The 288358-nt window shown below is 44.2% G+C and overlaps 3 protein-coding genes across 4 annotated transcripts; 1 reads left to right on the top strand and 2 right to left on the bottom strand.

The window, feature by feature from the left end:
• Window positions 1-16789: 16789 nt before the first annotated feature.
• WNT9B (Wnt family member 9B) lies at window positions 16790-40550 on the bottom strand. Of its 2 annotated transcripts, XR_009499604.1 has the most exons (5): window positions 40465-40550; window positions 23384-23640; window positions 21503-21768; window positions 18966-20629; window positions 16790-17780 (listed from the first exon to the last, which is right to left on the bottom strand). XR_009499604.1 is itself a non-coding variant. In XM_059907739.1 (4 exons), the coding sequence occupies exons 1-4, from the start codon at window positions 40542-40544 to the stop codon at window positions 20156-20158; spliced, it is 1077 nt and encodes a 358-aa protein (XP_059763722.1). In that variant the 5' UTR covers window positions 40545-40550; the 3' UTR covers window positions 16790-20155. The 2 variants fall into 2 exon arrangements, 1 of the variants encoding a protein (XP_059763722.1); XM_059907739.1 differs by having other exon boundaries at window positions 16790-20629.
• Window positions 40551-66017: 25467 nt separating this feature from the next.
• On the top strand, window positions 66018-109726 carry WNT3 (Wnt family member 3). The gene is made up of 4 exons (XM_059908022.1): window positions 66018-66097; window positions 104457-104698; window positions 108390-108655; window positions 109247-109726. The coding sequence occupies exons 1-4, from the start codon at window positions 66018-66020 to the stop codon at window positions 109724-109726; spliced, it is 1068 nt and encodes a 355-aa protein (XP_059764005.1).
• A 9207-nt stretch (window positions 109727-118933) lies between these two features.
• Window positions 118934-280365, bottom strand: NSF (N-ethylmaleimide sensitive factor, vesicle fusing ATPase). Its single transcript, XM_059907700.1, has 21 exons — window positions 280289-280365; window positions 253582-253667; window positions 251590-251689; window positions 249180-249219; window positions 234697-234863; window positions 231806-231913; window positions 230930-231005; window positions 228463-228618; window positions 192367-192566; window positions 176349-176514; window positions 175192-175266; window positions 174819-175006; window positions 167956-168051; window positions 164369-164525; window positions 161164-161297; window positions 149291-149357; window positions 146971-147050; window positions 126397-126531; window positions 125185-125298; window positions 121029-121084; window positions 118934-120575 (listed from the first exon to the last, which is right to left on the bottom strand). Exons 1-21 carry the CDS (start codon window positions 280298-280300, stop codon window positions 120530-120532), a joined length of 2259 nt encoding a protein of 752 aa, XP_059763683.1. The 5' UTR covers window positions 280301-280365; the 3' UTR covers window positions 118934-120529.
• Window positions 280366-288358: the final 7993 nt, after the last annotated feature.

Raw genomic sequence — 288358 nt, 5'->3', positions numbered from 1 at the left:
GTGGTCAACAATGAATTAATTAATGATGTTCCAGCCCAGGCCACTTTTCTGGGATGAAATGAAAAACAACAACAACAGCAAAGAATAAATGTAAACCTCCTCCAAAGTGCCTGATAGAGATTAGCTACAACTATGGTCTCCCCACCCTGCAATGCTGATCACGCAGCAGTGAGTTGACAGAGAGAAGCAGGTGGAAGACTTTCTCGTAAATGCTTCTCCTTCTCCTCTAAGGGTGATTGCACTTCAGGAGGCTTGAGAAATAGAAAATGATGGGAGGACGGTGTGAAGGAAGCATCTCATGATAATGATGCCTACACATTCCAGGCACTGTGCTGTGTGTGTAACACACAAATCAGTGTGCCCATTTTACAGACGAGAACTCTGAGTCTCATGAAGGTCAAGGAACTTGTTCAAGGTCCTTGAACTAGTAGAAGGTGGAGTTGAGGTTGTACATTAGCAATCACTGCCATTCCCTCCTCTCCCTAGTCCTAGGCAACCACTTCTCTATTTTCTGCCTCTATGGATTTTTCTGTCCTATCCATTTCATACAAATGGAATCATTCAATAGGTGGTGTTTTGTGATTGGTTTCTTCTATTCAGTAGGATATTTTCAAGGCTCACCATGTTATAGCACGCATTGGTACTTTTTTTTCCCAATAAATTTATTTATTTATTTATTTTTGACTGCGTTGGGTCTTTGTGGCTGCACGCGGGCTTTCTCTAGTTGCGGCGAGCGGGGGCTACTCTTCGTTGCAGCGCGCGGGCTTCTCATTGCGGTGGCTTCTCTTGTTGCAGAGCACAGGCTCTAGAGTGCAGGCTCAGTAGTTGTGGCGCACGGGCTTAGTTGCTCCGCAGCACGTGGGATCTTCCCGGACTAGGGATTGAACCCATGTCCCCTGCATTGGCAGGCAGATTCTTTACCACTGCGCCACCAGGGGAGTCCTGGTACTTCTTTTTTTGATGGCCTAATGACCACATTCATTTATCCATTCACCAGTTGGTGGACTCTGAGTTGTTTCCAGCTTTCCACTGTTATGAATAATGCTGCTGAGAACATTCCTATATAAGTTTCTGCATAGACATATGTTTCAGTTCTCTTGGGTAAACACCCAGGAGTGTAATTGCTGAGTCATATGATAACTCTATGTTTAACATTTTGAGGAATATTCAGAGTGTTTTCCAAAGCAGCTGCACCATTTTATGTTCCCACCAGCAGTGTAGGAGGGTTACAATGCATGAGGGATGCTAGGTGCTCTTGTTATTACTGTTGAAATATACGGTTGACTAGAGCCTCCTGAATTTTGAGGTTCTACAAGGCAAGAACCCCCAGCATGACTTTTATTTTTGTTTGGTTGTCTCTCCCCTTCACCTGCCTTCTTACTTTCCTCTTTGCCCTAATCACTAACTCTCCCCCAATCCTGTTTTCCCCACGGTTCTCACCTGTGCCCTGCTCATACACCATGCGGTGGCTGAAGGCCCTGGTGGACCAGAGATGAGGCCAGGTTTCATGAGAACAGCCATGGGCACAGACCATGGCCAGAGTGGGAGGAGAGAAGCTGAGTACCCCACTTCCTGGGGAACCCTTGAACTTGGCAGTGGAAACCCTTGGGATAGCAGGCCAAGGCACCACATGGGAATTATTTAAAATGTACAATTTTATTTTTTAATTTTTTAAGTTAATTTTTATTGGAGTCTAATTGCTTTACAATGTTGTGTTAGTTTCTGCTGTACAGCAAAGTGAATCAGCTATACGTATACATATATTCACTCTTTTTTTAGATTTCCTTCCCATTTAGGTCACCACAGATCATTGAGTAGAGTTCCCTGTGCTGTACAGTAGGGTCTCATTAGTTACCTATTTTATACATAGTCGTGCATATACGTCAAGCCCAATCCTCCAATTCATCCCACCTCTCTCTCCCCGCCTTGGTAACCATAAGTTTGTTCTCTATATCTGTGTCTCTACTTTTGCCTTGCCAATAAGTTCACCTGTACCATTTTTCTAGATTCCACAAACAAACGACATTTGTTTTTCTCTTTCTGACTTACTTCACTCTATATGACAATCTCTAGGTCCATCCACGTCTCTGCAATGGCATTATTTCATTCCTTTTTATGGCTGAGTAATATTCCATTGTATGTATGTACCACATCTTCTTTATCCATTCCTCTGTCGATGGACATTTAGGTTGTTTCCGTGGCCTGGCTATTCTGAATAGTGCTGCAATGAACATTGGGGTGCATGCATCCTTTTGAATTATGGTTTTCTCCGGATATATGCCTAGGAGTGGGATTAAAATGTACATTAAAATCAATATCACTAAGATTTCAGTTAAGAGCTTGAAACTTTTTCTGTGTACATTTGTGATATTTTGAAGCTGTGTATTTGTTGGCTGGGGGAGGGTGGGGAGGTGGAAAGAGTAAAGTCCTTTCCCACATCTTCCCTGGGGTATCTCAGCAAGGTCACAACACTGTCCAGGGCTGAAAAGTGTGGAGAAGGGCTGGCCCTGGGGTGGGTGGGATGGAGAGGGTATGATTTAGAGAGGTCCTGGTCCCAGTGACCGGTCCCTGATAATGTTCTGCTCTGTCTCTGGGGCATTAATGCTGCCTCCTCCAGGAAGTCCTTTGATCCTACTCCCCAAAGTACTTTCTGGAAAAAGAGGGGACCACGTTAGGAGGCCATGCACTCTCTCCCTTGCTGAACAGGCCCCACTCAGGGATGGACACTGGGTGTGCAGGGTCCACCTATGTGACACATGCCACCTCTTTTTTCCCTCTGGAAAGTTCACAGTGAGAATTCAGGACCCAGGTAGGCGAGGAGCCCTTCGGTTCAGGCAGTGGAAGAAGTGGCCCAGGAGTGTCCGGGATATTTCATTGCCGAGCAGAGTCAGTAAAGGGAAATATTCCCAGAGCCTATCTGAGGAAAACCATTCACTAAGTGCCAGCAGGAGCTTACTACAAAGTTCCTCAGTCCAGTATGTGTCCAAGGATGGGCGACACATTGGTGACTCAACATGATGACTCTAAAGGTCTAGTTTACGGCCGCCCTGGGTGAGCCCTTCTGGAGCTCCAGGTGCCTGTGTCCTGTGGGTCTAAGTGGCTCCAGGTGTCAACAGCACCAGGCAAAGTTAGCCCTGGGTTTCTAGGTGAAGGTGGCCCTGGCTAATGGTAACCTCTGATTCTAGGCATCGGTGACCCTGTTTATGACCCTAGGAGGTGGTGGCTCTAGATGTTGGTAGCCCTGGGCAACCTGGGTGCTGGTGACCCAGTGGCATTAGTGATGGAGGCCCCATGGCTCTAGGTGTTGGCAGCCTCTGGCACTAGGTGACCAACGGGTCTGTGGGCATTCACCTGGGCTGGTTGGAGAAGAAGAGAAAAGGAGCTTGGCCAGAATCGCCCCATGCTCCTGGGGTGCAGCTCCTGAGCCTGCATGATTAAGCCCTAGGCCACGGCTGCTTCTGAGCTGAGCGATCTGGAAGCACTTCGTAAGGGACAGGCCCCGCGCACAAGTTAGTTATTATAAGCCACTGACGGGGCGGGGCCGGGGGGATCCCAACCAGCAGCCTCCGCACTGACCGGCGGCTGAACCCAGGCTGGGCTCCCTGCCCTGGAAGCAGGGCAATGCCTGGGGACGGATGGTCCCGTGTCCTCTCGGCCTGGCCCCGTGGGAGCCTGAGGCTACCTCCCAGTGGGCTCTGTCGAGGTACAGGAAGGGGCTGCTGCTGAGGAAGGTGGGATCCAGCAGGTCTGGGCAGGTCTGTTCTGCCGAGGCCGGGCCCTCTCCCGGGTGGCTGGGACGCCCCCAGAGCGGGCAGGCAGGCGAGCACGTCCGAGCGCAGGCCTCTGCCCGGGAGGCCCGGCTAATGACCCCGCGCATTCCGGCCTGCATGGGCCCGAGAATTGGCTGAGGGCAGGCCCATTAGCTGGAATTCTCCCAATGCTCACACATCAGAGTGGAAGGTGGGGGAGAAGTGAAAACTTGAAAAAGAGCTAATTATCGCTTTTATCAGAGCGGGTGGGTTGATGGGTCCTGCCCGAGGGCAGCTGGGGCTGCATTAAAGATTAAACGCCAGGTAGGGGGGAGCGGGGCTCGTCATTCCACAGGAGGGAGGCCGCCCTATGGAGACCTGGTGGCAGGCGGCAGCCTTAGATCTGTCAGCCGAGCCCTCCGTCCCAGCGCCCACCATGGCCACATTCCACCAGGGGACCCCCGCGGCGCCCGGCGCTTCCGCCCCTGCGGGGAGTGCAGCTGAGGTCCACATCTGCTTCCTCAAGGGATGAGGGGTCGGGGCAAGCCTAATTATCCAATTGGTAGGTTTCCTGGCACCTGTCTTAGGGGGACTTAAATGATTCCTGCACATCACCCAGTGACCTTAAGTGTAGAACCTACATTGGAATTATATGAGGCCTGGCAAGGACTCAGAGTCAGGGAGTCTGACCCGCCTTGTTATTACAGAGCAGGAGCCCAAGGCCCAGAGAAGTACAGGGACTCAGCAATCAGGCAGCCATGTGGTTAGTCCCATGGGGTTGTAAGTCCCTTGAGGATGGGGGCTACATCTTTAATTCTCCTCTTTATACCTAAAGTATTGAGGTTAAGGGAACTGGGGTTATTAGCTTAGAGTAATCAAGGCCAGGGTGACTTCATTATGCCACTGAACCCGACAGTGGGTGTTCAATGAGCATTTGTTGCTTGTGTGGATGATAAAAAGTTTGCACCCAAGAAGCATAATGATCATTTGGAGCATTCCCCAATCTTCGGAGCCAATTCACTGGTCATGAAGAATGGGTGTAGGTGAGTACCATGGTCTGGAGTCACCAGGACAAACTGAGGCACGAGTGGGCAGTGGGTTGCTGAGTGCCACAGGCAGACGGACTATAGGCAGGTGGTGTCGAGGCAGCCAGCTGTGCCAATCCAGCTGTGCTAGTCTTCACTATGTGTGTCTTGACAAAGATGTCCACTAAGCCCTCTCTGCCCCCACGGAGACCCTGGAAGCATGATGTCCATTATCTGGCTCCACTAGGGATCCACAGGCCTGTTTGGCCAACTGGGCTCTGAGGAGATGCCCTTGCCCGGGAGAATGAATTAGGCTCCTTGCTTCTTTCTCTCCTCCCAGCCTCTAGAAGCCAGAGCCTCCCCAGTTTGATTTCTTCAGGCTTCTAACCTCAACTTCGAATCTGATGCTGTTCTCACCTCTACCCATGGTGAGCAAATCCCACAAACGATGTGTAGGTAAAGACCAGTCCAAGTCAAAGAGGCCCTGGCCTTCCCAGCATTTCCCATACGCTGTCCCACTGACCTAGTCTAGACCAGGCTAGTAGATCCCCTAGAAATGCCAGGTGAGGGGAATGAATGAGTCTGAGCAAGAATAGATAGAAAGGATCTGGGGTTCATAAAGGACCACAAGCTGAAACTACACTGGCCACACGGATGTTCTGAGTCAAACCAACAGGATGCTGGATTGCTAGGAAAGATTTGAAGGTAGCAACCTGCTCTTCACCATCAGGTGCTTCTTAAGAAAGCTCAGGTAGTCCTGGCCCGTATAACCCTGCATGCATCTTCAACAGACCACTTACCACAGTGCTAATCAATCTTTTGATTAATTGTATGAGTATTTGATGATCTATCTACATCCTCCACTAAATTGTAAACTCCATGACTACTAGGACTGTGTCTTTTTGTTCACCTCTGAACCCCAGCGCCTGGCTTGGCACATTGCAAGACTGAAAAATATGTATCGAAGGACAGAGGGGAAGAGAGAGGGAGAGAAGAAGGAAGGAAGAAGGGGAAGAACTTTTTCAGGAATTGAGGTGGATGAGAGTCAGGCCTTGTTTACAAGAAGTTCACAGTCCAGTGGGGGAGAGAAAGAGAGAGGTGGACACACAGTTGCCCACAGTGCAGGGGGATTGGTGCAAATGGAAAAGAAAAACAGTCTCAGAGGAGAGAGTGATTCACTCTGGGGAGTGTGGGAAGTTTATACTTGAGTCTTTAAGGCTGAGCAGGACTGAGTCAGGTGGACACAGGGAGGAGAGTCATTGTCAGCAGAACTGGATGGCAAAGGCACAGAGGTGGGAAAATGGGCCACATTCAGGGAGACGTGAAGTGGCTCAGCTGAATGGGGCGTGGGGCACTTTGAGCAGGGCCCAGAGGCGTGGACCGGGAGGGCGGGGAGGGGCTGAGGAGCTCGCCTGGAGATAAACAGCCAAGGTTTTCAAGCAGGGGTGTGAAATGTCCACCTACCAAGAAACTCTGAGGACTGGAATTAACCTTCACTAAAAGCAGAGACCATTTCATTTAGACCCAAGAAAGCTCTGGGGTCCCTGAAGCCCCTGCAGAGAGTGATCCTCTGGCCCATGGGAGCAGAGCACAAAGAAGAACTGGGACCTGGTGGCAGGGCGAGACGGGGCCACCCGTGAGGACGTTTCCAGTGGGAAGGCTGTTGGGATGAGTGGAATGGGAGATATTTCCTGGCAATTTTCCCCCTGGTGTTCTCTACAGGCAAGCTGATGGCCTCCCGACTGAACTGATGGACTGGGAGAGGAGAAGGTTTGAGGGGCCCAGACGAGATCCCACCCCTGCTCGGGTACCCACGGGAAGCCTCTCAGCTCTTGGGGCAGCACAGCTGGGAACTCTGCAGAGGGTGGGGAAATCAGAGTGCAGTGTCTCCACTCTGCACATTGGATTGAGTTCTGGTTCAGTCACCTCCCACCTGTGACCTTGGCAAGGTGGTCTTCACCTCTCTGAGCCTCGGTTTCCTCATCTGCAAAAGGGGATGATAAGTTTCTATCTACCCTGTGAAGTACGGGGTGGGGGGGCGGCGGGGTCAACAAAGGAAGAAGAGCCATGGAAGATGCTTTATAAGTGGGAACGCCCTGCACAAAAGCCAGCTGTGATCATGAACATGTCACACCTGAGTCACAGAGCAGGGACAACCCAGACGTGGAAGGTCAGGGCTCTGCACCCGGATCTGCTAGGGGCTGGGGCTAGCCAGAGAGAGCCCCGGGCTCCACTGGGGGCCCTCCTTCTGTCTCTCCTCGTCAGATGCTCTGCAATGGAGACCGACCAACCTGAGTTCCCATTCTGCTTCTCCCCTTCTAGCTGTGTGACCTTGAGCAAGGCACTTCTTATCTCTGTGCCTCGGTTTCCTCACCTGTACAGCCATGACAGGAGTGTCTACCCCAGGGGGCGGTTGTGGGAATTAAGGGGCAGGGCCAGACTGCAGGCTCTGAAAGCACTCACCAGAGTGGTTGTTTGTCTTCTTCTCCTCCTCCTCGTGCTCAGGCCCCTCCCATTCCTCTGCGCCCACTTTTGTCACTTCCTGGGAGCCTCCCTAGTGTTCCCTGTGGCCGGTCAGATCCCCGGAGCTTGGGCCTGAGGAAGGCAGGCTGTGGTGAGGTCTGAGAAGGTCTGAGCAGAGAAGCCACACCAGTGGCCGAAGGAGCCGGACCCCAGAGTGAGGGTTGGGCGCAGTGGTCTTGCTGGGAACCTCCCAGGTGCAGAATTTCACAACTCTGGGACACTTCTCAGACTGAGTGACCAAGACACAGTCCTCAGTGGGGTTCTGTCTGTCACGGGACCCTGCGCTGGGAGTCTACCCCAGGGCAATGAGGCCAAGATTCTAAGACGTCCAGTTCCCTGGTGTCCTGAGCGCAGCCCACAGAGGGGTCGCTCCTCCTGGTGCCCCCCCCACCCCACCCCAGCCAACTCCAGCCGCATCTCTGATCGGCAGGAATCCAGGAAAGCCCACCTGGGGGACTCACAGACCTGCATTCTTCCTCCCAAAGCTTCCTCCAGTGGGGCAGCCGTTGCCTCTCGTGGAGCACTTTAGGCAGAGCTGGGAAACCACAAAAATGTTAAGCTGAGATGAAGGAACGTAACGGGCTCTAATCTGAATTGACAGTAGTATTATTAGCCAGCCGAGGGCTGCGGGAGCGGCGGGATAGCAGGGAGGGAAGGGGAGAGAGGAGGAGGAACGGGGACGAAAGACAGAGAGCAGACACAGGCAGGACCTCAGAGCTGGAGACTCGGGCAGGGCTGAGGTGGTGTGAGAGGGGCTGCCCAGGAGACTGGGGGACAGTCTTGTAACAATAGCAATGGTGATGATAATGATAATAATAATAATAATAATAGGGCTTCCCTGGTGGCGCAGTGGTTGAGAATCTGCCTGCCAATGCAGGGGACATGGGTTCGAGCCCTGGTCCGGGAGGATCCCACATGCCGCGGAGCAACTAGGCCCGTGAGCCACAACTACTGAGCCTGCGCGTCTGGAGCCTGTGCTCCGCAACAAGAGAGGCCGCGATAATGAGAGGCCCACGCACCGCAATGAAGAGTGGCCTCCGCTTGCCGCAACTAGAGAAAGCCCTGACACAGAAACAAAGACCCAACACAGCCAAAAATAAATAAATTAATAAATAAATTAATTAATTAATTAAATAAAAAGAATGATTGAGAATTGGATTTCTACGTAATTGGCAGTTAGGTGTTTATTGCTCTAAAATAATAATAATAATAGCAGCTATTGCTTCTTTAGAGCTGCAATGAGCCAGACTCCGTTCCAAGCGCTCGTATTAACGAATGTAATCCTCACGATGTAGGTGTTAGTATTACTGCCCTGTTTTTACAGTGTAAAAATTATGGAACAGAGAGGTCCATCAATAAAGAACACCCATCCTAATTGCAAGGCTGGGGTCTGGCTGCTCACAGAGGCCTTCTTCTTCTGTCTAAAGGTCAAAAGTCAAAGGCCTAGCTCAGGAGTCAGTGAGATGCTGGCTGTGTGGGCCCCTCCTGTCCAGGGTCTGGAACAGAAGAAAGGACATGCACTCATAACCACCACCCAGGCCTGAATGATGGGGGCCAAGTGAGTGCCAGGGAGAGGAGGGACCAGGAACACAGAGGTCAGAGGTCTTCATTAGCCCTTAGGAATCAGAGGTCAGAGCTCCATGTAGCCAACCAGGGGCTGGAGGCCATGACCAGTGACAGTTGGCTGAACTCTGACAAGGCCATGTTGAAGTGGTGGGTTAAGATGTGACTCCCACTTTCTACCGAGGAGAGAGGGGACATGGTCACCAGCATGGTTTCCCTGGGGTCAAGGCTCTTCCTCTCTGGCCCCCAGCCACCGGGGGAGACACGCTGAGGCCCTTCCTGAGGGACGCACTTCCTGTTGGGCTGAGGCCGTCCTGCCCCACGGGGCCTGATTCTGAAGGGAACACCTCTAAGTGAGCAGTGAACCAGCTCCCCCCGCCTCCCCCGCCATCCTGCATCTAGACAGAGTCAGCTCCTGACCATCTGGCCTCCCTGGAAATCAGATGTTCACAATTTTATTGATGTCATCATGGGTTCTACATCCAGGACACAAAGAAGGTTTCATTTATGCTTAGTGGGCTTACTGAGTTGGAGGAAATGGTTTTCTTCCTGTTGCAGGGACGCGCTAAACAGACAAGCAGAGAAAATTTGAGATATGGGAGCTCTGCTTCAGGGCCTGTAAGGGGCTAAGAGGCCGCCTGGGGAGGGGTGGGGGTGGGGGTCAAAGCCTGATCATGTGACCTCATGAAGGTTCCTTAACCCTTGGACACCTCAGTGTCCTTATCTGGAAAATGGGGGTAGTAATCTTAGTACCTCATTCCTGGGAGGGTGGTTGTGAGGATGAGGAGTTAGTGCGTTATTCGTGCTCACAGCACTGGTTCTCATTTGCTATGCTATGTACCGCCTTGAGCCTGCGGCTGGGAGGGGATTCTGTCCCTTCTCTTCCCAGCCTGGGGAGGTTTCTTGGTCTGTGACGTGAAATGAAACAACCTGGACAGCTGTCCCCTGCGTCAGACAGTCTGGGCTTGTTTGGGTGCTGTGTCTTAGGCGGAGAAGATTCTAGAAGAGCAAAGGCCTCCGCTTGCACAATGTGCCCTGAGATTAGGCCTTCTCTCTGCCTTCCTGCCCCAGGGCTGGATGCACGTAAACCGTAACATGCTGCAGCAGTGCCAGGAGTTCCTGCCACCATGGGACCCCTAGATGCCCAGGAATATGTCAGAGTCAGTGGCAGCATGAGGGCCCCCTCTCCCTAGCCCCTGCCAACGGCAGCAACTATAATTGGGGAATAATAATAGCAGTGGCTACCATGCATTAAGCACATCCTGTGTGCCAGTCACTTTCTAGGGACACCCTCTAATGCTCCTAATGACCCTGCAAGTTTGTTTTTATCATCCCATGCCATAACCTTCCCGCTGACACCTGCATCCCCCTCCCTCTCAAACTCCTCACCTGGCCAAGACCCCATTAAGCTTCAGGCTGGAGCTGGGCTATCACTCCTTTGGGAAGCCTTGTCTCACTTCCCCTTGGTCAGGTCTGCTCACACCCCCAACGCAGGGCTCCCATCAGCAGCCTGTACTTACCCTTCGTTAACCCTCATTACACTTTATTTTTATTCCATTTTTAATTTTATTTATTTAGGGGTAAGCAATGCATTCACATGATTCGAAATCCAAAAGCCACAACAAGGGGTACAGTGGAAAGTCGTCCTTCTCTCCTACCCCTGTTCCCCAGCCACTGAGTTCAGCCGCCTGAGGCCCAGGGCTGTCAGTTTCATCACACCGAACAGTGATGACTTGTTTATCTGTCTTCTGTCCTTTAGGAGCAGGGACTAGGCCTGTCTTGTTAACTGCTTCGTCCCCAGGGCCCGGCACAGTGCCTGGCATATAGTAGAAGTTCTACATATATAATCTCTCTCTCAGAGATATCTATACAGACTTTTTTGTTGTTTTGCTTTGTTTTCATGAATGAGGCTCAGAGAAGAAAGTTAACTTGGCTGCTTGGCTGTAGCTCCCGAGACAGGGCTCATCCAGGGACTCTGTTTATCTGACTTTTTGTTTTTGGCCTCGCCGTGTGGCTTATGGGATTTTAGTTCCCAGACCAGGGGTCGAAGCCGGGCTCTCAGCAGTGAGAGCACGGAGTCCTAACCACCGGACCGCCAGGGAATTCCCTGTTTATCTGACTTTTAGAGGCCACCTGTCCCTTCTTCTTGGACTTTTGACCGTCCTGTGAAATGATTTCATTTTTTAAGTTTAATTTTTTAATTGGAACAGAAATAGTACCCCTCGATAAGTTATCACAGAGCAAAGAGCCATGTTTCAGGAAACAGAACATCATCATACTTCAGAAGTCTCCCTGGTCCTGCCCGATCCTGGCCCCAGTGTTGTAACCCCAGGATATTATTGCTGCTGTGGCTGCTCATCTTGGGCCTCAGCCTCCTCTTCTGTAAAATGGGACGGGACCCATTAGGTCTGAAGTTCTATGGATCTTTTAGGTCTTCTCTGTCTTTACCCCTTCCGGCTGATGCTGTTTTATGCCAGCACTAAATGAAATGATAGCTGTGACAGTCTTTTGATTAAAGCTAATATTTGATACCAAGGCAACAAATGCATGATGTGGGTCAGGACAGTTTTCTCCTCGTCAGCCAGTCTGGCCATGTTCCTAGCTCTGGCCCAGGTCAAGGGTCAAGCACACATAGCCATAGGTCCTCTGAAGAGCTGGAGGGAGAGGCAGGAGGGAGAAATTCATCCTGGGGAAGCAGGTAGAGCTGAGTGGTGAGGACCACATTGGGGAAGGTGGGTTGTACCAGGGGACCAGTAGGCTGCTTTCCAGCTAGATTAGCTCATTCCTTGCCTGGGGATTCAGCAAGCAGCCCGCATCTTGTGGAAACTCCAGGTTCAGGCTTCTGCATGGCCTTGTTCCTGGTGGTTGAGGCAGCCAGGGATTCTGGGGATTGGGTAGGGGAGGAAAGAGGGAGTGAGGGGAAGGAAAGGGAGAAGAGAAAAAAGGCAGGGAGCATGGCTAGTGAGGAGCCAGTGTGTCAGGGAGGGACACGGTTCCAGGAAGCCTGCTATGGTAAGGTGCTGCTGGGGAGAGAAATGGAGAAGGGGGGAACAGGACACAGAGCAAAATTCATAAATTCATTTGTTCATCTTTTCTTTCCATCATCCAATAAAACCAAGGATGCCAGTGTTGTGATAATTGTTAATCAAGATACAGGTATATGCAAAAGGTGGCGAAAATTTAAAGAAGGAGCAAATAACTCTTTGGGGGGTTGCAGGAGTGGGGAAGTTAGGGGAGCAGGCAAATTTCACTGAAGACATTTAGGTCAAGCCATGAAGCAAGCAAAGGAGAAATCAGGCCCCAAGTCCTCCCCGGCTCTGTGGCCCATCTCTTCCCAGACCTCCAAATCCCAGTCCAGCTGTTGCCCTCACTGGGTTTGAGTCTGAGCTCTGCTACGTGCTTGTCGTGTGACCTCAGGGAAGTGATCTAACCTCTCTGAACCTCCATTTTCTCAGCTGTAAAGTAGGGACGACGCCGACTTGGAGGGTAGTCGTGAGATTCAAATATGACAGTGCATGAGAGGCACTTTGCAGGGTGCCTGGCCCCTGTATAGCACATGCTCAGAATGATCTGCTGTTGATATTGTCAGTATCAGCAGTGGCAGCAACTTCATTCCCCCCAAGTCTGGGCCTCTGTCTTTGGGCGGAGAGGAAAGCAGAGGCTGTTCCCATCATCCCCCATCCCTGGCCCCCCTGGCCCTTGGAAATATGAGAAGCAGAGCTTGAGGATCTAATGTGTGCCCCCCACGCCCCTTAATCCTTCCTGAACTTGGGGGGATTGGGTGCGGGGTGGGGGGCGGCACCACTGTAACACCTGCGCAGCTCTGACATCTCCTGCCTCTGGGCAGAGAAAGCAATTTCAGAAATGACATGTTGCCAACAAGCAGAAATCAGCTTCTGAATTAAAATGTGTCGGCGTCAGGTGACCCCAGGCTTGGAGGGCCGGCTGCACGAAGACAGCTGAGATTAGGGCCTGTCAGCCAGGGGAGGGGCTGTGCGGGAAGGGGTGCGGGGACCCCAGGGGCTACCGTTGGCCGCCCGGGATTTGTTCGGACAGGGGGGCAGGAATTCGGACGCTGGGTCAGCTTCTCCTGCGGCTCTGACCAGCCACCACCTCGCAACTGTCTGCTCTCCGTGGTGGGGGGCGGGGTGGGAGTGCCCCGGCTCTGCTCCCCCGGGATGGCTCCAGCGTAAACACTCTAATGGGCCCGAGAGAGCCAGGGAGGAATGTGGGCCCCACAGCCCCTGGGGACTCGAGGACGGATGGGAGTAGAGGGGATAAGACACCCAAGAGGCTGTCAGCCTCAGCTCTGCAGGTATGCAGGGAGGAGAGAGAGGGAGAGGGAAGGAGAGGAAGATGCCACCGGCCAGGCTGAATCCTTGCAATTCCCCGATGCCACCTGCTCCCTGGCGTCCAGGCCGTGGCACAAACCGTGCTCTACACTGTGGGAGAAGACGCATGAAGAGGCCGTTTAATTTTCAGCCCTGCTATTTATTGTAGGGCTTTGGGCATGTCAGGGAGCCTCTCTGAGCTTTAGTTTCCTCCTCTATAAAATGGGGTCGTGGTTGTACGTACCCCTATGGTTGCCATATCCGTTAAATGAGATAATACAGGGAGATGGCGCAAGGGTTTCGGTGTAGTTGGGCGCCTGTCACAGTGCTTAACCACTAGGGATCTCATTCCTTGTCTGTCTCTTTGTCTGTGACTCCCTGAAGGCCGGGCCTAAGTCTTGTCACCACGGCACCCCGGCACGTGCCTGGCACACTGTTTAGGTGGCCAGTTAGTGTTCGCTGAGTGAGCGTTTCCATGAAGGGACCAGGTGTGAGATGTGTAAGTAAAGAGTGGGAAATGAAAGGGGAGGGTTGGGGCTTCCCTGGTGGCACAGTGGTTGAGAATCCACCTGCCAACCCGTGTGCAGGGGACACGGGTTTGAGCCCTGATCCAGGAAGATTCCCACATGCCGCGGAGCAACTAAGCCCATGAGCCACAACTACTGAGCCCGCGAGCCACAACTTCTGAAGCCCGCGCGCCTAGAGCCCGTACTCCACAACAAGAGAAGCCACCATGATGAGAAGCCCGCGCACTGCAACGAAGAGTAGCCCCTGAAGAGTAGCCCCTGAAGAGTAGCCCCCGCTCGCCGCAACTAGAGAAAGCCCGCGTGCAGCAACAAAGACCCAACGCAGCCAAAAATAAAGTAAATAAACTTTTTTTAAAAAAATAAAATAAGTGAAAGGGGAGGGTCGGGGTAGGCAGGGGACCCCACTGCCACTCTCCCTCCAGAATGTCCCCACTCCGATCACAGGTCATCCCTCTGGCCTTTCTTCTAGAGCAGAGCTTAGGCAGGATATGCTTGCTGGCCAGACGGTGACCATATCTCCCCAATGGAAATCGGACATAGGGGATCATTCCACGTGTCTTTAGGAGTCATTGGGCAGTCATCAACCTTGGGCCCATCTGAGCAGCTCCAGGACTTGGGGTCACCACAGTCATGTTCCACAGCGCCAGGAGCCCAGCAAGGACAGAGTGGGGCTGGCAGGGGTGAGGGGCTCCCAGGGGCAGCAAAGAGGGAGGCTGAGGCACTGCTGAGCCTCTAAGGTGCAAGGCACGTCAGGGAGGCTGGAGCAAGGCTGTCTCATGATTGCAAGAATGGAAATCTCCCTTCCTGACCCCCCACCAGTGTTACTCTAAACACCTTCCCCACCTGCTACAGGAATTCCATCAGGAGAAGGCATGGCTTCTCCCCCCTGCTCAGAGCTAAATCATCAGAGAAGAAACCCAGGAATTGGAGAAGATTCTAGAAGGCAGTGGGTATGAGCTCAGGCATGAAAAAGGCCTGAGCTTGAACCCCAGCTCTGCCACTCACTCAGTGAATGTTTTAAGCTCCCGGAACCTCCATTTCCTCATCTGTAAAATGGGGGTAGCAATTCTTACCCTGCAGGGTGATTTTGAAAATTAAAAGGAATGGTATGGGGCTTCCCTGGTGGCGCAGTGGTTGAGAATCTGCCTGCCAATGCAGGGGACACGGGTTCGAGCCCTGGTCTGGGAAGATCCCACATGCCGCGGAGCAACTGGGCCCGTGAGCCACAATTACTGAGCCTGGGCATCTGGAGCCTGTTCTCCGCAACAAGAGAAGCCGCGATAGTGAGAGGCCCGCGCACCACGATGAAGAGAGGCCCCTGCTTGCCGCAACTGGAGAAAACCCTCGCACAGAAACGAAGACCCAACACAGCCATAAATAAATAAATAAATAAGAGATCTTCTTTTAAAAAAAAAAAAAGGAATGGTATGGTGGTAACGGAGAAGGAAAAGCTCTTCTTCACAGAAGAATACCAACTGAAAATAGGCAAGGAATTATGGAATCAAAAAATCACCATTTGCAATTGATTTGGACAAGGATTACCAATGGATGCTGAAACTACTGGATAAAGCGTTGCTGGGCAACAGGATGGTCCCTGAGTCTCCAAGCATCACCCTACAGATGAGTCATGAACCACAAAGGGAAAAAGGTAACTTTACATGGGAGAGATCTGGGGGAAACCACCTTAACCAAGTGACGAAATTCAGCATCACCAGTAATGTTGACAAACCGTGGCTCCTGACAGCATGCACAGAGAAGGGTGCACACCGCCAAGTAGACCTCTTGCCAAAATGTTTAACCAAAATCTAATCGTAAGGAAACAATCAGACAAATCTCAGTTGAAAGACATTCTACAAGACAGCCAGCCTGAACTCTTCAAAACATCAATGTCATGAAAACAAAGAAGGCAAGGAGACTCTTCTGGATTAGAGGGGGCTAGAGAGACATGACAGCACATTCAATGCCTGATTCTTGAGTGGATCCTGGATCAGGAAAAAAAGCTATGAAGGATATTTTGAGGGACAATTAGGGAAGTTTGAATAAGGAGTGTGTAGTAGATAATATTGTGTCAATGTTAAATCTCTCAGATGTGATGACAGCCTTGTGATTCTTTTGGAGAATGTTCTGGTTCTTAGGAGATTGGTGATAAATTATTTGTGTCTTGGTGTCTGCAATGTTCTCACAAATGGATCAACAAAATATACATGTATTTCCCTCTCTCTCTCTCTCCCCACCCCCATCTACATAGGTATATATATATATCTGCTCCGTGTGGGCACCTCTGTCACTGCTCAGAACCAGCAGGTCTCCAGGCCCAGGAACACAGAGTAGAAGGAACATGTCAGAACAGGCATGCAGGTGGAAATGCAGTGCCCTCATGGTTGGACTGTGGATCTCCTTCTGCCTGCCCCCCTGGGGGCCCCGTGTGGATCCCAGCAGGCTGAAGAGCCAGGGCAGGGCAGGGACAAGGCTTCTCTGCTGACCTTCGCTCCAAAAGAGGCCTCCTCCCCCATCAGACCCCCAGGAGCAGCAGCTGGTTGAGGACATGCACTTGCACTTCCCAAAGCATGCTGGGAGGCCAGTGGCCAGGGAGGGACTCTGAGGCTGACAAGTAAATGACCAAAACCACTGCACGGCCGTGTGTCTCATTTCTCCTACAGAACCGTAAGTCCCTGAAGGCTCCTGCCCTGCCTTAACTTGCCCCACCCCAACCTGCATGGTTGGACATAGGATGCGGGCACTAAAAATACTTGTCATCTCCAGGAGGGGACCCAGGCTCTGGCCTGGTCCAACCTGGTATATAACCTTGGATGGGTCACCTCTTTCCTCTGGGCCTCAGCTTCCCCAGAATCCATAGAATGGGATGACCCATCCCCGTGCTACATACATCTGAGGGGAGGCAAGAACTCATACTTTGGAGGCCAGCAGCTCTGTGTTCTAATCCTGAGACCATTGCTTGCTAGTGGCATTCGGGAGCCTTCACACCTCATAGCCTCCGTTTCCTTGACCATGAGATGGGCGTGGTCGTGTCCAATACGCAGGGTTATTGCAATAAAGCGAGACAAAATAGGTACAAATAGCTGACACGTGGTTTATTGGTTTATTGTCTCTCCTCTCCCACTAGAGTGGCAGCCCCACGAGGCAGGGACTTGGTCTCCTTCACTGCTGCACCCCAGCACCCGGGGTGGTGTCTGGCCCTCAGTAGGAGCTCCCTAAACCATCGCTGACTGAGTGGATGAACAGAACAGGTGCTCGATATACGATAGCTCTGGTTGTGATTCTAAAATGTGCTGAGACAAAAGCGTTTGAAGTTCATGGTTGTTGAGAAAGGAAATTCTGGGAAGCAAGAAATAATCTTCAGGGCTGGCATGGGTGTCTCTGTCGCTCTGTCAGCCAGTGGAGGACACCAGGGAAGCTGGGCTTATCTGGACCAGGGGCAGACATGATGTGCCCACAAGAGCCAGGCAGCAGCATGCACGAGTGAGGTGGGAGGTACTTGGCAAACTGGGGAGCCCCGGTGCATCCTGTCTGACAGGGGTCCCTCTCTCTAGCTGACTGTGGCCAAGGTGGGAATGCAGGACCAATTTGCCAGTGCAGCTGATTTTACAAGAGAAGCCAGAAAGCCAATTGAAATCAAATCCTTTTTAAAAGAAAAACACAAATGAGAGCAAACAAAGCCCAGCTGTGGGCTGGGAGGGGTCCTGTGTTGTAACCCAACCCTCTCAGGCGGTGTGGGCAGAAGGAGGGAGGGCCCGGTGGTGGAGCCCCTGGAGTGGCCGCTACGGGGTCCTGATCTCTCCAGGCCTCTCAGGCAGTCCCAGCCTCTGAGACACAGGAAATGCTGACATGCTGCCAAGATCCAAAAGGCAGGGTCACACACAGCCAGGGAAGCAGCCGCATCCCTGGGCTCTTGGACTCAGGGTGGATCCAGACTTGGGGCTCCCAGGCTCTGGGTAAGTCAGCTCCCATAATCTGGCCCAGGTTATTAAAGTTCAGTAAATATTCATTGAAAGAACCTCTTCAGTGTGACTCTGAACACAGCTCTCCATCTCTGGGCCGCATCTGTAAAATGGGCACAGTTATGTAGCCGCACCTACCTCACAGGGATAATGGGGAAATCAAGTGAGATTAAAGGGACAAAAGTGTTTCCAAAGATCAAAAGTGCTTTACAAATGCAAAGTGTGGTCATCCTTGTCATCATTATTACCATGAGCAAGACAAGTTTCGCCAGAGCAGAAGAGGGGGCCTGGGACCCAGAAGAGCAGAGAATTTACAACGACTTTACAAGGAGGATCCGGATCAAGCCCATCAGAGCTCTTGTGCAGAGGGGATCCTGCTCACTAGCTCTGGGACAGACCCGGTCAAGGGACACGGAGCCCACAAGACCTTCTACCCAGCCACTTGGTGTCCAGCTCAGTGGGCGCCCCAGTCAGGGCAGCTGTATCTCCCCAGATAGATGGCTTCCAGCAAATTCACACGCCCCAGAGCAGCTGCCCATAAAATATAGAAACTATATAAATAACATAAATATTTTCTCATATATCTTAGCTATATAAATTATTCTCTTTTGCCCTAAAAACTATATATGCGAGGTAGACAAAAAAAATACCCTGTGAGTGTTTCCCTTAAAGCTGTAGAAGGAGAGGTCAGTGGTCACTGGTCCCAGGGGCCCCAGCAGGGCTGAGGTGGACCTTTGGGGGCAATTGGAAGAGAACAGGGTGGGAACAGGGAAGTAGAAGAGGGGAGAGGGCTACACAGGGAAGACCTCACAGGCCGAGGGGCCCTCAGAGCCTGACCCGTACCCTTGGCCTGGTCAGTGTTAGTGGCCGACTGTGGCCACAGCCCCTCCGAGGCTACCCTTTATCTTCCTGCCACCCCAGTACTGCCAGCCATGGACTTGGGATGCAGATGGCATGTTGGTGGACTGGGTGCCCTCTTCCTGCTGCCTTATGCCAGGGGCTGAGCCAGGGTGGAGGCAGAGCTGGGGTCTCAGAGGAGGAGGATGGAGCGGGCTGGCAGAGGGAAAGTCTCCTTGCGGTTGGGGAGCGGAAGAAACTAGGGAAACAGCCCTCTGTCCCTTTTCTCTTCCTGCCAAGATGTGGGCCAGCTGCTTGGGTCAGCAGAGTCACTCTCGGGAGGGGCCTCAGGTCAATTTGGCTGCTCATCAGAGCCTCTGCAGCCAAAGATCCTTCCAGCATCCCTCCGGATGCTGCCTGATCCACCGAAGACGGGGCAGCTTCTCCTCACCCGTGGAGATCACAGGGAGCCCCGGGGGCTTCTTCCTGGGGCTTGCACAGACGGTTTCTCAGCATTCGGCTGATTCTGAAGAGTTTCCTGTCTCAGCAAAGGGTCAGCAACTCTGGGTTCCGGGAGAAGGGAAGCTGACAGAGGGCGCGGCAGGGCCAGCAAAGCAGCCAAGGGCGTCCTGAAGGAGGTCACTTCCTCCCGGCTGGCATCGGGCTCTGCTCTGGGAAAGCACACAGCTTCCAGCAAAGTGACCCCTGCAAGGTCTTGATCCTGAACCAGAGAAGTGTGTGTCACTGAATGAGAGCCCTCAGCCTGGCAGGTCCAAGGGGTGTGCATGCATGTGTGTGGGGGGGTGCCTGTGTGCACCCCTGTGTATGTACCAGCTTCTCTCTCCTCCCTCTCAGGGCCTCAGTAGGCAGCCATGGAAAGGTCCACAGGATCAGAGGGAATTAGCAGTCACTTCTCTTCCTCAGGTAAGAGCCAAGGTGGGGGACCATTAGTAAATGAAGGGGGTCCCCCAAGGAACCAGGCTTAGCAAAGACTTTCCCACGCCTATAACGCTAGCCCTGGTAAAAAAAATCTTAATTAGATGAGTAGCTGTGAGTGCACAAACGTAACCAAATCAGAACTCATAAACCAACTCTTGTGTATCACGAATACCAGCTGCACAGGGGCCTCACAGCATAAGTGGACCCCGGTCACACTTACAGCTGGACTGACCCATCCCAGGCAGACTCCAGCCTTTGCTTCTGACTGACTCTGCCTCCCTGGGCCTTTGTGGCCCAGAAGCTCACCTCCCAGCATCTTGCTGGCTCTAGGCCACTAATCCCAGGAATCGAGATCGCGGGATATACCCCCTCTCCTCTCCAAAACCTCAGTCCTGCCCTCCTCTTGGCCTCCCTTATTTTCCTCCACATCCTTCCCACTCTGCCCTCCCGCTCCAAGTCCTCAACAAGGCTGGGGACCCTTGGGTTCAGGGGTGGGGCTCCCACCTTTCGAGTTGAGGGAGGGGAAGGCTGATGAGACCCAGTGGGGAGAGGAGCACAGGTCCCCTGGCATGCACATGGGTGAGTGCATGCACGCTGCGTGCACCTGCCCAGGAAGGCTGGCTGGACAGCTGGGTGGCCTCAAGGTGGCCCAGTGCCACGCGAGGTCCTGGCAGAGCCCAGCTGGCACACTGGGCAGTGGGCCTAATGCTTACAGGTGTACACAAGCTCCTCCTGCACGCATTGCTGGCACTCCACGTAGCAACACCACTGCACCTGGCAGTGGCAGGAGAAGGCCACCAGGCGGCTCTGGGTGTCATAGCCCCGCCCGCAGCATAGGCTGCTGCAGCTGGCCTCCCGGGAGCACACCCTGCCCGCCGTGCCGGGCGAGTACTTGCTGGGCCGGCAGAAACTGGGTGAGTCCTCCATGTAGACCAGGTCCCCAGGCCGTGGGGCCGGGCCCTTGGTGGAGCTGCCTGCTCTGGCTGGTGCCCACAGCTCCAGGCGGCCCAAGGCCTCGTTGGTGGCACTGGACACCTTGACGGCTGAGTCATGGCGCAGCTTTAACACCTGGCCTGTCTCGCGGAATGGGGAGAGCTGCTTCCAGCAGGTGCGCACGGCGCAGGAGCCCGACACGCCGTGGCACTTACACGTGGTCCTGAGGCCACTCTTCACGGCCTGCGAGGAGAGGCAGAAGGGAGGCGTGGTCAGAGACCCGGGCCCACAGACCCTAGAGCACCAACCCTGGCCGGGGAGCAACAGGAAGATGGGAAAGAGACAGGGGAAGGTCCACATGCGGGGGGCAGATAAGACTCAAGCTGGCCCACGTGGCACCTTAGGGCAAACTAGCTCTAGGCGCCCCTTCCTCTGGGCAGAGACGGTCCTCACATCTTGGTGAGAGCAGTATGGGCCGGATCTTAGCCCCAGCTCCTCCCCTGGCCCGAAGTCCTTGTGGAGCAGACAGCTTGCACAACTGAACACAGCAGCCCTGGTTTACACAAACTCAGTGATAAGGAAATAGAACACAGAACACAATTTCTTAAAGAAATGGAGCCCTAGCCTCTCCCAGCTTTCTGGTCCAAATAGGCCTAGATACTTTTTACCCTCCAGCCCTCCCACTACTGTGTGACCTCAGCCAAGTTCCTTCCCCTCTCTGGGCCTCCTCTGTCTTCTGTAAAATGGAGAAGGGACAGGGGTTGTACCAGATCAGTTTTCAAACTACCTTGGCTTCTAGGACCTCCAGGAAGGCCAGTGCTTGGAATGGAGACCCTTCTCCAAACACGTTTCTGCCTCACCAAGGCCCCATCCTCAGCCAAGCTCGCACCTGCTGCCCAGCTGATAATGATGCCCAGGATCCTTCCCTACTTCCTGGTACCTGGTAATGGTCCAGAATGGACGCCCAAGGAATGTTGGTTGAAAGGATGAGGCTCATCCTGGGCCGGCTCTGTGTGTGTGCTAGGGGGCAGGGCGGATAATGGCCTCCTAGAGACCTCGCTCCCCAGCCCTGCACTCTGGCTGGGAAGGGCTTGGGTCACCCGGGAACGTGCTCACCTTGATGCCCACGTGGGTGTTGTGGGCGTCTACCCGTGCCCGCAGGTCTTTGCTTCCTCTCTTGGGCCCCAGGAAGTTGTTCAGGAACTTGGTGCTGTACTTGAGGTTGTCGCCGCACACGCCCCACTGCCAGGCCTGTCGGCTCTCCAGGCCCGGAGAGTCATCACAGGTGCAACGCTCCATGCGCCCAGCGCTGCAGGCCCGGGCCAGAGTGTGCGTGAGGGCGGCCGAGGACACCGCGTACAGGAAGGCCGTCTCCTTGAAACCTGGGCCGGGCCCCGGGGGGATCGGGAGGGAGGAGGAGAGTGGGCTCAGGGGCTGTCTGCTGCCCTCTGAGGATAGAGTGGGTGGTGGGGCCGCTGTGGCGAGCAGGATGAAGGGCCTGTGAACCTGAGGGCACAGCTCAGGGCAGCCCCCCTGTCACCTGCCCCTTAAACTCAGGATGCAAGTTGCTGTTTAAATGGAACTTCCAATTCCCAAGGGAGTGTGTGCCCAGGTTCTAAGGGCGGCAGGACAGGGGCTGCTCCTTCTACTAAACAGGTGAGAACACAGATGCGAGAAAAGTGACATGGGCATCTGGCGAGTGGCGAAGCTGGGTTAAACCATTGATCTTGACTCCAAGCTGATGTGTGAGCAAGTTGGACCGACCCATTTCTGAGCCCCTGATCCTCTGAAATATGCTTCCTATGCTTCCTGATGCCTCTCAATGTCACCCTCTGCTACCTACTGGGGAGTAGGCCCAATGACTGAGTGACCTCGGGTCTCCCTCCTGACTGGTCCCAAACCAACCATCCACCCACTTCCAGGACAATCACAACGCTTGCACTATGGGGTGCAGCCCAGAGCTGGCCTCCCCTGTGAGCTCGCTACCTTCTACCTGCTCTCTGATGTACCTGGGGTGCTTGTGACACTGAGGTGGGGTGGGGCATCAGCTCTGCTCAGACCCTCCCAGCCACGGGGAACAGTTGCCTAAAAGGGGGTGGGCTGCTCTCATCCACCATCACTCCCTTTTTTGTCAAAAGCCCGTTGATGCTTGGTGATAGTCACAGGATGACCTTTTCCCCCACTTGGGCTGAATGTTTTCTGAGGGAAGATGGGGTCTTGTTCGGCTCCGTATCTCCAGCATCCAGCACAGTACCTGGCTCGCTGAGAGCCTCACCAGATGCTTAGTGAAGTGATGGCCAAGTGGAGACATGGGGCGGGCAGGGAGGGAGGGAGGTAGGGTGGGAATGGAAGGGAGGGAGGGAAGGATGGACTGATGCTTATGATCAACAAAGAAACAGGTGAGTGAATGAACAAATGAAGTCTGTTGTTGGCCTGTGTCATGTCACTTGGCCAACTATTAACTGCCATCCCTCCTTATCTGCTCTCATACCTTTGTGAGTGTGAGTGTGTGTGTGTGTGTGTGTGTGTGTGTGTAGGAGGCTGAGGGAAGGGACTGGGGGACCACCCATCTCATCTGTGGGCTCTTCCAGTAATGGGTGGTGCTCCTCCTCTCCTCTCTTGCGTCCTCCTTGCTCCCCTGCCCCCGCCAAACAGGGAAAAGCTAGGCCTCATTAACTCCAGGACCCTTCTTACTCAGGACTGTGCTGGGTTCGTAAGGGCAACGTGGCCCGGGGACAGGGGCCTGGGGAGTGGGAAAGGCAGCCTCCTCCTCCCCAACCCTCCTCCTCCTAATCCTCCTCCCAGCCCTCCTCCCCAAACCTCCTCCTCCCAGCCCTCCTCCCTCAGCCCTCCTCGCCCCCAGCCCTCCTCCCTCAGCCCTCCTCCCCCCAGCCCTCCTCCCCCCCAGCCCTCCTCCCTCCCAGCCCTCCTCCTCCCAGCCCTCCTCCCCCAGCCCTCCTCCCTCCCAGCCCTTCTCCTCCCAGCCCTCCTCCCTACCTCTCTTGAGCAGCCCCGTCCTCCCCTCTAGGCTGCAGTTCCAGCGCTCATGCCGGAACTGAAACTGGCACTCGAGCAGGCTGAGGTGTGCGGCATCCTGCAGGGTCTCAGCCAGGCCTGGCTCCCGCCGGCAGAGCTGCTTCTGCCGGCGGGACAGCTTCAGGAGGTCACACTGCTTCAGGTGGGCCCCACCCTGTGCTGGGGCAGGGGCGGTGCCCAGACCCGGGAAGGGTGTCAGGACCTCCCGCCCGGTCAGGCTAGAGGAGGCAAGAGAGAAGGGAGACCAGTGACCCTTGGGTCGTGACAGGGGAGGAGGAAGGATGACAATCCCTAAGAATGTGGGGCAGGTGAGTGGAAGGGCCTTCCTGGGGGCTGCATTATTCGCCCTTCTAGGAGGGAGGCTGGCCCCATGGGGTCATGCCCCCATTTTACAGAGTAGGAAACCAAGGTGCTTATAACAAGAGCTAGTGCAAGATCTCAAACCCAAGTTTTCCAGAAGCCAAAGTCTCTGCTCTTCTCACCCACCTTATTTCCCAAACTTGCCCAATCAGAAAAATCATCTGAGGTGCTTATTAAAAATACAGATGCCAGGATCTATACTTAGCAATTCTGCTTCTCTTGGTCTGGAATAGGACCTGGGAATCTGTATATTTTCCACATTCCCTGGGCAGCTTTGAGGATCAGGGCAGTTTGGGAAATATTGCGCATAGCATTGGCTGCTGCCTGGCTTGCATGTTCCTAAGAGGGGCAGGCAGAGGGATGTCGACATTAAGAAGACGTCCAGCCAATTTCCCTGGTATCCCTCTCTCCCTTACATTAGGTTGCTGCCCAAGTAATGCCATGCCAACCTAACTTGTTTCCATAATCCCCAGATAGATCTTTAACCATCTGGCCACTCCATGCCTGTTACAAAAAGATACTTAGGGAATACCCGAATGGATGGAAAGGTGGAAGGATGGAGAGATGAAGGGAGGAAGGAAGGATGGGTGGATGGACTGACAGGTGGATGAAGATGAAGGAGGTATATTTTCATCAGGCCACCAGCTCCAGACTCTTTGCTCTACTATATCTGAAGTCCATGGATGCTGAATCAGGCTGCCACTTTCCAGTGGCCCATCACTTCCTAGCTGTGTAACCTAGAGGCACTGATTTTCTCCTCTGGAAAATGGAAAGTGTGATCCTTGCTACCTCCTGGCGCTGCTGGGAGGATTATTTGAAAAGTTACTAACCACAGGGGCTGGGACTTGCTGTTTCACCTTCCTGCTAGCTGGAGTTTCTCAAAACTCTTTCCTCTTGCAAGATGCTTTACTCTCGGGCTTCCCTGGTGGCGCAGTGGTTGAGAATCTGCCTGCTAATGCAGGGGACACGGGTTCGAGCCCTGGTCTGGGAAGATCCCACATGCCACGGAGTGGCTGGGCCCGTGAGCCACAACTACTGAGCCTGCGCGTCTGGAGCCTGTGCCCCGCAACGGGAGGGGCCGCGATAGTGAAAGGCCCGCGCACCGCGATGAAGAGCGGTCCCCGCACCGCGATGAAGAGCGGTCCCCGCACCGCGATGAAGAGTGGCCCCCGCTTGCCGCAACTGGAGAAAGCCCTCGCATGAACCGAAGACCCAACACAGCCAAAAATAAATAAATAAATAAAGTAGCTATAGAACGCAGCTTTCTTTAAAAAAAAAAAAAAAAAAAAGATGCTTTACTCTCTAACCTGGGCAGAGTCTTCCCTTTGTACAGATAAGGAAACAAAGGTTTTACAAGGAGGCAGTGACTAACTTGAGTCTTACAGCTGATCAGCAGCAAGGTGGGGACTACAGTGATTTTGTTTTTTTTTTTTTTTGGCTGTGCCCCGCGGCATCTTAGTTCCCCGACCAGGGATCGAACCCATGCCCTCTGCAGTGGAAGCTCGGAGTCTTAACCACTGGACTGCCAGGGAAGTCCCAAGGTGGGGACTACAAATAGAGCTCACCTTCCCTCCGCCCAGAAGCGGTCCATGAGATGTTTCTCCCAGTTCAAAATATCTGCTGTCCTGTACCCTGGTGGCCCTCGGAGTGGGTGAAATATACATCACTCTGGCACCCAGGCTTGAGGAAGCAGACCCTTTCTGGAATTTGCTGGCCTTGTGGCCGTGGTAAAAGATCAAAGGTGGAACCAGGCGATGGCTCTTAAAGCTCCTGCTTGGATGTGGCACTTGTCACTTGTGTGGCCAGGTCTGGGCTGCACCCCATAGTGCTCAAGTGCCACCAGCCAAGGCAAGCCCTGTGGCCAAGCCCTGAGTGGTCAGAGAGGCCCACATCCCACAGAGCCAAGGGCACGGCTCTCCTGCTTGGAGCCACCTGCCCCAGCCAGGACATCTGGCTGGATGCCACACCCTCCCCATCTACCCCAGGGAGGGTGTGGGTCCTGGCCAGGTCCCAGGTGCCCCCAGAAAGTGCCCGTAGATCCCAAATCCATCAGGTGCAGCCAACCCAGTGTGGAGCAAATCTCCGAAACCCCCGAGCAGAGACAGATGCTATCGGGCTCCTCCTGGCCCAGCCCGGCCCTGGGCTCCCCTCCCAGACAGGGTGAGGGCAGGGACCCGTTAATCATTAATCTGGGGGCAAATGGGTAAATTTCCAGTCCACCAGGTCTACACCCAAACCCCTCCCTGCAGTCTGGCAGGAAACCCTTAGAGGTTGACCCTTGGCAGGTCCAGAGCAGAACCCAATGTCAACTCCAGCCCAGGATACCCCACCCTGACTGGCTTCCGGTGTGGAGGGCAGCTTGGGGGCTGCAGGAGCAAAGGGAGCAGCAGCCATCTAGCCCCTCGAATGTCTTCCTCCCCACACCAGGGGCTGGTGTGAGGGGCAGCTTCTGTTCACGCAGTTCTTGTGTTTCAGAAATTGGGACCTCCCTTGTAGTAGTGATTAACAGATGAGAGAATGAGCAGGGAATGATGGGAATTTTGGCCAACAGGACTGCAGATCCTTCAAGGCCTGTCTCAAATTCCATTATAAGAATAATAGCTATTATTTTTATATCATTAAGCTATATTATATGTTATGTAATGTATAATTTATATTCTATTATATAATATTATCTACCACGGTTTTTTTTTTTTTTTTTTGGCCATGCCATGTGGCTTGTGGGGTCTTAATCCCCTGACCAGGGATTGAACCCAGGCCCAGCAGTGAAAGTGCCAAGTCCTAACCACTGGACCACCAGGGAATTCCCTTATCTACCACATTTTGAGTGCTTATTACTAAGCCCTTTAAATTACTCTTTCAGACACCTGTTGGGTTGGCTGCCTACCTGTTCCTTCTATCTACATGGTTACCCTGTCTGCCATTTTATACCATATGATCTTGCTGCTCTGGCCTGTTGATTGGACCACTGAGGATCACATGACCCAGGCTGGGCCAATCAGTTCTTTCTCTAAGAATTTGGAAGTTGACTTAAGAGAGCATACATTTGCTTTCTCTCTCTTTTTCTCTCTTTCTTTGACTTAAGAGAGCATACAGTTGTTTTCTCTTTCTTTGGGCTTGTAACTCAAGAGATAGAAAGCTGGTCCAAAGCGAGAGAAAAAGAATGAACCAAACCCATAGAGAGAAACAGAGGTGAGAATGGGAGGGAGAATTTGGGGAGCTCTTCAGCCCCTGGCCCCAGAATCTTCCTGTGGTCATCTCTGTTCTTACTTGAGACACTCCTATCTGTAGAACGATGTCAAGGCTGAGAGTCAGTTTGTCTAGTTAAGGGTGCCGTCCCTGATCACCACCTTCTGACAGCTGTGGAGTACCAGCACACCCTACGCTGCACTTGTGAGCCAGGCTCGGCAAACACATTTTCCCCCCATCAACAGGCCACTGTTTTTTTAATTTCGTGTAATAGACCCTGTGATTGATGGCCCCAGGAGTCCAGTATAAAGTCGGTTAATTTTATTAGCAGTAATGACACTTAGTAGCGATTAATGGTCAGGAAAGGCAGCCAACCGCACAGGAGCTTCAGGCCATACTGGGCCCTGGTCTGCCCAGGGCTGCTCTCAAAAAAGGCCCCCTCACACTGCCTCAGGGGCCCCCATAGGACCTAGGAAGACAACGGAGAGACATACCAGGACCCAGTTTCCCTTTTATTTGTTTTCTATGTTGCAGTTTGGGACCATTTTTCCTTTGAAGAAATAGTGCCAGGACATCAAACTTAGAAAATACCCCAACTGATTTCCTTAAACAGTGCCAGTAAATGCTCTGACACATGCCCTACGGATGCCGTGGCATCTGCTAGAGACGGTTTCTTCTTGGACCTCAGAAGAATTCGAGGTGTTGCAGGTTCCAATCTGTTCCGGGGTCCGTGGGCATGATCCGTTCCCATTGAAGAAATCATTCTATCTGGCATTCCAAGCCTGAGAACCCCACCCACCAAGCCCTTCTGCAAAAATCTCCACTTGTTAGTTGAGCATCTTGAGGGTAAGATGTACAACCAGAGAAGATCGAGTGAGCTTCGTTGAGTCTAAGGAATCCAGACAAAATCTGGGGCTTTAATGAAGACACCTCCCCATGGTCAGGTCAGATGCTATCAGTCAAGCAAGCGAGCAGTGTTCTGGACTGAAGAGCAGAGGACGGATTATCTGCAAACTTGCTGATTACCCTTCTGGGCTGAGGGATAAGAGCGCCTTCAGGCCCCTGCCTGACTCAAGTGCCCCTGAGACACCTGGGACCAACCCTTCCCCATCAGTTGCACCTGCTTTGGCCCAGCTGGTCTGTCTCCCCCATTCCTGTTTCCTGTCGGGCTCTCCCAGGTTGACTTCCAGCCTCTTTTGTCCCATTAGGAAAGCAACCACCCCACGTGACCAGCTCCATTCTCCTCCCTTCTTTGCCCCCAGCCTGTGCCCCTCTGTCCTTTGCACCCTCAGCCCATGGCCCTTGGCGGTCAGGTTGATAAGACTGGAAGCCCCCACCCTCACACAATGAGATGCCTTTGGCTTTGACCCCAGAGCCTCCCCAGCCGCTTCCCAGGCCACCTCGTCTCCCTCCAAAGTGGGAAAAGTCAAGGGTGCCCCTCCGGACTTCATCTCACATCCTACCCACCCAGACCCCCTCTGTCCATGCCTGGTCTTTCCCGCCCGTGCCTTCTTTCGCCCTGTTCAAGGCTCACCCCATCCACAGTTTTGGCTAAAGCTGCCCCATCTGGGATGACCTTGAAGGAAGCAAAAGTAGGTTCTCCCAGGCTTTGGGGAAGCCTCCCAGGAGACTGCTTTGGTCTATCGTCCACAGGACCCCAGGGACCAGCGAACCCCTGAGCAGAACTAGAGTTCACCCTGGAATGATCACCCGTCACTTGCTAGAGTGTGGGGACCAAAGGACCTCAGGCCCCCAAGGCTGTTCTGGCCTGGGTAGTCTGGTCCCAGGTCTGCCCTCACTCACTGGTGACCCCAGGGATGTCCACTCACCCCCTAAGCTCATTCTATCTAACAAATACACCTTGACTAGTAGGAGAGCATGACTGGAGCCAGACTGCCTCAGTTCAAATTCCACCTCCACCCCTTACTAGCTGTTCTACCTTGGGCAAGGCACTTCACCTCTCTGTGCCTGATCTGTGAAATGCAGATAATCACAGGACCTATTTCACATGGTTATTGTGAGATTAAATGAATTAACATCTGTAGAGCTCTTAGAACAGTATCTGTCACATGGTAAGCTCCCGGTTAAGTGTCATTCTTAAGCATCTACTACGTGCCAGGTGCTGTGCTGGGTGCTGGGACCCACACTCATAACCTCAAGGAGCTCACAGTCTGGAGGGAACTTGGCTGAATTCAGAGCACTGCAAACTCTCCCCAGACCCCAAGCGGCAGGGAAGGAGAAGGCTCTGAACCAGCCCAAGTCCCAGAGGAACAATAGTTGCTCAGGGACCCGGATCAGATCTCCTAACACCATCTGGGTAAGAACCTGACCTCAGCCAGTCCCCTCCTGCCTGTACTGGGAGGCCCGGGGTGGAGAGGGGGCTGAAGGAAGCTCTTGGGAGCTCTCTGGAGAAGGCCCAGCAGGTGTAGAACACTTCCCATCACCTGGGGGTGCCCAGGCTCTGTTCTTCCAACCCTACCCCCATCCCTGTTTCTGCTCGAGAGGGTCTGACGGTTCCAGAGGAGACCGCCCCCAGGATGTGGGTGGGTGAGCAGGTGGGTGGCACAAGACAAAACTGGCGGTTCCCAGGACACCAGGTCATGCCAGCCTGTCTGGACACTTAGCTGGAGGGACCAGGAGCTGTTCCTGGCACCAGGGCTGGTGCCAACTGCAGGCAGCTACCTGGGAACCAGGAAAGCCTTGCCCTGCCTGGAGCATTGGCCTTGGCCCCGCAAAACCCTATTAGATGCTCCGATAACAGGCTTCCGCTGCAGGGCCATTTGCATGGTAAGTGCACCTTTTGTGCTTTCATCTCAAATATCTCAGCCCACCTCTCCCGCCCTCACTAAATCCCCCTATACACACACACACACACACACACACACACACTCACACTCACACTCCCCACCCCCACCTGTCCTCTCCAGTCGCCACCTCTTCCCAGCAGGGGAGAGTTAGCGAGGACAGTGTCTGGCCCAGGAAAAGAGGGCACATGGCTCCGGGCAGTCCTTCTTCAGAGAGGGGGCCCCCTCCACACCCCTGGCTCCTCTCCCCTCCTCCCGTCATCTGTGGGGCCCCGAGGTTTACACTGCTGAGAAGCACATCCCTCTCTCCATCCTTCAGGCTCCTCTCTCCTTGACAAGACTCACTGTCACCTCATACCTCCTCCATGAGGATGTCCTTAGTGAGCAGCCTTAATGGCAAATTTGGCAGGTACCGTTTCCCACTTTTCCTCCAACTCCTCCTCCCCCATCCTTTCACTCACTCTTCTATTTAAATATCAATATTGAGCATCAGCTTCAGGCCACAGAAGAGCAAAACAAACCAGACTGCTCGCTGTATCCCTGTCTGGGTCTCAGCCTTCCTCTCCTCCCCACCTCTTAGCCTCAGAACCCACCTCGAGGACTGAATCAGCACACCTCCCCGCCCCCCCACCAGCCCACCCCTGGCTCAGAGAGAAAAGAGACTGGCCCAGCTGTGGGCTTTATCTCTCCGAGAACAGCTCCACTTCCTGTTTTGCAGCCGCCCGACTGGGCTGCCTGCTGAGGATGGCATCGTGGAGACGGGTGCTCAGGAGCTAAGTGGGCAGCAAGCAGGCCGCCCAACAAGCTTGCTTTGCATCTCAACAATCTCGGGCATTTAGAGCCTGGCTGGTGCAACACCTGTGGAGGAAATGCTTCCCCCTTCCTCCTCCTGTCTCCCTGCCTCTCCACTCAGGCTCAGGCTGAAGCTGTGGAGGGGAAGTCTTTGCCCCTGGCATGGATAGATCAGGTGGCACAGTGGCCATGGAGGGTACCAAAAGTCACTCCTGTGCAAAGGAATCCCTCCCCTTCACAAGTCTGGGATGATAAGCACCTCCCCCACGTCCCTGGCTGGGTCCAAATGTACACCACTTGAATCATTATATTCTAGGGCTGGGGAAACCCTTCAGGACCACCCAGTCCAGATGTTTTGCCCTGATGGCTTCTGGGAGGTACCCCAGAGGCTTCTGCAGTGCAGGCAGGAAGGCAAGAGGTTTGCCAAGTATGCAAGTCTCTGCTTTGATCTGTCTGGTGCCCTGGAAGTTCATGTAAGATTTTTGTCCAAGATGATCCACTGAGTTAGTGGCAGGGCTGGGACTGCACCCCGGGTCTCCCGATTGCTCCCATCAAGATTGGCGGTCTCTGCTTTCAGTTTTAATGTAACACTTCAGGGAAGCAAAAGCAGCCTTCATCATAGTAAATGTCTAGGGTGATCGGAACGCAAGACGGGTAGGATTGAAGGGAAGGAAGACTGGTCAGGACTCCTCTGGCCCCCTGAGCAGCTGAAGGGAGAGAGGACCCTGGTCTAAAACTCAGTTTCTTTTCAGCCAAGAGTCAGAAATACAGCTTGGAGCAGTGGCCTGCCAATTCATATTGAAGTGTGAGAGTCTGATATAATAATGCCAGTATCTGAGAACATACTTTGCTAGACAGAGGAAGCTCAAAGGAGGGAGTCTGGGATCATGAAGAGGAGAGAGAAAGGGGAAGTCTGGGGTGAGGAAAGGAAGGGGAGGAGAGAAAGGGGGATGGAAGCCTTAAGATAAGCTTCCCCAGCTTCTTGGGTTCACAGGCCCAGCCCTGACCCAGGGGAGGAGTCGTTTAGGGGACACAGCATGGGGACGGCAGGGAAAGGCAAGTAGTCGCTGAGGCTGTATCATCTTGGGGCAACCAACACCCACACCCAGCTCTGCCCCGACCATGGGATCCTGGCTCGTGGGCTGGGCAATTTTGGCCAAGTTTTTTTAACCATGATAAGTTGACCAACTAACCAGCTTGGCAGGCTCTCGGGTGGTCACCCTTATCCCTGAGCCCAGCAGGCTCAGGCTGGGCTGTGGGCCCTGGGAGGGCCTGGCCCCTGGTGAATGCCTTGTGTGTGATCACCCTGTGATGAGGACAATTCCATTGTTTACATATGCTCTAGGAGGAGATGTCCCATGCTGCAAATTCCATTTGTCCTCCTGCAGGTCCCAGGGATGGCTCATGCCCCACCACACCCCTCCCCTCAGCCCTAAGGATAGCAGGAACCTCCAGCCTGGTCAAGGAGCCACTCCCTGAATATGCCTAGTGAGGGCCTGAGTGGTCAGGACAGCCCCAGGGTATGGATGGAGTTATAAATGGCTTCCTTGGGAATACAGCAGGGTCCTCCAGAACAGGACGAGAATAACTTCCCACCTCGGACTCTCCTGGATGCAGAGCCAACCAGGGTTGTAGCAAAGGGCCCCTCCCCTCATGCCAGGCCAGGCTCCTCCTTGTCTTCCTGCCATGGCTAACTCAGTCCAACCTCCATGCCTTTCTTCATGCTGTAATTGCTACCTGGGTTGCCTTTCCCAGTCTAAAAGCCCTCATGGATCCCCTGGACTCTTACAACCACAGCCTTTTTCAACACTTGACTCAAAAATGCAGGGAATGGGAAAGGTGATCCTGAGGCCCTATCTAGCTCTAGTAACCTAAGATGCTTGTCTGCCTCTTCCAGGAAGTCCTCCTTACTTGCCAGCCCCATCCCACTCTAACCATCCAACTTCTTTGTCTTCTCCCAGTTTTTCAGATGTAGTACTATTAGTTCTGCACGGCTCACTTTTTTTCTTCCTCCTCAGGGCTGTATAGACAGTCTCTCCAAGTAGGCTGTAACCCCCTTGGCAGAGGTCCTGGTTTCTCATCCCCTGAGGCACCCCCATCCCCAGCCCAGGCACCTGTTGACTGCATACATCCCTCAGGTGTTAATGCCAGACAGAGTATAGCTCCAGGCTCTCCCTCAGTCCCCTCCACCCCCAGGCCCAAACCACTGGCCTCCCTGCCATCTCACTCCCAGGCTGCAGGGGTTACCTAATATCCCCCATCCTCACCACCAAACCTTCCCAAGCTCAAGCCTCAAAGGCTCTGGAAGGGCGTGGCTCTGGAGGGGTGTGGTTCTGGAGAAGCTTCCCTGTGGCCATGCCTGCCCCAGCCCTCAAACTGGGATCTGGACCGACCCAGATCTCAGGGCAGTCTGGCCTCGGTCAGTCAGACCCTGACTCCTCCGACCAGCTCAGCCCCTATGGGGACAGGGAGAGCCAGGCTGCTTCCCTCTGACCCTCAGTTTCTGGGGACAAGCTGTGCTTGGGCAGCCAGAGCCTCCCTTTGATACACAGTGAGAACCTGGCCCAGGTCTTTCTTTAAAACTCAATGTACCCAACCTCTCGTGATGACACGTGACAGGTTCAGAAAATTTTATCCACGATTCCGGACTCCAGAAATCTCCGACAACTACAATTCTTGGGTACAGTTGTGGCAAACTCATGTGGCAGCAAGACTTGACCTGAGCCAAAGTGAGACTATTTATGGTCTATATTTATCCCAACGTGTAGATGTTTTTCTGCAAAAATAATCGTGTCCGATTACTGGGAGCTGCCCTATACCTTGCTAGGGATATTATGTTATACGTGGTATGCGTATTGTATTATCTTGCTAAAATTTGAAAACTCCTGAAATCTGAAACACATCTGGCCTCAAAGGGATTGTCCCTATGGGGAAAGCAGACCTTCTCTGCTCTTGCCCTAAAACTAGTCTCTTTGGAATTTCCAAGACAGACTGAACATGGTGGTTTGATTTTCTCTAGGCTCTTTGAGACTCTTCACCCTCTCTCTTCAGTCTCTCCAGTGAGAGGGTCTGGGCTTGAGGTGTCTGCCCCACCCCCAGCTCATTTCTGCTGCCCCCAGGATTCCCATGGAAGGCCAGGTGTGGTTGACTTCCGGAGTCTGATGGAGGCTAGTGCCTGCTCTCTGCTTTGCTTCCCATTCCTATGCTGACAGAGGCCAGGTCATGGCCAAGCAGCGTGTGCCTGAGAGGGCCATGCAGAAAGAGCAAATGTGATGGGGCAGAGAGGGAGGTTCTGGGGGCGAGGAAGGGTCAGCAAAAGGGAGAGGGGACTGCCCACCCCGACACTCACTGTGGACCAGGAAACAACGCTAGGGACCGTGGGTGGAGTCAACCAACAACAGGTCCCCAAGACTTCCGCTTAAAGGGCGCTATGCACGCTTAAAGGGCGCTATGCACGAATTGGAGACATGAGCACATAAAAAATTAGGTAACAAACCAAGAGTTGAAGACATGCAGTGCAAGAGATACCTACGACGTATGCCAAGTGAGAAATGTAGGCTACGGGGTGGAGGGCTCAGAGGGTCAGAGCTGCCCAGGGGAAGGCAGGCCTCAGCTGGTAGTCAACAGGCGCAGAAGGCAGGGATGAAGAGGTTGGCTCCGGGTTCTGATAGACTAGAATTCAAATCTAGGTGCTGCCCGCCACTGGCTCTGAGGGACTTGGCCTCTCTGAGCTTCCCCCCACACCCCCACTCACCTGTAAATGAGGATAATTCCACCAGCATCTATCTCCTGGGATGTCACAATGGTTAAATGAGATTATGCACATAAAGGGCTGAGTATAGGAAGGATTCAAATTATATAACGACTGGGATAAAGATGAAGAGAGGAAGGAACAGATGTCAAAAAGATACTCTTTAACCTGGGATGCTCTAAGACGGGCCACTAGACTTCCTGGACTCCATACATGTGGAGAGCATTTCAGCACTTTTATATACATAAAACCCTCATAACGACCCTACAAGGTAATGATTAGCCCATTTTATAGTTGGGAAAACTGCGGTCAGAGCAGTTAACTGACTTGCTCTGGGTCACGGTTAGTAAGTGGTTGGCTGGAGGATTTGAACTCGATCTGTGTGATTCCAAGTCCAGCGCTCCTTACACTATAGCAGGGCATTAGGCTGGCTCCCATCCTGCTCAGGCTGATGCCAGGGTGAGGGTCTCCCTCACAGCACCTGGCCCACCTCCTCCTGAGCCCAACTTCTACCTGAGCACACAAGCCTAAAGGCACCAGGACCTCTCTTCCTTAGGAGATTCCAGCCCAGGTGTCCCCCCGACCCCTTGCTTCTCTCTCTTCTGTTTCCTCCCCACTCAGCCTCAGAAACTCCACCACCGTCCATTGAGGAGGCTGGTTTGACCCCAGCTCTAGAGCCCAGCTCCTCACGGGTTATAGCTGAGCCCAGAGACAAGCTAGCCTAAATTCCTTCCCCCAATACAATGATTCTTATCAGTGATGTTTGGCTTGCAATCTACCACCCCAAAGCAGTAAAATTTCTTTTACCCTTTCTTCCCTGCAACCGTGTTTTTCTCAGGACCCAGTCAATTCCTACAACTATTTTTTAAAAAAATCCAAACACATAAAACACTTAGGAATAATTTTTTAAATGTTTACAAGACCTATACACTGAAAATTATAAAACACTGCTGAAAGAAATCTTAAAAGCCCCCAAAAGAGAGATATGGGCAGTTTATAAACCTGAAGACTCAATATTGTTAGAATGCTAATCATCTATAAATTGATTTATAGATGCAATGCAATCCCAATCAAAATCCCAGCAGTCCTTCCTGCAGATATTGACAAGTTGATACTAAAATTTATGTGGAAATACACAGGATCTAGAGTAGCCAAAACAATTTTGAAAAAGAAGGACAGAACGTGTAGTACTTGGTTTCAAGACTTACCATACAGCTACAGTAATCAAGACTGTGGTATTGGCCTAAAGATACACTTATGGAATAGAATACAGAGTCCAGAAATAAGTCCTCATATATTGGGTCAATTAATTTGCAACAAAGATGACGATGAAAAAAGGATCATCTTTTTGACAAATGGTGCTGGAACAAGTAGATATCTACATGGAAAATAATAAACTTCAACCCTTACCCATACCATCCACACAAGTTAACCCAAAAAGAATCACAGACCCAAGTGTAAAAGCTAAAACTATGAAGTTTCTAGAAGAAAACATAGGAGGAAATCTTTGCAACCTCTAATAGGCAGAGATTTCTTGGATGAGACACACAAAAAGCACAAACCATACAAGAAAAAGTTCAAAAGTTGTACTTCATCACAATTAAAATCTTCTGTTCTTCATAAGATAACAATAAGAAAATGAAAAGGCAAGCTACAGACAGGGAGAAAATATTGCCAATACTTTCTGACCAAGGACTTATATCCAAAACATGTAAAGAACTCTTACAACTCAATAAGACAAATAACCCAATGAAAAAGACATTCAAATGACCATATGATCCAAATATCCAGTCCTATATATGTATTCAAGAGAAATAAAAACATATGTCCACAAAGAGGGATGTACATGAATGTTCATAGCAGCTTTATTTGGAATAGCCCCAAACTGGAAACGATCCAAATGTCCATCAACTGGTGAATGAATAAACAAATTGCGGTACATCCATACAATGGAATACTACTCAGCCGGAAAAAAGGAATGTGCTACTGATACATGCAACAACATGGATGAATCTCAAAAACGTTATTTTGAGCAAAAGAATTCATACGCAAAAGGCTATATACCATATGAGTCCATTTATATGAAATTCTACAATGGGCAAAACTAATGTGACAGAAAGCAGGGAAGTGGGTGGGAGAGTGTTGACTGCAAAGGAGCACAAGGGATCCTTTGGGATGATGGCACTGTTCCATATAGCAATTGTCGTGGTGGTTACACAGGGTATACATTTGTTAAAACCCAAACCGTGCACTTAGAATAGATGCATCTTATTGTATGTAATGTTGATTTGGAAAAAAAAATTAAGGTTATGTTTTGCTTCTTCACAATGTTGACACTCCCCCAACCCAAGAAGATGGTTAGAACCCTAGCAACCACCAAGAGTGAGCCTGTACTGAGCACTTAGTATGTGCCAGGCACCCTACCAGGCCCTTTCATTCATTGTCTGAATTAAGCCTCACACCAGCCTTTAGGATGGGTATTATCATCACCCAAAGCTCAGACAGGTTAAGACATGTGTCTGGAGTCACACAGCTAGCAAGAGGCAAAACCAGGATTCAAACTAAGTTCTAGATGACTCAAAAGCCTGTGCTTTCATAAACGGATCTGTACCATCCCTAGATAGGAAAGAAACCCAAACAGGGCAGAGGTCACACATTTAAAAAGCACCACCAAAGTCAACTACGATTTTAAAAGCTGCATCCACAGGAACTATTTCTAGATACAAAATTCATTGGGATGACTTAAAGACTGGACTGAATGACAAGGCCTAACATATACCCAGCTCATCACATAATACAGTGAGTGTTCATTTATAAAACACCACAGAATTTAATATTTGCAGAATTCCCAAGCCATTTGAGCCAAAACATGAGCTCTTGAGTAATCCTAGACTTCCAAGCCAGGACCATCTGGTTAGGGAACATTAGGACCTCCAGATGCTAAAGACCTTGTAGGCAAGTGACTCGATCGTGGACAACACTGAGAGTGGTCCAGAGCCAGGACAAACCTGGTCCACCTTCCATCCCACTGTCATCGTGCCATCCTCTGGGAGCCCACCTGATACCCGAGCAGGGCTCAGTGCATCCTATCTCACTGCTGAGGACAGAGGAGAATGCTGTGACCTCACCCATCCCACTACAGCCAAGAATCTGACAGATTTAACCAAGTAGGGGAGGGGGCAACCCTCTACCTCCTCACCCTCTGCAGCTCCTTTGCAGCTGCAGCTCTCCTGGGTGACCACACAGTATTAGCTCTAGTGGCTAATACTCTCTGTAGAACAAAGAGTCCAGATTGGCGGCAGGACCTGGTTTCTATCCTGCCTCTCCCACTAGCTTGCTGTGCGACATAGCGTGAGTCACTGAAACTTTCTGACCCTCAGTTTCCTTTTGGGAACTATTTACACCCATCCTGTATATACCTCAAGAATGGGTCTGAGGATCAGATGGCAGAGGGGCTGAACAAGAAAATTATTTGTAAACTGCAATACTAGTTATGTTATTATGAGCATCACCAGAATTAGGTGCTAGACTCAAGTAAAAGCACCAGAAGCAGCTGCTGGCTCACTGATTTGGGGATGATGGTTCCTTCATCTGAAAAATAGGAATAATAATACATGACCTGCTTGAAGCAGGGAGTTAGACCAGAGAAACTTTGGGGGTCACTTCCAACTCTAAAGTCTGATACTATGATTTTAAAAGGCCCAAGAAGATTGGCCTCACCCGCTCTCCTGATGTCTGAATTTTCTTTTATCAGGATGCCAAAACATTTGATCTTATAATCAGAAATGAGACTTCAAATGCAAATGACCTAGAGAAGGGAGAAGCACATTGCCACACATTCTCACTACAGTGTTATAGATTCCTTCCAGAGAGCAAATTCAGATAGTACGATGGAAAACCTGGCCTAACTGAGTCATGACAGGGCTTCCTCAGCGAGAATTCAGGCTGCATCCTGTCTGTTCTCTGAGACCAAACACAGAACAGCACAAAGCCCCATTTTTAGCTTATTCTCTGAACATTTTTCCGCCTCCCCAGACTGGGGTGGTGGTGGCTGGAGTGTATTTTGCCAGCTCTGTCCAGGGGGGCTCATGACTTGGAAGAGGTGGCTCATACTCACATGTTCCCTCTCAGCCCCAACCCATGCCTGATCCACCATCTCCCTTTTCATTTCCAAGACCGCCCCCTTGCTCACGGCTCTCAAATTCTAACCCTGTGCACTGCCACAAACTCCTTTCCCTTCCAACCGCACCAGCCTGGGTGGTTCCAGCTTCCTGGAGCCCCTCTCCTCCCATCTCATCTGGCCCTTGCCCCATCCTCAACCTCCAAACCCAAGCAAACACGAGGATTGTGAAAATGAGCTGATATCCCAGAGGATGCAGGCACCATTTGTCCACACCCCTCTCCTGCCCCCACTCTCCATTCCAGCTCAGAAACCCCTGCTGGGGCTGGACTATCAAGACACTGTATCTCCTTAATAATTAGTAACATCAGTTGAGCATTTACTATGTGCCAGACCCTGTTCTAAGTGCTTTACATGTACTAACTCACATGATCCTCCTATGAAATAAGCACTATTATCCTCATTTTACGGATAAGAAACTGAGGTACAGAGAGGTTAAGTGACTTGGCCAAGAGCACACAGCTAGCAAGCAGATGGATTGGGGATTGAGCCCAGAGTCTGTACCCTAACCATTTTATCCCGTCTGCTGAGGAGCAGTGGCTTTTCAAGCCTGAAATCATTGGGAAACGAACATGAATGCACAGTGCTCTTGAAGTGGATAGAGAGGCTCAGTCATATCAAGTTTAGCCCCTTCTCTGTACAAAAGGGGACACTGAGGCCAGAGACTAAGTGATCTTCCCAGGTCACCAGCAAGCTGAGCCCTGAGCTAGGGTCAGGGCTGACGCCACCCGCTATATATTTCAGGAGCGGCCACTGCCCACAGCCAAGGCATGTTTTAACCAGGGGTCATGACCTGGAAATTAGCCCACAGCCCTTATTCCAGCCTGTGCAGGACCTCTCAGACCCTCTCAGACCCTTATTCACCCCCTCCCTGCCAGGTCCTTAAGAGCAGCCTCTGGCAGGTCACTTGCTTGGTGGTTTATGTTTTTCGGTTTTTGTTTGTTTTTGCCTTTGCCGGGGTCAGACTGTAAACCTCGCCTTGATTTGGGGTGAGGATCACAAAAAGTGCCATGATTTAAAGTAAGAGACTGTATATATTTAGAACAGGCTTTGGGTGGAGGTCAGGAAAGTCCCTTCACACCCACGACCCCATCTCCCACCCCAAGTCCCTGCAATTCAGGGTCAGAGAAGGAGGGACAATTGCCCTGTAACTTGCTCTCCAAACACTGCCCACTCCCACCCATTCTCTCCCCAGTTGTCACCCCCAACTCTGACCCTCCTTTTCCAATCATGTATACCGCCTCCCCTCTTACTCTCTTCGTCATTCTCCTGAGAAGTCACCCGACGCCAGGTCTGAGATTTGGTTGGGTTTCCCCCACGGACGGTTCCCTCCCGCTCTCCAGCTGACACTCCCCACGGTCCGCGGGTTCCCCCATCCCTCTTGGATCAGCGCGATCCCCTCCCCCGGCCTCGGTAACAACCCACCCCACCCATCCAGCCAGCCCTGCGGGTCTCCGCTCTGCGGGGCGAAGGCAGAGGGTCGGGAGGGAGCCCCAGGCAAGGACGGGTGGCTGGACAGAGCCCAGGATGGGGGCGGACAGAGCACCGAGTGAGGATCCGAGAGGGCATCCGAGCGCGGGAGGGACGCCTCGGACAGGCAGGGACAGGGAGCCCCGGGGAGGACCGGGACAAGGTCCGAAACGCCTGCAGAGTCCGGGAGCTTGGGTGGGGGTCTGAGACCCGGCCGAGTGGGCGGGATGAGGTCTCGGACAGGACAGGGTGAGAAGAGCGGCGGTGAAGGGGACCAGATCTCGGACGCTAGAAGGTGCGATCCGCGTCCGAGTCGGGGAAGCCAGAGAAGGAGCTCTGGGCGCGAACTCCGACCCCGAGATGGGGCTGGGTACCACCGGGGCTAAGGTCTGAGTTCGAGATCCCGCCGCGGCCAGGGCCAGCGGAAGGGAAAAGTTGGCCTTGCTGCAGCGGGAGGAGGGGAAGGCAGGCGGGCCGGGGCGCGGCGGGCACTGACCCGAAGTAGGCGGCGGCGGCGGCGGCGGGCAGCGCCAGCAGGCAGAGCGCGGCCAGGGCCAGCGCGGGCGGGGGGCGCATGATGCCGGCGGCGCGGCGCCCTGTCGCATCTCCTCGCGCCGCTCAGCGCTAGCAGCGCCGCCACCAGCCGCCCGCGGGGCTTTAAACCCGGGAGGGGCGGAGCGGGCGGGGGGACGGGAGCGGCGCTGGCGGCGCACCCCCGCAGGCGGCGAGCCCCCCGCCTCATTGGCCCCGCCGGCTTGCCCCGCCCCATCGCGGGTGGGGCCACCGCCCCGGGTCCGCCCCCGCCCCGCCCCCAGCTCCCGCGCCCACCCTCCCCAGGTGAGAGCTCACCTGACGCGGTGCGGGCCTAGGGACGCGGCGGCTGAACGTGAAGGCCCCGCACCTGGAGAGGCGAGGATGGGGGTACGAGTCGGGGACCAGGGAGTTTTTGCCCCTCCGGGCGGGGTGGAGGCACACACAGGATACCTTTCCCCAAAGAACAAGGGGGCGTAGAAGGAGCGAGGCGCCTGGAGTCTGAGAAGTAGTTTCTCGTCCGCTCTCTAGCCGGGCCGGTGCGGGTCCCTTTGCCCGGGCTCCACGACTCTGAAGGCAGGGCCGGCTGTGGATGCAGAGACGCTCTTCCAGAGCAGGAGAAATGCACGTCTAACGGCAAAGGGAGTCCTGGTCGGGGGGCGGGGGGGTCCCTTGGTCAGAGCGGAGGGGGGAGAAGGGAGCCCAGTTTCTAAACAGGAGACTGTCTGTCAGGGAGGACGTCTCAGTGAGCATTTGCTGATGTTCATGGAACAAAAATCCAGATCCTCTGGTCAGTGGGGCAGGCAGAGCCAGGGTGGGGGTGGGAGAGGAACCTGCTTTCCAAAGAGTGTAGACGCCAGAACTTCTTTCAGACAGGGTGGAGATGTCCAGTGTTGGGCCACAAAGCTCTGTCTCGCTTATTCTTTTTTAAAGTTTAACCCCAATTCCTGCAGCGAAGGTGCAGTGATCAAGGCAGTGTGTGGCACCCATCTAGGAGGGAGACATACAACAAATGGCCCAAGCAAGATTTAATATGTTTTTGAGAGTCTTGAACACTGGGTCAAATCAAGCAAAACAAAATAGAACTTGCACTGAATGTCAAGATCTGCATGTAAAGTTTCCAAAAAATCAACCATGCATGCAGAACATCAGGTGACAGTGACCTTGGCTTTGTGGACACAAAGGCGCTGGGAGACTGGTGGGAAGACAGGAGCTGCAATATTAACAGAGGAAGCCCCCAGCCATAGTGAGCCTCTCTGGGCTCAGTTCCCCTGTCCAATGAGGGGAGTGATTAGCTAATCAATGATCTTTAACAACTCTGCCAGCGATATCACATCTCATGGTTCTGTTTATTGAGGCACACGGTTCAGTGTGGTGGGCAGAGACCTGAATTCAAATCATGTAAATTACGAACCTCAGATATGAAATGGGGATGACGATAAATATCTCACAGGATTTTTGTGCAAATAAGAGTGATGCCATGGGAATCCCCTGGAGGTCCAGTGGTTAGGACTCCATGCTTTCACTGCCAAGGGCGCAGGTTCAATCCCTGGTCGGGGAACTAAGATCCTGCAAGCAGCGCGGTGCGGCCAAAAAAAAAAAAAGAGTGATGCCAAATGCCTAGCAGGTGCTGCCACTCAATATCAGGGGTTGTTATAACTGCAAGTATGACCAGTGGTGTGCTGCATTGCAGGGTGGGTGGGAGTCTGATTTATATCATTTGCAGATTCCCGTGCTGCAAATATTGCCACCGTGGCTGATTTCAAGCTACCAATGTGGCATCATCCTTGATCTAAGGAGTTAGGAAGAGATTTGCACAGGTGGCTCCACAAGCCAGTCCAAACCAGCACACGACTAGTAAGACCTTGAACCAGGCTCAACGAGGCTCACAGGAGGGGAGGCCAAGCTGGACCAGTGTGAGTCAGAGAGGAGAAAGAGCCCCCACCAGGAGCCAGCCACCCCAATGGGCACCTGAGCTCGGGCAGGTGAGGAGGGAGCTGCCCCAGCTGCCCCTCCTGTCCTCATGCCCATGGGCACCCACCATACACTCAAGTACACACAAGCATGCACATGCCTGGCGGGGGGTGAGGCACCTTCTCCCAAAGTGACACATTTTCAACGTTTCATAAAACTTACATGTTGACATCTGACAGTTAAAGCTGTGATGCAGGGAAGTTGGAGAAAACACCAAAGATTCACCGGGGACATTAGTGGGTGGATGGTGAGATACACATGGAAATATCCAGAAGGAAGTTCTTTTTTAAAAAATTTTATTTTAAGTATAGTTGATTTACAATGTTGTGTTAATTTCTACTGTACAGCAAAGTGATTCAGTTATATGTATATATACATTCTTTTGCATATTCTTTTCCATTATGGTTTATCACAGGATATTGAAATAGTTCCCCATGCTATACAATGGGACCTTGTTGTTTATCCATCCTATATGTAATAGTTTGCATCTGCTCATACCAAACTCAGATGGAAGTTCTTGAGCCTCCACCAGCCAATGGTGTGAACCCCACCCTTGGGTCCAGCACATCTCACTGAAGCCTCCAGCCTCCTGAGAGGTTAGGGCAATCATTATTCCCATTGCACAGATGAGTTAACTGAAGCTCAGGAAGATTAAGTATCTGGTGCTTGTGACCCAGCTGTAAGTAGTGGAAGCAAGAGTTAAGCCCAGCCCCAGTGGGTCTGTCACACTGCTTGTCACTCATGATTGGCCACGGCTGGCTGAGGGCCACCCAGGCATAGCCTGACTCACAGTGGCCTTTGCATAATTCATCCTTACAGAGCATCATGTACCTCCTAAGTGCCAATCATCATTAAGGGGCTCTAGTCTGAAGGAGGAGATGATGGTGAAAACAGATTATCTCCACAGTTGTGATATTGTGGGACCCCTGAGGATGGACACAAGGATCAGCCCTCAGGACTTACAGCCTGGGCCATAATGATTTGTTCCTCACACCTCCCCCTCTGCCCTGTGAGCTCCTCAATGGGGGGTGTGGGGGGAGGGCGAGTTTTACTTCTTTCTGTATCTCCAGGGCCTGACACAGGGCCTAGCCCTTAGTGTGTATTCAGGTAATGTGTGTTGTCGTAACTTAGGTCTATGGCCTTTTTATGGGGCTGCAGAGATGGAAAGTGTTATTCTGACACAATGCATGCTCACAGAAACACCCCCTCCCATGCCCAGACACATGCTCCATCACACACACACACACACACACACACACACACACACACCTTGACACTCTACAACACAAGTCCAGGCATTCAATGACACACAGACTCCCCCATACCTCCCCCGTGGCTGTCTAAATTCCTAGGCAGACCCACAGCTGCTCCCGGACCTGCACGTTCACACAGGTATGCAAGAGAAGCATTCTTAGACATCCACATGCAGCTACCTGTCTCCAAGAACCAGCCCAAGGCAGCCACGGCTTGGGGATGGAGTTCTCCTGGCCCCCTGCGCGCGCAAGCGCACATACACACACACCACGGAGGTCACAAATGAGTGATCCGAAAGGTTTGTGTAGGCTGTATCAAATCCAGCTCCAGGCCCCTTCATCCTCCCCCCCCCCCAAACCTTCCCCCAGACCAGGCCACCCTGCCTGAAGCAAACCCCCAGGAGCCATTCATCCTTGTCTGGCCCCAGGTCCCACAGGGCTCCAAAGTCAAGCCCAGGCCCCAGGCAGAGCCTGGCACTCACACAATCCTCTGTGCTCACCACCAGGCTGTAAGCAAGTGGAAATGAGGAATTCCAGGCTGGCTCTCTCCCTCTAATCCCCCTCAGGGCTGCACCGGAAATGGAATCGACCCAACAGGAAGTGGGGCAAGTGATACCCAGTGGCTCGGAGGGAAGGCACCAGTGCCCAAGCCAAGCCCGAGGCATGGCTGCTCAGGGGAGCTGGTCCTGGGGAGGACCCAACCGGGCTGGTGTGGGTGCACTCACTTGTCCCTCTGCCTGGGCTCCCCCACTCCCTGTGACCTAGCTTTCTGTGCTATGGCCTCATTGTAACCAGTTCTGTTCTGCCCACTCCCATCCGTCCTACCCCAGCACATTTGAACTGGCCTTAACTCTCACTCTCTCTCTGATTTGGCTCCAGGGGGCCATGAGGTATCACATGGGGCACCACTGTCCCCCCTTTACAGATAGGACACTGAAGTTCAGAAAGGTAAGTAACTTCCTCAGCATTATGGAACTGATTGGCACTTGGGGGCTGGGTACTTGATCTTTCCAGAACATCAGACTGAAATAGGACTGAAACTAAGTGGGGAAAGTGGGCCACAGAATTCCACACGTGGGAGACACAACTATGCTTGAAAACAGCCAAAAAGATGGGAGAGAAGGATACGAAGATAATATTTTTTTAGTGGGTGCCTTGAAGGTTGTGTGTGTTAAAAATGTTTTTATCCTCTTTGTATTTTCCAAATTTTCTATCGCAAGCCTATTTAACATTTATAATGAAAATTTTTTTTCTTAAAAGGGGGAGGGGACAAAGGCACAAGAATAAATCTCTAATGGTAGAACTTTAAGCATTGGCAGGAAAAATATTTGGGAGGGGAACCGGGAAAGTATTCCTGGACATTCTTCTATGGCATCCATCCACCTATTCTTCTATAGGAAGGGCTCCTGTCCTCTCTTGGGGAGCTTGTGCTATAGCTGGCAGGGCACACCCCACCCATGGCAATTCCAATTCAAGGCCTTCTTACCTCTGTTCCTTCCGCCCTTCCTAGCCTTCTTTGCTCCTGAACTATGCTCTGAGTGGAGGTTGTGTTGTATGGAAGGTGGTATGACACTTCCTTGCGCCTCTGCCCCTGCCTCAGGCCCTTCTCCAGCCTTGATTCAACAGCATCTTTTTTTTTTGGCCACACCGTACAGCATGCAGGATTTTAGTTCCTCGACCAAGGATAGAACCCGTGCCCCCTGCCTTGGGAGCATGGAGTCTTAACCACTGGACCACCAGGGAAGTCCCACAACAGCATCTTTGAGCTTGACCAAGGAAGACTGAATGCAGAGGTAGGTAGAGAAATGGCAATCTGGATGGACAATCCCAATTTCAAACAGCCTGCTCCATTGTCCCCATAAGTGAACTGAGAACTGTCAGGTGACATGTATGCCTGTGCTCTGCCTGGGCACTGGGCTCACCATGAATATACATACCCACCCCCTGGGTTCCCACTTCCAGAAACATTAGAACACAGTGAGATGACCGGGCAAGCAGCACCGAGCAGCATGCTTTCTGCCTTCGACTACTGAGAATCCACTCCAGAGCCATCCCGCTGGCAAAGCACTAATGAAAGATTCTACTTTCGGGTGATTTATAACAGAAAGGTGTTCCGGACAAGCCACGGCTACTAACACGGCTCAAAAGAAAGAAAACAAGGAAGGAAGGAAGGGTAGGAGGAGGGCAAGAAAAACAACTTTCTTAGGAAATAGAAATGAGAAATCATCCAGAATTTACTATCAATAACATTCTGAAGATTCGACTCTGAACAGAGGCACAGTTCACATATTCTTTTTATGTAGTATGTTTTCATCTGAGTAACTTCTTGCTTCTGAAAGGGAAGGGTGAGAGGAAAGCGTTCCCATCTTGTTCAGAATGTTCAGCTGGTGCCTGGAGGAATGCAATCCCTTGCATTAGTTCTAGAAGGTGTCCATCACAGACCACCTTCTCCAGGTCACATTTGCACAACCACAGGTACACATTAGTTTGCAGGAAGTGCTCATTAACAAAGTCTTACTAGTAGACAGACAGTTGGACCACAGCATGTATTCATAAACTCAATGTGTGTGTTCAATGGCCCAGCCAGAGGTCTTTCTTGAAACTGGGGAGAGGCTCAAATCTTAATTTATCTCTGGGAAACAGTAAGCTCAGGCTTAACTCCTCACACACAAGTGCAAACACACACACACACACACACACACACACACACAGAGTGACTAATTCCATTTTACTACAAAATTTCCTTTTCATAGAAAGTATGATTATATACTATACAATTTAACAAACTTTGACCATCTGATGTTAAGCCCTGGGAGTAAGAGATGATGAACCAGGTCCTGTCCTTGAGGAGCACAGAGTTTGTTGGGAAAGACATGTCCATAAGTACATATAGCATTTTGACATTTCTATATCAGTATAAGCCGTTATTGAGTACTTACTACGTGCCAAGCATTGTTATAAGTCCTATGGGAATATTAACTCATTTTATCCTCAGAACATTTTACAGATGAAGAAACTGAGGCACAGAGAGGTTAAGTAACTGCCCAGCTAGTAAGCTTGGGATTAGAACCCACGGAGCCAGTATGTGTTTCACCACTGAACTGCAGCAAAGAGAAGTAAGTGCCAAATGAGATGAGAACCCAGGCAAGAAGACAAGCCATTCTGAGGATGATTATAATTTTTGTGACTTTCTGTTTGAATAAAAAAAAAAAAAAAAAGAGGACAAGCCATTCATTGTTCCAGGGAAGGTATGTCTGGGACAATATTGAGATGTAGTGATATTTGAGCAGGATCTTGCAGAGTGACTTTTTTTCAGTCCATCTTTCTTCACTTTGCCAAATGGTACAATCCATCCTAATTTGCCACATAAATGTTTGAGAAGGAAGCAAGTTTTACCACTGGTTGTCATTATAATTCTAAGAAATGATCCTGTGGGGCATCCCTTTGCTATTCTGAGTTCACCTTTGGAGTGAGAAGTAGATTGAAAGGGTGTTGGGGACTTTAGAATAGGAAATAGGAAATGCCTTTGAGACTTGCTGAACCTTGTCACTCTGTGTTATTGACTCTGGAATCTCATTTTTAGCCCCCAGCTCCAATGTCAAAGTCTACTCCGGTCTCTCCTTCTCTGGATTTTGCACCCAGCTTGTGCCTACATGTCTCCTCATGACCAGGCATTGTGTCCACTATGACCTGGATGTAATACCACATGTCTCCAATAGGGGTCGCTGACTACAACGGGATGGACAGCTGCAGTTGAGCGGAGAGAACCCTGGGTCCTAACTTAACCTTGTCCTGTGACCTCGGTTTCCTCATCCATAAAATGGATATAACACTCCCTGTCTGTCTCCCTCACACAACAGTGGTGAGAAATGTGAGGATGAACGTGGACACCTTCCAGTGTCATTCAGAAGAGGCAGCTCCTGTCTGACTTTCTCACAGCTCCGGTCTAGATGATTTCAAAAACCCAGTCATTCCGCAACTATCTGTTGAGCATTACTCATTGCGCCAGCGCCATACAGAATCCAGAAGTCATTTCTACCTTTGCATAAAAGGACTTCGAGTAAAAGTTTAAAGCAAACTGTAATCCTGACGGTGAGGGGGGTGGGGGGGCTCTGGCTCTCCCTGATGGGCAGTAAATGCAGCATCCCCGGTCCTGGGAAAGATCATGGAGTGTGAAATGGCAGGACATCTACTTGTCCTGGACTCCTACTGTGGTTGGAAGTCTTTCCCACCCAATAACTCGTCTCTTCTTCCCATAACCCAGAAAACAGAGGCACAGAAAAGGGAAGTGACCGGCCCCCAAACCTGGATTCCAGGAACCTCCCTGCCAGCTAATCCCAGAAAGTGGGGTGGGAAGGAGCAGTGCGGGAAGACGAGTGACCCGAGAGGGCTGGGAGGGACGGAGAAGGGAGGACCTTCCTGTTCTGACCCCCTGGCCAGGCAGACGGAGCCGAGGGCGGCCGCGGCGGCCAGCCTTCTGCAGGAGCGCCCCCTGCTGCTCACCGGTGCCGCCCGTTGCGGAGGCTGCGGTTGGAGGAGGACGCTCAGCGCTGGAAGGGCTGTTCTCCGGGCGAGCCGAGACGCCCCCAGAGTAGAGGGCAGGGAGGACCCAGAGGAGTCGCCCCAACCTCTTCACTTTGCACGTGGCAAACGCGAAGCTCGGAGGAGGAAGTGACTTGCTCAAGGGCTCTCAGCGAGCCAGCAGGAGGCGGGTCTCTCAGATGTCCCGCCTGACACCGCAGAGCCCTCCATCTCCCCTCCCCTCCTACTCCGAGTTCCTGAGCCCAGAGGGCGCGTCCCTCCATGCACTGCGCCTGGCCAGCCCCCCACCCCACCCCATTCCTCCTCTCCAGTCCCTACCCGCCCCACAAGCCCATCTCCTCCAGGAACCCTCCGGCACTGCAGCCCCAGAGCTCTCCCTTCTCCGAAGCCCTATTGCCTCCAGGGGCCGCGATGACTTTCAATTCGGAGACATGGCTTTGTCAGGCAGTTGGCACGGTCTTGGGAACCATAAATGAGGCCTCTTTCTTTGGAATTCTCTACTCACCTCCCCCCCAGCCTCTCCCCACGCAGAAGTGCCTGGTATAGGGCTGAACTCGCTGGGTGATGAATGTTGATGAACGTCTCTTTCTTCTTCCCACTGCAAAGCAGCCCAGCAGTATCTGTAGCCCTGGACAGCCAGGATGCCTGTGCTGGCACTGGGGCTCTCCTTCTGAGCCGGTGACCTTGGGCAAGTCACTTGAAATCTCTCAGAGCCCTGGTTTCCCCGACTGTAAAATCAGGCAGGGATAAAGCTATTCTTTGGGCTGGTTGTGAGGATTAAATGAGGTAGCGTGTACAGTGTGCCTGGAACATTGTAGGTGCTCAATAATCGGCAAGGTTGATTAGTCAGGCTTCCAAGGAGCCTTAGGTTGGTCTCTCTGGCCTCATCCTTCTTCTAGCTGGAATCCTCTTTCGTAGATGTGAACCTTCCAACCCTAAGCTCCCCACCTCCTGTCCGCTGTTGTAAGCAGCCTCAGGGAAGGGGACACACAGTGGCTACGTAAGGATCATAGGAAAGGAGGATGCTGTTGGAAGACAGAAAAGGCTACACAATGGCGGGTAGTCAAGTCACACTGCCAGGCTGATGCTTCTACTAACAAGGCTCGCAGGTACCTGGGTCTGCCTCTCTCGCTCCCCTCTTTGTGCTGGCTTCCTACCCCTGCACTCTTTCTAAACAGGTCTTTCTGCTTCTGCTTCTGTGAACTCCTCGTTCCTGCTTCTCTCAGAACTTACAGCCTGCACGTGGCTCATCATGACTGCTGTGACACCCCCATGGTACCACGGCCATTCAGCTCTGGGGCCCAGTGGCATGTGCCATGTATCTTAACACATGTCTCAGGGGAAGAGGGGGACCCCACACTGGCACTTCCGGGACCTGTCAAAGGCTGTGGCCAGTTGTGAACTGGCTGCCCAAGGGTCAGGCAGCCACACCTGGTCCAGTTGGCTATGGTCGTGGGGACAGGGTATCTGCTGCAAGCATGGCCACCAACATAGTTGCATGTCTAATAGAATAAATATTCAATAGACACTGTTATTAATAATAATAACAGCAATAATAATAGAAACTCATGGAAATTCATTTGAAATTCATTAGTAAAGGAAACAACCTCCTGTGAGCTGTTCTATGTGGTGAATAATTCCCTCTACCTGCACAGACCTCATGCCATATTACCTGTTTTGTACACCCAGATTTTATGTACTGCATCTGCTTGAAGCTTGATATACTCATATGCTTGTTACAACAAATACTGCTCCAGGAAACAGTCCCAGGGTCCCCAAACTTGACTGAGGCTATTGGGAGGACTTTCCCCTTTCCGCAAATGATCTTTGATGTTATTTAAAAAATGAATTTGTGATGTGAAAAAAAAAAAAGGCAGCCCCTGCTCTACATCTTCCCTTTGGCTCACCCAAGGGGCTCCAGACTCTTCCTTTCCTCTCCCTCCTTCCCTTCCCTCCCTCCTCCTCAGTTATGAGGTCCTGCCCCAGCAAGGAGAGCAAAAGCCTGAACCTTCATCCAGGAATCTCTGAGAGGAGACAGCAGGACAGGGGGACAGTGAAGGCTTTCACTCCCTGTTGCCCCTCTGATGACTGCTGGGAGCAATGAGATGGGGCAGAAAATGTTCCTCCACTTCCAACACCTGCTCACTCCCTTGGGCGGAGGTCTCAAGGAAGATGTGATGTACATGTGGGAAAGGCTGGCAGGACACTGCCCAGCCACCATGAAGCCCCCCCCCGAATGATTTAGAAACAGCTATTTCCTCCTCCAGGCATTTTATTTCCAACTGTCAGAAATAGTCATTGCAGATATGCCTGTGATGCGGATGGTGCCCTCCTATGTGGGGTACCCTTTTGCAGTGCACAACCTGAGCAGCTGTACATGGCAGTCCTAACGGCATATACCCGATCGTCCTCTGCCCCATGAGTGGGAAACTGGGCCTTGCTGACCATTAGCTATCTATCCCCCCCAAACATTCCTCCATACCCATTCCCAGCGGGGTCACCACCACATTTCTGTGTACCCAGCCCCAGCCCTTTGGAGTCACCCCTCACTCCCTGGCTTCAGAGTGAGGTAAGGTGGGCCTGGATGCACATCCCCGTTCCAGCACTTACTAGGACTGTGACCTTGGCTAGGTCACACGGCCTCCCTGGGCCACAAGTCCCTTATTTGTTGTTGTTGTTGTTTTGGCCATGCTGTGTGGCTTGTGGGATCTTAGTTCCCTGACCAGTTATCAAACCTGGACCCAGCAGTGAAAGCACGGAGTTCTAATCCCTGGACCACCAGGGAATTCCCACAAGTCCCTTATCTGTGAAGTGAGAGTGGTACCAGGTCTCATGTGGGGCTTCATTGAGGATTAGATGGGAAAGCAAATGAAACCCACCAAGACCAGGGCCTGGCGCCTGCTGAGTCCCCAGCATTAGTCCCACTCCCCAAATTTTCCCATTTATACTGCAAACTCTGCCCAAGGAAGGAACATCAGTATCTGGCTAAATGGGTAGGTTATCTCTGTAGCCCTGTCATTGCTGGTAGAGTTCGATTAACCAAGTTAAGTGGTGTAAGGGCAAAACAGATGATATGTGAAATACTTGCAAGAATCCTAGACTGGGTTCTTCCCGAAGTGAAGGGTTATTTGGCAAACTGAAATCCTTACCCCTGAATTTCTGTATTCGCACATCTGACTCTTTATTTATCCGAGGGAGTTACTGCGCAGCACACCTCCACGTTAGAAGGGCACAGATCAGCAGGTGGCTTCCAACCGAGACATCAACCTGTGGCCCTGGGCACCTCTGCTCCCCTCCAGCCTGGCTCACCAGGGAGGCTGACCACCCTCCACCGTGGAGGCATTGCCCTAACATACTGAGTATTTATCAGGTGTCAGGCACTGTGCTAATTCATTTCACTACCTTATTTATTCCTCCCAATTTCTTCAGAAATTGACTTTACAGTGATCACCTGAACTGTTTTTAATCACTGACATTTGCAGTATTACGTACTTTTCTTCCTCTCATGAAGGAGATGAAACACAAAGATATACAAAACGTGTCCTTGTTCTTTGCCCTTAAAACTCCATAGAAATGCAAAGAACAACCTCAGACTTCCTCTGGGTACATCCCTAGAAACCAGACTCTGAATGAAGTTCAAAAACTACCACCGGTTCCAAGGAATGCAGCTCACATCCCTGGGAGCCCCAGGTGGAATTCCCCAGGCCCTGTTTCCTGTGCATCTTCTTGTGCTTCCCTCCTGGAAAGAGGATGAGGGTTTAATAGCTGAGGCGAATTTCAGGATCTGTGGTGAGATGTTAAACCAACTGCCCCTAACCACCGCCCCACACCCGGCAGCACTCATTGTCTGTGCCTCCCCAGCTGCTGTTCCTAGAAGCCCCAGCAGGTGTCACTGTGACCCTGGCCATCCTCACAGGCCCCGGTTCTGGGTCGGTGCACGGAACACGTTTGTGGCCTGGGGGACTCTCAGAGGTGGGACCTCATCACTAAGGAGTCCCACAGGGAAGGTCTTGTCCCGGAGAGAAGGGCCCTGTCACTGCATCACTGTTTTCCAGGACCATTTTAGGGAAGGGCTGTGGTTCAGTGAAGGTTCAACCTCATGGTCAAGGGGCTGAGGGTGCAGAGGGTGGAGAGTGAAGGGCGCAGAGGGGATCTAGACCCTCCTCCCTTCCCTCCAACCCAGTGGGACCTCTTCTTCCATTGCATTAGGAGAGTGTCCCCCCCACCAAGCCCCCTCCCCCCTTCAACCCCCCCTAACCACCAGCCTCGAGATTTGGGGACAAATCTTGGTGACAGCTGAGGGCCCCTCAGGGTCAGGAATCACCATATTGATGAGGAGCCAGAGGGCACAAAGAGGGCTATAAGTCAGGGAGGCTTCCTGGAGGAGGTGAGTGTGGACCCAAGAGATTAATTCATGGCTCTGCCCCACATTGAGAACAAGGGAGATGAGGGGCCAATCTGGGGGATTCAGTACTGTCTTGGGGGAGGAATGCCGATGGGTGAGTTCATCAGTGGCCATTTGGGGAGATGTTTCTGGGGTCAGGGTGGGCTTCTCTCCCCCAACAAGTCAGAGAAGCAGGAGCCACAGAATAAGAGTGTGAGGGGATGGGAGGAGCTGGGCAGGAGTTATAAGGGGAAAACAGGATGCTGAGCTGTGAAAGGGGAGAGGGAGACCTTCCTTCCAAGATAAAATTGGGTCCTCTGAATGGGGGAGGGGTGTGACAGCCCAGGGAGTGGGAGGGGGCAGGGAGGAAGGACTAAACCCCGTGCCCAGCCTTCACAACAGCGTGAGCCACCAGGTGTGTTTGCTTCCTTGAGCCCTTGGCCTTTCTTGGAATAGAAAGTCAGTGACAAGCCAGGGAGATGGGCTTTTCCACGAAAGACTCTCAACACCTCCCATTGTAAAACTCAACCAAAGGACTTCCCTGGTGGTGTAGTGGTTAAGAATCCGTCTGCCAATGCAGGGGACACGGGTTTGAGCCCTGGTCCAGGAAGATCCCACATGCCGTGGAGCAACTAAGCCCGTGTGCCACAGCTACTGAGCCTGCGCTCTAGAGCCCGCGAGCCACAACTACTGAGCCCGTGCGCCACAGCTACTGAAGCCCACGTGCCTAGAGCCTGTGCTCCACAACAAGAGAAGCCACAGCAATGAGAAGTCTCCGCACGGTAACGAAGAGTAGCCCCCGCTCGCCGCAAGTAGAGAAAGCCCACACGCAGCAACGAAGACCCAACACAGCCAACAATAAATAAACAAGCAAACAAACAAATAAATAAAAATGTATTAAAAAAAAAACCCAACCAGACCTCAGAGGGCCCAGCAGAACTTCCCAGTCCCCTAATGGCCCATCTCTCCACCCCTAACCCTAACCCTCCTGCCCAGCCAGCCTGCCCTCCCCCAGAGGCCCTCAGGCAATCAGTACTAGTCACCACCCACCCCTCCAGCCACTGAGCAGGACACCACCAACCCCCTACACCCACACCCCATTCTCCCCTCTGAGAGTTGGCAAGTTTGCCCTTTTGGTTATCACCTCATGGAGATTTGGCCCTTCTGGAAGCAAGTCTTGACACCTGGGGTGGGGCCTGGCCCTGGGTGGTTGGGGACAGGAAAGAAGAGAACTAGGAAAAACACACGCTTCAGCAGGAACAAGATGCAAAAGAAGTTGGAGGAAAAGCAAGCCTTCGCACCAGGCGCCGCAGACAGACAGCTCCTAGTGGGCAGTCTCACCCGCCTGCTTTCTCCAGGAGTCCTGTTTTCCTGGACACTGCCTCGCATGGAAAACATCTCAATGCACGCATACATGCAGAGTCAGAGATTTCTTCGAAGATGCAGCGACTTCTCCATTTTGTGCAGAACTGGCCTCTGCTGAGCTATTTCACTCCCCGGGGGCCAACTCCGAGGGGCAGCAGGGGATGCAGGGCTGCCCACTGCCCGGGGCAGGGAACAGGTGTTGGAGCCCAGGCAGGCCTCCGGCAGTGCCCCTGAAGTTCAAACAGAACTTCCCAGATGACCAGCTGGGAAGTTGGGGTGGGCTGGCTAGCTGTGTCTTTCCAGCACTAACACTTTGATGCTTCGAAGGGGGTTGGGAAGGCTCGCAGGATTAGAACTCAGACCTTAGCGGCTTCCAGGGGAGCAGAAGAAACCCCTCCTCCTCTAATTTGACTGCTACACGAAGCAACAGATATGGCAGCCTGTTTTCAGGGGGGCAGAAGAACACAGTGTTGAAGGAACCCTTATACCACGGAGCTCACACTCAAGTCCATTACGACCGGTCGGGCCTCCAGATGAGCTGCCAGGCGCACTAGCAGAGGATGCCCTGGTCTCATTTACTGACAGCCCCTGGGCTGAGGGCACCATGCACAGCCCTCACGGTTGACATCCATCGATTGACAGCCAGGGCCTGGGACACCGGAGTCCTCGTGTTGCCAGCAGCCCTCGCCTTCCATCTACCCCCGTGGCCGTGTGGCAGAGTCCTCATGGAAACAGACGCAGTCACCAACTGACCAGGCTGCAAAGACACTGTCCCCAGGTGCCAAGGCACACCCTAGGGCAGCCTGTTCCCACCATGGGACCTGTGACAAGGACCAAAGGGCCAGAGTGCAGGCAGGGGGACTTGTCAGCCCCCCAGCCCGCCCTTCTAAGTCCCCCGTTGAGGATTCCCAGACACCTGGACACCCCCAGGCGCTAATGGCCCATCCTGAGCCCACAGAATGCGATGACCTGTCTTGTCGGATTCCCCCAGTAACCCCACCCCAATGCCGCCGGCCCTGCCAGCTTCCTGGGGCCCCTGGCTGGTGAGTTGCACCCCAGAGGTGGCTGTGGCATTTTGGTGGCCAGGGCCACCGCCTTTCCGAGTCCTTTTCCGTTGCTCTGTAGCCCAATCTCGTTCATCCATAACCCCCAGGAGCGGGTGGCAGGGCTGGGGGCGACAGGGGCTCTCTCCAGGCAGCGGCGGGGGCGGGGCCGGGGGCTCCCCTAACTGCAGAGGCTAGCCTTACACACCCAGCAACACATGTCCCCCTTTATGGACAGGGCTTTCTCTCCTTGCTTAAAGGCAACTGTGAAAAGAGCAGGGCTGATTCTGGCTGCCTAGCCGTCTCCTGGCAACAGGCCTGGCAGGAGGTCTTTCTTTCTCCACCCCCCCACCTCCCTTCTCTCCTCCACCCACCCCCCTTTCTTTCCCCCCTGTGTCTTGTGTTGTGTATCATTAAAACTTCCCTCCCAGCCACTTCGCAGCCAACAACCAGGCCCTTCTGGGGCCAGTTCCCTTGGGGCAGCTCAGCCAGCCGGGCCCTGGGGGTGGGGGACCTGAGGGGTCAAGCCCCCAGAGAAGAGCCTTTGTGTCCTGGAACCAAGGCTTAAACTCAATTTGGCAACCTTCGGCATGTTCACGAGAGCAGCCACTAGAACTGCCTCCACCCAGGCACCTCTCCCTTCTCTCCTCTCCTCCCTCCTTCCTCCCTCCCTCCCTCCCAGGGCTCCGTCTCTTCTGTTAGTGCCTTAAGCCTGCCAATAGGGCCCCTGGGCACTGCCCAGCCCTGCTAGAGCCTCACCGGGCTGGACACCAACAACCCCTTACCTAGAAGGACAGTCCCAGCCACAGGCCTGCAGCCAGCTCTGGCCAGTGTCCTAGTCTGCCCTGAAAGGGGCAGGAACACAAAGGGTGGCGGTCACGGGGATCATGGGGAAGTGGATCATCCAATCCATGATGTCAGGACCAGAAGGACTCCTCACTTGGCCACTGTAATCTAGAGAGACGCTGGGACCCAGAGAGGGTAAGTGCCTTGCCAAGGACACAGAGCCAGCTGGGAGGAAGCTGAGGCTGCAGCCCTGGTTTCTGGTCTCCCTCTTCTGTGGCTCTTCACACCCCTTACAGGAGGGAAACAGGTGGCTCTCTGAGGCCGATGCACCTACTGGGCCTTGATCTGCCTCCTCAAGTCCTTCTGGCTCCCCCAGACAGGCCTGGGCTGGGGACTCAGCTTCCCCCTCCACCCCTCCCCTGACAGGAGCATCTGGGTCACCAAGGCCTGGGGCTGGGCCACCCTGTCATCCAACACATTCGTAAGGCTGGATGGCTGGCCCCGAGGCTCCTATCTGATACCTCAAGGCAGGGACGATGCTGGGGTGACTCTCAGCTCACAGCGGGGGCGGCTGCCAGTCACAACCCCAGTGCCCTCCCATTCTGCCAGCTTCTGGAGCTAGGTCACCCCCGGGGCCCTGGCCAATCAGCAGGTGCCGGCCCCCAAGGTGCCCTGACCACACAGTGGGACTTGCAGGGCACCCTGACTGCAAGCGCTCAGCTCTGTTGTCCCCACGATCCAGTGGTTTCCAGACTCCAGGCATTTCCATGCCACCTTCACTTCACAGGTGTTCTGCTATGAACACTTTGCTTTAAATTGATTTGCTTTCCTTTTAATAACTTCAATTACAGAGGAGACTTTAGATCACTATGATTTTCAACAATTTCTTTGTAACCAGATGCTACGTCCCTCCAAAGACTGAATGTGTGACCTTCTCTCTTTATTACAAAGGGACCTTAGTAAGTGTTGCTTTAGCACCAGACTTTCTCCTCCCTCGACAATAATCAGGTGGAGTGAAGGGAACAGGGATAGGAAACATGAATAAATGAGCTTTCTCACGTGTGACTCCACGTGATTTAACACCACACTTCATCTCGTGGGGCATCCATGGTCCTCTCCGGCCTCTGAGAAACATTACCATTAGCCACAAAAATGCTCTTGAAATTCTAGTCTTTGGCCAAACTATATTTCAGACTTTCTTAAATTCTGGAGCAGGAAAAAAAAAAAAAAAAAGATAAGAGAAAAGAAAGTAAAAGAAAAATATTTTGGTTATGCCACGTTCTCTGATTTGGGTTTCAGAAAATGATTTCTCCTCTTAGCACTACCCTCTTAAACACGTAGAACAAAAGGCAGAGGGGGCCTGGAGACGGTCAAGCTCGGGGTAGGTAAGGAGGATGAGGGGAAGGAAACCTTTTGGGCCACGCAAAGCAGGAAAGCTGGGAACATCATCATGGGCACCATCAGCCTTGAATCATGAGACAGTCGGGTCAAGATTTTGCCATTTGTTTGGTCACAAGTTAATAATAAGTTTTGGGGAGCCAGCATTTGTTGTCAACTATATGCCCCAAGCTCTTGGGGTAAATTATGCCATTTGACCCTGTGAGCTGTGGTATTAGTACATGTACCCATTTGCCAGATAAGGAAACAGGCACACAGAAGTCTAAATAACTTGCCCAAAGTCACAGCTAAGCAGTGCAGTCAGGGTTGGAAATTGCCCTTGTCTGATCACAGAGCCCATGCATCCCCACAGTATTATTCTGACACCCTCCCACAACCCTAGGCCATCTGGCCGGTGCGGAGAGACCCGAGGAGATCCTGGCCCCTCAGATAAAAGGGTGAGGCTGACACGCAGAGGCCTGAAACGGTGCGTAGAAAGTAGAACTCAGCTCTCTGTTCACAGCTGAGTCTTCCGCCAGCCCCTCCGAGCAGCCTCAGGAAGCGGTGTATGGATGTGTGGGAGGGGGGAGACTGAGGAGGCCAGCGACTGTAGGGCTGAGATCACAGGTGGAGGAGAGAGTGTGGAAGGAAGGCAGGGGAGTTGCTGCAGCTTGTTTTTCTTTTTTTAAAAAATGAAGATATAATTCGCACACCATGAAATCCACCATTTTACAGTGTACCATTCAGTGGCTTTTGGTATATTCAGTAAGTTGTGCAACCATCACCATTATCTGATTCCAAAACATTTCATCACCTCTAAAAGATACTCTATACCCATTAGCAGTCAAGCTGCAGTTTCTTAAGGAAAAGGAAAAGGCAACACCAGATGGAACGCTATTCTGGATTAGTTTTAAGCCCCACCTCAACCCTACACACCCTCCCTTTTGTTGTTGCCTTCTTCCCCCAAGCCATCTCAGAGTGAGTCTCCCAGCTCCAGGCTCCAATTGCAACCTCATTCCCAACCAGACTAAACCCCCAAACCAAGAAAAAGAAAACCAACCAGCCCTTAAATTAAAGCAACTCAATTTGTAAGTCAATTAACAACACTTTACCTAACTGCCTTATGCCAGACACTATGAGCAGGAGGATACAGAATTCAGTTAGAAGGACTTTGGGTGCAAGTAACAGCCTGAAGTAGCCTAAACAACAAGGAAAATATGTTATTTCACATAACAAGAATTTCCGAGGCAGGACTCCCCTGGGGTCAGCTAATATGTCTGCAATGGTGTCAGAGACCCAGTTTCTTTCTCTCTTTTTCTTCTTTTCTTCCTCTGCTAGTCAGCCTCATCCTCAGGCAGCTTCCCTCATGGCACAGAATGGCTGCTGCAGCTCCAGGCATCATACCCAGACACAATAATGTCCAAAAACAGGAAAAAGGGACACGTCTTAGTATCATTTTAAGAGCCCCAGAAAACTTAGGGCAGAAAAGTTTTTGTACCCTCCAGCAGACCTCCCCTCATGTCTCATTAGCCTAAACTGGGCCCCATGCCTGCCCTTAAACAAATCCCTGCCAAGGGGAATGGGTGTCCATGATTGGCTTAGATGAATCAGAATTTACCATTGAGCCAGGCTGGGGAGCCAGAACAAACTGGGGACCCTTGCCAGCCTGGAGCAAGAGGCCACCAGCAGTGTGAGCTACACTACAGCCTAAATAGAAGTCTTTGCCTTTGAGAGGCTCAAGAAAGAGCAGCTGACTGTCATAAAGGAATGGAGGGGGCACTTACCCATCACTTAACATGTCCCAGGTGCCATTTCTGACACTGCAGAAATCACTCCACTGAACAAGCAACAGCCCTTTGAAGCAGGTGTTATTATACCCATTTTGCAGGTGAGGAAACAGGCTCAGAGAGGGTAGGTAATGTGCCCAGTGTCACACAGTTGAGAGGCAGCACTGGGATTCATTGGGGTTGTGGTGGTGCCATGAGATCTGGGCTCTAAGACCACTACTCAGACAGAGGGTCTCTCCAGAGAGAGAGGGCGCGGGGCGGGGCCACCTTCCTCGCCTGCAGACTCCATTCAGGCCTTACCTGGAAGCCAAGGCAAATGAGCAGAGGAGGTGGGCTATGCCAGGTGTGGAACAATGCCAGACAGGTGCCCCTGGTCTGCCCAAGGACTCGCCTACACCTGTGCCAGCCACAGCTACCTGTTCCTGGGTACCTGCTAGTGAGGCAGCTCTGACCCCATTGCCAGCCCACTGGATCCGCATCCATATGTCCAGGCTCCCTGGACCCACAGCCAATGGTTGGGCCCGTGTGAGTTTCCAGCAATGGCTGCTGCTGGCTGCATTGTTTTGTGGGGAAGATAATTAGCTGGCAGAACTCTGGAGGGTACAAACCAGGATTTGACCAGTAATTTCAGTCATCTCCAAGGATCATATTAGGCTTGCTCTATCCCATCTCCCTAATGGGCCCCCACAAAAGTCTCCCCATGAAGACGCCTGAGATGAAAAGAATCTTCACAGCTCTTACCTTGGTTTAAAGGAAATAGTTACTTGATCTTCTGTTGGAAGACTGTCTCTCCCACAGATGGCAAGGCCTGGACAGTTTTTGGTCATCAGCGCTTACCCTGTGCTCTACGAAAATGTGTTGAATGAATGAGCCATCCCCCCACCCTGTGCACATAGAGCACCTACTGTGCTCCTGGGGTCCCCTTGAGGATGGACCATTCCTCCCCCAGAGCTTGGCCTCAGGCTTTGCCCACAGCAGGCGCAAAGTATGTGTTTGTGGGTGATGGGAAAAACAGAAACACTTTCCTGCCCTGAAGCCCAGGTGAAAGGGGGCCACAGCTTGGCTGAGGTTGGAGACAGAAGAAAGCAGAGATGGTTCCCGGGTTGCATCTGGGGCTTCCCTTCCTGGTTATGTCCCACCCACTGCGGAATGGAAAGAAAACTGGGAGCAATAGTCCTGACCAAGAGAAACTACGTCAGCCATGCATAGACAGCCACGTAGAGGTCTGGCTCGACTTCCCCAAGGAAGGAGCACTTCCCTGGGCAGGAACTGACCTTGGGTTAGAGCCCAAAGGCCTCAGGCAGGCCCGTCATGTCTGGGTGTGGGCTCAGGGCTCGGAGGCAAAGGCAGAATAAAGAAGGATGGAAAAAGACCGAAGAGTTGGAAGAAACGGAAAGTGGGGGAGGGAAAGAGGGGCAGAGATGGGGGCTGGCAGCACGAGGCCCACCAAGCCCCAGGTGTCCTGTGTTGTGGTAACTTCCCGACAGGCTGCCAACCCCTGATCTCAGCCCGCCAGGGGCAGTGCAGGTGTCATCTGAGAGGGAAGCAGGTGCCAAAACCAGAGTAGGGTAGCTAGGGGGGAGTGACGAATTCTAGGTGCCAAGATCTCAAGATGGGGACCCCAAAGGGCCATAACGACCTCAGACAATGGTCCCCCATCTGAGGCCTCAGCCTCTGCCTCCCCCCTTACTCCCTCAGCCAGTCATCAGCAGCGTTTATAAGGGGCCTGCCTCCCCCCTTACTCCCTCAGCCAGTCATCGGCAGCGTTTATAAGGGGCCTGCCTCCCCCCCTTACTCCCTCAGCCAGTCATCGGCAGCGTTTATAAGGGGCCTGCCTCCCCCCTTACTCCCTCAGCCAGTCATCGGCAGCGTTTATAAGGGGCCTGCTCTGTGCCAGATCCTGCTCTAGGTGCCGGGCCTTCAGCAGAACTTAGATTTTAGAGTAGGAAAGAGACAACATTAACTGGGCAACTTAACAGACACATTCAATATGGAATATATGAAATATCAGGTCAGTGTTTAGGGCTATGCAGAAAAATAAAGTGGAATAAGAGGCCCAGAGGGACAAGGTCGGGGAGCAGCTAGGAGGATGGGGCTGAGGGTCTCGCCGAAAAGGAGATTGTGAGGTGGGTCTCAAGTTGGGATGTCAAACAAGATTTTCCTGAACAAATCCTTCTGGAAGAGGCTCCTAGGCGCCTGAGGAGCTGCTTAGCTGAGGCTGACAGAAGTAGAAGGAGCAACCCAAGACAGCCACTTATTCCTCAGCCCCTAAGAGGAGAAGAAAGAAACCCAATATTTATTATTCACCATCCTCGGGCTGGCGTTCTGTCAGCACGGTTCTCATTTAACGCTGACAACTCCCTATGAGATATAAAGTATTGTCTCCACCTGGGATGGCACAGAGGAGGCTCAGAGATAACAGGCAGCTGGCCAGGGGTGCCCCCACCCCATTTTTCTGTTGTTCCCTCCCTTCTAAAGGACTTTGACCCCAAATCCCTTTCCAAAATGCCCTTGGGGAACTAGAGATGACTAAAACAGGAGGAACTACTGGCACACGGAAAACCCCTGACCGCCCCACAGGTGGCACCTGTGATCTTGGGGTGCTGGTGGGCCAGGCCAGGAAGGACTCAGTGACATCACCCTGCCGTTTGCAGCCTTCCGCGTCTTGACACAAGGTTGAGGCAGCCGCACGGTCCCCGCCTGATGGTGCCCAGGAGTGGGAACCCGGGGCCTCACATCACCCCGCCCGCGCCCGCGTCCTGCATCTCGGGCGTCCTGCGTCTGTGGCGCGGCCCGCTCTCCCAGGGGAGCCACGAGGATGGGGAGGAGAGGGGAGCCTGAAGCCACGCACACCTTATCCCCAGCTAAGCTCGGGGATTGCGAAGTAGATTAAAGGCATTCACTCACGAGGATGCCTACTTAACCGGGATCCCCAAAGATCCGGGCTGCTCACCGACAAAGGTCCCGGCTCCCAGCCCGCGGGTGCGGGCGCGGGGCGGGGCCACCTTCCTCGCCTGCAGACTTCCTGCCTTATTATCAGCACCGCCGCCAGGGGGCGCGCCGGGGCCGGGAGACCGAGAGGCTGGCGCGCTCCGGGGTGCCTTTGTGCGTTCGGCTGGCGTTTGTTGCTCACCTATGTGCTTACCCAGTGCACGCTTCCGGCATTTCCAGGACGCTGCCTCTACACTGGCGGTTTAAAGAAATCTTGTTTGATTAATTCCTGCGCCACCACCCACGCTATGGACCACCTGCCTCCTGGTTGCCCTCTCCGGTTGTCTAGCTTTCTTTCTAGTGGCCTCCAAGGAGAACCTCGCTTGAAACCATTCTGCGGCTCCTGTAGCTCTTGGGGTAAAGTTAAAAGCCCCTCTCTCGGTCGGGGTCCGTGGAAGGAGCTCCCACGTGCCCCCTTCATGCTGTTTCCCCGCGGGAGTCGCGAGGTTGCAGACCTTCCGCACTTGCTGCTTCCTCCGCCCACAGCAGCTTTGCCCTCTCCCTTCACCCTCCCCAGGCTGGTCTGGGCTCCTGGCTCCTGGGCCCCAGCAGCCTTTGGGCAAGTTTCGAGCAGAAGTGAAGCGCACAGCGCTGGATCGAAGACGTCCTCCTCCTCCCTCCCCGCCATAGACGGGTAGCCCGCTGCGGGCGGGGACAAGGCCGCCCCGTCCTTTGTCTCGGAGGTGCCTCCGCAGGGGGCCCGGTTGAGCGGCGCTGAATACACAGCGGCCGACTGCTTGCCCCGGGGGAGAGCACGTCAAAGGGAACCTCGGGGCAGCTATAGAGGTGGAGGTGGGATGGAGATGAGCAGTCACTCGGCCGGTCTGAGGTCCCGGACACTCACACACACAACACAGAGTGCTTCCCACGTGCCACCCCTCAGCCCCCAGGTCCCTTTCAAGAGGCCACCCTCCCACTCAGGCGGAGGCCTCGGGGTCCAACGCCCAGGAGCCTCCACCTCACCCGCCCTGGCTGGCCTTGGAGTGAATTTAACCCTTTCCCCACCGCGTGCAACCCTTCGTGCGGTTCGGGTGCCCATGAGAGAGGGCGTTTCCGTTCGTGACACGTGGCTCTGGGGTGCCCTCCCCCTCCCGGGCAGGGACCATTCCTGCGTTCCCACCGGCAGCTTTGGGCCGGCAGGAGGAAGGAAATTAAGCCTGTGTTGAAGGAAGGACACCTGGCAGGGGAGGGAAAGGGCTCAGGAATCCCCTCCTCTGGGGAGCTTTCAAATGGGGGGAAATCCCCACACAGTTTCCATTCTCCAGGGCGCCTTGCCCGGCCGCTAGCAGGTTCCCACATCGCCCCTCCAGTCTTCTCCTTCTTCACTTCCTCAGTGTGAGGCTAGCAAAAGTCCGGGACTCCACCCTACCACCCACTTGTGTCCCTGTCTCTCTTCCATTCTCTGCCCCATGCTCAGGACCGGGGTCTCCGGGTGCTCCCAGGCTGCCTGAAGAAGGCATCAGAATACACGCATCCCTTCAGGGAATGGCCAGCCTTGCCTACACAGCCCAGGGCCACTGGCTGGGCAAGCCAACCCCCACCCCACCTGCAGCCTCGGGCATCTCCTGCCCCCACCTCCCAGGCTGGCACCTATGGAATTTGGGGACCCAGAAATGACCCCAAAGAGGTCATCTAGTCCATACCCCACCTGCCTCCTGACCACCCTGAATCTGCAGTGGTGTCTTGGTGGCCAGGGAAGGGTAGCCCTCCTCAGCTCTCAGAAAGATGATTGTGGGGCTCCAGAGTCCCCCAAACTGACAGGCAGGATTGGAGTTCCAGCGGGCACATCTGATCAGAAAACCAGCTGAGAGCCCCCGTTGGGGAGGACAGAGCTCCGGGTAGGACTTAGGGTGTGTGTGGAGGGCTCTCTACCCCTAGAGTCGGGGCCCTGAGGCTCCGCAGTCAGGGAAAATGGCAAATCCTCCGCAACCCCCTTTCCAGGTGAATCAGAAATAGGCACACCAGAATCAGCCCGCCACGGGGCCATCTCTGAAGGTCCCCATCTCTGCAGCCTCCACCCCGTCCACTGTCCAGGGCAGGTTGGGGTTTTCTCTTCGCCTTGTTCATCCTTCCCCATCTCTGCCTCTCCCTCCCCTTTTCTTCCCCTTCTTTCTCCTTGGGCTCCCTCTGCTAGTCTCCCCTCCCTCTCCTCTCTCTCTCTCTTTCTCTCTCAGGCCCTCGCTGGTGCTCTCTCTCTTTTTTCACTACTCTGTCTCTCCCTTTTCTCCCCTTCCCTCCCCTCCTCTCTTTCATCTCCCCCCCACCCCCCCTCCAGTCGAACACCGGGCTAGGAACGCGGCAGAAGCTGTGACAAGCCCAGGCGGCTCTCCCGACCCTTGATGCCCCCGGGCCAGTTTTCCAAGCTCCCCGCGCCCATCACAGCCTTGTGCGGAGAGGGCTCTCGGGATGGGCAGGGGCAGTGGGTTCAAGCTATGGGCACGGGTGGCCCAGGTCAAAGGCTAGGAATGTCTGGCCCTGGCGTGGACTTCCTCCAGCCATGCCCCCATCTGGCAGAGGGCCTGCCACTCCCAGCCTCGCAGCACTGGGGGTCAGCTCATTTGCTGCCCCTTCTGCCACAGTGCTGGGAGTCACTGCCCTCAATCCCTCTTACTGCCCTTGCTTTCTTTGCCCCAGGCCCAGGGATGATGCTCCAGCACCCATCCCTCGCCTGGGGTGCCTCTGGGGGCCTTGAGTGGCCTGGGAGCAGGGTTGGGGGGCAGGTGCCCAGGTGACAGGGGTCAAGGCCCCCCAAATCTGGCTTCAGTCTCAGCACCACTTAAGGCAGACCTAATTCCTTGACCCTGGAGAGGGAGAAGAGAGAAAGAATCCACGGAGGCCCTGGAAGGACTTTTTTCCTATGGCGAGGGGTGGGGTATTTGGATACATTTGGTGTCCACACAGGAAAGGGGGACGTTATCACCAAACCCCAGGTTGGAGCCCAGGGCCTCAGGCAGGAGAGTTGGGCAGGGAAGGGGGTCTCGATGGCAAGGAGGTCCTCCGAGGACCCCAGCTGCTCCCTATTGGGGCTACTGCGTTTCACGCGCCCCAAACTGTTCATCCACAAGATCCAAATGGGACCGCGGGTCGTCCTTCTGACCTGAGCTTGAGGCCGGGCCTGAACCCCTCTAGGAGGAGAAAGTGACCCGGCTCCCCGCGCAGGAAATGCAACTGGCCGCTGGTGTCAGTTGCAGGAAATGCAAAGGCAGCAGGAGGTCCCGATACCGATCTGATCCCTGACAAAAGACTCAAATGACACTCGGCTCTGTCCCCCGGCGCCGCCCGCAGCCAGATCTTCGAGCCTCCGCGGACCCTTCTGCGCGCCTCTCGGATACCCGGGAAGCGACCTCCCGCGGCTGGGTCGAGTGGCCGGCCCGCTCGCGGGCTCGGGAGGCTGGGAGGGGTTGCATTTTCCAACCCCCTCCGAGACCCTCGGATCCTGTCCTGCCCGAGCGAAGCTTCTGGAAACATCCCTGTGCTTTCTACTCTCGATTCCTCATAGGCCCAAGTCCCAAGAGGTCACGGTCTCCCGAGAGAAAAGGAGCCACCCATCAATACCCACGCCAACCTGGCACCACGTGAACGCCCCAGTCACAGCCCCGGCTCCCTAAACCTGGCTGGCGGGGGGCCGCGGCGGTCCCGCGCCAGCAGAGGGTCCGACGTGCCGTGTCCCCCCAAGTTCCCACTGTGTCCGGGGCGCGGGCTTTGCCCAAGTTTGCTGGGCGATGCCCTTCCCGGAGCCCGACTCGTGGGCCGGGCGGGAGGGGCGCGTGATTGACAGGCTGAACTAGAGACTCATCTCTTACCTTAGGCCGCGGGCGCTGATTGGCTGCTCGCTGACATCCTCAAACCCGGCTGCTCCGCGCTGGGCTCGGGAGGGGGGCAGCTGCGGGTGGAGGTGCGCTTCTGACAAGCCCGAAAGTCATTTCCAATCTCAAGTGGACTTTGTTCCAACTATTGGGGGCGTCGCTCCCCCTCTTCATGGTCGCGGGCAAACTTCCTCCTCGGCGCCGCTTCTAATGGAGCCCCACCTGCTCGGGCTGCTCCTCGGCCTCCTGCTCTGTGGCACCAGGGTCCTCGCCGGCTACCCAATTTGGTGGTAAGACTCGCCTCTTATCTGCCCGCGGCCAGATTTCTCCGCGGGGCCCCAGGGAGGTGGGGGGCGCTAGCTGGGGGTGGGCTGCGGCAGGGCTGGGGCTCCTTTCTTCTTACCTCCCTCCAGCACCCCGACTCGCCCACCTCCCTGGATTTTCTGCTGGTGTCGCCTTCAGAATCCAACTCCTGGCTTCTCTGATAATCACCATTTTCCCTGCTACTCGCTGCAGAGGCTGGAGGACGTTCCCCGTCTCAGAAGGTCTCTTATTCTTAGATCCTAACCCTCCACCCGTCCCACTCTGGGGGCCCCGAAGACCCTCCATTTGCTTGCAGTTGGCTTTCTGGAAATCCAGCGATGTCCCTGGGGCCCAGCCACTCCTCTTCTCCATTTTGGGGTCTTCATGGGCAAAATCATCCTGTTCCTTCATTGCCACCCTCACCTCCTTCGGCGCCTCCATCAGGAGATTTCCCCACAATAACCCCCCTGTGCCTTCATATTTTAGACCCCAATCGCTTCAGGGATCCCCCGGGGCAGGGTAGTGGGGGGTGGATTTCATCAGATTCTCCCCACTCTGCTCTAGATTAATCTGGAGCCTCAGAAGTGAATATGGTATTTGCTGATCCGAGATGCCATTGAATTCAGATTTAATTCATTTCTTGCTTGTCCATCCTGGCAAAAGCGGGGCTTCTTGAAAATGTAGTTGTTTGGGAGGGGGTGGGTTTGTTCTTTGACCAAAACCCCCATTCTCCATGTCAAATTCGTTCCTTTTGGAAAAACCCGAGGACCGAGGAGAAAGGGAGAGAGGGAGAGGAGGATCCCGTCCCCGAGAAATGCGGATACAAAAGACATTTTTAGTAAATAAGGCTGGGAAACCAGGCGCGGTGTTTTGGCGGGGGGCGGGTGGGGGGTTGTGCGTGTATGGGGGAACTGGCCGTGGAATAAACAGCCCTTTGGGAGCCCCAGTTCCAGGGAGTCCCCTTGTTTTCCAAGCGGCCTCATCGACACCCAGCAGGTCCCAGAGGCCAGAGGGGAAAGACACATTGAAACCAGTTCTCTAAATTACACCCCGCCTCTCCTCAGTCTCCAGCCCCCTGCATTCCGGAAAACTTTAATTAAAGAATCTTCCCCTCCTGGATGTAGGAGAGCCTCAGCCAGGGGGTGGTGGGGTGGAAGGTGAGGAGGAAGAATTGGGGATCTGTGAGTTAGCAGAGGGACTGTGGCCCCGGAATGAAAGTCAGAGAGGAGTGCCACCTGCGTGTCCCCCTTTCCCTTAACCACCCTTTGCCCAGCTTGGGATAGGGGGAGCAGAGCAAGGAGATTTGGGACCACACCCCGAGTCTGCCTGCAGCTGTTTGGGGGTGGCAGCATTTGTATCTGGGTGTTTGGGGGGTCAGGATGGGAGTAAGAGCAGGGCATGGCCAAGGGTCTCCATTTAGAGGGTACTGAGAGTTGCTCCCAGGACAGACATCTAAGGGGAAGTCTTTCTTCTGCCCAGCCCGTCCTTCCCGTGTCGATGGGCTGGCCTGAGGCCTCCTGTACATAAAGAAGTCCCCAGGGTGGCCGGGGCAGCCTGGGATGCCAGGTTGGGGGCTTTGGCAGTTGTGAGGAAGGCTGCTGCAGAAACCAATCCTGCCCCACTGGCCCTTCCCAACCCTCTTCCCATCCCCTGCCCAAGGCCATGCTGTTCTCTTCTTTCACAGGGACCTTGGGGGTGGGCCGGGAGGGTGGGAACAGAGGGCTTGGAGCCCCATAGGCTGCAGGAACCAAGGGGGGAAGACCAGCTTCCCCTATCCTATGAACTGGACAAGGGCACTTCCTGGGTCAATGCTGGTGGCTGGGGGGTCTGCTGTGTAATGGTGTATTGGGGAGCATCCCGATAGGGACCACCCAATAGGAAGATGTTGGGAAAACCTGGAAAGCCAGGACATTGGCCCTAACATAACGCTGGACACATGGCTTGTTTGGGGTTGGCGGGGACAGGGTTGCTGCTTTGTCTGAACAGTGTGTGTGTGTGTGTGTGTGTGTGTGTTTAGGTCTATGACCCTAAGGAGTGTCATCTGTACACTAGTGTGCCTCTGTGTGAAGCAGTGTCTGTGCCTGCAACTGGATGACTGTGGACGTGAACTTGTATGAGATGTGCCTGAGGGTTCCATGGCCCGTGACAGGGTGTGCTGTGTATCTGCACACAAGTGTCAGCAAGCGGCTGATTCTATGTGAGTGTGTGTGTATGTGTGTGAGACACAGAAAGTCTAGAAGTATCTATGCCCATGTAAAGGTCAGCACCTGTGTCTGCTTATGACACCGCATGACTATGTTCACGACCAGGCATGTGAGTGGTGTGTGTGTGTGTGTGTCTGCACGCACGCGCGAGTGTGCATGCGTGCACGTGTCTTCATGATTGTATAAGGGGAAAGCTCCACAGATGTCTTTGTGCATGGATATCAGTGCTCATGGCCATGACCTGATTGTGAGTATGAGTGTGGCGAGGGCTATGTCTGAGTTTGCCTGTGATCCTGTCCTCAAGTGCTAGTGACCATGGCTGGGCCCATGGCTATGGATATGTTTGCAGACATATGACCTGTAAGTGTGAATGACATCCCAAACTTGGGTGCTTGGTGGGCATCCATGGTCCCAGAGGGACAGTCCAGCAGACACATACAAGTGTCTAATGAGGAAGCTGCAAGGGCCACAGTGACCTGGGATCCGGGGCTGGGCAGCATGGGGGGCGGTGCAGAGCCTTCTTTGGCACAAGCTCATCCTGTCTGTCTGAGGACTATGGTCACCAGCCCTCCCCTCTTACACCGTCTGTCTTTGGTCTTGGAGCTAGGGTGGTGGGTGTCATGTTCTCAGGGCCCGGGGCAGGGGGCCAGGGCTGGGACAGGGACAGTAGAGTAGACGGGCCTCAGATTCCTATTCCTACTCTGCCCCCAGGGCAGCCAGATTCCAGTTCTTTAGTCCATCATGGCCTGCCCTCTTTGGCCCTCCCAGCTCACACATTCCCTAGGAGAGACTTTAGGGGGAAATAGTTCAGCTGGGATTTCTGCCCGTGTCACCCCTCAAGGAAGGCACCCCCATCCCAAACGTTCTGCGCTGCTCAGGCCCCAGCCCTGAGAGAAGGTAGACCAGAAGCCTGAGCTACAAGGGGCCTCAGACAGAGGCTCATGGAAGGAAGAGACGTGTTCCAGGGCCTCGCAGCCAGGTAGTGGCGGAGCTGGGAGCTGTGGCAGCAGCACTGATTTCTCTAATTCTTCTTGTCAGTCCCAGTTAGCGCCTGGTAGAGGAACTTGTCTTTCTTCTCCTTCCTGGGGGAAAAATGAACGATCTTATTAGGGCCCAGCCTAGTGCCTGCTGCATTCCAGAGGCAGAGGCCCTGATGGAAGGGGCCTGTGCTGGGGGTCGGGAGCCCACCTCCGTGGGACACATCCCTCTGGACCTCTGTTTCCTTACTCAGGAATCACCAGCCTGCCCCTGCTTCACAGCTTGGGTGAAAGTGCTCCGCAGAAGTCAAGAGCAGTGAGCTGGGCAATAACAGCTGAGTTCTCTCTCCACCATCCCGGGAGCCATTTCCCCACTCAAGCACTTGCCCTAAGCCCTGCCTCGGTTTGCCCATCTGTCCGATGTCCCGCTGCCTCCCCCACCCACTCCCACCTCCACCCGCCTTTCAGAGGCTTGTGAACATGTTCAGTCAAACCCCGTGGGGGTCAGTGGGCTGGGCCCAGGGAGGCACCTGGAGACTGCGGGGGAGGAAGGCCCCAGGCCAGGTGTTAACACTTGTAACAGGCAGGAATTACAGCTGGCTGGGGCTGGGGCTGGCGAGGAGCTGAGCTGGCTGGAGGCTGTTGATCCCACAGACAGACAGACAGACAGATGGGCAGATACCAGATCGGATGGCCAGGCTTTAACCGGGTGGTCTCTCCCTTCCAGGGCAGGCCTTACCCTGGGGGGATGTGGTGGGGAAATTAATCCAGGTCTCTTGGAAGTGAGTTAACAGCCCTCCTGCCCACCCCACCCCTCCCATTGTGGGCGGGGCTTGCTGTCCAAAGGGAGCAAAATTGGTTGCTGATCTGTTTGTCTTCTTCTGATGGGACCACATTTTGCTTAAAAAACAAAAACAAAAAACAAACAAACAAACACCCAGCAACAACGACAAAACGCAGGTCAAATGTTATTATAATACCGGGAGCCTGGAGCTGAGTTATGTTCTTGGAAGAACCTGCTTTAATATGTGGGGGGAAGGTATTGGGGGGGGGGGAAGGGGTAGCAGTCGGGGAAAATTCTCCCAGAATCTCAGAGCATTTTATCAACAGCTCTGTGGCCATGAGGTGAGGGATGACTAGTATCTGGGCCCTGAGCATCTCCCTCACCCCAGGTGTCCTGAGGGCCTCTGGTCTGGGAAGGGCCTGGGACAGCTGCCTGGTGGGAAGAACTCTGGGGGGAGGTCAAAAGAGGCAGGAGCTGGACTGCAGTGCCAAGTCCTTTAGTGGGCACGCTCCCCTCCCCTCCTGCAGCTTTCCCAGTGGCAAACCCGGCCAGGCCCTGCCAGCACCCACACCCTCTGGCATCCGGGTGCTTGCTCAATCACTGGTGCAGGTGGAGAAACTGAGGTGGACAGAGAGGGCCCTAGGTGGAAATCCCCAAAGAATAGACTCAGCCAAGCAGGTATCTCCCATCCTGCCCACTACAGAACTTAATGCTAATAAACCTGAATGGTACTCAGGCAGATGTAGGATGGGGAAGGTGTTACGGACACGAAGTGGGGGAAGAGAGCTATGAGCTTGGGGTTTTCTCTAGACTTTGAATAGGTCTCTCCTGGGTCTGGGCAGGAGACAAGGAGCTTGGGGTTGGGGCAGGAGAGGTGACTCTTCTCAGAGGAGGATGTAGCTATCGGACCCTTCCAGGGAGCGTGGGAAAAACGAAGACCTTTCTGGCTTCAGAATGTGGTCAGCCCAGGGGTTGAGGAAGACCTGGTCTTCTAGCCTTTTCTGCCCACCCTGCCGTGAGCCACAGAATCCTTCTAAATGCACCAAGGAGGGAAAGGACATTCTCTACCCCCTATCCCTAGTTGGGGGAGGAGGTTAGCCTAACCCCTTCCTGAAAGGTTAGTGCCATCCTGATGCTACATCTACACATTCATGTTACGTGTGTGCCAGGAAGTGGGTAGAGCTTGAGTGGAGAGACCTGTGTCTGGGTGTGGAGTTTACCAGTGACTGGCTGTGTGACCCAGGATGAGTCTCTTTCCTTTTCTGTGCTTTAAGCCCCGTCCTCCCTCTGGGCTTCATTTTTCTTGAGCAGCCTGAGGGATGCCTTCTGCCCCTTGGAGTCTACAGGGCTATGACAGGGAGCTGATTCACGGCTGTGAAGCAGGGAGCTCCAGGTGGCCCCAGTGCCGCTACCCCGGGAGCCTATCTCCCCCAACCCTCCCTCGCCGTTCAGTCAGAGTCTGCCTTAGGCAGCCCAGCCCTTTCGTTCTGCAGCCCCATCTGACCTACATCCCAAAGCTGGCTGCTCCACTACTGCCAAGCCCACCTGCGTGCACACCCAAACCTCATTTTCCCCAAACACTCACGTTCCTCTGGAACCAGGCTGCCTACATTCACGTTCACACGCTGGGAAACCTAGGGCAAGTTCACCTCTCCGAGCCTCAGTTTCCCCATCTGTAAAATGAGAACAGCGACTGTTTCTACCTCACAGGGTTGTTGTGAAGATTAAATGAGTGAGTACACGTATAGCTCCCTAAATAATGCCTGGCATACCGGAAGTACTATATACATATTATTTTCACCCCCTGTGTGCAAGCTATTTTGACTCCTTTAAGTCCTGGATCTAAACTTGCCTCTTCCAAGAAGTCCTCCCAGGTTGGCCCCACCTGGCTCTGTTTTCTCCTTATCCTCAGAGCCAGCTTGCCCCGTTATACTTGGTACTGGTGACCATGAGCCTGTGGCTTTATACTTAACCTGAGGAAGTTAGGCTAGGCTAACCTAAGCTCAGCTGTTTGCCTGCCCAGGAAAGGGGGGAAGGTAGAGAGGGCACTGTAGTCTCCCCTAACCCTCCTCCCATCCTACAGTTTGCTGGACTCTTGCAGCCACTGCCATTTCCAGCTGAGCCACCTTGGGCTAGGCCAGGGAGGGGTAGGGGAGGCAGGTTCACGGCAGGGGGGTTGGGAGGGGGGGAGTGGCACCGGGGCCGCCTGGAGCAGCCCGAGCAGAAGTTACTCCTCCAGGAGCTGAGAGATGATTCAGAAGGTGATTTATAGACGGAAGGCAGAAAGCTTGGCTCCTGGCAGAGGCCTGCTGCTTAATTACATTCTTTGGGGGGGCGGAGGTATGAGTGGGGCAGCAGCAGGGGAGCGCCTTCTACCCCCTCCCCCTCCAGATCTTGTCCCTGTAGCTGCCCCAACTCCAAGCAGGGTCCCTTGATCTCATGTTGCTAGAGAGGGAATTCCCTGTTCTCAATGAGAGACTAGGCCGGGGAGCAGGAAGTGCTTCTGGGGGGTCAAGGGGGTGGAGAAAAAGGGACGAGGCCGGAGTCCCACCTCCTGGGACTCCTGCAGGGGAGGCTGGGATGCAGAGGGGGCTGGAAAACAGGACTGCCTCAGGAAGATCACTTGGTCTCCTCCCTGCTCCTGGGCAGGTGAATAGCTAACCCACCTGGGCAGAGGGTTTCTAGAATCTTCCTGAGGGTGCAACCCCATACTTTCCCCCCAGTGGCCTATCCTACAGCTGCTTCAGGGTTCTTCCTTCAAGTTGACTCCTTTTCTGTTGCTTGGTTCTCAGTGGGCTGGGGGCTGGCCATCTGGCTCTGTGCTCAGAGATTGAAACCCAGTTCTTTGGCGTTAGGCAGCCTGTGGTACGTGGCACAGTGGCTGCCTTAGATCCAGAAGGTTCTCCAGGCAGGGTCAGCCTTGCATCGGAGGGAGAGAAACTTTCCTATCCTCACATTAAACTAATGTCTCAGGGAGTCGCCGCAATTCAACAGCTAAAGCTAAAATCACTTCTGTGCTGCTAAGAAGCAGTCCCCGTTCTGTCGGTTACTGGCCGTGGTGATGTCTGGGTTCCCTCCATGAACACTGACCCGTGCGGCGACCAGCCTGACATCTCTCCACTGTTTCTTAGTTCCCATGCAGCCTCCATCACAGCTTTGAAACCCCCAAACTCCGCCTCTAGTTCTTGAGGCCAGCAAGGTGTGTCGGGGGCAGGGGGTAGGGAAGCCCAGGCCGATGGAGTCTATTTAGCGTGCACAGCCGGGAGGAGTTGGCAGGGGTCAGGATGGGGACACTAGACAGCTCTCTGGTTCCCCCTGAGGCGAGCCTTCTCAAAATGGCCTCATTATGTGTGTGGAGTGAATTCCAGAAATGTCAGGCACACCCATACATCTAGGGGAAGTATGTTGGGAGACAAGAGGGGGCAGTGTGGGGTGGTGGGAGGTTTCTGGGCAGGGAGTTAGGAGACCTTGAGACCCGGCTCTGCCACTGGTTGCAGTGTGACATTAGGCAAGTCCCTTCACTGTTCTTGACTCAGTAAATAGGGGAGTTGAACAAGCTGCTGGCCTTGGACTTCCAGCTATTTGGATTATCTGTGTCTGGTGCGTGGGTGGGGGGCAGTCACTGAGAGGTGATCTCAGGGCAGGGTGGGGAGTACTGAGCCCAAAACTTTATACTCAAACAGCTGTGAGATCATGAATGAGTCTCTAACCTCCCCAGGCCTCGGTTTTCTCATCTGCAAAATGGGCCATGATAAGGCTGTTAAGAGCTTCAGAAGGAATAATCTTTATGAAAGCCCTTGAGAAACATCAAGTTCTTTCCAGAGAGGCTCTCTATCATTGCTGGTCCTACCAGAAAAGAGGAGTAAGAGCCAGCCCCTAGTCAAAAGGTGCTAAGGATGGACCTGGCAGGACTCTCTGAGTCTTTGAGCTTGAGATTTGGTATTTCTAGCAGAGGAGGAAGGAATGGGAGCTGGACAGGGGAGTTCTCAGCTCCTTCCTGAGGGGGTCTTGAGGTTCAGTGGGGAACACCGAGGGGAGGGAGCAGAGGTCGGAGGTCAAGTGGCCACAGGGCATGCCCAGGTTCACCCGAACTAGTGCAGAGATCACAGGCCTGACCTGGGCTTAGCCAGGTGTAGGATTTCTAAGCAGGGACACAGTGGTGGGAGATGTGAGTAGAGGTGAGGAGGAGTAAAGGTAAAGGGCCAGGAGCTGGAAGGGGCTCCTCTGAGGTCTGTGGCCATCAGGAAATCCTAATCACCTGGATGGGGACCAGAAAACCGGGAAACCATTCACTCAAGCTAGGCTGGAAAAACAGGAAGGACCTTGTGTGTGTGTGTGTGTGTGTGTGTGTGTGTGTGTGTGTGTGTGTCTCTCTCTCTCTCTGGGTGGGGGGGGGGGTGGCGAGGGGGATGGGAGCAACAGGACCAAGCGCCCTGCCCCTGGGCACAGAGTCCCACTTATCTGCCAGAGCCAGCTGGGCCAGCGAGGAAAACCGAGGAAAACCAATCTCTCCTCGCAGGGCCCATTAGGAATGCAAATAGGGGCTGTGGCAGCGGGAGTGAGCCAGCCTCCTACATGCCGTCCAGCTCCTCACCACGTATCTTCCTAACCTGGCTTTCTGAGGCTGTCTCTCCCCTGCTCTAAAACCTCCCATGGTTCCCCACTTCTTGTCTGGCACCGAGGCTCCCTAGGCTTGGCCTCCGCCCATATCAGCTGTACCTTTCATAATCCCCCACGAGCCTCCCAACATCCCTCTGTGCCTGTTCATGGAAATACTACGCCACCTCCTCTCTCTCCTCCCCACACTCAACTGCTGAAATTCCATTTTGTTTTCCAGACCCAGATCAAAGTCCTCTTCCTTTGGGAAGCCCTCCTAGATTCCCAAACCACTGCCCTGCAAGCAGGGAATATGTCATCACTCCCTTCCCTCCCCGCCTCCCCCCAGCCATGCCATGTATTCCCGCCACCTTCTCCCACGGGCTGTGGGCATCTTCTGCTCCTCTACCAGACTACAGATACCTTTCAGCCGCCTCCCCCAGTGCCGAGCATATGGTGGGGGTCAGTAAACAAAAACACACACACACACACACAAAAAAAAATACACAGCTCTGTGCTGTGTGTAATACACTCTGTAAAGGCAAGCGGGCAAAAGAGGTTCTGAAGAGTGCCAGTTGCACACGTGAATCTCGACAGTGTCGTGAGCAGACTGAAGGAGCAGAATGAACTAAAACCTCGTCCCTGGGTGTGACCCGGGGTTCAGGGCTCGGAGCACAGTGCTTCCACTGACTTTGAAAGGCAGCTGAAACTGATTCCCATTGCTCAGCTCAGGCCCCACGTGGCTAACAGCCCCTAGGTTCAGGGGGTACCCAAGAGGATGGCATCCCTGATCTGAGTAGGCTGCCGTCCCAGAAGCGGAGGTGCACCTTGTCTCCATGGGCTCAGTTCCCCTGGGATTATTTTTTCCATCCCAGCTCCATTTGCAAATGTGTCCTATCAGTGTCGTATTTCTCCCCCACAGCTCACACGACGCTTAGGTGTCTGAGTCTTTAGCTTAAAAATCCCATTCGGTGGGACTTGTGTTTCCCTATCCAGGCGTGGGTCAGTATGTTTGTTAATGGTGTGTATGTGCCGGTCCCTATACACACATCATGATTTAGAACGAAACCCTGCCCATTTTACAGATGAGGACTCAGGTCACGAAGCCTGTGCTCTGAACCCAGGCTCTGTTGGGCCCAAAGCTTTTTCCTTCTACCACCATTCAGACTCAAAAGTGGACTTCTTGGGAATTCCCTGGCAGTCCAGTGGTTAGGACTCCACACTTCCACTGCAGGGGGCCCGGATTCGAACCCTGGTTGGGGAATTAAGATCCTGCAAGCCGGCATGGCCAAAAAAAAAAAAAAAAGTGGACTTCTTACATGCGGCAGGAATTTACTTATTCATATTCTATGTTGGTCCTCAAAGGATGGCTTTGAGTCAAGATTACATTTGACCTTCAACTTGAAGGCTGCTGCTTTGTGTTTGTTGATACTATTTCTGAACCTCTGGGAGGTCTCTTATTTGGGGACATGTGCAAGTCACTGGCAAGCTTTCCACATCTACAAAACTGGCAGTAGTGGCCCTGTGACTGTTTTGTTGCCTGGGTGGGAGTGGAGGGAGGGTGGCCTTGGGCAAGTCACTACTTCCTGGGCCTTCGTTTTCTCACCTGTGAAATAGGAAGAAGGTAGAGTCATGACCTCTCACCCCTCACATTACTTCCAGCTGTAAGATTCCTCATTCTACTTAATCCCTTACGCTCCTTTGCGTCCAGCCCCCATCACACATACCAGAAAACAATAGGACAGAATCCTCTTTCTTGCCCAAACCAATTCTTGTGTTAGTATCTCTGATATAGATGATTTTTTACTTGACCTTTATACTTCAATATTCACCTTGATTTCTCCCTGAGGAGCTAGGATGATTCCTCCTTGCAGTTAAAGTATGTTTCCCTTTATGTCCTGACTGTGAGAAAACTAAGTCAAACGTGAGCTCAGTCCTTGCGCCTGTATTGACCTTGACTTGGTGTATTTGTCATCTTCTTCACCTTAATTCTGATTTTCTATTTTCATTTTGTTATTCAATCTCATGTGTTTTGTGTTATAAATTCCTTGAGGTCAGGCACTGTCTCCACACCGCTGTCTTCTCTGTGCCTGGCAAGTACATAGTAGTTGCTCAATAAATATTTGTTGCCTTTGGAATTTGTTGCCTCAGGCACTTCAAATCCTTCTGGAAAGAGGCAAGGCATACATAAATTTTAAAAAAATCTTGCTATGTCGGAGAGCTGGCCCTGACTGGATTGTTTTGGGCTGCAGGAATTCTGATCTGTTTCTTTATCATCAGCATGTCCCCCAAGTCTACAGAAGCTTTGTCTTTGGGGAAGTCACCATCTTTTCTTTTCTCCATGACCTTCTTCCTTCTAAACTTGAAGCTGATACATAATTTTCCTCTTGGGAAGCTTTCTTGTTTCTGGCCAATGATTGTGCTTTCCTCTTTCCCTGTCTCCCTTCACCCCTGGTTCCTCCCACCTTCCTCTGCCCTGGAAGGCAGCCAGTGCTATTGAGGCCATTCTGCAGGTGACGGGATGCCCTGGTAGCATCTACCCTGTCTCTCCAGCTGGGCTGCTCCCACCTCCCGCCCCCCAGCCATCGTGAGAACTGCTGTCACTGTGGGCACAGGTGGGAAGGAAGAGGGAGGCCCGGCCGAACATCACACACCACGAGCACCAGGATCCCTCGCTGCCAGCCAGGCCCTTCCCATTAGCAAAACCCTAGCGGGGCACTGGCTTGACCTGGGAGGTGCTAAGCCCCCATCAGTGGGTGGAGCCTCAAGGAGGGACAGAGAAAGGCTGGCGAAGGGGGGCCAGGCTGGCCTCACCCATCTGCCAGCAAGGTGTCCTCTTAGCCTCTCACCTCCTCTCTGCTTCTGCACCTCTGAGACCACCCTCCTCAGCCCCTAGACTTCAGGAAGGAGAATGCCGAACCACAGGCCGGGTGGTCCTCCATCCTAACTGAAGCTTCTGCAGGAGAGACTCTGGAGCCTTCCTCAGCTATCAGTAACGATGGAGTCTATGACCTTGGCACTGTCCTTGAAGCTAAAAGAGCCCCATGAGACTGGCATCTTCATCCCCATTTAATCTGTGAGAAAATGGAGACTCTCAGAGCCCAAGCAAGGAGCTGGGAAGCAAGTGGGGAGGCAGGATTTAACGTCCAGCTGATAATTCATTGTGTATGGTGTGTGCTGAGGGAACACAGCACACACTTGAACTCATCCTCCCAACAGCCTTGGGAGGCAGATACTCTTGTTATCCCCATTCTACAGATGAGCAAACTGAGGTCCTGAGGAATCCACTCCATTGTCCGAGGCTCCACAGCTGGCAAACCCCAGAGCTCCAACCACGACGCAAACTGCCTGAAGCTGAGCTCGCCAGGCTTCACAGCCTATGACACCACATCTCGACAGTCAGGAAGTTCCTCCTTAGGTCTGACTGCAGTCTTTCCTGACTTAGTCCAAGCCCAAATTCTCTCATTTGGTCTCCTGGGGTCATGAGCTTCATAGTAGATTTTCAGCTTGACTCAAGGACCAGGATGCATTGCTCACTGAGTCTTCCTTTTTCCAGAACAATCCCTCCCAGATGACCCAGTCTCCTGCACACCTTTAACCATCTTGTTCTCCTTCTGATCTCTCTCCAGCTTCTATACGTCCTTTTGCAAGTGCTGTGACTCATAGCACAGCTGTTAGAACAGGGCAAAGGGGTCCTGCCAGGCCCTTCAATTTAGAGGGCTCCACTCTGGTGTCCTAAGGCTGCACCCCTCCCCACAGGGCAAGGAATCTGGGGCGCAAGGGGTCATACCCACAACACCTCACCCCCAGCCATGCTCTGGGTACTCAGAAGTATCTGCAAGGCACCCTGAAGAGCCTAGCTTCAGTGGCTGTGAGTCTACTTCTGGGCTGGGCGGACCTCTGCCTGGGGTTCATCCTATCAGGTCAGGCCATGCTGCTGGTGTGTGTGCCCCTAGGGACGAGAGTGGTAAAGGAGAGGCCGTTTGCAGGGCCTGTGAACGGAGCCTGGAGGTTCAGTCGGGGTGACCAGTGTGGATGAAGCAGGGATGAGGGGGCTGCTGGCTGTGAGCTGGGGGCTGGCTCTCTCCATGTCACTTTCTATCTCAGAACGCCGTGGAGAACCTAGCCTTCCAGGTGGTGAATAAGACGATAAAATGTTTTTTAGCTTATTATTGAAGAATACCTAAATAAAAGTACATGAATTATAAGTGTACAGCTCATCGAGTTAGATAGAATATATATATGTTTTTTATTGAAGTATAATTAATTTACAGTGTTGTGTTCTTTCCAAGTATACAGCAAAGTGATTCAGTTATACGTATATATATATATTCTTTTCAGATTCTTTTCCATTACAGGTTATGAAAAGATATTGAGTATAATTCCCTGTGCTATACAGTAGGTCCCTGTTGTTTACCTATTTTATATATAGAAAAGATATTTTATTTAACAGTTTGTTAACCTGACATGAAATTTTTAAATATTGGGCGCCTGGTGGATGAGGCTTCATTTAGTACTCTCACCCCAGGCCCTGTAAGTGTTCCAGCCAGACCTGGGGACTTGGACAGGAAACGGGGTTCCCCGGGGCCTGACTAGCACAGAAGCTGGAAGAAGCCCTGCTTTCTCCATCTCTGCATCATCTTATCATCTTTCTCCATCTCTGCATCAACTTCCTACCTTAGTAGGCTGACTTCCTTCTACATCAACATTTCTAGCTCCCTTGCAGTCTGTGGTCACCTCTTAGCTTCAAGTCCCTTTTGGTAAACTGGGACTTTGTCTTACACAGTCTTGGCCTCAAAGGATTTTCCTTCATAGTTGGTCAGTTTTGTCTTCTTTCTTTCTTTCTGTAATAAAGACATATAATCCAGGCTGGATTATATTCATTTTTTTTCCTTTCTGATTTTTAAAAAAATATTTACTTATTTACTTTATTTATTTTCTTTCTTTCGTTTTTTTTTTTTTTTTTTTGGCCGTGTCAGGTCTTATTTGCGGCATGTGGGATCTTCGTTGAGGCATGCGGGATCTTTCACTGTGGAGTGGGCTCCTCTCTAGTTGTGGCACGCGTGCTCCAGAGCATGTGGGCTCTGTAGTTTGCGGCACGTGGGCTCTCTACTTGAGGCATGCGGGTTCAGTAGTTGTGGCGCGCACAGGCTTAGTTGCCCCGTGGCATGTAGGATCTTAGTTCCCCGGCCAGGGATTGAACCTGCGTCCCCTGCATTGGAAGGCGGATTCTTTACCACTGGACCACCAGGGAAGTCCCAGTTTTGTCTTTTTTTTTTTAATTTATTTTGGCTGCATTGGGTCTTCGTTGCTGCGCACAGGCTTTTCTCTAGTTGTGGCGAGCAGGGGCTACTCTTCGTTGAAATACATGGGCTTCTCACTGCAGTGGCTTCCCTTGTTGTAGAGCACGGGCTCTAGGCGTGTGGGCTTCAGTAGTTGTGGCACATGGGTTCAGTAGTTGTGGCGCACGGGCTTTGTTGCTCCACGGCATGTGGGATTTTCCCAGACCAGGGCTCGAACCCGTGTCCCCTGCATTGTCAGGCAGATTCTTAACCACTGTGCCACCAGGGAAGCCCCCAGTTTTGTCATTTTTAAATGGCCCAACAGAAGAGCATTCAACCAGCAGGTCTGACTGTGATGTTCCACCCTCTTTTTTTTTCTTTTTTACATTAAAATTTTTTCTTTACTTCTTTTTTAAAAAATTTTTATTGAAATATAGTTGATTGACAGTGTTGTGTTAGTTTCAGGTGGTGTTCCACCCTCTTTAGCATGGCCTGTGAAACCCGGAATGATCTCGCCCCTTTCTGACTCTCCACCCTAACTCATCTCCCACCAGCACATCCTCACCCTATGACCTACTTTTACCTGCACAGGTGAGAGCCTGGACTTTGGGCAACAGCAGTCCTGGGCTCTAGATGGTTCTGCCTTTAATATCTTGGTGACCTGAACCTGTCTGAGCCTCAGCTTTCTCTCTGTAAAATGAGGAGTAGAGGATGAGGTAACACATGAGAGACAGTGTAGTGTCTGGTGTCCACTCTTTGCCATCAATGTTGCTCTATCATTTGGGTTGTTCTCACCCTACCTCACATCTCCAGGCCTTTGCGTTTGCCCCACCTTCTTTGGAATGACTTCTGTGAACTCCCCTTTGTTCTTCAAAGCACAGTTCAGGCACCACCTTCTCTGTGCTGCCTTCTTTCACACCCGGCCCCAGCTCAGCCCCTTCCGGGTGTATCCGTTTCATTGATTAGACTGTGAGCGCCCCGCAGGCAGGACCGGGTCTCCATCACCTTTGCGCCCACATCACAAGGATAGCGCAGGGCACACATTGCATCCTCTAAGATGGGTCGTAGGATGAAGGGACACCACTGAGAGTCACCTGCCAGTCGCAGGCTCGGTCTGCAGCCCCAGCTAGATTCCCATTGCCTCTGTGAGGCCCTTCTAGGAAGACCTGGGGCCCCTGTCACTAGTTACCTCTTCATGTGCATCTGGCTTGTCTTCCCAACTACAGGGTCAGCCCCTTGAGGGCATGATTCTGCTTTGTATTTCTTCATATCCCAAGTGAGCCCCACACGTCATCCTGAATATTGCAGGAGCACAGCTGGTAATAGTATTGGTTGGTTGGCTAATGCTCCGGGCTCCTTCCCAGGCAAGCTTGAGTTCAGGCTCAGCTGGTTCCCACTCTCTGGGACAGTTTTCCCCTCACTCTGTGATTTCCCAGAGAGTCCAGCTCTGAGCTTCTAGCCTCTGTGCTGGAAGGCAGCATGGTGTTCCAGGAAGAGGAGTCAAACCGGCCTTGATGTGAATCTCAGAAGTGCTACTTAATAGCTCTGGAACTTTGGGTTGTTAAAAAAAAACGTGAACCTCAGTTTGTTCATCTGTAAAATGGGAGCAAAGATTCCAATCTCAGGGCAGTTGTGAGGAAGAAATGAAATAGTACTCAGGAACTGAGTTAAAGATGAAGAAATATTAAATGAATTAAGGATGTTCTGAAGTCATTCCAATGTATCAAGAGTCATAAGATATTCTATCCCAGACCAGGCTTCTTTGGAATAGGAAGATCTGAATTCCTTCCAAAACAGGAAAGGCCATACTCAGGGAAAGCTGTACACTTTGTGGCTGTTGGAGATTTTTGGGGGGGGGGGGTCCTAGGACTGGTCTGTGTAGGTTTAATATGGCCCTAGTTAATGGCTAGACACTGGCCATTTCAGCCCTGCTAAGCACAGTGAGGAAGTTTGATTGGGGTACCAGGCGGCCTGGGTGGGATGCAGGCTGACCCAGGGATGGCAGTCACTGTACACTTCCAACCTTTAGGGGAGAAGAGCCTGCTGGACCATAGGAAGGAAGGTGAGGAAGCCAAGGCACAGAGAGGCCACTTAATGCTTTTTGTTCTTAAAAACATTTTTGATTGCAGACTGATACAAAATGTTTTTTATAATGTGATGCTTGATGCACATGAGAAAGTAAACATACCATAAATACAGGATATAATAACAAGATAAAAACAACCTGGGCCTTACCACACCCCTGAAGAACCAGAATATGATCAAGGTCATTGCATCTATCTGTGGGCTCCTCCCCGTCCTATCCCCGTATCTCCCTCCAGGCATGATCACATTCTGAATTTTGTATATTTATTCCATCATCTTATTATTTTAAAATTATTTATTTATTTATTTATTTATGGCTGCGTTGGGTCTTCATTGCTGCATGTGGGCTTTCTTTAGTTGTGGTGAGCAGGGGCTACTCTTTGTTGTGGTGCACGGGCTTCTCACTGCGGTGGCTTCCCTTGTTGCGAAGCATGGGCTCTAGGCACACGGGATTCAGTAGTTGTGGAGCGCGGGCTTCAGTAGTTTTGGCACGCGGGCTCAGTAGTTGTGGTTTGCGGGCTCCAGAGTACAGGCTCTGTAGTTGTGGCTCACGGGCTTAGCGGCTCCACAGCACATGGGATCTTCCCGGACTAGGGCTGGAACCAGTGTCCCCTGCATTGGCAGGCAGATTCTTAACCACTGTGCCACCAGGGAAGTCACTATTCCATCATTTTAAAATAATAGTTTTCCCAGCTAGGAATGCCTAGACAATATATATTTTTTGTTTATTTTATTTTATTAAAAAATTTTTTATTGAAGTATAGTTGATTTACAATGTTGTGTTAGTTTCAGGTGTACAGCAAAGTGATTCAGTTTTATATATATATGTATATATATTGGGTTGGCCAAAAAGTTCGTTAGGGTTTTTATCGTAAGATGTTTGTCTGTTCCATCTCCTGTCAGTGGGCGAGTGTCTTGAGGTGCACATGAGGGAGAGTAGCTCTCGGGGAGGGGTACCTACCCAGGAGTGGAACTTTGGGGCTGCAGGACGTGTGAAAGTTCTACTTTGCAAGTTGATGCTAAACTGTTTTCCAAAGAAGTTGTGCCCATCTGCACTCTCATCTTTGCTCTGCATTTTCACTGACACTTGAACTCGAGTGAGTTCACTCTTGTCAGTCTGGCAGCTGTAGAATGTGGTCTGTGGTCTTCATGGGCAGAGGTGGGACTGCTTTAAGGTCCCAGAGTTGGGAGAAGCAGAGGCAGGGCTGGGACCCTGGGGTTCATGTCAACACATAAAAATGTGCATTTGGGGGAATTCCCTGGTGGTCCAGTGGTTAGGACTCTAATGCTTTCACTGCCAGGGCCCGGGTTCAATCCCTGATCAGGGAACTAAGATCCCACAAGCCGCACGGTGCAGCCAAAAAAAAAAATGTGCATTTGGAAGAACATATGGCCGTGTCTGGTGTGTCTGGTGGGCATCCCCCGACCTCCAGCTCCTCACGCTTTCTGCCCAAGGGCCAGAGGGCACCACTGGGCATTTGGTGGCAGGGGCAAAAGTAGCTAACGGAGCTCCAGCCTTCACTTCCCTGGCTCACCTCTTCACCCCACCATATTCCCCTTCGTACCCTCACTGGGTATGAACGCCCTGCCCAATATTCAGAGATAAGGCCACTCCTCCCAGGAATCCCCATCCCATCAGCCCCACGAGAGCCAGGGCACATTTCCCTTCTGGCCCCCTCTCTGCCCTTCTGTCCCAATGGGCCACGCTGCCTGAGTTACAGCAATAATATCTCTCAGGTGCCGCTTTATGCCTTTTTTTTTTTTGGCTGTGCTGTGCAGCTTGCGGGATCTTAGTTCCAAGCGTGGAGTCCTAACTACTGGACTGCCAGGGAATTCCCTCAGGTGCCTCTTCAGGGAATACCAGAAGGTGACTTCTTCCCCCAGGCCTTCATCCAAGCGCTGGGACTCCCTCCTTCTGAAAGGAAAGCCATGAGCTCCTCAGTGCACATCAGAAACCAGATGCAGCTGCCATCACCTACTGGCATCTCTGTCCTCACTGCTTGGTCCTTACTCATCCTCCCTTCCTGCCCTGGAGCAAAGTGCTACTTCCTTGGGCCTCCATTATAAAGGTCTTAGGACCTTTCCTGACCAAAAAATTCTTTTCCATCACTCCTCCATCTGGCCATGACCTTCCTGGAATTTTTCAAAATCCCATTCAGAGCTGTCACCTTCCTGGGAGTCTTCCCAGTCTAACTTCCACCCTCTCTCCCAGGTCTTCTGCACACCTTTTGGGTCAGAGCAGGAAGTTGCAAACTGTGTTTCTTGCACCAGTCCCACATAATCCTGCTGAGGAGGGCTTTTGGGGTCAAATAAGTTTGGGAGGTGCCACCTGCTACTTCCAGCCTCTTGCTGTTTATGGTGCTCATTAGCATATTAGCATCTTATATTAGTAACACAGAGAGGCCTGCAGGCATGATCCTTGTTTTCATTTGTTTAGTCTGTTTTCCAAAAATATTTACTCTCTCAAGTAACAACTTATTACCTGTTTGGAAAATGTGACCTAGGAGATTCTCCTGTCCCTTTTACGTGTCAGTTTGTCCTTGTGGTCTTATTCATCTCAGCAATTGGGCTATGATTCCTCTGACTTTTAAAAATCATTCTATGTGAACTAGTTCAGTCCGGAGCACCCATCCCAGAGGGTCTTGAGTTGAATGAATGCATGAATGGATGAATGAAGCAATCAGCTAATCAACTGGTCAATTTAGCTGAATCCCCTTTCCTGTGAGGCTGGCAGAAACCAGGCCCAGCTGATCTTTGTACCCTGGGGACATGGGTCTCTCTGGCCAGTGTCAGACCCTTCCCACAGTATTTCTACAAAGCCTAACCCCATCACCCCGGTAGAATGCATCTCTTGCATTAGGTCTCCTATCGTTTTCGTTTTAGGCATCTGTCTCCCTATGAATCTGGGAGCCTCTGCAGGGCAAGGGCCATGTCACACTCACTTCTCTGTAGTCCCATGAGTGGGTGCTCGGTCCCCACCTGCTGAGTAATGAAGCTCTCCACCAACTTCTTCCAGAGAGCCGGTAGAGCACTGTGGTTAAGGCTGAAGGCTCTGGAGTCAGCTGGATGTGCTCCAAACTACCTGGGTAACCTCCGGCAAACTACGTAATCTCTGCAGTTCAATTTCTCTCCCTCAGTGAGGGTGATGATAACAGTACCTTCCTCACAGGGTCGTTGGGAGGATTAAATGAGTTAATACGTGTAAAGCACGTGAAACAGTACCTGGCATGGAGATGGCATTGGTCTGTGTTAGCACTTATAACAATAGCAACTACCATCTATTGTGCCAGGGATTGTGATAAGGGCTTTACCTACATCCTTTCAATGACTCCTCCCTCCAGTCTCTTTGAAGTAGGTGATGTTTACATTTTTCCACCTCATGAACTGCTGGTAGCAAAGGGACCAGGACTCAGGTCAGCCAGATCGGCCCGTAGTAGGCGGTGCTGCTCACCACTCAGGGATTGGGCATCTCCTCTACCTCTTTTCACCTATAATTAACCCTAATGAGAACCTGATTTATCCTCTAGCCTTCCCAATAAGATGGAAATCCATCGCAGGGTTGGGTTTTAACGTGTACGCATGCGCATAACAGAGAGCGCATGCGCATAACAGAGAGCAGGTTCGGTGAGAACGAGAGAGGTTGGGGTTGTTGCCAGCACCTTCGTGGCTGACCCAGAAAGACCAAGATACTGAGGCAGGACTTTGAGAATACACAGCAGAAAATCACCCGTGAGTCAGCAGTGCTGCCGAAAAGGCAGAGAGATCCTGGAATTGCTCGGTATCACCGCCCCCAGCACCTCGCCGGGGGCCCCGTGTGAGCCTGGGAAATGTTCGCAGGCAGGACGCCTGTGGTGGCGTTTACCCAGTTTGGTTATCCTGGTGAAAGATGGAAAGATTCCTGAGGGTTATAAAGGGGCACCCGGATTTGCGGGGGAGGGGGCGCATGTCCCCGACTTCGGAAATGAGCAACCTGGAGTCCCCTTCCGCACGTGGCAGACGGCCTTCTCAGACCCCGGAGGCGGACTCCATTCTTCCCCAGCGGTCACGGGGTTGACAGTCCTCCTCTTTCCGTACTGGCCAGGGCTTTATTCTAGCACCTTCCCCGGTCTGGCCGCACAACGGAAGTGAGAAGTGGGGGCCTTGGGAGAGGGGCTGAAGCTGGTGATGTGAACCAGGAGGTTTAAGATGCACATGCCAGAGGCTGTTTCTCTTGGAGCAGAGAGGGTTGGGGGACTTCATTCCAGGCAGGTGAGCGGCTGCTGCCTCAACACCTGAGCACAGGTCACGGGGCCCAAATGGCGGCCGGAGGGCTGGCGGTGCGGTGAGCGGGGAAGATCTCCCACCAGCTGTCGTGAGGCAAAGGCACCCCCGAATGGAAGCAGCCAGGGGATCTGGCAGAGGGAGTGAGAGAAAGGGGTGCTGAGATCTTCCTGGCCTGGAAAGAAGAGGGAATTCCCAGAACTCCCTCTACTGATTGGGTTAGCAAAAGCTTAAGTCTGGTAAGGTGTCAGCTTTTCGATTTTTATCCTCTCCACATGGTGCAGTGTGTTTGTTCTGTGAACAAAGGAGAATCTGAATTCCGTGAAGGCTTGGAAGCACCCCTTCCCCCAGTTGGCCGAGTTGCCCAGCCCCTCAGCTCCTGGGACCCCAAGTGAACTCCCCCATCGGGGCCATGGAGCCTCGTGGGGGCCTTTGTTTTGTGCCAGCTTCCCCCAGCGTTCCTTCCAGCTCTGAGGGACCCCTTTCCAGGGGGGCCGGCCCTGTGTAGGGCCAGGGCCTCTTTCAGGTCCGTAGGTGGTCCCCACTTCACTGACTATGGGATCTAAACTCATCAGCTGGGACCTCAAGCCCTGGCCTCCTCCCTCTTTGCTCCTCGGGTTTCAGTGTTTTGAGTCACATCACTGTCTCAGAAGTGCCCTTCCTCTTCCTTTTCTCTCATAAAGATCTACCCCAGAGCACAGGCCTTTGAGGTCTTGTGGATTATCCGCACCCATCCGCTCTGTGTGTTCCTTCCGTCTCCACTAGGACGGTCTGTGAGCTGGCTGGTCCTCTGTTCCTGTGCACGTGGCCTGCCCGTTCCGTTTTACCCTCCTCCAGGTTAAGGATGTGACACTTTCCTGTGCCCAGTTCTGTACAGAGCACACAGTGGGTGCTGAATAAATGCGTTCTGCTTGAATGAACTGGTTATCACCAGTGGGTGGAATCTCCACAGTGGAGCAAAATAGCAACAGTACAGGATTTGGGGTCAGACAGACAAGGGTCAAACCCCACCGCCACTTACTGGCTTATGGTGCCCTGTCTGAGCCTCAGTTTCCTCATTTGTAAAGAGACAGTATTTACCTCCCAGGGCTGTTGTGAGGATTCACTGAGATGCCGTTGATGCTTTGCAAACGGGAAGGTGCTAGAACGTGTGTCATCTACCCTGACCTCTCTTGGAAGAGGTCCTGAATTCATGTGTCCTGTCTCACACACAAACCTCTTCAGCCCTCAGATGGAGGTCTCCTCCCCCCGGGGAAGCCTTGAGTGTGGGTCTGGCCTTGTCTGAGATACAGAGAAGTAAACCTCAAGTGTGGAAGATCCATGACAACATTCAAAGGAAGAAAGATCAATAGGCAGGGGCCCCAACATTTGAGTTTATAGGGCTGTAAATCCAGAGAGCAGCCTGAGTAGCAGGACAGACCTGAGTAGTCCCCTCCCCCTCAGCCTTCCACCAACACGCTCCATACAGACCTTGTCCTAATGTCTCACCTCATGGCTCTAGTGGCCATCTCAGCACCACCATATCCTAGCTGTGTGACCACAGACAAGTTGCTTAGCCTCTCTGAACCCATGTCAGATGGGGATAATAATAACCTCATAGGGTTCTTTGGCAAATTAAAATATATGTTCTATGTTAAGTGCTTTACATGGCTCCTGGCACTAGTCAGGGCTCAATAAATGTTAGCTATTATTAGTAATAATAATAACCATTCTGAGTGCCCCAGGAAATTGGTCCCCTCACTACCTTACACAGTTCAGTAAATTATTTCCTCATGACCTTATTAACCACTCTCTACCCAAATAAATACACTCACATTATCTTATGCACCACTGGGTATGCACCTGTAAAAGCCTTCCGCTTTATTTCGTTTACAGCTCTGCATGTCCCCATTACATCTCTCTGTGTTTTGTGGGCACCTTCTCCTGTCTGTGTTACTCAGGCCTTCTCTTAGCCCAGGTGATTCATGAAGGACCCTTAACTGGAGCTAATATGCTATGATATTTTGCCCCTCATGTTGAACACACATCCTATTAGTAGAGAAATTGGTAATTAATTTTTTTTTACTTTAAGTGTCTGCTCTGTGTGTGTGTGTGTGTGTGTGTGTGTGTGTTTGTGAAAGAGAGAGAGAGAGACTGATTTTATCCTTTCTGTCCAAAGTGTATTTCCCTTGGAAGAAATACTTTTTTAACAAATGTGACTAGGAACACAGGACTGAAAATATGGAAATTGCCTGTGGCACCGGCACTCGTGCAGGGATGCAGCTGGTCTGGTGGGACAACGGCATATGCAGTGAGCAGAGGTGAGGGAGGGGAAAGTGAGGACAGACCGAGAGGAGGTGGGTAGGCAGGAGGGCTCCACCACGGATGTGTGCAGAGAAAGCGCTGCCGGTGAGAGATGAGTGGGGAACTTGCAATCCTAGACAAAAACAAAGTAGCTGTGGGCAAGAACCAAGAAAGATGGGGAAGAAAGGAGGAGAAAGGCCTTGGCACCTTGAACCCCAAGAGTGTTTGGTGGCGTCCTGCATTTCTGCAGAGAGAATTTCCACTTAACAAACATATACCCCGCCACTGCAAGGCTAAGAAAAGGACACAGGATTGAAGGCTTGGGTGGGAGGTCACTAGATTAGGCTGTAGGAGGAAATGATTCTTTTGAAATATACTTTCTATCTTGTCTTTTTCCAGTGCATGTTAGCATGTGTTTTGTAATGCACCTAAAAGGTGAGCATGGTGGCAGGCTGGCATGTGATTTAGACCTAATGTATGTAAATGGAGGGGCATGCCCAAACACTTTTTACTGATGTGTTGCCGGCTCAAAAAAGTTTTGCTTCCGTTCCCATAAAGTTGGAGATTTGTTGGGAGGCCAGGAGAGAGCTGATGAGGGAGAGCTGCTTCATGAGAGGACGTGGACAAAACCGTGGTGGTAAAGGATGGGTTAGTGCTGGAGCCGGAGGAGGTAGGACCCCTGGGGATGGATGGCAGAGGGCTGAGGAGGTCCAGCTGTGCCCCCGCCCGACCCCCGTGACCACTGGCAGGTTCGGAGCCTTGTCTATGACCAAGGACAGTGTTTCTCCTCCGTCTTGCCTCTTCCTCTTTTTTTGGTCCCCGGCCGGGGATCCAACCAGTGCCCCCTGCAGCGGAAGCGTGGAGTCTTAACCACTGGACCACCGGGGAGGTCCCTTGCCTCCTCCTCTTATAATGGAGGAAAGGAGGCTACCACAGAGAGGAGGGGGCACCCAGACCAATTAAATCTTTTTCTCTGGGGATGGGGCCCCAGCATCAGTAGTTTTAAACTCCCCCGGGGCCATGTGACGTGCAGCCAGGGTTGAGAGCCAGTGACCCACCCCTCTGAGTGCTGGAACATTTAAAGGTCCTGCATGGGTCTGCGGTGGACCCGAATACGACTCCTAATAGGTGCTGAGTAGGTGCTTGCAAAACTCAGGCGCCTGTGGCGAGGGGGCCCTTGAAAAGAAAGGACAGGGGGAGTGAGTGCAACGACCCTGCAGAGGAATTGGCGGCGGGACTCCGGGACTGATGAATTTGGAGGGGCGCGGAGGAAGATGTTGAGGCTCGCTCGGGCTGCCTCGCCCGCGGATGGGGATGGGGCCGGGGGGGGGCAGCCACCGCTGTGAACTCGCGTGGAGCCTCCCTAAACAGAGCGGGGGGTGGGGGAGGAGTCCAGGTGCCGGGCAGGGCCGTTTCCCACCTGCGCGTGCTCAGCGCCGTGGGGGGGACCGGGCTCAAGGAGGAGCCCCTGGGAACGCGGTGGAGATACCCGCCCTGAAAGGCGGGGAGCAGACGGCGCCCTGAGCGCCCAGCGATGGCGCAGCGCCGCCCGCCCACCCGCCGCGCCGGGTGCACCTGCTGCCAAAGGGGCCACGGCGGGTCCGGAGACTCGGCCACCCTCCATGCTCAGGGCGGGCGAGGCCAGGTGCGAGCCCCGTGCGCGTCGTGTCCAGAAGTCCCCACGAGTTAGTTGGAGTTTATGTTCCTTCTAAGTTTTATAATGAAAATTGTTAATAAGGAAAGCAGAAAAAATAATTCCAGGAGCACCCACGTACACACCTCCTAGTTCAAGTGTTTTTCATTTTGCGGTAATTGCTCCCCCCTCCCCTTTCTCTCCTCTCGCCCCGCCCCCATCCCCTACACAGTGTTTGGTTTGCCGAACCATTTCAAAGTAAGTTATCGTCAACATGACTCTTCACCTCTGTATTTTAAAATGTAAGGATGACCCCTATGACCACATACCATTATCACACTTAACCCAATTATTAATAATTCCTAATGATTCACATTCCCCCAGTTATCCTCAAAATGCCTTCATGGCTAGGATTTTCATACCAGTTTCCAGTTATTTGATTGTTCTGTCTCATAAGTTTATTTTAATCTAGAACATCCCTCCCCTCCTTCCCCCAACACACACACACACACACACGCACACACACACACACACACTTTTTAAAAGTGACTTGGACTTTGGAGAGTTCAGGCCTGTAGCCTTGTGAATTTGTCTGGTTGCTTCCCCATAGTGTCATTTGGTTTGTTCGTCTATCCCTCGTGTTTCCTGATAGCTGAAAGTTACTTCTAAAGGCTTGCGGAGATTCAGGTTAAACGTCTTTGGCCAGAGAACTTTCTAGGGTATGCTGGATACTTCGCATTGCATCATCTTATACTGTGCTATTGTCACACTCTGGAGGAGATTTTTAACGATCCAGTTTCCTGGACTCCTCCCCAGAGAGTCTGATTCAGCGGGGCTGGCTTTGGAGCCCAGCTGTCTGTATTTTTCAAAACCACTGCAAGTGATCTGAGTGCCGTAGTGCCATGACCTGCACCCCCGAATAGCAGCCAACTGGTAAAATCATGTTCTTGGTCCTCCAAAAGGCGTGGTGTAAGGGAGTGGGTGGGATGGTCGAGGCAGGTGAAGTCCTCAGGGCCCCAGCCCTCACCAGGGCAGGTGGTCCTTGCTGTCTGGGTGTGAGGCAGGGTGGGTGGGCACGCCGGCCCCAGTCAGGGAGGAGCGTGGGCTACCTGGGGCAGCGCCCAGGCTCAGCTGGGAGTTCATGCAACACCAGGGGTGCCCCAGGCACCACTTTGTGCACCCGGTGCCCAGGACAGGGCCTGGCCTACCATGAATATTTGTTGAGTTGAAGACACAGGGCTTTCAGAGGAGCCCTAGGGAGCCACTGTGAGAGTGAACTCCCATCCAAGCAGCTCTGATTTCCATGTTCCCTCCTGGGCTTCTTCCTAAGATTCAGATAAAGGATTTCCAGACGGTGGAAGCAGCAGTTGTGTGATAAGGCCCAGAGAACCAGTGCAGCCATCACCTGCCCTCAGCTTGTCCTGGTGGCAGCCTGTGGGATTTGGGGGAGGTGAGGAGGTCGGGGTAATCAGGTGGAGCCGCTCAGTGTGGCAGAAGGAGGAGGTGTGCTGGGCCTGTTGGTGAACCAAGCACTCTGGCTGCCCAGCCTACAAATATGAAAGAAATGGTTCCTCCTCTCAAAAAACTGTTTTAGTGGAAAAACAGAGCGTCAATGGACAATTCAATGTAAAGTGTCTAAGTTTCCCCCTGAGGTATATATAAGAAATGGGAAATACCCAGAGGGAACAGTTTAAACTGGACACATTAAGAGGGGCTTTTTTTTTTTTTAATTAATTTATTTATTTATGGCTGGGTTGGGTCTTCGTTTCTGCGCGAGGGCTTTCTCTAGTTGCGGCAAGCAGGGGCCACTCTTCATCGCGGTGCGCGGGCCTCTCACTATCGTGGCCTCTCTTGTTGCGGAGCACAGGCTCCAGATGCGCAGCCTCAGTAGTTGTGGCTCACAGGCCCAGTTGCTCCGCGGCGTGTGGGATCTTCCCAGACCAGGGCTCGAACCTGTGTCCCCTGCATTGGCAGGCAGATTCTCAACCACTGCACCACCAGGGAAGCCCAAGAGGGGCTTTTAAAATTGGATCTTGATGGATGAATAGGAGCCCAAAGTAAATAAGAGGGTTGGGCAGGCTATGTCTTATCTTTTGCCAGAACTGGGCTTGAAGGGTAAAGCAGTCTCGGAACCCAGCAAAATCCCAGCCTGGGAACCAGCAGGCTTGCCTTCTTAGGACAAGCAACCTAACCCGGTAAGGCCTTCATTTTTCCATCTGTAAAATGGAAAGCTAATCTCTGCCTTATATAACTTAGGAGCTGGAGGAGTTGGGCAGTGGAGAAGTATTATACAACTAAAATGAGCTAAAAATGCAAACATGGTTTAGGAAAAGTTTAAATTAGAATTCTCATTGGAGTGTGAGGCGAAGAAAAATGGCAGCAGTCCAGGCGTAAAGGATGTCCAAGCCAAACTCACCTTCAAGGCCCAGCTCAAAGGTCGCCCCTTCAAAGACGTATCCCCCGCTTTTTTCGGTCTCCCTCCCCTCAGCACTCCCCTTCCTCATGGTGTCCACCCCACGGAGTGAGACGGGATTTTTCACACTCTGCTGCTGACCATGCTCATCTGCGGGAATGTCTCTCTGGCATTAGGGCAGGGGCCTCTGAGGAGGGTGGAAGCTGTGTTTATGCACACGAGGCACGTGATGCACGTGTACTGAACGGAGCCCCAGCCCTCGGACCGGAGCCTTCAAGAAGGAACTATGGGGCTTCCCTGGTGGCGCAGTGGTTAAGAATCCGCCTGCCAATGCAGGGGACACGGGTTCGAGCCCTGGTCCGGGAGGATCCCACATGCCGTGGAGAAACTAAGCCCATGCGCCACAACTACTGAGCCCATGCGCCGCATCTACTGAAGCCCACGTGCTCTAGAGCCTGTGCTCAGCAACAAGAGAAGCCTGCGCACCGCAACAAAGAGTAGCCCCCGCTCGCCGCAACTAGAGAAAGCCCACGCGCAACAACGAGGACCCAACGCAGCCAAAAATAATAAATAAATAAAAATAAATAAATTTATCAAAAACAAAAAGAAAGAATAAGGAACTGCGTGGTGGAAGGGAAGCGAAGTTGTGGCTGGGGGCGTCTCAGGCCTGGGCTGTGCTCCCTGCAGTGTCTCCAGCCTGGAGGTACCCTGGACAGGTCTGGGCTTCAGCCGGAACTGGACCAGATAGCGGCCAAGGTCCCACCAACCTGGACATTGTGCGGCCTGGTACTGTGATAGAGTAACTAAGGCCCGTGGCCGCTCACAGAAGGCTTTAAAGCCCCTCTAGGGCATCTCATGTCCCTCCCCCACCCCGCCTCCTCCAGCTAGCAAGAGACGGCAGTTCCCCAGGCTTTTATCAAGCATTTACCTTTGTACCCAGTGAGCACCCCAGAGACCTGGTCCCACCATGGTTTCTAGAATGCTCAGCGTCTCTCAAGTTGCTAAGACTGGACTTGTTTGGAGAGAAGCCATTTGGCAGAAGTATCCTGAACCCCATGCCAGTCATTTAACGTCTTCAGGCCCCAGTTGCCTCCACTGTGAAACAGCATAACCAGCTGTGCGGGTCTGGGGGCAGAGGCTGGGCTGCAGCTTCCAGCTCTGAAGGGTCAGGACTCTACTGAACAAGTGTGACGTGGTTTTGTTTTGTTTTGTTTTTGTTTTTTTAAATTATTTTATTTATTTATTTTTGGCTGTGTTGGGTCTTCGTTGCTGCGCATGGGCTTTCTCTAGTTGCGGGGAGCGGGGGCTACTCTCTGTTGCGGTGCGCTGGCTTCTCATTGCGGTGGTTTCTCTTGTTGCGGAGCACGGGCTCTAGGCACGCAGGCTTCAGTAGTTGCGGTGCGCGGGCTCAGTAGTTGTGGCTCACGAGCTCTAGAGCGCAGGCTCAGTAGTTGTGGCACACGGGCTTAGTTGCTCCGCGGCATGTGGGATCTTCCTGGACCAGGGCTTGAACCCTGTGTCCCCTGCACTTGCAGGCAGATTCTTAACCACTGCGCCACAGGGAAGCCCGTGACGTGGTTTAAAGGGCTCGCCTGTGAGTTCCGAAGTGCTCGGCGAAGCCGGTGCACCTGGGAGCGCATCCCTCTGTGGTCACCTGGAAACATTGTCCGCCAGGGGTCTTGGTGCCCCTCAGGAGACCCTTTGGGGGTCTGAGGAGTGAGGCCCTGGGCCCCCTTTCACTTCTCTCTGGACACCCACCTGGGCTCAGGCCCAGTCTTCCCAGCCTAATACCTGCCTGAAGGAAGACGCCGAGAGCTCGTGTGTCCTCTCGGTGCCGAGGGAGGACACAGCCCTGAGGACCCAAGCTGGAGCCGCTGACCGGCCAGAGAGGCAGGAGCACCTCCCCCTTCTCCAAGGCCTCTGTCCCCCTGCTTCCTCCCAGTTCTCACCCCCTTTTCCTCCTCCCCAGGTCTGACCATCCCGCTCTGTGCCACCCCCCTCCCCCTGCAATTTGGCTGAAGGGGACGATCCCTCTCTCTTACCTCCTCCCCTTCTCCACTCTGATCAACTCCACTTTCCTATGAAATTGAGAAGGAAAAAAAAACCCTAACGCTCACAACACAACAAAAAACAGGTTTCAACATTTTACAGGTTTCAACATTTTTCAGGCCGCCTTGTCACATCTTATCAGATCAGCCAGGAGCCTCAGGCCAGGCACTCTGGGAGCCGCTTTGGAGAACAGAAGCTGTAACATTCCAGTCAAGGCCCTGCCCCACCCTCTGCACCCCTCTCTTCCCTCCCCCCTCCCCACCTTCTTCTCCCCAAAGAAACGTCCCGCAGGGCCCGCCCCTCCCTCTTACTGGGAACTCCGCAAGACCTTGGCTTTGAGTGTCCCCCACTCGCTTCTCTCCCTCCCACGGCTGTGGCCCCTCTGAGCTCTCAGTTGGTCTGAGGTGCCCACTCGGTCCTGAAAGGTGGCTTTTAGAAGTTGGGCAGCAGAGGGGAGTTGTCATAGCCACTCACAGAGTGCACAAGTGGCCACTTGGCCAGTAGGGCCCTGAGTTGTGCTGGAGAGTTTAGGGCACTGTGGCCAGTCCTCAGGGGCTGCTGCCAATGGGAGGGAACGGCTCTTTCCTTTGGTTCCATTTGTGGGGGGATGTGTGGGTTTTGTCACCCATGGCGATGTGGACTGCTGGCCTGGAATACCCGCTTTCCCTCGCATTCACACCAGTACAGAGCGACAGATCCAGGAAGTGCTGACCGAAGTCCAAAGGGCCAGATTTCAGCCAAGACACCCTGAGGGAGCGACCCAGATCCTGGGTCCCAGGGCGAGGGGGACGAGCTCCCCACTGTGAGCACAGAGAGGTCCCTCCATCCCCACCCCGCAGGAGGACACGGCTGTGAACTGAAGGCTTAGGATGCATCCCAAGCGCTCACCCAGGGAGGGGGGGGGGGGACAAAACTGGAAGAGTGAAAGAGCAGAGGAAAGGAAGGAAGGAAGGGCGTGGTGACTCGCTCTGTCCAAGTCTATTGGCTGCATGTCTCCTGATCGGGAATACCGGCAAGAAAACAGACCCGGGTGCTTGGTGCCCATGTTGGCTGAGCCCAGCCCGACCAGCCTGCCTCCTGCGGGGTTTTGGAAAAGCCCTCCCCACCTCTTGGCCTGAAATTCTAGCCCCCCTGGTGTGAGGGCCCTGTCTCCACCCTCGTGCCCTCCCTCCCTCCCTTGGCACATGGCATCCACCGCCACCACCATGAGGCTCCCTGATTGTCTCACCCTTTTTCCAGGTGCCCCCTAGGGGAGACAAGGCCTCGAGTATTATTCAACTATTAGCTCCAGGACAGATTTCCAGATCTGAACTTCTAGCCTTGGTCTTTCTCTTGGGCTCCAGCTCTGCACCTCCAGTGCTGTCTGGACCTGGGTACCTGCAGGTCTCACCAGCCCCACAAACTTCCTCTTTTTTCCCAAGACTGCTTTGCCTCTTACGTTCCCTTTCTTGGTTGACAGCATCTCCATCTTTCTGGTCATCCTGGCTCAAAATCTTGGTCATCCTTTCCTCCTTCCTGTTGGTTCCATGTGACCCATCCTTACTCACTGCTTCTGTTCTTTGTTTTTTTTAAATTTATTTAATTAATTTTTTTGGCTGTGTCGGGTCTTAGTTGGGGTGCACGGGCTCCAGGGCACATGGACTCTGTAGTTTGTGGCCTGCGGGCTCTCTAGTTGAGGCGCGCGCGAGCTCAGTAGGTGTGGTATGCGGTCTTAGTTGCCCCGCAGCATGTGGGATCTTAGGTCAGGATCGAACCCACGTCCCTTGCATTGGAAGGCAGATTCTTAACCGCTGGACCACCAGGGAAGTCCCTTCCTCTCTGCTTCTAAGGCCACTGTCCTGAGACCCAGAGCCCTGCTAAACTAAATGGGAGGTACTTGGGCCCCAGCCCAAAGAGGCTCACCCCAGACCCCTGAAACCTGTCCCCCCGGGGGACTGTAATACGCAGACAGGCCTGAGACTCTCCTTAGCATAAAGTGTCACCCCAGCCACCTCACCCCCACTCCTTTCCCAGCCTTGGGTCTCTTAGTGCCCATCTCCTGGCCCCATTCTGCAGTTAGACGTTGTCTAATAGATTAATATCCCAAAGCCCAGCTCAGGAACGTTCAATGGCTGCACATGTCGCCAGAGTAAAGCTTGGCACTCAGGGCCCCCTTCCCCTCCTCTGCTCCTTTGTAAGGTCCCTGGACTCCAGCTGGGGTGGACCCGCCGCTGTTCTCTCCCACCTCTTGCCTGGGGCTCTTCCCTGGCACCCCGGTTCCCCCTGAGGGAGCCCCAGCCATGCTTCGCCAGCTCAGCGCCTGCCCTTCCAGGGTGCCTTCACGGCCATCGCTGCCTGGGACTCACTCGCCCCTCTTCCAGGATGCCCCTGCTCTTACCATGTGCTTTCTGGAGTGAGGGTTACTTGTGTGCTAAGCTACAGGTGCCTGGGGACCCTTTGTCACTCATGGCACACATGGCACCCAGACCTAGTAGGTGCTGGAGAAGCGCTTGTTGGTCTGTAATTGACGGATGCCTCCTGGTCTGGGTGCCCCACGGGTGTGGCTTGGTTCATCTCCGTGTTTCCAGTGCTTGGCGCTCTACCCAATTCAGTCATCACGTAAATGTGTGTTGAGTGAATAGGTGGGGAATGAATTTGTTTACCAAGGGAAGACTTTAACCTACTCTCCTAAGGGCAGGCATCTCTATGCACTCCATATGTTTATTGCTCTAGGGGTCCCAGGCTGGATGGCTGGGGCTCAATCAAGATGGGAAACCCAGCAGGAGGCCTGGGCCTCCCAGGCTCACAGGCTCTTGCAGTTGCTTCTTCATTGACTCCTCTCTGGACCTTGGGTCCCAGCTCAGTGTGTGGATCCTTTCTACCCTCACCCTTCCCTTCCTGTGTGTAAACAAGGGTGGCCCTGTAGCTCTTCTTGGGACACATGAGAACCAGAGGACCCATCCATGCCTACTGAGTGAATGAACCAGCTACTGACGGGAAAGGTCCGGGGAGATGTTGATGAAAGGCATCTGCTGGGGTACCTAGGCCTGCTCTGAGGACTACGGGACCACGTGCGCCCTTTGGACTCAGAAGCAACTCCCTCCCCTTGGCTAGCACTGAGATGGGTTCAGGGTTGGGTTGGGAGGGTGTAGAGCTGTGCTTAGCACCCATGGGGCCCACGTGTGCTCCAGGGAGGACAAGCGGATGGGTAGAAAAAAGTGGTAGCTTGTGACTCTTGACCTAAGTCCCTCCTCTTGCTTTGTCACAAACTCCCTGCCAAAGCACCAGGGTGAGTGGCCCTTGCCACTTGTGTTTAAGCTCTTTGGAAGTTCCAGGAGTTGGGTGCATCAGGGCCCACTAGGCCCTGCCCCTGCCCTCCCCCACCCCACTGGGTACATGTGCCCCTGAACTTGTCAGGCTCCCCTCATGATGTCCACCAGCCCTGAGTGGCCTCTTGAGCTAAGTAGAAAGGTAGTAGCCTTGAGTTCCAAGGCCAATGCTGGATCTTTACTTTATGCCCATTTTCAAGATTTTCTTTCCCCTTCTGGAAGTATCCATCTTGCCCCAGGCCAGGGTTGGGCCCCTCTGGACCCAGGAACAGGAAGGCCACCTGTCCAGTACTGTCCAGGAGGCAGCTGGTAGAGCACCAAGCGCTGGGCTATTGTTTCCAGAAACACGGTGGTCACTCTGGAGGAAAGAGACAAAGGACCACAAAGGAGGTGGTTCTGATTCCTCCCTTCTTCCATCTCCTTCCCTTCCTCCTGAGCTCATCACAGTCAGCTTAAGAGGCACCGGTTCTTTGGGTCAGCATCTTAAGGTGGCCTGTCTGGGGCTAGCAGAGATGGTTAGTCCTCACCATTGGAAAAGGTGAGGCCAAGGGGACCATGACTCCAAGAAAGGCATGACTCGGGGAGGCTTGGCCACGGAGCTCACCCTGAGACTGGAGAGCAGAGGCGGGGACCCTGGAGCCTTCCCCTGGGCTGCACCCTTGGATCCACCTTCCACAGCCCCGCCCATATGTGACTGTGTGACCTGGGAAAACAACAAACTCTCTCTGGGTCTCAGTCTTCCCATCCAGAGGAGGAAGGGATTAGCTAAGACCAGTGGTTCTCAGGCTGCATCCTGCAGAGGGGCCATAGGTGAGAGCAGGGGCAAAGTCAAGGGATAGGTCTCTGGGCCCCTGCCCTTTTTTTTTTTTTTTTTTTCCTTCAATTTAACCATTTTCAAGTGTACAAATCAGTGGCATCAAGTAGGTTTGCAGTGTTGTCCAACCATCACCACTATCTGTTTCCAGAACTTTTCATCGTTCCAAACAGAAACTCATACTCATTAAGCTGTAACTTCCCCTCCCAGCCCCCAGCCACCTCTCATCTACTCTTGGTCACTATGAATTTGCCTATTCTTGGTACCTCATGTAAGTGGAATCATACTATATCTGTGCTTCTGTGTCTGGCTTATTTCACTTGGTATAATGTTGTCAGGGTTCATCCATGTTGTAGCATGTATCAGAGCGTCATTCTTTTTCGTGGCTGAGTAGTATTCCACGGTATGGATTTACCACGTTTTGTTATCCATTTATCTGCGGATGGACACTCAGGTTGTTTCCACCTTTTGGCTGTTGTGAGTAGTGCTGCCACGAACACTGGTGTACAAGTATCGCTTGAATCCCTGCTTTCAATTCTCCAGGATCTATACCTAGGAGTGGAATTGCTGGGTCATATGATGATTCTATCTTTAGCTTTTTGAGGAAGAGTCCCTCTTTTTATCTGTTTTATGTACCGGGGAGGGTGGGGGGAGGATGTATATTAGGAAAAATGGCTAACAAATAAGAAACACCTTAAACTAGACGACTCCTGAGGCCCCTCCAATCTCTCAAATACTATAATGTTGGAAGAGTCTAAGGTCAAAAATGTAGGAAAGTTTGAGTGCAGGGGAGGGCACCTGGTGGGGTGTAGGGCTCCGTCCCGCGTGGCTCGTTAAGGGGAGCAGGGCGGGGACGGCACGGTGCGCCCGCTCCCTGCAGCACGTCGTCCCCGCCGGCAGGTCACTGCTGGGTGGACGGCGGAGTCTGTGGGTCCGCGGCGCCACCGTCACTGAACAGGCCGCGCTGCGTGGGACCCTTGTAGGCCTCTCCCTGTATGCTGTGTGCCTCGGCTGGTTCAGCACTGAGGTGGCCCTGTGCTCGCCTTGCAGGCCCACCTCCAGCTTCTGGAGGCCGAAGGCGCCGTGGCTGGCAGTGAAGGGCTTGCTGGGGCTGGGAGGCTGATGAGACCGTGTGTGGCATTTAAGCCTGGCCTGTTTGGAGAGGGGGTTTCAGCCTCAGAGGTCAACATCGAGGCCTCTGGGGCAGCCTGTCGCTGGCTGGCACCTGCCGCCCGTCCCCCTGGCTGCCTGTGTCTGTCCTCAGCCCAGCTGGGCGGTGGGTGGTTGGGTGGAGAATGAGCTGTGGTGGCAGGGCCCTTGGGCCGGGCAGGGCCGGGAGCTGGGTATAAATAGGCCTGGCGGCGCCCTCCACCCTCCCCCTCACCAGCTGCCGGTGCAAGGCAGGTCCCCACCTCCCTTGGGAGCCCAGCCACTGTCTCAGGTCCTAAACGTAGGAACTTCCTCAGCGGAACTGAGGAATCTTGTCCTGTGTGTAGGTGGAACCTCCGGATGCCTGGAGGCCTGGGGAGTTTGGCTGAGGGGCTGCAAGACTGGGGGTGGATCAGACTGGCCTTTTGGGAAGGAGTCGTTCTTTCATTCCTCCCCTGGAGAATCAGCGAGTACCTGGCATGGGCCTGGCCCTTTGGTCGGCCAGGTGTGCTTGTGTGTGTGTGTGTGTGTGTGTGTGTGTCTGGCATGGTGAGAGGTGTTGGGGGGGATGGGAGGAGACGCAACACAACCTCTATCCTCAGGGAACCCACACTAGCACAGCCAGATGGAACTGGAAACAAGTCATTTCAGCCCTTTGAGATAAGGTCTGAGTGAAGTAGAGGAAAGACACAGAGGGAGGAGAGGTTACTTCTGTCTGGGGGCCCACGAAATTCTTCAGAATGGAGGCGACCCAGGAGCTGGAGGTTGAAGGATGGGTAAGATGTTTGCCGGGGGCTTGGGCCGCGGAGAGGCGCTCCGGACGGCGGGCCGCTAGTCATCCAGCAGGCCACTCACACTTTGGAACGAAGAACTGAGGAGGATGAGCTCACTGTGTGACCTCCTCCAGGGGAACACGCACCTCACTGATGGGGACAAGGAGCTGTGAGTCAAGTTAACGCGTCTGTGGTGGTGGAATCTCAGACATGAGCATGTGTGGGTAGGAGGCTCAGGGGTCGGGTGGCAGGGCGTGTTTGGGGGAGGGCAGCTATCCTGCAGAAATCAATCCCACGGCCACAGCCCCATTAGCCCCAGCACCAGCCCTCAGAGCTACACTCCCATCCCTAGAGGCCCTTGCTCATCACCGGCAGGATGTCCAGATCTGAGCTGAAATCCTTGAACGGAGCATCCTGGAAAGGTCCCTATGCCCTTGCCCTTTGGGTTACCTTTAACACTCGGCCAGATCACAGATGTCTTTTCAGCCACTCTGGTTAGGACTGAGCTTCCGGGAAAGGGGCCAGCTTTGCATCCTTCCCAGTGATGGATGGGAAGGGGCTCTGAAAATTCCGATGTGTTCTGTCAAGTCAGGGATGGGAGGGCTGAGAAATGAGGTTGATGACATAGCAGGGGACAAAGTGCTGTGGACAGCCCCTAAACACATGGTAACCACCATGACCACCGCGACTTGAGGGCTTCCTATGTGCCAGGAGCTTTCTATCCTTTATCCCTCCCATTATGTCTATTTAATAGATGAAGAAACTGAGGCACGAGGGGTTAAGTAAACCGCTTGAGATCAGCAGCTCGGAAACAGCAGAGCTGGATTTGAATGCAGGCAGCCTGGCTCCAGGTGCACGACGGACCTGGACAGCAGGAGGAGACGGGGTTTGGTGGGAGGAGGGAAAAGAACTCATCATCTTGAGGCTGGGAGTTATTCTTGGAGGATATCATCCCTGGAGTCAGACAAACCTATGGTTGCCCAGCTTCTCTGCCTCAGTTTCCTCATCTGTAAAACCGAGATGACAGTACCCACGTCACAGAGCTCTTGTTGAGGATTAGGTGACATGATATCTGTGAAGTGCCTGGCATATAAGTGCTAAATAAATGGTTGTCGTGATGATCGCTAGTGTTGAATGCGACTGCAGAGGAAAGGAAATCTGCTTGGTCAGAGGAGAGATTGCAGCTGTCCAGGAGGAAGGATTCACAGTCAAGGGCTTGGTGCCCTGGAGGGGAGCACAGGGGACCGTGGCATCTCCCTACTGGGAGATGTCTGGGGGACAGCTCTGGCCTTTGCAGCCAACCAAGCCCTGCCAGCCAGTGCGTAGGGCTTGGGCATTCTGCTGGGCTGGGTAGGCCCACCTGGGACCCACTGGGGTGGGGATACTGGTGAAATGAGGGAGCAGGGAGCCGCTCGGAGGGCTCGGATGAGGAGCAGCCTCACTGAGTGGAAATGAAGAGCCAGCCGGGGCTTCCCCACACCCCAGCCCCCCTTCCCTGCAGTGGCACCAGCCTCACCTGGCTCCGTGGATCTGGCTGTGTGGCCTTGGGCGAGCCGCTTCTCTCTGTGGGCCTCTGCTTTCTCATCTGTATAATGGGCTTTGTGCTCTCTAAAGGCATCTCTTCTAGGTTCTTATTCTGATCCAGCTTAGCTTGAGGGTGCCCAGGCCTGCAGAAGTGCCAACGGGTGTAGGGCAAAGGCCGGGAGAGGGCAAGGAAGGAGGAGAGGGACAGAGGATGGGGGAAAGGAAGGGGCCCTGGGGCCCTGGTGTGGTTGGTGAGCAGACCAGTAAATGGGGGACGACATGGGACAGAGCCCCCTGGTGCCAGAGGTGATCGTGACACAGGCCTGACCAGTGGGTCCAGGAGGCCAGGTTGAAGGAGCGCGTGGGCGCCGCAAGGCCAGTCCATCCCTCTAGGGACAGGCATGGATGGAGGTGCCTGTGGTGGGGGAGACCGGGGAGGGCTCTGGCCGTAAGGGGAGGGACACGGAGGCTGGGCAGTGGGTGTCAGATCTCCCCATGATGCTCTGGGACAGTCAGGGACCAGGCCGGGTATGAGGAGGTGGCAAAGAATCGCCATATTCCTTTAGAGGGGCCCTCATGGCCCACACTCAGAGCCAAACCCAGGTGAGGCCATGGGGGTAGCAGCGTCCTCCATCTGGCCTCAGCTCCCCTCTCCAGCTGTCTGCATATAGGGCTTTGGGGCCTAAACGTCAGAGGAGGGAGTGGGAAAGGCCTGGCCTTCTTCCCTGCCTCCCATGATGGCCCAATGCTGAGTCATCCGCACTGAACCCCGGCTCGGTTTCTCTATCCGGTGGTTGCAGAGCCGCTGGGGCAGCTGCAGGGCAGGGCTGGATGTGCTGGTTAAGAGCAAGTGGAGAGGCAGCCTGAGCTGGGGCGGGAGGCTCAACTCTGCCGCTGCACAGTCCTGCAGACTTGGGCAGTTTACTTAGCTCCCTGGCCTCAGTTTCCTTGTCTGTGAAATGGGATGTTGACGATGATAATGAAGTTCCTACCTCACAGACTTGCTGTGAGGTTTCCATAAGGTAAGAAACATGAGCACTCAGAACTGGTCCAGTACATAATAAATGATAGGTGTTTGATTATCATTATTATCACAATAACCAGTTTATAACTGTAAACAGGGCAGGGGCAGGAGAGGGCAACCTGCAAAGCCCAGTCAGATGCTGTTGTGTCTTGGTGCCCATCAGGGGGCTCTGGGCTGACCTGCTCTATCAGTCAGGTTCAGTCTTGAGGCCCAGGGTGCCCACGGGCCAGGCCTGCAGTCACTCCCACCCCTCAGGACCCAGGCAGGCACTGCCCAGAAGGCAGGGTGGTATGTGGTTAGCCCCACCTAGGTTGCCGGACTACTGACTGAAAAATGAGGGACGTTAGAGTGACATGATTTGATCAAGGTCACTTGCATTGGATGGGGGGAGTACGATCTGAGGTCTTCTCCCTCCTGACCCTGAGCTAGACTTCCATGAAACAAAGCCAAGCTCCAATCTCTGGTCAGAAAAGAGATGGCGCTCCAGAAACTTCTAGGGAGCTGCAAAGATGGTCACAGAGGCCCTGGTGGACAAAGGACAGAGGACCTGGGGAGAGACACTGGGAGGCTGTGGGCTGGGCGGGCATCGTCCTAGGGAAGAGGCTGAGGAGCATTGCCACAGGTGGTACGTGTGTGTATGTGTATGTATGAGTGCAAGCTTGCACACATGTGCAAGCTCCCTGCTAGGACTGAGGCTTCTCTACTTTCTCTGAGATGTGATGGGGGTCAAGCCAGCTCCTGCCATCTTCCTCTCCGTAGATTTTGTTTCCTTCCGACGGATCATTGGAAGTCTCCATGTGGCCCTAGAAACTGAAACTCCCAACCTGACCTCTCCCCATCACGGAAACTGGCCCAGAGCCTGGGAGGGACTTGACCTGGGCCTCTACTACCATCTTTCCATCCAGGGTTCTTTTCATAGTATTGCATTGCCCCCAGGTGCCCCTGCAAACTGGAAATGCCCATGGCAGAGGGCCGACTCCCTGGATCAGAGCTCTGCCCTTCAAGGGACAGTATACACGCAAGGTCAAAGGCAGTGCATTCAGATGCCAGGTTTCTCAGGGCCATGGCTTCAGGCTCACAGGCCCTCCATGGCTCCACCTACCCTGAGTACTCACGGAGAAGAAACGATGCCCACAGTGGGCCGCGTGCTTTGTGCCTGCAGTGCCACTGCCCTCTGTCTGCCCGCAGGTCCCTGGCCCTGGGCCAGCAGTACACATCCCTGGGCTCACAGCCCCTGCTCTGCGGCTCCATCCCAGGCCTGGTCCCCAAGCAACTGCGCTTCTGCCGCAATTACATCGAAATCATGCCCAGCGTGGCCGAGGGCGTGAAGCTGGGCATCCAGGAGTGCCAGCACCAGTTCCGGGGCCGCCGCTGGAACTGCACCACCATCGACGACAGCCTGGCCATCTTCGGGCCCGTCCTCGACAAAGGTACCGTCTCTGGGTGGGTAGGAGGTGCGCGAGGAGGTGGGGGGAGGGCATCAGGACACAGTTACTCTTCCACATCAGGGCGTCTCAGCTCTGAGCCCAGGGTCCCCAGGGGAGGGCGAGAAAGCTGGTCACGACCCGCGGCCTCCACAGAAGTGGGCCAGGTCCCTCTCTGGCCTGACCCAGGCTGTCATCGTGGTTGCCACACCTTCCCAGGTGCTGCTGGGGGCTGGGCAGCCTTGAGATCCCATCCCGAGATCCTAGGGCAGGCTAGGAGGCTGCAGCCTTCCTTTCCTCCTGGCTGGCACAGTGGGTGGCCCCAGGCTTTGATGTGGACTTCTGTGACATTTTCCCAATGCTGTGTTAAGTGCTATGTAAATCTAGCTTTGGGGTGGGGTGAGAGCATTGTCACCCTTAGGTCCCTCCCATGTAGAAAATTCTGGAGTTGAGGAAGCTGCCTCGCGCTGGTGGCACTGCATTGCCCCCAGGTGCTTCCGTGAGAAGCTTCTGCTGGTTCCTATGCCCCTGCTAGCTGGATATGCCCATGGATTGTGGTGGGGCTAGAGGGTGTGCTGGCCTCTGGGTAACTTGCATCTTGCAACCTGGGAGTCTCATTGGCTGTGTCTCAAATGAATGGGATTCACATTACTTGACTCTGAACATGAAGGCACTGGGAGAGAGGGATGAGAGGCACAACTGCTCCCAAGAAGGGGATTTTGGGGCTGGTGAGTTCTGGGCTGAAGTTGGGCTACTCTTTGAGCAATTGCAGCGTCTAGTAATGTAATGACCCAGCTGGCCTCCCGGGAGCTACCATTCCTTTTCCTCAGCAGCTTGAACCCTTTTCCGGCCACCACCAGGGCTTTGGCACCCAAACGGGTGAACCTGGCCCTCCCTCCTTTTAGAAGAGTTGCATTTACAACTGGACAACATGGATTGTGGCTGGGAATGAGTGGGGCGAAGCCGACCCCCCATTTTAGAGTGGAGTCCCACTTTACCTGTGCCTCAGGTGCACCTTGTAAGTCCGACCTACAGGCTATTGTCATGGGACAGAAGGGCAATTAGCGAATCAATGGATGATGAGTCTGCTTACGCTTCTATTACCAAAGCTAATTACTCCTTGTTTACATGAAAGGTTTGGCCTCTAATTGGGGCCAAGTGGCGGTGGTTTGCATTTCAAACCTGATCTTGCCGGTGTGTCAGTCTCCTCGCCTTCCGGTGCCCCACCTCGGGCCAGGTAGCGCTTAATCAAACAGCCTGGCGTCTAGACGCGCTCCCCAAAGCAGGACTCACCTTCTGATTGCTCTTCCCCGCGCGGGACGTTAGCCTGTGAAAACCGGGTCTCTGAGCTTATTATCCCTTCACGTCTGTGTTTAACGTTTTAAATCACCGTTGTAGGTTCTACGACTTGCCTACATCTCGAAATTGCAAGAGGGCAGCTTTGTGTGGGGGGAGGGAGGGAAGATGTCAGATACACTGGGAATCTGAGGGAAGCTCTGCGGTCTCCGGGAGGAGGGCCCCCGCATGCACGCGCGCCCCAGCGCCCAGAGCCCGGGGGGAACGGGTTCGAACGCAGCTCTAGGCTTCACGCTCGGGCCCCGCCTCTGGCGAGTCCCCCACCCCTGCCGTGTGGGCCGCCAGGGTAGACCTCTGCCCACGGCTTTGAGACCCAGGGTGGCAGGGAGGCGGTCTGCTCCGGGGCGCGCATCTTCCGTGGACGCCGGGGACCGACTCCCCGGGGCTGGCCCGCCCGGAGCGGAGGCCGGGGCGGGGCTGCACCTGGGCGCGGGGGGCGCAGGGGTCAGCGGCCGGAAGGCGTGAGGCTGCGACGGCGGGGTGCGGGCGGCGGGGGATCGCGGTCCCCGGGCGGGGCGGGCGACCCGGAGGGGCTTAGGCGGCTTGAAAAGGGGCCCGAGGGCCGTCCCCCACCGCGCAGCCCGGCCCCGCGCCCGCTGCGGCCGCCGAGCCATTCACACGCCCTCTGGCCATTCGGCGCGGCGCGGCGCGGGGGCGGGGGGCGCCGCTTCAATGGGGATTTCGCGGGCCGGCGCCGGGGACGGGGGCGCGGCCCGGCCGCGGGAGCCGCCCGTTGCTACGCGGTGGCGGCCGGCCCGGCGGCCCGGGCCCGGCGGCCGCATTATGCGGGTAATGCGGTGTGACACCGCGCGAACAAAGGCGGATTGAGCGGCCCAGCGGGCCCCGCCGGACGGGGACCAGCACAGCAGGGCTGTCAGCGCCGCTCCCAGGCTAATCCCCGCCCCGCCCCCGCCGCCCCCGCGTCCCCGGGGCTGGGAACCGAGCGCGGCCCTGGGCCCGGGCGCCGCCGCCGCCGCGAGAGGCCGCGGGCCGGCCGGAAGCGCGGCGCTCGCCCTCGGCGCCCCCGGGTCGCTGAGGGGTGGGCAGTCGGGGCCGGGGTCGGAGCCGGGGCGCAGCGCCTCAGGCCTCGGCCGCCCCGTGTCGCAGTCGGCGCTGGCTGCGCGGGTCCACTGCCCAGGCGGGGCCCGCTCCCACTCCCCGCTGGCCTGCTCGGGAAGGGGGACGCACCCTCCTCTGCAGGTGGCCCACGAGGGCCCCGGGACCTCTAAAGAGACGGCAGTGGCCACGAGGGGTTACGAGGCTCCCTCGTCCGCCGAGCTGCCCTCAGCGCTCAGGACCAGAGCCACAGCCCAGGAAAGGAGACATCCAGGCCAGCAGCCCGGCGTTTTGCAACCTGCCTGGCCTTGGGCAAGTCACCTCCCTGCTCTGGGTTCCTCACCAGTAAGGAGAGAGATGGTTGGACTGCAGGTCTTTCAGGGCTTTGCCTCCGTAGTTGTCAATGTCTGTATCTGCTAAATGGGCCCATAATAAGACTTTCTGCCTCGTAGACGTGAGAGGATTAAATGGGATAAAGCACATGAAGGGCAGAGTCTGGTGCATACCCAACACTCAAAGGTAGTTATCATTATAATGATGTCGGCGGGGTGGGGGGGGCACCCTGAGAATCTCTTCTTTCTCTTTGCTGAACCCTGGGGCAGAAGCAGGGAAGTGCCCTGTGTCCCTCCATCCTCCCGGGAGGAGCTTGGCCTTCTCAGTCCAAAACCTTGGCTTTGTCTGGGTGGAGGACAGGAGAATGGAAGGGGGAAGCTGACATGCTGACCACTGCACTCCTGGTCAGGATCTCTGGTGGCAGAGGGAAGTTGTACCCATTTTACAAAAGGGGTAAGTGAGGCTCAGAAAAGGAAAGGGTCTGCCCACGTGCATCCAGGTGGGCAATGGGTGGACTTGGGTAGGTTTAGGCTGTAGTTTCCCAGGCCTCCCTCCCCACAGACCTCAGGCTCTCTCAGGAGTGGGAGGGCCCAAGTCTGTGCTGGGATTTCCAATTTGGGAAGGTGGAGGGCAGGGGGGCCTGGGGCCAGGACAGATCAAGGCCACCTTATGTCTTCAGCAACCTGCCAGAGTTGTCTTTCCACCCCTGTTTCTAACAGGCTCCACTCTGCCAGCTGTTAAAGCCCTGGGTTAATCAGTTAGCAGCTCTGGGCCTCAGTTTGTTCATCTGTAAAGTGGGGATACCCACTAGGGGCTAGGCCAACCAAGGAGGAAAAGGCACTTCTTCTCCCTTGGGGCTGCCGAGCCCCTTTTCGCAGCTGGGGAAGCCAAGGCAGGGCAGCCACGTCCCAGGACCCGGCCTGAGCAGTGCCTCCCAATGCCTTCCCAACAGCCACCCGCGAATCGGCCTTCGTGCACGCCATCGCCTCAGCCGGCGTGGCCTTCGCCGTCACACGCTCCTGTGCCGAGGGCACCTCCACCATCTGTGGCTGCGACTCGCATCATAAAGGGCCGCCCGGCGAGGGCTGGAAGTGGGGCGGCTGCAGCGAGGACGCCGACTTCGGGGTGCTTGTGTCCCGGGAGTTCGCGGACGCACGTGAGAACAGGCCGGATGCGCGCTCGGCCATGAACAAGCACAACAACGAAGCTGGCCGCACGGTGAGCCCTGGCCGCCCTCACCCCAGCCCTGCCCAAGACCCCTTCCCGGACCTGTCCCTGCCCCTCCCTGTGGCCCCTGTGCATTCCCGGCTCCCTGCTCTCCTCTTTCCCCCTCCTTTCTCCTCGGACTGCTCCCGGTCCCCACCCCCACCCCACCCTGGGGATGCGCAGCCCGCGAGCGCAGGTACCAACCAGCCCATCCGGTGCACTTCAGCTGCCTGTGTAGGGCTGTGAGACCCGTGGGCCTGGCTTAGAATTCAGCCTCCATCCTTTCCTATGGTTGCTTGACCTAGGGCTAGTCACTTAAGCTCCCAGCCTCTTTCCCTATCTGTTACACGGGAATAACAATCCTTACTTCCTAGGGCTTTGAGAAGTGGATGTGATTTCTGCCAGTGCTTGGGGTGTGAAGGGGAGGGAAACAACGGTCATTATTCTTTAGGTCTGAGCCTCAGTCCCTAGTCAGTTCTCATCCTGGCCTAGTGTCAGAGTAGAGAAGGCTTCAGCTATGGGGGTGGGTGGGGCAGATTGGGAGGGCCTGTCGTGCTCCCAGGTGGGGTCAGTCTGGGGACCAGCTGCTACTCCTCTTCCCAGACCATCCTGGACCACATGCACCTCAAGTGCAAGTGCCACGGGCTGTCGGGCAGCTGCGAGGTCAAGACCTGCTGGTGGGCCCAGCCCGACTTCCGCGCCATCGGGGACTTCCTCAAGGACAAGTACGACAGCGCCTCGGAGATGGTGGTGGAGAAGCACCGGGAGTCCCGTGGCTGGGTGGAGACCCTCCGCGCCAAGTACGCGCTCTTCAAGCCGCCCACTGAGAGGGACCTGGTCTACTACGAGAACTCCCCCAACTTTTGCGAGCCCAACCCCGAGACGGGCTCCTTCGGCACCAGGGACCGGACTTGCAATGTCACCTCCCACGGCATCGATGGCTGCGACCTGCTCTGCTGCGGCCGCGGCCACAACACAAGGACGGAGAAGCGGAAGGAGAAATGCCACTGCATCTTCCACTGGTGCTGCTACGTGAGCTGCCAGGAGTGTATCCGCATCTACGATGTGCACACCTGCAAGTAGGGAGCCAGGTAGGGTGGCCCGGTGGGGAGGCTGGGGTGCCTTGGTGCAGGGCACTGGGTTTGCCTGTCTCCTCTTCTTGGCAACCCTGTTCTGTTTCTGAGCGGTCCAGGACACATGTTTCCAAAGCCAAGGTAGGAAGCCAGGATTTCCCAAGCTTCAGTGGGAATGGTCCTTGGGCAGTGTCTTGGTGGATTACACAAAGCACAGATAATAACCAAGTGTGTGCACACGAGGCTGCAATTGATTAAATTCGTGTACAAGTTAGTAAATTAGGAGCCAGGTCAATTTTTCGCACAGCCACTAGCTATCATTATTGAACATCTGTGGAGCCAGAGGAGGGACTGTGGGGTTGGAGGCTGGGACGCCTGACTTCTGGTCTTGACTGTGCTCCTAACTTCCTGTTCTTTCACTTCTTTGGGCCTCAGGTTTCTTACTGTAAAGTGAGGGGGTTAAAATACTTGAAATAGCAGGCCAAAAAGTCTCTTGTACCCCTGAGGCAGAGTCGTTCTGCATCCACCTTGAACTTAGAGGGCAGGTTTTTGTGCAAGCGTAACTCCTACCACCCTCAAGGAGGTGGGTGGGAGGAAGCGGTGTATAAGCCCATATCCCGGCAGATCTGAAGCTTGGGTGGAGCGGGGCACACTCTCACCGCGTTTATGGACGGTGATGGGGAGGAGGAAGGAGTCAAGCTCAGAGTGATGGCGGTGAGTAATCAAGGGATCAAAGGCTGGTGGATTAGGCTCCCAAGCTTCCCAGAGGTGGCCTGCGTGGGAGACACTGTTGCCCGGCCCTCGGGTCCATAGGTCCCCAGGACAGGTCAAGATTGGCATGTGGTGGTCCTGGTCTTGGAGGGTTTCTAAGGCCCAAGGGAGGGTTTCTCCCTTTTCTCTGCCCTGAGAAGGGGCCTAATCTACAGGGGTCCGAGCCCTGGTCCAGCTTCCACCACTTGCCCACCTTGTGACCCAAACAAGACCATCTCCTCATCTGTCATCCTCCCCAGGGGTGCTATGAGGAACAAAGTGAAGGACCCTGGAGACAGTGCTTGATTCGTTGTGAAGGACTCCCCTGTCTGGGTCATCGCTGCCTGGGGCTGTGTCAGCGAGGGCACCCCACTGGGCGATGTGGTTCCACACAGGGCGGGACTGGGGGAGGGGTCGGACTTCTGTGGGGCATGGAGGGACCTCACGTGCTGGGGAGAGCTCTGCTGGAGGGGTGGCTCAGCCAGTCTGGGAAGCCCCTCTGTGTAGCTCAAGTTCCGTCCTGGCAGGGACAGAGTCTGGGAAGACAGCAGGAGGCACCACTTTTCTTGGTGTCTGAATCAAAGCAGTGTGGGGAGTGGAAAGAAGACAGAGGTGGTTCTACCTCCACCACTTCCCAGCTGGAAGCCCAGTTTCCTCATCTGTACGACAGTGGTGATGACGTGGGCCTAGCAGAATTTTCCTGCGGTTCAAGCAAGCCAGCAGATGTGAATGCTCGTCTGAATAGGGTGCTAATAGAAAGTGATGAATGCCGTGAGAGCCAGGACGTGAGGGCAGTCATCGTGCAAGGAAACGGTGTCATCACCTGGGCAGTTTCATTTACTGCTTTTCAAAACGATGGAAGAGAAGTCGGTGACTAAGAGAGAACGCCCAGGCCCCTGTGGCTTGTCAGCTGGAAGGAATGTTTGAAACCTGCAGTGCTTCCTTCCTCTGATGTCCACTCTGGCCAGGGGCAACAGAGTCCCCACTGTCAAGCAGGACACGGCTCTGGCCATGCTGAGAGGAGGCTGGGGGGAAATCGGAGTTTCAGAACACTAGCCCTGGAGGGGGCACAGAGGGCCGTTTGTCTAGCCTGCCCATTGCACAGATAAGGACACTGAGCCCAGGGCTCTGCCTCCAGAAAGGCCCCATATGTGGGTCCTGCAGAGGCCACAGCGGCAGCAGCCCAGGCCCCGGCAGTGGCTCTAGGGGGCTCCAGGGTGTCACAGCTCTGTTCCAGCACCTCCCCTCCCCTCCCCTCCGTGAGCAGCCTAGAGAAGCCGTCTGCCAAGTGGGAAGGAGGTGCTGGGTTTGCCCTCAGTGTCCATAAAACTCCCCCGCCTGCGATCTGACACTGATCGTGAGAAGAGTCAACACTCTCCATCAGCCTTCTGTTCCGCGTTTCTGAAACAGAATGGCACTGCCCCCAGTCTCATGGAAAGTACTACGTGGATGTGGTTTCGACATGCCACACGCAGGTAGATGGTGGCCCCCCGGGCCCTCATATATGGACACTCTGGAGTCCTTGCTCTGGGACAAGTGGAGAATTGTCCCCCAATGTGGTGCCTTTCTGACACACACTCAGTTTGGTGAGTGATTTGGGGCAAGTTGTTTTGCCTCTCTGAGCCCCAGTTCCCTCACCTGTGGACTAGAGGTCATCCACACAAACAGCCCTGGCACAGGGTCCAAGGAAGCAGCAAAAGATTCCAAGGCCGAGGGGAGCTGACCTCCAAGGGCGACTTTCCCCCAGGCCTGCTGCTGGTCTGGAGCCCCAGGCTGAGACCAGTTACCTCTCCTGTCCTTTCATCCACACCGACACTCTGCCGGCGAGATGAGAATGTTCGAGACAGGCTGGCAAGGACTTCAGGGAACAGAGCCTGCAGCCTTTCTGTTGGCTGCACTGTCTCCAGTGCAGGTGGGAGAGAGAAGGGCGCCCCAGAGCAGGACGTGTGCCCTCCACACGCTCGGGGAGGAGCCCCAGTCAAGATGCTTTATGCCACAGGAAGGTCAGAGTCCTGGGCCTTCCTTGTGGGGAAACCTCTTTCCATTGCTTGTACATTTTGTCCAGCGTCTCAGGCTAACCACTGATTTCCTCCCTTACGAGTTCCAGGTTTATTCCTTGTTATTCAGATTCTGTGAGCACAGTAAGCTGGAAAGGGCTCTGCTTGAGAGTCAGGTGGCCTGGCTGACCCCAAGTCCTGGGTCTGTCACTAACTTGCTGCGAGACTTTGGACGTGTCCTTTTAATCTTGCCAAGTCTGTTTCTCTCCTTGTAAAAGTCTACTGGCCGAGGAGTTGGGGGTCGATTGGGAACACCCGTCAGAGCCCTTTGGGCTTAAATCCTTTGTGACATGTAAATACAAATGAAGAAAATGTACACATCGGTGCTCCTATGAGCAGGAATTATTCATAACGCAATAGACTTTCTTCTGTTTGGACAGCTTGATACAGAAACACAGTGTACAGGAGTCTACGAAGTTGGGAATTGGGCCCTAGATCTGCAAGGTTTCTTCCAGTGTCTGTGCAAGACAGGTTCCTATATCAGGCTAGTTACCTGCTACTGGGCTTCCTGTTGCCCAAGCCCAGAGGGTGGAGGGTGGAGAGGTAGGATGTGGATCCCAGCGTGTAGACGCTGAAGCTCTACTGTCCGGTAGCTCACACGCCCTTCCTCAGCGGGAGACCCCAGGTAGCGGAGGGAGCGTGGAACGGCCACTGGAGTCTCCCGTTACCTCCGAGTTCAAGAGAAATGCTGAGACACCCGGTCAGCAGCCTCTGAGCTTTGCACCCTGTGGGTGGTCTCTCTGGGAAAATAATCATGTTCCTAATTCTTCCTCTTTACTTTCCAAAGGGCACTGGGAATGGGTGAAGTGTGTGGCTGGGCAGATTCACCGAAGTCCTATGGGAAGCGGGACCCAGAGCCGGGCTCAGGCCTCAGCATCAGACAGCAAGGAATCCGGACTGTTGCCAGATGCACGTGTGGTAAATTACCTGGATCCAACCCGCCCGCTGCCTGGGAGGCCTCCCTCCCTTCTCTCTCATCTTAAGTTTCTCACCCTACTCTGGATGGTGTGTGGTTTTTAAAGAAGGGGCTTTCTTTTTAGTTCTCTAGGGTCTGATAGGAACAGACCCGAGGCTTATCTTTGCACATGTTAAAGAAAATAAAAATGGAAAAAAAACCCCCACAGAAAACCACTTCTACTCCAACAGAACAGGCTGGGCTCATGTGAGCGCTCTGCCTGGTGGTAAAGACATCAACGTGGGCAAGATTCTGTTTCCCAGCTGCTTCTCCTGGTGACATTCCAAGATGCCTGCGAGGTGAGAGTTAGGAAGTAGGACAAAGCCCTGCAGTCTCCTTTTCTCTGTCTACTCCCATTCAAATCTGATAGACTTTCACATTCTGATAAAAGCCATAGGTTTAGCTGGGATCAAGTGGTAGGGAGGCCCAAGGCAATCGTTAAGAGTCAGGTTTTGAGTTTGAAGAACCGGGAGTTCCAGGCGGCCTGGTAAAGCTGTTTGAAGAGCAGCGCTATGTTCTTCTCAGTCCCATTTTCTCTGTAACCCTGTTCTGCACGAGAGGCTCTTGGGAACTGCAGTCAGATCTCAAAAATCTTTTTCTACCATTCTGCAGTTTCCACCATTAACGCAGTACTTTTTTTTTTTTTTTTTTCTGTAGTGAACGTTGTAAATAGGTTACGTGTGTGGGGCAAGCCTCCTCTAGCTCCAATGGCTTCCTGAAGAAAGTGGTATCTTTAAAGGGGCCATTCTGTCCCTCCCAGCCCTGCTCACCTGCAGATTCTCCATAAAAACAAACTCCAGGTCGAGCAGTTGGACTGTAGGTCACCTTAGTATAAATTAGACAAAGGGTCAGAGGGAGAGTAGCAATATATTCCTGAAGTTCCAATGTTGTGGCTAGTAGATGAGGACACGTCGTCCTGCATCCTTGTCTTTCGTTGGCCTGCGTGAGGAAACGGAAATGCAGAGTTCCTTCACACAGGTCTTCCGGCCTCACCGGTATGCTGACAGCATCAATCCGTGCAGACACCAAGGATCAGCATTAGGTGTTCAAAGGGGGGCAAGCCGTCACTTGCTCCCTTGGGGAAAGCGTCTCACAGCTGAGTTCTCCTTGATCCACACGGGTCCTCTGGAGTGTCCTAGAGGAAGCGAGCACAGTGGAGGCAAACGTGTCTGATGGTACGAGTCAGTGCAACAGCTCTGCCTTAGAGTCAGAAAGAAGAGACACAGCAGGGGCACAGTACAGAACACAGTGATTTCTTCCTCTTCCCCCTTCTCTCTTTGCCTAACACTGACCTAAGGTACCGGCTCAAGCCATCTCCCTATGTGCTCAGGCAGATTCGCCAAGACGATTATCTAGAAGCTGTGCCTGCACTCTTGAATCTGCTGGCAGTGAGCCCTGCTAAAAAGATACACATCCCATCCCCTCTAGAGAGTTTGAAATGCCCCTCCCCATCTCAGACTGAAGTTTTAAATCATGTCAACCAGATAATGCTTGCTTTATGTGAGAATTCTTTCAGCAGAATGGATACAAATTTTCAAAACAGTCTTTTCATATCTATGTATTCTATATTAAAAGTGATAAAGTCATGTTTCTGGGGCGTATTCAAGTAGCTGACAAGTAATTATTTAATAATAGTACATTGAGTGCATTGTAATTATTCTTGCCATAGTCAGGTAATAGTATCCAACAGAAATTTCCTACCAACCTGCTGTATCCAAAGTTTTGTAAAAAGTTGTAGAAGTTGATCTTTTTGATTTTATATTCAAAAAGTCTCTTTTTATAAATATTATTTATTATACAATGTATATACCTTTGAGTTAACTAAGATTATATATTATATAAATATATATATATTTGGAGAAAATATATTTCATCATGCAGTTTTTTTCTGTTAAGTCATTAAAGAGAAGGTAAGCAAACTTAAAACGGATACATTGTACAATGTGTGGAGTTTCCAGATTAATGCTTAGGAGGTCAAGAATATGAGATTCTGAATGTGGTCGCCTCCACTTTCACTCGGAAATTAGTGGCCCAAATTAAGGTCATTTCCTTTGTTTTCTAAGCAAGATCATCTGAGACATCATGGACAGTAGGTCTGATCTACTAAAGGACTTTCTTACAGGCTTACTTTGTTCTAAATCAGCTTCTAACAAAGAATTTCCAGTTTCAGAAGTCAGCAATTTGGGCAGTAATTCATCTCATAGACCCCAGCACTTCCAATGCACAAATTAATGTCACTAGCACTGAGATACGGCTCGAGGCCCACAGACCATGGGGCTGGCCACCAACTTAATCCCTTTCTAACCCATGTTTTCAACTCCATTTATTGGGAAAATAGGATTTGCTTTACTGAAAATGAAACTTGAGTGGAAATGGCTCTCCCCTGCTAGTTCCACTTGAGAGCTAAGCTTCGGGAAGGGTAGGTTGGCGGGAAAGAAGAAATGGTGTGCCCTGGGCTCTGGAACAGGTGTCATTTGAAGGTTTAGATCTGTTTGGGCAGAACAGACCCACTAGTGGGCATGCTCTTGGGAAGGGTATTCTCTCCTTGGACTGAGGCTCCTAAAGGACTCACCTGAAGCTAATAGGTAACGCCTTTTCATCAATGAGATGCTGTAACTCAGTTTTCTCTTTTTTTTATTTTTTATTTTTTAATTAATTTATTTATTTTTGGCTGTGTTGGGTGTTCGTTTCTGTGCGAGGGCTTTCTCTAGTTGTGGCGAGCGGGGGCCACTCTTCATCGCGGTGCGCGGACCTCTCACTATCGCGGCCTCTCTTGTTGCGGAGCACAGGCTCCAGACGCGCAGGCTCAGTAGTTGTGGCTCATGGGCCTAGTTGCTCCGCGGCACGTGGGATCTTCCCAGACCAGAGCTCGAACCCGTGTCCCCTGCATTGGCAGGCAGATTCTCAACCACTGCGCCACCAGGGAAGCCCTGTAACTCAGTTTTATGACCACAGACAATCCTTTGGTCTTCAGACCTACCCATAAAATGTCACCTTCGGTTTATTTGGCACAGCAAAAACATCTTCTCTTCCTTTTTCTTTCTCCTGATTTACCTTTAGTAGGAGTAAGTAAATTCAACTCACTTCACAGAAAAAACAACAGAAAAATAGAGGGGTCTGCCTTGTGCGGTGGAGATGGGCTGCCTGTGCCCTAACCTTAGATTAGGGATGGGTACTAGAAGTTCATGAACTTTCTTTTGCCCGTGACATGTCTTTATTTAGTACCTGAAAAGCTTAAATCACAAAAATGGTGGTTTTGGCTGTGCAATGAATCAGACGTGGAAGGGATACAGATCTCCCCGTCTCATGGAGCTGCTCACCTTTGTATTTCACTTTTACATGAAGCTAATACTCATCTACCCCAGTATTTTGGGCACTTTTTCTTTAACCTATAAAATTGCCAAATATTTAAATGGCCCCTGGTCACACTCACCAAGGCCACTGGTAATCCTTTCTATGATTAATTATATTTATGGTTTAAGAGAATACAGTTTATAGCAGTGCTTGAACATTTAGTTTCTCCATAAGCGTGAATACTATTAAACATCTAAAAACAAGAGGAAGATCCCCCCCCAAAAAAAAATCCAAAAGAAAGAAAAGAGATAATATAATGGGAATCATTATTATCTTTCAAAGCAGTATTAGTTTATGAAGAAAGACGGGAAGGGAAGTGTGTGAGAGAGTTCAAGGATGAAGGGATGAGGTACAAATAGAGGCAGAAGGGAGAAGCAAGGCTAGGGGGACGATGATGGTGAGATTCTTCTAGGTGCGTCAGATGGTGGTGCCCAACGAGCCAACGGTGTATCCACACCGGCCCTGGGGATGTGGACGTGGGCTCATGTGCGTGGCTCACCTACACGCACACACAAGTGAAGTTATTTCAGCAAAATTATGGCTGCTATGGGTTCATCATTTCTCCTGGCTCAACAGAGGACTTTCTAGGAGGCAAAAAATGATCTTACCATTAATCTTATACTCCCAAAATGGAGTGACAGAGTCAGCTGTGTGGAGACTGTACGCTGGGAAAATTTCAAACCTGAGTGAGTCCCCCTTGCAAACTGTCTCTGCTCCTTGGGATTCTTGCCGATCGCAGGCGCCATCTCCTGCATCTTAATGTCACGGTGTCCGCACAGCACACGCCCTCTGTGGGCCCAGCTCCAGGACCCAGTCTCGGCACTGCTTGCCAGCTGAAGAGAAACTTTGGATCATTTTGCAATAACTTCTGGAATCTACATGCTTTTTTGAACTCTCGTACACACCTTTCCCAGTCACTTCTTTGAAGAGGCTTATGGATCAAGTTGCCAGGCAAGGAAAATGAAATCTTGCTTTTACCTTCTGTGTTTGGGCTGGGTCGGTTGTTTATAGCTGACTCAGTGCTTCAGCAAGTCTGTTTACCAGGATTTGATTATTATACACACTTAAATCTTCTTCAAGACTTGTTGCTGAAACTTAGGGAGGCTGTTCACTGTAGTTTTTAGGATATGAAAAAGCCTTAAAGTAAAACAAATTTCAGGTTTAACCACCATTATCCAGGTTTTCTGTGTTACATTAAAAAAAAAAAAGGCGTTTCAGGGAAGTTGTACAACTTTAGAAAGGATAAAAGAACCTCCTTTTCTGAGGTTTTAATTACATCGTCTGATAAAAAGTAGCCTGTTAACAGTTCATCCGTAGAAGAAGAAGAAATCTAGGGCAGCGGATAGTGGAGTCTCCTTTGCTTTATCACCAGGCCGTGCTGTAATCTCGAGCGCTCTCTGCCCAGCATCAGCTTTGAAGAGTTCCGGGATGGCTTTAAGACTACCTTCTCAAGGCTACGCAGGGGCCAGGTGACCTCAGGGCCCTCCTCCCAGGAGGGCGTGGACAGCTCCTGGGGAGCTGACCCTGCTGCTGGAGAAGCCCTGAGGTTGACCTCTCCCCACAAGCCTTGCTGATTTTCTGGGTGGCTTTTAGTCCTAACCCGAGCCACCTCTAAGGATCAGGGTTTAGGCTAAAAGATCTGATAGCTCAGAAACATGCAAAATGGATGAAGGATACCAAAACGAACCATGTGAAGAAATCTCACTGAGAGTGTTTGAGTCCCTTGGCTTGTACGTGTCATAGGAAGGAGTAATTCTACTTGAGAAACAAGTTTCCCTTCCGGTTTATTACTAACCCGCTTATGGCTTTGGTACACTTCAGTTTTTTAGTAAAGGGAAATAAGTAAAAGAGGTATAAAGATTCTTGTTGTGCACTGACTTTATAAAATATGCTATCGATCTGTATTTCCTTTAAATTAACTATATTTTCTGAATGATTAAAATCAGAGATTTTAAAATAAAAATCATCCATCTCCTTACACTAGTTAAAACAAGGAGGGGCTTTTCTGATCCCCTTCTTCTTCATACACTCATATCAGTTATGTATGTTGTTTTGTACAAAATATTGGTCTACAGAATGTTTTCAAGTATATGTACTCTTTATTGCATTCCTTCATTTGCATTAAACAATATAATATTTATATTTTTTCAATATAGTTTTGGAAAAACACAAAGACATTAACCTTATTTAACAAGACATAAGTTAATACAATGTGTGCTGCTTTCATGGGAAGAGAAAAAAGAGGCAAGATCTAAAACAGATAAGGGAATCCAGGATACTGGCCACCAGCAATCACAGAATTTCACAATACAATCCACCTAAAAAAAAAAAAAAAAAAAGCCACAAAATAAGCTAGAGATGAAAACCCAAAAGAAAGTAGATGTGACATACAAGTCTACCAAAAATATACAGAGAGCAAGATCTGGAGATAATTTACCTTCTACCACAGGGACAGATGACAGAGCTACACCCAAGTACCTTATGCGTGACAAGCCTTACAGGTGGTGGTAGGTACCTTCAGGTGGCTCCTGATCGCTTGTCCTAGAAGTTTAAGCAGCAACGGGGAGAGAGTGGGATGTTCCACAAGTCTCCTCACCAAACACGACGACCTGATTAAATTTCTTCAAACTCGGCTTACACCACCGTTCTCCTTCTCTTTGGAAGAAGTGCGTAGTGGGGAAAGGAAATGTCTTCAGTGTATTGGAATGGATGTTAAAGGACTGAGGGGAGAGGACTAGAAAGTGGTTTATTTTTTTCTGGAAAATAGTGTTTTATTTAGATGCTAGGTAGTACAGATAATTTAAAGGAAGGATATATTCTAAGTAAGTCATTAAGCTAAGGAAAAAAGAAAAGTGGTGATACTAAATAAGCCTTTAATATTAAACTAAGGGATTGACCCATTTAGAGTTGGACACTAATGAGTGCTGAGAGGGTTTTAAGTTACTTTAATGACGCCTTTCTGTTTAGGGGTGTGTGCTTTTTCCATACACATCTCTCACAAGCTGTTAACAACATCTACCAAGTGGTAATGATTAGCATATCTCTTGCCACAGAGCAAATTACTTATATTAAGGGGGTGTCACAGCCAACATGGTAATAATCTGACTTTCTGTTAAGAAAGATCTCCTGACTGCAACTTGGAAACATCTCTGAAAATGACTGAGAACAGCATCTTAGAAATTCAAAGCCCTGTTTCTTTAGGCAAAGATAACCAGGCTTCTGGGAGAACCTTTAACCATGTATCCAATTACCTTTAGTGTTAGCACAAGGAAGTTACAAAATAATCCCTTTGAACCCATACCTCTATTCACTGCTCCTGGTTTACATGTAGAAAGTCTTCCTTCTACTCCGGGAACTGTTATTTTGCCACATCGTTGCGTTTATTGAGAGTTTTTAGGTGACAGGTGGTGGTAGGGAGCTTAGAATGTGTAGTGTTCACAAGTACAGTATGTTTCCCACGTTTAAAGACTGAGCAAGAAGGAATCAGCTTGCACGGAAAGGTGAGCACAGCATTCTAAAGCAAATTTATACCTTCCACAAAACTGAGTATCTCAATAAGCACAAGGAAGGGAGTTTCATTGCACTAATCATGCAGAAGGAGCACGTGTTGAAGGCAGGGAACATTTCAATTTGTCCAGTATCTTGAGTAAGTCGAGTGAAGATTCCAGGCCACCTTCACCTTGGTCACTTTCCTTGGTCACTTTGTGTCTGAAAATAGTTCATTTTCAAAGTCGAGGCGGCTACTAAAAAAGAAATATCCAAAACACAAAAAACAGATGATGGTCTGCAAAAAGCCGTTCATCACAAAACCACACTAAAAGCTTCTTAGTGGTTTTTCTACATTTTTCACTACGTATTTGCTATTAGATGAGCATTTCACAAAAGAAAATGGTTGCGCTCCATGCAATTTAAAAGCAGGTTCCAATAAATATGTACCATCGAGCTTTTTCCTGCCTTGTGACAGGGAAGTTTTGCAAAGCAGGACAGGGAGAGCAAACCAACGGTACAACCCATTTCTTTGCTTGGTCTCCTAGACCTACAACACAGCGAAGAATTCTAATAAATGGAAACAAAGTTGTCCAAGAGAGGTTGAGAATTCAAATTCACATGCACTGTACAGCAACTCTTCGAATAGGCACATGGGTTTAAAAGAGTGGAAAGTCTGGCTGGCGGTCTTAAGTGTCGCATGTACTTACGCTCCTTCTTCTCTTAAGAGGGCCAAGAATTTTCTCACACGGTATTCAGGATCCATCTAAACACATCAGAAGAAATAAAGACGACGGGTTAGTGGTGCCTTCTAATAATGATGCACTTACTTCATGCCAAGAAAATGATCGGGTTTATACTTCCTTAGTGCTTTGCTGAGTCACAGAAATGTGCTACCTGCTCCTTGACCAGTATTCTGATACACAGCAAAGCAGACTGTGTCACTCAGGGGAAGTGAATGGGATTTCCCAGCATAGAGAATCGCCATGCACGAGGTTGCGAATGACCCAGCTGGTCATCCACAGGCACCTCAGCTGAGCGCTCCCTTAGCTAGCACCGGGTGAGGAGGCAGCACTGAGAGCCACCAAGTGTGAGACCGGGGCTGCCCATTCATGGGGGTGCACATGGCATCCAATTCATAGGGTTCATCGAAGGCATCAAAGTGAGACCAAGGGCTTCCCTGGTGGTGCAGTGGTTGAGAATCTGCCTGCCGGTGCGGGGGGACACAGGTTCGGGCCCTGGTCTGGGAGGATCCCGCATGCCGCGGAGCGACTGGGCCCGTGGGCCACAGCTGCTGGGCCTGCGCGTCTGGAGCCTGTGCTCCGCAACGGGAGAGGCTGCGATGGTGAGAGGCCCGCGCACCGCGGTGAGGAGTGGCTCCCGCTTGCCGCGACTGGAGAAAGCCCTCGCACAGAAACGAAGACCCAACAGAGCCAAAAATAATAAATAAATAAATAATTCTTAAAAAAAAAAAAAAGTGAGACCAAAACTGAAGAAACCAATTGGTGTTGATTAAGCAACTAAAAAATAGCTTATTAACTCTATATAATGGACATGAGCTTTTCTTAGCCTTGGTCTCTCTTGCATAGTTTCTTCTTTGCAATTAATGAAAAAAATTGTGCTGAAACTAAAAAAAAAAGAACAGTGGGACTGATTCCTCTGACATGCTCTCTGGATAATCCGGGTCTCTTGTGACTGAGAACCGCATTGTGAGTCTAAAAAAAAGATGGGGGAGTTAGTTCTGGCTCAGGTTGTAGGTTCAGGTTGTTATTATTAATTATCCCTACTCATTTTCATTTCATATTCATATTTCTACTAATTTGTTTAATTATATTTTATTCTCATTGGTCCACCAGAGATGTGAAGTAATCTAAAAAATGATCATTAAAAACATCTCTAATGGGGCTTCCCTGGTGGTGCAGTGGTTAAGAATCCGCCTGCCAATGCATGGGGACACGGGTTCAAGCCCTGGTCCGGGAAGATCCCACATGCTGCGGAGCAACGAAGCCCGTGCGCCACAAATACTGAGCCTGTGCTCTAGAGCCTGCGAGCCACAACTACCGAGCCCGCGTGCCACAACTACTGAAGCCCATGCGCCTAGAGCCCATGCTGTGCAACAAGAGAAGCCACCGCAATGAGAAGCTGGTGCACCGCAACGAAGAGTAGCCCCCGCTCGCCACAACTAGAGAAAGCCCGCGCGCAGCAACGAAGACTCAATGCAGCCAAAAATAAATTAAATTAAACAAACAAATTTATAAAAATTTAATTCCTTAAGATGAATTTTTATTGTAAGAAACACAATAAATTTTTATTGTAAGAAACACACCTAACTTTTAAAAAATGTTCCAGGGCAAGGAGTCTGTTTCCCAAGAGGGAACTCCCTGCCCTCCAGGAATAGCTTTCAAATGCTCAGTGCAGCTGTGGGTAAATGTGCAATTGGATTCCCCCCTCCAACCACTTTTTTTTTTTTTTTTAAGATTTCTTCTCTTCTATCCCAGAAAAACATCTGAACAGAAGTTTCAAATGTATAAAAGTTAAGAGGTCAGACTACAAAGGACTAAGAAAAAGTGTGAATATTTAACAAGAGAAACATTTTTCCTCTTTGGGAATAGAATTACATATGAGTCAATTGTCAAGTTCTCTAAAAAAAAAAAGGAACTGGCTGGAGTTCCGCTGTAGTCAGTACTTGCAGGTCTTTGCCCATTAAATATATTTAATATGTGTGAGCAAGGACTTACTGACTTGCCTGTAGCTATGGAATTAAAAGTCAAGAGAAAGGGAGGAAAAAAGTAATCTAGATAAATGACTTTATTCCCTCAGGTGACATCCAGTCAGAGCAGATCCTCAGCACCGTGCAAGTTTTAACAGAATTGTGTATAGTGAACAGAGAGGTAACATGACTTATATTCTGCTAAACTACATGCCTCTTCACTTAGGCTCGGTCTCTCTAAGGCAGATCTAAAGAGAATTCACTCAGCTGCACCAAATCCATTTGATGTGAAGGGGTTCAAACTCAGAGGCCTATGAAGTGTCAGTCGCTGAAGATTAGGCCTGAGTGCCCCACTCTCACTTTCCACCCCACATACAGAGGAGGCATTAACTTGATCACTGACCGGTGGGCATCAAAGGAAGAGGAAGGGGTAGGGATTGGGGAGAAAAACCCACATAGTTTCTTCTATGCAATTATTGAAAAAAAATTGTGCTGAAACTTAAAAAATGAAGACTAGAGCTGACTATCTGACAAATTTACCTTTTCCAAGGAGAGAGCCAATGTATATGCACCTTTACCAAGAATAATCCTAAGCAAAGTGATTTGTCTGTAACTTTAATTTACTGCTCAAAATGAAAAATAAATAAATTGGCTTTAAAATAGTCCAGCTGAAAGTTCAGTAAATTAAACTTTAGGTTTCTGAAAGCTACAATTTTATTTTAAAATAAATTTACTGGACTTCCCTGGTGGCACAGTGGTTAAGAATCCGCCTGCCAATGCAGGGGACATGGGTCCGAGCCCTGGTCCAGGAAGATCCCACATGCCGTGGAGCAACTAAGCCCATGTGCCACAAATACTGAGCCTGCGCTCTAGAGCCCGCAAGCCACAACTACTGAGCCCGCGTGCCACAGCTACTGAAGCCCACGTGCCTAGAGCCCGTGCTCCACAACAAGAGAAGGCACCGCAATGGGAAGCCCACGTGCTACAACAAAGAGTAGCCCCTGCTCGCCACAACTAGAGAAAACCTGTGCACAGCAATGAAGACCCAATGCAGCCAAAAATAAAATAAATAAATTTATATATATATAAAAAAATTTACCAGCAAAGATTAAAAAGCATTTGCTTCGTGATTCCAATTTGTCATTGGTCCAAGAGCCTATTTCAGAAGTAAGTGAAACTTAAATGTCACCTCATCCACCCACAGCTCACACTGCTGGAGGAGCAGGACTGAGCACAACACACGACTCTCAAGAACGCAGCCAGTCTGTCCACCTAAGACCCAGGAGAGAGTCGTTCAACAGACGTTTACTGGGTGCCCGACTATGTGTCCAGTTCTGTTCCAGGGGCTGTGGATTTAATAGTGAGTGAGAGCCAAGGTCCCTGAACTCAACAAAGCTTGGAAGTGATACATTTATTATCTAACTAGTATGTCAGATAAGGACAAAAAGACACAGGATGTGCACACAGAGGGGTGGAGTTACAAAAAGAAGAAAGGTAAGTTGCCCGTAGACGTGAGAAAGTCCCAAAGAGGTTTCATCTGTTTTTGCCCTGGGAGTAGCCTGGGGCTTAGTTTTCTATGTGATCCTGGACGTTTCAACCCTACAGTAGTTTGCATAAAATTTCTAGGAGCCCTGCCAGGGGAGAACATACACAGCCGAAGTCTAATCTGTACACTCAATTACCTTGTCCCTTGAAACTGTCTCCCAGGCCCCTTTTGGTGTCTGTGCGTCGCTTCCTGACCTCTGATGGACAACGCCATCCCACCCCCCCGACCCCTGTAGATAACTGGCTGTGACCCTGCATAACTCATTGACAACCGGTGGGACACTCAGGACCCTTACCTCTAAAATGAGGGGGCAGCAGAACAATTGTTCTTTTAAGTCCTTTCTAGTTCTAAGACCTAGTGACTCCCTAAATTAAAACTTAAAAGTAACTCTATATTCTTTTCTTCTATTTTTGAATTTTAAGAAGTGGGAAAGAAAAGTACCAATAAGTTATTGTTTGATCTCAGAAGCAGGCTACTAACACCAACCTGATTCTGGAAATAATATAAAAGAATTATAACTTAAAACCTCAGCGAGAGGGAATGATAAAAACTCTTGGGATATATCGTGAAGCTTCTACGTCTGAACCATACGGAGAAGGAAGCATCTTACCTGTAGGGACATCTCGATCAACATTAGTAACTTCTTGATTCCTATCCAGACCTTCTTCCCTTTGACTTGCTGTGCAATTGTGGTGCGTTCTTTATCCCTGAAGTTGCCCAACAGCTACAAAAACAATAAAAAAAATGAAAGCACTTCTATAAGTGCATCAACAACATTAGTTAATTCCCACATTTACCCTTAAAAGAACAGTGATAAGAACTACCTAACTGGTTCAAGCTGACAGAATTCTCTCATATTTTAAAATCCAACCTGACTTTCCTGAAATCCATTAGGTGCAATTATGAAAATGAAAACTGGTATCCTAAACTCTGTTTTCTTACGGACCTTGATTATAATTTAGAGATATATTTGCTGGGGGAAAAATAGCTCCAATCCATAATAAATATCAGTTAAAATTTTTAACATTCCTTTCTAGGAATAATCTGTATGTGTCAAAGCAGACTAAATTTAATTCTCTTACTCAACCCCAGCACAAAAACCGCTCAAACAGGTAAGCTGGAAACATTTATCATATAGATAGTTTCTATTTTGTTGGGAGTATGCCCCAATTATATGGGTCTTGAGGATTTTAAGAAGCCTTCCTGACTCTCACTGCTGAGCAAGTCACTAGATAATATTTTCTAACACCTCATCAAGTCATTTGTGCACATTAATATTAATCAAAAGTTTAATAAAGGATATATATTTTTTAAAATTAAAGACTATGTCATCCTCAAAAAAATGTGAGAAAACATTTCCACATTATGAACTTGTTAATAAAGGGGTTGCTTTTACTTCTATAGCTTTTTTCAAGTTTCTAAGGCTTTAACCATTGCTCCAATTTATTAAATGCAAGTAAATGGGCTGAAAGCTACTATGAATAACTGAATTTTCTATTTATTGATTACTCTACTCCCTCCCCCCATTCCAAGTTTCTGGTCCATGTAATCTATATGCATTAGTCATGCTGGGCACAAAGTAATTCATTCCTGGCAGTTTGTATGCTGCTTCCACCAAGGAATGAGGAATTACTTCACTCTCACTTGTATTTATCTCTTCTTCCTCTAATTCCTGAAAATGACTGCCGGTGTATCCCAGGTTCCGCGTTCTAGGTTAACATAGAAACTAAACACCAGGTGCGATGTCTGGGGCACCCTTAGCATTAATCCCAGCCTCAACTCCTTTCTTTGAACGGTGTACACTCCACTGGCTCATTCTCACCTCCAAAGCCTCTAGCAGCTGCTCTCCTGTGGCAATGCTGGGCACGTGGATGGTGGTGCTGAAGGCGTTAAGCATTTCCATCTCCTGAAGGACATCTTTGCGGCTCGTGGTCCCAATGATAAGAAGCTTGCGGCCCTGATCATAGGGAGAAAATGTGTTAAAACACATAGGAAAGGACTGATTAGGAAACTAGAGTAAGCCTGAACAATATCCATTTATTTAATCGCAGAAATGCAAATGATTAGGCAAAAGGGAAGGAAAAAAACTCAGCACTGTCCTCTTGAAAATCCTTTTTTTTGGGGGCCGTGCTGCGCGGCACGTGGGATCTTAGTTCCTGCCTGCAGTGGAAGAGCAGAGTCTTAACCACTAGACCGCCAAGGAAGTCCCTCGAAAATCTTAAAAAAATGTATCAACAACATGATTCAGAAAGAGCAACACTTTCTTCAGCACGTGGTTCAGAAAGAGGCAGCAGCTCTTTCTCCTTATCCATACCAATGACATCATGGACCAGTAAATCAGGAAGATACACAAACCAAATAGAAAGATACCTTAGTATGTGTTTGTAATTCATTTTTCACAGCCAACATAGTATCAATATATGTATGGCTGGGAAAAAAATGAAATGAATGAATGGAAACCCCATGCAACCCACTTAACAAGGCTTTATTACGGTTTTTAGGAGAGGTAGGATAATAATAATAGCTTACATTTATGCAGCAGTTAACTGTGAAAGGCATGGTGCTAAATGCTTTACATAATTGTCTCATTTAATATCTTTAATTTCTTTTTAATTTTTAACCCCAAAATATACAAGGAATGTTTAAAAACTATAGCAGGCTTAGGCCACCATTCCTGATTCCCTCTCTCCAGAAGCAACCATTTTCTACTCTCTTAGTTTTTCTTCTTATATTTACTTCCTTATCTTTAAATAACAATGGTACACTATTATTTTCAGATTTTTCTTTTCAGCTTTAAATATTATTTCCTGAATTCCTATTATGGAAAAGGGAGAGTTAATATTAATTTTGTACAGTCCCCCACCCCAATATGTCCTTTTTCTCATCCTTCCAATTATTTCACAGTCTTTGGTTAAATCTATATTCAGTATTTATTATGATTATATAAATATGATTTACAGCTAAGCCATGTAGTGTACTATTAAATTTCCTTTCTTGGGCAACATTGTGTTTTTATTAGAGTTAATAATGGCCATTCCCCCCCCCCCACCCCTTTGCTTAGTTTATCAAGTACTTACCACAAGTTCATCCCAAACAAATACAGCCACGGATATCATACCAATATGTTCAAACATGTTAGGGAATTTTAAAGTTTTGGGTGTTTTTTCTCAAAGACATTCCCCTCCTGGAGTCCTCTGTTCTCAAAGTTCAATCTGAACTGACTGTTCTCTAGGCCTGCTGCACAGCTGTAGCCCTAGAACTTTCCTCTCTCCTCTGTTAGATCCCCTGTCTCCTCACCTTCCTTTGTTTTTTCATTTATTCTCTTTTCCATGGTACATATACTTCAAAAGCTTCCTGAGAAAGGGTGTATGCGAGGTAAAAATTTTAAGACCTGGAAATGTGTTTATTCCACCCTTAATATTGTACACTTTACACTTGATAGTTTGGCTAGGTATAGAGAACAAGGTTAGAAACAAGTTTCCCCGCAGAATTTTCAAGGCATTGTTCTATTGTCTTTTAATTTTCAGTGTTGCTGACTAGAAGACTGATACCATTCTGATTTTCTGACTCATTGTTGCTAACTTTTAAAAATAAATATAATTTTAAAAGAATCTTTTCTTTATCCATATGTTCTATAAATTGTGAACCTTGAGATAAGTCACTCTTTCTCGTTTACTGAATGTTTCTTTTTTAAAAAAATTACATCCTATTATATTTCATGGATACAACCTTATTTTAGATCTCTGTGAATACTACACATTTTTTAAAATGTTTTCTTCTTTTCTCTGCTTTGTCTTTGTTTCCTCTGAGTTCCTTTTTCTTTTCTTTCTTTTTTTTTTTTCTTATTTGTTCATTGGTGGTTTTCTTCAAGTGTCTGGTGATTGTTGGATTACTATTCATACTTAAGAGGTAAACTAATGACTGGAAGCTCTGAGTCTGAGAGCTTCATGATAGGATGATAAGACTTGGCTGATTACTGGGGGTCCCTCAAAGGTCAGGATGTGTACATTTTCCCCGGAGAATCTTCCAGTCTCCTTCCTGAGGGTTATAGAGACTAGTTCCCAACATACTACATGGGAGTCGATGGGGGAAGGAGTCTGGGTACCTCACCACTCAATATGGAGACTTCCATTTACTCCTATTTGCAGTATGGCACCTCTTTAGATCAATCTCTCATTCAGTGTCCATTATAATCCTAAGAATTAAGTATCAGTATTATCTCTATTTTACTGATGAAGCTACTGAGTCTTATAGATTTAACTAATTTGTTCAAGGTCTAATAACTAATAAATGATGGAGCCAGGAATGGAAACCAGATCCAGAATCCAAAATTGTATACTGCCTTTTTTCACGAAGAAAAACATGTTTTAAAAATGTTTACTTGGAAAATGGAAGAGGAATGGATTTTAAACTATGTCACTAGATTTATCATACACACTCATTCCACAGATAAGCCTTTAATAAAATCATTAAACCTTTCACAGATCTTAGAAACTCAGGGCATTAAAATAAATGAGAAAATTTAAAAATTATGTGAAAGTTAAATTAAATGTAGGAAAAGAGTTTAAGAAATTGAAGATCAGATGCCAAAACAATTTCCATTGGGGTTTTGTAAATATTAAACCACTATTGCTAACAAGGCGTGCTAGCCTTTCTCAGTCTTACTGATTTTATTTTGTCCATCTGTTGTGCCAAGAATGGATGGTGCACCAATGTAAACAAAGGCCTAACCAAAGAAACAAGGGTGAGGCTTTCTGGTGCAATTAGTAACTGGCATATCAAATGCCTGTGCAAAGACTGTGAGAGAGAAGTATACCGCTGAAGTATACACATTAAAGGGTAATCATTGTTATTATTCAAGAAACCAACTAGCTAAAAATCAAACACATTGTCAACAGACCTTTACCAAGCCCCTGGATGAATACGGAATAGACCTTGTATATACAGAGAGACAGATACAAAACAGATCATTATAATACAATATGGAAAGGTAGAGGTATGGCACATAGGATGTCATGGTAGAGGGAAGAAACGTGTGGCAGAGAAACATCTTTTTCTCTGGAAGAGACAATATCTGAACCGAGTCTTAAGGAGTGAGTGGGGTGATTAGGAGGCGAAGGGGAAGGACATCCAAGCCAGAAGGAGCAGAAATAGATAAATCCAAAGGCAAAATAACAAAAACAAAAACTGGGGTGTTGGGGTAATTACGAACACATAAAGATGTATAAACTTCTACTGTGTAACAGAAAAGTGGTGCTTTTACACTCGAACTATTTCTCAACTATTTTAAAATTCTGTTTGTAAACTTAGGAACATATCCTTGAAGGCTCATAGATGCCAAAAGCCACACAGGCTGGTATATCTTCATTACAATTAAAGATAACTGTTACTTTGCTTTTTTCCTTAGGTTTTTTTTTTTTTTAAATTAATTAATTAATTAATTAATTTATGGCTGTGTTGGATCTTCGTTTCTGTGCGAGGGCTTTCTCTAGTTGCGGCAAGTGGGGACCACTCCTCATCGCGGTGCGCAGGCCTCTCATTATCGCAGCCTCTCTTGTTGCGGAGCACAGGCTCCAGACGCGCAGGCTCAGCAATTGTGGCTCACGGGCCCAGCTGCTCCGCGGCATGTGGGATCTTCCCAGACCAGGGCTCGAACCCGTGTCCCCTGCATTGGCAGGCAGATTCTCAACCACTGCACCACCAGGGAAGCCCCTTTCCTTAAGGTTTTTAATGTTCCATAGTCCATAATTCCAACCCCCTCATCTTGCCCCTCTCTTACAGAGGACAACATTGGTCCTAGAAGAATGGCTTCTTACCCATTCCAGAAGGCTGGAATTGCCATTTTCCTAGTGAAACTCTGTCTTACGTTACCAGTGACTGTGCTCTTCAGAGTGTTAAGACTGGGAAATGTAGAGCAACTCATAATGGAGATGTTAATTTATGTTCTGCTTTTCTTCTTGTTTAACAAGACTGCAAACACTGCAGAGAGGTCATGACCCAGGGAAGTTCAGGCCTTGACTTGTAAGCATCATCTTTAAGAAAACACCGAAAAACATTACCAAATAATTAAATTGTGCTGGGTCATTCTGTATATTAATTAGTGGTGATACTCATGAGGAAGCTTTACCATGAAAAACCAGCTCTGAATATATTAATATCATAAATCACATTGGAGAACATTTTGGAGAAAAAGTTGCCAGCAGCATGAAATGAGAAGGCCAGCTTTAAAAATGAAAGTAGAGCTCAACCCAGAAAGAGAAATCCAACTACTAGTGGCTACTAGTCTGAGTCTATAACGCCAAAACATGCCCCTTGATGGAAAGAAAAAAAGCTGAGTGACAACTTACTTGGAAAAAATTGTTCCCAGCATACTCTTCACTGAGATTTTCTAGTTCTGATGCAATAAAGAAAAGGCCTAAATAAAACGACTATCTGCCAATCGGATTATGATAAACATTGTTCCAAGGTTAAATAAGTATTAGTTAACTAATTCTTAGTACCATAAGAAGCAACTCAGGTGAAAACATTACCATGAAAAAGGCAGGGCTCAGTCAGGTGTTGATCCTTCAGAAAAACCACTTCTTTACATGATGAAGAATGAGCCAAGTACTAAGCAGTATCTAAGCCTTTTGCCACACAAAGGACTAACCAGATAATCCACACCCTTTCATAGGTCCTGCCCATTGATTGGCCCCAATAAACTGATTTGCAACAAAAGTTCATGTGGAAGAAAGCTTTTTTTCCCTCCCTTAAATAAAAATGCCACCAGTATAATAACTGCAGTGAAATGGAAGGGCTGATTTTAACCTGCTAACAAAAGTAAAGTCAGTTATGCAGTAAAGAAAGGCCAATTATTTCCATATCATTCAATGCTGAGCAAGGGCAATACACCCTTGGTAAGAAGAATGAATTGTGAACAACTGGAAACCCTGAAATGGATTAAGAAGTGAGTGTGCCAGGGGCCTTAAACTTTATTTTCTGGTTGTTAGAATTTGAGCCTTTTGTAAACAAAAGTGAACATTTTCAGAATTCACAATTTATAAGCCCAGTAAGTTAAAGATAAAATAGATTAGTTGATCAGACCATTAACATGAATTGACTCTGTTTGGGTATTTATGGAATTATGAGATTCAGCTTGTGCCTCTAAAGTGAGTACAATCTGGCTGGGGAGACCAAGTAAATATTCAGGGACCACTACTAAGTAACACACCAGCAAACATAAATGAATAATGCTGAGGGGACACAGCTTATGGGCACAGCTTCACTGGCATGGGGTCATCTGGGAAGATTCCTGTAGTATCGCAGAGACACTGATGAAGAGGAAGGAGGCCCTGGAGGAGAAGGGACAGGTCTTCCATGCTCCTAATTCCCATGTGGGTGGTGGAGGCAGCTGAGCCAGAGCCCTCAGGGCTGAAAACGGTCTTTTTAGAGAGATGGGGAGTAGGCAGCCAACCGAAGGAAGACTCAGAATGCCAAACTAAGAAAGGAGATTTAGTATAAAAAGCAACAGGAAACTAAAGAAGGTGCTGGAGGAGGAAGAACTGTGATGACGAGAAAGATGATCCCAGCAGCTTCATGCTGGGCAGCCGGCAGCCTGTGAGGGGGCTGCTGCAGGAGAGACAGCTCTGAGAAAGGGTCTCAGAGTGAGCGCGCCCAGGAAGGGTCGGCGCCTCGCCATCAGTGATGCACACACACGCCTTCCATTTCAACGCAAGCCCAAGGTGGGCAGAAAGCAAGGGAGGAGAGGCAAGTCCCCTGCTGGACAGGTGGCTTGGTGCCACACAAAAAGTACAGGCTCCACCATTCATAGCTGGGTGATTTGGGCTAGATCACTGAACTTCTCAGCACCTGTTTCTTCCTCAACCGTAAAAACGGGATTAAAAATCCTACCTACTTGTCAGAGTAGAGCATGAGGTGAGAATGCGTGGGGGAGGGAGGCCTTTGCCATCACTGTCAGAGGAGGCAGGAATGAAAGGAAGTGAGAGCTTGAACAATGGTCTTGAGAGGAACCTGAAGAATTGTCCTCTGCCTGGGATGTCAGGAATCTATGACATCGGGTCGGGTGGGTGAGCAGTGGGGCACCTGAGAATTCCTCTCTTCCCAACAATGCAGGCACTGGCCGCAAACGACGCCAAGAGAGTGCATTCTCCCAGAGGGCCAAGATTCACTCTGCATTAAGGGGAAATGAGCGCGCAGATCTTCAGCTTAATGACGGTTACGTCAAGGCCCAGACGAGGCCTGAAGCTAAAGATCAAACAGCCCTCAGAAGCAGCCGTGACAGCAGGTTGAGAGTGAGGGGCCTCGGTGAGAGGCAGGGACTCTGAGGAAGAAATCAGCTCAGGGCAGAGGATGTGAAGCTTTTCTGGTAAGAGGTGCTTCAGTTTGTCACTTACACTAGTTTCATTCTTGAAATGGGAGTAATGTCTGATACTTTAACTTAGTTTGTTATTATTCAGTGCAGGTTAAATAAAAAATTCTATCCACCATAGAGCTTATACAACTTTACCACTGCATTTATTTGCAAGTCTGAATCTTGTCTCTAGCCTGTCAGCTCCCTGGGGGCGGGGCCATGTTTTATTCATCTCTGTCCTTGCAGGTCTTTAGCACAGCATGCCTGGCACGCAGAAGATACTCTGATGTTCCCTCTACCTAGAATGCTCTTCCCTTATACATCCACATGGTTCTCTGCCTCAAAGTCAGGGCTCTGCTCCAGTGTCACCTTTCCCACAAGGCCTACCCCCCCACCCCCACTTCATCTCCCTTTATCCTGCTCTTTCCCCCCACAAGTAGGGATCACCTCTTAACATACTATATACTTTACTCATTTACTGTCTTTACTTATTTATTCTATTTATTGCTGGCCTTCCCTCATAAGGACAGGACTTGTGTCTGTTTGGTTTCACTGATGGATCCAGGGCTAGCATAGTGCCTTGAACATAGTGACAAGTTGATACATTTGTGTTGAATGAATGAATGGTGATCTCAGTGTAGGTTTCAAGGGCCGCAGATCACTCCTTCCTTGTTACACTTCTCTTCTGGCCCTGGAATAATGCACACTATACCAAATGTTCAACAGGAAAATAACTACCATTTCAGAGTCTATACATCTGAGCCCCAAGTGTTGAATACTATGATAACAAGTCAACAAGTTTTAAAGAAAACAATCCAGAATGATCAGCATGTATGCTTCATTTACAATATAACTAGATGCAAAGGATGTCATACCGCTTTCTCTTAGCTAATCAACTGATCGTCAATAGTTAAGCTATTCATAACTATTCATAATACAGACTTCTCTAACAGAGAAAAGATAAGACTCATTAGACGCCATTAATTTAAGCTAGCGAGGTAAGTATTATTAAGCATCTCCTACAACTCTTGGTTTCCCCTAATCAAGGGAAAAATTTGACTACTATTAAAAACAACCAAGAGTCTGGACAGTGAAAGGAGAGGAATTGGGGCCACTTTGCATATCCTGCATGCATTTGATTTCTCACGCTCCAATGTCTGTAACTTCTTTTTTTGCTAGTTAAATGTTTAAGTTGAATACCAAAGGAAGGATGTTTCAAATAAATCATGTTACAACTAGGCAGACAACTACATTTAAACTCTCCATTAGATTTTACCCTGAAGCAAATTCTTAGCCTACTGTCTTTGTAACCATCCTCCTGGTGCTGCAGGCAGGACAGAGGACGATAAAGAGGGGGAATTCATAATGCACATGGAATATGAAATGAGAAACTTCACCCCAAATAATTTTTAAAAATTACTACAGGCAAGAGCAGACCACTTTGAGATATTAAAGAATATTTTAGTACCAGTTTGTGAAAAAGACATGGAATCATCAGATTTTATACTCAGAGCAGCTCTGAAAGCTTGCCTAGTTCTCTCCTCCTCCCTCTCCTCTCCTGGCTATTTTGTAGGTGAGAAACGGGAGTAAGATTTTACATCCAAGGAGGGAGCTGAAACCAGAGTTCAGGCCTCACCGATATTCCCACTATGCTTTGCTGTCCATTCTTATTTGTGTAATTTTTAACTTATATCAGCAATGGCTTATCTCTTAATTATGAGTTAGATAGATATATCACCTAGAAATTACGACCTCTGAGCTCTTAGGAGAAAAGGTTAAATAAATTAAGAAAATGAAGATGTACTGACGTACAGTATTCTTAGTGCCCAGTTTTGTAGGTGCTCTCTCATTAGAAACTTAATTAAGATGATCACTGATTCATCAGCAAATCCAAACTCTTCCACCTGGCACCCACAATAGACTTTCCCTCCCTCCCTCCACTTTTAGCTTGAGATGCCCTAAAATGACCCCTGTGCTCTAATCAGTTCAATTTTCTTCTTCTTTCTCATTTAACTTCTACCTCTGTGATTTTTTTTTTTAAATTTATTTATTTTTGGCTGCGTTGGGTCTTCGTTGCTGCGCGCAGGCTTTCTCTAGTTGCTTTGAGCAGGGGCTATTCTTTGTTGCGGTGTGCGTGCTTCTCATTGCGGTGGCTTCTCTTGTTGTGGAGCACAGGCTCTAGGTGCGTAGGCTTCAGTAGTTGTAGCACGTGGGCTCAGTAGTTGTGCTCGCCAGCTCTAGAGCGCAGGCTCAGTAGTTGTGGCGCACGGGCTTAGTTGCTCCACAGCATGTGGGATCTTCCCAGACCAGGGCTCGAACCCGTGTCCCCTGCACTGGCAGGCGGACTCTTAACCACTGTGCCACCAGGGAAGTCCCTAACTCTGTGATTTTTATCCATAGCATTCCTCTTTATTAAAATGCTTTCCAGAGTTTTCTACCAGTTTGCAATTATCCCTTATGTTCAAGATATTTCAGAACTTGCCTTCTCTCCACATTCTGCCCTCCTTTAACCCTACACAACCCAGTTTGCTCCTTCAGGCTCCACCCTCTTCGAGCATGGATTCAATGTGCCCAGTAAAAACACCTCATTTATCTGGAGGCCAATTTACTGAACAATTTCAACTATCTAGAACATAGCCAAGAACCAAGATATATGCAAAATTCTCTAACTTCTAGAACTGAAAAAACACAATAAATGAGGTTCAAGTGACTACTCACAGGTAGTACCAACTTATCCACTGGGCACAGCGGGCACAGTGGGCACAGGGGCAAGGGCCCACAAAAATATTCTAATTTCTTCTAAAATCAGAAGAAAAATAAAAGAACTTTCAGGTTGAGGAAAATGTTTTAAATACCAACAGTTGGAAAATAAAAGTTTAACATTTTTTTTATGAAGAAAGGGACCCAGGGACTTCACGACATGGCCCTGCTGGCAGGAAGCTCCTCCGGCTCTCTCTCATCAGAGCCTAGTTGCTCTCACTTTACAGACAACTCAAGGGTCCTGGAGGTTGCCTTTCTTAGCTCACAGCTGACAAGAAGCAGCAAATTAGACGAGGGGGAATTGTCAGAGGCAGGCAGACTGACACAACTCACTTGAATTCCTCAAGTAAAAGCTGATAGCAAAACCATTAAAAACAAGAAAAAGTACAACAAACTCAAAAAAACAGGGCACACTGGGCCTACTTAATGACTCCCAGGGCCAAGTCCTCTACATTCCAATAGTTCTTGCATAATCGCCATGTGATTATGGTTTGTAATGAAGATCCTTATTCATTAACGTAGTGTTTATAATACTTTGCTTCAGACACCAAAGATGTATGTAGCATTTCTTTCCTTTTAAAAAAGGCTAAAGTATAACAGCAATTGATATTTAAAGAGGTTAAGCTTCAGTCATTTCGGAAAAATGAAGCCTTTGATTTCCTACTAATTCCTATTCTTCCCTCCAGTGAAACTGAATATGCCATATGAAGCCTAAGATAAGTAACTGTACACAAAACGCATCCGTAAATTCCCAAGTACCAGTTAGTATGTAAATAATAAAAATGTGCTGGTTCTGGCGCAGGCACACCCTTCACCATCTCTGCCCAGCGCTGCAGAGCTGGAATTCCTCAGCACAGCACAATGGTCCTCATCAATCTCCCTGTCACTCATCTTTCAAGACCAGGATCAAGAACTACTATTTGTGAAATATTTGCAGATTTTCTCAGGTAAAATGGACCATACTTTCCTCCATAGTCCACTGGAACCCACATGAGTTATAAAACTTAACTATTTACATCATCACGTTTACACATCTTTCACCCTCACTGGATTGTGTCAGGGACACCAGTTGGCCTGCATACAAATAAGAAAAAAAATACCCCTACTAGGTGGATGAATTAGAAAAAAGCAGTCATCTAGGTATATGTAGCCACCCTTGTCCCCCATCTCCTAAAGCCCCAGCACCTTGTATGAGTAAAAAGGCACCCCTTTTCCTCTTCCTCAGGGCTAGGGTTGCCAGATAAAGCCCTGAGTATAAGTATGTCCCAAACAATGCATGGGATATACTTACACTAAAAGATTATTTGGTGTCTTTCTGAAATTCAAATTTAACTTGGCATCCTATATCCTCATGTACTAAATGTGGCAACCCTACTCAGCTGGGCAGTTACAGCCCACGTCAGGGTACACAGCTCACAGGGCAACTGGAGTGTGGGCCGGATGTTAACCCCCACTTGCCAGTTGACCTTGTGCACAGCTTGTGCCCAAACTGCACAACTGAATAGGTGGTCCTGGATTATGAGCTCTTTGAGGGCAGGTGGCATGTCTGATTCATCTTTGTTATTTCTATAGTACAGAACAAAAGTTTATTACATGTACATCCTAATAAAAGCATATATTCCCTAAAGAAATATTTCAAACTTGCATTTCAAAAGAAATATTTTTGGATAGAAAGAAACTTCTCATCTCCTTTCCATGAAGCTTAGTAGAACTGTCACCATCTATCCTGGTCAACCTTGGTCACATTGGCATTCAACCATCGTTAAGTTCAGCCTGGAAGCACAGCACTGAGCTGAATGCCAGGTGGGTGTCCAAGGACAACCGTGAGAGTCAGGAGGCACTTACATACACACTTTTACTCGCAGGACCACAGAGTATCTTACACACCAGACCTTAAATTAAATCAGCCTTAAAGAAAAAACAAGGCTAACAAAATATATTGCACACAGACAAGCTTAGATACAAAGGTAGATTCATTTAACTGTTATTGTTAGTCAAGCAGCAAGTTAGTTGCAAAGGACTGGAATTTTGACAGTTATACTGCTGAGTTAAAAATAAAAACAACTGTATACACATTAAGTTTTTATTTTTCCTGATTATAAAGTAACAAATGCTTATTGTAGAAAATGTATAAAATGTAAGAAATAATAAAGCAGAAAAACCCACCTACGACCTACCATCTAAGTAAGATCAGTTGTCTTTAAGATGGAGAAATAATAGAACTTCCTTTAACTTTTGTTTTTCTCTTCATTCTTTTTAAAAATTCCTTTTTTGTACATTTTAAAATGGACACCAACTAATAGAATAATAAATGCATTAAAATATGGGGAGGATGAGCAACTTTTTTTTCAAAATTTGGAGGCAATCACAGAAAACAATTTTGGCATATTTCCTCCAGTCTTTTTTTCTTCATAACTGAAATCACACTTAGAGAATAACTGAGGATTAAGTGGAAGGTGATCTGATCCTTAGGCAGGCAGTTTCTGACACAGGCCCACTTTACCTAGATAATGGATCACTAGCGGGGCGGCCACCAAGCTGTTCATCTCCCTGCTCTGACTGGTATTTCACCCTGTTCTCCCTTCCCATTGTTACTCCTTACTTGGGGAACTGGCACCCTTCTTCCACCTGCTCCAGGGCTGCCCCAGCAGGATCTGCAGGGGCCCGATGGCTGGCAGCTGGAGGGAAAGGAAGCTGCCATTCCTGCTGACATTTCTAGGGCTGGCTTCTTCCCAGCAGCCACCTGGAGCCTAGCTCCTTTGATATGGGTTGGTTACTTTGCTGGTTTTACGGATTTTTTGTGTGAGGAAAGACAGAGTCAGGGTTTTCTTTAAAGTGAATAATAAACTAACAATTGAGTTGTGATTTGCAGTTTACAAAGAACTATAATCAACATTTATCTTATTTAATTCTCACGATCTAAATATTAAATATTACTACTGTTCCCGTTTTACAATGAGAAGATTGAGGCTCAGAAATTAAGTGACTGAATTCAAGTTCAAGTCTTCAAATTCTAACTTCTGAGCTCTTATTTACACTGCCAATGCCAGTTCTACATGTAGACTCACCATGTTTAAGACATCCATTCAACAAATATCATCATCTATGTAGCCTAAATAGGTCTGCAAAGAGAGAGAGAGGGGAAGAGAAGAAGAGAGGAAGAGAGGAAGGAAGGAAGGGAGGAAGGAAGGGAAGGGAAGGGAGGGGGGAGGGAGGGGGCAGGGAGGGAGGAAGGAAGGAAGGGGAGGGAGGGAAGGAAGGAAGAGGAGGAAGGAAGAAAGGAAAGGAAGGAAGGGAGGAAGGAAAGAAGGAAGGGGAGGAAGGAAGGAAGGAAGGAAGGAAGGGGAGGAAGGAAGGAAGGGGAGGAAGGAAGGAAGGAAGGGGAGGAAGAGAGAAAGAGAAAGAAAGAAAGGAAGGGAGGGTCTAGGCAGATTGTCTGGAGCTTTCCTTGTGAAAAGCACTCTTGACATTTGCCATTCCCCAATGTGAGTGGTAAGCAGGATTGTCAAAATGAAAGCATGGTTACAGACCAAGCTGTGACGTGAAAAGATCAAGGCCTTGTTCCATCTACATTCTAATAACTATCAGGAATATTGACAGATTGTTTTGGACCCTTTGTAAGCTTCCCCTTATTGGTTCTTCTCACCCAATAGTTGTTATGCCATATAGTATAAACCCTTACAGATCTTCAAAGATCTGTGTATTTGTTTTGGGGACAGGAAGGTAGAAGAGAAGCTGTGAAATGTTATTCTGTTCCACCTTGGATTAGAAAAAGAGGTGAACTTTAGTCACAAGCAACAGGTAGCTACAGGGAAAAAGGACGTAGGGGGGCCAGTCCCTGGAGGCTAAGGACGAGTGTAATAGGTAGTGTCCTTGGGATCCCACAATGGCCAGAAGCCCTGGCCCTCTCTCTACTCCTCACGCTGCTGAACTCTGAAATTCCTGTTTCTACTTCATTCTCCCTTTTATAATAGGGATCTCCAATCCCCAGACCAGAGTATTTGTCTTAGGACTCAGGAAGCTTCTAAATTTCAGTGAATGGGCGATGGGGAAGCAGGGTGCCTCTACTTCTTTTTCCAGTATTGCAAATGAGAGAAGTTGAACCTGGGCATTCCAACTTGAAACTCTAAACTCACTTTCCATGGAAATTTGCTATATACAGTTACATTCTTTAGTTTTCCTATCTTACATGCTAAAGAGGTTCTGTGGACTATCTAAAGGCACCTCTTTTCTTAAAACAACAACAGCTGGGAAATACATTTCTAGTTCTATACAACAGCCTTAATAAAATACTAAACCCCTAAGAACTTTGAAACATTAAGAAAACAGGAAGAAACAGAATTTTAGATGTCAACCCTTAGGCTCCAAGCAATGAGAACATTCAAATCACGCAAGAGAAACATTCACCCTTTTTTAAGGATAGGACTTTATAAACTGATTCTTTACAAATGACATTCTCTGTGGCCAACAGCATACTCCTACTTCTCAGTAACTCTATGCTTTTCACAATAAGGCATTAATACCTTATACCTGTGCAGCCGGCAGGTTTACATAGAACTTACATTATGTGAGTTGGCCGTCACTGTGGTAGGTAAGGAGGAATAATCTTCATTTTACAGATGAAGAAATAGACACAAAGGTATTAAGGGACTAGTTCAAGACTAAAACGCCAGATGGCTGTGCTAAGACTCAAACTCAGGTTTTCTGACTCCAAGTCCAATACGATGAGTAAGTTGTGCAGAGAGGATACTCATAACTAGATTCATGGCCCCATGGAACATTATGATGGTATAATCAACACTTTTCTAATGCTGATGTCTAGTCACAGTAATATATTTAAGGCAGTGAGAGAATATTTTGTCTCAGCACCATTAGCATTTTTCTGATTAAAATTTAGATATTTAATTTTGAGTTACCTGAAAATGGTATGTATGTATATATCTATCTTATAATTTTTTGTATTAATTAATACGTATTTTAGATATGCTCTACTGAAAAACAAAACAAAAAACCCTATTTTGAAAACATGGTTTTATTTAGCAGATATCTGCAGCAATGTTTTATGAAAGGACTCACCAAATTTCTTTCACTATTTTTTGATTAACTTGAAATTGTTCTCTCTCTCTCTCTATATATATATATATATTCAATTTACATAGAACTTTCTGAGATAACCTAGTAAGCAAAATATACTTTTAGAGAATTTTTTAAACTATAGTAGCCATCTAACGTCACTGATTTAATGAATGAGAAAACTGGGCTCCTAAACAGTCAAGCATCACACAGATTTTTTATAAAGAAGCCCAATGCAAAAGTCACCACATCAGTGATTACAATTAATGTGTCTGGCAAAATTACTAAACCTCTCTCTTAAAGTGGTTATATATCTTCTTGACTCATATTGTAGTCATTAGCCAGAGTTAATTTTGAACAGATAGACAGAGAGATAATCATGTTTAGGCCTGCGTGATTTGGAGTCTCTTCCATTATTTGCTTATTTTGCTAAAGCAACCCGAAGACTGAAGAGTTGCTTAATATCACCAAGACTTCCTAATAACATATCCGAAGTTAAGATTGCACTGAGATGTCATATAAGGATTACAGAAAAAGCAGTCTTGTAGAGAGACTGGTGATCTTAAATTAAACCCCTGGAGAAACAAATATGTCTGCCTGCGTTCCCATCAGGAGTTTACTAACAGTCTTATTGTTAGTTATACCCTTCCCAGCTCTAAGCCCTACTTCTTTCTTATCAGGTAATATTCTTAAGTGCCAGAGCAGTAAGGAAGTAATTTTTTTCAACAACTTTATTTTTCAGCTAAAATTCTAACAACTGTCAGGTCCAAGTTCTACTTCAGTAATATTGCTATTTTTTTTTTTTTGATTTTTTTTTTATTATTATTTTTATTTTTTTAAACATCTTTATTGAAGTATAATTGCCTTTCAATGGTGTGTTAGCTTCTGCTTTATAACAAAGTGAATCAGTTATACACATAAAATATGTTCCCATATCTCTTCCTTCTTGCATCTCCCTCCCTCCCACCCTCCCCATCCCACCCCTCTAGGTGGTCACAAAGCACAGAGCTGATCTCCCCGTGCTATGCGGCTGCTTCCCACTAGCTATCTATTTTACATTTGGTAGTGTATATATGTCCATGACACTCTCTTACCCTGTCACATCTCACCCCCCCCCCCCTCCCCATATCCTCACGTCCATTCTCTATTAGGTCTGTGTCTTTATTCCCGTCAATATTGCTATTAATTTGGAGTGATCTTCTTTTGTAAAAGTCTACAGTTTCCAAAGAGTTTTCCAGCTGGCATGCTGTGAATGAATTATAAGTGTTCTAAGATACCAATTCTCGTCAGCCCTTGGGAAGGCTGGGTGGCACTTGGCGTGGCTGCATCTCTGGCCAGCTGTGAATGGCCTCATCCACTTACCCAAGTACATCATCAGATGTTATCATTTCCTACATGCCATGATATGAAAAAGGCTGGGAAGCACTGAAGTGAAAAAGGAGTGGTTCTCCATTAGTTACAAGGTTATTCTGGTACATATGGATGAGGTCTTCCAAACTGATTTGCAAAAGTGTCAGGTAAACATTAAAGCAGTCAGGTTAATGGGCTTAACTACTCTCACACTTGTTGAGGAAACTGGAAGTCATGTCATTTTACAGCTGAGGAGTTCCTTTTCAGGCACTTTGTCTCCCAAAAAGAAAAAAAAAGAAGGTGCCAGAAGAGATCTATGAGGAAAATCATAAAGCCGCTGGTGCTGCAGTTTGCAGGAAGATTTACCTGGCCTCACTGCGTTACTACTGCCTCTTCCTTGACACGAAGACTAAGGCTTTCATCCTCCTGATCCTGAAAGGCACATTCCCTTCGACTTCCATAAATCTGCAAAGCTTGAAAAGAGCCCCAGTGTCATCAAGCAAAAGAGACGGCTTTAGGAATCTCACTGTAAGGAGGGGTGTCTTCAAGCCTCTCACTGCTAAGCCGGACATTTCCTAACACTGGACAAATTGTACGTCCAGCTCAGGGAGGGTGAACTGCAGTGGTCTTTTACCCTCCAAGCCAATTGTTAGCTTTTCACAAGAATCAGCAGGGAAGCACATGTGAAACCTCTGTGGTGATGGTGAGCGCCCCCATGCCTTGTGTGACTCTGCATGTAGATGAAGCAGGCTGGGAGCTTTCTTAGCTACTGCTGCTGAGTTCTCAGAGCAGCCCTTTTCTGCGGCGTGGCTCCCTGCTGGGACAGCCCTTTTCAATTTTTCTATCCCCCCTCGATCTCTTCTCCTGCAGAACACAGGGAAACTTGATTGAAATAAAGACTTAGGGAACATGTTTTATTTTCTCCTGTTCAATCCATTTTAGAAAAGCTTTTAATTGGTTTTAAAAAGATGCTAAACAAAATGTGATGATGTTTTTCAGTCTTCATGAACTACAGATACCACTTTTTATACTTTCAAAGGGCTAATAAATCAATCATGAAATTAACTCTCCAGCTAAATTTAAAGCAAATCCACTGAATACTGGGTTCATTAAAAATCTATGCATTTACTTGGAAAAATTTAAAATTCAAAGAAAATTAACCTAGTAACTGAAATCTGACTTGAATTTTTAGTCCTACACTGAAAATCCAAGACCAAAGCAATCACAAAGGGAAAAAAGGAAGGCTTGTGAACTAGTTTTAATAAGCCAATTTACAATGAGGGAGGGGAGATGGGGGAGGGGGAGAAGTAGAAAAAAAGAATATCTTGATACATAACAACATAGTACCCCTGAAGGGATTCTTTTATTTGAGCATGTGCACACATGCACATACAATTTTTCTATGTGAAAGCTGAATTACAACAAATGCAAAATTAAGGATTCTGTGACTGATATGATTACTGTATTGTATGCATGTACAGCTCCTCTTTTGAAAGAAAAATGCCTACAACTTTTCTGTTTTCTTGACAGTGATAAAATAATAGCTTTCTACCAGTCTATGCATCTCTACAACATTCAGATTCATATACTTTTAATATTTAATTGAAAACATCTGAAAAACCTACATGATAATGGTTTGGTAAAGTGAATGCTTCTACTTTAGAATGACAAATAGTCTTGACACTGGATCGGCCTGAAAAATTTTCCCTTATTGTCCTGAGAGAATACAAACTAATTTAAAAAAGCAAGGTGGTACAGAGAAAGCATATTTTTATTTTGTTAAATATATGCCAACTAGAAATATTTTAAACGTTACCTTCTTCTGCCACTGATTCACTTATACAGCAGGTCATCTAGCAGTCCAGGTCAGAGTCACCAAATTCTGATTAAGGACAGGCTGGTAGCCTCTTAAAAGAGAATCCCCACCATTTCCAATCACTAAGGCAACCAGATCTATCTTCTACTTCTTACATGCTCCTATATCCTTCCTTTCCAATCCTTAGAGAAATTCATTCCACAGCCCTTTTTTAAGGATTCAACTCCTGTTTCTAAGATTTCTTCCAAGCTGGGCCATGTATGTTGTATGCTCACTCCTTACCTCTAGCTCTGCATGGAATCCTCCTTTCGTCATTTAAGCTTCTGACACTATCTATCTATGTATCTATCTATCTATTGTAACCATTTTATTAAGATGTAACTCATATAACACACGGTTCACTGACTTAAAGTGTACAATTCAATGGTTTTTAGTAGACTGCACAGATATGTGCAACCATCACTGGAATCAATTTTAGAACGTATTCATCATGCCCCAAAGAAACCCCGTACCCATTATCAGTCACCTCTCATTCTCCCTATCCACCCCTCCAGTCCTAGGCAACCACTGATCTGTATTCTGTCTCTATAGATTTGCCAGTTCTGGACATTTCATGTAAATGGAATCATACAATATGTAGTCATTTGTGACTGGCTTCTTTTGTTTAGCATGTTTTCAAGGTTCATCCATGTTACAGCATGTATTAGTACTTCATTTCTTTTAAATGCCGAATAATACTCCATTGTATGTATATACCATAGTTTATTTTATTTGATGAACATTTGGGTTGTTTCCACTTTTTGGCTATTATGAATAATGCTGCTATGAATATTCATGTACAAGCTTTTGTGTGGATGTATATTTTCATTTCTTTGGGGTATATACCTAGAAATAGAATTGCTGGGTCATATGGTAACTCTAACTTTTTGAGTGCTAGACTGTTTTTCAAAAGCTGCACAATTTACCTATTCCCACCAGCAGTGTATAAGGATTCCAATTTCTCCATATGCATATCAATACTTGTTATTATCTGACTTTTCGATTATGGTAATCCTAGTTGATACAAAGTGATATCTCACTGTGGCTTTGATTTGCATTTCCCTGATGGCTAATGATGTTGAGTATCTTTTTGTGCGCTTATTGGCCATTTGAACCTTACTTATTTTTGAATGTTTTCACTTTAGTCATATCTTGCCAAATATAAACTACAGCAATACTAAATACTCAATCCCACCAAAATGAGGGGACACTCAAAAAATATTTAAAAGTTTATATATATGTGTGTGTGTGTGTGTGTGTGTATATATATATATATATATATATAGTTGAATAAGTTATTCATGAAGCATATCTGTATAAACCTCAGTGCCAGATGCTGTAAGATTTAAAAGCATAAGATAATGTTCCTTTCCTCAAGGGTCTTAAAAATTATTTTTATAAAACAAAAAGTTATTCCTAAGTCTTCATTCAAGATTTTGCAAGTCATTTGTCAACATGTTCTATTTATTTCTATTAATATCTATTTTGGATTACAAATAATTCTCAGGGGATGTCTCTGTTTAAATCCATGTGTATAGTATTATATAAAGGGATAAGCAGTTTAAAAAGTACCATTGAAAAATTATTCTTTCTTCTCTCAAATGGCTTGTAGCATAAATTATTTTTAGCTAAAAAGCTGAATATTATAAGAAGTAAATTTTAATGCCTGGGAAAAGTCTTCTAATCTTATAATTTTTTAAATACTGATTTCATAAAAAGGATTTTTTTTGTGTGTGATATATATATTTTTAAAATTTATTTATTGGGGTTATTTATTTTTATTCTAGAAACTTTAGATATATCTATATACATTTTTTAAATTTTTTTAACATCTTTATTGGAATATAATTGCTTTACAATGGTGTGTTAGTTTCTGCTTTATAACTATATACATATTTTTTGAAGGAATAAGATAAAAATTCTCACTTCTCTAATTTCAGCTTCAATATAAGCTAAAACTCCAACTCCTGGGAATAACAGTTTACAGAAAAATGATTTTAAAAAATCCTTTCACCGTGCAAATATGTAGTAAATTTTCAAGGTTGTTGTATGTTTCTTTTCACTAGTTTAGGGAAAAAAAAAACCTAGAAAGTCAAGACAAGTCCTTTACCTTTAGGTCTAACACATACAACACATATAATTTTAACTGTTAAATTAAATATTAGATTCACCAGCTTAACATTAAATATTTTCCATACAGCTTAGTTTATATCTCTAACTTCAAATATGAGATTCCCATACAGACATTAAGATGTTTTTTAAGTTAGTGCTTCACCCCTTTGTATCTGCCTTTGATTGGCATTTCTTCAAGGTTACAACATGCAGAATCAACCAAGAGAATTCACGTCTTATGTCATAGCCAAACATGCTCTGGCAGCCTCTACATAATTAACATATTTAACCAACCCTCATAGGTTAGTTTAAATGTGTTAACCTATCAAAATCACCAGTCTCCAACAGCCACGTGAGTAAAAACTACAATCACATGAACCAAGGTTCTGGCTATAGATTCACTCTTCAAAAGTGCCACATGACACAAGAAAAATAACTCAAGCTCATCTGTAAAAACTAAAAACAAAACAAAACTCCCTACAGGATGTAAATTACCCCAAATACAAATTCTTAGGAAAACTTATGAAATGAAAAACAAAACAAATGGGAATATGTGTTTAATCCCTTCTACATTAATATCATGTATTAATATCTCTCATGGGAAACGGAGGGACGTAGGGATGTGTAATATGGTGGTGAACTTATAAAGCAACACAGAATACTAACTGAAACTGGGATTTTGAGATCTTCAGAAAAAGAACAGAAAATTTCTCTGATTAAGAAAAGTGATTAAGAAAATCATTTACCTTAAGGCAGAAGGCCAGACCAGACGACCTTTCAAAATCTCTTCAACAAGAAAATTTTATATGTTTATGATAATCTGCTTATTTAGAGAGTGCACCGTTGTATAATTTACTGGAGAAACTCTGTGAAAATGTTCCTTATATTATTTTTACCTGAGGAGGCGCCTTTTTCAGTAACACAAGAAGAGCCTGTAATACCAGATTAGAAAATCGAGGGCCAATAGGGACATAATCTGGAAGAGAAACATTGCTATGTTTAGGGATTCGATATATATATGCACATATTCCAAACATTCTGATTTTTCTGCATAAAGAGTAAACACAGTCCTGGGGGGTGGTGGTGGTGGGATGAACTGGGAGATTGGGATTGACATATATACACCAATATGTATAAAATTGATAACTAATAAGAACCTGCTGTATAAAAATAAGATAAAATAAAATTCAAAAAAAAAGAGTAAACACAGTCCTAAATAACAGTCATGCAACTAACAATAACAAGACAAAATATCTACAATAACTTAAATGCTTAAAATAGTACATAAGAACTCTTATCTGTAAATTTTTTAAAAAGCGTCTAAATATCCATTTTGAGTTCATGTAGATATCTCTGTCTGATATTCAGAGCCAGTTTTTTTTTTTTTTTAAAAAGAAAAAAAAAATCCCCAGGAGTATTTACTAAACATTTCCAAGAAGTTACTGCAAACCATGGTAATACAGTGAGTACACAGGCAACAAAACATGATACTAGAAAATGGGTAGAGGGGGAAATGGCAAGTAATAATAATGTAAGTAAGGTACTTCAATACAACTGAAATGATAGTAAAGCCACTAAGATTGGTCCACAGATGGTGAAGAACAGTGAACTTCTCAAATAACTTTCTACCTGTTAAAACTTCTACCCATCCTTCAAGATTCGACACAAATGCCACCCCCTTTGCTTTCTCTGCATGTTGCACATGCACCCCTGCCCTGTGCTTAGAGCTGCCTTCAGGCATCAGCCCTCTGAAGTCAAAAGTGATCCTCCCTTTTCTGAATATCCAGAACACATGGCACATTCTACTTTGTATTAATTTTTGCCAATGTATGTCATAATGACAGCATCTTACTACTTATTTTTCTGAAACCCTAATAATTCTAGCACAGTGGTAAGGGCTCAGCAAATGCTTACTGAATAAATGAACAAACAAGTACGGATAATAACTATTCATACAAGTGAAAATATACTCAGAGGGCACACATTCCTGACATAGTACTGTTGCTATGACCACACATCTCAATTGTGTTTAGATAAAGGACTTTACACAGAGCTATGAGTATGTGCCTAAAAGCTTTTAAAGAAATAATCCCAGAAACTGAGCTGAAGTGTATCAAAAATAGCAGACCCAAAACCCAGGTCACTAGATAAAACTATTGATTTAAGAAGACCTCATAGATATACCTGCTTTGCTTTGTAATAAACATTGCCTTAGGAAACAGGAAAATAAAGAAGTAATAGAGGACGTAAAGCAAGTCTGAAAATCATGGGAAAAATGTAGTAAGAACAGTTAACGTGAAATCATTACTACACCATTATGGACCCCTTAATGAAGAAGGGGTTAGTTAACCAGAGGTTGGCAGTATTTTCAGATATTTATTAAGTTACCAGGTAGGTTCAATTTCAATCAAGTTTATTATAGCATCCTGAGCCATTGTTACAATGAATTTATTCCAGATTTATCTATTTTTTGCAATGAAATAAAATGTAAGAGTAATAACACTGTTCTGGCATTTGTTTGTGGAATACATCTTATGAGCTGAGTACAGGGACTGTTTTATTCATCTTTGTATTCTGTAGGAGTGCACTTAAACACAGGAGATGTTTAATAGGTATTTTTAAAAATTACTGTAGAGCACTTTTAACTTTCAGAATGTTTTTAACTTTCACAATATTATCTCATTTTTGTCTTTACAATTACTCTGTGGGATAAGTAAGGAAGAGAATACAGTCTCTTTTTTATGTGAGCAGAAACTGATGTACAAAGAGCTTACAACTTCTGCCCCAAGTGTTATAGCTAACCTGTAGATTTCACTCCAATCCTAAACCCTTCTTTCCTTAGTTCTGTCAAAGTTCACAAATGGAATCCCTGAGCTACAGACAGCTCAGAAATAGTATACAGCAAATATATCCATCAACTAAAATTACTAATCATTTATTATGGGCAGGGAACTCTGTGGAAGATACAAAATGATATGAGACATGGGCCCTTATAGGAAAGCAGTTTATAATGTAGCTACGGTCATTAAGGCATATTTAACATGAATACCATTGTTGACTTCAGATATAAGAGATAGTGTTATATTTCCTTATTAGACAAAGAAAGGTATTTCTATTGCCCTATAGATTATAAACACCCGTATTTTTCTCTTGTAATTTGTGAGACATTAGCTGTAATGTGGCAAGGATAATACAATGGCAAAAGTTATGACTCACCAAGCAGTCTCTCAATGTCATCCACAACCACACAACTGAGCTGGGATTTATATGCATCATCAAAGATCTAGAAGAAAGCAAAGCCATTTATTATCTCACTGCCCTCCATAATTATGACAATTTCCAAGAAGATAAAATTTAGCTAATTCTTGACCAATGCTCAAACAAAACACAGTAAAACATCCAATATTTCTGACTACACAAAACTAGAATTTAATAGAACTTCAGAACTTGAAGAGTTCTTTCAATTTTTAAAAATTAATTAATTAATTTATTTTTGGCTGTGTTGGGTCTTCGTTGCTGTGTGTGGGCTTTCTCTAGTTGTGGTGAGCAGGGGCTACTCTTCGTTGCGGTGCGTCGGCTTCTCACTGCGATGACTTTTGTTGCTGTGGAGCACGGGCTCTAGGTGCGCGGGCTTCAGTAGTTGTGGCTCGCGGGCTCTAGAGTGCAGGCTCAGTAGTTGTGGCGCACCGGCTTAGTTGCTCCACGGCATGTGGGATCTTCCTGGATCAGGGATAGAACCCGTGTCCCCTGCACTGGCAGGCGGATTCTCAACCACTGCCCCACCAGGGAAGCCCAAGAGTTCTTACAATTTAAAAGTGAGGAAACTGAGGCCCAAAGCAGTTAAATGACTTGCCCAAGACGTCACAGCTGGATCATGGCTGAGCAAGGGCAGGGTAATGCTGCTTTCAGCTCCAAGAGCTGGATGTGTCACACTGGGGCGTGCTGAGGAACAGCTGGAATTAATCAACTGACAAATCCATCAAGTTTATCATAATGGTCTCTCCTATCTATGTCAGAAGCATGACTTCAGTGTTATGACTCAAGAGCTAGATGGAGCCACAGGGATGTGCAGGGTAGAACTGAATATCATTTTATTATCTGTAAGAACTGTGGTCTGTCAAACAGGAATAACACAGAAAGCAGAGAATTTTGTCAACTCAAATCAGACCACAGCAGCCAAAGTGTTTACAAAAAAATTAAAGCTGGTATAAAGGATCAGATAGATGCATCGTTAGAACTAGACAAAAGATAATAGAACATTACCTTAAGATAACCAAAGAAATGCAAATTAAGCAAACAGTGAAGGAAGCTGTTATATGCTGGCAAGGATGTAGCAATTTCAAGCCAGACAGAAGAATTAATTTATGTATAAATTGAATGTAAGTGCTCAAGGCCTTGAGACCAGCCTTTTTGTAAATGTTGGGCATTCCTATTCCAGTGACCATAACTGGGGCTCAGTGAATCCCACTGGTGTCATCTGTAAGAATTAATTCCTGTATCCCAGCCCAAGCTGATTGATAAGTAACCTCAGTGCACCAAGATGGTAACCACGCCTCTCCCGAGTTTGTTTGTAGTAGCACAATATTCCTTACTGGGTATCTTTTAACTATAGAAGATTAAGGATTAGGTATAGAAATAAAGTAAATTAAACCTACAATATTAATCTTTTTCATATTAAGTTTAAAGACAATCTGTGAATAGTTGGTCTTTAAACTATTTGTAACAATTAACTTACCATGTTAGATTAATAGATTAGCCTTGCTAGTTGAATTTAAAATACGCAGTTGAATAATTAATTTTGATAAACTTTTATGTTGGAAGGTAAAATATAACTTTAATAGCCCTCCAAATGGTAATGGTAATCTGAGATTCACCATAATTATATTATTAGTTTTAATTTATTACTAAGTAAATATATAGATTTGCTTTGAAATTTAGAATGTTTTGTTTGTTAAACAATTGAAGTACATCAAAGAGAAAATAAAATATTTTAAATGTGTAAATATTTTTTAAAATATTTAAAGAAATTTAAGTTATAAAAGTCTCTTTTTGAACTACCTTTTACTAGACTTACAAATAGAATAAAAGAAGTGGACTTAATTTATTTTTATTTATTTATGTATTTATTTATTTTATTTATTTGTTTTTATTTTTGGTTGCGTTGGGTCTTTGTTGCTGAGCACGGGCTTTCTCTAGTTGCAGCGAGCGGGGGCTACTCTTCATTGCGGTGCGTGGGTTTCTCATTGTCGTGGCTTCTCTTGTTGCAGAGCATGGGCTCTAGGCTCATGGGCTTCAGTAGTTGTGGCGCACAGGCTCTAGAGCGCAGGCTCAGTAGTTGTGGCGCATGGGCTTAGTTGCTCCCTGGCATGTGGGATCTTCCTGGGCCAGGGATCGAACCCCTGTCCCCTACATTGACAGGCGGATTCTTAACCACTGCACCACCAGGGAAGCCCCAGAGGTGGACCTTTTTAAAGTTTAAGTTTTCTTTTGTGTTGAAAAACTAGATTTTAAATTATTTAATTTTAATATGTTGAATTTTAATTTTTTAGACCTCAAATTAGCTACACATGGTCTTTTCTATGCTCAAAAGTCACCCTCAGAGATGTAAAAACAACAAAAACAAAAGCAAAATACTAACTCATGTTGACAATCTAGATGGTAAGTTCCTCCCTAACATACTGTATATATATATATATATATATATATTTTTTTTTTTTTTTTTTTGTATATTCTTTAAGGTAGGAATTGTCTTCCTCAGTATTATGTTTGCAGGGTCTGATGCCTCACTGGTGCCTAATAAATGTTTGCTGTATGCATGCATGAAAGCATGCCTCTGTTGCTTTCCTTTGCACCATCCCCCATACCCCTCAGTCACCCTCCCACATTGTGTCAAAATCTCACCTACCCTTTCGTCCTTAGCTACCTGTCTCCTCACTGGACCGTGAGGTGGAAAAAAAACTTTATTCATGTTATCCTCAGTACCCAGCATAGAAGAGTATTTAGTAATAATATTTGCTCAATGGATTCAATGGTTGAAACAACACAAGTTCTAATTCCATCTTGCCATAAGTCACTTGTTTCTCTTCTCCTTTGGTATAGCATTTTGTATATTGTGTATATATTAACGGATTCATTGTATTCTTCCCTATATTACACTAGATTTTAAGCCCTGTGAAGGCAAGTACTATTGTATTTATCTCTGTATCCACATTACTTCATATAATGCCTTATCAGAAAGTAATCGATAAATATTTACTGAAGTAATAAATTTAAATTTATGCATTAAATTCAAGTAGAAATATCAAGTAAGTAGTTGGAGTTGTATGATTGAAGTCAGGGTATGGACATCACCCTCAGGGCAGTGACTGCTGAAACCATGAGAGAGGCATGTCATCTTCAAGGAGAAATGGTAGAAGTAGAAGAATAAAGAGCTAAGGGCTGAATCTTGGAGCGTTGTTCTATTCATTCATTCAACAAATATTTTTGAATTCCTATTATGTGTCAAGCACTAATGAAGGCAATGGAAAGAGTAATGAGTAAGGTCACATGTAACTATAGTAAAGCATGGTATCACGATGTTAGAGGAAACACAAGATGATGTGCTGGTATACAGCACGGGAGCTGTGGTAGTCCTTGTGGATACCCTACACATCCTGGTTCTCTTTCTGGCACATGGTAGGACTGCACTTCCTTACCCCCTCTTAAGTTAGGGATGATTATGGGGTTTGCTTTGGGTAATAAAATGTGAATACAGAATATATCACTTTCTGAAAGGAGCTTTAAGAGCCACTGCTTGATTCATCATACTTCCTTTATCCTGCCTTGGCTATCATGGCATCACATGTGAGATGGAGTCTCTATTACCTATTAGCTTGAGTCTCTGAGAAACTATGGCAGAGCTTCGCCTCTGAGTCATGACGGACATGTAATGTGGGCAAGAAATAAACTTTGTTGTGTTAAGCCCCTGAGATTTTCAGGGTTGTTCATTATCGCAGCATAACTTAGCCTATTGTGACTGATAAGAGCTTATGGAGTCAACGATGGTCTCCTAAATTTAGGAAGTGACATTTAAGCTGAGACCTGAAGGATGAACAGTTCAGTAAAAAACAGGAAAGAAAGTGTTCTAAGCAGAGTGTACTGACTGTTAGGAGGCACAGAGATGAGAAAATTTAGGAGCACTGCAGGAACTAACATACAGTCAATAAGAATTAAAATGAAGAGGTGTCAGCATTGGTGCTGCGTGTATGGGGAGTGGTGGGTGAGACATGAAGCAGAAGAGAAATGGAAGAGACAATGGAAAAGTTCAGAAGCAGTTCCACTGTGGTTCTTTGCTCTTTTTTGAAAACTGGACCATACAGCAGCCAACGTAGTATCCTGCAAACTCAGGTGATTTTAAGAAGTCACTGAAAAAAATGCTTGGCTCTTTAAAACCTTTGTTCAGAATTCTACTAAGGGCTCTGATGCAAGCATATCATTCTGTCTGACAGGCTGTAATATCGTGGATTAAAGCCACAGGGGCCCAAGACATCATGGACTGGCTACTTGCATTAGGTTTTACACTTTCCCTGAATCAGCCCTTCTCCCTTCTTAAAGCTTACAGAGCTTACAGGGCTACAGGAACCTCATTCAGGACTCTGCTGGGGTCTAAACTGATGATAAATTTGTATGCAGTCTCACTAACTTATCTCAGATACTGTGATTCACAAAGCATTACAAATCACTTCACAGCTGACCACATGGGTTACCTATAACATTTTAGAAGAAAAATACCTACAGCAGTCTTTAATGTAGTTTTTTTTACAGACAGCTCTTAATGTACTAATTACTACCATGGGGACAGAAGTACTCAGAGCAAACTCTCTTAACAACATACTAACCATGACAAACGCTATGCAATTCCAGTTGTAGTTTGACCAGTTTCAGTTAACTCTGCTTTAATTTAAATACACACACACCCCTTTCACTTCTTACACACACATTCTTTTCCTTATGTAGTCACGAGTATAATATAAGGTCATCACTCTTCCCCTGAATCCATGTTTCTGCCTAGTCTCCTCAGCCTCTTCCATTCTTGGCTTCCTGGCCCAATGCTAAATAAGGAGATACTCAGATTCCACTGGCAAGTATATGCGATTAGCTGCCAGACTAAAATCTAAGTGAGATATTTACATACTGAGCTGGGAAGTTCTACCACAATTTTAGGTAGATAAACCCAAAAAGGAGGAGAGGTACAAGAAGGAAAGATGAAAGAAAAGTAAAATTGCACAAACTGCCGCAGCTCGAATTCAACAACTAAAGTGCCAAACTTGCCGTCAGTAACAGCACACAGCAAATACACAGTGCCTGCTCCAGACCAAACGCCCAAACAACATTGAGCCAGGGGGGCTGAAGCTGGGGCTAATAGTGGTATCTTACAGACTCTTTAAAAAATTAACTTAAATTCTGATCCTTTCATTTAGTAAGATGAAAGTATGATGCTCAAGTCTTTTCTTGCTGAAGAGGTTATCAGAAGGGGATCATAGAAGTTATCATGCAAAGCAGGACACTTGAAAGGTAGGAGTTATTAATAATCATGCTGGAACAACAGGTAAAAACCATGACTGCACACAGCAAATTGGATTGTATGGTCATCCTAGTTCTATCAGGGAGTTTCCTGATTAGCAGAATAGACATATTCTTAGAGTCAGGTGAGACGTCTGAAAGAGAAGGCTAAAGAAACAGAATGGGAAGAACGGAAGAAAGAAAAAATGTGGAAAAGAGTGGCAACAGTCAACAGGGAAAAAATGAGAGGTCTATTCTAGAAGATGAAGAACGTCTCTAGAAAACAGAGTTCCACAGTCTATCTCTAGCTGTGGACATAATGAGGTTGTCATCATTAAACTCTCTGGTGCCTCCACTCTTGCGTGCAAAGGCAGGTGTAGTGGGTCATGAGAGACAACGCAGAATGTGTGGGGCCTGGGACTGTAGCAAGGGCATCCTGGAGGCCCTGCGAGAGGAGGTGTGGGGCTCCTGCTGCCAACGGCTTAGGGGCAGCTCTATTATGGTCCTCAAGGACACTGCAAGCTCTCAAGGCACAGAGCCCGCTCCTGGAATCTTCAGACAAGCTGGGAGCCACCTGTGTGCAGGGGAGGGGCAGCAGCTGCAGATGCTGGAGTCTACAAGAATACAAATGGGAACACGCCAGCATTAGCTCCATGTTAACCCCAGCCTTTCAGAATCACAAACCACAGCAAAGCGTGTTCTAAGTAGATTCTGTCCTCCATTTTCTATAACCTCTTTAGCGCTCTGAGGTAAGTGAAGCCAAATTTTCAGGTTCTTTGGGGGCTGAAAGAGCTCATCTCAGTTCTGAAGTGGCTGGCATGAAGTACCTAGTTAGTAGAAATCTGATGACAGTAGGAATTTGATGACTTAGAAAATCCCTAATGTAGTAAATCTGTCAGCAATTAGTTGAAAGAATACTCAAATCACATTTGGTCGCATATAAAAACGTAAATGAGCAAATTCAAATTGGTGCTATCCGTAATAATCTCTAGTTTCTAAAAATAACTTGGGAGTAGACCAAGCAAACATTAGCTGTCTTCTAATGAAACTGCCTCAGGAAGTGGACCTAAACTTTTGGCAAAGCACTCAAGCTTCCTGGAATGACCTTAAAATCCCTTATTTGTTCTCCCTGCTTTTCAGGAAAAATTCTTAAATTTTCACATGACTTGAGTGACAGAGTGGGGTATTTTTAATAATATAAAAAGTCACAGGATCTGAAAGTTAAATTCCACTAGAGAGCTGCACCATCTTCCTTTGTGTGCCGAACAGATACAAACGTCAAAAGACAGAGTGTATTCAACAAAAACAACAAGTGCTCGTCCCCCAGCAGTACAGGGACCTGTAGTCACTTCCGGGGTGTCCACTTCTCTCAATTAATGCATGCACAATCTTCAACAAATCAGCTACATGATATATTAGGATGTTAACCAAAAACATCCAAATTCTGTTGCTTAGTAACTGCTGTCAAAAGATCCAATTTCCAGCTCTGCTCTTTGTATGGACTAAACCATGAAAAGAGGAGGATTAGGCACCATGATTCTGTCCTGTGCAGACTACAATTTGCAGTGGGATTTACAGGAGGATATTCAAAGAAGATTATTCCTTTCTTGCAAAGCTAGTGGAAAGGAAAATTTCTTCCATTAATTTTCAGTCCTTTTAAAAACAAGACTATATTATGCTATTAATGGGTATAGTTTTATAAATCACTAATTTTCTACTTAATTTTGTTCAAACAATGTAGTCACATCGGATTGTTCTATTTCACCTCTGTACTGATTGTATACTCGGAAAGCACCAACATTAGGTAATTAGTTAAAATCAAATTCTACTGCTCTGTTCTTTTGTTCATTTAATGTCATTAATAGAACTAGTAAAATAGGTGTTTTTTTTTTAAGTATAGATGCAAAAATGGATAAAGGAATTAAAATTTTTAAACAGAATAAAGTTGGGGAAACAAAAATAAAATGGGGGAGAAGAGAAAGATCTGTGAACACTTCAAATATCTTAATGGAACACATAGTATCCCCCCCAGAATATAAGGATAATACTTCATACAGACTTTGTTAGTATTGAGGAGTTTATCTATGGAGAAAGGATTTATTAAGCAGATTAAGAGAAGTACAAGGTGAATTTTAAATTAATTGGGAATAAACTACTTTCATATATTTTAGCACCATCTGTATGTGAATAAGAATAGCTTAGTTGCAATTAAATCTTAGATACTCATTAAAGCAAGCCTAATGGCCCTCTCTACTAACAAAAACTCATCATCTCTTGGTTTAAGTAATAAAATGGTATATAAAGATATTCTATGAATTAAGTATTCAGACCACCTCTCTTTAAGAAAAATTAATGTGTTATAATATTTCTGAGTTTCACAAACTATTGTCATTGCAAAACATTTTGAAAAATCTTTAAAACTGAGCATCTAGTCATTAAAATGTAGGTGAATAAATGATTTTAATGCCAATCTTTTACCTATCAAATTTGCAAAAAATATATATATTTTTTTAACATCTTTATTGGAGTATAATTGCTTTACAATGTTATGTTAGTTTCTGCAAAAAATATTTTAACAACATCAAGTTCGGGCAAGAGCCCAAGGAAACTGACATTCTTATATGATGGGGCTGCAAGTGTAAATTAGCACAGCTTTCTTAAGAGGTGGGCTTTATAAACATTAGTATTTTTACATAAGTTTTAATAGCAATACTTATAAAAATTTGAAAATCATTAATATTTTTACCTTAGCAATCTCAATTCTGAGAATTTATCCTAAAGAAATAACCAGAAATGTATGTGCAATAATAATGATAAGTAAAAACAACCACTATACTTTATTGAGCACATATTATATCCCAAGGCACTATGTGATACCGTACATAAATCACCATCTCATTTAATTCTCATAACAACCCAATGAGGCAGCTATTAATATTATCTTCATTTGGTAGATGAGAAAACAGAGGCTTATATGTTAAGTGACTATAAGAGCTGGTAAGAACAGTGGAGCTGGGATTCAAATTCAGGTCTATTTGAAACCTAAGTCCAAATTCTCAGCCAGTAAAGCAGGATGCTACTCTCAGAAAAATGTAATAAGAAAATGGGGGCAGTGATTGGGAGTTCTACAGAATATTGTCTATAAAAGTGAAAAAACCTGGAAACAACATAAATGTTCAACAAAAAAGCAATGTTTAAATGGATATTATACAGCTATTAATTTAACATAATATTGAGATACATTTTAACGACAATGAAAAAATTTCATATTAAGTGAAAGAACCAGGTTTAAAACAGTATGTCCAATGTGATCCCCAATATATGTGTGTGTGTATGTGTATCTGAGTAGAGAAGAAAATAGAAGGACAAATATGGACTTTATTTTCTTCTGTGTCCTTTTCTGCATTTTCTAAATTATTTTTGAAGTTGGGAAAAGCTACATTTTGGGGGTGGGAGGGAAGCACTTAAAAGGAAAGAAATGTCTTCTCCCTAATGATAAAGGATTATAAATTATTTGTGCTTTGAAAAAAAAAATCTTCTTTCCATCTTCACACTAAAAAAAAAGAAGGGAAGAAAACAATGGTGGGAGGGAGACTTGAACTACTAAAGAATGGCATTAATATTTCATTTTCAAAAGCAAACTGGAAGACTTAGCACCGTTAGATGGGTTTGAGCCCTCAGGCTTTTGTCAATCTATCATTAGGCAACAATGTGAAAACTATTTGCAGGGAAAGATTTTGCAGTATTTCTAATATATTTCTAAGACACCTATGCTTCATTCTTTTCTCTGTTCTGTTCTTTAGTCACAAGGAATAATATTTTTCCCCAAGGAAAACCCAAAAAGTCTTAATATGAATTTATTATACTGCTGAAGCAGAAATAATTTTTGTAACTTTAAGGGTACACGGATGATCCAGACAGTGAATCATGAATCCAAACAACTTCAAGTAAGCTTGTATAGACACTTATTTTTATACACCTTAGCCTTCTACTCATCTGAAACCCTACCTTGAAAGGCTTCAACAATTTAAAGATTAAATCATAAGTTATTAAGCCATTAATTTAACCATATAAGCCTCTAAAATCAGCACATATTACCTGCCCCCCTCAAGTCAATTTGCAAGAGATTGAAATAATAAAAATGATAGTATCTCACAATTGCAAAGCAGCTTTGATGTGCAGAAGCCTAAAATACTTCAAAAAAAACTTTATAGAAAAAACCAGGACCATCCACCCACATCTCAGAGTACATGGGAGGTAGAAGCTGGCAGCTAGTGGAAAGCAGTGGAGTAATTTACCATACGCACAGAAGACGACTACTTTTGAACAAGTATAAGGAATAGATGGAGTTAGGAAAATACAAATAGAATCAGCTGTTCAATTAAATGCTAAGTTCAATGGCCACCAATTCCAAGGGCTATTTAAATTTTCAACAAAAGTGGTTTAAGGGTTCCCTTTAAAGGGAAAAAGACCAAAAAATAAAGAAAAACAACCCCTACCTACATTAGGGAGGTTACTGGTCCTAGTGATTCTGTCCAGATTTTCCTGGGAAGGATAGATATTACGGGTCTCACCTCAGACACAGAATAAACAGACTATGATATTTAAGTTCTTGTGTCTGGCAACATCTCCCTCACTTTCACACTCAACTTCAAAGACCTTATGCAGAATATTTACCTTGACGTTTTGGTGTGCAGGCCTGGAATCCTGTTCTAAGCTCCGCCTCCTCTATCTATTTCAAGCGACCTACACAAATGATTTTTTGCTACCTGCACAAACATGAGACTAACTTCTCAAACTTATATTTTTTTGGAGTCTGCCTTTGAAAGAATGTATCTTCCTCTTCAATCTCTTCCCTAAAGAAAAACTAAGGTAATTCTATCCTACATCTTTATAAAGTGAGGGCCTAAGAACAAGGTAAAAGAACATCTGAGCTGTCTTTACTAGGCAGCAATCCCATTCTCAAGATTCTTTCCCCTCATTCTGGTTTTCTCACATCTCTTTAACTTACAGTAAGTTCTTATCTATAAAAGATCAAGCATGAAAAAAAGGATTTAAGCAAAATAAATACTTCAACTAAATATATAAAAAATAATCTTGGGTTTCCCTGGTGGTGCGGTGGTTGAGAATCTGCCTGCCAATGCAGGGGACACGGGTTCGAGCCCTGGTCTGGGAAGATCCCACATGCCACGGGGCAACTGGGCCCATGAGCCACAACTACTGAGCCTGCGCGTCTGGAGCCTGTGCTCCGCAACAAGAGAGGCCACGATAGTGAGAGGCCCGCACACAGCAATGAAGAGTGGCCCCCGCTCGCCGCAACTGGAGAAAGCCCATGCACAGAAACAAAGACCCAACACAGCCATAAATAAATAAATAAATAAATAAAATTTTTAAAAAATAATAATAATAATCTTTCTTCACTGTCTGGGAGTATGCAAAATCAGAATATCAATGAAAATCAAGTGAGGTGAAACAGCCATTAAGAGTGCTCAGCATTGATTTTTGTTGTTTTTGTTTTCTGTTTTTAATGAGCAACCACCTACTATCCTAAATGCCTTACATGGTACTTGCTTGAATGTAAGAGCGATGAACCAGACGATCTTAGAGTTCTTTCAGTGCTAGGATTCTATTCTATGTTGTTCTAACTTTCACCAGTGGGTCAAAGCAGCCGTATTAAGAAGGTGACAAATGGCACTTGGAGAAAGGCAAAAAGACAAGGACTGCACTAAGTCTGCTAAGCAGACTGATTACTATCTAATATACCACCATCTTTCTGTAGGGGTTTTGAGAATTTCTTTCCAATGATACACCTCTGTTCTTTCCCAAACTATACAGTCAATTTAACTGACCCTAGTCTGACATTATACACTGATGAAAGAGCTTAAAAAATCCTAAATGAATTTGCTCTACTCTACTCAAAAACTCTGAACTGTGATCTTTCAATCAAGTCAATACAAACTTAAGAAATGAAAATTAATCATAATACACACTAAACAAAGCATAATTTGGAAGATAAGGATACTCTAATAAAAATGCATTACAGGGCTTCCCTGGTGGTGCAGTGGTTGAGAATCTGCCTGCCAATGCAGGGGACACGGGTTCGCGACCTGGTCTGGGAAGATCCCACATGCCACGGAGCGACTGGGCCCGTGAGCCACAATTACTGAGCCTGCACGTCTGGAGCCTGTGCTCCACAACAAGAGAGGCCGCGATAGTGAGAGGCCTGCGCACCGCGATGAAGAGTGGCCCCCACTTGCCGCAACTGGAGAAAGCCCTCGCACAGAAACGAAGACCCAACACAGCCATAAATAAATAAATTTTTTTAAAAAATGCATTACAAAGTTAAATACTATGTCTAAAACAGTTGCTGTTTCCCACCAAATTCTGCTGATAATTTAATTCCACTTGAGAAGAACATAACTGCCATGGCATATATATATACACACACAAAGATAGATTTATATGTACATGTGTACGTACACACGCACACGCGTGTGCACACACATCTAAGAGATAGGAAATTAAAATGAAAGTAAAAATCTTGATACCTTCTTCATGGCCTGACACTTGGCTGTCTCAGAAAAGCCAATCATCTTATCAGGAGAACAGATCTTGATGAAGGGGAAGTTGGATTCCTCTGCAATCTTTGCAGCCAAAGCAGTCTTCCCACTGTGAGGAGGACCTGCATAACAATACGAGCAAGTCAGGGGAAAAAAGCCAACCTAAGCAAAGAGGAATAAAACAAGTTTAAACTTTTATCCACAATGTACCAAGGCCTCAACTAGTTGCTCATTAACATTTCCTGACACAATTTCATGGCAGACATGTTTTCTCTTATTTATTAGCAACTAAATTTAATGAACTGATTAGCACTTCTCAAAAGTATGTTGAAATATATTCCTTCTTTCTTTCTCACATAACCTTAATCTTTCAAACTTCTGGCTAAATATACAAAATGCAAGGGTTTTGCTTCTTTAAAAAAAAAAAGAGAATGCATTCAAATGCATATCAGTACCTATGTTATTAGTTCTATCAAATCATTTGTCTCACAAAAAATACAATCTTCTTCAGAGGTGATATTAGGGGCAGGGAAAACTGCCTTATTAGAAGCAAATGTGACTTAAAGACCTAGGAAACTAAAGACTCAGGTCTTCTCATGAAGGCAACCAAAGCTACAAACTTACTTATATTTAGACATCTCCTCCTTCCCTTCTGTGGAATAAAAGATGTGCCCCTCTTCCAACCATAAACTGACCAATTATTCTTTCCCATCTTCTCAGGAACCTGACATTATTTTATTTTTAATTTTATTTTTTTATACAGCAGGTTCTTACTAGTTATCGATTTTATACATATTAGTGTATACATGTCAATCCCAATCTCCCAATTTATCACACACACACCCCCCACTTTGCCCCCTTGGTGTCCATACATTTGTTCTCTACATCTGTGAGGAACCTGACATTATTGATTGTACCCTCTCCCCCCTATATGTTCCACCCCTCCCTCTTCCCTGGAGCCTTACCAACCGCATTTAAACATGCTCTAGTCTAGTGACAGTTTAATAAACAAAAGAAACCTCTTTCTTGACTTCACTACTTTCAACACTTACTCTGCCTTCTCCCTTCGAAATGAAACCCCCCTAAATAATCATCTACGCCAGCTGCCTTCACTCTTCACCTTCCATCCATCCTCAAACAAACGCTATGGCTTCCATTCCCATTACATGGCACAGGCTCCCATCAGGGTCACCAATGACCTCCACATCACCAAATCCAACACTTTATCTGTTGGCCTCTCAGGAATATTTGATACAACTGATAACTCTCCTCTTTATTTATTTTTCTTTTTTTTATAATTAATTTTTATTGGAGTATAGCTGCTTTACAATGTTGTGTTAGTTTCTACTGTACAGCAAAGTGAATCAGCTATACCTCTCTTCTTTCCTTAAATACTTTTCTTGGCTTCTGTGACAGCACATTCTCTTTTCCCCCCCTCTTACCTCTCTGGTTATTCTTGCTCAATCTCCTTTGTCAACTCTTCCTGCTCTACTTAGTCCTTAAATGTTGACACACCTCAGAGATCAGTCCTAGGCCCCCCATTTCTTCTCAACCTACCCTTTCTGTAAGTTACTTCATCCACTCCCATGGATTCAACAAGTCTACATACTGACAACTCATGAATGTATACTGCCAGCGAGACCTCTCTTCTAAGCACTAGACCCACATATCCAGTGGGCTACTCAACATTTCCCATTCAATTATCCTATAGGAACCATGAACTTAATGTGTCCAAAACTGAACTCGTGATCTTTCTTCCTGAAATGTACTTCTCCACTAGCGTTCCCAGTCTTAGTGAACAATAGCATTTACCAGCCGTGAATACCAGAAACCTGGGGATCATGTTTGATCTCTCCCCATTTTCAATCTAGTTACTATTTCTAAGCTTCAGCTTCCTCATCTACAAAATAGGGATAACAGCAGCATCTGCCCTCACAGGATTGAAGTGGAGTTTAAATGAGAAGGTATGTGTAAAGTGCTAGTAGACTGACTGGCAAATAGTTAAGAGTTCAAAGAATGTTAGCTTAATTATGCTTAATAATTAATAATTATTATAATTATCATAAAGTCTCTTTTATTCTCCCTCCTAAATATTTCTCAAAATGGTCTACATAACTCCATCTCTCCTACCACTACAGTACTTCAAACCATAGTCAGCTCTCATTAAAACTAATGCAACCGCTTCTCACCATTGGTCTTTCCTGTGTATTTTTGCCACTCTAATCCGTTCTCTATCACAAAACAGTCATGATGTTTTGAAAATATAAATCTGATCATGTCACTTCACTGCTTAAAATCCTACAAACAGCTCCCCACTGCCCCCCGGATAGAGTCTAAATCGTTAACATGGTCTAAAAGGCTTTGCATGAACTGGCTCCTGTCTTACTTCTTCAGTCTCATGTCTTAGCCAATCTCCCTTTCTGTTTCAGTCTCCTTCCATCCCAGGGCTTTTTCACACACTGGTCCCTCTGTTTAGAACATCTTCCGCAGTTACTCTGCTCGCCCAGCTTCTCCTCATCCTTTAGGTCTTGGCTTAATGTGTTTCTCTCGGGAAGCCCCCACCCCTAGCCCTTTGGCAGGGGCTGGATTCCCCTGTCATGTGGACTCACTGAACTTTTCTGTTGTTCTACTAATTATAACTATAAAAAATAATCTGTAGAACGTCCTTCCTTTTTTGTCTACTTGGTAAAATCCTAACTGATCCTTCAAAGGCTAAATTGAACACTTTCTTTGACCACCCCTGGGCAAAATGACTTGCATTCACATACCCTTACACACATACATGGTAGTTAGGTATTTGTTTACATGACTTTTTTCATGACCAGACTCAACTCTGTGAATATCTTTGTGTCTCCAGCAACCAGTTCAATGCCTAAGACATAGTAAATACTCAGTGAATATTTTTTTAATTGAATTGAATACTATGTGGTATCATAGACTCTATCAAGTAACATAGAAATTTAGATACAATCTTATAAGAAAACTAGTTGCTATCATTCATTAGTAACATTCTATCCCAAGAAGATTTAAATTCGTGCACAATATTGGAACACAGAATGGATTGCTATTTTCAGATCATGAACAGGTTTAGAACTGAAAATAATTCATTTTTCTGGAATGTGCTAAATGGTTTTGTAAAAGTGCTTCTTTTTCTTTTTTCAGCTTTTGATGCCATCGCCTAATTTTTCCTCACCTTCCAGAAGGACGCTAACCAATGGTGTGCGGTCACTGTTTTTAGTCTGTTGGACCAGCAGCTCCCCATCTTCTAGAACTCGAGTGACTGGATCACCCCATTTGATGATACCATTCATAATGTAACTTGCATAATCCTCTTGGTTTGTGCCAAATGCCTATGAAGGAAAAGGACAGTTTAAAGCATTTTCAGCGTCAGTATTAAAAATTAAATATTTAAAGGTATAAAGGATGAGTAATAATTCCTACATGCTAGGGCTATAGCAATATCCCATATTAATATAAAAAGCCTGAAAAGCAAAAAAAAAAGAAAAAAAAACTTACAATTTTTCATTTAACTTTTTACCCAATTGGGGCAAAAACTGTTTCACGTGACTTAATGGAATAAAAAATATATTCTAGGCTCAGATTCTGTGAGGGCTCAAGCCCTCGCAATCCCTGAGAAAGGGTATGTTCCAACGTGCTTGTTTCTATAAGGAGTACATGGGTTGTGGCCTTCTGTCAAGAGCAAAGAGAAAGAGAGAATATGGATTTAGAAATTAGAAACAGTTGGCTCAGCACACAAAGATACTATCCGAACACTGACTGTAGGTGTCAGATATTAAAATGGAAATATGAAATGGTAATGAGGAGGTCTTGTCCACATACGTTTGGTGGTAGGGCATATAAGTCAAATCGCACCAAAAGGTAAGTGTGTGTGTGTAAATGTAAGATTTAGAACGAGCTAGAAATGAGCAGAGGTAATGAAGATTGAAGGGTTAGGGAAAGGAAAGAAAAGCAATTGCTATATATAATCATTTCATTTGTACTATATATTGGAGCATAAATCACATCCCTTTTCATTTTCAACTTCTAATCTCAAATTGTAACTCCCATCAAACCAGCTACCAAAAGTAGTTAAAAACTTTAGTACTTATTTACTTAATTGAATAGCATTTCCACAAGGTTAACAGGAGAAGAAACGAGTAGGAAAATATAACCCAATGTAATATAAAGCTCATACAGCTTGACAATTTCTAATTTAAAAAAATTATCACAACCCTCAAGTCAAGTTTTCATTCCCCAATGTATGGAATAACTTTAACAGTTCTTTAGAACTTGCACCCCACAGAACGTCATCCTTTGTAATACTGTCTATAAACAGTATACAGTGGTCTCATCACTCTATTACTTTGCCACCAAATCATTTTCAGATCACTCTTTGGTCCTTGCATACACTAGTGCTTTGATTCCTGAGTACAAAGTAAAGTTCTCATTCCCTGGTCTGAATATGGTAAATGCAGTGGCTGTGTGAAAAGTTATAAAGGAAGAGCCTAATAAATACTGGTTGGAAGGCTGTTGTAGGAAATATGTAGATTGGCTGGCTTTTGTCTAACAGCGTTGAGATACGTGAACCAGAAAACAGTGACCCTCCCAAGCTATATAATATGTAGGAGTCATCCTTACTTATCCTGTCATTTCAGTTTTTGTTTTATCCCCCAGACCCTTGGAATAAATAAAGTTACTGCTTACTTAACTAAGTTATCTTAGTGGCCCTTTCCTTGTAGCCAAATTATCTGTCTTGAAAAAATTTTAAGATAGATCAGTTAGGCTGGGCTCTAATATTTTTGGTAACTATTACGAATAATAACAGCAAAAGATTAAACCATTTCCACTGCTGAGTAACTTTTGAAAGTAATTATTTTATATTTAAAAGTCAGAATAGTCATAAAAAAGCAGACAGGGGGCTTCCCTGGTGGCACAGTGGTTAAGAATCCGCCTCCCAATGCAGGGGACACGGGTCTGAGTCCTGGTCTGGGAAGATCCCACATGCCGCAGAGCAACTAAGCCCGTGCGCCACAACTACTGAGCCCGCGCTCTAGAGCCTGTGCACCGCAACTACTGAAGCCAGCGAGCCACAACTACTGAGACCGCGAGCCACAACTACTGAAGCCCGCGTGCCTAGAGCCCGTGCTCCGCAACAAGAGAAGTCACCACAATGAGAAGCCCACACACCACAACGAAGAGTAGCCCCCGCTCGCCACAACTAGAGAAAGCCCACGCGCAGCAACAAAGACCCAACGGGGCCAAAAATAAATAAATAAATTAATTAATTAAAAAAAAAAAAGCAGATAGGGCTAAAACAAGTTGATTTTTGTCTTTAAAGAAGATACTTGCAACAAATAATTATTGTCAAGGATATATAAAGAACTTATACAGATCAAATAAAAATAAACAATACAACAGAAAAATAGGCAAAAGACATGAATGGTATCTCACAGAAGATACTCATATGGCCAATAAACATATGGAGAAATACTTCACAGGTAATCAGTGAAATGAAAATCAAGACCAAAACGCGATCCCATTTTACATCCAACTGAATGGCAAAAATTAAGTCTGACAATACCAAGTGTTGTAGAGGATGTAAAGAACAGGATCTCTTTTACATTATTGGGGGAAGTGTTTATTGGTTCAACCACTGAAAAAAACAGCTTGAAAGTCTTAGTTTGAAGTTGTACATTCACATACCCAACAACCCAGCAATTTTATTCCTAAACATATATCTAGGAGAAACTCATTCAAGAATGCTTTAGCAGCAGTTGTTTGTAATAACAAAAAACTGGTAACATTCCAACTGTCCATTGATAGGAAAACAGACAAATTGTGTTAGTCACACAATGGAATGCTATTCAGCAATGAAAATAAATGAGGCATAGCACAATCATATAGATGACTTGATAATAAAATATGTAATAAAATAGCACGTCTCAAAAAATTAATACATACCATATTTTATTTTACACACTGTAGACTAATGACAGTATGTCATGAATTAAAGATTAAGGTTAATCCAATTCTGTGCACCCAACGTCCATTGAAGAAAGAAAAACAACATACACACCTTTTTAAGGTTCTACAATTTGTTTTTATATTAATATAGGACTCCTAATAATGGTTACTAAAACATGAGTGGTTGTTTTATAGGAAAATGGGTTAATGACCTTATAATATATTCTAAAATTCCTACTATGACTATTGAGTTTTGAGTATATTTTAAGAAAATTGACATCTTTTTAAAAAAGGGCACTGAAAATGGTTAAAAGTTTTAGAAACTATAGCAGTTAGAGGAACTGGAGGTATTGAGCAAGAAAAAGGGATGCCTTGGAGGAGGGTGGGGAAAGGGAGAGAGAAAGGAGATGAGAATTCATTTTAAACATAATAACTAACATACGAAGGATGGATGAATTAGGATGAATTTAGGTTTCCGTAGCTTCAGATTATATAAGAACCAATGAGAAAACTATTTCTAGTTCAAAACAATTTAAGAACTAATAATTAGAAAGTCTCAAAATTGAATGGTCTGCCTTACAAGATCGTGAGCTCCCTATCATGAGAAATATTTCAGTAAGTCTTGGTTAATTACCCAGCCATCAGAGTTACTGAACAGATGTTTCTTATATTGGACAGTTCCAGTACTGAGATTTTGATTTTTTTAAAACTACATGTGATATAACCTTCCAAAATACTAGGTAAAATGGCACTTATTTTTCCCCTGAATTATTATTATTTTTTTTGGCTTATACATCACTCAGTATTCATACTCACTGGTTTGATATCATTCTCCAAAGAAGCAAGGAAGTCTCCTCTTGTCACCTGCAGGCTCTCTGCTTTCTCCATGTCCACTTCCACTTTAGTACTGGCCTAATTAGAAATGAAAACAAAACGTTAAGGACTTCCAAGATTTAAGAATATTTTCAGCCTAAGAATACAACACCTGAGGATATAAAAGGCATATTTCCACAGACAAAAAAAATCTCTCTCAAATTCACAAACACACACACACACACACACACACACACATACATACCTACATATACATATATTATGCCTTTTGCCTGAACAACTCCACTTCTAGGTGGAGTTTATCCCATAAATATACTCACAAATGTGCACAAAGTTATATGTACCAGGATATCTACTAGAGTAATTTGTAATAGCCGAAGACTGGAAGCAAATTGAATGTCCATGAAGAGGGTACCAGTCAAGTAAATTATCACATATCTTTACCAAAGAACACTGGATAGCAGTTTTTTGTTTTTGTTTTTGTTTTCAAAATGAGGCACGAGGAGGAGAAACTATATAGAGAGGGTCTCTAGGAACAGTGGTTTTCATCCTCGGCTGCCTATCAGAATAACACCTAGAGTCTTTAAAGATATACACACACACACACCCCTACATACTTATATAGACGCCCAGCCCCACCCTGCAGGATTTTGATTTAACAGGTCCAGCAGAGGGTCCAGGCATTTACATTTTTATAAAGCGCACAGGTGGTTCTGATGCTCAACCAGGTTTGTGAACCCTTATTCAAGGAGACCAAGGACCTACAACTTTGATTTTTACTCATACTCTGTACTTGAGAATCTATGTGCCAGCTCCAAATATTCTGCTTACTGCACCTGGAGCTACCACTTAGAACAGACATCTGAAGAAGCATCAATGCCTTTATCAGCACTTGGAGCTGCCTGGACCTGATGAGTGACTGAGATACCAACACACTTTTTAATGTGACTGGGCTCACTCTCAATAGCACAAGGCAAGTGAGTCTAATTTTTAAAATGGTACTACGGGCTTTAAAAAAACATATCTTCAAAAAAATCTGACTATAAAACCAAAGTATGTTAAGCAGTATCAACCTTCCAAAGGTTATTATAAAATATGAGTCATGTTCCTTTAGGAATGGACTGCTGAGACAAATAAAATGACAAACATTTTGTAAAACTCAGCCTTATGGGACAAAAAGAACTCTGTCAGAAAACTAGATCAAGATGGCAAACAGAACACTTTTATTTGTCTCCCTTCCTGCCCCAAATCCCATGAAATGACAGAAAGTGAGAGAGAAAGGTTAAAAAGCATGGAACATGTATCTGGAAGTTTTAACACTGATCTAAGAGGAGTCTCAGAAGGACAGAAGAGAAAGAATGATAGAGAAAAAACAATAAAAGACAGAAGAAAAAAAATTTCTCCGGCTGAAGAAAGGTGTATCTTTGCAGTTTAAAGGTTTCAATGAGTGATCAGGGTAAATGAAAAGAAACCCACCTCTGTCTAGACACAGTGTTGTAAACTATCAGAACACCAAAGGTGAAGAGAAATTTCTAGAACCTTTTTGAGAGACAAAAACAGGTCACCTGTAAAAGGAACCAGAATAAACACTAGAAACTAGAAGACAATGTAACCATGTCTTCAAAAATCCATCTGGCTATCTATCTATCCTAGAAAATGATTCTCGTATGTACATAGGGAGGCACAGGCAAGCATTTTCATAACAGTGTTATGAAATACTATTATGATTTCCTTTTAGAGTGAAACTGAATTCAAATGACAGAAACATATAGCAATATGAAGGGAAAATCTTGTCTATCTTTCAGCATTTGCTGAAAAATATGACAGATTTCAGGACTGGAGCTGGTGTGAACCTTGTATTTTTACTACTAAGAAAGGACTCACCCAATGAATTAAAGTGAATTAAGATGGCTGGGGGACAGCTATTTTAGAACAAGTTGTTTTTAGACACTCCAGGAATTTCAGAAGTCACCTAATTGTAAGTAATCAATATTACAATGATAAACCTTTCATACCTATTCATTAAAGTAAGTTTTCTAAGGACTTCTCTTGGCTAACTTTTACTATTTTGTCAAAATCGCAAAATGTTATTTAAAAAAATCTACAATTCTGAATTTTTACTCATTCAGAAAACCTTTTCTTATTCGTCTGAATTAGTGTGATTTTTTTCTGCATTTTATTTGTAACAGCTAATCAATATGGAAGAGGCAACATCTTTCAGCTTATACCTGCAGAAACTAATAAACTTGTATTTCAACACTAGCAAATATCCAGTGGTCACACTTAAATTTCATAACCTTTTAAATCTGACCTTTCAAAGTTCTTATCATTCCTCTTAAATTAAGGGTAGAATGACCTTAATCATTCAAAATTCTACAGAAAATAAAAAAGAATTTTATTGAAATTCTGCAAACATAAATCAGCTTTGATTCAGTTGTAAAGTGTGTGTGTGTGTGTGTGTTTGTGTGTGTGTCCTCAATTCATTTCCTTACAACAGATTAGAGCAGAAGAAATTTGTGTTATCTTCTCTACCTGAAGCAGAAATTCCTTGCAAGCTAAAAACAACCAAATGTCACATGAATTTTAGTTGACCACAAACATGGGTTCAAGCACAAATGACATGCACATCAGGTGTTCATGACTGGATTTTCCACTTGCTTCAAAAAAACCTGAAAGAACAGTTTAACAGGGAAGACTTATTTAGTTTATTCCACCTGACTTTGTTTAAACCTAATTCTTTTGAAAAGGAAGCAAAATAACACTAATAATGGCTTTTTTTTTGGCCACGCCAGTCAGCTTGCGGGATCTTAGTTCCCCAACCAGGGATTGAACCCAGGTCCTGGCAGTGAGAGCACCGAGTCCTAACCACTGGACTGCCAGGGAATTCCCAACAATGGCTTTTTATAATACAAAGAAAGAACATCATAATAAACAGATGAATGTTGTGTATAAGTCCTACACCAACTGTAAGTCATAAGTTTCAAATTAAATACTTACTCATCAATCACTACTAATAAAGCTATAAATATGTACAGAAATGAGAATACTAAAACTGTGTGCCTTTTGTTCAACTGAGGAAGAGTCTTGTTGGGAAAACAATGTTTGAAGACCTGGACAGTGCAGATTTTTTTAAATGCAGAAAAGAAAGTAAATGTTAGTACTATTTCTTTTTTGGTAGTGAGGTTAGTGTCTTAGATATCTCTCCCTTCCCTGAAGTACCTGTGAAGTCCCTTGCATTAGATATTCCACAGATACCCAAAAAAACCAAAAGCTGTTTGGTACAAAAGGTGTTGATCACAAGCCTATATGCATCATCTGAAGTTTAAATTAAAGATAATTCAACCACATGGAAAAAGTGAGGGAAATAATGTCCACTATTTGCACTACTTCTTACTTGCAAATCTGAAAGGATAACATATTCTGTACAGTGGTGGTGAACATTTTAGCTTTAAATCAGAAATATTATAACTGCAAATAGTCAACAAAAATCAGAAACTCAGCTATTGAAAAGGATGTATACAGTATCCTCTCAAATCAGCCAATAATAACAAAAATGGAAGTAAACATTTATATAGTTTGTAAGGCACTTCCACAAACAGTATTTGATTTCATTTTCACAAAAACTTGATGAAATAGGTAGTTATTTCCCCTTGACAAATCAGAAACAAAAAAAGTGGGAAGAACTGTAACACATAACCACACCTTCTGACTACAAAACTTGTGATTTTTCCACCGTTTCTCATTGCCCCGTGTGTAAATAAATCCAATACATGCTTAAAGAAAGCATGTTTCTTGACAATGGCTTAGAAGACACTTGGGATAAGATTATTGTGATAAAAATGACAAATGACTAAATAAGATAAAAATTCAGTGGCTAATGCATATGAAAAATCTGATACCTAATAAACTAGCTATTGTGGATTATAGTACCAAGAAGCACTGGTGTGGTCTGAAGTGAAAGATCGGTATGGTGGGGAGCAATTTTCACATCATTTATACAATTTTTCTTGAAGTCACCATCACTTTTTCTAAAACATTTCTTATGGCAAGGAGAAAGAATGGATGAATGAAATGAATGGATCCATTCTATAAAGGACCCAATAATATATTTCCCACACTATCCAGTCCTTTGGCATTCTCAATTTTTTTTTGTTTTGTTTTAATGCAGTAGTACTAGTATTCTCCTCCCCACTGGGTCTCCAGTATTTAAAAGAGGTTTACCATCTTGTCTAAAGTGGCCTCTTCCATTATGGCATTCTTGAGCTAGAACAAAGTCAGTTCCATTATGTAGGGGAATTATGGCTTATAGATAGAGTTTGATTCAGAATACATATTTACTAGTTTAAAAAATATTTACTAAACAGCTACCATATTCTCAGTATTAAGACCTATATGAAATACTGTGGGAGATTCAGAAATGAATAAGATATGGACTTAAAGTCTACAACAGGGGTTGACAAACTTTTTCCATAAAGGGCCAGATAGTAAATATTTTAGGCTTTGTGGGCCATGCAGTCTCTTTTGCAAATACTCAACTCTGCCATTGTAGCATGAAAGCAGCCACAGACAATATATAAATGAACAGGGGTGGCTGTGTTCCAAAAAAACTTTATTTATAAAAACTGGTGGTTGGCTGGATACGGCCCATGGGCCACAATTTACCGACCCTTGGTTTAAAACCATTGCCAGGGTATACCCGAATAAAACATACTCGACCTGACTGTTCAGGCTTTTACTATTTCCTGCGTGAATTGTTATACAAGTTCCCCTCTCTTGTCTTACATCACCAACTTCACTCCCCTAAATACTCCACTTGATACAGCTGCCAGAGTGAGCTTATGTTTTAACACTACGTCACTGCTATTCTTAAAACTCTTCAATGGCTTAGCACTACTCACAGAAAAGAAGTCCATACTTCTTAGCACCATATAAAAGGCTCTTTGTGCTCCATCCCCTGCTTTAGCCTCCTGACGTATCCCCCACGTCTCTCTCTACCTCCCCTTCCCTACCTTTTATGCTGCAGCAATACTGAATTACTCTAACACAACATGCTGTTTGTATGTCTCTGTTCCTTTGCATATTTGTTCTTTCTACCTAAAATGCCTGACTCCATCAGGAAACATATCCACCCAGAAATTCCTCTGTGAAGGCTCCTCTCACCCGACAAGCTGACCACACCTGACACCTTTTCACTTCCTTACCCCGTATGTACTTTCTATTACTGCATGTGAAGGATTAGACTGTGAGCTGCTCAAGGGTAGGCAACTGGAGCATTAACCCCTAGTACAGTGCCCGGCACACACTAGGCTAGATAAACCCACTGATCGAAAGTCAACAGAAGGTATTGTAAATGATGCATTACTATTTTTTTTTTTTTGGCCGCACTGTGTGGCTTGCGGGATCTTAGTTTCCCCACCAGGGATTGAACCTGGGCCACCGCAGTGAAACCGCCAAGTCGTAACTACTGGACCGCCAGGGAATTTCCAATACATTACTAGTCCAAGAAGGAATAGAACACACCATTCTTGAAAGGGAGAATCAGAAAAAGTTTGAAGAAAGTGGTGGTACATGAGCCAGGTATTGAAAAGATAAGTAAACATAGAGGGTAAAGGTTCTCAGTGAATAAAAAAAAAAAAAAAAAAAAAGAGGCAACAGCAGAGAAGTAGAAAAATACATTAATATCTGATGACTGGTAAATATTCAATATTTTAGTTTGGCTAAAGTGTATGGAGGATAACTGGGAACACATCAGGAAAGGCCAATTTAGGGTCAGATCTAAGAGGACCTTAAAGACCAGACGAAGACTTCTGTACTTTGTTCTGTAGATCATGGTGAGTCACTGAAAGTTTCTGAAGAATAGAATGGTGTGAAACAGGAAGGTTAATCAAACAGAAGACAGGTGGTGGCAATGAGAACTGAAAGATACTGCCAAGATAGAACTGACAAAATTTGGCAAATAACTTGATGTAGGACACAGTAGAGTGGTAGAAATCAAAGATAATCTTGGAGTTTTAAGCTTGGGAAATTGGGATAAACAGGGAAGTAGGAGCAGGAAGGAAAGCAGTTAAAAAAAAAAAAAAAAAAAAAACCCAAAAAAGTGAATTTGGTTTTGGAATATTAAATTTGAGAACTGATAACACATCCAGGTAGAGGTATTTGGTATAAATCTGAAAGTGGGAGAAAGACACTTTCAAGAGATGAGACATAAATCTGGGAGTCACCTAACTACAGGTGATAAGTAAAACCTGAAGAGAAGCGATGGTAAAGGATCAAATGCACCTTATCAAATTTTATTTACCAAAATGAAAGTATCCTTTGTATGTAGTTCTACCAAAGTATCAATAACATTATTGTATTAATTTGCAAACATATCCATTTCCCTGACTCTCTACTCCTTGTGGGAAAAGGTCGTGCTTTATTATCTTTGTGTCTCCCGCTTAATACCTTGAAAATAGCAGGTATTCAATATATTTACTTAATGAAGCAGCCCCCGTAATTCTAGCATGTAGAAAATCCAACTTCCTATGTCATGTTACAAGTCAACACGGCACAAATTTTTAAAAAATTCTTCAAAATCTTCATCTTCACGTGTCTGTATCAAATGGTGGCAACCTAAGGTAAATGGGTCAGTGGTTACCATGGGGCAGATGCTACCATTATCTTTTTTCCAACTACTCGGAAGATTTAGCAGTTGACAATTAATTCCTATACCTTTTACCATGTCTATTCTCCATCAGAAGTCAGTATTACCCTAGTCCTTAGTATGCCTGAAAGGAAAAAGAGAGAATACTGGCATGGTATTTACAGGGCTGCAGACTCCTAATATGGCAGTTGATTTTACTGACCTTTATGTGCCTGTTCATAGCAGTGGACTGCGCTGCTCGCACCAGACCCTCGAGCTCAGCACCGCTGAAGTTCTTGGTCTCTACGGCCAGTTCTTTTATGTCTACATCAGCAGAGAGCAACTTATGCCCTCTCATCCTTGCTGTGTGGATGTGAAGGATCTGGAGTCGGCCTTTCTCATCTGGTAAGCCTGATAAAATCGAAAATAAAATAGAGATTATTATAATCTTAATGTTTTTCTTATAGGTACTCAAGCGTGTAAATACCTGCTTCTGATACACAACTTTTCTAACAAATATTAAGTTATATGACTTTGCTCCTGCTAATGAACTCTAATTACACTCCCCTCCCCCAATCAGTGACAGATCTATTTACCTATCTCCATTTTAACTTCCAGTCTTCCAGGTCGAAGGAGAGCCTCGTCTATGAGATCTGGTCTGTTGGTCATTCCTGAGCACAGTTGTTAAAACAAAACAACACACAAATTACCAGAATTCAAAAATAAGATAAAATGTCCCTTCAGTATGTGTAAGAATAGCAATTTCCCTGACAAGCTAAGAGGACATTTTATAGAAGTCAAATAGAAAAGCAGTCATTTTCAAAAATATCATTTGTTCTCGACCTAATGAAAATACCTGGGGACTTTGCTTTAGTATTTCACTACTGTACAGGCCAGTGGAATATAAATGTAATGAAAGCTTCAAATATTTAAAAAGAAAATTTTAGGTTCAGAGAGGGTAAGTAAACTGTCAAAATGAGAGAGGGGCAATGTGAACATGATCTGTCTGACCCCAACATCCCTTCTCTTTTTTGTAGGCCAATGGTTTTCAACCTTCATAAACGGCAGAATTTTTTTGTTTTGTTTTGTTTTCAAAGTCATCTTAAGAAGAACTTGAGTACATAAAGCAGTTAAAAAGATAAGTTATAATAGGGATGCATGATCTGAAGCTCAAACCCTGGCCACACAGACCCTGAAGTACCTCTGAGGACTCCTGGAGGCCTACAGGACCCAGTTTGAAAACCACTGCATTACATTGTGCAGCCTTTTTCACTTGTTAACTATAAGTTTAAAGCCATGAGTTGGGACTTCTCTGGTGGTCCAGTGGTTAAGAATCTGCCTTCCAATGCAGGGGACGTGGGTTCGATCTCTGGTCGGGGAACTAAGAGCCCACATGCCACAACTAGAGAGAAGCCCATGTGCCGCAATGAAGAGCCCGCGTGCCGCAACGAAAGATCCCACATGCCACAACTAAGACCTGACGTAGCCAAAAATAATAAAAAATAAATTAAAAAAAAAAAGTGAGGATTTTTATTAAAAAAAAAATAAAGCCATGAGTCACTAAAACCCATTTTTCATTTGTCCTATTAAGGCTAGACATTAAAATAGTAAAATTCTTCAATATCACTTGATTCTAATTTGGAAACATTGGCAAAATAGTATAATTACAAGCTACACAAATCTGAATTCAGAACCTATGTATCTAATGTTTTTGAAATCATAGTCCTTTTTTTTTTAAACCAAGCGAACATACCAATGACTAAGATGTTGTTTAGTTGCTCTACCCCATCAATTTTGGACAGCAACTGGTTGACGACAGTGTCATGAACTCCTGTGCTACCAGCCATGCTCCCTCTCTGTTTGCAGATGGCATCAATTTCATCAAAGATGATGATGTGCAAACCACTGTTAGCACCAAGCTAGTAAAAGAAATTACATTAAAGGTCATAATTTGAATATATTATTAAACAAACTAATCAAAAAAGCAAAACAAAGCTTTCTCGCCTTTTGACTAATAAATGTAGCCAGTATAATCATGATTGCTGCCCTCTCAAAGGTGTTGGAACTGCAGTCTCAGAATTCTGCAAAGTGAAAAGGCATTCCCCAGAACCTCATATTTAATAGACGTAAAATGAAAACACACATTATATATACTGATGAAAGTGAATAGTCCATCATAACTAACTATTCATTCACACACATTTCTTATCTCACTCTTTGAAAGAAGAACTGTCAAGCATTTCTTAAGTCAATGAATGGCATCTCCCTCCCATTTTCCCTTAGTTTTGGTGAGAGGATAGCCCCCAAAGCAGTAAGTTTAATATTTTTAATACTATATAGCTGAAGAGTAACTCCACACAGAGGTGGACTGGGAATTGGGCAAATGGGAGAAGATACTGAACTTGATTCATATTCAGTTATATCATATGAAAACAGATTGCTTCTTCTGAACAGTAAAGTGAGAACAAAGTTTATAAAAAGAACATGGTCAAGCAGATGCTGTTTCTTCTACACAGTGATTTCTGTTTTACTTTGTCAGATATAGAGTTATCATTAAAAGAAATCAGTTTATATATTTTGAACTTTTAATAGATGCAAATACTTTTAAATGCCCATAATTCACTAGGTTAAGTTAACATGGACCTTCTAGCAATTTATATTTAAGTAATTAAGTCTCTTGTTAGGAACCAAAGGGGGAAGTGCATTGCAGAGATTTTTTTTTTTTAAACAAAAAACATTAGGGATTAGCAAAACAAAACAGGTGAAAATGAACATAACCTAAATATGACAACATACAGATGGTATAAATGATGGGCATAATGAGATTCAAGATTAGATATGGTTGGTATTCACTAAAACTCTGGAAAGGATATCATTTTTTTTTTAAATAGACTTAAAATTTTTATTATGAAAGTATTAGATGTTAACTGAGCAAAAGTTATAAAACAAATAGAAATAAGTTAAAAATAAACTATATTATATTGCTTAAAGATAAATGCTGTTAATGCAGATTTATTTCTGTTTTAATTTTATTTTAATTAAAAATTGGAAACTCACTGCATCTTGCATTCTCTTGAACATTAACTGTTTTTTGAAAACAATTTAAAATTGTTATTTTGGGTTCTAATTGCAAAATACATGATCACTACAGAAAACTTGGAAAAAATACCAAAAGATGTAAAGAAATCTCAATCATCCAAAATTGAACTAGCTAGAAATAACTGATATTATTAATTTGGTACTACATAAAAAGTTTGTATCTCTTTTTTTCAGCCCAGATATTATCTTAAGCCCTTTCCCATGTCTATAAATACAGCTATACATTATGATTTTTAATGGCTCCATAATATTTGATCATATGACTGGTTTCACAATTTAATTCCCCTACTCCACATTAATTCTTTACTGTCACATATTTAATAATTTCTAAGTTTTTAGTATCAAGAAGTTGTTGCAATGAACATTTTTATACTTAAATCTTTGACAATATGTATGATTACTTCATGAAGGCAAATTGTTATGTTAAAAGGTGTTTTGAGTATTTTAATGCTCTTGAAATAGGCTTTCAAATATTTTTCTAGAAAGGCTTTATCATTTTGTAACAATCCTACCACCATATATGACAGTGCCTATCTTGGTATATCCTCGAAAGTAATGAATACTAGAAATTTTTAAAAGTAGTTACCAACTTGATGGATGAATAATGGTATTTTTCAATCATTTTTAATTGGCATTAGTCTAATTATTGACGAGGCTAGCACTTTTTAAGATCATTTTTTTTACCATTGATAATTTTTCTCTTATTATTTGTTCATGTCTCTGTACATTTTTCTGTTGGGATTTAATAATTTTTATTGATTTATAAAAATTATTTATATATTAAGGGTATTATTATATTTATTATAAATGTTTTATCCCAGTTTGCTATTTGTCTTTTAATTTTACTCACGGTATATTTTTGATAAATGGAAGGGTTTTAAAAAATGTATTTTCACTATTTAAACAGCCAACATTATCAATTTTTGTTTTTATGATGTTTTCCATTACTTTTATCCTTAAAATCCTCTCCCATTACAGACACTGGTAGTCACCTACATTTTCTTCTCTTGTAAATTTTTACTTTACATATAATTCTTTAGTCTATCTGGAATTTTATTTTTGTATATGGTACAAGTGAAGTAAGAATCCAAGTAATTCTTCAAAGAGTTAACTAACTGATCCAGTATTGTTGACTAAATAACCTTTTCTTCATTGATTGAGATGCCATTTCTATCAGGCTTTATATTTTTATATATGCTAGATTATTTCCAGCCTATACTATGGACTATAGCAGTAGTTTGGGCAAGCTCTTACCCTCCACACATTCTTCTTCTTTTTTATAACTGTCTTGGCTACTTTCAACCATGTTTACTTCCTGATGATTATTAGAATCATTCTACTAGAGTAAAAACAACTTTCTCCAATGAAAAACAAACAAAAAAAGTAAAAAATAAACAAAAAAGCCAAGCTTTGATTGGAATTAAGATTCAATCTCTAAATTAGTTTAGGAAGTACTAATATCTTTATAGCATATTCAGTTCTTAAGAATATGTCTCTCCAATTATTCAAGTCTTTTACATCTCCCAATAAAGTTTTATACTTTTTGCCATATTAATTCATTCATAACATTCCTAACTATTTATGTTTTTTTGGTTGCAGTTGTGCATGGGATTCTTACATTGTATTTCAAAAACAGTATATATGAAGAAATATTAATTTTTGTATATTTATTTTATATCTGGCTACTTCTAACATCTAAGTTTTTTTAGTTGATTCTTTTGAATTTTCTAAGTAGACAATCATATTACCTACAAACACAACTTTGTGTCCTCCTAAATCACAGGTATACTTGTTTTGTGGTATGAGAAATTACTCCTGAACAAAGACATGTAGAAGGAGAAAAAGAGGGCCTAACAGATAAGAATTTAGAAGCATGCAGGGCCACTTGAGCAAATGGCTAAGAGGCAATCCAGGCCCTATAAAAGGGATAATAAAATTTACCTAACGTGAGAAACAAAAGTTATAGTACTATCACAACAGGGAGCAGGCCTTTCTATTGAAACTCTCTCTCTCTCTCTCTCTCTCTCTCTCTCCCTCTCTCTCTCTCACACACACACACACACACACACACACACACTTGCAAAAGCAGAATCCTCTTTATGTAAGATAATTTTAATCCTGACTTTAGGATGGAAACTGAGAAATATGTAGTTGGAAGGTCAGTGAGAAACAGTGGTATGTAAATGAGGTAAACAGAAACTGTAAGAGAGTTATGGTGATGGGAGTAGTGATGACTAAAAAGCAAAGTCCTAGGTTTGGTTACTGCCTGCAAGTAGAAGGGGAAGTAACAGCAAAGGTAAGAAATTATCTTGTAGTTATGATAAGAAAGCTGTAGAAGGGAAAAGATGGAAGGGAAAAAAAGTTTTTTTAAGTTTCTACCATAAGAAGATTAAAGAGTTAACAGGACATCTAATTAGAAATGTCCTCCAGAGAATAAGATATAAACTGAAGAAAACAGGTGAGAAAGACAGATCTGAAAGTCATCTACAAATGGTAAAGAAGAGTATAGCAGCGAACTAGATTCTGTAAGAAGATGAATCATATAATTAAGCTGGAGGCATATAAAAGCAAGACAGATTCTGGGCTACAATACCAGAAGATGACTCCAATAAAGGCAACCCAAAGGAAAAAGGATCAAGCAAACATGACAAAGATAAAAGATGAAATGTTACATCAGAAGTAGGAAGAAAAACAGTTCTAAAAATGACCTGAAGGAAATTGGATTGGATCTAAAACACATCTGAATATATATTAAAAAAATAAAAACAGATAAAACACTGTATGATCAAGCAATTCCACTCCTTGGTTTACAGCAGCTCTACTCATAACTGCCCCAAACTAGAACCAACCCAAATGCACTCTAGTCGATGAGTGAATAAACAAACTATGGTACATCCATAAGATGGAATACTACTCAACAGTAAAAAGGGATGTTTGATACATGCGACAACTCGGATGAATCTCAAAGGCAATATGATGAGTGAAAGAAGCCAGTCTCAAAAAGAAGAAGCCAGGGCTTCCCTGGTGGCGCAGTGGTTGAGAGTCTGTCTGCTAATGCAGGGGACACGGGTTCGAGTCCTGGTCTGGGAAGATCCCACATGCCGCGGGGCAGCTGGGCCCCTGAGCCACAGCTACTGAGCCTGCGCGTCTGGAGCCTGTGCTCCGCAACAAGAGAGGCCGCGATAGTGAGAGGCCCGTGCACCGCGATGAAGAGTGGCCCCCGCTTGCCGCAGCTAGAGAAAGCCCTCGCACAGAAACGAAGACCTAACACAGCCAAAAATAAATAAATAAAGAAAGAAATAAAATTTAAAAAAAAAAAAAAAAAAGAAGCCAGTCATAGTTACATACTATGATCCCATTTATATGACACTCTAAAAGACAAAAGTATAGGAACGGAAAACAGATCAGTAGTTACCAGGAGTTATTAGCAAAGGAACAGCATGAGGGAATTTTGGGGGGTGATGTAAATGTTCCACATGTAGATTTTGGTGGTGGTTACATGAAACTATACACATGTTAAAATCTATAAAACGGTACACCAGAAAAGTTAGTTCTACTTCATAATAATAAACAAAAAATAGATACAGTATCTTATAACACTAACATTCTATTATTCATTATTTGGAGTATTGTTCATTCTTTAATGTATTCTTATGCAAGATGATACTCATGTGTTCATCAAGGTTTCCAAAATTTAACTAAGTTTCATTATATTTTTTTCTGAACATAACTTACAAATTGTTCTCTTTCCACAACTGTTTTAAAACTAAATTAAAATCTGAAAAAATTAACTTTATTTCTCAATTATTGTCATATTTATTGAACAGATGTCTGATGATAAGTGATAGCTTGTTACTTAAAAAAATTTCAACACCAAAAACTATTCACCTTTCCATCTGTAGAGAAGACAGAGAATGAAGAATTGGAACTACAACCTTAGCTTTGCCAAACACTTCTATATAGTAGAGCATTAATGCTTGCTGTCTTCAAAGAAAAACTAGGACACTCCTGTTTGTGACTAAAAAGCTGTGAGATTCTACATTATTTTTAGAAAACATTTTTATTCAAAGTTGTCTGTCAATACAGCATAAAACAAAAAGCTGTTAAAATGTATGAATTTTGCTATCAATGTGCCTTATGTTACCACTGGAATCATGACTTCCTTCTCAGTCCAACCTCAAAAATCATCTATGTGGAAGGGAAGCCAGAGACAATAAGGACACTGTGCTTGATTTAATGATCACAGGAGCAATCTTCCCTAAACATAATTCAGTACAATTCTGACCTTTTCAGAACCTTGCTAATCTTATGACTTGTCATCAGGTCCCTTCCGCCAACCTACTGAGTATGATAACATCAATTTCTACAGGTGTGTTACTTAAATAAAGGCAAGTTCTTACTGCAATAAATTAGGAATCAGGTAAGGAAGATGTCAAGATTAATGTTCACAGATTAATATAGCTGAATTATCAATAAACCCTTTACCAAAGAGTTTAAAGTTCCACAATGCAATTCTCTTCAACTCACTGACTTGTAGCTCTGTTCTTACCATTTGCAAAGTCTTCCCCCGTAGAAACAGAGCTGATGCTGTGGAGCCCCTGGCAACAGCCTTGGAAAATGGCTGTTCTATATTTAGCTACTTTGACCTATATGCAAGTGTTCATCTTTGTCAGCCTGGACTGTCCAGAATCACAGAGGTGATGCTTTTCTTTATTATGTAACACATATATACTCTCCATGGGGTCATTAACCGAATATACCAAGCCTTTCTGGATGTAAGGATTGAGAAAAGTATATCAGAAAGAGCTGGCTATGATTAATATCTACCTAGAAATTCTTTGCCAACTCAGTTTTATTATTAATAGTGTCATACTTAAACTGTCTGCAAGTTTAAAAACAGCACCAAAGATACCTATGCAGCCATGTGGAAACTATCACAACAGATTTTATAAAATGCTTCTCACCTGCAACTAATGTTTAATCCTCAGTATACCATTAGGGTCCACTTGAAAAACAATTTCAGTTTTTAATTTTCATTGTTAAGCAGTTTTAACTATTTATAAAGATTGATATCTCATGACTACGTTTTTTCTACAAGTATTCCACAGGAACAAAACGGAAAATATATTTTTTTAAAAACAGAAAAAAACCTCATTCCATCTTGCAATTACTGCATGGGTCCACTGGATCTATTTGTAAATCTAAGATATATTATGCTATTTCAAAATTCTAGAAATTATGTCATCATTACTCATCAATTATTCCTAACTGTACTGAAAAAGATTAAAATAATAAGAAAATAAACAGATGGAATTGCTCTGAAGAATGATGCAATAGTGAAATAAATATCACGATGACATCAACTTTCAGCTTTTTCATTGTGTTGCCCAAAGTATTGCATCTTCTCTCAAGAAGGTATAAAAGAAGTCTAGACACCATCCACCATCTTTGTTGCCTGATTTTAGCTTTAACTGAACACAGTTGAGAATTCAGATTTTTGTTTGTTTGTTTTTGTTCCTTGGCCTTCCTTGGCAAAGAAAAGAAAATCAACAGAGGAAAATATTTCATAATTATTAGATGAATCCAAAGATGAACACAAAGAGTGAAATAGCAGCACCTGAGACACAAACGAAGATGGTGAAATGGATCATTATAAGTAAAATCTCAGACTCTGTGCCTTCAGATAATGGTATCCTACATAGATTTTCTCAAACTCAAGGATGACTGAATATTTCTTTTTTTTAAAATAGATTTATTTATTTTTGGCTGCTTTGGGTCTTCACTGTCTCTAGTTGTGGCGAGCGGGGGCTACTCTTCGTTGTGGTGCGCAGGCTTCTCATTACAGTGGCTTCTCTTGTTGCAGAGCATGGGTTCTAGGCGCGCGGGCTTCAGTAGTTGTGGCTCGCGGGCTCTAGAGTGTAGGCTCAGTAGTTGTGGCACACAGGCTTCAGTAGCTGTGGCTCGTGGGTTCCAGAGTGTAGGCTCAGTAGTTGGGGTGCATGGGCTTAGTTGCTCCGTGGCATGTGGGATCTTCCCGGACCACGGCTCGAACCTGTGTCCCCTGCATTGGCAGGCGGATTCTTAACCACTGCGCCACCAGGGAAGCCCTGAATAATATATTTCTAAGGACAAAAAGAAAATACAGCATTTTCATCCAGTTACTTATTCAACAAAAAGTTTTCATTGTGCAATATTTTTTTGATCAGCTAGGCCATCTCATTTTTTTCTAAAGGGACACGTGACAGTATTCTTTCATCTCTTCTTTCATCTGTGTATCAGAATTTTCTTTTTTTTTTTTTTTTTTTTTTTTTTTTTTAATATTAATTAATTTATTTATTTAGGCTGTGTTGGGTCTTCCCTTCTGTGCGAGGGCTTTCTCTAGTTGCGGCAAGCGGGGGCCACTCCTCATCACGGTGCGCGGACCTCTCACTATCGCGGCCTCTCTTGTTGCGGAACACAGGCTCCAGACGCGCAGGCTCAGCAATTGTGGCTCACGGGCCCAGCCGCTCCGCGGCGGCATGTGGGATCTTCCCAGACCAGGGCTCGAACCCGTGTCCCCTGCATTGGCAGGCGGATTCTCAACCACTGCGCCACCAGGGAAGCCCTGAATAATATATTTCTAAGGACAAAAAGAAAATACAGCATTTTCATCCAGTTACTTATTCAACAAAAAGTTTTCATTGTGCAATATTTTTTTGATCAGCTAGGCCATCTCATTTTTTTCTAAAGGGACACGTGACAGTATTCTTTCATCTCTTCTTTCATCTGTGTATCAGAATTTTCTTGACATGGTTTCTAGTAGACATATATTGTAGGCAGGTATTAGAGAGATAACAAGAAGAAAGAGATGATGCAGACATTTAAAAATTGGATTGGGGAACTTTCTTGGTGGCACAGTGGTTAAGAATCTGCCTGACAACGCAGGGGACATGGGTTCGAGCCCTGGTCCAGGAAGATCCCACATGCTGCGGAGCAACTAAGCCCATGCGCCACAACTACTCGGCCTGCACTCTAGAGCCCGCGAGCCACAACCACTGAAGCCCACGAGCCTACAGCCCGGGCTTCGCAACAAGAGAAGCCAGTGCAATGAGAAGCCCGTGCACTGCAAGGAAAAGTAGCCCATGTTCGCCACAACTAGAGAAAGCCCACGTGCAGCAATGAAGACCCAATGCAGCCATAAATAAATAAAGTTAAAATGATACTTAAAAAAAATTAGATTGGCCATTCTAAAAGGTGTATACAAATCTAAAAATAAAAATATTTTGCAATTATGGAGTGCCTGGTGTCCTTCCCCTCTTCAACAAAATTATAAGCCAAAGATTTTAACAAAAACTCTTCAAGTATTGTCTTGACGATGGCAAGTAGAAGAACAAGAAGTAATGATAAGCTATAATCTATTAGAGATGTATTTGAAATTTAGAATCAGTGTACAAGTTCACGCATAACAACTGATAAACAGTTAGTTACATACAGAGGCTCCTGCGCATTTTGGGTATATATCTATCTATCAAGCAATCAGTAGATATCTTCAAACCCAGGAAAATATGGAATAAAAATTTGGTTTGCTATATTTAAGCTCTATTAAATATTTTAATAGTCTCTACTTCCCTTTATTTTTGTTTGCAAGTGATCTGTAATCAACTTAAAAACAATTTTTAAAAAGAAGTTCTTTCAACCCAGATAGTAAATGGTAATGACTATTTTTCTTGGTATTCTGAGAGGTAAAAAGATACCTGAAACAAAAAATATTGTAGTATTAGGAATGAATTGTAAAACCGAATTGGTTCTGGGACTGTCTGAAGAGTTGAGATCAGTTATTAGACTTGCAATAATAGACCAGGACGCAATGGAGCTGAGACGGCTAGAGATCTGAATATGAACAAGAACATAATAGGATATAGGGAAGCAGGGGAGAAAACCACCTTGTGTAAAACTGAAATGATTAAGCACCCAACAAGTAGATTTGAAGCAGCAGAAGTGTTGTTATAAAGGCAATGTTTAAAATTTATTTTTACCATCAACAAAAATAAGAAAAAGTAGGAAATGACAGGATAAATTAGATTTAATAAAGCTTACTAGATTAAAAAAATAGATATTATGTTTCTGGGTGTTATGCATATTGATCCATGTAAATCTGTTATTTATTTTAATGTCTAAGATAATATTCCATTTCCTACTGAGAAGAATCAAGATATTTCTAGTTTTCCCCCCATTGCATATAGTGCGGCAATCAACATTCTGGTACATGTCATTTGGTGCACAAGTGCAAGAGTGTTTCTCTAGGGTAGCTGTCTTGAAGTAGAACTCATGGGTCATGAGGTTTGTGCATCTTCATTTTTGTAAGGTGTCAAATTAATCTGCACGATATTACTCACTATTTTTCTAATTTATACTATGACTAGTAATGTATATGAAGCCCTGTTTCTCCATAACCTCATCAACTTCTGGCATTATTAGCCTTTGTAAATTTTATCAGGTTGTTTATAAGGTGATTTCTCTTTTATTATGCATTTTCCTGAGCATTGTTTCATCTGCTTATCGTCCGTTGGGTTCCTCCTCTGAGGAACTGCCTATTCATCTCCTTTGCCAGTTTTTTTTAAAAATTGTGGTGTTTGTCTTTTTCTTACTTATTATACAGGAGTTATTACAGAGAATTTATTATAGAAGATACCAATTTTTTGTGGATAATATGGGTTGCAAACATCTTCTCTAGTTTGAGACATTTGTATTCAGTGTAATTTGTCAGAGAGAATTTTCTTTATATTAATGTAGCCAAATAAACATTTTTTTCTTTTATGGATTTAATTTCTATATCTTATTAAGAAATTCTTCCCTAGCCTCAATTCTTAATGTCTTTCCCTAGTTTTCTTCTAAAAATTTTCTCTTGTAAGTTTTAGTTTCGTTTTTTGCAAATCCATTTTGTAATTCTGTATGAAGTGAGATAGGGACTGCATTTTATCTTTTTCCAAACAGAGAGCCAATGATCTCAGTCCCATCATGGAACAGTATATCATTTCCCCTCTGATTTGTATTGCCACTTTTCACGTAACAAGTTCTTCCTGTGTTCCTCTATTTCCATGGTCTGTTTTTGCATGAATATATAAAATTGTTTCAATTACTTTAGCTTTCCAGTAAGTCTTGATATCTGAAAAAGTAACTTTTCATTATTCTCCAAAATTTTCATGACTCTTCAAGCATCCAAAAAAAAAACGTCAAATTCCAAAAAAGTCCTGTTAGACTTGACTGGAAAAGCATTGAACTTACAGATTAATATGGGCAGAACTGTCATTTTAAAGATAATGTCAGGATTCCCATGTGAACATGTTCTATCTTACCATTTATTAGCTCTTGAAAAAAGATTTTCAAAAATGTTTATAATTTTCTCCTTTAACGTTCCTGTTAGATTTAATCCTAGTTACCTTATCATTCTGACTGCTTTTGTAAGTGAAATCTTTTTAAAAGTTACATTTTCAGTATCTTCACATTTTCTTTGAGTCTTGTTATTCCTTTCTTGCCTTCTAAAGTGTTTGAGTTTTCTTTATTCCTTCCCCCACTCCTCCCTCATGCCTTGGAAAAGCTTGAGAACTATAAACAATTTTCACATAAACATTTACTTAAGTTTTATGTTAATTAACATGTCTAACTTCTTCCCAAATAATACAAGGATCTTACATGGATTCAACCCACTTCCCACATGTTTTGTTCCGTATTTTAGTTCTATCTTTAAAAAGAGATATTGATCATCATTATTATTTGGTACAGTGAATGCTTCTTAAATTTAACCTCTTTTAAACGTTTTTATTGTGGAATATGACATACATAGAGGGCAAGTTCCACAAATGTGAATGTATGTCTGAAGGAACTGTCACAAAATGAACATCCATGTAACCATAACAAGACACAGAAGAGTGCCAGCATCCTGGCAGTGCCTCCTCACCACCCTTCCCCAACACCCCTCCCCTCCGTGCCCCAAAGGCAACCACAATCTGATTTTTAAGGTAATTATTCCTCACTTTCCTTTACAGTTTTACCAACTTAGAAGAAAGCATCATTAAACACTATACTTTAGTTGAGCTGTATATAAATGGAATCATATATGATCCTTTCTCATGTTTTCTTTTGCTCAACATTTATTTGTTAGATTCACAACTGTGTACAGTCTATTTTTATTACAATACAGTACTTTATTGTATATTTACATGACAATGCAAATTCTAAGTTGACAGCTATTCTCTTAAAAAATGACATTCAACTGATTTCGTCATTTCTGTTGAGAAGACAGCTGCCAGCTAATTGTTGTTTATTGGAAGGTAATCCTTTTTTTCTCTAGCTGCTTTTAAGATTTCTCTCTCTCTCTCTCTCTCCTTTATTTTCAGCCATTTAACAATGATTATAAGTGTAGAATTCTTCAGTATTTCTTTTGCTTGAGGTTTATATCACTGCTGGAATCCATGGACTGATGTTCTTCACCCATTTTAGAAAGTTCTAAACCCTTTTCTCTTCAAATACAGCTTTTGCCCCATCCTCTTTCTCCTGACTTTCTGGAAATTTAAATTGTGCACTAGACTTTCTTGTGGTATTTATCTCTCTTCATTCCTTTCATCCTTTGTCTGTAGTTATTTTTGTCTAACATCTTTCAGTTCACTAATTCTCTCTTTAGATGTGTCTAATCTGTTGTTTAAACTTGAGTTAATTTACTGAATTTCTCATTCCCAGAATTTCCATTTGATTTTTTTTTTAACAGTTTCCAGTGCTCTGCCAAAATTTTCAATCTTGTTTCTCTTTGAATGTAATAAGTATACTTATTTTAAAAGTCTGTATGAGAATTCCAGTATCTTGAGGCCCAGTTTCTATCATCTTTTGTTTCTCTTTCTTCATGTTGTTTATGTCTTTGTGTATCTGATTGCTTTTGATTATAAGCCAGGCATTGCATTTACAAACTATAGAAATAGTTTATGGCCTTGCATGATACTACCTTCCACCAGGAAGGATCTACAATTCTGCCAAATGTCTGGGGGCACTAGTGGTTTAGGAACCCTCAGCCTAATTTTAGAGAATGACACGACTCAAAGCTGATCTGTAGCCTCTCTAACAGCATGTCTGCTTCTGGTTAACACTTGCTCCTATGGTGTAGCCCTTCAGAGTCCCAGCTCAAAATGAGGCATGGGGCTTCCCTGGTGGCGCAGTGGTTGAGAGTCTGCCTGCCAGTGCAGGGGACACGGGTTCGAGCCCTGGTCTGGGAAGATCCCACATGCCGTGGAGCAACTAGGCCCGTGAGCCACAATTACTGAGCCTGCGCGTCTGGAGCCTGTGCTCTGCAACAAGAGAGGCCACGATAGTGAGAGGCCCGCGCACCGCGATGAAGAGTGGCCCCCGCTTGCCGCAACTGGAGAAAGTCCTCGCACAGAAACGAAGACCCAACACAGCCATAAATAAATAAATAAAATGTAAAAAAAAAAATTAAAAAAAAAAAATGAGGCATGTTCATCAGATGTCCCCTCTTTGTGGGCCATAGGCTCTAATCTCTGTCCTCCTTATACCCACTAGCCAGTCAAGAGGGCTGCATAGCTGTTTAGCAGCTCCCTCCAGAAATGGCTAATTTCTCCAGAGGAACAGTGACCCCCATACACTGGGACCTTTTTTTCTGGGCCTCCATTCTCCCCCTAGATCTTGTAAGCTCTCTGATACCTCCAAACACGTTAAAAAAAAAAATTAAACATTTTATTGAGCTTTTCCGGTAGTCTTCAGTGGCAGGCATGATTCAAATTACCTAATCTGCCACTACCAGAAGTAGAAGCTCCAGATTTTATCTACATTTTTACCAATTTCATTGCTCACCATTGTTTCTTGCATCCACTGTTTCCTTCTGGGTTCAATTTTCTTCAGTCTCAAATATATCCTGCTTCACATTCTTCCAACAAGCTTCTGTGACTAGTTAACTCTATTAGACTTTGCCTGAAAAAATACCTTCATTTCATCTTATTCCTGAATGAGAATTAAGCTGGGTATAAAATTTTAAGTTGACAGTTATTTTTACTTAGCTCTGTGAAGATATTCTTACACTGTTTTCTGGTCTCTCTTGCTGTTGTTAAAAAGTTTACTGTCAACATAATGGATATCCCTTTGGATGTCATCATCATTTCTTTTTTGTTGATACTAAGACATTTCTCTTTTTTCCTTTGGTATTCTCCAGTTTCACTACAATGCATCTAGATATAAATTTCTACTTATCCCATTTGGGCTCATGGTGCTACATGAATCTAAGTATTTATGTTTATCAATTCTAAAACATTCTCAGCCATTCTATCTTTGAATATTGCCTCTACACTATTCTTTTTATTTGGACTTCTCATTTTAACTCTGTTATCTCAATTTCTCTTTCATATTTTCCATCTCTGTATCTCTCTGTGCTACATTCTGGGTGATTTCTTTAGATCTATTCTACTGTTTATCATATCTCTCCTCAGCTGAAACTACTGCTTATGTTTAACCTAGTTGCTGAGTTTAAAATTTTGATGGGGGCTTCCCTGGTGGCGCAGTGGTTGAGAATCTGCCTGCCAAGGCAGGGGACGCGGGTTCGAGCCCTGGTCTGGGAAGATCCCACATGCCACGGAGCGGCTAGGCCCGTGAGCCACAATTACTGAGCCTGCACGTCTGGAGCCTGTGCTCCGCAACAAGAGAGGCCGCGATAATGAGAGGCCCGCGCACCACGATGAAGAGTGGCCCCCGCTTGCCACAACTAGAGAAAGCCCTCGCACAGAAACGAAGACCCAACACAGCCATAAATAAATAAATAAACAAACAAACAAACAAAAAAGTAAAAAAACACATGTTGCTAGGCTCTACCTACCCCCAGAGTTGCTGATTCAGTAGGAATCAATAATTTAAAAAAAAAAAAATTTTTTGATGATGACATTTTCCATTTACTGGAGCTATTTTAGCTTCCCCTGTGAGAATCTCTTGTGGCCTGGCTTTGTTGGAGTATCCCTTGGGGTGTGCTTATATCTAACAACCCTATGTGGTAACATTGGCCCAGGATTCATTTTAAAATTAATTTCTCAATTTGGGGGCCCCAGACTACATAGTGGGGTGTTTATGTGTGTGTGTTTTTTTTTCAAATCCTAAGCATGAGTTAAAGATCCATGGTTTAGAATTCCCATGGCAGATTCCTCATCTCCCACTCTAGAACCCAAGCAAATAGTTAAAAGGTTTTGTTATTTCTCTGTGCTGGTAGGGAAATATTTTCTAGTCATGCTTTTCATTGATGATAGAGCTGCTTTGAAGGTTCCAGTTCCTAGGCCACACCTTAAGTAAGTTCAAGGACTCATTTTATGCCCCCTAGTGGATGCTAAAACCCAAATGCACACATTACCAGAACCAAAAGCTGCAGCTCATCTTTACTACTCTAGATTTCAGTTTTCTTTTGATTTCTGAAGACTTCCTTTTCTTTCCTGAGAGCTCAATTGTGCATTTGAAATTATTTTAGTTATATTTTACCCAGCATTTGAAGATTTTTGTAGAAGGAAGGTTTTCAGGTTACCTAGTCTACTGTATTGCCAGAACCAGAAATCCCATGACACTGTTTTTAAACTTTCCTTTAATGAAACAAATATGTTAATACTAGTATATTAGTCAAAGTTTTCCAGAGAAACAGAATCAATAGATCTATAGATCTAGTCTATCTATTCTATTGGTACCTGAAAAAAAAAAAAAGAATATATATATATATAAAATCTATCTATCCATCTATCTATCTAGAGATTAAATGTAAGGAGTTGGCTAACATAATTATGGAGGCTGACAAGTCCCAAGCTCTGCAGCTGGCAAACTGGAGACACGAGAGAGCTGATGGTGTAGTTCCAGTCCAAAGGCCTGCAAGCTTGAGAGCCAGGAAGAGGTGTTTCAGTTTGAGTCTGAAGGCAGCAAAAAACTGATATCCCAGCTCAGGCAGTAGGAAATTCCCTCTTACTCAAGGGAAGGTAAGCCTTTTTGTTCTATTCAGGCCTTCAACTGATTGGATGGCATATTAGGGAGGACAACTGCTTTACTCAGTCCACAGATTCAAATGGTAAACACAACCCACCCAGAATAATGTTTAACCGATGTCTGGGCACCCTGAGGCCCAGGCAAATTAGCACAAAATTAACCATCACAATTAGTAAACTCTGGCTTGATTTTTAGTTAATTTTATTTTTTTCTAAGACCCCAATCAAGTTTTCCTTTGAGACCTAACAACTTATACCTGTCACTACAGCTGAGTTAAGTCAGTGGTAAGTAAACTAGCTTTCTGCACATGAACCTTACACATACTTAATTCTACAAGTCCCTTTATGGATTTAATTTCTCTCTTTTAGGATAAATGAGTTCAAGTCTCTGGAAGTAATGTGGAATAAAAGTGTCACTTAAAAACATATTCATGATCTGTTTTTGCAAAACCTTTGGCTCATATAATCTATCTTTGTATTATGAACATGTGGATACTGACATCTGCTCACAACATGTAAATCTCCCACAATCCCAGTTCAGTGACATAACTCAGTTCTAAGTAAATTTTATCTGCAATTTCTTCAAACTATAAATCACAGCAACAAGTCTTCCACCATAACTCTGGGTTTCAATCATCATATAAGTGATAACAAACTTTTACTAAATTGTACTTATGTTAACATTACCCTCCTTTGCTCCTCTTCAGCATCAGCAAAGAGTTTACGAATGTTAGCCTCTGATTCTCCCACATACTTGTTGAGGATTTCCGGCCCATTGACCACTTTAGGCTCTCTTGCATTCAACATCTTGCCAATCTGTCGAGCCAAGAGAGTCTTACCACAACCTGGAGGCCCATATAACAGGATGCCTTTAACATGTTTGCAACCTAAAAAGGAAAAGAAAACAGTCTTACATCAACTAACTAAAATCCAAGTAAGACATCAAAGTTTTCTTTCTTCTTCACGTGCATGTTAGGAAAAATACAGCAATAGCATTAACATATATTAATATCTAGGTGCCATGAACAGAACAAGAATGAACTGAAGATCTTTTTAAAACAGAAAATCCACAAACAATTCCTACACCAGTACCAATAGTTGAGGGGGAAAGCTGCCAATTAAAGGTCTTTGGAACAGTATATTTGAACTATCATTGAGAACAAATACTTTCAACTCTGAAAATGTCTCTTTGACCTAAATACCTAATTAGGAAATATTACCTCTTTTTCATTATCCTTTACTTTAAAGCCAGGGGGAAAAAGATCTGTTTTTAGGCAAGTTTAACCCAACACAGATCTATTATGATACGACAGGCTGTGGAAACTATATCTTAGTCAAAGAAATTACAGGTCTACCTGTCAATACAAGCACTTGAAGAAAGGGCAGACATGTCTGAGTTGGGTGGGTATAGAGCAATCCATAGGGTCCAGATGGATGTTACAGACTTTGTGGATGAAGTTGAATGCCCTATTTCACGTGACTATGCCAAGTGAGAGACGTGTTTTCTCAGAGCCACCAGGATGAAAATGAAACTGAAGCTTCACAAGAATAGTGTTCAATTCTTTTCTAGGCAACCATTGCTAAATGCCTTAAAGGTATCATTAACAATAGCGAAATAGCAAGACTAATGATTTAGACTCCCTGGGATTTCTTTAGCCCACTCTACACAAGCATTTACTCCATTTCTTAAGATTAAGATGAAATTTGGTTTCTGTTTACTCACTCTAGGAATTCTCACCTATTTAAGTTTCACACTTAAGATGCATGACTCTACTTATGCGTTTTTTCTTTATACTACACCAAAAAAGCACTCTGTGAAATAATGAATTCTTAGATTTCAAGCGTTACACTCAAAACTACAGGTGAACAAGAAAATTTCTGGAAATGGGATACAGTGTATTTTTATGGAAAATGTCCTCATTTGGAACGAAAGCCTTAAAAAATTATATCTTTAAGAAAAATTATGACAATACATCGAATGACTCAATAAAGGAAAACACAAGATTCAACCAACTTTACTAGAAATTTTAGATTCTGAGGAGGAAGATACTTTGGGTTGCCAGTACGGTCATTGCTTCTATCTTCGTTTCAAAAAAAGACTCCTTTTTAAATCCTTGAAAGTAATGAGATCTGTGCTTCTGGTTAGACTTGTAGAGACAAGGGGAACTTAGTGGAAACACTTAAAGGCTTAGATTCTTAACCCTTCTCATCACAGAGTAAATTCCTGTCCTAAGAACTGTGGCCCAGGGACTTCCTTGGTGGCTCAGTGGTTAAGAATCCGCCTGCCAATGCAGGGGACACGGGTTCGATCCCTGGGCCAGGAAGATCCCACATGCTGTGGAGCAACTACACCCGTGTGCCACAACTACTGAGCTTGAGCTCTAGAGCCCGCGAGCCACAACTACTGAGCCTGTGTGCCACAGCTATTGAAGTCCGCGTGCCTAGAGCCTGTGCTCCGCAACAAGAGAAGCCACCGCAGTGAGAAGCCCGTGCACCACAATGAAGAGTAGCCCCCGCTCACCGCAATTAGAGAAAGCCCGCGCGCAGCAACAAAGACCCAATGCAGCCAAAAATAAATTAAAAAAAAAAAAAAACTGTGGCCCATAAAATGTCTTTGCCCTTGTCCCACCCTTGGGGCATGAGGGGTAAGGAGATAAGGGGATAAGCCTTGAGCTTCTCCTAGAGGCCAACACCACCAGGCACTGTCAGCATCCAAGCCACTGGGACACATCTGACGAGGACTTTGGAACCTGCCTCCTAACCTTCCTCTCCAAACCAACTGCTACTATCATGATTTGAGACTATTTGTATAAACCATTGCAGAGGCAGGTGGTGGTGGAGGGAGTGACACAGGCACAAGGAGGGGAGAGCCAGAAAGGATAAAATGAAGACTTGCTAAGTACCTACAAAGTACCAGCCCTTAGGCCCATCTCTCCAGTCTCAACCTTCTCCAAGTTTATCAACTTCCTTCTAACCACACTTCCTTCCATATTAAGCCATGCTTTCTTTCAAGGACTCTCACCTCCTCAGCATTCTTATACTTCTGTTATACCTACCCTATGAGCCCTGAACACAATATGGCTTTATTGCACCTAAACATTGGCCACAGAGCATGACCAGAGAAAATTACACCACTGTGCTGACTGATATCCTAACAGTCTCATGCTATCTGATTTCAGTTCTACTCTCACTGCTTTCTCAATATTGCATGCCACCCCTTACCTGTTTCTGTTCATCTCCTATTTTCCTTAGTTATTATCCAGACTTCACTGTTCTCTTCTCAAGCACTACCCATGCCATTAATTCTTAGAGTTGATCTAGTTTCCTACTTTTCATATTAAAAAAAAAAAAAAAAAGACTATCAGGTATGGACTCTCTTCAGCTCCCTGCTTCTTTTTTTCTTTTTTTGGCCACCTTCTTTTTTTTAAACACTGCAAATTTATTATTTCACAGTTCTTTAAGTCAGAAGTTTGGGTGGGTTTGGGTAGCTCTGCTCCATTTTACATAAGACTGAAATCAAGGTGTGGGCCAATGGGGCTCTGGGAAGAATCCACTTCCAAGTTTATGTGGGTTGTTGATAGAATCTATTTCCTTGTGACTGTGACTGTAAGACTGAGATCCCTGTTTCTTTGCTGGCTGTCAGCTAGGGGTCAGGTTGATCTTTTCTCCTAGAGGCTGCCTACTTTCCTTTTGACGCTTTCCATGTGGTCCCCCTCCAGCAAGTGACTGAGTTTCTTTTATGCTTCAGTTCTCTTCAGCTTCTCTTTCTGACACATCTCTCTGTCTCTTCTGCCTTAAACTACCTTATGTGATTATGTTGGGCCCACCCAGATATTTCAGGTTAATCTCCCTATCTTCTGATGAGGTTATTAGTAACCTTAATTATATCTCCAAACCCCCTTCACATCCCTGCTTCTTTATCTACAAATTTATCTGCAGACATCTCTTTTCTCAACCTCAGCATCAGTTCTCAAAGAAGGAGCTTCCTTCCTCTTCTCCAAAGCTTAAATTGCAATTATTTGTTTATATACTTTCTTTTCTATTAGACTGTAAACTATTCAAGGGGAGGTACTGTCTCATCAATCCTGAATTGCAGACACCCAGCCTAATGCCTAGCACATAATATGTACTCAATAAATGGCTGAATAAGTAAATTATTGATTCTTTTCCTACAAAACTCAGAGAAAATGGGGGTATAGAAAATGGTTTTTAAAAATTATTTGAAGCTCTTAAATTATGAACAGTATGTGCTTTCATGGCTGAACTAATTTAAATACCTAAAAAACACCTTTGCAATGACTGGGACTTACAAATTTAGCAAGACAAACTACATAATACATAAATAGTAGATTTTTAACTCTGTAACTCTGTTTTTGTACGTGGGAAATGCTCAATTTAATGTGTTTTGAATTAAATTGACTCAGATGTCATAAAATAAATAACCCACAAAATATTACCATGAAGTTTGAGAGAAAGACAAAATGCACATCCGTGGAACTTATATATAATACAGATCTGTGAAATTACAGAATCTATTCAATATAACATCAATAAGAATGTCATATTAACTCTAGTCTGCATGAGAACCATAATTCTTTTAGGATGTCAAGAAAGCACATCAAAAATATACAATGACATGTGAAGATTTTCAAAATCCACTTCCACAAAGGAAGCAGTTACTTAAATAAGCAGTGGAAATGGGACTTTGTTATTACTATTATTATCATAGCCTTTCTGACTTATTAAATAAGCACTGGTCTCTAATTTAAATGAGTCATAAAAACTCTTCATAAGTAATTCCATTCTACAAAAGTGTATTAAGCTCTTGTTTGGACTAGGCATGAAACTAGGTGTTTGGGATACAAACATGAAAAAGGCAGTCCCTACCTACAGGGCATTTCTGATTTAGTAGGAAAGACAAATAAAAATAGGTTATCTAGGGCTTCCCTGGTGGCGCAGTGGTTGAGAGTCTGCCTGCCAGTGCAGGGGACACGGGTTCGAGCCCTGGTCTGGGAAGATCCCACATGCCACGGAGCGACTGGGCCCGTGAGCCACAATTGCTGAGCCTGCGCGTCTGGAGCCTGTGCTCCGCAACAAGAGAGGCCGCGATAGTGAGAGGCCCGCGCACCGCGATGAAGAGTGGCCCCCGCTTGCCGCAACTGGAGAAAGCCCTCGCACAGAAAAGAAGACCCAACACAGCCAGCCAGCCATCCATCCATCCATACATACATACATACATACATACATAAATAAATAAATAAATGCCTTTAGAGACTATATTACAAAAAAAAAAAAAGAATGGCCCAAAGACAATTTAAAAAAAAAAAATAGGTTATCTACAATATAATATGACATTATCAGAGATGTGCATGAAATGTTTTTTGGAACCTAGCCAAGAGAGACTGATTCTGCTAGAGTGATGGCAGAAAATTAGGGATGGACACAGGGGAAGAGGTAACATACAGTCTGGGTCTTGAAGGCCAGTTTGAGGTTCATGGTTGGGCAAGCGAAGGGAAAAGGCACCCTAAAGAGAGAGATTAGCATGAGATTAGGCATGGCAGTATGGACCTAGAAGCTGTCCTCTCAAAACAGCCAGTTATCACCTTCTGTGGCTGGGAGCCTTGGAGGTGAGTGCCTGAGTAAGGGGATGACAGGTTCCCAACTAAGGAAGGCCCTGACACCATGCCCGGGAGTTTTTAATTTGTTTTGTAAAAACCCAGGGGTTTTTAATCAGGGAGGATACATAACGGAGATGTGTATTTAAAAACTAACTGGCGGTGGAGTAGACAAAGGACTAGAGAACAAAGATCAGAGGGTGGGAGTCTAGTTGGAGGAATGTTCTTAACCTTTTTCTGGGGACACTGCCTCACTGGCTGGCTCTGGATTTTTGCCAATTAAGCTTTCCTATCCCTCCAAGTCCTTTGGAAGCACATGAACAACTGGGTCCAGAGGCCTCAGAAGGCTGCCTCCCTACTGATATCCCAGCTTTCCCCTGAGCTTCTCCAGGACATTAAGGCCTAGCTCTGATGCTGGGGAGCCTCTGATCTCTGGCTGCTGGACTGTCTGACTGCGAGCTGTACTGTTCCTTTTTTTTTTTCCTTTATGTCTTACATGCCCCCTCACTACTCAGAGATCAGTTCCCTGGGTTAGGGAACTACATAGCAAAGGGCAGGCATAGAAGAATGAGAAATCAGTGGAACTGACTTGTTTAAAATGTCATATTCTCTCATTCTATCTCTCACTTTCTTTCCCATGGAATAGTCTAATGGACCTGCCCAGAAAAATGCCCATGTACAAAAATTTGCATGCAATTTTGAGAAGATTTTTAGATCCTCTGAGGTCCAATCATGGAATTCAAATTAAAATCCCTGAATGTACTACTGAAATAATCCAGACAAGAGACCAGGAATGGAAAGAGGTAGTAATCTTAAGAAATAGTAGTAGGAAAAGAATGGAAGAGAGGGGAGATATTCATCAGAGCTTAGAGACCAAATGAAAATAAGAAAAAGGGGAAGAGTCAAGGATGACCTTAAGGCATCTAGCCTTGGGGCACATGGGAAAAATGACAGTAATCTCAGAAAACAACCAAGAAGTTAGCAAGAGGAAATCATAACTTTGTTTTTGGCTATAAGGCATTTGAGATTCAGGCAGTAATGTCCATTAAAAGAGACTTGTTGAAAGCTCAGAGAAGATATCAAAACTATTGGTTCAATATTTTTGAATGCCCGCTCTGGGCACATGAAAAGCCTCAAAAAGCTTTAAGCAGAGGAATGTGACAATAGGGACAAATGCTCCAGAGACAAAGGATGAGGCCTAGAAAGAGAACATTAGATTTAAAAATCAGAAAGTTCATGCTGATCTGGGTCACATCATTCTGGGTTGCGGTAGGAGAAGGAAGCTAAGTAGCATAAGCAAGAACAGACAGAGATCACACTTGCAGGAACTCTGGCAACGAAGAGTAGGGATTTAAGGAGACAGTTGCAAGGAAACCTCTTCTTCTGAGACTAGTTAAGTAAAGAGAAGAGGAAGTAAGCTGAGGTTACGCATGTTGGGTTCTGTTTACTATGTGAAGTAGGGGGCTTAGGTCATCTACAAAATGCAGGATGAGGAGATGATATTGGGAAACATGGTAAAGGTTTGGAAAGAACGTGGGGAATTGGGAAAACGTGTGGGGAAATGTGCTTGAGCAGACAGATGCCATTGCATAAGTGAGCTCAGCATACGAAATTCAGGTTACTGAGGGACTCTCCTCTTTGTTGTAATTATATAAGCAACTTATAGTGTTAGGTAAGGTAGGTTCTTACTCAATTACATAAATATAAATTTTATCAAAGCTGGCATAAGGATCTTGACTTTTTTGGTTTTAACCATCTCTTTTTTTCAAAACTGAATCTTAAAGTTTAGCAACACAAGGTAAAGTATTAATTTAATTTGAAGTCTATTATCTAATTTTAGCTAGAGTCTATTACCTAATTTTTGCTCAAGTCTATTATCTAATTTTCCATCCAAAAAAATCCAAAACTATCACATGGCCTGTTTTCAACATTCTCCATCCATTCTCCACCAAGTTTGAGGCTTTAGTCTTCATTTCTAAGTCATTCACATCTTTTCTCCTTCCTCCATAACTTATATAAGTAATAACTAATGTGGGCTAATAGTATAATCAAATATAGTGCCAAAGCATTTCTTCTCTTCATTTCCTGAGTTCAGTTATTTAACTGCTTATTTTATTAACTGCTCCTGTTAATCATCTTCCTAAAAATACCTAATATTTATCTGGATGAGGCAAAACATAACAACTCTTGGTTACAGTAACATAAAGGAAGGTGGCAGTGAAAAGCATAATTCAAAATGGCCAAAAATGGCTTTATATATTTGGTTTTGGAATTTTAAGTTGCTAATTATATTTGAATACAGGAGTAAATGAAGTTCTAGGATATCATGTTCTTTGATTCATTCAACAAATGCTACATTTGGAGGTAGGAAGATGAAGCAGTTCTCTTCTGATTATTTCTATTTTCTCAGTGAAACAAAGATTCCAGATCATCAGCTGCTGGTGAGGATGGAAGGACGGAAGAGGTGGTGTTGGATGTTTGAGAAGAATGGAGAGGAACTAGTCATCTCAGAGAGCAGGTGAGGGAACTGACGAGACTAAGGAAATACATCCCTCTCGGCCTTTTGGCTAAGATCAAGTGTAGACTAAGGAAATACAGAAGGAATGCAAGGAAATACTGATTCCAAGAAATACTGAGGGCTCGCTTGAGATTTGGTTCTTAAATTTAAAGTGAGATCAAACACCATGGTTTTGTGTTTTTCTTAAGCCATATTTAAGGCTGGGTACTGATACAGAGTAAGCAGGTAGCTGAGAAACACCTGACATATACAAGATGAGGAGCAAGGCTGTTAAGGGTGTACGTGAGGAGGGTGAAGGTGATAGACCATGGAATCTAAGCTGGGTAAAGATGACAAAAAGTCTGGGAAGCGACAGAGTAGATTAACTGGAAGGTCCCCACGTCAAACTTTCTGGAGTTGGGGTAAGGGCTATGCTAGAAGAAAGCAAGGAAAAAATGGGAGGTGGCTAGAGAGCAAGATGCTTAAAACTGAGATCCCCGAAGTAGTGGTTATTAGTGATGGTGCAGTCTTGGGTATGACCAAAGAGTGGGCGGCTGAGATGGAGTGAAAGAAAAGTTAAATGGAGATGAGGACTCCAAAGAACTGTGAAGACAGACTGCTGAACAAATCACCAACAAGGATACTGAAGTCACAAATGACACACAGACAAATAAAGCAAACAAGGAAGATTACAGTTAGAGCAACAAGTAAGCCAGACAACTTCTTTGTTTGGCTCCCTGTTCATTCTTCTCTAGCAGGGCTACTCTTGTTCTCTTCCATTTTGTTCTCCATATGTTAGGGACAATGAAAAGTATTAATATCTATTAATATATCATTATGTAATAGCTATTAATAACAGTACAAATAATGTAAAACACCAAAGAAATAAACATAGCAAATGGTAATGCCATTGTTTACTAAGGATTTAAGTGAACATGACACTGGAACCTCACTATAAGACTATATTCTGTAAATAATTTTGTATAAGGCTTGTTTGTATCTCATTCTAGAGCCCCTGTCATAAAGCATTTTTAATGATTTCCTAAAATATGAACCGCAAAGCTGCATTTCAATTATATTTCACAACAGATATTTGTCAAATGGATGAAAGTATGACTTGTGGTCAGGTGCCAGATAGGTGAGGACTGATTGGATTAAGTGCATTAGGAAATAAATCAAGTGAAAAAATCTCTAGAGAACATTAAAAATTACTAAGAGTCCCATTTTTCTGACCAGTGATACTCAGACTTAGATTTCCAAAACTAGCTAAACAACTTCTTTTTTAAAAAATACCTGGAGATTAGTGTTGTCATTGGGTTGCTTAGTTTTTATTTTGCAAGGTGAAGATTTCTTAAACAAACAAACAAAAATATCAAATCTGGCATCTTCTATCAGCACCACTTCATATAATAAAATATATTGTAATATCAAAAGGTAGGATGGACATAATCTCAGAATAAAGGACAGTTTTTTGTATTAAATAAATTCAAAAGTGGGGGCTCTGGAGTCAGCTTGCCTGGATTTAAGTCCTGGTTCTTCCACTTACTAACTGGAAATAATAGCAACTACCTCAGAAGATTATTATGAAGGTTAAGTATAATGCACATAAGGCACTTAGAATACTTCCTGGCAGTATTATAGGAAGATCTCATAAATATTGGCTTAATAAATATTAGCTTATTTTTTATCACCTTGCTATAGAGGAGTGATGAAATGGAACCAGACTCCTAACTGCTAATGTGAGAATTAGATCATTGTTAGGTGACTGTAATGCTTGAAAATAAGTGACAATCTTGCTTGTGAAATTCCTTCTGAGACTACTGTGACCATCTGGCCCCTTAGACACTTTATCTAAAACACGAGTGTCACTTGGACATTGCAAACTATAGTGCCCATTCCATTGATGAATCTCAAACTCCAAATTAACACTGTAGTAAATGAGTTGTAACACAGTAGTTTCACAAAGATTTTACTAGTGTTCAGTAGGGCAGGATTCTCTGTAGCTTTAGTCTCTCTCTTCCAGGTGGATTACTATCAGAGTCAATCCTGCCTGCTTCTCTTATGCCTTAGGCAGAATTCAATTCACACCTATTTCTCAAGCCTTCCAACCTCATTTAGGGTCAAGATGTAGCTCCATCCATAAAAACCAAGCTACCACAACTATCAGTTCCATGTATACACATCCTTCTATCATCTTTCTCCCCAGCCTGTTCTATTATAATAAATATGTTTCTTTTCCAAAGTTCCCCTTATCTTCCCAATTGCACACACTCTCATAGCCCTTAACTACCAGATATTAGAAAGCTGCCCCTCCTCTTTCTTATGGGGGCACACACCTCACTCTGCTAGCACCCACCTGGGATGATGTGGTTCTATTGAGAGGAACTGGGGCTATTTCTGGGTTCTTCACCCAAAAGGGCATTTGCAGTGCTAGATTACCACTGCCCATCCTTTGCCTCTTAGTTTGAGGTAGATTAGTATGATATGCACTTCTCACCTTAATTCTAACTACCACTCTCTTCCAGTTGAATTAGCAATTCTCCAACAATGTAAAAATTTGCAACACCGTTTGAGCCCCAGGTATTGATATTCAGTGATTACAATCATACAAATTTTGGTGGAGAGAACTTTAGGAGGCTTTAAGTGTGTGCTATGAATAGCTTGAAATGATTTTTGACCTAAAAGTCTAAATATAATAAGACCTTATCCATTATAATAAGGCTTATGTAGCCCCTCTGATGAAAATAATACATGAAAATATGTATGAGACCTAATATACTAATTGTAATCTCTTTTCTTAAAATAGCTCAGTGAAAAATACACAGCCTATTTCTGCAGTAAAATGAATAAATAGTAATGTTTACTGTTTATAATCTTTCAAATATTATCCATAAAAGTGACAAATTTGTATTTGCTAATCTCTTCAATTTTAAAAAGCAGTGAATTTTCTTTGTTTTCCTGAGATTATATCAGAGGCAAGCTGCACTGAGGAAAAATTGTCAGTCAACTTTTAGGTATCCAAAAGAGGAAAGAATAACAGCAAACACTAATTTTACACAAGAGTAAGCAGAATAATAATAAATTAGGAGGAATGTCTGTCAAATTAGCATCAGGATAAAGAGTGTTTAATTTATTTTGTGGGAAACATGATCTATAAAGAGAGAGAAGTGTGAAGTGGGTTTTGTGATGTTTAAAGGGGAATCCCAAGTAGCTTCCAGTTCAAATGCAGACAGATCTGCCAAGTTTGCCAAAATAGGGAGGCTATCAACAGACTAGCGGCAAGTCAGGACATATTCACAAGTCTTGCAAGCCTCTCTCTGCAGTTGTGCAAACCAGATTTGAATGCTTATTTTTAAATCATGCATGCACTTGCAGAAAATACAATCACAAATTAACATCAATATTTAATCTTTTATTTTAAAGTTTGCATAATTCTAACTCCTCCTAGAATTATGAGTATTTTCTTAGTTCTATTCAACTTATCATTTTAGTAGTACAATATGATTATTTACACTAAGAAACAGTTTTCCAACCATGCAATAAGGACCTGGAGAATAGCTTCCATCAACTCATAATATAGGAGGGCTTTTTGTTTGTTTGTTTCAAAGATCGTCAATCAGCCTCTAAAACGAGTTACCTACATTTGCTTAACTGGGCACTTAGCAAATCTTTAAGAAAAGGAAATACTTAAGACTAAAAACACAACTTCTGACCCCATTTGAGCAGTCAGGTCTTTGATCGTCTAATCTCTGGGTATCATTTTGTCCAGTAGAGACCTGCTGTTGCCCCATCAACTTTAAAATGCCAAGAGCACCTTGAGTTCCGTTATGAAAAAGTGGAAAAGGCCTGCGCCCTAAGCACCAAGCATCTATGCAGGATGCCTACCACCCGACTAGTCTATATCCAAATTAGTCACCTGAGATTCACTATAGATCTTCTCATTCGATGGCCTAGAACTAAAGATGGGGTATGTGTAGTAACTCTCCAAACTAATCTTTGCTGACACCCCCATCCGTTTTTTACTCCCTCAGAGGGTGTGGCCGGGTATTTCACAAATTCTTGATGACAAAGATCATGCTTCTACTATAGCAGGTCCTGCCTTGCTGCCATCTGGCAGCATGTATCTTTATTAGTTTCAGAATTTTACAGCTTTTCCTTTCTTCTTTTTTTTCCTCTGTCCCTTAGCTTTAAACTCATTTTACCTGCAGTCCCCAATGGAGCCCCTTAAAATGCAGATTTCCAAGCACTACTCCTAGAAATTTGAATTCATTAAGTCTGGAGTGGAGCTGGGGAAGCTATTTAACAAGCACCCTCCAGGTGACTGTAATGCAGGCCAAAGGACACTTTGAGAAACATCATTCATAGTTATAACTGACACTACATTAAGCTGCCTTCTAAGAGTTCTTAGGTTTTTATTTTATTTAGTGTACATGTTCTATAGCCTCAATTAAATCATAAGCTAATAAGGATATTTTTTTTATTCCTTGACAAGTTGTAGCTGTTGAAGAGCAAAGAACTATTCTAACAAGATAAAAGTTACCAAGGACAAATGTAAGGGACTTCCTTGGCAGTCCAGTGGTTAAGACTGTACTTCCACTGCAGGGGGCGCAGGTTCAAACCCTGGTCTGGGAACTAAGATCCCACATGTCACGAGGCGTGGCCAAAAAATTAAAAATTAAAAAAAATAAATAAATGCGGGACTTCCCTGGTGGCGCAGTGGTTAAGAATCTGCCTGCTAATGCAGGGGACACGGGTTCGAGCCCTGGTCTGGGAAGATCCCACATGCTGCGGAGCAACTGGGCCCGTGAGCCACAACTGCTGAGCCTGCGTGTCTGGAGCCTGTGCTCCGCAACAAGAGAGGCCGCAATAGTGAGAGGCCGGCGCACCGCGATGAAGAGTGGCCCCCGCTTGCCGCAACTAGAGAAAGCCCTCACACGAAAGGAAGACCCGACACAGCTAAAAATAAATAAATAAATAAATAAATAGAGTAGCTATTAATTTAAAAAAAAAAAAAAAGAATCTGTCTGCCAATGCAGGGGACATGGGTTCGATCCCTGGTCTGAGAAGATCCCACATGCTGCGGAGCAACTAAGCCCATGCACCACAACTACTGAGCCTGTGCTCTAGAGCCCGTGAGCCACAACTACTGAGACCACGTGCCACAACTACTGAAGCCTGTGTACCTAGAGCCCGTGCTCTGCAACAAGAGAAGCCACCGCAATGAGAAGCCCACGCACCGCAACGAAGAGTAGCCCCTACTCGCCACAACTAGAGAAAACCCGCGCAGAGCAATGAAGACCCAACGCAGCCAAAAATAAATAAATAAATAAATAATTTTTAAAAAGAATAGATGTAAGATTTCTACACTTGAGTACAACTGGGGGAGATATGGTTTTGTGAGAGATGACTTGGGGGTTTTACTCAACAATAATGTCGGTATGAGTCAAGATAGAATGTGGATGTCAAAAATGTTAACGCAATTTCAGCCTGCATTAAAAGAAGACTGATGTTTTGAACAAAGGACGGATAGTTCTGGTCTACAGCATAACATGGACTACACTTGCAGTACTCAAAGTACTCCACTGATTTCTGAGTTTCACAACTTAAAGCAAACATAAACAGATGTTAAAGTTCAGAGAAATGAGAATAGAATGGTAGAGGGCTAAAAATTAAGTTATAAAAGGGTTTACTAGAAGAACCAATCAAGCTGGGAGTTTTAGCTTAGGGAAAACATGAATCTGAGAAGAGTTTAGTTCTGGACAGAATAGCTTTCTTCACATACCTAAAGGGCTTTCACAGGGAATCAGGATTATCCTTGTTCTGTATAGTCTTAGGGGGAGAACTAGAGTTTGCAGAGAAGCTACAAGGACGTATATCTCATCTTAAGTTAAGGAAGACTCAAATCAACGGTTGTCCAAAAAATGGAATGCAGTGTTCAGAAAGAATGAGTTTCCTGTCATTGAAGGAATTCAAGCTTAGCCTCAAGAACTTGGCAGAAGTTATTCAGCAGAAATGGAGAGAAAAGTAAACAAAAGACAAGTATGTGAATTAAATGACTTTTAAGATCCCTTTCAATGCTGAGATTCTATAATTCCTTTGATATTCTGATAGAACCAGCTAGTTTTGCAAAGACAGTAAGATTTAAAATAAATATCCCAGGATGGGAACAAAGGAGACCGAAGGCTAGTAAGACAATAAAGAAGCTATTGCTATAATTCAAGTGTTATTTACTGAAGCTTTGAAAAAGATAAGAGGAATGATCCAAAAAACAAAGCAGAAGCAAAATTAGGAGCAGTCAATAATGGATTTGAAAAAAATGCATGCACACATGAATAGAGCCAACTGATCTTTGACAAAGAATCAAAGGCAATACAATGGAGCAAAAATAGTCTTTTCAAAAAAGTGGTGCTAGAACAACTGGACATCAACATGCAAAAAAAAAAAATTGATCTAGACACAGACTGTACACCCTTCACAAAAATTAATGCAGGGGCTTCCCTGGTGGTGCAGTGGTTGGGAATCTGCCTGCCAATGCAGGGGACGCGGGTTCGAGCCCTGGTCTGGGAAGATCCCACATGCCGCGGAGCAACTAGGCCTGTGAGCCACAACTACTGAGCCTGCGCGTCTGGAGCCTGTGCTCCGCAACAAGAGAGGCCACGATAGTGAGAGGCCCGCGCACCGCGATGAAGAGTGGCCCCCACTTGCCGCAACTGGAGAAAGCCCTCGCACAGAAACGAAGACCCAACACAGCCATAAATAAATAAATAATTTTAAAAAAAATTAATGCAAAATCGATCACAGACCTAAATGTAAAATGCAAAACTACAAAACTTCTAGAAGATAAAGCAGGAAAAAACCTAGATGACCTTGGGTATGGCAGTTCCTTTTTAGATACAACACCAAAGGCACGATCCATGAAATAAAGAATTGATAAGCTGGACTTCATTAAAATAAAAAACTTCTGCTCTATTAAGAACAATGTCAAGGGAATGAGAACACAAGCCACAGAATGGGAGAAAATATTTGCAAAAGACACATCTGATAAAGCATTATTATCCAAAATACACAAAGAACGGGACTTCCCTGGTGGCACAGTGGTTAAGAATCTGTCTGCCAATGCAGGGGACATGGGTTCGATCCCTAGTCTGGGAAGATCCCACATGCTGCAAAGCAACTAAGCCCATACGCCACAACTACTAAGTCTGCGCCCTAGAGCCTGTGAGTCACAACTACTGAAGCCCGCGTGTCTAGAGCCCGTGCTCCTCAACAAGAGAAGCCACCGCAATGAGAAGCCCATGCACAGCAACGAAGAGTAGCCCCCACTTGCAGCAACTAGAGAAAGCCCATGCGCAGCAACGAAGACCCAACGCAGCCAAAAATAAAATTAATTAATTTTAAAAAAACAAACAAAAGAACCCAAAATACACAAAGAACTCTTAAAAACTCAACAATAAGAAAACAACCCAATTAAAAAATGGGCCAAAGACCTTACAGACACTTTATCAAATAAGATAAACAGATGGAAAATAAGCATATGAAAAGATGCTCTACATAATATGTCATCAGAGAAATGCAAATTAAAACAACAGTGAGATATCACTATATACCTATTTGAGTGGCCAAAACCCAGAAGACTGACAACACCAAATGCTGGTAAGGCTATGGAGCACTGGGATTCTCATTCATTGTTGGTGGGAATGCAAAATAGTACAGGCACTTTGGAAGACAGTTTGGCAGCTTCTTACGAACCTAAACATATTCTTTCCATTTGATCCAGCAATCGCTCTCCTTGGTATTTACCCAAAGGCATTGAAAACATGTCTAAACTAAAACCTGCACACGGATGTTTACAGGAGCTTTATTCATAACTGCAAAACTTGGAAGCAACCACAATGTCCTTCAGTAGGTGAACGAATAAATAAACTGTGGAACATCCAAACAATGGAATATTATTCAGGACTAAAAAGAAATGAGGTATCAAGCGACAAAAAGACATGGAGAAACCTTAAATGCATATTACTAATCCAAAAGGGCTACTATATGACATTCTGGAAAAGACAAAACTATGGACACAGTAAAAAGATCAGTGGTTGCCAGGGATGGGTGGGCGTGGCACAGAGTATGTTTAGGGCAGTGAAAATACTCTGTATGATACCATAATGATGGATACACATCATTATACATTTGTTCAGACTCAGAGAATGTACAACACCAAGAGTAAACTGTAAGGTAAACTGTGGGCCTGTGTGATTATGACGTGTCAAAGTAGGTTCATCAGTTGTAACAAAGGTACCACTTCGGTGGAGGATGGTGATAGTGGGGGAGGCTGTGCCTGTGTGGGAGCAGGAAATCTCTGTCCTTTCCCCTCTATTTTCCTGTGAGCCTAAAACTGCTCTAAAAAAAAAAGTCAATTAAAAAATGCATACAAAGCACAAATGATATGACTGATAAGGGATTAATATCCAACATAAACAAACAGCTCATACAACTCAACATCAAAAAAAAAAAAAAAAAAAAGACAAGCCGACTGAAAAATGGGCAGAAGAACTGAATAGACATTTTTCCAAAGAGGAAATGCAGATGGCCAACAGGTACATGAAAAGATGCTCAACGTAGCTAATCATCAGGGAAATTGCAAATCAGAACCACAAAGAGATATCACCTCACCCCTGTCAGAATGGCTATCATCAAAAAGAACACAAATAACATGTTGGTGAGGATGTGAAGAAAAGGGAACCCTTGTACACTGTTGGTGGGAATGTAAATTGGTGCAGCTATTGTGGAAAACAGTATGGTGGTTTCTCAAAAATCTAAAAATAGAACTACCATATGACCCAGCAACTCCACTCCTGGGTATATATCCAAAAAAAACGAAAACACTAATTTGAAAAGATAAATGCACCCCAACATTCCTAGCAGCATTATTTACAACTGCCAAGATATGGAAGCAACCTAAGTGTCCATCAACAGATGAATGGATAAAGAAGATGTTGTGTGTGTGTGTGTATGCACACACATACATACACAATGGAATACTACTCAGACATAAAAAACAATGAAATTTTGCCATTTGCAGCAACATGGATGGATTTGCAGGGCATCATGCTAAGTGAAATCAGTCAGACTGAGAAAGGCAAATACTGTATGATATCACTTATATGTGGAATCTAAAAAATACAACTAGTGAATATAACAAAAAAGAAGCAGACTCACAGATACAGAGAACAAACTAGTGGTTACCAGTGGAGAGGGAGGGGAATCTAAAAAATACAACTAGTGAATATAACAAAAAAGAAGCAGACTCACAGATACAGAGAACAAACTAGTGGTTACCGGTGGAGAGGGAGGGGAGGGGTAATACAGAGGTGGAGGAGTGGGAGGTACAAACTACTGGGTATAAGATAGGCTCAAGGATGTATTATACAACATGGGGAATATAGCCAATATTTTGTAATAACTGTAAACAGAAAGTAACCTTTAAAATTGTAGTAAAAATGTGTAGAAAAAATAAAAATAATAAAAAGTTAAAAAAAAGTATGCAAAGCAAAGGAAAAAGGGAAGAAAACATGACTCCAAGAACCTAGAAAATAAAGGTAACTGGGAAGACAGAACTATTTGTGGGATGGGGAAAAAAATGTTTAATAAACGTAACAAAGTTTTGAACATTTCAAAAATTCACTTCAGTAAGAATTCTAATGGGAGATGGTGAAAGCATCTGACGATACAGTCATACATTACATACAGTAAAGGTGATCTAAAAATCACCACTAAATGCTTGGATAAAAGGAAATAAGCCTCCAGAAAATACTGAAGCTTATTCTAGAGAATGGGCAGTGTGGCTTCACATCCAAGTTGTGAAATCTAGAATAAGAAACCCAATAGTAAATCAACTCATTTAAAATGCTGAACCAAGAAGCCTAAAGAGCACCAGACTGGGAGTAAGGCAACCTGCATCCTAGCCCCTACTGTGACTCTAGCTTAAATAAACAGTTTACCCTCCTGGGGTCCCAAAATCCTCATCTATGAAATAAGAATGACATAAGCTTTTAAATAAGCTTTTCTCAAACTGGTGTTCCTTGAAACATTAATAGTTATATCTTTACGTCCGTATGTTTGTTAAGTAAGTTTAAGTAAATTTGGAAAATGTCAGACTAGATAATTTCTATGGTCTGCTGCTCTAACATGGTGTAATTCTGATCCAAATATATAGTTACCTTAATGAATTTAAATCTAATATATATACAGATATACTATTTGCTTTTGATTATCTCATAGAGAGGAGTATTAAAGAATGTAAAATGGGTGACAATCCTTTTGAGAAAATTTCATACCTCGACAGTGGCGATTGAGAGCAGAAAGCAAAGGGTCTAATAACAAGAAGAACAAAAACTGAGAAAGGACTGGATAATTAAGGTAATAAATGCAAATAACGTCTTTCATTCTGTTTGTCTATCCTTCTAAATGATCTTTTCCTTCAAATTCTTAGACAAGGTGCTAAGAACAGAATTACCCAACTACAGGTTCAACCCATTTGATTTTTTAAAAATTCATTTTTAGGCAAAATGGAGAAAAGGATTCAATCTTTTGACTGTGGCAATAAACTATCATCTTTATGTTACACACAGTATCTCACCTGGAGCCATTACTACATATAAGACAAATATGAATTTTGAATGGCTGAGTTCTATATCATTTAGTATGACATATGGTCAGCCTTCTGTAGGCAGATAAAGAAAAATCAGACTACAGAGAATTTGTAACACAGTAAAGTGGATCTTCCTATCTCCCTTTTTCTAAGCTTTCACAGCTACAGTTGGTTGCCTAAATGAAGAGCTATGTTCTGGGCAGTTTTTTGCTAACATTATTGTTAATTCTTTCTTCCACTTCCCTTCCTACAACATCCTATTCTCTATAGTGTCTATCAAGATGGTTGTTGTTTTTCCAAGTCAGTATACCACATATAAGAAGAAACTGATGTGATTTATAGAAGGAAGTGATAGAGCATTTATCAGCTCTCCTCTGATGGAATGTGATAAAAAGTAAATATAAATCAGCCAAAGTATGAGTTCACAAACAAAGAAAACATATTTCTAGGTGTTCCCTTGACTACCTTATCAACAAACACTGTTCAAAATGGGTAATTACAAAATAGCATATGAGGATAATCTAAGGCGTAAACTATTTTGAACAGCAACAAAAGTTTAAGATAAGGATTTGATTAAATGAAATAGATTAAATATTTTTGTCTTTCATAAAATTACTTTTTGGCAATATAATCATACCAACCATCATCTACATAGTACCTTGCTCACTGTGAACACTATGTTAGAAAATTTATACACATTAATGCTATACTGACAATAAACCTACAAAGTAAATAATTTTGCAGGTGAGGGTACCAAGACTCAGAGAGTTTAGGGCCCAGGGCCCTTATGTATTAAGAGGGCCAGGGCCAGGACCATACAAGTGACAAGTGGTAATGGCAGACTCAAAGTGAGCCTTGTTTTGGCATACCCAAGAGCCTTCTTACTGCTGAGAAAGAGATGCTAATTTACCAGTACAGGGCTTATCTGGATACAATTTTGCTAATACTATTTATCTTTAAAAAAAAAAAAGTTATCTACCTGTTTTTTCTTGGAAAAAAGCTCATGACACACTATTAAGTAAAGAAAAGAGTCACAGAACAATGACTAGTATGATCCTATTTAAACAGAAAAATAACCTATACATGAGTACAGACAATCAAAAATGCATATGTGTATAAATGCCTAAGCAAAATACTTTCCCCCTTCTTATTTCTGTAGTCTAGTTCCATTTGGGGCCAATACAAGAGGTCTTTCCTAGATTAAGAAGGAATCTCAGAGGATCAATGTAGATTTAGTAACTTTTTAAAGACATGGCTCAAGTCTTTACTCCTTCAGTGCAACTGCTGCTTCCTCATATTGCCTACTTTGCTAATTTGGTTCACAATGTACCTTATACTTTACACAACACTGCTCTGGGGGCCTTCCCTGGTGGTCCAGTGGTAAAGAATCCACCTTACAATGCAGGGGATGCGGTTCGATCCCTGGTTGGGTAACTAAGATCCCACGTGCCGCAGGGCAACTAAGCCCAGGCACCACAATTACTGAGCTCGCGGGCCTCAACTAGGGAGCCCGCGTGTGGCAAATTACAGAGCCCATGCGCTCTAGAGCCTGCACATCACAACTAGAGAGAGAAAACCCACACGCCACAACTAGAGAGAAGCCCGCGCGCCGCAATGAACGATCCCGTATGCCTCAACGAAGATCCCATGTGCCGCAACTAAGACCCACCGCAGCCAAAAATAAACAAATAAATAATAAATAAATCTTAAAAAAAAAATACTGCTCTGGGATGTGCAAATATAGTGTTAGTCCCAAATACACTGTAAGCATCTTGAGGGCAGGACTCGGGTCTAACCATCTAAAGTGTTCCACAACTGAGATTAATCAAGTTCTCGGCGTTTATTCTTTTCCTGAAAACTTATACTATGAACCAGGCACCAGCACAGGAGCAGAACATACACCAGTAACCTAATAAACAAGGTCTCTTCCTTACTGAATTTATATTATGCTTGTGGGGGGTAAAGGCATGCAGGGGGCTGGAATATTTGTAATAAGCAATTATGCTACAAGGTAATAATGCATAAAAGAACACATGGAATTACTGGAACACCTAGGAGGACACTAAAGTCAAAGCATTCTGAAAAAAGTGAGATCAAAGCTGAGGCCTAAAGGATAAACAGGAGTTGGATAAAAAGATGGTGAAAAAGTACCCTCGGATATAGAAGTAAGAAACAGTAGCATGGCAAATTAGACGAACTGAAAATAGCACAGGTTGGCTGGAACCCAGAGCATGGGAGAGGGGGCAGAGGCTGAAAGAAAGGGTGGGAAAGTCTGGCAGGGGGCAGACCGCATAGGGCTTGTAAGCCATGGACGGAGTTAAGGAGAGCTACTAAAGAGTTTTAACCAGTGGAGTGACAGGATCAGACTTGCCTTTTTATAAAAATCGCTCCAGTTACAGTGTGGAGAATGGATTAGGGAAGGGCAAGGCTGAAGGCTTAAGGAGCAATTCAGGCAAGAGATAATGGTGGCCTGAAGGAAGGCAGTGGTGGGGGAGATGGAGAGAACTGGACAGATTTGAGATTCTGAGAAGACTGCAGCACTGACAGGAAATGGGAGGTGAGGGAAAGAGATGAGTTAAAGAGGGTGCCCAGATTCTCAGCTAGAGCATTGCCTGAGCTAGAAAACAGAAGTATGTTTAGGGAGGATGCAGGGGGCAGTTGAATGAGTCTGACTGTGAATTTACTGTATGATCATGAGATAGCCAAGAGGTTATGCTGCTAAGAGCTCTAAGTTAAGACTGTGATGGAATATGCATATTTGAGAGTTAATGGCATAAAGACACTAATTTAACCTGCGGAAATGGATGTGATCAATTTGGGGGAGAACAATTACAGAGTGAGGAAAAGAGTAGCTCTAATACAGACTCCTGAGGAACTCCACTGTAAAGGACACAAAAGAGACTGAGAAGGGACAGCCAGAGAGGTAAAAGGAAGATCAGAAATCCTTGGAGGGAGAACAATCAAGCAATGAGGTTATTTCAAGAAAGAGTGTTCCACAGTGTGTTTCTTAAATGTGTGTAGACTGACTAAAGCTCTCCTTCAGTAAAAGTAAATATCAGCAATTCTTCCTTCTATCCTCAATTCAGCTTCCAGTTTCTTTTTGTGGTGATGAAAATATGTGCAATGATTATTCTCCACTCCCCCAGATGAGGTCCTCCTGATTTTCTTATTTTTAACATTGTCTCACTGAGACATGAGTCTCACCTCCAATTCTGTCACCACAGTAAATAATGACCAAACTCTGCCAATTTCATCTTTGTAATTGTTTTCACATCTTTTCTTCCCTTTCCATTCCCACTGTCACCGCCCTAATCCAGGTTCTAAGTACCATACAACTGGACAATTATGGTCTACTGGTCTCCCACTATTCCATCTTTCACCTCCTCTCTAGAGCAATGTTTTTCACATAGAATAACCATATTAATTATTTAAAATGTTAACTTTAATTGCTTTATTCCACTGCTGAAAATTCCCCAGTGATTTCCCATTATAATTGTTTGTTCAAAATTTCATTCATTTAGCAAATATTTATGTAGGGCAGTACTTCTCAAACTACCTATGCTAAGGTCCTGTTTTTTTTCTTTTTCTTTTAAGTTTTCAATCCATTGCAGACCAATATTGTAAAATGCAATAAAAAACATTGTGGTAATGTTAAATTACTAAAAAAAATTTCTAAATTCTTGTTTTCAATCTTGATATTTATCTTATCGTGGACTGGTAACAACAGTTCATGGTCCAGCAGTGATCTGTAGACCATATTCCAAACAGCCCCAGTGTGGATAATACATGGATAAAAAGACATTACAGTTCTGCCCTCAATGCATGTGCTCAATGCAGGGCAATTCTGCCATTCAGGGGAGACATTTTTGATTGTCACACAGGAGGAAGGAGGGAACTACTGGCTTTGAGTGGATAGAGCCCAGAGATGCTGCTAAACATCCTATAATGAACAGGATATACCCCCTCCAACAAAGAATTATCCAGCCTAAAATGTCAAAAATGTCAGGGTTGAGAAACTCTGCTTTACAAGTGTAATGAAAATGAATAATTAGAAGACATTAAGAACAGAGCTATACACCCGAGAACGTGCAGTGTGTTTCACTGGCATAGTTTCACCCGTTGTTGGAGCCCATTGGGCTGGCCAGCCCCCCGCCTCTCCACCAGTGTGTCACGCATTCCTTCCGCATCTACCTACTTGAAAGCATCCCTCTGTGATGAGGACGGGGTGGTGGTCCAAAGAGACCAGTGCCAAGAGGGAAAACCGTGTGGCTGACAGGGTCTTGGTGCTCTGGCCGGGTGTCAGGCCTGAGCCTCTGAGGTGGGAGAGCCGAGTTCAGGACACTGGGCCACTAGAGACCTCCTGGCCCCACGTAATATCAATCAGCGAGAGCTCTCCCAGAGATCTCCATTTCAACTCTAAGACCCAGTTCCACTCAACGACCAGCAAGCTCCAGTGCCGGACACCCCATGCCAAACCATTAGCGGGACAGGAACACAACCCCACCCATTAGCAGAGAGGCTGCCTAAAATCATAATAAGTTCACAGACACCCCAAAATACACCACCAGACGCGGTCCTGCCCACCAAAGACAAGATTCAGCCTCACCCACCAGAACGCAGGCATCAGTCCCCTCCACCAGGAAGCCTACACAACCCACTGAACCAACCTTACCCGCTGGGGGCAGACACCAAAAACAATGGGAACTACGAACCTGCAGCCTGTGAAAAGGAGACCCCAAACACAGTAAGTTAAGCAAAATGAGAAGACAGAGAAATACACAGCAGATGAAGGAGCAAGGTAAAAACCCACCAGACCAAACAAATAAAGAGGAAACAGGCAGTCTACCTGAAAAGGAATTCAGAGTAATGATAGTAAAGATGATCCAAAATCTTGGAACTAGAATGGAGAAAATACAAGAAACATTTAACAAGGACCTAGAAGAACTAAAGAGCAAACAAACAATGATGAACAACACAATAAATGAAATTAAAAATTCTCTAGAAGGAATCAATAGCAGAATAACTGAGGCAGAAGAACGGGTAAGTGACCAGGAAGATAAAATAGTGGAAATAACTACCACAGAGCAGAATAAAGATAAAAGAATGAAAAGAATTGAGGATAGTCTCAGAGACCTCTGGGACAACATTAAATGCACCAACATTTGAATTATAGAGGTCCAAGAAGAAGAAGAGAAAAAGAAAGGGACTGAGAAAATATTTGAAGAGATTATAGTTGAAAACTTCCCTAATATGGGAAAGGAAATAGTCAATCAAGTCCAGGAAACACAGAGAGTTCCATACAGGATAAATCCAAGGAGAAACACGCCAAGACACATATTACTCAAACCATCAAAAATTAAATACAAAGAAAAAATATTAAAAGCAGCAAGGGAAAAGCAACAATAACATACAAGGGAATCCCCACAAGGTTAACAGCTAATCTTTCAGCAGAAACTCTGCAAGTCAGAAGGGAGTGGCAGGACATATTTAAAGTGATGAAAGGGAAAAACCTACAACCAAGATTCCTCTACCCAGCAAGGATCTCATTCAGATTCCATGGAGAAACTAAAACCTTTACAGACAAGCAAAAGCTAAGAGAATCCAGCACCACCAAACCAGCTTTACAACAAATGCTAAAGGAACTTCTCTAGACAGGAAACACAAGAGAAGGAAAAGACCTACAATAACAAATGCAAAACAATTAAGAAAATGGTAATAAGAACATACATATCAATAATCACCTTAAATGTAAATGGATTAAATGCTCCAACCGAAAGACAGAGACTGGCTGAATGGATACAAAAACAAGACCCATATATATGCTGTCTACAAAAGACCCACTTCAGACCTATGGACACACGCAGACTGAAAGTGAGGGGATGGAAAAAGATATTCCATGCAAATGGAAATCAAAAGAAAGCTGGAGTAGCAATATTCATGTAAGATAAAATAGACTTTAAAATAAAGAATGTTACAAGAGACAAGGAAGGACACTACGTAATGATCAAGGGATCAATCCAAGAAGAAGATATAACAATTGTAAATATTTATGCACCCAAAATAGGAGCACCTCAATACATAAGGCAACTGCTAACAGCTATAAAAGAGATCGACAGTAACACAATAACAGTGGGGGACTTTAACATCTCACTTATACCAATGGACAGATCATCCAGACAGAAAATGAATAAGGACACACAAGCTTTAAATGACACAATAGAGCAGACAGATTTAATTGATATTTATAGGACATTCCACCCAAAAGTGGCGGAATACACTTTCTTCTCAAGTGCACATGGAACATTCTCCAGGACAGATCACATCTTGGGTCACAAATCAAGCCTCGGTCAATTTAAGAAAACTGAAATCATATCAGGCATCTCAACGCTATGAGATTAGAAATCAATTACAGGGTAAAAGAACGAAAAAAACACAAACACATGGAGGCTAAACAATACGTTACTAAATAACCAAGAGATCACTGAAGAAATCAAAGAGGAAATCAAAAAATACCTAGAGACAAATTACAATGAAAACACAACGATCCAAAACCTATGGGATGCAGCAAAAGCAGTTCTAAGAGGGAAGTTTATAGCATACAAGCCTACCTCAAGAAACAAGAAAAATCTCAAATAAACAATCTAACCTTACACCTAAAGGAATTACAGAAAGAACAAACAAAACCCAAAGTTAGCAGAAGGAAAGAAATCATAAAGATCAGAGCAGAAATAAATGAAATAGAAACAAAGAAAACAATAGCAAAGATCAATAAAACTAAAAGCTGGTTTTGATAGACAAACAAAACTGATAAACAATTTGCCAGACTCATCAAGAAAAAGAGGGAGAGGACCCAAATCAATAAAATTAGAAATGAAAACGGAGAAGTTACAACAGACACCACAGAAATACAAAGCATCCTAAGAGATTACTACAAGCACCTCTATGCCAATAAAATGGACAACCTGGAAGAAATGGACAAATTCTTAGAAAGGTACAACCTTCCAAGACTGAACCAGGAAGAAATAGAAAATATGAACAGACCAATCACAAGTAATGAAATTGAAACTGTGATTAAAAATCTTCCAACAAACAAAAGTCCAAGACCACATGGCTTCACAGGTGAATTCTAGCAAACATTTAGAGAAGAGCTAACACCCATCCTTCTCAAACTCTTCCAAAACACTGCAGAGGAAGGAACACTCCCAAACTCATTCTACGAGGCCACCATCACCCTGATACCAAAACCAGACAAAGACACTACAAAAAAAGAAAATTACAGACCAATATCACTGATGAATATAGATGCAAAAATCCTCAACAAAATACTAGCAAACAGAATCCAACAACACATTAAAAGGATCATACACCATGATCAAGTGGGATTTATCCCAGGGATGCAAGGAATCTTCAATATACACAAACCAATCAATGTGATACACCATAGTAAGAAATTCAAGGATAAAAACCATATGATCACCTCAACAGATACAGAAAAAGCTTTTGACAAAATTCAACACCCATTTATGATAAAAACTCTCCAGAAAGTGGGCATAGAGGGAACCTACCTCAACATAATAAAGGCCATATATGACAAACCCACAGCAAACTTCCTTCTCAATGGTGAAAAACTGAAGGCATTTCCTCTAAGACCAGGAACAAGACAAGGATGTCCACTATCGCCACTATTATTCAACATAGTTTAGGAAGTCCTAGCCATGGCAATCAGAGAAGAAAAAGAAATAAAAGGAATACAAATTGGAAAAGAAGAAGTAAAACTGTCACTGTATGCAGATGACATGATACTATACATAGAGAATCCTAAAGATGCCACCAGAAAACTACTAGAGCTAATCAATGAATTTGGTAAAGTTGCAGGATACATATTAATGCACAGAAATCTCTTGCATTCCTATACACTAACAACAAAAGGTCAGAAAGAGAAATTAAGGAAACAATCCCAGTCACCATTGCAACAAAAAGAATAAAATACCCTGGAATAAACCTACCTAAGGAGGTAAGACCTGTACTCAGAAAACTACAAGACACTGGTGAAAGAAATCAAAGATGACACAAACAGATGGAGAGATATACCATGTTCTTGGATTGGAAGAATCAATATTGTGAAAATGACTATACTACCCAAAGCAATCTACAGATTCAGTGCAATCACTATCAAGTTACCAGTGGCATCTTTTACAGAACTAGAACAGAAAATCTTAAAATTTGTATGGAGACACAAAAGATCCTGAATAGCCAAAGCAGTCTTGAGGGAAAAAAATGGAGCTGGAGGAATGAGACTCCCTGACTTCAGACTATACTACAAAGCTACAGTAATCAAGACAATATGGTACTAGCACAAAAACAGAAATACAGATCAATGGAACAGGATAGAAAGCCCAGAGATAAACCCATGCACCTATGGTCAACTAATCTATGACAAAGGAGGCAAGGATATACAATGGAGAAAAGACAGTCTTTTCAATAAGTGGTGCTGGGAAAACTGGACAGCTACATGTAAAAGAATGAAATTAGAACACACTCCCTAACACCATACACAAAAATAAACTCAAAATGGATTAGACACCTAAATGTAAGACTGGACAGTATAAAACTCTTAGAGGAAAACATAGGAAGAACACTCTTTGACATAAATCACAGCAAGATCTTTTTTGATCCACCTCCTAGAGTAATGGAAATAAAAACAAAAATAAACAAATGGGACCTAATGAAACTTAAAAGCTTTTGCACAGCAAAGGAAACTACAAACAACACGAAAAGACAACGCTCAGAATGGGAGAAAATATTTTCAAACGAATCAACGGACAAAGGATTAATCTCCAAAATATATAAACAGCTCATGCAGCTCAACATTAAAAAAACAAACAACCCAATCCAAAAATGGGCAGAAGACCTAAATAGACATTTCTCCAAAGAAGGCATACAGATGGCCAAGAAACACATGAAAAGCTGCTCAACATCACTAATTATTAGAGAAATGCAAATCAAAACTACAATGAGGTATCACCTCACACCAGTTAGAATGGGCATCATCAGAAAATCTACAAACAACAAATGCTGGAGAGGGTGTGGAGAAAAGGGAACCCTCTTGCACTGTTGGTGGGAATGTCAATTGATACAGCCACTGTGGAGAACAGTACGGAGGTTCCTTAAAAAACTAAAAATAGAACTACAATATGACCCAGCAATCCCACTATTGGGCATATACCCAGAGAAAACCATAATTCAAAAAGACACATGCACCCCAATGTTCATTGCAGCACTACTTACAATAGCCAGGTCATGGAAGCAACCTAAATGCCCATCGACAGACGAATGGATAAAGAAGATGTGGTACATATATACAATGGAATATTACTCAGCCATAAAAAGGAACGAAATTGGGTCATGTGTAGAGACGTGGATGGATCTAGAGACTGTCCTACAGAGTGAAGTAAGTCAGAAAGAGAAAAACAAATATTATATATTAACGCATATATTTGGAACCTAGAAAAATGGTCCAGATGAACTGGTTTGCAGGGCAGAAATAGAGACACAGATGTTGAGAAGAAACATATGGACACCAAGGGGGGAAAGTGGGGGGTGGGGGGGGTGTGGTGGTGGTATGAATTGGGAGATTGGGATTGACGTGTATACAGTGACGTGTATAAAATAGGTAACTAATAAGAAACTGCTGTATAAAAAATAAATAAAATTTAAAAAAAAAAAGGAATCCCAATTGAGACAGTTTGTCCACTCAAATTTTAAAACCCAAACAGATAAAGAGATCTTTATGCTTTCAGTCAATACCCTCACTGCCTTGACAGAAATCTGAGATTTTACAAAATACCTATACTCTTAAAAAGAAAAAAGGGAAGAAGGAGGGGTGGGGGGAAGGGGGAGGAGCAGGAGGGGGAAAAAGAAGAGGAGGAGAAGGAGATGAAAAGGAGGATGACAAAGAGGAAGGAGGAGGAGGTAGTTTAACTCTTTAGCAGAGGAAGAGAGGCCAGAGAAGTTTAAACAGTTGTCTGATATCTAAATGCAAAGGTCAGATTTCTGTAGTTATTAACTATCTCTATATATACTCAATACGTAGAATTCTACCAAATCACTAAAGTACTGGATAATTTCTGAATTTGAAGGCTGTCATTTATAAGTGCATATAGGAAATGGTAGGGGGTGAGGCCAGACCTATAGATCTCCAGTGTTTTAATAATTCCTCCCTTCCTTTTCACCCCCAAACCTATTTTGTCTAAGTTCTCACAACCTTTACATACATGGAAAGCTTTGTAAATTTCCTTGAGAATTAATTCAGGAAGAAAGGCAAACGTGGAACATATGTACTCATCATAGGATATTCTCTGACACAAAATTCAAGGCTTTATTGACTACTTGATTCTTAGATCTCTTCAATATCCGGAGAGGCAGTTCAGAATACAGACCCTGGAACCAGACATCCTGATTTCCAAACCCAGTTCTGCCAATTACTAGTTGTACAAACTTAGTGAGTCATTTCCTTTTCCTCTTTTTCTCCTGGTTCCTGGACCAGGAGAACCAAGTTCTAGTCCTAGTTCTGCCTGTGACTTGCTTAGTGACCTTGGGCCACAGTTTCTGCATCTGTAAAGAGAAGGAGCCAGGGGACTGCACTAGATCGTCGTTCTCAACCAAGGGTGATTTTGCCCCCAGGGGATGTTTGACAATGTCTGGAGATACCTCTGGTTGTCACCGCTAGAGATGAGATGGGGAGTGTTACTTGGCATCTAGTGGGTAGAGGCCAGTGATGCTGCTAAACATCCTACAGTGCAAAGGACAGCCAGCACCCCATGACAATTATCCGGCTCAAGATGTCAGTGGTGTCACAGTTGCAAAGCTCTTGGCTCCAGCTCCCTCAAAGACCACCTCAGAGGTCCCCAAGAAGTGGGGCTGAGAAAGCCCATTTGAACGGTTTTATGTTATGGGCTTTCACGAGAAAGGAACAATGTAAGAGTTAACAGCATGGGACTTCCCTGGCGGTCCAGTGGCTAAGACTCCGCGCTCCCAATGCAGGGGGCCCAGGTTTGACCCCTGGTCGGGGAACTAGATCCCACATGCCACACCTAAAGATCCCTCCTGCCGAAAAGAAGATCCCACATGCCGCAACTAAGACCCGGTGCAGCCAAATAAATAAATAGAAAAAAAAAAAAGAGTTAACGGCATGGACTCTGAGGCCAGACTGCCTGAGTTCAAATGTGACTCCACCACTTACTAGCTATATGTCTTGGACCAATTACTCAACCTTTCTGACACTCAGTTTCCTCTCCATAAAATGGGGACAATATAGTATCTGCCTCATAAGGTTGTTGTGAGGATTAAATAAGTTAATATATGTAAAGCATTTAGAAGGGTGCTGGCCCTATACAGGTATTAGCTAACATCATCATCACCACCTAAATATGGGAATAAAATGGAAAAAAACACCAACCATTTCACTTTAGGAGTCACATGAGTTAGGTTCCTCAGTGGAAAGGTTTTGAAGACTGAACAAATTCAAGCAGAGTTCCTCACACGTCAGAAACTCTGCTCTCCCTCCTTCCCTTCTCCCACTCTTTCCTCTCTAATGCTTCCGCAGCTGCTTAAGCACTCAGATGCAAATGTTCTCACGGTTTGGAGGGAATACAAACTACTTGTACCCATTCTATAATGCAAAAAGTAATTGGAGGAGGTAGTTTGTTACACATCTAGAAATTGTTTTTATCTTTTAGTAGAAAAGGACAGGCACGTCTGCCTATGCTCGGTAAGGGGCTGCAATTAAAGCCCTGGGGATCCAGGTCTCACCCTCTTCTCCTCCACGGAAACTTCATGAAAGGAGTGGGTCCTATCTGTCCCCCTGCTCCTTTGCTGTGCTGTCAGGGGAGCCGCCACAAGACAGAAACAGCCTGTGATAGCACCTTTTTGTTTGTTTTTTAATTACACAAGTAGAAATATAATATCCCAGTTAAATATTCAGAGAAGAGGTACACAGAGTGAAAGAACAAAAATCTCCCTCTATTTCCATCTTAAATTCCCTTTCACAGAAGTAAACAATTTTTTTCAATTTAATGTGAGTTCATATGGACTTCTGTAATGCATTTACTTCAGTTTTTTTAAATTACTAAAACATATCTGTACATTTAGAGCTATACCATTTTAAGATTCGCTTCACTCTATTCCACAATGAGGATGGGAGGATGCAGCATAGTTTATTTAATCATTTCCTTACTGGTGGACATTTAGGTAAAAACTTAGACTTCAACTTCATAGTGACCCGATTACTGATTTATAAGTAACTCAACTGTAGTTGCCAGCAAATCTAATCCATTGGTGATTCTATAGACAGCTCTGCCTCCCCAAAAGAAAGAAATCACTCTAAAAGTCTGTTTATAAATAAAAAATGCCAACTGAATTTACATATAATTTGACTCTGAGATATAAGCACAACTACATTATTTCTATTCAAATGTAAGTAAATTTAACCTGAAAAATTAAAACCAATGGAAAAATTAATTCAAGGTTAAATTTTTCAGTTTATTAAAAGGCACCCATAGTATTTTTAGGGTGTCTGCTTTATCTCTATATCCTGCTCTAGAGATTCTGGAAATCACATGATCCATAAGGCCATTTTCTTCTTCTAATTAAAAAAAAAAAAAAAAAAACCATAAATTCCCCAACCTGAGTTAGAATTAGTAAATTATTAAATTATTACATTCTTCATATTCAAGTATCATCTATAAGTACTCTGTGGAAAAGCAGAAAGGGTAAGTTTTGCATCTCTAACTAGTGAGCAATTGCTTTCTTTTCCTTTCTTAATAAATTACAGGCAGACTTGAACAGATGTCAGGTTGGCATTCAAAACCTAAAATATAGCTGAAAAGCAAGTTATGACTAATACAAGGAAAAAAGATGAATGTCAGAAAGCTTCATTTTTTTTTTTTTTTTTCAAATTTCAGATAAGCTCTTTAGCCTTAGGGTTCCTTTTACAGAGCCCTGGAGTTCGGTAAGATGTCTTAACCACCATGTAAATTGCAATCTCTCCTCATGAGTTGGGGGTGTGAAAATGCATTTTAAGAGTGTCAGTGTTTATGTTAATCTTAGCAAGAACTCCCTCTCTCCCAAATATGGCATGTACAAAACCTTAGTGCCCTTTCTTCCACTGTATTTTATTTGCACTGTTCTTAGCATGTGAAAGCTGTCTGCATGTGACTGAAAGGCTCCTTATCTTCTCCGAAGCTCTACTTTGCAGAGTAACTGCAGTTTCACTTGTGATATCAGAAATGAGTTGCTTTCCTCTAGAATTTCAAAAGAAACCTTAAAAATACAGATTGAAAATGGACTTAGAGAGGGAGGCGCAGAAAGGGGGACCAAAAAGAACAGTGTCAGTTTCAAAGAAAGGGCATACAAAACTCTAACCAGTGGCTTTCCTCCCCACTGGGCAGCCTGCATATCTACAAGGTACGGGTCCACCCAAAGACAGGACAAGGCTTGAGGCCTTTAAGTCTCTACACTCTTTTCCTTTCAGCTCTAATACAGATAACTTCTGCAAAAGCCCCTTTCCTTGGATACATGTGAACCTAGTCCTAAAATTATATTACAATTCTTTAATTCTTTAACAATTATTTCACTGTTCTTTGAAAAAAAATTGTTATTGTTGTTTTTGCTCTGACATTTACAGTTTAGAGGTAACTGCCAGGGATGCCAAAAAATGAAGTTTCTTTGTGGAAACTATCTTTTCCAACAAAAGAGCTACAATGAGAACTGAGGTAATCAATTATTTATCCAGAGCACTCTGCACAAAACTGTACACAAGGGAATAAGCGTGGTGAATGTCTGAACAGGAGTGCATGCATATGCCATAGACACCTGGGTGCACTCAAGGACTGCTGAGTTTATTCACCCATACTTCCAGATGCTGGTTTTTGATGCCCACATTTCTATCCTGGGACCCAAAAGGTACTTCTATATTATCCCACAAATGATTTAAGGTCTTTCCTAACTTAACGGCTATAATTGTAGGCATTGGAGGATATTCTAACTAAATTACTGAGGGCATCTGCTAAGTGCAAGGTTTAGGTCTAGTTTTCCTTGCTAATGCTTTCATGTGCTTTCAAGGAAGAGCTGCCCCATGTGGGTTTGGGTGAGTCCAACTGCTCCAGACAAAGAAAAAGTTAGTTACACTGATTAAATAGTTGCACTGATTAAAACAAGAACAACAAAAGTCTAAACTGATATCCCCCCAAAGTAATCCCTTTTCATACTTCTACATATGACCTTTCTTCCATTCTCTATAGGGCTGGCTGTATGTGACTTCTTTTCCCTTTTAAGGCCTTCCTTGACTTTAATTCTATAAAAATGTTACAACAAAAACAGGAAATACTTGAATGTATTTCAAGAGAGAAACTAACATTTTGGAAACTCTAGGACACTTATTTCATGTGTATTACCTCATCTGATCCCTATTTTTTCTGCATAAATGTGTGCCTCTGGTTAGTCCTTTGGTCTCTCTGTATCTCACTGGCAAAACTCTGTATTACTTAAGGTATATTTGCAGTTCTCAAAAGCAACATGAAGTTTTTCAAGCGAAAGGAAAGAACTATATTACTTACAATTATCAGTCTCATAAACACAATGACAGAAGATAATTCTAAATTTATCACTTTGTGAACTTGAAACTTTGATATACAGGCAAAAAGATTCATTTAGTTAAGATTCCTGTTTACAAAGCAGACATAACTCTAGACTCCATGGTAAAAACAATGATTTGGTCTCAAGCCAAAAGTAAAAATGTTCTCTGCTTAAACAAAATAAAATAGTCCCATAAGCTACATTAATTATTCTTTTCTAATCCCTATTTTTTTTTCCATTTGAATTGATTTAACCAATCATATCCAGTGTCCAGTGAGATCCCACAACCATATAGGTTGACTATTTAGTTAACAGAGAAGGAGGAAAAAAATTAGCTAATTTTGTTCCCACCCGGCAGGGTAAAAGAACACAGGATATATATAAAAAAGGACACATGTAATGTCATTTTATTTATTTATTTTTAATTAATTAATTTATTTTTGGCTGCGTTGGGTCTTCGTTGTTGCGCACGGGCTTTCTCTATTTGCGGCGAGTGGGGGCTACTCTTCGTTGTGGTGTGCGGGCCTCTCATTGCGGTGGCTTCTCTTGATGCGGAGCACAGGCTCTAGCTGTGCGTGCTTCAGTAGTTGTGGCGCACGGGCTTAGCTGCTCCGTGGCATGTGGGATCTTCCCGGACCAGGGATCGAACCCGTGTCCCCTGCATTGGCAGGCGGATTCTTAACCACTGCGCCACCAGGGAAGTCCCTGTAATGTCATTTTAAATTAAATGTAGCAATCTGTACTTTTATATACCTTTATCAAAGCCCAATGAGAACTTTAAAATCACACTGTACTTAGAAGGCAATGAAATAGTCTATTATGTAATTCCCCCGAAATTCAAACGAAAAAAGAAGCCTCTGTTGGAAAATAAGGAATGACACGTGCACAGCAAGAGAATTATTTTTCAGCCATTTTACCATAAAAAAAGTAGCATAAGGACACTGAGAATCTTCATTCAGAATAAAGAAAAAAATGTCTTTCAGTTCAGCTCAAAAGCCAAGGTACCTTTAGACTTAATGTCTTTTTTTTTTTTTTTTTTTAGACTTAATGTCTTTTAAATCAAATTGATAACACAAGCTTCTGAAGAGCAAAAGGCCATAAAGAGAAAAAAATTTACTACATAAAAAAAAAAAAAGAACTCATTTATGCCTAACTAAATCAGTATAAAAGTATTAGAAAAGTAAATCCATAAAAAAAGGTTCTGGGGATTTCCCTGGTGGTGCAGTGGTTGGGAGTCTGCCTGCCAGTGCAGGGGACACGGGTTCGAGCCCTGGTCCGGGAAGATCCCACATGCCGCAGAGCAGCTGAGCCCATGCGCCACAACTACTGAGCCTACGCTCTAGAGCCCGCGAGCCACAACTACGGAGCCCACGTGCCACAACTACTGAAGCCCGTGCACCTGGAGCCCGTGCTCCACAATAAGAGAAGCCAACGCAATAAGAAGCCCACGCACTGCAACTAGAGAAAGCTCAAACGCAGCAACGAAGACCCAATGCAGCCATAAATAAATAAATAAAATATAGTAATTCTCTGTTTGCCTAAAACAAGTTAATGGTTAATGTTGCAATTAAGTAAAAGATTTATTAAAAAAAAAAAAGGTTCTGAAAAAAAAAAAAAAAAAGGTTCTGGGTAGTAGTACTCACCAACAAAACTGAAATTCAAGGTCCCTGGTCAAAAAGCACATTAACAACAACAAAAAGCATACTATATAATTCAACTAATTTCAATATGGATTGCAAAAACAGATTAAAGTCACTCAGAAATTCCAAATCTGTTTTGATTTAATGTCAAACTCTTCAACAGCTGGCAGAGTCACAAATTGACTGAAATGAGTTTACTCCTTTACGTGTTATCTCCTCAACCTCAGACAGAGGCCCTAATGAGCAGGGTCTGGATAATGCACAAACAGGAAACTAGTATCTGAATAACTGAATCCTCAAAAGTTTCTAAACCGTGAGAAAATACTTATACTATAATTAAAAGATATAACTTATGGAAGCAGCATTTTTTCTACTGTTGGCTGAAGAGTATACATGCTCAAAGAAACAATCATTAGACTATTTCTATATGGGGCTCAGGCTTGAAAACTAGTAAAAATATTCCACAAGAATAACTTAGAACATTTGGAATCACCCTTTAATCTCTGCTTATACCCCAAGTATACTTAAACAATATTTCCATGTCTTTATTTAAAAGTTTTATGGATTTATTGTGCCTCAAAATACACATTACCAAGATAGTGAACTACCATATTTTTAACTATTTTCCAAATTAAAATTCTGTTTTTTATGGACTTGGCCTTTGTATCTTTCAGATAGAAAAGTATGCTATTGCCATTTCAAGGTGTATAAAACTCAGGTGATGAGGGTCTCTGTCATTTTCTCTTAATCCAAATCCAAACTCGACCTTTAGCCAGTGAACAGGTGTGTGCTGTGCCTGTAATTTATCAGAGTGAGCGACCAGGCAGAAAAGCTACCAACAATAGGAGGTTGATAGAACCAAGCACTTAGTGCCTGGAAAGCAGTTCTTATCCCCACCATGATGAATATACTTTTATCTCCCAGTAGCAATTTAAAGATAAAGAATGATGGAGGTGAAGGGAGTAATATATTTGTATTCCTTCAGTTTTTTTGGATACTGTTTTTAATACTAATAGTCTGTCAGAAGTTGTTATGTTATAAATTCCTTTCTCAGATATTCTGTTGCTCACATTCCAATCCAACCTATGATATGGATATGAAAACAGTCATGACAGCATTTCCACCAGGGCAAATAAAGCCATTTCACACACACAGATAAATTAAATAAACCTTCAAGAAAAAAGTGATAAATGACTAGTGCGTTTCTTTGTACGCAACATGGAAATTCCAACGTCTATCCTGCATCTGTCCTTTTGCACAAATTTAAAACATGTCAAGTATCCATTTACTAGGTATGAAGATGCACCAACTGGGTAATACAACAGTACAATAAAAAGAAACAACAGCTAATATTAGAACAACGCCCATAGTCTAATCGGTAATGACTATTCAGCAGGGTAAATCTGACCTCTAGTGAATCTTTAAAGTCAGATGAAATCTCTAAATATGCCCTATTAAAAAATGCATAAATATATAAATAAAATGAAATTTCTAAATATGTCCTATAGAAAAATATACTTGAATACATAAAATCAAGCAACCACAAATATTTCTATGATTTCCCCATAAAATTAAAATGTAATTTTAAAAATCCTAATACTTCAAAGATTTTTTTAACTTTTTTTTTAAAGTTAAAAATACTTTGTCAGGTCTGAAAAATAATTTCAAAACATTACTGAAAAGAGACTTTATCACATCCATTTCTTTAAAAAACAATACAAGATTTTATCAAATTTTCCTTTTTAAACTCACCCATCTGTTCCACAATCTCTGGAGGAAATACCCGGGAAGCAAACGCTCGTCGAAAAATATCTGAGAATTCCTTGTCCAGACCTCCTATTCCCATTTTTTCAAAGTTCCAGTCAGGATTGATGATAGACTGGCGGTTTTCCTTGGTTTTAGCTTTGCCTGTGTCAAGCAAAGACAATCAAACGTGAGACAAGAACCTCATCACTAAATGTAAAAAGACAGAACTCCCTGGGTATCCTCAGTGAATAAAGAAAAGCTACCCTTATACAAAGATGAACAACATGCTCTTAGCTGACTTCTAAGAAGGATGAGTTTTGCTATATTCACTACTTTGTCTGGTCCCCATTTAGGGTCAGTAAAACACTTTCAAAATGACTAGCTAAACTCATGCTGCAGTCAATCCGTGGAGTCTGGTCTTATTAACCTCTAATCCTAACCAAGTTAACTAACTTGGTTGATTAGAAGAAACACCATGTGCATGTCTGATGAAGAAAACACTAGTTGCCAGAAATGCAACTGAAATCTAGCAGTCCCTCAAGGCTCCTAGAGCAAGATTTAAAAATACATATATTTATCTAGATTAAGTATATAATTGGGAATATAACCCCTCAGTCTGAAAAGATGCACTAAGTTTGATGCCTTATTTTTGGTTTTTCTTCATCTGCACACAAAAGTCTAAAATCATCCTAAAGTCTTTCATGATTTCAAAATTCATGTTTTCAAATTCTTTCGCAAATGAAAATTATCTAACTTAAATGTCATAGTGCCCCCTAAAGTAACTCAAGAGAACCACATTAACTATCTCAAACACAAAGAATAAAAGTGCCTTAGTACATTCCACTATAAACAAAAAAAAGAAAGTAATATTATAGTTTTTTTTTAAATTAGGGAATAAAAGGTCACATTAGAAAAAGTTTACCCTAGAAAAAGAAAAGATGCTATTTGTATAGTTAGAGTTTTGTGGACTTAAACATTTCCTTTATGAAGCTATCAAAAATATTTTTCTTACACTCTACTGCCCTCTTCTGGTCAAATTTACTGCATGTTAAATCACTACACAATTTTACTTTCCCACGGAAAAAAAACTATCACACCTTTGCATGAATTACTTAGAAATATTCACATTGTACGAAAGTCATGCAACTCTCTTGGGATAATATACCTTAACAAAATGTGTACAGAATATGATATACAAAGAAATCACTCCAGAAATGTATTGGATCAATAATAGGAGATTATGATATAGCCTACATCCATGAAACAATATGTATAGTCATTAAAAATTATATTGTAGAAGTGTATTTATTAAGATGCTTGAAATATGTTAAGCAAAAAAGAACAAATTATAAAACAGTATGAAAATATAATCAAATTTAAAAATTTTAGAGTGTGTTATTTTTGAGTATCCATATTTCATGAGCTAAATATTTTATTTTATAATTAAGAAAAAACAATAAGGGAGGAATGATAATTTATGGATCAAGAGAAAGGCCACATATTCGAAGTTAAATGACTTTGGATATAATGGTGTGCAACCATCGAAAATCCTCTACCTTGTACTGGGTTAGACATAACATAGTTAAGTCAACCAAAAATAAGAATTACTATACAATTAACAGCATCATTATTCTGGTGAGTTACTATTTGTAGAGATCAATCTGCATTATTTTAATATAATAAAAGTAGGGCTAACGTACAAGAGTAGGACTGAACTATGAATCTGTTGGAAAGACGCTCTTTACCTGCACATTCATCATTTAACTCAATCGGTAATGGATGTGATGCTAGTATCACATTTAACACACAACCAGCTGAGGGACATCCTACAAAATAAATGACCAGCTCTCAAGGTCATGAAAGACAACGAAAATCTGAGGAACTGTCAGAGACTGGAGAAGACTATGGCAACTAACCCACTAAATGCAATGTGGAATCCCGAGTTAGATCCTGGAACAGAAAAAGGATATGATGAAAAAACTGGTGAAATCCAAATAAAGTCTGTCGTTTAGTTAGTAGCAATGGAACTACGTTAATTTAGTTTTGGTGGCTGTACTATGGTTATTTAAGATCTAACATCAGAGGAAGCTGGTGAAGGGTATACAGGAACTTTCTGAACTATTTTTTATGGAACCTCTGTAAGCCTGAACTTATCTCAATATTAAAAGTTTAAAAATTAATTTTATCTGTATCTTTTCCCTTATTTTTAATGTAGTTACTAGGAAATTAAAAATGACATACATGGCTCACATTATATTTCTATTGGACAACACTGACATAGTGAAGGTTTTAAATTCTTTTCTACATCATCACATTTGACAGATATGAAACACTCCATGATTCTGTGATAAGCCTCCTCAAGGGAGGTGTCCCTATTCTCCTTCCCCGCTTAAAAATCACTGAAGTTGAGTCACATGTTATAACAGAGATAGTCCCACTTTACTCAGAATCTTCTAAAAACTGTAAATCTTACCAATAAGATTGAGTGATGAATTTTCTGCTTTTTCAAATGCAACTTGACTGTTTCCAACAACCAGTCCTACTTCAATCTGTATAGAAAGACAGTAATTAGTAGTTAGTCTAATAGCAGACTTCTGGACTTCTCAAAGCAAGGCAGAAAACAAAGGGGAAATGAGGTCTCTCTGAGCAAAGTAAATCTTCCAAACTATCAGCTAAGTTACATTTACTTCAGTCATAATTACCTTCTATTATTCCTATTTTATTTCAACACATATTTTTGATAACACCTGTCTTATTATTTATTTACAATAAATATCACTTGCATTCAACCAGAATTACAAGTACATATACAAATTTCAAATTACTATTAGATCTGCAAGTAAGTATATTTTACACTATATTTTAATAAATATGCTGGCTAGAAAAGCAATTTTTTCCCCTACTATCTTAAAAGAAAGAGCACATAGGGGCTTCCCTGGTGGTGCAGTGGTTAGGAATCCGCCTGCCAATGCAGGGGACACGGGTTCGTGCCCCGGTCTGGGAAGATCCCAAATGCCGCGGAGTGGCTAGGCCCGTGAGCCACAACTACCAAGCCTGCGCGTCTGGAGCCTGTGCTCCGCAACGGGAGAGGCCGCGATAGTGAGAGGCCCACGCACCGCGATGAAGAGTGGCCCCCGCTCGCCGCAACTGGAGAAAGCCCTTGAACAGAAACGAACACCCAACACAGCCATAAATAAATAAATTAAATAAATAAATTAAATAAATAAATAAATAAATAAGAAAGAAAGAGTACATAATATAAAAGAAATCACTGAGGGAGAGAATGGCTAGGAAAATTATATTAATTTGCATAATGCACATCATAAAGATTATTAAAAATAAAACATACCTTTTGTCTTTTACCCGCCGCAGGCTCTCCCTTCAGGATGCTAGGATCCATGGCTTCAATGTCTTTTACCAGTAAGCCAAAAAGCTTTTCATTGAAGCTAAACACAAGCTATGTAGAAAAGAAGTAAGGGGAGAAAAATCACTTCATGATTCAATGGCTTGATTCTCACATCATCATCAATGTTTTCCAAATGCAGGCAAGCAGTTTTCTCTTGTATATCACCACGAGCAAACTACCCACATAACCAATGAGAGGTAACCATTGGTTACCATAACCAACTAACATTTATTGAGTATCTGCTGTGTGCCAAACAAACATTACAGGAGGTTCTGTAATTAATGCTCACAAACTCTCTTGCAAACAGAAAGTATTCCTCAGTTTTACTAGGAAGGAAGCTGAGATCCAGAGAGGGGCTAAACAATGGGACCTAGAGTCACAGTAAATGACAGTGCCAGTATGCAAGCCTGGGTGTGTGACTCTAAAATAATGCTTTTCTACAACCAATACAAAGTGCCTGCCATTCAAGTGCAGAGACAGCTTCTGAATGGTCATTCATTCACCAAATAGTTATTGAGTACCTTCTACAAGCTAGGCCCTCTTCTAGGTACTGGAGTATAACAAAAATATAATAAACAAAACTGACTGTCAATCCTGCCACTACCAATTATTACAAATGAGAATAAATACTAAGAAAAATGATTTGAAGTAAGATATTTATTTCTTCTCTGTATTATGGAGGATTTTGTTTCATGGGTTTATAGACATCTGCATGTTACTGGGTTTTAAATTATTACAAATACCAAAGTATTTTCTATTAAAATACAAAAGCTAACGGAGAAGGTAAAAACAATGAAGTTTAGTCAGGCAATCTGAGCACAACTCTCATTCAGAAAGTGTAGGCATCCAGGAGGACTATGGTAAAGCCCCCAAAGCAATGCACAGGTAAGTCAACAAATTATCAGCTAATCTCTGCCATCCTGGGGAGCCTCCTCAATCCATCTAATCCAAAGTAGCAGCCCAGTGGCTCTCTAGTGCATCATCCCATTTTACTGACATCAAAGTACTAAACAGTACCTGGCATTTCTTATTTTCTGTCTTTCCCAACTAGAAAGTAAGCTCTATGAGGGTAGGAATTCTGTTTATTTTGTTCACTGCAGATCCACAGGGATACTAAAATAGTATTTATTGAACACATACTAGGTGTTCAATAAGCATTTAATTAATTGATCAACTGACTAATACGTTCTTGTCTCAGCTACACCCCTGGCTGAGAAGGTCATGGACCTTCTTCGCTGGACCTAAATAAGATTCCTCATTTGCAAAATGAGGTTAGACAAGATAACCTCTGAGGTTCATTCCAATTCTAGTACTTTTAAAAACAATAATAAATGTTCTATATCCTTTTCCTGTCTACCAGTAATTGAGTTTCCACTCGTGAACGTTTGATATTATGATGTATGGGTTATCCAAATCCTTAGAGTCTCATTTCTCCAGATAATGACACTCCATTCACTCCCACAGGTCTTTCCTTCTACCACTTCTCTCATTCCCCATCTTACAGACCTTCCCACGTGAGAGACGCAAAGACAGTCTATGTAACTCATTACAGATCAGAATTCTATAAGGTGGGATTCTCAAACTTTCTGGTCTCAGGATCCCTTTATATATAAGCCTAAACATTTTTGAGAACCCCCAAAATTTTGTTTATATGGATTATATCTCTTGATAGTCACTGTATTAGAAATTAGAACAATAAACTTATTTTTCAAAAAACAATTAAGTACATTATGTGTTAATAACATATTTTTAATTTGTTAAAAAAATCCCTCCATTTTCCAAAATAAAAAAATATAAATGGGAAGAGTGGCACTGTGACATTTTCGCAAACCTCTTTAATTTCTTGCTTAATGGAAGACTGCTGGACGCCCGTGTCTGCTTCAGCAGTCAGTGTGCTATGCTATACCCATCACACAAGACTCCCCTGTAGACTTGTGAGACAATAAGAGGAAAAGGGCACATAATGTCTTGATATTATTATGAAAATAGTTTTGACTTCACAAACCCCTTGAAAGGGCCTCAGGGACCCCCACAGGTCTCTGGACCACAGTTTGAGAACAGCTGCTATGGAGCTATGGTAGGAGGAAGGAATTAGGAATGATTAAGAAAAGTCACAGAGAACGAGACAAATGTAATGGTGAGGTCAAAAGAGCAATGATTATTTATGTGTACAAACAGCAATTTATGAACTCATACATTTTTTAACTAAAATTTTAAAAGAACAGATTTTCTTCCTAGGAGGTTAAACAATATGATATTAACTGAAGTCAAAAAAAAGGGAGCAATGTAAATATCATTTTCAAGAAAAGAAAATCTGGGTTTCAAAAGCTCCATGAAAAAAACTAAACATATATATATATATATATATATATATATATATATATACATACACACACACACACACACATATACATACACACACACACACACACAATTTTCTTAAGATTCTCAAAGAAGTTCATAACCAAAAAAGTTAAGAATTACTTTTCTACAGAAATATATCAGTAAAAGAGAAAGACATCCAGAGACAAATGTCCCACAATAAGAAAAGAAGAAATCTGAGACATGTATGTCTATAGTATTTCCAAATTTACAGAAAGAAAAGCTGCTGTAATTATATATGACGCTGTAACCTAAAAGCTACTTTAGAATTTTTCTGAACAGACTGCTAGAGGTTCAGCAAACATATTTCCCTCACTTTTTATCACTCATCTTAGATATAGCTGTTCACATGCAAAGCTCCTCTCAGTTTTTAAAAAACAGAATTAATTTTCCACAACTGCAGAGATTAGAATGTCTATAAATGAAAGAAATGAAAGAAAATTTAAAACTACCTGTTGTCCCACTGAGAATGCCTGGTTGTTGAACTGCTGAATAAATTCTGCGGCCATCTTGTCAGTATCATAAGGGTTAGAGTCGATACTTTTTTTCTGCAGGAAATCAATCTCGATGGTCATTGTGCCAATACATTGTTTGGCTTTGTCAAATGTATATAAGGACACTAGAGAAAAAAAGAAGCATTTTTTAAATCACAGAGACACCAAATACTTGCTGTGCTTCAAGTAACTAAAAGTTTCATATAAATGAATTATAACAGAACTTGACCAAAAGGGGATTTTACATGGCCTTCATTGGAGGGACACATAGGCACAGATTTTTAAAAATAATAATAACCACTAGAGATGTTCTTCCCTCTGACTTAATTAGAACATACTGAACAGCACTCTCCTGTACTTTTACCCCTCACCCGACTCTTCTAGGGAAATCACAGCCCTCCCTACACAGCCCCTGCATCTTCCTCCTTCTCACTAAACAGAGGACAAAATGACAGTGGGAAGTCCCAGTGGAGTTGGCATAACATACTGTTTCCAAACAAGATTTTTGTTTGACACAAGAAAGAGCTAAGGTGAGAGGTGTGTGGGCTCTTTTGCCCTAACAAATTAGAATGTAGGACACACACACACAGACACAAAAACCTTGAGAAAAAAAAAATGTTTACTAGAGGGATTTTCTCCAGAGCAACACAGAGTGTGACATCTCTTTTTTTAATACTACAGGAATATTTACTGAGCACCTATGATATGCAGGGAACTACAGTAAGTTCTACATGTATAACAGGACAAAGGCCAGGTTTTTAGCTCTTCTTTGTATTAACAGCACCCAACAGTGTCTGTAGGATGCTTAATATATTCACGAACTGTTTAAATGAAACAACAGCAGCAAAATACCTATCGTCTCCATGCTAATAACAAAGGAGGCAAGACAAAGGGACTTTGGAGTCTGTGTGTTTCAACAGAGTCTGTTAGTAACTAGAAGACTCTCTGTGCCTTGATTTGTCAGTAAAATAAGACTGCCTAGATAAATCTTTATGGTCCTTTCATACTCAATTTCTGTTCTAAACTTATCTCTTATAGTCTAGCCACTTGAAGAATGTCCAAGGATTTTCTGTAAATCCTCTGAATGAAATTGCTTGAGTCATCATATTTTTATACTTTGGTTTGCCATAATAAAGGGGACATACATATTTTAAAGATAAACATTTTCAAAAGCAAAATAACAAAGAAAGCCAGGGTGAGGGTTGGGAAATTCACTGAAGATTGAAGAATAAGTTCAAATCTCAGCTGAAAGTTTCAGAATACTCTCTGACCTCCACTTCTGGGTGTTTTGTTCTTTAACATTTCCTAGAAAGTACAGGTTACATTTCGAGTAACTCTCATAAGCAAGAGAGCTTAGTTGTTTCCCAAATAATGAAGATATTTATGGGATGAAATATTAATGTGAAAAGGAATAAGTTGATTCAGCAATTCCATTTCCGGGTGTCTGTCCCAGAAAGACTCTTGAACATTTGCCTAAAAATAGATTTATAGGGAGGTTCATTGCAGCATTATTTCTAATAGTCAAACACTTAAAAAAATGCTGATCAGTAGGGAAATGATTAATAAAATGTGGCATATTCATAATGTGGAATAATGTATAGCAATTAAAATTAAAACTTGATGTATATTTAATAAAGATAGATGGTCCATTAAAATATAATAGCGAGTGAAAAAAGTACACTTCAGAAAGATGTGCACAATATAATACCATTTTGTGCATTAAAGACTCCAAAACAATTCCATAATGTCATAATGCATATATATGTATGCATATATATACACATATGCATTTACACATGTGTATATATACATGTGTGCATCATCCTTATATCAAGAACTTTGAATAAGTGTATTAAAATATCATCATTACTGACTATAGTTTTCAAATGCATTTTAATTTAAGGTCAATGTTCCTAAACAGAAAAGACCAAGCTGTTATAATTTCAAATGCTAGAACAGTACCATGGACAGTTTCATAGGCAGCACCATGGCCAGCACCATCATCAGCCCCAAAGGGACAGATGCCCTGAAGGTTTCAACCAGAAGCAAAGGGCCAGAAGGTTGAGAATGTTTTCTTATTTTATGATTAATAGCATTTTAATGTCAAAGACTAATAAAAAATATTTTTATAAACAAAAAAAATTATAGCCAATGCTTTGAATAAACAGGCATTACAAAGACAGGTAATGGTCAGAAACATGTGTTAACTGAACATCAGTCTGCAGTACTTAAAATATGGCATTTCCAGATGGAAAGAAGACTAAATTATTCTTCTAAGAAGATTTAGTCTGAGGACTAAAATCATTGACTTGAGTAAAAATATGTCTCCTTGCAGACAGAACTCCTGTTCAGAATCTTTGAATTAGCACTCCCCTTCATACCAAACTTCTTACCCTTTCTTTGCCTACATCTCTACTTACACTGAAGCAGCTTTCTATCTTTATGCTACATCATGACATCACTCAGGGCCCGAAACCCTTCCTTGCCTCATGCTTATTCCACCTTAGTCCCACCTGAACACTTAGTTTTATAATTTTGCCCATTAGGTCTGTTTGAGTTGCCTTTTAAAGAACTGACTTTACATTCAAGATAAGCATTTCTGGTAGCAGGAGAATGCTTTAAACACAATTCAGGCCACAAAACATTATTTCTCATTTCATCTTGAATTTTCACTTCTCCACAACAGAATTTATCTGCATTAAAAGTTAAATTTACACACATTCTACCCTATATTTAGAAAAGTAAGTTTAAGGAAATTAGAAACCTAAGCTACATACACACCCATTTTCTCATTAGATTTAACAAGTGTTCATGTTTATTTCTGCCACTGTCCACAAATAGGGAACCCTGGCTTCATGCACTGACCTACTTCCCTTTGGCGCCAAACTCCTTCACTGTCTCAGCTTCACACTATGCTTCAGGTGAGGAGGTGATAGTTAAGGGAATCACTTATGTCAGTGTTTCCAAAAATGTAGCTGATAAGAGCTACTTAAGGGTGATTGTTAAAAACACAGATTCATGAATCAGACTTCCCAAGGGAGGGGCCTGGGAATCTTTTTCTTTTTTAAAAAACAAACTCCCCAGGTGTTTCTTTGAGGTAAGTTTAGAAAGCACTAATTATGCAACTACCAACTACCTATATCTAAAGTAATTTCCTTTATTTTCACCCCAAGTCAAAAAATTTTCTCTCATCCTACTTCCACAAAGAAAAGGCCAAATAAAGATAATCCCAATATTTAAATTCCCTCTAACTCAGAAAAAAAAAAAAAAGTATAAGTTGCCATGTTCCTAAATGAGGAACAGGATATTCTCTCCTTCCACTTTACCAACTTCTCTTTTCAGGCATCTAGACTACAGACTAACCTCGTAATGTGTTCCCAGCAACTGCTTTAAGTATTTGTTTTCTTTCAACCAGTTTAAAGTAAATATATCTTTTTTTTTTCTTTTTAATTATTATTTATTTATTTATTTTTATGGCTGTGTTGGGTTTTCGTTTCTGTGCAAGGGCTTTCTCTAGCTGTGGCAAGCGGGGGCCACTCTTCATCATGGTGCGTGGGTCTCTCACCATCGCGGCCTCTCTTGTTGCGGAGCACAGGCTCCAGACGCGCAGGCTCAGTAATTGTGGCTCACGGGCCTAGTTGCTCCGCGGCATGTGGGATCTTCCCAGACCAGGGCTCGAACCCGTGTCCCCTGCATCGGCAGGCAGACTCTCAACCACTGCGCCACCAGGGAAGCCCCGTAAATATATCTTTGAATATCTTCAAAAGCATTGGATCTAGAAGTTCTGAATGTGAATCTGAACATTCCCACACATCCTCCTAAAACCCCGTGGAAACAAAAAGGAGAACAAATAATGCTACATACGTCCACACCTTCAGCATTACTTGGAGACAGAGAATACCATGAAACTCAAATTACTTGAAAGTAGAGAAATATGTAACAAAATTAGACAGAGCTCGCATTGCGGAAAAAAAGGAGAAGGGAGAGCACTACATAGAGAAAATATAGACAAAATCACCCCTCGAAAGAGAAAGTCCAACACCAAAAGCCAAAACACTACACACAGGTTTGGGACTTGGTAGTCCATGACTCCAGGTACAGGGAAAGGACCTGAAAGTAGGTAGGACTGGAAGTGGCAGCATCAAAGAATCACTGCAAAGAATCAGAAAAATAGAGAAGGGATGGTGCCCTTTGAGATGTGGCAATGAAGGGAAGAAGGCAGTAAGAGAGGAAAATTAAGGATCATGCAGAAACCAAACAGAAATAAGCTATGCCAACCAATCTCTCTACCTCCCCCTCTACCTCACCATTATTACTTATTAAAGAAACTGCCCTTCTCTACACTAACAGAAAAGAATGCTCTTGCACTAATAATTGTGTCTACAAATCATGTGAAACAGAAAAAAATAACTCCACAAAGCTACTGTAAATATAACAAATAACAAAATATTGCAGCATTTCAGCTGATGAAGCATCTTCCCTAAAAAGATCAACTATGAAATAGAAAATATATATAACATTTTAAACTAAATTAAGTATCCTCAAACAAGTATTCAGACATATAACAAAACACCTAAAATCAGAAGATTAAAAACTAAGACCAGAAATAGACAAATAAAAGAAATGCAATGACAGTTTATCAAACACAGGAAAGAAACTGAGGAAAAAGACAAACTACTCAGAAGTGAATAATAAATTACAAAGTGCCCATGGGAGAATAGATTCAAATTAATATTTAATAAGAGGCAGTGAATAAAGACAGGAAAACAACCAAGGTAGTAAAAATAAGGCAAAGAAAGAATTTGCAAAGAACAGAGAGAAAGTAGTTGAAATGGAAGACAGGCAGATAAGGCCTAAAATACATTTATAATTGGAGCTCCTGAGAAGAAAATCAAAACAATTGGGCCAGAACTAATACTTAAAACCATAATCTAAGAAAACTTTCTGGAAATAGAGAAAATTTAAATCTACATATTGAAACAAAGCATTGTATACCTGGGTTGTTGACCCAAAATGACCAATTCCAAGAAATATCCTAATAAGGACATTAGAATTTAAAGACAGAAAAATCCTCAGCGTTCCCAGGCAGAAAAATCAAATTCCTTAAAAAGATAAGAAACTTAGACTGGCATCAACCTTCTCAAGAGTTTCAAACAGAGCAAAGCAATGCAATGCACTATTTTCAAGAAATTCAAGGGAAGAAAACAAGCCAAGAATTTTATATCCAGCCAAGCTGTCCTTAAGATATCAAAGGTATAAAAAAATTAGTTTGAATATTCAAGAACTTAGGAAACACTGTACACATTTATACTTCCTGGAGGAATCTACTAAATTTATCCAACTAAGTAGAAACTGGCAAAAGGACTGATCATGATCATTTGAGAGATTTAATTGTAGAGTTAAGGCTAAAACAAGTGTGGGGTTGTACGTGGAAGAATAGAGTGTAAATACCATGCTCTTATAACGTAGACAGAAATCAACTAGCATGGTGACTATAATTAGTGATACTGTATTGCATATTTGAATGTTGCTAAAAGAGTAGACCTTACAAGTTCTCATCACAAGAAAAAAAAAGCTGTAACTATGTAAGGTAACAGATGTTAACTACACTTATTGTGGTGAGCATTTCGCAATGTATACAAAATATCGAATCATTATGTTGTACACCTGAACTAATATAATGTTATATGTCAATTATATTTCAATTTTTAAAAATTTGCTTCTTCCACTAAAAAAAAAAAAAGACTTAAAACTTGAAAAAAAGAAAACAATTAACAAAATGGGAGGAGAAAGGGGAAGGCAGACTATTACGGTTAAGTGTTGTATAGGTAATAGATGAGAGTCAAAGGATATCATTTAGAACGGACAGAACAGTTTTTTGAAAAGGTTAAGTAAGGAAAAAAAAGAGGAAGTACTAAGGGCACTATGAGAGGTATAAATGCAGAAGTAATCACTAAAACAAAAATGTAAACGTTCCTAAATACCAAAATAAATTTTAAAAAATAGCAAAGAGGTTGGTTCAAGATGGCAGAGTAGAAGAATATGCTCTCACTCCCTCTTCTGAGAACACCGGAATCACAACTAACTGCTGAACAATCATCGACAGGAAGACACTGGAACTCACCAAAAAAGATACTCTACATGTAAAGACAAAGGAGAAGCCGAAATGAGACGGTAGGAAGGGCGCTATCACAATAAAATCAAATCCCATAACTGCTGGGTGGTGACTCACAAACTGGAGAACACTTACACCACAGAAGTCCACCCACTGGACTGAAGATTCTGAGTCACACAACAGGTTTCCCAACCTGGGCATCTGGCAACAGGAGGAGGAATTCCTAGAGAATCAAACTTTGAAGGCTAGTGGGATTTGATTGCAGGACTTTGGCAGGACTAGGGGAAACAGACTCCACTCTTGGAGGGCACACACAAATGAGTGTGCACATCGGGACCCAGGGGAAGGAGCAGTGACCCCATAGGAGACTGAACCAGACCTACCTGCTAGTGTTGGAGGGTCTCCTGCAGAGGCGGGAGCAGCTGTGGCTCACCAAGAGACAAGGACACTGGCAGCAGAAGTTCTGGGAAGTACTCCTTAACGTGAGCCCTCCCAGAGTCTGCTATTAGCCCCACCAAAGAGCCCGGGTAGGCTCCAGTCTTGGGTCACCTCAGGCCAAACAACCAACAGGGAGGGAACCCAGCTCCACCCATCAGCAGACAAGCAGATTAAAGTTTTACTGAGCTCTGCCCACCAGAGCAACATCCAGCTCTACCCACCACCAGTCCCTCCCATCAGGAAACTTCCACAAGCCTCTTAGATGGCCTCATCCACCAGAGGGCAGACAGCAGAAGCAAGAAAAACTACAATCCTGCAGGCTGTGGAACAAAAACCACATTCACAGAAAGACAGACAAGATGAAAAGGCAGAGGGCTATGTACCAGATGAAGGAACAAGATAAAACCCCAGAAAAACAACTAAATGAAATGGAGATAGGCAATCTTCCAGAAAAAGAATTCAGAATAATGATAGTGAAGATGATCCAGGACCTCAGAAAAAGAATGGAGGCAAAGATAGAGAAGATGCAAGAAATGTTTAGCAAAGATATAGAAGAATTAAAGAACAAACAAACAGGGATGAACAATACAATAACTGAAATGAAAACTACACTAGAAGGAATCAATAGCAGAATAACTGAGGCAGAAGAATGGATAAGTGACCTGGAAGACACAATGGTGGAATTCACTGCTGCGGAACAGAATAAAGAAAAAAGAATGAAAAGAAATAAAGACAGCCTAAGAGACCTCTGGGAAAACATTAAATGCAAAAACATTCGCATTATAGGGGTCTCAGAAGGAGAAGAGAGAGAGAAAGGACCAGAGAAAATATTTGAAGAGATTATAGTCGAAAACTTCCCTAACGTGGGAAAGGAAATACCCACCCAAGTCCAGGAAGTGCAGAGAGTCCCATACAGGATAAACCCAAGGAGAAACATGCTGAGACACATAGCAATCAAACTGACAAAAATTAAAGACAAAGAAAAATTATTGAAAGCAACAAGGGAAAAATGACAAATAACATACAAGGGAACTCCCATAAGGTTAACAGCTGATTTCTCAGCATAAACTCTACAAGCCAGAAGGGAGTGGCATGATATACTTAAGGTGATGAAAGGGAAGAACCTACAACCAAGATTACTCTACCCAGCAAGGATCTCATTCAGATTCAATGGAGAAATCAAAAGCTTTACAGACAAGCAAAAGCTAAGAGAATCCAGCACCACCAAACCAGCTCTACAACAAATGCTAAAGGAACTTCTCTAAGTGGGAAACACAAGAGAAGAAAATGACCTACAAAAACAAACCCAAAACAATTAAGAAAATGATCATAGGAACATACATATCGATAATTACCTTAAACGTGAATGGATTAAATGCTCCAACCAAAAGACACAGGCTTGCTGAATGGATACAAAAACAAGACCCATCTATATGCTGTCTACAAGAGACCCACTTCAAACCTAGGGACATACACAGACTGAAAGTGAGGGGATGGAAAAAGATATTCCATGCAAATGGAAATCAAAAGAAAGCTGGAGTAGCAATACTCATATCAGATAAAATAGACTTTAAAATAAAGAATGTTACAAGAGACAAGGGAGGACACTACGTATGATCAGGGAATCAATCCATGAAGAAGATATAACAATTATAAATATATATGCACCCAAAATAGGAGAACCTCAATACATAAGGCAACTGCTAACAGATCTAAAAGAGGAAATCGACAGTAACACAGTAATAGTGGGGGACTTTAACACCTCACTTACACCAATGGACAGATCATCCAAACAGAAAATTAATAAGGAAACACAAGCTTTAAATGACACAACAGACCAGATAGATTTACTTAATATTTATAGGACATTCCATCCAAAACAGCAGATTACACTTTCTTCTCAAGTGCACATGGAACATTCTCCAAGATAGATCACAACTTGGGTCACAAATCAAGTCTCAGTAAATTTAAGAAAACTGAAATCATATCAAGCATCCTTTCTGACCACAATGCTATGAGATTAGAAATCAATTACAGGGAAAAAAACGTAAAAAACACAAACACAAGGTGGCTAAACAATACGTTACTAAATAACCAAGAGATCACTAAAGAAATCAAAGAGAAATCAAAAAATACCTAGAGACAAATTACAATGAAAACACAACGATCCAAAACCTATAGGATGCAGCAAAAGCAGTTCTAAGAGGGAAGTTTATAGCTATACAAGCCTACCTCAAGAAACAAGAAAAATCTCAAATAAACAATCTAACCTTACACCTAAAGGAACTAGAGAAAGAAGAACAAACAAAACCCAAAGTTAGCAGAAGGAAAGAAATCATAAAGATCAGAGGAGAAATAAATGAAATAGAAACAAAGAAAGCAACAGCAAAGATCAATAAAACTAAAAGCTGGTTCTTTGAGAAGATAAACAAAACTGATAAACAATTTGCCAGACTCACCAAGAAAAAGAGGGAGAGGACTCAAATCAATAAAATTAGAAATGAAAACAGAGAAGTCATAACAGACACCGCAGAAATACAAAGCATCCTAAGAGATTACTACAAGCAACTCTATGCCAATAAAATGGACAACCTGGAAGAAATGGACAAATTCTTAGAAAGGTACAACCTTCCAAGACTGAACCAGGAAGAAATAGAAAATATGAACAGACCAATCACAAGTAATGAAATTGAAACTGTGATTAAAAATCTTCCAACAAACAAAAGTCCAAGACCACATGGCTTCACAGGTGAATTCTAGCAAACATTTAGAGAAGAGCTAACACCCATCCTTCTCAAACTCTTCCAAAACACTGCAGAGGAAGGAACACTCCCAAACTCATTCTACGAGGCCACCATCACCCTGATACCAAAACCAGACAAAGACACTACAAAAAAAGAAAATTACAGACCAATATCACTGATGAATATAGATGCAAAAATCCTCAACAAAATACTAGCAAACAGAATCCAACAATGCATTAAAAGGATCATACACCATGATCAAGTGGGATTTATCCCAGGGATGCAAGGAATCTTCAATATACACAAACCAATCAATGTGATACACCATAGTAAGAAATTCAAGGATAAAAACCATATGATCACCTCAACAGATACAGAAAAAGCTTTTGACAAAATTCAACACCCATTTATGATAAAAACTCTCCAGAAAGTGGGCATAGAGGGAACCTACCTCAACATAATAGAGGCCATATATGACAAACCCACAGCAAACATCAGTCTCAATGGTGAAAAACTGAAAGCATTTCCTCTAAGATCAGGAACAAGACAAGGATGCCCACTCTAGCCACTATTATTCAACATAGTTTTGGAAGTCCTAGCCACAGCAATCAGAGAAGAAAAAGAAATAAAAGGAATACAAATTGGAAAAGAAGAAGTAAAACTGTCACTGTATGCAGATGACATGATACTATACATAGAGAATCCTAAAGATGCCACCAGAAAACTACTAATCAATGAATTTGGTAAAGATGCAGGATACAAAATTAATGCACAGAAATCTCTTGCATTCCTATACACTAATGATGAAAAATCTTAAAGAGAAATTAAGCAAACAGTTCCATTTACCACTGCAACAAAAACAATAAAATACCTAGGAATAAACCTACCTAGGGAGACAGAAGACCTGTAATGCAGAAAACTATAAGACACTGATGAAAGAAATTAAAGATGATACCAACAGATGGAGAGATATACTATGTTCTTGGATTGGAAGAATCAATATTGTGAAAATGACTATACTACCCAAAGCAATCTACAGATTCAATGCAATCCCTATCAAATTACCAGTGGCATCTTTTACAGAACTAGAACAGAAAATCTTAAAATTTGTATGGAGACACAAAAGATCCTGAATAGCCAAAGCAGTTTTGAGGGAAAAAAAAGGAGCTGGAGGAATCAGACGCCCTGACTTCAGACTATACTACAAAGCTACAGTAATCAAGACAATATGGTACTGGCACAAAAACAGAAATGCAGATCAATGGAACAGGATAGAAAGCCCAGAGATAAACCCATGCACCTATGGTCAACTAATCTCATGACAAAGGAGGCAAGGATATACAATGGAGAAAAGACAGTCTTTTCAATAAGTGGTGCTGGGAAAACTGGACAGCTACATGTAAAAGAATGAAATTAGAATACTCCCTAACACCAAACACAAAAATAAACTCAAAATGGATTAGAGACCTAAATATAAGACTGGACACTATAAAACTCTTAGAGGAAAACATAGGAAGAACACTCTTTGACATAAATCACAGCAAGATCTTTTTTGATCCACCTCCTAGAGTAATGGAAATAAAAACAAAAATAAACAAATGGGACCTAATGAAACTTAAAAGCTTTTGCACAGCAAAGGAAACCATATACAAGACAAAAAGACAACGCTCAGAATGGGAGAAAATATTTGCAAATGAATCATCGGACAGAGGATTCATCTCCAAAATATATAAACACCTCATGCAGCTCACTATTAAAAAAACAAACAACCCAATCCAAAAATGGGCAGAAGACCTAAATAGACATTTCTCCAAAGAAGGCATACAGATGGCCAAGAAGCACATCACTAATTATTAGAGAAATGCAAATCAAAACTACAATGAGGTATCACCTCTCACCAGTTAGAAAGGGCATCATCAGAAAATCTACAAACAACAAATGCTGGAGAGGGTGTGGAGAAAAGGGAACCCTCTTGCACTATTGGTGGGAATGTAAATTGATACAGCCACTATGGAGAACAGTATGGAGGTTCCTTAAAGAACTAAAAATAGAATTACCATATGACCCAGCAATCCCACTCCTGGGCATATACCCAGAGAAAACCATAATTCAAAAACACACATGCACCCCAATGTTCACTGCAGCACTATCTACAATAGCCAGGTCATGGAAGCAACCTAAATGCCCACTGACAGATGAATGGATAAAGATGTGGTACATATATACAATGGAATATTACTCAGCCATAAAAAGGAACGAAATTGGGTCATTTGTAGAGACGTGGATGCATCTGGAGACTGTCATACAGAGTGAAGTAAGTCAGAAAGAGCAAAACAAATATCGTATATTAACGCATATATGTGGAACCTAGAAAATGGTACAGATGAACCAGTTTGCAGAGCAGAAATTGAGACACAGATGTAGAGAACAAACGTATGGACACCAAGGGGGGAAAGCGGCGGGGGGTGAGGGTTGTGGTGTGATGAATTGGGAGATTGGGATTGACATGTATACACTGATGTGTATAAAATGGATGACTAATAAGAAAAAATAAACAATAAACATAAAAAAAAATAGCAAAGCGGACATACCACATAAATACAACTAAAGCATAAAATGAAGGAATTGAGATCAAACATAGCAGTCACATCAATAACTGTGAACGGGCTTAAGAAACCTATTAAAAGAAAAAGATATTCAAATTAGTTCATAAAGCAAAATCCAACTCTACGTTGTATACAACAGACACATCTAAAACAGTGACTCAAAAAGGCTAAAAGTCAAGAGATGGGGAAAGATATTTTGAGCAAATTAAAAACAATAAAAAAGCAGGGATTATGATCCTAATATCAAAATATAATTCAAAACACATTAAACAAGATTAAACAGGATACTTTATAATGCAAAAAGGCATAATTCACAATAAAAATGTAACAGTTATGAATATCTACATACCAAATAACACAGAAAGTACTGTGTAAAGTAGAAACTACAGGAGATGCAAGGAAAAGTAGAAAAACACTAATAACAGTAGATTTTAACACACCATTCTCAGTACAAGACAGGTCAAGTGACCAAAAATAAGAATATAGAAGATCTAAACAGCATGATCAATAAAGTAGAGCTTATGGATACACAGCAAACACCACACCCTGATAACAGAGAATATATCTCCTTCTCAGTGCACATGAACCATCTTCTTTCCATGTGCGTGCGTGCGTGTGTGCGTATGTGTGTGATGAGAACACTTAAGATCTACCCTCTTAGCAAATTTTAAGTGTCCAACACAGTATTGTTAACTGTTGTCATCACGCTGTAACTAGATCTCCAGAACTAATTTATCTTGCAAAACTGAAACGTTGTACCCTGCGACCAACAACTCCCCATTATATAAATGTATTCTTCAAAAATGTCACCATCGTGAAAGGAAAGAAAACCCTGAAGATTAGAGAAATGACGACTAAATGCAATACACGATCCTGAACTGGATCCCACACTGAAGGGGAAAAATACTATAAAGGAGATAATTGGGACAATTAACAAAATTGGAATATGAACTGTAGATTAAAGTTTCAATGTTTAATTTCCCGAATTTGATCACTATTACGAGTACATCTTTGTTCTTAAGAAACACACACTAAAGTATTAGAGGTAAAGAGGAATGATTTCTGCAACGTAATCTCAAATGTTCAGGAAAAAAATGGGTGTGTGCAGGTGCGTGTGTGTGTGTGTGTGTGTGTGTGTGTGTGTGTGTGGAGAGAGAGAGAGTAAGGAGAGAGAGAAAAAATGATTTTAAAAAATGACAATTAGTGAATCTGGGTAAAAGTAGTACATAGGAATTCTCTGTATTATTTTTGTAACATTTCCATAAATATGATTTTTTTTTAGGTCTTAGAAGCTAGCAGAAAAAAAAGCTGACTTAATTACACTTGCATTTTCTTTTCTCCCCCTACTGAACCCATTAAGTTGACATGAAATTACCTGACAAAAAGACTCATACTCCATTTTCCCAACTTTGCCACAATGACTAAGAAACAATTCCAGGTTTTACTTATTACTCCTTAGTTTATAAACCACAAGTGGTTTAGTCTTTTTTTCCCCCTGAAGTCATAAATTGCCTTCCATGCCCTTCCCTAATGAACTATGATGACTTTATAACACATTTCATTTTAAAAAGTACATTGTTTTCTTAAGTACTGTCACCCTTTCTTCTCCTTACCCTAAATCAGATTTATCTTTCCAAACAAAGACATTAGGAAACATCTCAGTATACAGTAAAATGGAATCACCATGTAATACCAATTATTCCTCTTCAACATAACTTCGACTTTTAAAAAAATTTTCCATAGCCATAATTTCACAAAGTCCTATCCAGCTTAATTCTAGGTAAGTCAAATAACCTCCCAGCTATTTTCCTTCGCTCCTGAATTCTCCTCACTCCTCACTAGACTCCACAATGATATTAGAATTCTTTTCTAAAGGTAGGATTTTGTTGGGCTCGTTCAGAAATTCTCAGGAGCTCTAAGTGTCTTTGTGTAAAATCCAAAAATCTCAGTATGTACTTCTAGGCCCTCCATTAACTTCATACTCTACTCTCATCACTTAATACAATCCATTCAGGCAAATCCTTTCAGCCAAACATACTTACGAGCACTGCCTATGATTTGCTTGCTTCCAACTCAATGCCTTTTATTTATATTATGTCTCATCTTAAGAGTCTTTCTTCCTTGTCTCTATCATGTCATGCTTTTCCCCTACTTCATAATCATGCTCAAAATGCCAGTGCCTAGAAAGATTTCTCTGGCTAATTTTCCAATCAATTCATCCACTCCTGTTCCGTCTTAGCACTTCTACACAGAGCTCCTAAAGGTAATATTTGTGCACAAATTTACCTTGTACATCTTCTGTGAGCTATGAACATGTGGATATTCCTTTCCCTACTAGATTGTAATTTCCAGATAGAATAACAAGTAGATAAAGAGGTAGGTTTCATAACTATTTACTTTCCATTCTCATAGACCTAACTGTAATATGGATGAAAGTGTAATGGCCTGACAACAAGTAACAGAAAATTGTACAGATCTCCATAACTATGAGAAAATCATAAAGAAAATCTACCTCAGGTAGCTAAAAAATATACTTACCTTCTATTTCTTGCCCAATAGAAAGTCCAGCCCATTTTCGCTGTAAAATAAAAAAGAGAGAAAAAAAGACACTTAACACCAAATCAATCAAAATTAGAGAAATGAGGAAAAGAGGATTTCTTTGAATTTCATTAACACATTCCAAGACCAAAACATGGTAGTTAAGTGTTGAATTGTGTCCCACAAAAAGATATGTTGAAGTCTTAGCCCCCAACACCTGTGAATGTGACCATATTTGGAAATAGGGTCTTTGCAGATGATATCAAGGTAAGATGAGGTCATATCGAATTAAGGTAGACCCTAAGCCAATATGGCTTCCTTATAAGAAAAGGACACACAGCACATAGGGAGAAAGTCATGTGACAATGAAGGCAGAGACTGAAGTGATATATCTACCAGTCAATGAACATCAAGGATTGTCCACAACACCAGAAGCTAAGCACGGAACAGATTTTTCCCTAGTGCCTTCAGAGAGAGCCTGGCCCTGCTGACACCTTGACTTCAGACTTCCAGCCTTCAGAACTGTGAGGGAATACATTTCTGCTGTTTTAAGCCACCCAGTTTTTGGTACTTTGTTACAGCTGCCCTAGGAAACATATGCTATAGTTTATTTATGCCTGAACATCTATCCTCAAAACATATAAAGCTTGCCTTTTTACAGTAAAGCTGGCACCACTGAATAGGATGCTCCTTTGCATAATATAATGCTCCTGAAATACTTCATAGTATCAGATATTCCAGTGTTCTAAATGTACTGTGGATAGTTATAGTGTTTGATACAGTAGCACAAAAAGAAAGACGTTCAATTCATGAAAACTAAATTAAAACTTATCAGATAATCTATACTGAAACCCAAGCAGGGATTCAAATCATTAGATGGTCATGACTATTCTTTGTGTACTAGCCAAAAGAGTGTCAGGCATTTGGCTTTAGCTTCTCCCCAGTACCGACTGGCAAGAATGTACGGAGGCAGGACGGATTGTGTTCAGGCAGGAATTCAAGACTGGCTTGGTATAGATTCAAAATTAGCAGTTACTGACAAAACTCCAAAGAACAGTGAGAAAAATAATTTTTGACTGGAAATCAAAAGTTTGTCTACTCATCTGAACTTTGTGGATTTTGTGGTGGGTAGTTAAGAAGATGCTGTGTTTTGAATATGTGGAACAAGTGCTCTACCTTCCAGCTTTCTCACCACCTCTCCACCCTTCACCTCTCTTTTCTGTAGTACCCCATCCCACTTCTGGCCAACTGGAAATTTAGTAGCATACTGGTTAAGCCCAGACTTTGGGTCACAAAGCAGCCACATTTAGGTTCTATACCCAGAGACAGCCTCAAGGACGATAATAACGGCATCTATCATTTGGGGTTGTTAAGAGAATTAAATGAGTGAACACAGGCAAAAGCACTTAGAATAGCACTTGGCCTATAGTAAATGTTGGGAAAATTTTTTTAAAGCAGAGACAAGGAAAAATAGTTAGAAACCCCATTTCTGGCCAGCAGAATCTCAAATGCAGCTCTGTAAAAGCTGGTTAATCCTAGAATACTCCAAACCTTTGATCTATAAGAAGCAAATGTGAAAGGTAGTCCTGATATTGGAGAGGCATCTGAACAGAGAAAAAGGGAACAGTGAGTGAACATTTCCCATAATTTTTGAGGGATTCAAGAGATCTTTAATAGTTCCCTAACAAGTGTTTGATCTCCTTCCTTAAACCTCCAGGTGTGGGAGGGCAGAAATCAATGCTTATTAGCATACTACAAGGAGGTAAAGGTTGCATTTGCATTGTTTAGGACTGGGGACCAGCAGCATGAGTCAGGTGACAAGGGAGGAAAGGATACAGACTCCTACTGGCGATGCTCCTACATTATGTATTATGTGCCTGCAATAGTGCTAGGCAATTTCCCCTCCACAGAATCCACCAACAGTTATAAATGTAATCATAATCCTTTCACTTATTACAGAAGCCCAGCAAGTTAGGTTGTAATTTGAGATAACAGCTACTCATATCATATTCTTTAGTCTGACATCATTGCATTTTAAAATCACTATTAGATGTCAATTTTAGAAGTAAATGCCATTTTTATATATTTTATACATTTTCCGTTACCCTGTGAGCTAACATTAAAATAACTTGACACTTTGATAGCTGATATCACTGCAGAATTCTTTTAAATTAGGGGGAAAAAGTCAAGGCAATAAAAGGCAGACATAGTAAAAACTGGCAATTAAGAATATATCTTTAAATTCCTTACATAATACCTAGATGGTTTTCCTCAATATGAATCAATACAGTTACAGCGTGACACAGCTTGCTTTAAATGAATTGATTCTTTTACGACTTCCAAGAATAGAAGAGAATAAAAAAAAAAAAAAAAAAAAAAAAGAATAGAAGAGAATAAATTCCTGAGTTACCTGAGGTAAGCTGAATGCAATGCTCCCTGGAACCACAGATGGGTGGGTCCTCAGTGTAAATGTGTACCTGTGGTTGGGGGAGGTCCTCACCATCACGTGCCTAAAAGACAGAAACACAGTCAATACTCCACGTCAAAGGAAATAAAGAACATCAATTCCAAATGTGCTCATTTTCAACAAACAATGCTTGATGAGTACTGGGTGGAAACATGGCATTATATGAGTCCTGAAGAAACAGGACCACAAATTTCATTTCCAAAAACTGTCCGCAATTCAAAATGTTTTCCAGGAATAAGGACCACCTCAGGCCAAACAGACATCAAGCAGAATCAGGACCAATTTCAAGAGAGTACATACCATCCAAAACATCAATGTCATTACATTTCCAGTTTACATAAAACTGAAGACAGTGATTTACTTGATAGTAAGTAAAAATTAGATGAATTTCCTCTCCTGAGACTTATTTCACATCCTAACTAGACTAAAGGAAGGAGAACCAAAGATAGAATAAAGCCAGGATATAGCAGTCAAAAAAAAAGTTAGTTTTTAGGACTATTCATTACATCTCTTTGCAGATTCCCACAACAGGTTGAAATAGTAACAGCCTGTAAAATTAAAAAGGTGGTAAAAATGAAAAAATTTTCCCAAAATATATCAGCTTCCATATAGATATCAATATTTACTATTTCAAAGCATTTTGTGCTAATTCACCCTGCTCAGAAGTTACCTGTAAACAGATGAACTATAGTTATCTCATGATCATCTCCTACACCAAGAAACTACCAAGGACTGTGTGTGAGATAGAAGCTTCACACTCTGCTACAATAGCACTATCTTTTTAAAAATTATCTTTTAGAGTGCTATAATTTTTAAAATATTAATGGTTAATGTTTCTATACATATCATTTTGTCAGTAGGACACAAGTTCCTTATATCTACTATACTTTAAGTAACCCCCTCATGTGTACAGTGAACATCTAACACGTAAAAGAATTCCATAAGCAAATTCTCACACTGATTGTCTGTAGTCCAGTATATATGTAGAAAGTTCTATGTTCAACTTAGAATCACAGAATTTTTAGGACTGGAAACAATGTTAATACAATTATGTAGTATAGCCCTTTACTCTGAAGCGGAAAACCACAGATGATTAGCAATTCTAACCCTGTGAAACTCATGTATTTCTCAGATAGCTTTAGAAACAGAAAAAGGCTCAGTTAAAATCCCACTTCCTTCCTCATTTCCCTAGTTTGCCTTCTGGAACAGCCCCTTCATGTCCTTATCTCCACCAACCTTAGAAGCACATGGATGGCAATGAACTTGGTAGCAGGGTATTTAGAAGTTCTGCCAATGGGTGATGTGAATCAGTTAAAATAAATGACAGTGAAAAATGCTTGTAAAGATTCTACAATTGTGCATCTTCCAATTTTCATGTCTCTTGGATTATCATAGTAATAATGATCAAAACAGCTAATATTTATTGAGGACTTATTAATGTGGTAGACTCTGTTCTAAGTGCTTTATTTGTGTAACTCAATATTCACAAACACCCTGAGGAAGATAGTACCATCATCCCCATTTTACAGATTAGGACACTGAGGCACAGTCAGGGTAAATAACTTACCCATGGTCACCCAGTTTATAATTGGCAGAACCAGGATCCAAACTCAGACAATCTGACCCAAAGCCAAAAACCTAATGACTATGCTATATATGATTCATATATCCAGTATGTTTAGTTCTGCTAAGAAAACCAGTGGAAAAATAAAGTTATATATAAAAAACTATGTATCATTTAGAAAACATTATATTTATCAAAATTTGATACAGTAAATACATGACTCTCATCTCCCATTTTCCAATTCAGCAAGAGGAATTAAAAAATTATACTCAAACGTTTCCAAAAATTAATTAATTAATTAAATAAGGACTCTCCAGAAGTTTCTAAAATACCATTTAGCAGGTTAGAAGAAAACAAAGTCAGATACTCACTGGCCAGACTGGAAATCCTTTTCATTCACAACTGCACAGTTAGTTAAAGATAATTCATCTGTAGGACATCTTGCAGCTTGCATACTCTGTAAGAATCAATGATTAGGAAAATAAAATTAAGTCACCTTTTATTTTCTTAAAGAATATTTTATGCTTCCCTGTCCTCTATTCCCCATCACCTGTAGTAAACGCTTACTGTTTTTGACCCCCAGCACCCCTTACTCTGTGGTAACAGTAAACCCTGCCTTTCGGAAACTGCTCCCTCCCCATTCCATGTGCTTTTGTGGGCCTGCCAATCACAGCACACGTGCAATCACACAGAGTACTATCCCATCCATGGGACTTTATATAGACAGGCGCTAGAAGAAAGGCACTCTCCCTCGCATCACCACCACACGAAGGAAGCCTTTCTGCTCTAAAAGAAGAAAACTATCGCAGAGAAAGCAAAGGTGACAGAGACACAGACAAACAGACACCTTGAGACTCAGACCCGACAACGAAGTTAAAACCCTTGAGACCAGTTCTGAAAGTTGGCTGAGTCAATAAACTCTTTTTTTGCTCAAGCTTATTTGAGTTAGTTTTCCATTTCTCCCAAAAAAAAAAAAAAAAAGATTTTGACATAAAAATGCAATGATGTAAATTCAATACATTTGATAAAGTATATCGTGAAAAAGTATCTCATAAGAGATCTCAAGTGGCTACGAACCATTTCTCCTACAGACTAAGAAAAGCTATCTTCCAAATACCTCCCAACAAAAATAATTACAGGTATATTTAAAATAAAATAGCAATTAACAGTCCTTTTGATCAACATTGATCAACAGCTACTAGTAAAACATTCCTTCATATAATGTATGTAACCAATAATCCTTCCACCATCCCCTAGGGTTTCCTAGTTATTGAAATATGACACTCATAGTCTGTTTATGACTAACATACTCACTCTTCAAACCTAAAGCCAAAGCTTATTCTTCTTAAATTTGTCTCCCAAATACAAATTTATAGAGGAAAATAAATTACTCTTTGCCTTGCTTTTGTTTTTAATAAAAGGCTAGTTTCAATACAGCTACCCCAGTTGTTCAGAGCAGTGGTCTCTAAAGTGGGATATGTGCACCTGAAGGGTTTGCAGGATAATCCTTTGGGGTATAAGAAGAAAATATCAGTTCTTCTATTTATATTTATTTATACCCATTTTTATTAAAGATGAACCCCATGCTAAGTGTATATTCTGCCTTAAGATGTAACCTAATGACACTAATAAAGACTTCATAATCTGCCAGGCCTTTAAAAATTCAGTATTCACAGCAAGAGATAAACTTCTCTAATTTTTCCACCTATTTTAAAGTCACATCCTATTGAATCTAGCAATTCACAACATTGTATTAAAGTTAAATAACTGTTGAAACTGCTAAGGTTTCCTGAGAGAAAAGACAAGAAGCTATGACCCACAGTAAAAATGACTAAAATGATACACGGAAAATAAAATGGTGACAAACTAGTATTCTTTTATTGGTAAATATAGCCAAAATCTCTTAGAAAACTCTAAAGAGCTGAAGATATCAGGACATATTATAGAGTGTAGGAGGTCTGCTATATAGTTGAATCAAAATATAGTTATTTCTTTCATCTTAGAAGATTTGCTAGGTAATTGCAAAACACACCAAGAACTACAATTTTGCGAGTCACTAAAGAAAAGATGTACTGAAAAAGATACAGCCTAAACTATAAATGAAACAATACGCTTTATGGGAAAACTGTAACCACTGATGGAATGGCTGTTTTGACTGGAATAAAAAGAATAATTCCAGAATAAAGTTACAAAGACAGCACATTAAGTGAAAGTTGTTCACTGTTTCATTCACAGGTAAACTGTTGCTGCATATAAGTCAGAGCCAAAGGTGTGCGCATGTCCTTCAGGATGTCAGAGGTCAACTTTATCAAAACAAGATCCTTACAATATAGAATCTTTCCTACACTCTGTAAAAAGCCAGGAAGCAGTGTCAAATCTTTTTTTTTTTTTTTTTTTTTGTAAACCATATAGGGATTCACTGGTTACCAAAAGGTAAAGTGCTACCAAGAAGATATTAAAAAAAGAAAAAAAAGAAGAAAGAAAAAGAAAAGAAAAATTCACTTTGCTCCTACAAGATAAAAATGAACAAAAACAAAAAGTAAAAAATACCTTGTGCTAATGAATAGAGCATTTCAAAAATGGTTACTTAGAAACATTTCCATTGCTAAGCGATTCTGCTATTGAAAACAATGTATATTACCTAAAAACAAGCAAAAAATAAAAACTCTCATATATGCATGCTTTAAAAAGTTCGAAACAAAATTTTCTAATCTTTAAAAAAATCATCCAAATGATTTTTCAATGATTTTTGAACCCGTTTATTAGTACTATAAAAGTACAATACATTCTGATTAGTCTGCAAGAAAAACTAATAGATGGAAATTTACCAACCACATTTCATACATTTCAATAAAACATTTCCATAAATGGTAGATAATCTGGGGGAATTTCAAAAGTACAGCTAAATTCCCCCCATTCTTATCTATGCTTTGATGGCCATTAAAATCAAGTAACAAAAAAACCCTAAATTTAGGGCTTCCCTGGTGGCACAGTGGTTAGGAATACGTCTGCCAATGCAGGGGGCATGGGTTCGAGCCCTGCTCTGAGAAGATCCCACATGCCACAGAGCAACTAAGCCCATGAGCCACCATTACTGAGCCTGTGCTCTAGAGACCACGAGCCACAACTACTGAGCCCGCGTGGCACAACTACTGAAGCCCATGTGCCTAGAGCCCGTGCTCCGCAACAAGAGAAGACACCGCAATGAGAAGCCTGCACACTGCGATGAAGAGTATCCCCGCTCGACGCAACTAGAGAAAGCCTGCACGCAGCAACGAAGACCCAACACAGCCAAAAATAAATAAATAAAATTTTTTTTTTAAAAAACCCTGAATTTAGGGCTTCCCTGGTGGCGCAGTGGTTGAGAATCTGCCTGCCGATGCAGGGGACACGGGTTCGAGCCCTGGTCTGGGAAGATCCCACATGCCACCGAGCAACTAGGCCCGTGAGCCACAACTACTGAGCCTGCGCGTCTGGAGTCTGTGCTCCGCAACAAGAGAGGCCACGATAGTGAGAGGCCCACGCACCGCGATGAAGAGTGGCCCCCGCTTGCCGCAACTGGAGAAAGCCCTCGTACAGAAACGAAAACCCAACACAGCCAATAAATAAATAATAATTAAAAATGAATATCTGCTTATTAAAAAAAAACAAAAACCTGAATTTAGAAATAGACCTCTGAACAGTTGTATCACAAAATATTAAACCAAGATTTTAAAGAACAGTAAAGCATCACTTTGCTTTCTGTATTATTAATAAATAAAATTAAGAGAATTTTCTACAGTTCATCTTTAGCTCATCCTTTTTCTTTTTTGTGTATGTTTTACTATGTATATAAAGTATTAGTGTATCACTTAAAAATAAATAGGTATATATACTGGGGATATAGGATCAAAACATTTTTTGTGTATGAGATCTATGAAATCACTAATTTAGAACATGACACAAATAAGGTCTAGGTCATAAGTTTGCTTTCCGAATGGGACAGTATTTTTGCCCATGGTCACTGTCTGACCAGCCACCTGACCAAAATGTGCAGAACTTTGTTTCCCTCTTACCCAGGGGTCTCTGTCACCTACAAGCTTCTTTCTCTCTTTTTTTTTTTTTCCAATATTTTAACCCTGAGGCCCTGCAAAATCCAGAACTCCTTTCTACGACATTCAAGTTCTTTTTTTTTTAATCCTATAAATTTATTTATTTTGGGCTGCATTGGGTCTTCGTTGCTGTGCTCGGGCTTTCTCTAATTGTGGCGAGCGGGGGCTACTCTTCGTTGTGGTGCGCGGGCTTCTCATTGCGGTGGCTTCTCTTGTTGCAGAGCACAGCCTCTAGGTGTGTGGGCTTCAGTAGTTGCAGCTTGCAGGCTCTAGAGCACAGGCTCAGTAGTTGTGGCACACGGGCTTAGTTGCTCCACGGCATGTGGGATCTTCCTGGACCAGGGCTCGAACCCGTGTGCCCTGCATTGGCAGGCGGATTCTTAACCACTGCACCACCAGGGAAGTCCCACTTCTTTCTCTTATATTCCTCTCTTCCCTAACTCTGAGCCCCTTGTCCAGCCAACTCCTACTTATTCTACAATTTCTCAGCTCAGACATTACATTTTCTAGAAGACCTTCCTAGATATCTTTTCCTCCTGTGAGATAAAGGTCAAATGGAAGAACTTAACTGTATTTTTATTGTCTGTTTACACTGCATAAAAGACATAACGTTCTCAAGGACTGAGACTACATCTTGCTCGGATCTGTGGTTCCCAGGGCTAAGAAAGGGCATGGCACACAGCCAGTGCTCATTAAACAGTTGTTGAATAAATGAACTTACAGGTCAATACAATCTATCCCAACTGCAGAATAAACAATTCAAAGAACATGGACACAAAGGACATTTCAAGGTTATTTAGGAAGTGATATAATTTAAATAAAATTATCTAATAGTTCAAAATTACACAGAATTGATATAGCCAAAGTTATTTAAAAATTTACAAAATGCTAAGTTAACCTTTTCATTTGTAAACTTGTTTACTTGTCAAAGAGTTGGTGTCCTTTAAAAAAAGAGTGAAAAAATCTGTAAAAGTCATCTGGCTGGCCAACTAAAACAGATGCTGTGAGCAAAAAGCCTCCCTACTGGAATCTAGAAGCATCTGTGTTTTTATGGTAAGCCAAGCAGGGTATCTCATTTTCTCATCAAAATATAAGACCCTATAAATAGTAGCTGTTTACTTATCACAATACTGCCAAGGGAAAATTCCACAATTTTTCTAACACTGACCTTGCCTCTAGGAAACAATGATAAAAGCCCAGCCACAACGGCCACATAGCTATTATGAAATGAAAATACAAAACTGACAGGCAAATTTATATAAGTTTAGTTATCTGAGGTACTAGAATATTTAACTGTCTGAAGGCTATAAAATGTTTTCATTAACTTGAAATGTAAAAAATTATTAACTCATTGCTATGCAAAAGAATGAAAATCTCAACAAATCTTTAATGGAAACTTCAGCAGAAGTAATTATATCATTACTTTGAACCCTCTTGCACTGTTGGTGGGAACGTAAATTGATACAGCCACTATGCAGGTTCCTTAAAACACTAAAAATAGAACTACCTTATGACCCAGCAATCCCACTACTGGGCATATACCCAGAGAAAACCATAATTCAAAAGACACATGCACCCCAATGTTCATTACAGCACTATTTACGATAGCCAGGACATGGAAGCAACCTAAATGTCCATCAACAGAGGAATGGATAAAGAAGATATGGTACATATATACAATGGAATATTACTCAACCATAAAAAGGAATGAAATTGGATCATCTGCAGAGACATGGATGGACCTAAAGAGTGTCATACAGAGTGAAGTAAGTCACAAAGAGAAAAACAAATATCGTATTAACACATATATGTGGAATCTAGAAAAATGGTATAGATGATCTTTTTTTTTTTTTAAGTAAATTTATTTATTTATTTTTGGCTGCTTTGGTTCTTCGTTGCTGTGTGCGGCTGTCTCTAGCTGCAGGGAGCAGGGGTTACTCTCCATTGCGGTGCGCAGGCTGCTCACTGCAGTGGCTTCTCTTGTTGTGGAGCACAGGCTTTAGGTGCACAGGCTTCAGTAGTTGTGGCACGTGGGCTCCGTAGTTGTGGCTCACGGGCTCTAGAGCGCAGGTTCAGTAGTTGTGGCGCACGGGCTTACTTACTCCACGGCATACGGGATCTTCCCAGACCAGGGCTTGAACCCATGTCCCCTGTACTGGCAGGCGGACTCTTAACCACTGCACCACCAGGGAAGCCCGATATAGACGATCTTATTTGCAAAGTAGAAACAGAGACACAGACATAGAGAACAAACGTATGGATACCAAGGGGGAAGGGGGGTTGGGTGGGATGAATTGGGAGATTAGGATTGACATATATACACTATTGATACTATATATAAAATAGATAACTAATGAGAAACTACTGTTTAGCACAGGGAACTCTACTCAATGCTCTTTGGTGACCTAAATGGGAAGGAAATCCAAAAAAGAGGGGATATATGTGTACGTATAGCTGATTCACTTCGCTGTACAGCAGAAACTAAAACATTGTAAAGCAACTATACTCCAGTGAAAATTTTAAAAATACTCCTTTCTTTTCCAACTACATATCTGCATGAGACAACAGATTGAATGCAGATGCAGATGTGTGAGAATACAGCTGTCTTCTAAGTCAGAGATTTGCAAAAATGTAAAACAGTGCCACTCACTATTTTTTTTTTTTGCCTTGGAAACTATAGTTATCTTTTCATAAAGGTAGGTTCTTTTTTTTTGTTTAACATCTTTATTGGAGTATAATTGCTTTACAATGGTGTGTCAGCCTCTGCTTAAAGATACGTTCTTCATGATAACCTGTAATGGGCTTTAATGTTGTTTTTAAATGACTCAATCAATAAATATTAAAAATTTTTTTAAATATATAATCCTTATGCCAAAGGAAAATAAAAAGTTATATCATTACTTATGTGAGAGCCTTTAAAGTGCAGAAAGAGAACTGGCTTCTTTCCATCAAAAAAAAAAAAAAAAAAAATTGGGCGGTGGTGGGGGCAGGTAACCAGGACTCCTCTGGGCATCACTGCATAGTTTTCAAATTTAAATAACATACTTTCATCCAAAGGTCCACTTTAAAAATTGGATTTTTAAAATATATGCTTTATTGTTTACCAAAGAACTCAGTAGGGCAAAATAAATAGAAAAAACCAAAGTGTGTAGTACCTGATTATAAGACCTCATTACAGATAACTGCAACACTCATGAATCCATTGGTCTTCTCTGTGGTGCTTCAGGCCTAGGTTACATCTCTCTAGAGACACAAATTCCCCCACAGGAAAGGGAAGTAGGACAGAATATATGAACTTGCCCCAGAGCCAGCTCAGCTAACAAGTCTCACTCAATTTTGTGCTTCCTGAAAAATAACATTTTAGAACTGCATTATTCAATAAAGTAACCACTAGACATATATGGTTATTAAAATTAAAACTAATTAAAATTTTAAAATTCAGTTCTTCAGGTGCACTAGTCACATTTCCAGTGCCACATGTGGCTATCAGCTGTCACTGAAGAAAGTTTCATTAGATGGTGCTAGTCTAGAGCAGTGTGAGAAAGGCCATCAGTAATCCATGTCTTCAGGCCTATGGAACCACTCTGCTATAAACTCCTGAAATAATAATTTCTATTAAAATTGTGAAGTCCTGTGGGACTAGAAGTGATGGATAGAAATAAGCTAAATTTGTATGTCCTATAGTAATCTTGCAAAGAGCATGTAGGGATACCCTTCACATTATCCATCTCAAATCAGTAACTATTCACATAGGTGACATCCCTTAGGGCCTTAAAATTCCTTTACAAACATATTGAAAAAGAAAAAAAAACTGAGCTCCCATTTTGGTTTTTTGAGGGGAAAAAAAAAACACAAAGGAAAATATAAAAGGCTGACAGCACTAAATGGTGGCAAAGAAGTGATGCAGTTTCTTATAAGGTTAACGTGACCCAGCAGATCTACCCCTAGGTTTTAAGTAAAGAGAAATGAAAACATACAGCCACATGACGACTGGTACACAAACGGTCATAGCAACTTTATTCATAATAGTCAAAAACTGAAATAACACGAAGATCTACCAACAGTTGAATGGATAAACAAAGTGTGGTACAGCCATACAATGGAACACTACCCAGCAATTAAAAAGAAACTACCTACTGATATATGCAACAATGTGAGCAAACCTCAAAAACATAATGCCAAGTAAAGCCAGATGCTTATATAATATAGGATGAACTCTTTTTTGCATCACCTTGTAATTAGATGAAATCCTAGAAAAGGCAAAATTAATCTAGAGTAACAACCACACACACACACAAAATCAGTGATTGCCTGGGGCCGGGGTGAAATGAACAGCAGAAAAACATGAAGTAATTTTTTGAGATAATAGAAATGTTCTATATCTGGATTGTATTTTATTGTATATAGGTTTTACCTCAATAAAGTGGAGAAGTGATGGTCTGATTTTTTAATGGCTGGGCAATCACCAACAATTCCCATGTAAAGACAGTATAAATGTTCAAACTAGAAAACATAGTTTAGGTACAGGGTACATACACTCATGCAACAAAGACCTAGACCTTGGTACATCTGTACTCAGGTAGGCCTACTGGAAAAGAGAGCTAACTAGGTCTGCAGAACAGATTCGGTTCTCTCCCCAACCAGTCCTCATCCCAGCTGTAGGAATAAACAGAACTAGGAGAATGGCCAGGTCTACCTCTAAAGGCCAGTCTAAGGTTGCTGACCATATTGGCCTGCTGCTAGTCCTGGGCACAGGATGTGAAAAGAGGAAGTATAAAACCTACAACTCCTGGCATGAATGTCCCATACTAACCATCAGATTGGCAATTCTTCCTCCTGAGAAAAGTAAGATTGTTTGTTTTCCCTGTAATAATTCTTCCACTAAGACGCAAGGGAATTTGATCTAAAGTTCTACTCTCCCTATGGGCAGGAATGGAAACAGGAGGACATAGGAATAAATGCACAACCACCCAAACATACACAAGAGAATTAAATGAAGTATTCTCATTTACTTGATATAGAGTAAATAATAAATGTCAGCTATTATTAAGACCATCATAGAGATATTCAGTAAAGAATTATTTGTAATAGAAAAAAAAAATCACAATCTAAAGCTAAATAAATGCCGTGAATAGGAGCATGGTTAAAAGTATCACAACTATGCAGCCATTTGAAAGGTCAAGGTACCTCTGTTTGTACTGACAAGGGAAATGTCCACAATATAGAACTAAGTTTTAAAAAAGAAATAAAATAGCATGTAGAGTAAGTTTTTAATAAAAAAGATACACACTAAATTAATAGTAGTTACCACTGAGGTGAAACAAGAAGGTATACGTGAAACACCTTCGCTTTTCACAATTCTGAATGGTTGGAACTGTTTTTTACAATAAATAACCCTTATCTTAGGAAAATAATTTTAAATATAGAGAATTTTTATGTACAAAGTTGTCCTCTACAGGATTACTTTACCGGTGATGAATTAGAAGCAAACTAAAAGTCCTATTTCAAAGTGATGGTTACGAAAACTAAAACATATCCACTTAATTGAATATCATATCCTCATAATATTCAAATCACAGGATAGTATATGTATACATGTATATATATACATATATAAATATAAATTTTACTTTATAGTTTTATTTTTTTAAGTATAGCAAAGCAATTAAATTAAAACACACCAAAATGTAAAAAACAATTGTGATTGGACAATGGGACTATGAGTGATTTATTTTCTTCCTTTCTGCACTTTCCAAGTTAAAAAATATAGATAGCTGCTATTTTACTACCCAAATTAAAATTTTTGTATTAAAGTTAATTGATGGTATATTTCATTTCGGACCTCTGTTTCTGCATAGACAGTGATGACCTCACACATTAGGAAAATAACTGGAAGGACATGCTTAATAAAAGGACACTGTCATTATTCATGAAATATAAGACATGGTCTAATAATTTGCTTATGTGTGTTTTTTCTTCATAATTAAACCATGTAGGTTAAATCTAATTCTCTTTGACTACAGTGTGGCAAAGATTGTTGTATATAAATTAAGAAAACATACTTTTTAATAAACTGTAAGAAATTACAAAATATGGTCTGAAACACAGAAATCTTTTGATAGATATACAAAGAGTTAAAATTTTATTTATACTGGGCAGATTAACCAACGACTGAGCATCAAAATGAACACCAAATCATAAACCAGTTAACTAAATCCTTGGCTCTGTGAATAAATAATTTCCTCTCCAAGACTGCATTAACTTGGGAAAGTTCATTAATGCCTCAAAATACCTTACTTTAAAATTTGGAGAAGTACCTGGTACAATATTTAGCACATAATAGGCACTCAATAACTATTTGTGGAATTAAAAAATTGGGGAAGAAATATATCTAGAGAGTGATAAGACCCATATGAAGAAAACTAACAGAAGCACATAAAAGAATATCCAAGTAAATGTAGAGATATATGATGTCATTCTATGCAATGACTCAATACTGTAAGGATATCATCAACTCCAAATTAACCTATAAACTTAATGTAATTATAAGAAAATCCCAATGGGACTTCAGCAAATTCAATCTAAACTGTAACTGGCAAAGTATTATAAATGTAGTAGGCAAAATGAGAAGGGAACAAAATTTTTTTTAATTTGTGAAAGTAGCCAAGAAAAATTTCAGAAAGAATGAGACTGGCCCTACTAGACATCAAAACATGCCGTACACAGTAATTAAAACAATTTAGTGGAATTCCCTGGTAGTCCAGTGGTTAGGACTCCACACTTTCACTGCCGAGGGCCGGGGTTCAATCCCTGGTTGGGGAACTAAGCTCTCATGGCCAAAAAAAACTAAAAATAAAATAAAAATAAATAAAATAAACCAATGTATTGTAGTATTAGTACAGAAACAGACAGTTCAATGGAGTAGAACAAACAATCCAGAAACAGAACCAGGTGAGAACTTGATATGTGAGATTTAGAATCAGTAGAGGAAAGCTTAACTATTCAATAAATGGCACTGAGACGAATGATTATCCACTTGGTGGCTGGACTGGAGGAGTGTCAATAATAACAGCTAATGTGTTTGAGAGCTTATTACATGTCAGGCGCTGTTTTAAAAGCTTTACACACCTGCAAACACCCCAGCCCTCACTCCAGCTAACATTTTTGTTTTCTCATAAGAAAATTACTTCTCTCTAAATGATTTTATTTTTAATTAATTAATTATTTATTTATTTATGGCTGTGTTGGGTCTTCGTTTCTGAGCTAAGGCTTTCTCTAGTTGCGGCAAGTGGGGGCCACTCTTCATCACGGTGCGCGGGCCTCTCACTACCGAGGCCTCTCTTGTTGCAGAGCACAGGCTCCAGACGCGCAGGCTCAGCAATTGTGGTTCACGGGCCTAGTCGCTCCGCGGCATGTGGGATCTTCCCAGACCAGGGCTCGAACCCGTGTCCCCTGCATTGGCAGGCAGATTCTCAACCACTGCGCCACCAGGGAAGCCCTCTAAATTATTTTTAAAATATGACTCATTCTGAATTTTATATACTTAGAAGATAAAAAAATCTAATTTTAAAGTGAATTAACTAAAGATTGTGTGTTTTAATCCTATAGCTACCTCTAATTTGATTCAAGCACGTACTGTAGCTCCATTTGGTCACATTCAAGGATCACAGCATTCTATTCTTAACCTTACAGAAGCATCTTAAGGCACATACCTCAAATGTATAAGGAGGTAGAATCCCTCATCTGTAGGTTTGATGGCAACCCGCCTATCCAGCCTTTGGTCTTTCGCCTCTTGGGTCACTGCCAGTAAACCTCTCTCGTTCCAGAGGCAGGTCCACACCCCTCATAGTGACTTAAAAAGCAAAAGTCCCTTAATTCTCTTACCTCAAATTATCAACCTTTCTCTCTTCACTTTACAACCAAATTTCTCAAGTCTCCCTTCCTTACCTCCCATCTTCTCATCCTCTGGCAATCTTCTTTGAAATCCTCTACAGCAACTACTTTCCTGCAATGGCTCTTCCAAGTCACCAATGCCTTTCTAACTGCGAAATTCAGTGGTATCTCCCTCTCTTCAGTATTCATTTTAATTTGTTTCTCTGGCTGTCCTAACATCATCATTATCCTTTCAATTCACTCAAATTCACAATTTCAAGGTCATTCTTCCCTTCACCATCCAATACACACACGCACGTGCACACACACACACAAATTGGGGCCAAGACCTATTAATTCTACTTCTGCACTGTAACTTGCATTTGATTCCTCCCTTCCATCCTCACAACTTTTGATCTAATTCAGCCAACATCACCTCTCTCCTAAAAAAACTGCGATAACCTAATTGGTTTCCCTGACTCTAATTTCTCTTCTCCAATTCAATCTTCTGTCTGCCACCAGACATGACCTAAAACTAAAAATGTGATTCCTAAATAATAAAGCCCATGTATTGATACTTCATATTCCTAACGCCATACCTTTGTTTTACACTACCCCTTTTGCCTGAATTCCCTATTCCAAACCCCTTCCACCTATGGAAATCTTACCCATCTTACAAAGCCAAGTTTATAAAACTCTTTGTTTGGTTCCTAGTAAGACTGGGTATCTCCCATATCTCTATTTTTTTGTGCTTCTCCAACAGTCTTATCACTACTTATCACCAGCTGCCTTAAACTACTTAGTTGAGTACCACTATTCTAAGTTCCGGCATGCCTGTGCCACCCAGTATATGCAACGTTAGTTGAAGTGTTTATTAGCGTTTTTTGAGATACACTTCTGCTATGGTTTGATGTTTGTCTTCCCAAAATCCATATGTTGAAAACCTAATGCCCAAGGCTATGGTATTAGAAGATGAGGCCTTTGGGAGGTGAGTAGGTCAAGAGGGCAGAACCCTCATGAATGGAATTAGTACCTTTATAAAAGAGGGCCCAGAAAGCTAGCTTGTCCCATCCAGCAGGTGAGGATACCATGAGAAGTCTGTGACCCAGAAGAGGGCCCTCACTCAACCATGCTGGCACCCTGATCTTGGACTTCCAGTCTCTAAAACTGTGAGAAATAAATTTCTGTTGTTTATAAGCTACCCAGTCTCTGGTATTTTGTTACAGCAGCCCAAATAGACTAAGACAAGTTCATATAACATAAAATTCATCACTTTAAAGTGTACACTTCAGTGGTTTTTAGTATATTCACTACATTGTGCAATTATCACCACTAATTCCAGAACATTTCTAGCACTCCAGAAAGAAACCCTGTACCTATTAGCTATTTAATCCCAATTCTCCCCTCCCTCATCCCTTGGCAACCACTAATCTACATTCTCTCTCTACGGATTTGTCTATTCTGAACATTTCATATAAACAGAATCATACAATCTGTCATCTTTGTGACTGCTTCTTTCAATTAGCATAATATTTTCATGATCATCTATGTTGTAGCAAGTGACAGCACGCCATTCCTTTTTTGTGATCATATTCCACTGTATGGATAACCCACATTTGTTTTATCTGTTCATTAGCTGATGTACATTGGGTTGTTTCCACGTTTTGGCTATTATGAATAATGCTGCTATGAACATTCATGTACAAGTTTATGTACGAACATATACTTTCAACTCACTTGGTTATATAGCTAGGAGAATTGCTGGATCATTCTATGCTTAACTTTTTGAAGAACTGCCAAACTGTTTCCCACAATGGCTGCTCCATTTTACATTCCTACCAGCAGCGTATGAGGGTCCCAAATTCTCTACACTGTCATCAACAAACTTTTTTTGTTTAAACTATAGCCATCCCAGTGGGTGTGAAGTAGTATCCCATTGTGGGATTTGATTTGTATTTCTCTAATGATTACGATGCTGAACATCTTTTCATGTGCTTATTGGTCATTTTCACATCTTTTTTGGAGAAATATCTATTCAAATCCTCTGCCCATTTTAAAATAGAGTTTCTTTTTATTGTTGAGTTGTAAGGGTTCTCATACATTCTGGATACTAGACCATTATCAGACATATGATTTATAAATATTTTCTCCCATTCTGTGGGTTGTCTCTTCACTTTCTTGATGCATGAAAATTTTTAATTTTGATGAAGTCTAATTTATCTATTTTTCCCTTTGGTGCTTGTGCTTTTTGTGTCATATCTTTAAAAAGATTGTTTAATCCAAGGTCATGCAGATTTTCACCTTTGTTTCTTTCTAAGAATTTTATAGATTTAGATCTTTGACCCATTCTGAGTTCATGTTTGTATGTGGTGTGAGGTAAGGGTCCAGGTTCATTCTTTTTCATGTAGATATCCGGTTGTCTCAGCATCATTTGTTAAAAAGACTATTCTTTCCCCACTGAATGGTCTTGACCCTCTGTTGAAAATCAATTAACCATAAATGTATGGTTTTCTTCGGGACTCTCAATTCTATTCCACTGGTTTACATGACTATGTGACTATCCTTAGGCCACTGCCATATCATCTTGATTACTGTACTTTACAATAAGTTTTGAAATCAGGAAGTGTGTCCTCCAACTTTACTCTTCTTTTTCTTTTTCAAATTGTTGTGGCTAAAATGGCTTTGCAACTCCATATGAATTTTAGGATCAGCTTGTCCACTTCTGAGAACAAAGCAGTTGGAATTTTGAAAGGGGCTGCACTGAATTTATAGATCAATTTGGGGAGTACTGCCATATTAACAATATTAAGTTTTCCGATCCATGAACAGATTTTCATCTACGTTTCCTTCTAAGAAGATGTCTTTCCATGTATTTAGATCTTTAATTTCTTTCAATGTGTTTTATAGTTTTCAGTGTACAAATCTTACAATTCTTTGGTTAAACTTAGTCATAGGTATTTTGTTCTTTTCGATGCTATTGTAAATGGAACTGTTTTCTTAATTTTATTTTCAAATTGTTCATTGCTAGTGTATAGAAGTGCAAATGATTTTTGTATATTGATCTTGTATCCTGCAACTTTATGGGATTCATTTTTTAGCTGTTTTTTTCTTGTAAATGCTTTCATCTGTACACAGATATAATTTTCTTTCTTTCTAATTTGAATGCCTTTTTTACTTGCTTAACTGCCCTACCTAGAACCTCCAAAATAGTGTTGAATAGAAGTGGTAAGACAGCAGACATCCTTATCTTGTTCCCGATCTTAAAGGGGAAAGCTTTCAGTGTTCGCCAGTAAGTATGATGTTAGCTGAGGGTTTTTGTGTTAGTTGAAATATATTTGTTGAACTGAATTTTCAGAGTGCCATCTCATAAGGTTGCTCTGAGAGTCTAAGATCTGTGAAGGTGTTTTCAAAACTGTAAAATACCATTCATTCAATTTAAGATATTCTTATTTAGTAACTGAGTGTTCTTACTCTGAAAAGTTTACTCCAAATGTTCTTAAAGAAATCAAAACAATGTTTGTGAAGCTTTTTTTTTTTTTTAATTCCAACATCCTGATGAAAGTTTGGCACCTACGTTCTTTTGAAGAGTGAAGAAGGAGAGAAGAATTTTTGGAGAAGGAATCAGAACAAGGATCCCAGGCCTTAGAGCCTCTCCCCAGTCCCAACCCCTAAGTCCCATAGCTCTGGGCTCTTCCCTTAGCGAGACAGAGGGCATTCAGGAATGCAGAAAGTTAGAGATGCAAGACAGGCAAGAAGCAAGAGGCAGCATGGTACAGAAGGTGAAACACAAGTTTCAGTACAAAAAGTTAGCTGTGATTTCAGTTGTTCAGAAAAAAAAAAAAAAAGAAAAAAAAGTGAGACACCTGAAAATATTAGAAAGTCTAATAAATTTCACATCTTCAAAGCTGCAAAATCTATTGATTTACATCCATATTAATCTAAATTGCTGATGTTAATCTGAGTCACTATAATTAAACATGCTAATAATTCATGATGCAAGTGCCTGTAATACTGAGAGGTTTCTCTGTTTAATAAACTCAGCTTGATAGTATAAGAATAATATAATGGTATTATTTATATTTTTTGGTTATTTAGAAATAATTATTTATAAATAATTGAGTAAAAGATTGGCTGTCGGAAGGCAAAAAGGAATTACTACCTTACTTTTGTTCAATGGAACAAATATTTAATGAATACCTATAATGTTCCAGGCACTGTGGTCTGTGCAGGAGATGCTCAATTAACAATGAAGTAGTGACTACTTTTTATATTTTTTGAATACTGAATAAAAATAAAATACTTATTGAAAACGTAAGATATAAAATACCGAGAAACAATCACCATGTTCCTACCACCTAGTTTAAGAAAAAGAACATTACCACTTCTTTAAATCAACTTTTTATTAAAGAAAACATACATACAGAAAAGTACACACATTGTGTTTGGAAGGCAGCTATGCTCACCACTATACCACCAACTCTGCACCACACATTGTGTTTGGCTCAAAGAATTTCTGCAAAGTGAACACACCCAGGGTAACCAACACCCAGTTAAAGAAAGAGAACATTACCAACATCCCATACTGCCCCCTCCTAATCACTAGCCCTTCACCCCCAACCACAGATAACTGCTATCTTGTTTCTACCACCAGAGATAGAAATCAGAGTTTAGCCTCTTGAAAACTTTATATAAATGGAAACATATAGCTTGTATTATTTTGTGTGTGACTTCTACCCATCAATATTATGATTGTTAACACTCATCCATGTTGTTGCATGTAGCAGTAGTTCATTTTCCTTGCTTTTTATAGTATAAAATTATATGAATATACCACCATTATTTATCCATGAGTTGTTTCCAGTTTTTAATTATGAATACTGTTGCTAATAACATTACATGCCTTTTGAATAATAATGTATGCATTTCAATTGGATAGCTATACTCCCACCCCCCCACCCCTACATACACCCCCTCCAGAAGAACTGCTGGATCGCAAGCATACATGCACACGTTCAGCCTTAGGGAATTTTGTCTAAGGTATACAAAGTGATGTTTTGATATAAGTATACCTTGTGTAATGATTACCACAACAAGCTAATAAACATATCCATCACCTCACAAAGTTACTTCTGTGTGTGTGTGTGTGTGTGTGGAAGTGTGTGTGTGTGTGTGTGTGTGGTAAGAACACTTAAGATCTACTGTCTTAGCACACTTCTTTGGCGGTCCAGTGGTTAAGACTCCGCGCTTCCAACGCAGGCGGCGCAGGTTCGATCCCTTGTCAGGAACTAAGACCCCACAAGCCACCCAGCACGGCCAAAAAAAAAAAAAGAAAGAAAAAGAAAGATCTGCTGTCTTAGCAAATTTCAAGAATACAACATTTTTTAATTAACTATAATTACCATGCTATCTAGCATTGCAAGTATTTTCCATGGAAAGGTCAGTCAAGGTACCTAATTCTCCATACTGCAGGAAATAACTTATGCTTTCTTAAATGTCTGAAAATTGGATATAGGTGAAGGTATTAAAGGAAAGGTAAGACAATAACGCTGAAATCTAGAAATAACAAGGTTGAGTATACATTTGGAAGGAAATCTGGAGAAAAAAATCTTGAACAATTTGTTAAAGTAAATTGGAGAGCTCAAAATTCTAAGTCAATGGTCCTCAACTTTAGCATACACCAGAATCTCCTTCAGAACTGTTAAGGGATTGCAGGGGCCCCACCTCCAGAATTTCTAATTTAATCAACCTCTGTGGGGTGAGAGAATCTGCACTTTTAACAAGTTCTCAGGTGATGCTGATTAGCTGGTCTGTAGATTCCACTTTGAGAATCATTGCACTGAGAGAAATAAACTTCATAAAAACAGAAATAATGGCAGGTTCATTTCCTTCTACAAGAGAAGAGAAGAAAATATGGAAAAAGAGACTTCAAAAATGCTCTTGGTCCATTTCATCCTTTACCTTGGTAAAACTTTATAGTTAAGTTTATTTTGATGCTTTATAAGTAGTAAATTGATTGGAAGTCTATATAAACAAAAAAGTTATCAGACTCAATATCTGCAGATCGAGAAAAGGACTGTATCGGAGGCCAGCAGCTATTTAAAGTTAGATCTATGCTATATTAATGACTTGGATAACAGAATAAACAACAGTAGAGTATTCAATAGTTGGCAGAGAACATAACATTAAAATCCAACTACAGACACTGTCCAAAATGATAATTTACTAAGGTACACAGAAATAAACAGTCATTCACCCATTCAACAATCATTTACTAAATAACACTTTCATGCCAGGCTTTGTTCTAAACAGTGGGATCTAAGTCTGCTGTCATCTCAAAAAATTTTGTCAATATTATTCTCTAGGAGAAAAGTAACTAGGATAACTAAATTGTTTTAATCTCCCCACTCAGATGTTTTTTTGGAAGACTCAGAATTAGTGATTAGTTTTATTTTCATTGCTTGTCAAACCAAGTAAGAAAATGTTTGTTCATATGCACATAACACTAAAAACACTTTACACTTTTAAAAAATCCACCAGCGATGGGAATTCCCTGGCGCTCCAGTGGTTAGGACTGCGCTTTCACTGCCGAGGACCCGGGTTCAATCCCTGATGGGGGAACTAAGATCCCATAAGCCACTCGGCCAAAAATAAATAAATTAATAACAAATTAAAAAAAAAAATCCATCAGTGAAATCCTAAAATTCTCTTTAATATTTAGTGATTTTATAAAGAAGTGAATGCTGGATTTCAAAAATGACAACTTGTTTCTTACTTTAATAATTTTCCTATTTTCTCCATTACCAAAGATCTACATAGCTAGTGCAAAATACATCAGAATTTTAGCACTTCATTCCGAATTTAGCAAAGGACCAAAACACCCTGCATTACTCATAAACAGCTAGTGCTAATTCATTTGATTGCAAATCTATAGGGCACAAAGTTGCGATAAATTATTAGCACTTTTTGGCTTAATGGCAAAAAAACAGGAAAGAAAGGAGGGAGGGAAGGATGGGGAGGGAGGGAGGGAAGGATGGGGAGGGAGGGAGGGAAGAAAATCAGCTTATCAGCTTCCTAGAGTAATTCAGACAAATTTTATTGAAATGGTCTTTGTATCTGCCCTTATAAAATACTATAAGGAAAAAATGTAAATCAACGGCAAAAGATAAATTTAAATATAAAAAATTTTTTAAAGGAGGGATTAAGTTGCTCGTAAACTTCACATGGAAAAGGGCCAAGAAATGCCAAATGAAGAAAAATGAGGGGGGCTAACACTACCAGATAGCAAGAATAATTTTAAAGCTATGGTAATTAAAATAGTGGTATTGGTGCACATATAGACAAACAGAATAATGAAACAGAATAGAGTCCAGACTTACAGTGGATATAAAACAGAGGTAGCATTACAAATCAGTGGGAAAAAGGATGGAATCAATACATGATATTGGGACAACTGGTTATACATATGGAAAAGATAAAATTAGCTTCCTAATTCACACCAAACGCAAAAATAAATTCCAGATGAATCAAACACCAAAACCTTTTAAAAGAAAATCTTTCTAACTTCAAAGTGGGAAACGATCTCTTTTAAAACATACAAGTACACTAATTATAGAGGTTTAAAAAAAATGGGTAGTTATAACTACAATAAAATTTAAATCTAAAACTCTGCAAACATGAAAAGATCACCACTGAACAGCCCAAAAGAAAAAAAATGGGCAAAGGATATGCAAACGTAATTCAGAGAAGAGGAAACTCCAAAGACCAATATGAAGAATGCTCAATCTCACTAGTAATCAGGAAAAAAATGCAAATTTAAACAATAATATTATTTTACTCCTATCATATTGTAAAAATTAAAATGTCTGCAATATTAAGTGCTGGAGAGGACATGAGTATCAGGTATTCATATACTGCTGGTAAGACTGCAAACTGTTATAACTAGGTAAAGATAAAGGTCACTGATCACCCAGCAATTCTATGTAGCTATTCTACATAGGGTATATGTCCATGTCTCTAGACATATATCTTAAAGAAACTGTTACACACATATGTAAGGAGACATATACAAGAATGTGTGCACTGGGAGAAATAAAATTGAAAACCACCTAAATTGTCCTCTGATAAGAAAACAGATAATTGTGGTATATTTACAAAATAGAATACTACACAATAAACAGAATTAACTAGCTCTATGTAATTTCAACATGACTAAATCTCAATCACAATTTTAAATGAAAAAATGCACGCTGTAGAAGGAAATATACAGTATGACACCACTATATACATTTTTAAAACACACAAAACAATATATTAGTTATGGGCACAAACATACGTAGATGTGAACAGAAAGGATTTATACCAACTTTAAGGTAGTGGTTATTTCTGGAAAAGGTCAGTGGAATCAAGAAGGGATACAAAGGGGATTCAATTGGATCTATAAGGTTTTATTTCTAAAAGTTAAAAGATATAGAGCATATATCACAGTATGTAAACTTCCCTGGTGGTGCAGTGGTTAAGAATCCGCCTGCCAATGCAGCGAACATGGGTTCAATTCCTGGTCTGGGAAGATCCCACATGCCATGGAGCAACTAAGCCCAGGCGCCACAACTACTGAGCCTGTGCTCTAGAGCCCGCGAGCCACAACTACTGAGCCCTCGTGCCACAACTACAGAAGCCCATGCGCCTAAAGCCTGTGCTGTGCAACAAGAGAAGCCACCGCAATGAGAAGCACGTGCACCACAACGAAGAGTAGCCCCTGCTGGCCGCAACTAGAGAAAGCCCGCGCACAGCAACGAAGACCCAACGTAGCCAAAAATAAATAAATAAAATAAATAAATTTTTTATTAAAAGAAGGGATACAAAGGGGATTCAACTGGATCTATAAGGTTTTATTTCTAAAAGTTAAAAGATACAAAGAAAATATCACAATATGTAAACACAATCTGGATCATGGGCACATGGATATATGTATATGTTATACTATTTTCTGTACTTTTCAGCATGCTTGAAATCTCTTAAGGAGCATATGAATTATTCTTGTTTAAAGTGCATAGAGCTAGAAATAGTTATAGTCACACAATGAATATTTAGTTTGCATCATAAAAAAATAAGTTGAAAATTATGAGTTTAAATTTATTTCTTTATTTCTTTTTGGGTGTGTTGGGTCTTCGTTTCTGTGCGAGGGCTTTCTCCAGTTGCGGCAAGCGGGGGCCCCTCTTCATCGCGGTGCGCGGGCCTCTCATTATCGCGGCCTCTCTTGTTGCGGAGCACGGGCTCCAGACGCGCAGCCTCAGTAGTTGTGGCACACGGCCCAGCTGCTCCGCGGCATGTGGGATCCTCCCAGACCAGGGCTCGAACCAGTGTCCCCTGCATTGGCAGGCGGACTCCCAACCACTGCGCCACCAGGGAAGCCCGAAAATTATGAGTTTAAATCACTAGGAAATTGAAGGCAGTGTAAGGTAGGTCTCAGAGCCCATTCAAGGGCATTAATACTGAAGTAGGATAAAGGACCTCATTAAGAGATTTTTACCTAATACACTATACCCAGAGTATGGACCCTTAAGAACAGCCTTATAGCAAGTGACTAGTGTATTGCTAATGCAGCTGTTTCCAAGGATTCACTGCTCTAACAATTCAAGAATTTTCCATAGTAAAATAATATACTTTCACCTTACACCTTTGCACCCTGACTTAAATACCTGAAAAAAGAATATATACATCTTAAGCATAAATTCCTCTGGGTTTCAGAAAGAAGAAGCTAGTTGATAGTGCTTAAAGAGTTCAATTTTATTTTCTAAAATGTATTGCATTTGAACATACTTTATAAAATCTCCACTAGAGTGATACACAAAAGCAATAACTACTGCATACAAGATTGCAGAGAGCTGATATGTTCCGGACAGTAAAACTCTGATTTAGGAAATGGGACTACAAAACATTTTATATTATTTGTTTTGTCTTGTGGTACTGCCCATGAGCTCTCCCCAATCTAGGACTTGTGTTCCAATCTGAAGGTTGGTTATTTGGTGAAGATGTCATTCACCCGTAAAAATGTTATAAACGGTTAGGTTTCTGGACTAGGTTACAAAAGCTTTTTCAATATACTGATACTAAATATACTAGCCTGACCTAGACAAACAGCCAGATTAGGTAAAACTTACCTCTAACATCCTTCTAAACCCCTTTCAACACCTAAGAGAGTTCTCTCTCTTAGATTCCTATTTAAGATCATCTTACTCCTATTTCTTAAAACAAATTACCTCCACTAGATGTAAGAATTTATGAAGAAAACAATCCCTTGGTTTTATTTTCATTAATGTATGTGTGTTTTCAGAAAGGGACTGCTAAATCTCCAGTAAGAGAGATTTCTGGCAATTTTAAAAGAGAGAGTACAAAGAAGTTCAGGCATTGTGGAAAGCCTATCTTCTTCTCTTTCCTTTTTCTTCAGGAGTGGGGTGACAGTGGTAGTCTAAGGGGTCTGGAAAGCAACACCAAACAGAAAAGCTTTACTAAGGAGCTTCTCCCTGCCTAGAGTCAGCTCTCCTCAGCTATTAAGGCTACATTTCAGATTCTTTCCTCTGCTTCTGATTCCCTGATTCCAGAGCAGCTGCAGCACGAAGAGAGTTCTGAAAGACGGTGTGGAGGCCTGGGGCAGTGGAAGCCATCTGTACGTGGAGGTCATTTATAAATAAAAGTCTATATTCAATATAAGTAATAAGAATTACAACTTTAGAATCTGATTTATTACTAGCAAAAATTTAAAACAGCTGAGAAAAACCTATTACCTAATTGAATCTTTTGAAAGGCCAAAAGGAACCAGATATGTTTAAATTAATTGATCGTGTTATAAAATGTATCCAACTTGTCATTCCATATTTTTCTCATATAATAAATACACTAAAACAATAATGACAAAAATTATTTTCTTTTAGGTTCTTTAGTTTTAAGATTAGAGGCTTCAAAGTATTTTAGGGATTAACCAAGTTCTGATGACCTAGATGCTATATTGAATAACATCACACAGTTTATTCTTCAGTTTCCCAGATGGACTAAATATGATGCTTTCTTTTACGGTCAGGAAAAGCAAAGGCCAAGATACACAGGTTACTAATGCTATCATCAGCAACACTGATACAAATCTTCAATTACAGAGTGAACATAAATACCATTTACAAGATGATGTCAGAATGCCAAAATTAACTAAACCAATCAAAAGCAGTAAAAACTCAAAATAGCTTTTCTCCCATAAAAAGAGAATTACGACAAGGCTGACTGTATTTGTTAAACCTGGACAGGTAGTTGCTAGACAATTATGGCTATAGGAGGAAAAGATAAGACCACTCGAGATGGGCCAAAGGTGCTTAAATTTTCCGAAAGACAGAAGGTAGGTTTTGAAAATTAAACTTTGACAGCAGGCTCTAATAAGTTCTAGGTAAGGTAAATCTACTCTTCTTTATACCCTTGCAACTAAGTTGATGAACTGACCTGAATTCAAATGCTAACCCTGCTTCTTGCCGGCTGTGAACCTGGCAAGTTACTAAGTCCCTCTCTCTGAGTAAAACAAAGTTAATACTACCTACCTTGCAGGGTGGTTTTGTCAGGATTAAATGAGATACATTTGTAGTTAAGCAATGGTACCCAAAGCATACTGATGTGTGCCAGCGTAGAGGAGAGTCTCTAGCAGCATGCTCAAGGGCTATTTCTGACCCTGTCTTATCCTACCTTTTCTCAATGACTAGAATGGAGACACAGAAGTCATGATTATGAAACCTACAGATGAAACAAAACTGGACGAGAGCACTACTATGTTGTGTAACGTGAAAGAATCAAGGAAACCTTCAACAGGTAGCAGAAATGGACCGAAAAAAGGTGAACTGTAAAGGGGATAAATATAAGGTCTTACACTTAGGTTCAATAAAACAACTGCACAATACCTAGCATGCAGAGGAGGGGGGCTGATTTTAAAAGAACATGAGAGTTGTAACTGACTGTAAGCTCAGTATGGGCCAAGAGTGTGATTTACTGCAGAAAAAAGCAAATACAATTTTAGCCTCTATTAATAATGGTAGTGTCCAGCTTAAGACAATAGTTAAGATAATAGTTCAAGGATATTCTTCACTGATCACTGTGTTAGTCTCTTGAGCACATTTTAGAAGAAACGCTGACAAAACAGAACATTTCCAAAGGAAGATAACCTAAATGATGAATGGTTTGGGATATAGGATATTTGAGGAATTGGGGATGTTTAACTTGAAAAAGAGAAAATCCGAGGGAATATGTAACGTGTTTTCAGACAGCTAAGGAGCTATCATATGGAAAAGGAATTTTGTTTAGTTCTACGCAGTTCTAAACAGCGGAAATAATATGTATAAAAATTACATGGAACCCCATATAAAAAAGACCTTTCTAAAATGACACTAAAATGGGCTAGCCTTACAGCGATGCACCCTCTATCACTAGAGTATTAAAACAGAGATTAGATTCATTTTCAACAAAAATGTATTGAGCACCTAGGCCCCAGGCAGGTGCAAAGCACTGATGATAGTAAGTAAAAAACTAACATGGTCTCTGCTTTCATGGAAAGCAAAGTCTAGTGGTAGAGGCAATCACACTAATAAATTTTAAATGACAGACAGCTAAATATCTAAGGAAAGGAATACAGTTCTTCAAGAGCATATTAACAAAGGATCCTGACTTAGTGGGGGATCAGAACAGGCCTCCCTTGAGTAGCTGAGTGATCTATGAGTAGGAGGTAAATGGCTGGGAGCAGAACATCACAAAGAAAGGAAATGCACATGCAAAGACCCTGTGGTAAGAGGTTCAAGGAATTGAAAGGCTTATATAACCTGAGCACAGAGTAAGGCGGTGAGTAGAGATGCAGGAGCAGAACCACAAAGGGCCTTAAAGGCCCAGTTAAGGATTCAGTCTTCTCCCAAAAGTAATGAGCTGTTACTGAGGGAGGGGTTTAAGTAGCAATGGGCATGGGAGGGAATCATCAACGTGGTGAATGGCATAAGGAGGCTACTCGGGAGCTTCCCGCAGTAGTCCAGGCCAGAAATGATAGTAGTTTGGGAAAAGGGGGTGGAAATGAAGATGTAGAGAGGTTGACAGATTGGAGAGATTTTTAGGATGTTAAAATGACAGAACCCATGTGACTAGTCCAGTGGGTGTTTTGGATATAGTTTAAAGCAGTAATGCCCAACCCAGATTCTTTGGCCCTAATAATTAATAATACCCTTTTCTGAGGGGGGAAACAGAACTCAGTGATGAATTTTCCTTGAGGGCAGAGGATATGGTAAGAGACAGAAGTATAAAGAATGACCCACTCCCCCCCCTCAGGTTTCCAGCTTATATAAGTGGAATGCATTGTGATGCCATTCACTGAAATAAGAAACCCTGTAAAAATACTAATTAGGTGGGCTAAGACCATGGGTTTGAATTTGAACAAGTTGAGTTTGAGGTGCCTTGGTTTTAAATAGTCAGTTTGACATACTGATCTGAAACTTAAATGACAGGTCTGCACTGGGAGTAAGATACTGAGAATCGTTGGCATCTAGATAGTAGTTGAAGCTGGGCTTAGAAGAGATTGCCTGGGGAGAAAACAGAGAGTGAGGAGACAGCCTTGAGGAATATCTGCATTGAATAACAGAGTAGAGGAGGGTGAGTCTGCAAAAGAGCAGCCTGACTAAAAACAGGAGGGAGGCTGATGCCAAGGGAAGAGCATTTTCCATGAAGGAGGCAACGGTCAACAATGTCAAACGCTGCTGAGACATCAATAAGACAAGGAATGAAAAATGTCAGTTAAGTTTAGGGGCGCGTTTCAGTGGGATGATAGGGCCAGAAATCAGGCTGCAGTGGGTTGAGGCGTGAGTAGGTGGCAAGCAAATGGGAGACAAATAAATGGAGACAAGATTTCTGGCTGTAAAGTGGGAAGAGAAAAGGTGACAGCTGTGGGAGTGGAGGGAGGGTTTACGATGGGAGAAGCCTGAGTTTGTTAAGAGGGAGCAGGTGAATATGGAGGAATGGGGCTCCTTAGAAGCGGGGGAGAGAATCTGAAGCACAGTTGGAGGGAGTAGCTGTAGATAAAAGGAGAGACTGCGGGGAAAAGATGAGAAAGAGCCTAATTATATGACCTTTAAGGTCTCTTCTCACTCTAGAATCTCCTGACTTAACAATTTCCTTTAGGGAGAACATTTGCGTGTATGCATAATCTATGCAAATTTATTCAAATATTCCAGTAGAAATAAATCAGTCAAGCACATCCTTATCCCCTAATGACGCAGTTAACGTCCCCAGGTTTATGACCAGTGTAATCTCTGGGCAGGATCCATCCCTCAGGTTTTTGCTCAACGCACACTGCAGTACACCCCAGAACCAGCCTTATCTCCCCTCGCCAAACCCATACTACCCCGCGATCTCAGAGGCTAAAGGAGGAAGTAAAATTTAAAACCCTGAAACTACAACATATCCTGCTGCATTCGAAACGGCTGTCATTCATAAAAGGAAAACGCGACACTCCAAATCCATCCCCACTCCAAGCTCAAGGCATTTCTGCCTGAGCCGGCAGTGACACGTCCCCCAGATGGCCGGGGTTCTACATTAAAAGTCATTTGCACCCCCTCCTCCTTTCTCAAGACCTTTTATTGTGAAGAACCAGAATTGGGTTCCTTCTGGTCCCTGTCACAGCCCTCGCCCCAAAGCAGCGGACGGATCCCCCGCAGTTATTCCAGAGGCGGCACCTAATAAGCCCTCGCAAGAGGGTGCGGAGAAACCCCTAGAGCCCTCAGACCGGCCTGGGACGGCCACGAGCCTGCCGCTAGCTTGAGAAGAGAGCGGGACAAGCCCCAAGGGATGGAAAGGGAGGATTAAGGGAGACCTAGGAGACCCGGGTAGCGAGGGGGTCTCCTCCCTCGAGCTTCTAAGGGGGATGGAGTTTCTGAGGAGGGCTAATCCCCTGCCACCGCTCCCTCTTCCCAGCTTCTCTGGCCTGCCACCCCCTCCACCGCCCCGTTTGCTCAGGCTCATTCCCCTTCCCTGGGGCCGTCTGGACCTCCAGTTGTCCGTGAGCCCGGCACCCCCGCCTCGGCACCCCCGCGGCTCCGCGAACTGCACTCACCCGGCCCGCCATCTTCGCGGACACGTCCGACTCCGCCGCTGCAGCTCGGCGCTCTGCGCTCGGAAGAGCCCGCCCCCGCCGCGCGCGCGCCCGCTGCCCGCCCTCGCGCAGGCGCGCAGCCGTCTACACGCCGCGCACGCGCTTCGCCGCGTCTCCGATACCCCCGCCCTGCAGTGCATGCGCGGGCTCGACGGCAGCCCGGGGTGGGCGGGGTGGTGGCGCCATTTTGAACGCGAGCTGCCGGGGGCGGTGGGGCTTGTGGGTCTTTCATGTAAGTGTCTGCTGGCGACTTTCTTCAGGGCTCCTTTTGCGAATCTCATCACAACTGGCCGTTTGCGCCGGACTTTATAGGAAGTATAGGAAGGACGTTGATGCTTTTAATCACTGAGCCCTTGCTTATCTCTGCCCTTTAATGGCCTTTTAACTTTATGCTTCCAGACCCACTTAAGTGTGAAAATGTACGTAAAAGCACCCAGCGCGGTTACTGGCCTTACCCCCTGGGAAGATCAGTAATGTGTAGTTGGTTCTGAATTCAAATTCTGCGTGAATTCAGGCTTTTGTTTGTAGGCGGACGTGTTTCCTAGCTCCTGGCATTTACATTTAGCTTATGTGTAGCCTGGAAAACTCAGGTTAAGATTTTCTTCAAATGTGTAAGTGAATTGTGACTGTATATCTTTATATATTAGTTTATTATTAAATATATTTATTAATAAAGGTAATTTGTATCTCTAACAACTTTTGTCAATTCCCAGTGTTCATTTTAGACAATATATACACGGTGGAATTTGAATAAACTATGCCCTAAATTCGGCCTTTTTTTTTTTTTTTTGACCTTGATGTTTCCTTTCTACCATACCATTTCCTCAGAATAGATAATAATAACAGCTCTCTACAAGAAGAGAGGTTCTCCCAAACAGGGTCTCTGATGATCTTATTGCCTCTACTATCTTATATTTCTCTTTATATTTACACAAGACAATAAAAAATGATAAGACGTGTTACCTTTTCAACAGTTAATTAGAAAAAAATAGTTCTTTCCAATATGAGGAAAGGAAAGAAAGACTTAAAAGAGCTGGGCAGGCTTTAGCGATTTAAAATGGAAAACTAATAACAATAAGTGACCTGAAGATGGGCAGGGGACAGAAGAAAAAAAGTCAGGTAAGTTTTGTAAACTCTCACACTGTACCTGAGAACCAGAGTGTGCTGTTGGACAAATCAGATGTTAACTAAATCATCGATGGATCAGAGTTTATCAGGAAGGACAGGGAACTAGTTGAACTCTGATCTATTAACTTGGAAAAGCTATAAAAATAATTAAAATATTTAATTGGAGTTGGAAGGCTTAGATTCTCGTCCTTTTCCTTGCTCTGCCACTCACTCCCCACCTCCCTTCACCTCTCTGAGCCCCAGTTTTCTTACTTGGAAAGTGAGAGGTGTAATTCGATGAACTTAACAGGTTGTCTTACATTTTTTGATACTTCGAATCTATAAATCAAAGAGATTTTGCCCAAATAATTACCAGATCCAGAAGATGACATTGGCTCTCGGTACAATGATCTGACATTATTTCCAAGGCCAGAAAATAAGCAAATGTATTTATCTATACCACTGCTGTGTTGTCTTGCTTTGCTAGGTAAACTAGATTGCAGGTGAAAATGTCTTCAATCTCTCCACCAAGGAGGAGTGTTTATCATCTAGGAAAGACAGGTTTGCTGGATGCTGGAGAGGTTCCACTGTGTCAGCTTACAAGCATATCTCCGCAGGATAAGGGACTCTGTATCCTCTCACAAGTGGTATAAGTTCATTAGAATCATGTGCACAGCCCTCTGCAGGGTCTACCAAAGAAATCATAAGCAGACATGAGCTCCTGCCCTTGAGGTGCTTAGCATCCAGCTGGAGGGGAGACATTACTCCAGGTTGTCACATGTCTGTGCATCCCGTCTGTGCCTTGCTCTAATATTCAAGGTTGTCTTAGAAAGAGAGTGGAACTGATTCTGCATCACCTTCTGAGCAATCCTTGTAGTTATGGTTGATAGACAACAAATATTTTTGCTGCCCCAAATTCATTCCCCTTTTTTTCTGGTCACAGCTACCCTGGTTCATGCAGCCTTGAAAGCATTGTCAGACAATGCCCCCTGCCCTCCCCTGGCCTAGGAGGGAGCACAGAACCCAGGCTCAGTCAATCAGATGCTCTCTCTCCCAAGCAACTACAATCTGGACCATCCTGAGGAAGAAAGACAGAAAATAGCAAGAGCTGATTTACCCCAATGGTGATATTCTGAAAAGACCATCCACTAATTATCTAGACCTGGAATTTACCTGATTTCTGTCTTTGGCAAAATCTGGTTGTCTCTCTTTGTCTTGATTTCTGTGACTTAATCAGTCTTTCCTTTCCTCAAAAAACAAAAAGCAAAACTAAACAAAACTCCCTCAGTTTGTCATTGATCCCTGAAATCCTTAATATACTTTCCTCTCACGGTGAGAAAATAGGTAAGACAGCTTACAATGATTTAAATTTAACCTAAAGTGCAAATGTCTAAGGTCATTTTCTAAGGTCTGGAGGGATTTTTCAGGGTAGAGGAGGTTGGTGAGGTGGGACTAGGGATAGGCTAAAAGAGGAAAAGGGAACTAGGTACCTGAAAGGTGAGGAGAGAAGATGGCGACATGATGAAATGGAGGTAACAGTGCCCAGGATAAAGAACAGTGAGGCACGTGGGGAGAGGGGTAAGGGTTTGACCAAGGTCAGCTCTTGCTGATTACAGCTACTCTGTGACCCATTGTGATGGTTAATTTTATGTTTTAACTTGGCTGGGCCACGGTGCCCAGATACTTGGTCAAATGTTATTCTGGATGTTTCCATGAGGGTATTTTGGGATGAGATTTACATTTAAATCAGTGGACTTTGAGTAAAGCAGATTGCTCTCCATAACGTGGGTGGGCCTCATCTAATCCACTGAAGGCCTGAATTGAACAAAAGGCTCATCTCCCCAGAGCAAGAGAGAATTCTCCAGCAGACTGCCTTTGGTCTTGAACTGCAGCTCTTTCCTGAATCTCCAGCTTGCCAGTGTCCCCCATCAGATTTTTGGACTTGCCAAGCCTCCACGATCACATGAGTCAATTTCTTAAAATAAATCTCTCTATATATGCACATCCTGTTGGTTCTGTTTCTCTGGAGAACCCTGACTAATACACCATGTTTCCTGTCAGTGACAAGGAAGTGATTCCAGGCTTTTATGTGGTGAAACTTGGTATCACCTGTTGCTCCCTGTTAGGTAACGAGCATCTATAGGTGGAGGCCCAATTCAAAGTCTTGGAAACCCCATGGATATAATTCTATTGATATGTTCAAATTACGTCCAGTTAAACATCACTTGACAAGTGCTCCATTAGAATGGAGCTGAGTAACTTTGGGACATTCTGGTTGTAACAGTGATGCTTAACTAGGGGGAAATAGATTTCTTCTGTGTTTTGAGGAGTTAGAGCAATAGTAAGCTACATAAAACTGAACTGATTCACTGTTATCCAGTTTATTTAACAAAGCAATGTGATGTTTTGCTGATTTCCACAGTAGTCAAAGGAAAACTAACTTTAGTCTGTGGAAGCCTAGGGTTAAACAAATGGCACTGGGGACAGAAAGGAGTTTTAATCACTTCAAGGTGTAGGTTTCAAAGATCTTCCAACAGGACTGCATGCAGGAGTTTCGGGGAACAGCGCTGTGCATTGAATTCACCACTGCATTGTGACTGTCAGAGGGTACCCTCCAGGGGGTGTGTGTGTGCGCGTGTGCAAGTGCGTGTGTGACAAGGACCTGCACTGACCCCTCACAGAAGATATCCTTGTGAAGCAGACAAAGGTGGTCTTAATAAATCCTTTGATACCCTTCCCTCTGCACCTCCTCCTCTTTCCCAAGTTCTTTCAGCATTAATAACCTAATATATTACTCTTTCCAGGAGTGTATGCAATTTAAGAGAATATTGCTGGGGAGCAATAAAAAAACAAATCTCTAAGGGTAAAATTGCAGCGACGGGGACGTCTCTATGTGTACAGCGATCCCTATTCTTGCCCTTCCAATCATAACCCACAGGTCGGCCACCCGTGTCCTCAGCCCAGGCTTTCAGAGAGCCCTGTTGAAAACTTGATATTATGGTCCCATCATAGCCAGTTTTAGGAAGATGAAGCTGCCATCTGTTTGCTTTCTGTCAGAGAAAACTATTTCCCAGAAGGATGGATAAGGCTAGAGAACAGAGCAAAATGGAGAAAGAATATAGAGTTTTTTTTAAAAGAAGGAAGACCAGCTGATGCAATGCAGCCTTTTAGCTGCAGTCAGGTATTTTATTGTTGGGTTATTTATTTATTTATTTTTTGATGAGTATGCCTTTTCTCTTTGGAGGATCAAGGACAAACACCTATAGTCACAAAAATCAATTCATTCTGGAAAGTCTGAGTGGGCAGGAGAGATGATAGAATCCTCCGTGGAAAGGAATGCATGTTGCTATGGAAACCAGCTGATCCTTTAGTGCAAGCCCCAATGCACTTGCCAGGCTGCATAACCCTGCATAATAAACATCGTGGGTCCAGAGAGCTGCCTGCATCTCTTTGAAAAAGAATCATTCAGATACTGGTCTGATGAGCTTTTATGCATCTCGAGAGAAGGAAGTCACAGTCTCCTGGGAGGGGCTGAGTTGCCTAGAACTTCAAGACACCAGAGGCCCACAAACCACATTGGGGGTGACTGTATTTTCTCCAGAGGACTCCTGAGAAAAAGTGAAGGGTGTCTTAAGGTTTCTCCCAAGGGCAAATTTACTGGAGAGGTTTGTTTCTAGGGCAAGGAATATGTACAGCAGGACTTTCCAAGGGAGGGAAAATACATCTCTCCAGCAGGAGCATGACCAGAATAGAAGGATAAGTTTAGTGATACTTGAGGGGAGGTGGTCCCAGTATACTGTGTTACATTTAAACTCTCTAAACTTAAATGTATTCATGTGAGAATTGGATGAAGTAATTATCATACAGTACCTAATACATTAAGCACCTGACCCAGCAATTATAAGGCAGATACTAACTACCACTACCAAGAGTGCTAAAACTAATACTAATAACACTATTAACCAATTTTAAAGTCGAACTCAGAGGCGGGGAGCTATCTCCAAATAAGATGCTTCTCAGGATGAAATTATCTCTCTGCTTCTCCCAAGAGCACTTTGTACTTTCCGTGCTGTACAAATAACATTATATTGATGAGAAGTGTTTTCTATTAAGAAAAAAAACCCCCACTCAATCAACATCACCATAAGCAATTTGTATTTATAGAGTTGCCAGAGTTTGAGCTTGTTAAATTTCCCCTGAGCACCAATCATGATTTCTATTATTCTATTACACTTCCTTCCTAATTATCAACATCTTTTATTTTTAAAAAAATAAGTTGTTTTGCCTTATATAGTACAACGTTTTCTCACAATCACTTTTTAAAAAAAAATCACAACCTCAACTCCTGAATACAATCACTAGTAAGTTAGGTCTCTTTTCCTTCTAGCCTCCTCCCATGCATTCCCCATGGATATTCTTTTTTTTTTTTTTTTTTGGCCAAACCAGCAGCTTGCGAGATCTCAGTTCCCTAACCAGGGATTGAACCCGGGCCCCTGGCAATGAAAGTGCTGAATCCTAACCACTAGACCACCATGGAACTCCCCCCATGCATATTATAAAAAAAGACAGCTCTTCCTCGGCTAACAATGTGGTTATGTCCCTAAAAACCATCATAAGTTGAAAATATCGTTATGTCGAAAATGCATTTAACACACCTTACCTACCAAACATCATAGCTGAGCCTAGCCTATTTTAAACATGCTCAGAACACTTACATTAGCCTACATTTGGGCAAAATCATCTGACACGAAGCCTATTTTGAAATAAGGTGTTAAATATCTCATGTAATTTATTGGATACTGTTCTGGAAGTGAAAAACGAATGGTTGTAAGGGTACAGAATGGTTTTAAGTATATCAGTTGTTTACCCTTGTGAACGTGTGCCTGACCCACAGACCTTGTGGAAGCTGTGTGGCTTCATGTTAGATGATTTTGCCCAAATGTATGGCGTATCACTGGCCCAGAAAAAGATCAAAATCCAAAATTTGAACTATGGTTTCTGCTGAATGTGTACTGCTTCCCCACCATTGTAAAGTCGAAAAATCGTAAGTCAAAACTGTAAGTTGGGGGACTTCCCTGGTGGCGCAGTGGTTAAGAATTCGCCTGCCAATGCAGGGGACACGGGTTTGATCCCTGATCCGGGAAGATCCCACATGCCGTGGAGCAACTAAGCCCTGGCGCCACAACTTCTGAGCCTGCACTCTAGAGCCCGCGAGCCACAACTACTGAAGCCCGCGCGCCTAGAGCTCGTGCTCCGGAACAAGAGAAGCCACCGCAATAAGAAGCTCGCGCACCCCAACGAAGAGTAGCCCCTACTCGCAGCAACTGGGGAAAGCCCGCGCGCAGCAACAAAGACCCGACGCAGCCAAAAATAAATAACTAAACTCTATATATTTTTTTAAAAATTGTAAGTTGGGGACCATCTGTTTATATATATGAAACATATATGTATGTATGAAACATATATGTGTGTATGTATGTACCTATATAGTTGTAATCCTTTAGCCATTGAGTGCCATATGGACTGGGACTGTTTTATTCACAGGCTTGATGCAGCTCATGTGCAAATAATGCATATTCTCAGGTTGTGAGGGTTGGAGGCAAAAAGCTCTATTGTTATCAGCCTAAACGTTGCTTCTGTAGGCACAAACAATGGTAGGTAAAAAAAAAATCTTATCTTTGCTGTTTCACCTTTTTTTCAGGTTATGATGACTCCATTCGAACAAACAAACTTCATAGTTGCTGGCAAAACTACTTTACATCTTTTCTTGCAAGTCATCAGGACACAAATAGATCATTCATAGTACAGGAAATAAAAATACTAGTAAACATTTGGGGAAAAATAAACCAAGTAATCAAAGAATTGAAAATTAAACCAACATAAGATACTTTTTTTTTTTTTTTTTTGGTCATCAAGTTAGTAAAACAAAAACACTAAAAACCCTCTTTTTAAAAAGAGCTTACCTAATGATGAAGTAAGTAAGTTTGGCTTTCACTTGGTTGATGGGAATGGAAATTTTTATAATATACTCAGAAAATAGTTTGGCACGTAATATGTATCAAGAGCCTTAACAATTTTAATGTTTTGACTCAGTGATTGAACTTTTGGAATTCTTTTTGTTTAATTAGCAAGGAATGCAGGAAGGGAAAAAAATGTTAGCTGCAGTATAATTCATAAGAGAAAAAAAAATTTTTAATCTAAATATTGAACTATGATGAAATACAAATTCGTACTCTAAGGCAAGTCAAGGAAAATTTAAACAAAGTATTTTCTCAGGAGTTCCCTAGCGGTCCAGCGGTTAGGACTCCGAGCTTTCACTGCCGAGGTCCCAGGTTTGATCCCTGGTTGGGGGACTGCGATCCCACAACCCGCATGGCGCGGCCAAAAAAAAATTTCTTTTTCTCTGCCCTTGGGCCTCCTCTCTCCCCTCTACTAGGGATTGTGTATCTGTGTTACACATTCACCAAACCTCCTTATCAGCAGAAATACCTGCTCAACCATAAATAGCAACATTCTCCTAGCATCACCAAGACAACTCCCCTCTCTGCTTAATTTCACAAGGGGCCACCGTGACCCATGACCCACTACTCGCTTTGTCCATGTAGATCTGGATTGCATAAACTGTCAATAATATGTCATTTAGGGACTTCCCTGGTGGCGCAGTGGTTAAGAATCCACCTGCCAATGCAGGGGACACGGGTTCGATCCCTGGTCCGGGAAGATCCCACATGCCTCGGAGCAACTGAGTCCTGGCGCCACAGCTACTGAGCTTGCGCTCTAGAGGCCGCAAGCCACAACTATTGAGCCCTCGTGCTGCAACTACTGAAGCCCGCGTGCCTAGAGCCTGCATTCAGCAGCAAGAGAAGCCACCGCAATGAGAAGCCCCGGCACCGCAACGAAGAGTAGCCCCCAATCCCTGCAACT

Source organism: Balaenoptera ricei, chromosome 20 (genome assembly GCF_028023285.1).
Source record: "Balaenoptera ricei isolate mBalRic1 chromosome 20, mBalRic1.hap2, whole genome shotgun sequence".
Classification (NCBI taxonomy): Eukaryota; Metazoa; Chordata; class Mammalia; order Artiodactyla; family Balaenopteridae; genus Balaenoptera; species Balaenoptera ricei.
This window is presented reverse-complemented; position numbering and strand designations above follow the sequence as displayed.

Excerpts from the sequence above, each read along its gene's own strand:
- WNT9B (XM_059907739.1), bottom strand. The coding sequence starts at position 40,544 with ATGCGCCCCCCGCCCGCGCTGGCCCTGGCCGCGCTCTGCCTGCTGGCG. Across the intron at positions 21,769-23,383 it reads GACGGGGCTGCTCAAGAGAG|GTTTCAAGGAGACGGCCTTC; the intron begins GTAGGGAGGAGG and ends GGCCCGGCCCAG. Across the intron at positions 20,630-21,502 it reads ACACCCACGTGGGCATCAAG|GCCGTGAAGAGTGGCCTCAG; the intron begins GTGAGCACGTTC and ends CTCTCCTCGCAG.
- WNT3 (XM_059908022.1), top strand. The coding sequence starts at position 66,018 with ATGGAGCCCCACCTGCTCGGGCTGCTCCTCGGCCTCCTGCTCTGTGGC. Across the intron at positions 66,098-104,456 it reads GCCGGCTACCCAATTTGGTG|GTCCCTGGCCCTGGGCCAGC; the intron begins GTAAGACTCGCC and ends GTCTGCCCGCAG. Across the intron at positions 108,656-109,246 it reads ACAACGAAGCTGGCCGCACG|ACCATCCTGGACCACATGCA; the intron begins GTGAGCCCTGGC and ends TCCTCTTCCCAG.
- NSF (XM_059907700.1), bottom strand. Across the intron at positions 234,864-249,179 it reads TATTGGGCAAGAAATAGAAG|TGTCCTTATATACATTTGAC; the intron begins GTAAGTATATTT and ends TTTTTTCTCTAG. Across the intron at positions 168,052-174,818 it reads CTATGAACAGGCACATAAAG|GCCAGTACTAAAGTGGAAGT; the intron begins GTCAGTAAAATC and ends ATTTCTAATTAG.